At 43.5% G+C, this 288,358-nt stretch overlaps 1 protein-coding gene across 2 annotated transcripts; it reads left to right on the top strand.

Annotated features, from left to right (window-relative positions):
• Positions 1 to 34,567: 34,567 nt before the first annotated feature.
• On the top strand, positions 34,568 to 206,803 carry FBXO15 (F-box protein 15). Of its 2 annotated transcripts, XM_068234671.1 has the most exons (12): positions 34,568 to 34,665; positions 60,125 to 60,269; positions 93,210 to 93,335; positions 97,533 to 97,637; positions 103,240 to 103,479; positions 104,175 to 104,384; positions 115,221 to 115,350; positions 125,827 to 125,909; positions 138,724 to 138,869; positions 172,017 to 172,141; positions 195,725 to 195,994; positions 206,158 to 206,803. In XM_068234671.1, the coding sequence occupies exons 2-12, from the start codon at positions 60,145 to 60,147 to the stop codon at positions 206,170 to 206,172; spliced, it is 1,575 nt and encodes a 524-aa protein (XP_068090772.1). In that variant the 5' UTR covers positions 34,568 to 34,665; positions 60,125 to 60,144; the 3' UTR covers positions 206,173 to 206,803. The 2 variants fall into 2 exon arrangements, with proteins under 2 accessions (XP_068090772.1, XP_068090773.1); XM_068234672.1 differs by lacking the exon at positions 34,568 to 34,665 and having other exon boundaries at positions 60,188 to 60,269; positions 93,216 to 93,335.
• Positions 206,804 to 288,358: the final 81,555 nt, after the last annotated feature.

Raw genomic sequence — 288,358 nt, forward strand, 5'->3', positions numbered from 1 at the left:
TAAAGAAGTTTTTCTTAAAGAATCCCATACAAAGGGAACGTGAAAACTCGAGGTTTACACACACCTCCTTAAAAAACCCCTCCACCTTTTTTCCGCAAACGAAGTATAGTGATGCAGTGACAGCGTTCGAGGATCTAGTAGAGAAGGATATTAGATGTATGAAAATTAATAAATTTGGAAGTAACAATTTAACAAATGCCGAAAGGAAAGCTTTGAAGGAACTGCGAGGTGACTTGAGCATCACTATACGCCCGGCAGATAAGGGTGGGGGGATTGTGATACAAGATACAGAAGTTTATAAGGTTGAAGCACATAGCACTGTTGAATGACCCAGAGACTTACTGCGTCTTGGGCCATGATCCGACAGTCGATTTTGCGAAGCAACTGAAAGTAATATTGGACGAGGGATCGAGCTGTGGAATCCTGACCATGAAGGAATACAATTTTTTAAACATAAAATTCCCACGTAGGCCAGTGTTTTATGCTTTGCCAAAAATTCATAAGGGTCTGAGCAATCCCCCTGGTAGGCCTATAGTATCTGGTGTGGATTCGCTGACAGCGAACCTTTCCAGGTATGTGGATATGTTCTTACAGAGATCAGTAAAGAACACGATTGCCTACATTGCGGATACTAAGCAGGTAATAAATACTCTGGATGGTTTACAGTGGGAGGAGGGGTGGATCATGTGTACGTTGGATGTGGCATCCCTATACACTATAATTGACCACGAAAGGGGTTTGGGGGCCGTTGACTTCTATTTGGATAAAGATGAAACCTTGGACACAATCCAAAAAGAATATATATTGAAATTGATCCGATTTATATTAGAAAATAATTACTTCCAGTTTGATGAAAGTTGGTACCTGCAGGTCGGTGGAACGGCGATGGGGACCAGGTTCGCACCCGCCTATGCAAATTTGTTTATGTCACGATGGGAGGAGAGCTATGTTTACGGAGAACATGGACTGGGTGCGGATCTGGTCCTATGGCGCCGTTTCATCGACGATGTGTTGATGATATGGAAAGGGGATGCCCCGTCACTACACAGATTCATTGAGGGTATTAATAGGAATGATTGGAAGATTTCATTCACTGTGGATATCAGTGTACACACTGTAAATTTCTTGGACTTGGAGTTGTATGTGGAGAACAGTATTTTGAAGACCAGAACGTTCCACAAACCGGTGGACGTCAACAGTTATATTTTATATACCAGTTGTCATTTGTCATGATGCCTAAACAATATCCCCAAGGGACAGTTCACAAGACTCCGCCGGAATTGTACAAATATAGCAGATTATGACCGGGAGGCGGAGCAACTCGTGGACTGTCTCTTAGAAAAGGGATATCCTGAGGAGCATGTTGATAAGTCCAGGTTGGCAATTAGAAGGAGAGAGATAGCTTACTGGGTCCAAGATTAGATCAAAATTGGGAACACAATGATTTTAGTGTTGTCCTGCAGTACACGTCCCAATCGAATAAAGTTACGAATATAATACGTAAGCATTGGGACGTGCTTAAGGAGGACAAGATTATAGGTGACAAACTACCATGTGTCCCTAAAGTGGTCTTTAAAAAGGCACCTAATCTAGGACTCTCTATTGCAACAGCGGCAAATGAGAAGAATGGTACTACTGATAGGGGAGGGAGGGGAGTAGGATTTACTAGATGCGGGATATGCCTGAATTGGAGAAGAACCAGCAATCCAGGCAGAATATTAGAGATTGAGGCACTGGATTCAGTGAAATACAGGATTAAGGACCCTATAACATGTACTACGAGAGGGGTAATTTACTGCATCCAGTGCCCCTGTCAGAAGAGATACATTGGGAGAACTAAGAGGTCACTCCAGAGCAGGGTGGGGGAACATTTTAATAATATAAAAAACAAATGTGTGGGACACCCACTGTCTAAACACTACAAGGAGGAACATGGGGGGAGTATAAGGGGGACGATATTCTTTGGCCTTGAAGTCATTAAACACAGTGGGAGGGGAGGGGATTATATAAAGAAAATGTCACGGAGTGAATCAAGATGGATTTTTCAGTTGGACAACATTATCCCCAAGGGTTTGAATAGTGAAATGGAGGTGTTTGCTTTTTTTTTTAATAGAATTGGGGATAAATGGAAGGAATGGGGACTGCAGGACCTGGGTTTAGTTGTCTGGGGATCAGGTGTGATCTATTAGGGGGGTTATAGAGATTAACTGCCCCCTCCCCATGGTTCGTGGGTACTGGTGGTGAATAATTACCTGCCAGCATTGTGGGGAATATCTGTTTGTGAGTGGGTAGTGGGGGAGAGAGTATATGTTTGAATGCACATTGCTGTTTTTATATTTATTTATATTTTTTATATCTTTTATTATGTTTTTTATTAATTTATCGATTGATCATATATGCAATTTCACTATACAAATTGAGTGTAGACTGGAAACATCAAGACACCATTAGCAATATGAGGAATCATTTTAATTTGGATTTTGAACTAAAATGAAGAAATGTCGTCCTATGGACTATGACCTATGACCCTACTAATATGGGGGACGGATGATCTGGAGAATAGTATTTAGGAAGTGAGAAGGGTTGCAGCTCCAGACCAGCAAAATCCTCCTGAAGAAAGCCAACGTTTATTGGCAGAAACGCATTGAGGTTTCTTTTTTCTTTTAAACATTGTTGTGTGGTGAAGGCCGTGGACAAGAGGTGCACCGTGGAAGCGCTCAGCGGTCACCTGTAAACCAAGTTCCAGAGGTCCTTTTTTGAGTGGTGACGTCACCCACATTAACCAACACTAACTTGAGTCGCCTGAGCGGAAGTGTGGCGAGCTGATCACTGTATCCTATACACGGAAGTGACGTATGCCGCACTCGGAGGCCAGCGTGGAGTGTATCGAGTGAGCGGCCTGACAGTGGACGGCCCCGATCTTGCGGTAGAGGCCAGGATTACCGGCAGTGGTATAAGGATCGTGCGGAAACATATGTGTTGAACTGTAAGTGAACGAATCTCCTGGCATGTAATTTGGGCTTACCCTTTTACTAAAAACCTCCAAAACGGGACACTGTCGTAAGAGGTCTATTAGGACGGACTCCTCCTTAATGCAAGCACTGTGTACCATATATGAGATTATTGGGACAAGTCTCCTTCGCATTAGGACCTTCGCATTCCCATTTTTATTGTCTATATATGAATTTTTTAGTTTTTATTTAGAAGGGCCCTTCTATGGTATGTGTGTGGTATGTAATGAATGAGTGAATTTGGGGACATTTATTTGCTATTTGGTTGCATTTTGCTTTCCATATATTTTGAATAAAGAGGACATTTATAGATAGCGCGTGTTAGACTCACTTGATTGTAATTTTTGGTTTAATATTGAGGGTTCAAGGGACCCCTCAGTCTCACACGCTGCTTAACTGTTAGGGAATTCCCTCCAGCGCATGGTGACAAAAGTATATTTTTCCTTTACAAAGAGTAACATTTTTGTCAGTAAATGTAATTCTTCTTTGAAAAAAAAAATACAACAGAAAAATATTTTATTTTTTATTTTACTTTTTTTAACATATTTTAAACAGAAATGTTATATCTCCAGAAAAAGTGCAACATTTTTCAGTGTTCAAGCCAAATTCATTACGAACCCGCCAATATATAATATGTCCTATGTAGGTTCCATGTAGGTTTTCTTGTCAAAAATCCTAAGTAAACCTAATGAGTGCAAATTGTCTAAAAACTGCTTGGCAGTAGATGTTTGTGTTTAGGACAAATCGGAAAGCAGGGAAAGGGTTAAACGATGAAGGACAAGCATATTCGAGTGAACCTAACTTGCCTAACTCCATGCTCCCATCCAGTGACTGACTAAGCATTACCTTGTACTCATACTGTGCTGTGTGATCTGGTTTTCTTGTATTCCTGTATTGTCATATTGCTGTTTGTCACCCCTAAATATTGTCTGTAACCTAAATTAATGTCCAGCGCTGCGTAATATGTTGGCGCTTTATAAATACAACAAATAAATAAATAAAAAATATTCGTGTCTGCTTATTAAAGGAAACCAGAGATGAACGCTTTGGCACAAAATAAACATATCCCCTGATAGATTTTACAAAATAAATACTATACCTGGTATTTTCGCCGCTCTGGTGTGCCATTTTTTCAGTTTTTTGTTTTTACTAAAACGCCACGCAAAACACAGTTCATCAGAAAAGCATATTATTTAGTGGGCTGTGTGCAAAATGAAATCACCATTTCTAAAAACCTCTTATGACTAACAAATATAGATTTACAAAAAAAAGTTTTTCAATATACCCTTACATTAGCAGCTCCTCCCATCTCATCACAGCTCTCTGTGATGCTGTGAGTATACAAAACAGGAAAGCAGAGCCAGAAGGGGGCAGGCTTGGGCTTGAAAAGACATTAGAGAAGACAGACTCAGCTATAATGATGCCTGTGCAAAGCCAGACTGAATGCTCAGTCGGGGATTTTATCGGGGCTGGTAACAAGCAGGCTGAGCAGTGAAGGGTGAAACAGAGAGCAGGGTAGGTGTTTTCTCTAATGTTCCCACTGATATATATGGTAAGTACTGTACATGATGGTGCTTCGTCTCTGGTTCACAGCTCCCAGATAGGATCATAAGCCCCCAATACTATACCTATCCCCCACATGCATGGGGGTGCTAAGCCCCATGTCACACAGAGATGGGCATGAGCTATTTGAGTAGGAGAGGGGGAGGCTTTGCCATCATGTAGCATGTGGGATGGTATAGGTTAGTATGACATCTCAGACATTCTACCTATACAAGCCTGCATGGTAGAGAAGAAATGCTTATATGGTACAACATATAGGCTCTGTAAAAGAGGAGTGTCAAAGCCTCCCCCTTTCCTAAAAAGACATCATGGTCAAGGGGCTCATTTCAAACTATAGGGGTAACTACCCCCACTCATGTAGGGATAGGTATTGGGGAGCTTATGGCAGAATAAGAGCCCCTTTTAATAAGGGACCCACGAATGGCCATCCCAGTCCCTCCTTAGGAGAAAGGGGACTACTGGGGGGAGGGGGGGCGCATACCCGGTTGTTAAGGTATCTATGTTGCTCTTGTTGTCTCTGTTGCCATTAAAGTATTGCTGATTGTCTACAGGTCTACCCTCCTTAGGAGAATAGGGACTATTTTCAGCAGTGAAGCTGATACCATGGTGGTCCAATGATCCCTTCTGCCCCATACAAAAATCTTTAGTGGTCTAGTGGTTCCTCTTCCCCCTAAAGGAATCCTTGATGGTCTAGTGGAGAATGCATAGCAGAGGTGGTCTATTTTCTGCAGCCGGTGGATACCCTTGTGCTCTACTGGTCCCCCTTCCTGTCCCTCTGTTTCCCTAGTCCTGTAATGTTCCAAGAGAGCTTCCCTGGAATTCTAGCGGTCTCCTATCTGTGTTTGCCCACCTGCATCCGTGTAGCAGCTCAATGATGTGCAAACTGCGCATGATCAGAACAGTTTTGGGAATGTGCAGATGAGGTGGTAGTACACATCTATCCAAGGTAGTACTCGACAGAACAATGGCACTGCAATTTGTAGCACTGGTCTTAATTCATTATTATGGTGCTTTTTTTACTTTTGAGTTTCTGGGAACCTTAGTGTTGGCTTCTTAGATTAAATAATGCTAAGACATGAAAGGGGAACAGCTTTTACATTATAGATTGTTTTGTTTGGTGGAGCTGAGTTTCTTGGAACTGAAAGGGGATTTTTTTTACATTGGGGTTAGTTTTGTTGGGGGCAGAGTGGGTTATATTACACAAAATGTTACACTCACTTGGATAGAGCACAGTCCTCCACCTCAGCATTACTGAAGTTTGTGTCCTCTGCCAGTCCCAAGCTTCCATCATTCCTTATATCACAGCACAGCACATGACACTGTTTACTGGACTTTTTACCACGCTCCCAGCACTGGCAGTGGGAGCGTGGCAACAGCACTAGCAGTGGGAGTGTGGCAACAGCACTGGCAGTGGGAGTGTGGCAACAGCACTGGCAGTGGGAGCGTGGCAACAGCACTGGCAGTGGGAGCGTGGCAACAGCACTGGCACAACCTCAGATTAAACAATCCTCAGTGTTATATTTATTACAGGGAGAAATGCTATGAAATGGTAGTGGAATAGATTTTGATGTTGGGGAAGCGTATTGGGGACATTATACTAGATGGGCAATTACTAGGATATGGATGGCAAATAGTTATTCAGTTTGGGTACCTTTTAATAGGGGGGTTACGTGGGGGAAGGTGACAATGGTAAGACATGAAGGGAGATAGTTATTCAAACTTTGCTGGGGGAAAGGGGGCAGTAGGGTTTGCTAGCTAGGACATCGAGGTTGAATAGCTCAACATTTGGGGGAACTATATTGGGGCAGATTGCTAGGACGTGGATCATGAGAATAGGATCTTACCTGGGTCGAATGATAATGAGGGAGACAATTACTATTGTTAGGCATACAGGAAAAGTTTGCAGAGACAGATTTGGTCTGAGTTTTAAGGGAAAGGTCTCAAATGATTGAGGCTGCAGGCTAGACACTGCTGTATTGCACAAGTGTATCTCCAACACTTTCACCTTTCTGGGACTCACTGAGACATGGCTAACTCCATCAGACACTGTGTCTCCAGCTGCTCTATCACATGGTGGTCTAAAATTTAGTCATGCACCTAGATCCGGCCACAAACATGGAGGCGGGGTGGGGATCTGCTGTCCGCCTCTACACTCCATACCACATTCAGATTGCAGTCATCTATCGCCCTCCCGGTCCAGCCTCTACCTTCATAGATCACTTTTCAGCATCGTTTCTCCAGTTCCTCTCCACTGACATACCCTCTATCATCATTGGAGATTTCAACATACCCATTGACAATAATTGCCCTACTGCCACAAAACTGCTCTCTCTCACCTCCTCGTTTGACCTCTTCCAATGGTCCACCACGTCCACCCACAAAGACGGCCACACTCTTGACCTTGTCTTTAACCGCCTCTGTTCTTTTTCAAGCTTCCATAACACTCTGTTACCCCTCTCACACCACAACCTTCTCACCTTCACAATCAATTATTTTCTACCGTCACCGCCTCCAACACTACACCATATGGACCTGCGCAGGAACTACCGCAACTTGGATCTGAATTCCCTGACTGAGGCCTTGCAACCTCTAAAGACTCTGTCTTCCTACACTGACCCTGAGGCAGCATCCAGTTACTTATTTAGTGTAGTCTCCTCTGCCATGAATTTAGCTGCCCCACTCACCACCGCCCGCCTCACCAACTGGCAACCCTGGCTCACTGAACCAATCAAACAGCTGAAAAGGAACTCCAGGGTGGCAGAAAAGTGCTGGAGAAAGAGCACTGCTGTAGAGGACTTTCATTACTATTAACAAACTATGCAGGAGCTCAGGGACACTCTTATTTCTCCTCGCTCATTTCCTTACAGCCCCACAACCCAAAACAATTGTTCAATACCTTTAACTCCCTACACCTCCTCCCCCTACCACGTCTGTCAGCTGATGACTTTGCATCATACTTCACAAGATTGATGCAATACGCAATGGCTTTAACACGCAACCCTTTTTACCAGCTCAACCATCACCTGTAAATTCCTTCTGTCCGCCTGCACTTAGTACCAATTGCCTATCCCCCACTCAAGACCACTCTCCCACTCTAACATCTTTCACCACACTCATTGAACAGCGTCCTTCCTTCGCTAATCTCCAAAGCACATCTCACTACCTGTGCCCTGGACCCATTCCCTCTCATCTAATCCCCCAGCTTTACTCCTCCTTTAACCCTCCTGGCGGTATAAAAAAATACGCCAGGAGGCAGCGCGGCAGTTTTTTTTTAATTTTTTTTTCCTATATCATGTAGCGAGCCCAGGGCTCGCTACATGATAGCCGCTGCTCAGCGGCATCCCCCCGCCCTCTTCGATCGCCTTCGGCGATCTCCGATCAGGAAATCCCGTTCAAAGAACGGGATTTCCTGGAGGGCTTCCCCCGTCGCCATGGCGACGGGCGGGATGACGTCACTGACGTCGGGACGTCATTGGGAGTCCCGGGCCACCCCTCGGCGCTGCCTGGCACTGATTGGCCAGGCAGCGCACGGGGTCTGGGGGGGGGGGGGGCGCGCCGCACCGTATAGCGGCGAACGGGCGCGCGGCGGCGGCGATCGGGGTGCTGGCGCAGCTAGCAAAGTGCTAGCTGCGTCCAGCAAAAAAAAAATTAAACAAATCGGCCCAGCAGGGCCTGAGCGGCACCCTCCGGCGGCTTACCGCCAAGAAGGTTAATCCCGTTCTAACAACTCTATTCAACCTTTCTACCTCCACTGGCACTTTCCCTTCCTTATTCAAACAAGCCATCATCACATCACTTATCAAAAAACCCTTTCTTGATCCAACTTTTCTATCTAACTACCGTCCTGTCTTGCTCCTCCCCTTTGCTTCTAAACTGCTGGAACGTCACATCCATTCCGAATTTTCTGCTTTTCTCTATACCAACTCCTTACTTGACCCCTTTCTATCTGGATTCCGCACACACCATTCCACTGAAACTGTCTTCACCAAAGTTGCTAATGACCTACTGGTAGCTAGATCCAAAGGCCAGTTCTCCATTCTACTACTCCTCGACCTTTCCTCTGCCTTTGACACAGTTGATCATGCTCTGCTTTTCCAGACGCTGTCATCTTTAGGAATCAAGGGCCAAGCACATTCCTGGATCTCCTCTTATCTCTCTGGACGCTCTTACACTGTCTCCTTCTCTAACACTAATTCCTCCCCACGCCCACTGTCTGTTGGTGTACCTCAAGGCTCGGTTCTTGGACCACTTCTTTTCTAAATCTACACTCGTGGCCTGGGACAACTAATTAACTCTTTTGGTTTCCAGTATCACCTCTATGCAGATGACACCCAAATCTATCTCTCAGCCCCTGACCTGTCCTCACTACTATCCAGAGTCCCAGACTGACTACGTGTCGTTTCTGCATTCATGTCCTCCCGCTTTCTAAAACTCAACATGAGTAAAACAGAAATTGTGATTTTTCCACCATCACTATCTACACCCCCACCAATTGCAACCATAACTGTAGACAACACCCCAATAACCTCTACCTCTAAGGCCCGCTGCTTGGAGGTTATACTTGACTCAGAGTTCTCCTTTAAACCTCATATTGCCTCATTAACCACCGCCTGCTATTTCCAGCTCAAAAATATATTCCGTATCCCTTCCTCACACAAGAGGCCACCAAAATGCTTGTACACACCTTAATCATCTCCCGCCTAGACTACTGCAACATCCTGCTGTGGTCTAGCTAAAAACTGGCTAGCACCTCTCCAATCCCTTCTAAATTCAGCTGCCCGCCTCATTCACCTTTCCACACGCTCCTCTGATGCAGCCCCACTCTGCCGTTTCCTCCACTGGCTACCCATTACCCAGAGGATCCAATTCAAACTACTGACTCTAACATACAAAGCCCTTCACGAGTTGTCCCCTCCATACATCTCCTCACTAATCTCTAGATATTGTCCCTCCCGCAACCTTCGCTCCTCCCAACAAATTCTCCAGGCCTCTAAGCTGATCAACTCCTTTCATGCTCACATCCAGGACTTTACACGAGCATCACCCCTCATCTGGAACTCTCTTCCACAGCCTGTACGTCATGCTCCAAACCTGGACATTTTCAAATGCCCTCTTAAAACACACCTTTTCAGACAAGCTTGTAACATTTTATAGCCCCTATTTACTTATCTTGTAGTACTAGAAAGAAAATGGTGCGGCGCTCCCATTCGAATAGACAGTGGAAGGAATATAAAGCAAAAACCACTCTCACCACTTCCAACTGGATGCTTGCTGTCGATCACCGTTAGGACGTGTGCTCCGCCATTCAACAGGAACAGAAGTAGACAATCTTTATAACAAGGAGAAGAAGAAAATGCGTGCACCTTCCGTTCATAAACATCCGTGATTATTTCAGCAGTGACAATAACATTTCACATGGGATCCTTTTTTCCATAGCGGTTAGATCAATAACATACCGACATGTGAGGAGATGGTGGTGAAGGAGGAGGGTGGCGGATAGGAGCGGTAGAGAGCGACGGTCATTTCGTGTCACGGAGACACTTGGTCACGCTGCGTTCCACCTAAGTTTGGACGGCGGCTGGTATCAGACTAAGACGGAGACAAGCCCCGCCCCTTCCGGAAAGGCCGAACACTCCGTGATTGGAGTTTCGGGTGCGGCTGAGCAAAGTGGCGTCAGACGTCATAAGCCTTGGTTATGCGTCCATAAAGACGCATTAGAGAGGACTACACTACCCATAAATCTGACAGGACCCACTTTAACCTATAGTTAAATCGCTATAGTGATACATGGAGACCAGGGAATTAACCACTACTCCAAAGGTGAGGACAAGAGATACATTTTCACATCTCATAGTCCTAAAATGACATGTATGTCCTATCAAGGCGTATTAAAAAAATAAAAAAACTATTACCAACGCCGCTTTGCCTGCCATCACCCAAGCGATCAGGCTTGTCAATCATTTTCATAAAAGTGACAGTGACTCATTCAAAGTGAACATTCTATGAAGTGACTACAGTTTAAAACCACATTGGGCGCTCAATGGCTGTTTATGGACAACCATGACTAATTCTACAAATATAGAACTGGGAAATAGAAAAGGAACCTGAATAAACTAACACCCTATATTAGGGTTTACAACATCTGTCAACACTCCAGCCACGGCATAACAACAGGGCTAATATGCATTATTTAATTTATTTAACATATTTAACGACCAAATCCCCCAATTAAATTTGTTACCAATCAGGGGATAGCACCGTCACAGTCGTGGATGGAGTGAAGACAGAATGTGATACAATGTCCTGGAAAACAACCTGAAACTAGCGAAATTACACCATCTTCGTTTACACCAGCTGAAAGCCTGTTCTATGGATCTAAGGTGCTGGCCATTTCTACTTTATCATTCATGCCCAAAGGGCCCATCGCTTCAGTCCTTAGAATAAGTTTCGTTTCCTCCCTTAAAAGCAGTCTGTCACAATCCCCACCTCTGCGTGGGTTTTTCATTTTAACCAATCTAGCAAATCTTATTCCTTTATCCTTTGACGCGTGGGAATTCCTCATGTGATTAATAAAACGAGTACAGCCCTTTCCGGTTTTAATAGATACAATATGTTCACGTACCCTAACTCTCATAGGCCTAGTCGTCTGACCAATATAGTACTTTCCACATTGACAAAACATCACATACACGACATAATCAGATTGGCAGGTAATAAAATCCTTCACCACAATCCTCTCTTTTCCAACCTGGATATTTTTCAATGTTAACAATTGCTTGCAAAATCTACAATGGCCACAACGATAATTCCCTTTAGGCCGTGCTCTGTCCAACCATGTGGCGGATCTGGGGGACACAAACTCGCTACTAGTTAACATGCTTCCCAAAGTGGGAGCTCTTCTAAAAGTAACTCTAGGTGACTCTCCTATACACGGAGTTAGGGATTGATCTTGTTTAAGAATAGGCCAATTTTTATAAATAGATTTTCTGATCCGATCCGCCATTGGTGAAAAATCGAAGAGCAGTGACATTCTATCCTCCCCTGATTTTGTTTTGTTATTTACTTATCTGTTCACAATGTAATCAGAGGCAAAGACTCACTGCTTCATCCATTCCCCCATGTCTCCTTACCTAGTGTGTCTCCCACTACGCTTCAGATTGTAAGCTCGCAAGGGCAGTGTCATCCTCCTAATGTTTACTGGTTTTGTTGCAATATTTGTGCTGCTGTACATTTTTTGGTTGTACCTATGTTCCCCGTGTTGTCTTACTGTGCTTTGTAAAGCGCTGCGGAATATGTTGGCGCTATATAAATAAATAATAATGCTATCTGGTTCGGCATGCAGGGAGAGAAGGATGAGCCTTGCACGCCATTCCTTCAAAGCCAGGTCAGGCTTTAGTAAGTGGTGTAATCAGCTTTCTTGGAGCAGTTACATAAAAAGCTGCATCTCCCAGGAGGAAGTGGGCTGTGCAGCAGAGATGCTGCTGAAGTGAGTTAGATATCAAGATTAAGGATCCAGGAGTGACTAGGATACATGAGTGGCAGAGAAGATCATCAGGCTTGTGGCAGGGTGTCATCTGCGAGGCTGGTAGTTGTAGAGGTTGTAATCTACTGATAACTCAACACACAGAATCTGCATTGTTTTCTTTCTGATCTTTTTCTGTTTAACCTTCTGCCGATCGCGTCACGCCAGTGGGCGTGGCCGCGGCGGCAGCCCCAGGACCGCCTAACGCCGATTGGCGTAAAGTCCTGGGGCTCTGTTTTGCAGGAGATCGCGCACATCTCCTGCTTGGGGGGCGGAGCTCCGCCCCGCCTTCAGTCTCCGAGCGGCTCTTGCCGCTCGGGAGACTGTTAGACGGCGTGATCTCCCTGGAGGACAAGAGAGCGATCGGCTCTCATAGGCAGGAGCCTATGACAGCCGATCGCCGTAATTGGCTGGCTGTGGGGAGGGAGGGGACATACTTAAAGAAACACTTTTTAAAAGAAAAAAAACACTGACAATAATATTTATTAAAAAAAAAGATAAACATGGGGGAGCGATCAGACCCCACCAAAAGAGAGCTCTGTTGGTGGGGAGAAAGGGGGGGGGGGATCACTTGTGTGCTGTGTTGTGCGGCCCTGCAGCTTAGCCAGCCTTAAGGCTGCTTGCACACCAAGACGTTCCTGTAACGCTCCCCCAACGCACAGCAATGTAACACAAGTGGGCTGTTCACACAGCCCACGTTGCGTTACATGTAACGCTGCACGTTCTGTGCAAAGTGCAGCATGCTACGGCGTTGAAGCGGCTATAGCCGCGTTAGACTGTTTGCACATGCGCAGTGGGGGGCGGAGGAGGCGGGGAGAGCCAGCTACAGTAGCCGCGCACATGGCTACTTAATATTCACTGCACTGGCGGGCGCTGATTGGCCGGCGGGACCACGTGATGCGGAGTGTCTCGCTCCGCATCACGTGGTCCCGCTGGCCAATCAGCGCCACTCTGGGAGACATTATAGGACTCGAGCCGCCTAACGCGGCTCACTCTACCGTCGGCTCTTGCAGCACCATACGTTGTGTTAGGTGCACGTTATGCGACCTTAACGTGCCACCTAATGCAACGTCTTGGTGTGCAAGAAGCCTAAAGCTGCAGTGGCCAATTTTACTAAATATGGCCTGGTCACTAGGGGGGTTTAGCCCTGCAGTCCCCAAGTGGTTAATATCCTGAGTAGTGTATTTTGTTTCGTGGACATTTTGGCTGAAATAAACATGTGTAACTCTAATGCAACACTCACAATGGTGAGTTGCGGCATAACGGCAGCTTTATAACATGGCTTGCCACACTGCAATGAATCACCTATGCAATGTTCCCAATGCGGTGAGTGTGTTGCAGTATAACAGCATGTGGCATTGTGACGGACTGCATTATAACATAACGCATGTGGTAACAGTTACTGTAAAACATACTTTTCATTCTCTGTATGTGACGCAAAGCAGATAACTTGTGGCACCAATTTTCTGATCCATTGCATTGCGCTCCTCCTGTGGCAGGGAACGTAATGCAAAGGCCACTGTGAACTTGACCTAAAAGACGAGTGGGTGTTTTGTAACACTTTTATAGTTTGATCCCTACTACCTCCCGAGTCAAATCCTACACTAGAACATGGAGAGGGCATTTTTTTTTTCATGTTGGGGGCATTATGGCAAAAGTGTCATATTTTTCCTGTAATGCAGTGGGCTGACAGCTCTGACACTTATACCAGTGCCACAAGACAACACGTATGCTGGTGACCATAATCCGAGGTGTGGGAGTAAGCTCTCTCATCCTGGCTTGGATCACACAGTGTGACAGGATATCTTCCTTCTGTCTATTGCTCATTCCCAGCACGTCCGGCCTACAAGACACAAATACATGCTGCCTCAGGAGAAAGAAAGGAAAGGATCGTGGGTTGGGAATCACTCAAGCAAATAAATTAACATTTCATGTCACTGGAATACATTCTGTCTTCCCTGGTAATTATATACATAGTTCCAGGACTAATACAGCCTGGACAAGATAATAGGCTCTATCCCTGCAGATTTATATACTGTACATTGCATACTGCAGGTTCTCCAAATAGTGACAGCCATCTGCACAGACCTCTGTAAACTTGGCACTTCTCTTCACCCCATTTATATCTCACAAGCTGAACATAGAGGTGTCTGGGTTTTATTTTTAACGACCCTGTAGTAAAAAGGACATGGAGAATGCCATACTTATTTCCTTTTAAAGGGAACCAGAGACGTTGGGGGAAAGCTTTTATACATACCTGGGGCTTCCTCCAGCCCTACGCATGGATCGCTCCCACGCCGCCGTCTTCCGCTGCCTGTACCGGGTCTCGTCATTACCGCCAGTCGGCCAGCGGACGCGGCCAAGTGTCCGCAACACAGGGGCTCCCTCCATATACGTACTCGTGCAGCTGCATACTGCGCAGCCGCATGCGTAAGGGTATAGAGGGAGCCCGTGATGTGGACAATTTGCCGCGTCCGCCAGAAGTGACGGGACCCGGGACCGGAGATAGAGGAAGCAGGATGGCGGCGTGGGAGCGATCCAGGCTTATGGGGCTTGAAGAAGCCCCAGGTATGTATAAAAGCGTTTTTTATTTTTAATCATCGTTCCTCTCTGGTTCCCTTTAAACTATACCGATCGCCTGACTGTCTTGCGGTTTTGTTTTGTTTTTTGCTTCTGTAGTGTCTGAGCCAAACACCGGAACCAAGCTGCTTTAGTGTAGACAGACTTTTATCACAGCACCTAATCGTATTAATATTTGGTTTGGGTCTGTGGCTTAAAGGACAACTGAAGTGAGAGGAATATGGAGGATGCCATATTTATTTCCTTTTAAACAATGCAAGTTGGCTGGTTGTCCTGCTGATCCTCTGCCTCTATTACTTTTAGTCACAAGCAAGCATATCAGATGTTTGATTTAAGTTTGTTTCATGCTTGTTTTAGGTGTATAATTCAAACACTACTGATGCATAAAAGATCAACAGCACTGCTGGGCAACTGGTATTGTTTGAAATAATGATGGCAGTCTCTATTTCCCTCTCACTTCAGTTGTCCTTTACGGTGTCAGAGGTTCCAAAGGAAAGCCAGATAATTGACATTGTAAAGAAATAAACATTTCAGCCTCAATGAACTCAATTTACTAAGACCTGTTCCATAACACTTTTTCTAGTATGCACTAAGATTTTCACACATGCTGTAGTAGTTTGGTAATTTACTGAAAACATGGCTTTAATTCTCTAAGACCTGTTCGGCAAGCAGTAGAAGTCTAACCAGCTGTGGAGTAGGTCTCTTCAGCAAGCTGTGTACTGATAAGGTGATGTTATCCCAGTTATGTGCTGTGGCAGCATTACGATGGTAAGAGGCATCCCCATCATCCCTTTAGATCAGCATGCATCCAATACCTTTGAATTTGTGTATCAGTCTAAAACATTTTTTTTGTTTATAGCCTGAGTTTAGATGAACTTTCAATAGACATAAGACACCATGCTTGAATAATTTCACCAGTTGCTCCATGGCATCTTGGCTTCAATTCATGAAGCATTACCGCATGCGGTAATGCAGAAAACAGCTGTTTTTACGGAGCATTTAGTAAAATGTCAATTCATAAAGGCTGTTACCCCCATGGCAAGCTGAAATTACCAAGCATTGAGGTAAATTACTAACTTGTGTGGTAAATACCTCAATACGTCAGTAAATGTCAACTCATGAAGATTAGAGTATGCGGTAAAGCCAAGTGACATGTTCGGTAATTAACTCCAGCTCTGATGTGTCGGAAGCCATCTTCAGAATACAATAATGCAAGATTAACTGCAGGAGAAAGCCAATGAAGCAGGTATAGCCCACCCCCTGCTACTCTCTATTTGCTCCTACATGTTCTTGGGACGGACATGTTCCTCTACCCCTCAGGCAGCAGAGGAGAGAGCTAGGGCTGTGTCCGATAGTACTTCCCTAAAATGTGTGCTACCCGCATGCACTGTAGGATCCTGCCCTTATCCCTGAGTCCATGGGGCCTAGTGGGGGATGTAATCTACGCCACCTGGAAATGTGCCACTGAGCATGCACATGAAGGCAGCTCTGAGGCAGCACAATCGGACACAGTACAGGCACAAAAGAGATTTCCCCTGCAGCCCTTCAGATGCTAAGCCTTTAGGTTCCTGCTTGAAGATGCCGAGGAGCAACTGCTGAAATCATTCAAGTATGGCATGTTTGATGTTTCCTGGAAGTTCATCTAAACTATGACCATTTAATGAAATGTTAAAAAGCCTAATCGTTTCAGAGGCTTCAGAAGGAAATTGGAACATCTAAATGGATGCCTCTTACTATTGTATTGTCTGTGAAAATCTTGATGAAATAGAAAAAAAGTCTAACTTTGTTCACATCAGCAAACGCGGACGGCCGTGCGTTCAGAACGCAACACGTACGAACGCACGCACGCCATCCGCGTTTGTATGCGTTGCGTGGATGATCCCATTCACTGAAAGTGAATGGGACAGCCGCGCGTTTTGGGAAAAAATGCGTGCAGCATGAGTTCGCAGACCGCACAGGTCCGGAACGCATGCAGTGTGAACATCAGACAGTGCAGTCTATGCCCTGTCTGTTGCCGTGCGTGTCGGCCTCCTGCACGCGGTCCTGGAACGCAGATGGGAACGCGTGCAGTGTGAACGGGGCCAAATGCGTTATTTTACTGACCTGTTTTTTTTTTCAAGACACAAATTCCCCTGAGCATAATATACAATTCATATGTATAACCAAAAAGGAGATATCATATACTCAATCACAAAAAAAGACACCTTATTTGGTTTTAAATGGCTATTCTTGCCACCAAGTTCACAGTATTCCCAATAAATGAATACTGCCACACATCAACGTCATTGGAAATGTATGATCAAATTTATTAGGGACATGTCCCTTTAAAAACAGTTAAAAAACACAATAACATAAAATCCCTCTCAATGTCCTGCTTATAAGCAGACCCCCTGCTGCACAAGTATATACAATATAATAATACAAAAAATGCAATGGTCTATAATGTTATAATCAATAATGACACCGGTTAATCTAGGATCAAAAAAGTGACTGCGTACTGATAAACAATGTGCAAAAAAACAATTCCTGGTTCTAAACTTTTATGTGTCTTTGACCTCACTATGGAGGTGTCTAATAGTGCCCAAGGTTGCTAAAGTGACTAGTGCAATGAACCTGTAAGAGAGATGAGATATCCCCTCAGTATGGTGAAAGTGAAAAAGATCAGGACCGAGACTCACCCGTGTTAAAGATGGCAGCAAGGAAGAGGGGCCTTCCCTCTTCCTTGCTGCCATCTTTAACACGGGTGAGTCTCGGTCCTGATCTTTTTCACTTTCACCATACTGAGGGGATATCTCATCTCTCTTACAGGTTCATTGCACTAGTCACTTTAGCAACCTTGGGCACTATTAGACACCTCCATAGTGAGGTCAAAGACACATAAAAGTTTAGAACCAGGAATTGTTTTTTTGCACATTGTTTATCAGTACGCAGTCACTTTTTTTATCCTAGATTAACCGGTGTCATTAATTGATTATAACATTATAGACCATTGCATTTTTTGTATTATTATATTGTATATACTTGTGCAGCAGGGGGTCTGCTTATAAGCAGGACATTGAGGGTGCGTTTCCACTAGTGCGGTGGGAAATCGCCGCGGATTCTCCGCGGACGAATTCGCATGCAGGAGCGAAATCGCATGCGGTTGTATGCAAATTTTACCGCGAATTCGCATACGATTTCGCATGGCTGACGCTGTGTGCGAATTTAACCATGTCAGTGCCTGTGTGCTTTTTCATTGATTCCATGCAAAATCGTATGCGAATTCGCATGAAAATTCGCATGAAAAAACACCATGCGAATTCCCTATTAAATACATTGTATGCGAATCGCATGTGTGTGTGCGGTGTCCGAATTCGGATGGCTCTGCTGAGCAGATTTTTCCTGCACAAGAAAACGCTCCGTTTTCCTGACAAGTGGACACAGGCTCATTCACTTTTATTGGTTATGCGAATTTGCATGCGAATTCGCGTTAGTGGAAACGCACCCTGAGAGGGATTTTATGTTATTGTGTTTTTTAACTGTTTTTAAAGGGACATGTCCCTAATAAATTTGATCATACATTTCCAATGACGTTGATGTGTGGCAGTACTCATTTATTGGGAATACTGTGAACTTGGTGGCAAGAATAGCCATTTAAAACCAAATAAGGTGTCTTTTTTTGTGATTGACTGTTTTTTTTTTTTTTATCAAACAGATCTTAATTAATTTGAAGCCTTAATGTCTACAGGGCTGCAGGGGAAACTGCATGAGGTGCCAGCTCTCTTTTCTGGTGCCTCAGGGAGAGAAACTGAAGGCAGGCAATTTTGGTGCACTCTCTTCTCCACGCTGCACCTAACCTGGGCACTGCCATCGACATAATGTTATTATGTCTATGGCTGAGCAGCAGAGTAATTGCAGACCCCAAATTACTTCTCCCTCTGAGTTGGTAGAACGCTGAGGGAGAATATTAATTAAAGCGAAAATACATGTCTATAGAGAAACTTGCCCTGCTCACCAGTATATCAACATTAATGGAAGAAGTAGCAGGAATGGTGGCTCCTCCTATTGGCTGGCTCCTTTGTCTGTAACATTTTATTGACAGCTGTAGACTGGAAATAAATACCGAGCATCGTACTAATGGTGGCCACTAATGATTAAATCTTTTTCATTCAATATTACCAAATATATGTAGTATAAGGGAATATTGAGTAAATACATTGAATGGATAATATGTGCAGTTCCCTTATATTACATAGAAATGGTAAAATTGGATGAAAAAGGTTGGATCATTAGTGGCCACCTTTAGTTTTACTGCATGCTCTAATCTTCGTGAAATGACATTTCTTGAGGTATTCAATGGGGTTAATTCACTACAACAAATAGCGTTTCTTATCAGGGTTAACATGCCTTATCAGAGTAGCATAGCGAGCGCTACGAACTTATGCCTGCTAATTGGCAATGATGAGAGCTCTTTTCGGGTAGATGCACACATAACATGAAAGGCTACATTTTATATCATATTTTTTGTGTGTGGTTTTTTTGTACATTTTGCTGCATTTTTAGTGCATTTTTTTTTTACCGCAGATGCGTTTTTTCAAGCGTTTTGCGAGTGTTTTAATGCGTTTGCGGTTCACATATACAAAACGCATATGCGTTTTCGTGCATTTTCCTTTTGCATTTTATGCAAATTACTAGGACGACAACAGGAAGCGGAAATACATCAGAAACATTTTTATATGCGTTTTTCAATATTATGCAACAAAACCAGCATTTTTGAAAATGCAGGCAGCGAAAAAGCGCATATGCGGTTTTTCCTGCGGCCTATAGATTTCCATTAGCGGCAAAAACGCAGCGTTTTCCGCAACGCTTTAGTTTCTGCTAAGTGTGCACCTAACCTTCAGGACATTATCCCCACAGTGATTTGCCCAATAGGCTAAACTGTCACCAAATCAAAGTGGGCCAATCAAAGTGCGAGGATAATGTACAGTGTTCTCCCCAGAAACTTTTCCCAGCTGGGTGGCTTGAAATAGTAGCCGGGTGGCATGAAAAAGTAGCCGGGTGGGGCGAGATAAGAGAATGCAGGACTAGTGCTTCTGTGAGCAACTGTGCTTATAGCATAGCAGGAGGTGAGCTGATGACAGCCAGGAGCTCACCAAATCTAGCCGGGTGGAGCACCCAGCTAAAAGAGCCTGGGGAGAACACTGATGTCCTTTAGGGCTCGTTTCCACTATCGCGAATCCGCATGCGTCCAACGCATGCGGATCCGCACATGTAATGCAAGTGGATGGGCCTGTTTCCACTGTAGCGTTGTTGAGGTGCGTTTTTTTCAGCGGTAAAAAAACGCACAAAAGAGCCAACGAATTCGCCTGCGAGTGGAATGCATGCGAATCGCCGCTAATGTATTTAATAGGAAATTCGCATGCGGCTATGGTATGCAAATTTTCATGTGAATTCGCATAGGTACCAATGTAACTTCAAACAGGCAGTGACATGGTTAAATTCGCATATACCATCACCTATGCGAATTCGCATGCTAATTCGCGGCAAAAATTCGCATCCGCATGCTATTTCATGCAATTTCAACAGCGGTGGAATCCAGGCGATTCTGCACCGCAATAGTGGAAACGAGCCCTTAAAGGGGCACTACAGCAAAAAACTGTAAAATTTAAAATATGCGCAAACATATACAAATAAAATGTACATTTTTTCCAGAGTAAAATGAGCCATAAATTACTTTTCTCCTATGTTGCTGTCACTTACAGTAGGTAGCAAAAATCTGACAGAAGTGACAGGTTTTGGACTAGTCCATCTCTTTATAGGGGATTCTCAGGGATATATTGTTTTTCAAAAGCCCTTAGTGAATGGCAGTTGCTCTGTCCAACTGCCACAAAACTGTGTGGGAAGCAGGTAAGCTGGCCAGCATCATTGTTTAAATCCTTTTTAGGGAATAACTTTATAAAGAATAAAAGCCTTGTTGAGAATCCCCTATAAAGAGATGGACTAGTACAAAACCTGTCACTTCTGTCAGATTTCTACTACCTACTGTAAGTGACAGCAACATAGGAGAAAAGTAATTTATGGCTCATTTTACTCTGGAAAAAAATGTACTTCTTATTTGTATGTTTGCACATATTTAAAATTTTACAGTTTTTCGCTGTAGTGCCCCTTTAAAGTGATTGGACCCGCAGGGGGCAGGGCAAGACGAGTGGAGCTCTCGTCATTACCAATTAGCCGGCATAAGTTCGTAGCGCTCGCATGCTACTCTGACAAGGTACGCTAACTCTTATACGGCATGCCAACTCTGATAAGGTATTATACCTCTGATAAGGCACGCTATTTGTTATAGCGAATCAACCCCAATGTCACTACAGTACAGTTGCCCTGCTCCCAAATATTGCAAAGAGTGAAGAAAGCTTCTTCCTCACTCTAAGATAAAAAAAGAAAACTTAAAGTGGTCTGAAACTCTGACATAACATTCAATAAAAATGTGTTTTCCTACTTTTTATTACTCATAGGGCCAGTGCACACCAAAAACCTCTAGCAGATCCTCAAAATGTTAGAGGTTTTTAAGGCAGATTTCAGAGCGATTCTAGGCATGTTTAGAGACGTTTTCTAAACATGCCTAGCGTTTTTTGGAGCTTTTTGTGTAGCGGATTACAAATATTGTTACAGTAAAAGCTGTTACTGAACAGCTTCTGTAACAAAAACGCCTGGAAAACCGCTCTGATCTTGCGTTTTTCAGAGCGGTTTTCCACTTTCCTATACTTCAACATTGAGGCGGAAACGCCTCAGAAATCTAAAAAATGCTGCAGCCCCCGAGTTTGCGTTTGTGGGAAAAAACGAACCTGTCTGGTGTGCACCATCCCATTCACTTTCATTAGCCAAGCGGTTTTCTCCCTGCAAGCGGTTTAAAAAACGCTCCAGAACCGCTCTGGTGTGCACCAGCCCATACAGTTATCATATTTGCATTTGTGCATAAGTAATATTGTCTGTCTACCAGGAGTGTTGCTAGGATCCTAAGAGATCCGGGGCACTTTTGGGCACGCCATTTGAAAATGGGTGGGGAACCAGAGTGTGGGTGTGGTCATGTATAGGACCAAATTGACATGAACTTAACAACTGTCTAAGTAGGCCTCCCAGCAAGTTGTTGCATGAAGCCCCCTCTCCATTAATACAAATAAAATAAAATGCAGCATACCACATAAATACAGTGTCATTTAGACATATGGGTCATGCTGGGTGCTGTGTGGTGCCATGCTGGGCACTGTAGTATCTCTATGGGCCATGCTGGGTGTTGTGGTGACATGCTGGAAGCTGTGGTGCCTGGAGCTGGAGCCTCCATAGGGAGCATGCATCATTGTGTCCTCACAATTCCCTCCCAGACCTCTCCAGCAGAGTAGCACAGCAGGAGGAACTACTCTTCTCCTTCATTCGCTCTCCAAGTCTAGAGACATCCTCTGTAGCTAGTGATTTCTACCCCAAGCTCCGAGAATCAGACGCTAGGAGCTCAGAAGAGAACATGTCTGCAGAATCTGGAGATCAAGCGGCCAGAGGTGAGTACTACCATGCACTGCCCGAGGGACATCTGGGGCACCCCAGAATAGCTACAGGTGGTGGGTGCCCCAGTCAGTGTAGGTAGCGAGTGCTATGTGCTCCAGTATAGTCAGGTAGTGCCCCATAGTAGGTAGTGAGCTATAGGTGCTCCAGTATAGATAGCCAGGTGGTGGCCCATAGTAGGTAGTGAGCTATAGGTGCTCCAGTATAGCCAGGTGGTGCCCCAGAGTAGGTAGCGAGCTATAGGTGCTCCAGTATAGATAGCCAGGTACAGGTGGTGCCCCAGTGTAGGTAGCGAGCTATAGGTGCTCCAGTATAGTAATCTGGTGCCCCAGTGTAGGTAGCGAGCTATAGATGCTCCATTATAGATAGCCAGGTACAGGTGGTGGGTGCCCCAGTGTAGGTGGCAAGCTATAGGTGCTTCGGTATAGATAGCCAGGTGGTAGCAAAGTGTAGGTAGCGAGCTATAGGTGTCCAGTATAGATAGCCGGGTACATGTGGAGGGTGCCCCAATGTAGGTAGTAAACACTATGTGCTCCGGTATAGATAGCTAGGTAACACACTTGCCGAGAGGTATACCAGGGAAATTGATTGCAACACTAAATCCAAAACGGACAAGCCCTATGGGTATCTCAGTTAGAGTGGATTAACTCTTACATCTATATACAAAATAAAATGATTAAAAAAGAGTCCCTGTCAGGTATCTCTTTTTGTTGAGAGTCAATTTGCACTTGCGCATTTAAACAGTAAGTGGAGGTCCTTGCTGATCCCCCAGCACTGGCTGCTGCCAGAGTGGTGTAGCTATTCCACATGAACAGACCCTCAACCACAATAATGACAGATGTCTAGGTTAGATTCAGTCTCTATAGATATTGAGCGAGACCTGCATTAACCCCTGTGTGATAGACAACTGCCACTAGATGCTGCGGAAACAGTATAATGAAGTGCTATTTACAAAGTGATGGTATATAGTTATCTGACATGTTTCACCAAAACGGCTTTTTCAAAGATGCTATACATATATACAATGAATTACAGTGCACCCCCCACCGACAAAGTTTCCCCCAGCAATAAGCCCCAGTCAGAGCTGCAGCACCCAGTTGGGTGCACAAATATATACTGGAGATGATGACCTGACCCCACCCTGAGGGTGTGTCGGTCCTTCTTTAACATACCAGTTCAGTGGTGGTGTGTAGAAAAGCATAAGCGCTCTGGGGGCTGCATCCATGCGCCCCTGCATCAGCGCTGTGTATACAGCGGAGCGGACTCCGTGACGTCGCCGCACATCCTGTTGGCGGCTGACGTCACTTCCTCGCAGCGATCCCCATGGCAACAGGGGACGCCGCATAGATAAAGAGTGTGTCCAACTGAGCGAGTTACGTGACGCCGCCGCACATCCTATTGGCGCCTGACGTCACTTGCTTGCGGCGGTCTCCATAGCAACAGAGGACGCCGCTGAATAAACGTGCAAAGAGCGATCTATGTGGCTAACTCCTGAAATTGTATAGTGCGAACAATGAGCACTAGAGGACATGGATCATGTCACCCACTCGTAAGTGGATATGTACAGGTAGAAAACTAGGCTACGTAGCTGACGTTAAGTACTGTATCAATATACAGAGGCCTGATCTGTGTCCTATGTCAGTTAGTGCAAATATTCTTGACTTATAGACCGCCCCAAGCTGATGCATTGTATTTACCCACTCCATAATGCCCACTCCATCCACCAATGATCTAGAACTAAGTCTCACATTATGGTACTTATATATATACATGTTGTGAAATGTATTGGCCTGAAGCCTACAAAAAGCAGGCCAGATTGAAGTCCTCATTAAGGCCGCCTGGAGAAATCGTGTCCAGGCGGTATATCCATTGTGACTCTATCTGAGTTAACTTCCTGTCCAGATTACCTCCCCTTATACTTCTCCTCCAATGTTGGATCCCCCAGAAGGCAATGTCAAATCTTGCTCGTGGATGCACTGTATTCATGTGCCTTGCCACAGCCGTATCGTTCTTATGTGTAATATCTCCTATATGCTCAAGCACCCTCTCCTTCAATGCTCGGGTGGTCTTACCCACATACAGTAGGTCACAACTGCATCTGGCTGCATATACCACTGCCTTAGTATCACATGTTATAAATGACTTTATTTCGAACGACCTGCCATTCCTTGGGGCTATAAATTTCTTGACAGTGGGCATGTATTTACATGCTTTGCATTTTCCACAGTGGAAAGAACCGTTCGGTTTTGTGGGTAACCATGTGTTTTTTTGTATTGGAGCTTTAGAAAACGTGCTGTGTACCAGTAGATCTTTTAAATTTGCAGCCCTTCTGTAGGTAATGGATGGATTGGGGGTCAGAAATCTGGACAGATCTTTGTCTTTAGTGAGAATTGGCCAATAATGTTTGACAATTTCAAAAATCGTGTGCAAATGTTCAGTAAATGTCCCCACAAGTCGCGGGGGCGCTCGTTGTTGTGAATATGTGACTTTATCCACTCTCTCAATTGATGTGGTGGTTAGGGTCTGTTGTCTGGGGGTGGATTTTGCACGGTCGTAGGCATTTCTGATCACCTCATGTGGGAAACCCCTTTGTTGGAATCTTTTAGTGAGTAGTTCACTCTCTTCTTCAAACGCCACTTCATTGGAGCAATTCCTGCGAGCTCGCAAGAATTGGCCAATGGGGATGCTCTTGCGGAGTGACCTAGGGTGAGAGCTGTCCCATTTGAGCAGGGAATTTGTGGCAGTCGGTTTACGAAAAATGGAGGTCTCAATCCTTCCACTGCTGTCTTTCCTAATTGCTAAATCGAGGAAATTGATCCGAGTGTCACTCACCTCATATGTGAACTTCATTCCTATTTTGTTGTTGTTTAACACCGTGACAAAATCAACAAATAAATCTCGGGGGCCCTCCCACAATATTAAGATGTCGTCAATAAAACGCCCCCAATATGTGATATGTGCCGTGTAAAAATCAAGGTCTTCACTGAAGACAATGGTGTCTTCCCACCAGCCCAGGAACAGATTTGCAAATGAGGGGGCACAAGCCGTCCCCATAGCACTGCCCCTGAGCTGGTGGTACGTCTTCCCCCCAAACCAGAAAATGTTGTGGGTCAGAATAAACGACAAGAGGGAGAGGATGGTGATGTTGTGTTGTTCTAGATGGATACCCCTTGTAGACAAAAAATGTTGTACTGCCTTCAATCCAAGATCGTGTTCGATATTACTGTATAAAGCCTCCACATCAATGCTTGCAAGCAAAGTATGGGGTGCTACTGTAAGGTCTTGGAGGTTTATAAGGACATCCTTTGTGTCCTTCAAGTATGATGGCAGGCTTTCAACAAAGGGCCTGAGGAACTTGTCCACATACTGGCTGGTCAAGTCTGTCAGGCTATCTCGACCTGATACGATAGGCCTACCCGGTGGTGGGGACCTATCTTTGTGTATTTTGGGGAGGGCGTAGAACACCGCCATCACTGGGTGTTCAGTGGATTTTTTTAGGCGTTCATAGTCATCCCCATCCATCCCACCATTTTCATGTCTATTCTTTAATAGATTCTGTAATTCCTTCTGATGCTCAGTGAGTGGGTTTTTAGGTAATTTCTCATATTGTTGTTGGTCACTCAGCAGTTCCATGCACATATGTTCATACACAGATATATCCATCACTACTATATTCCCTCCCTTGTCCGCTGGCTTTATCACTATTTGATCATTCTTCCTTAATTCTTCAAGGGCCTCTCTTTCCTTTTTGTCAAGGTTGTCATGCATAGGAAGATGATAAGTGTCTACTTCCAATTGCCTGAGTGCTCGTGTTACCATCTCAACAAAGGTACTAATCTGGGGGTATTGTGTTAACGATGGACAGAATGTACTTTTTTTCTTATCACCACTTGGTGGTACAAGTTCTCCTGTCCCTTCATCATTTTCTCTGAGTAGATGTTCCAAGGCCTCTAGAGCCTCCCTTTCACATTTTTTACTCTTTCTGTCTTTTGCTTCCTTCGATTCAAATACCTTGATGAGGGCTAGTTTGCGTGCAAACATATTGATGTCTTTTACCCACTCAAAAGCATTGTACCTAGCTGTTGGCACATATGAGAGCCCTTTGGAAAGTAGTGCTACCTGAGTAGGGGATAGTGAATATGTAGATAGATTTATAACTCGCATGGAATTGCATGTACCACTCATACAAGCTGTGTCATTTACCATTGGTGGTTCATTCTGCCTCTTTTGTGGCCTGTGTAACCCCATTTCTTCCTGTCTCGCAAACCCACTTTTGCTTGCATTGGACTGTTGGTGTCCGTATTTACACATTGTGGGTTTGGTGTACCCAACGGTTGGTCTAAAAAACCTCCTTGTGGGTTATTCGGATTGGGATGTTTTTGGGGATGTTTCTTGGGGTGCTGTTGATGGGGGGTGTGTTGCTTCTTTTTACTCCTGTTTTTGTATCTGTGGTGCGGGGGAACCCCTGCGGCAGACCCTGTGTCACTCTCTGATTGTGTTTCAATATCTGAGGCGCTGGCTCCTGGGTTCCCCTGTTCCCCCTCCCCCTTAGGCTTCTCTGACCACGTATATACCTTGTTGTTTTTGAAATCTGAACTGTCACGTAGGAATTTCTTTTGTTTCCTATTTCTAATATCCTCAGTATACGCATTCACCTTCCTTTGTAGTTTGTCCTCAAATTTCTCAAAATCTGGATGTCCAGAGAGTTCAAGCAATACTCTCTGTTCACCCTGCAATTTAATGCGTGTCTTTTCAGAGTGTATTAGTTCATAATCATGTAAGTATTTCATTTGTTCTAACGTTTGTCTCGTTTTTAATTCATCCCACCCTTTCATGAACTCAATGTCCTGGGTGTGTGAATGCGGTTTGGTGAGGATACGTAGACCACGAACTGTGATTTGTTCCTTTAAATAGACGCTGTAACTAGCCACCTCCCAAGTTGAGCGAGTGAACTCCTTATAGGTCTTAAATATATCTCTGAAGACAGGCTCTACATCGGTATCTGCACTGTATATAGTTTCATCATCATCTTCAGTATGATTATTTATAAATGCATCCCTCACTGTGCTAGTCAGGGATTCAATGGTTGGGAGGCCCTCTGATAGATAGGCCATACCCAATAAAACAGGTGCTCGGTACACCTAAACTTCAAAATTGGAAACACACTTGCCGAGAGGTATACCAGGGAAATTGATTGCAACACTAAATCCAAAACGGACAAGCCCTATGGGTATCTCAGTTAGAGTGGATTAACTCTTACATCTATATACAAAATAAAATGATTAAAAAAGAGTCCCTGTCAGGTATCTCTTTTTGTTGAGAGTCAATTTGCACTTGCGCATTTAAACAGTAAGTGGAGGTCCTTGCTGATCCCCCAGCACTGGCTGCTGCCAGAGTGGTGTAGCTATTCCACATGAACAGACCCTCAACCACAATAATGACAGATGTCTAGGTTAGATTCAGTCTCTATAGATATTGAGCGAGACCTGCATTAACCCCTGTGTGATAGACAACTGCCACTAGATGCTGCGGAAACAGTATAATGAAGTGCTATTTACAAAGTGATGGTATATAGTTATCTGACATGTTTCACCAAAACGGCTTTTTCAAAGATGCTATACATATATACAATGAATTACAGTGCACCCCCCACCGACAAAGTTTCCCCCAGCAATAAGCCCCAGTCAGAGCTGCAGCACCCAGTTGGGTGCACAAATATATACTGGAGATGATGACCTGACCCCACCCTGAGGGTGTGTCGGTCCTTCTTTAACATACCAGTTCAGTGGTGGTGTGTAGAAAAGCATAAGCGCTCTGGGGGCTGCATCCATGCGCCCCTGCATCAGCGCTGTGTATACAGCGGAGCGGACTCCGTGACGTCGCCGCACATCCTGTTGGCGGCTGACGTCACTTCCTCGCAGCGATCCCCATGGCAACAGGGGACGCCGCATAGATAAAGAGTGTGTCCAACTGAGCGAGTTACGTGACGCCGCCGCACATCCTATTGGCGCCTGACGTCACTTGCTTGCGGCGGTCTCCATAGCAACAGAGGACGCCGCTGAATAAACGTGCAAAGAGCGATCTATGTGGCTAACTCCTGAAATTGTATAGTGCGAACAATGAGCACTAGAGGACATGGATCATGTCACCCACTCGTAAGTGGATATGTACAGGTAGAACACTAGGCTACGTAGCTGACGTTAAGTACTGTATCAATATACAGAGGCCTGATCTGTGTCCTATGTCAGTTAGTGCAAATATTCTTGACTTATAGACCGCCCCAAGCTGATGCATTGTATTTACCCACTCCATAATGCCCACTCCATCCACCAATGATCTAGAACTAAGTCTCACATTATGGTACTTATATATATACATGTTGTGAAATGTATTGGCCTGAAGCCTACAAAAAGCAGGCCAGATTGAAGTCCTCATTAAGGCCGCCTGGAGAAATCGTGTCCAGGCGGTATATCCATTGTGACTCTATCTGAGTTAACTTCCTGTCCAGATTACCTCCCCTTATACTTCTCCTCCAATGTTGGATCCCCCAGAAGGCAATGTCAAATCTTGCTCGTGGATGCACTGTATTCATGTGCCTTGCCACAGCCGTATCGTTCTTATGTGTAATATCTCCTATATGCTCAAGCACCCTCTCCTTCAATGCTCGGGTGGTCTTACCCACATACAGTAGGTCACAACTGCATCTGGCTGCATATACCACTGCCTTAGTATCACATGTTATAAATGACTTTATTTCGAACGACCTGCCATTCCTTGGGGCTATAAATTTCTTGACAGTGGGCATGTATTTACATGCTTTGCATTTTCCACAGTGGAAAGAACCGTTCGGTTTTGTGGGTAACCATGTGTTTTTTTGTATTGGAGCTTTAGAAAACGTGCTGTGTACCAGTAGATCTTTTAAATTTGCAGCCCTTCTGTAGGTAATGGATGGATTGGGGGTCAGAAATCTGGACAGATCTTTGTCTTTAGTGAGAATTGGCCAATAATGTTTGACAATTTCAAAAATCGTGTGCGAATGTTCAGTAAATGTCCCCACAAGTCGCGGGGGCGCTCGTTGTTGTGAATATGTGACTTTATCCACTCTCTCAATTGATGTGGTGGTTAGGGTCTGTTGTCTGGGGGTGGATTTTGCACGGTCGTAGGCATTTCTGATCACCTCATGTGGGAAACCCCTTTGTTGGAATCTTTTAGTGAGTAGTTCACTCTCTTCTTCAAACGCCACTTCATTGGAGCAATTCCTGCGAGCTCGCAAGAATTGGCCAATGGGGATGCTCTTGCGGAGTGACCTAGGGTGAGAGCTGTCCCATTTGAGCAGGGAATTTGTGGCAGTGTAGGTAGCGAGCTATAGATGCTCCATTATAGATAGCCAGGTACAGGTGGTGGGTGCCCCAGTGTAGGTGGCAAGCTATAGGTGCTTCGGTATAGATAGCCAGGTGGTAGCAAAGTGTAGGTAGCGAGCTATAGGTGTCCAGTATAGATAGCCGGGTACATGTGGAGGGTGCCCCAATGTAGGTAGTAAACACTATGTGCTCCGGTATAGATAGCTAGGTGGTGCCCCAGTACAGTCTTACATAGCCCCGTTTCAGAGTGGATTCCTCTCTCCGGGATCTCCTCTCAGCGCTCTAGTCTTCTGGACGCCTTCTCCTACTATGGTTACTTTTGGCAGCACCTCTGACGTCATGAGAGGCACCTCCCGGTAACCATGGAGAAAGGACGCTGCAAGCAGACTAGAGTGCTGAGAGCGGAGGAGAGCCCGGCGAGAGAAGTCCACATGGGAACAGGGCTGTGTAAGTTACTACGCCCCTTGCCACGGACACAGCCTGCCACTTCTCTCCTGGGGGCGGCGCGAGATCTGCAATTTTTTCTGTGGCCCCTGGGGGACCCCCGACAGGTGCTGATGTACCCCCAGGGGTCCGCAGACCCCAGGTTGAGAAATACTGAATTAAAGGACAACTGAAGTGATAGAGATATGGCGGTCGCAAAATGTATTTCCTTTTAAACAATGCAGATTGCCTGGCAGTTCCACTGATCCTCTGCCTCTTAGGGCTGGAACCCACTAGAGCGATTTTTTTAGCGTTTAGGGAGGTTTTCAAAAAGCTAGCAAGTTCCCTTAATGTTAATGGATGGGCCAAATTCCACTGGAGTGATTACCAAAATCGCAAATGCAGGACATGCAGCATTTTTAGCGTTACTGCAATGTATAGTATATAAACGCTGGCGTAATCCCTCATCAAAACCTAAACAGAGCTATTTGCTAGCATTTTTAAATTACTGCACACTGTAAAAAAATGAAAATTAAGTGAAAGGACCAATCAGAATTAAAATCGCTAATCACAAATCGTTACACAATCGCTGGCAAAAAGCTTACACTTTTTAAAATCGTTAACCAAAATCGCCAGAAAACACTCATGAAATCGCTTACAAAACGCTCATCAAAAATGCTAGCGATTGCGATAGCAATTTGTAGTGGGTTCCAGGCCTAATACTTTTAGCCATAGACCCTGAAGAAACATGCAGATCAGATATTTGACTGCACTTGCCACATCCTTGTTTCAGGTGTGTGAATCAGACACTACAGATACATAAAAGATGAGCAGGATGCAAGACAACTTCTATTGTTTAAAAATAAATGTGGCAGCCTCCATATCCCTCTCCCGTCAGTTGTCTTTTACAGAGGAACTATGCTGAAAATAACTTCATAAAATTGCTTATTTTTTTTTTTTTTACATTACTCTATTGTAATGTCCATTATAAAATCTTTCCTTACCTTTTTTACAATCTAATTTTTTTTTTCAGGTGGTGACATCTTTATCTGTGCTTAAAGAGACTCCGTAACAAAAATTGCATCCTGTTTTTTATCATCCTACAAGTTCCAAAAGCTATTCTAATGTGTTCTTGCTTACTGCAGCACGTTCTACTATCACCATCTCTGTAATAAATCAACTTATCTCTCTCTTGTCAGACTTGTCAGCCTGTGTCTGGAAGGCTGCCAAGTTCTTCAGTGTTGTGGTTCTGTGATGCATCTCCCCCCTCCTGGCCCCTCTCTGCACACTGCTGTGTGTTATTTAGATTAGTGCAGCTTCTCTCTGCTCTATTATCTTTTACAAGCTGGATAAATCCTCCTCTGAGCTGGCTGGGCTTTCACATACTGAGGAATTACATACAGACAGAGCTGTCTGCACTCTGCAGGAAGAAACAGCCTGACACTTCAGTGGAAGATACCTGCAGGGGGAAAGAAACACATAAATGATCTCTTGAGATTCAAAAGGAAGGGTGTATACAGCCTGCTTGTGTATGGATGTATTTTCTATGTGTGGACATACTGTACATCAACCTACTTCCTGTTTTGGTGGCCATTTTGTTTGTTTATAAACAAACTTTTTAAAACTGTTTTTAACCACTTTTAATGCGGCGAGGAGGGGCGAAATTGTGACAGAGGGTAATAGGAGATGTCCCCTAACGCACTGGTATGTTTACTTTTGTGCGATTTTAACAATACAGATTCTCTTTAATGTTTTCTTTTTTACTCTATGTTCCTAAGCCAATGAAAATAATTCCTGCTTTCCCAGGAATTCTACAAAACAGCCCACGCTAAGCATCACTGGGGAACTGAAACCAGGATAATTACGGTAAGTGGGTATCCTGAATATTTCACTGCATTCTACTATCTGTTACCACGGTGCATCTTTTAGTCTGGCGCCTTAATCTATGAATTAAAGTGGACCTGAACACACTGTGCACACAGGACACAAGGAAATAGAGACAATGCACCCTGTATGTTTTCAAAGAGGAGCCTGAAAACATACAGTTCAAGTGATCACAAGTGTACTTTGATCTCTAAGCTGTGTCAGCACAGAAATGCGGCAGACAGCTAATATGTAAACACAGGATGTTAACCCTTTGTCTGCTTCCATGAAAGCAGGTAGACACACTGCTGATTTATTGCAGGAGTTCTGCAAGCTGTAACAAAGAAATGTTTTTATCTAACGGTTATTATACTGTTGCTTATCTTTTAGAGTAGAGAGGAAGTTCTGAGTTCAGGTGTCACAGCACATGTGGGAACTGTTGCAGTGAGCTAGCTTTTTAGGTTCTTTTCCGTTAGCTGGGCGCATCCACTAGGTGCAGTGTTCTCCCCAGAATTTTTTTCCAGCCGGGTGGCATAAAAAAGTAGCCGGGTGGGTTGGGATGGCACGGCACAGGGAAATGTGGCGGTGTGGAAAATTTAATGTGCACCAATTATGTACTCTAGTGTTAGTGTAGCGTGCATAACTAAACAGCCGCTGCTTACAAAAGGTGCACAGTAGTGTTTAACATAGTAGTGGCCGAACTAGTGAAGTATCGTGGTAGCAATACATCACTACCGCACAGCTTTATACATCACTACCGCACAGCTTTATACATCACTACCGCACAGCTTTATACATCACTACCGCACAGCTTTATACATCACTACCGCACAGCTTTTCTTAGCTGCGGCCGTTATTTAGTTACGCACACTAGTGCGTATTGTGCATGGAAACAAAATTAAGCTGCATTGATTTATTAGCACGAGCAATAGGAGATTGCTCGCACTATATCCTTTGATGAATCAACCCTCTTGTCCTTTGTTTTACATGGTGTACATTTACCACTTCTAGTTATATTTTTAGCATTTTTTTTTACTTTTTCTTTTTATATTTCCTGAATGTTATTTCATATGCACGATTTCCCCCTTGGGGGGGGGGGGGGGGTTCGTGGGGTATTGCAGATAGTGTGCAGGGGCTATATATAATGATCATATATAGACCCTGCACACTGTCTTCAATACCACACCACGCCACCCCCAACACCCTGACCGCTGGTAATATCATGCTGCACATGCAGTCAGCCGCCCTGTCAGCCACCCCAGCGCATACAGTCACAATCAATGTCCGTGCACGCAGCCAGCCTGAAACGGCTGTCGGCTTAGCCTCGCACTATCACCGCAGCGTGTCCGGCTGTTACGTCATGCCGGGATCTCTTGCAAACAAAACAAGCCGCGCTACTCCTGAATCAGTCTCTTTGCACGAGATCTCGCGCTTCCCAGCGAGCCCGTGCATTGAGCCAATGAATGCACGGGCTCGCTGGGAAGCGCGAGATCTCGTGCAAAGAGACTGATTCAGGAGTAGCGCGGCTTGTTTTGTTTGCAAGAGATCCCGGCATGTCGTAACAGCCGGACACGCTGCGGTGATAGTGCGAGGCTAAGCCGACAGCCATTTCAGGCTGGCTGCATGCACGGACTTTGACTGTGACTGTATGCGCTGGGGTGGCTGACAGGGCGGCTGACTGCATTGGTGACAGCCGGGCGGTAATTGATCTTACCCGGGCGGCGCGCCCACCTGTTTGGCCCTGGGGAGAACACTGAGGTGCCGATAAAACTCCACCAGTTACATCTTTCCCTACTATCCATGGCGGCCTGGAGGGGGAATAGTAATTAACGCCACCGGGTGGTTGCGCCCGGCTAACGGAATAGTACCGCTTTTTATTATAATATTGATTCAGTGTTTTTGCCTGCACTTGTATATACCCATTTAGGATTGTTTGAAGACTTCCATTCTTTATATTTACTGTTGCAGTGGCTTGCACTATTGTTTCAGCATTTCACCTACCTGCATTTTGTATAGAGATGTGAATTACTGAAGTATATTCATTACTATTTTCATATATTTCCCCATGTGACTTGATGGAGCTGTTGTTTTAATTATTAGGATTTGTTCCTTAAATAAAGATACCTATTTTCTTTATACATCAGGCTGTGCATATATTTGTTGTGAGATTATTAGTCATGGATTTATTTTTGTTGTTTAGTCAGTTGCTTCCATGGCAATGCATCACATATTGTTGTTCTTTGGTTTAGTTTTACTTCAGACCACACTGGTCCTTTCTATCCTGGTTCATTTTTCTTCATAATAACAATGGAAAATAAGATATATATTAAAAATGATGGGAATAAGGTTTGAAGTCAATTAAACGATTTTTAGTAGAAAAACACATATTTACATAGATGTGTATATCAGTCCTGAAAAACAAATGAAGAAAGAGGGACAGAGGCAGGATTCCCAAACAGGGACTGTACCTCTAAAAGAGGGACGGCTGGGAGCCATGCAATCCCCCTGCATGAATGTTAAGTGACCTGCTGCCACCAAATTGCCCCCTTACTCCACATAAGTATGAGGTAACTTGACGCCCACCCAATCACCCCCATTTAAGATTTCAGTAGCCTAACGTATGAGCTTGTCACACTCTGCTGCCCATCGGCTTCTTCTTCCCCCCTCCTAGCTCCGCTAACGTCGCTGCACGGCTGCACCATTTCCCGCCGGTGTGTGACGTCAAGAGAAGCGCCGAATAGACGCTGCAGGTTGTCATGGAGACCGGAGACGCTGGATCGGAGCAAGTAGGCGCGCCGCTGAACAGGTGAGTTAACTCCTGCCGCCCCTCTACCTATGCGGGAAGTCCTGCTAGTGCTCCCCGCCTCTGCACCGGATCCACCGTCCGTCACAACTGCTGGAAGCCGCCCCCCTCCACTCGTCAACAGTCTTGAATGAAAGCCCAGCACGACTTGTGCTTGCGACTTGCAGGGCTGCGTGTGAGACTGCTATGGGGGAACCGGATGGCGAGTTAGGGGGGAAAAAAATGACTGTGGACTTTTTAGTTCTTGTCTGCACTTCAGAAATTAAAAAGCTGATGTTCGAATTACAGATTCTAATGACTTTGTGTGCTTGAGTGAATTTTTACATGATTCTGTCTTGTAGTGTATTTTATGTTTCTTGAAATGTGTTTGTTTTAGTTTTTCTTTTTGTATGAATTTTTGGGCCCTTTTCCACATGGAAGCACAATCTTGCTATGTTTGTGATTGTGCAACCACCTGCAATATCCACTAACTGCGATTATGCTGTGAACCTGTCGAGAACGAAGCTTAATTGTAATGATAATTGTGCACTCTTACAGTGTACCTTTTCTATTTGAGCAATTTGTTTTTGCCTGAATTGCAATCGCTGGCGTGCGATATTTGGTGCTTTTGCGATTGGCAAAACCGCTACGATCTACTTTTTGAAGCATATCACAGCTAGTGCAAAAGGAGCCTAACTGACTTTTCCTTTAATTTAAAATTCACCAAACATAAAAAAAAAACCTCACCCTGATTCCTGTTGTGCATAGATTTTCAAGCGAACCCGAGCTGAAGCTCGGCTTCAAAATCTTCACTTACCACTTACAGAGGGAAGCATCAGGATCCTAATGAGGCTTCCCTCGGTTGTTCCAAGCCTCCCGTTGCTGAGCACACGGCCTCCCTTCACATTGTGGCAGTGTAGATCTCCCTAGTTGAAGTGTGCGCAACAGCCATGCGAGCCTGCATGCACAGTAGCACAGAACCCAAGGCTCCGTGCTACTGCACATGCGCGGAAGGGCTTAGTCGGCCATTGCATGCACGTCAACCAGGAAGAGGAGCTGCGCGGCCGATGTGATTAGTGACAATGTATTGTTGCTAATCTTCTGGTGGGCCACGCTCAGTGATGGGGACCATGGAGTAAAGAGGGAAGCCACAGTAGGAACCTGAGGTTTCCCTCTCTTAGGCCTGGAACCCACCAGAAAGCGAAAAATGCTATCACAATCGCTAGTGATTTGTGATAGCGTTTTGGGAGCGATTTCCCTGCTCCTATACAGTTAATTAGAATGGAAACGCTCCCAAAATTTCTGCATGTCCTGGAATTGGTATTTCCCTTATTGGCAATCGCTCTAGGGGAATCTGTCCCATCCATTTACATTGGCAGAATGTTTAGATAAATCGCTAGCGATTTAAAGCGCTCCCTAAATGCTCCAAAAAATCCTCTATTTGCTTCCAGGCCTTTAGACTACTTGCACACCAAGACGTTGCGTTAGGTGCCACGTTAAGGTCGCATAACGTGCACCTAACACAACGTATGGTGCTGCAAGATAGGACGGTAGAGTGAGCCGCGTTAGGCGGCTCTATCCCTATAAGGTCTCCCAGAGTGGCGCTGATTGGCCGGCGGGACCACGTGATGCGGAGCGAGACACTCCGCATCACGTGGTCCCGCCGGCCAATCAGCTGCCGCCAGTGCAGTGAATATTAAGTAGCCATGTGCGCGGCTACTGTAGCTGGCTCTCCCCGCCTCCTCTCTGCCCCCCACTGAGCATGTGCAAACAGTCTAACGCGGCTATAGCCGCTCTAACGCCGTAGCATGCTGCACTTTCAGGAGCACGTGCAGCGTTACATGTAACGCAACGTGGGCTGTGTGAACAGCCCACTTGTGTTACATTGCTGTGCGTTGGGGGAGCGTTACAGGCGCACTAACGTGCGCCTGTAACGTCCCTGTGTGTAAGCAGCCTTAAGGTAAGTATCTCATTTTGTGCACCCAAACTTTGGCTTGGGTACACCTTCAGTGCTAATGTGTGCAGCTGTGCATTAGCGTATTGCATAGCAGTACTAAGATGTAGTATTTTGAATGCGTAAAATGGAATATTTTATGTTCTTTCAGACAGCTGGATAGTGTACTGGTAAGACTCTTGTATAGGCCTTTGACTGGGGTTTGAATCCCGGCTCAAGCCAGTACATAAAACAGTAAGGAGTCTTTGGGCTAGGCTCTCTAATGATCTTGGTCATCTGTGGCGGACACCCTATGGGACTGCAGCTCTGGCGTTTTGATTATGCCAGGAGAAAAGCGTATATTATATATAATTGTTTTGTGTCATGTCTTATAGCTGTGTTGTAACATCGGGCAAACACAATATGCAGTTTTGCCTTCGGCCCTGTTTCTCTCAAACTTGTCCTTGTGACTCCCCAACAGTGCATGTTTTGCAGGCAGCCTCACCTATGCACAGGTTGGGTAATTAGTGTCGCAGGCTGGGAACACAGGTGGTGCAGTGTTCTCCCCTGAATTTTTTTCCAGTCGAGTGGCAGGAAAAAGTAGCTGGGTGGGGCGATATGAGAGGCTGCAGGGCAGGTTCTTTTGTAGGAGGAGGACATCCGGGTGCTCATCAAAACTATCCGGGTGGAGCACCCAGCTAAAAGAGCCTGGGGAGAACACTGTGGTGTGTGAAAGGTTGCATTTTGCTGCATATGCATTTGTGCGTTTTTTTTGGTCACAATTAAGTGCGTTTGTGTTTCGCACGTGTTTTGTGTTTTTACTGCATTTGCGTTTCGCACATATAGCAATTGTGGTTTTGTGCATTTTGTATGCGTTGCTGATATGTGGCTTATGCACATTTTTGGGAATGTGTCCAGTATAAAAACACATTTCCAATGTCCCCTCTGGCTCATCACTAGGAAGTCAACAGGAAGTGAAAATACATCAAACTTGGTTTAAAAAAAAACGCATAAAAAACGCAATAAAATTATATACCTCTGCGTCACCATTGACATACATTGGGCTTGATTCACTAAACCGTGATAACTCAAATATCACACCTTATCAAAGTTAACATGCCTTATCAGTCGCATAGCAAGCGCTACAAACTTATGCCTGCTAAATGGCAATGGCACTCGCCCTGCCTTGAGCCCCTGTGGGTTCGTAGCGCTCCCTATGCTACTCTGATAAGGCAAGTTATCACGTTTTAGTGAATCAAGCCCATTGTGTGCTTTTTAGATGCGATTTGGAAAAAATGCAGCAAGTTCTGTGTTTCACATAACGCACATTGCAGAACACAAACAAATGTGTTTTTTCATGCGGCCCATTTGAGTCATATTATGTGCGTTAACGGTTTATGGAACGCTAGCGTTTCTGCCTAATGTGTTTTTACCCTCAGGTGGATTCCATGTAGCTGAGACCCTAAACACCCCACCTGTGCATAGGTGAGGTTGCCTGCAAAACATGCACCGTTGGGGAGTCAGAAGGACAGTTTAGGCCTGGTTCACATCTGCGTTTTTTTTGCGGAGCCGGACGTACGGATCTGCCATCAGGATCAGGTAAAAACTGTCAGTTTTTACAGCCAGTGTGCTGTAAACTGTCACTTTTCTATTTGTTCCTATGTAGCTGCAAAACCTTCCGTTCTGCTGAGCGAAATGGTCCAGAAAATTGGGTCCTGCAGCATTTTTTTTATTTTGTCCGTTCAGCGGAACAGGCCACAGAACCGTACAGCTGGTTCCATTGGCAAACGCAGATGTTAACCGAGTCTTAGAGAAACACTGCAAAAATAACCTGATTGCTGGTACATTCAGGCTGTGGCAAAAGGGGTTAACTCGATGTCCGCCTCTTTTTGCAGTGTTTAATGCAGTGCTCTATCCTTCAGAGACTGCTACCTTCACTGCTGAATTGACTCTGTGAAGGAGGTAGACACGGGAGGATGCAGTGCAGCATGGAGCACAGGGGCCGGAGGTGGTGGCTCGGGCTGGGTCCACATTTGTTAAAATGCAGTGCGAAATCGCATGCAATGCATTCCAATGCTATTTATTTATTTATTTTTTCTTCCAGCTGCATAAAATATTGTGTGTATGACTACCATACAGGGCTGTGGAGTCGGAGTTGGAGTCGAGGAGTCGGAGTCGGGGCAATTTTGGGCACCCGGAGTTGGAGTCGTGGTTTCAGAAACTGAGTCGGAGTCAGGAGTCGTAGTCTCATGATTTTTGTACAAAATCCACAGCCCTGTTAAGTATTAGACTAAGGAGTCGGAGTCTGAGCAATTTTGGGCACCCGGAGTTGGAGTCGTGGTTTCAGAAACTGAGGAGTCGGAAGATTTTTGTACCGACTCCACATCCCTGCTACTATAGACCGCTAACTGGTGCTGGCAGTCTATGGCAACTGATGGCTGCACGAAGATGCGCATGGAATGCATAAAAAAAATCGTCCACGTAAAACCGCCGGTGTTTTGCGTGGACGTTTGGCCTCTCCCTTAGGTGTTACGCCCTCTTGCTCGCGTTAACCAGCAGTTAAGTTTAGTTAGACCTCAGGCAAAACTGCATTTTGCATTTGTCAGCTCATCCTTGGTTGTAAGGTCCTTTCTTCCACATGAGTCTGCATTTCACTGCTCCACATTAGTGGTGGACAGGCGGCCCTCCTACAGAGAGACCTCCACACTTCAAACAATGACACATGTATTGTTACAAAACATTGTCGTTTACATGTAGCTGAAAGTCGTTCATAGATGGGAGGCTGAACTGCCTGACCAGTGTGCAGGTTAGCCGTCTGTAGAAACTAGCCCTCACACACTGGTCCTAACACATCAAAAATAGAATGGCTGCCCAGAGCAGGCAGACTTGTTGATGGATTCAGTATTAAATATAGAATCAATTTAAGGTCAGGAACAAATTTCTCTGATCTAATCTGAAAGATCTGTTGCCTGCTTGATCAAATTCAGCACAAAATCTCTCAGGAATCGGCCTTGTGACCCTGATTCACCGGCCCTGGCACTGTCCCCTGTACTGTAAAATGTGCCCCATGCTTGAAGCAGGTCACTTTGGCGGCTGGCAGCAAGCGCCGAAGCTGGGCACCACCATTGCACTAGTGCTATGCTACGCGCCATGTGCATGGGTAATTTGGGGATCCCGTGATCGCCAGACCCCGAATTACATCTCCCTCAGTTGCTATAACTTGGAGGGGGAATAGTATTTAACGTTGCCGGGATTTGCATGGCAGCAGGGTGTGCCAACATTCAGCTCATCCTGCGCCTAGCTTAGTGGCAGCGGGACAATACGTACACCCCGCAAAGTATATTTTACCTGTTGGTGTCCGCTGTGGCTCTGCACTCTGTGCACATATACGCATCCCATGTGTAGAGATGGCTCGAACCTCCGATTTTCGGGTCGCAAACGTGAACTTGCGCAAAGGCACGCTGTGGGCAAAGGAGCAGGAACGGCTACCACACATCCAAGGAAGGCAGCAGGCATGGCATGCAAGTCCCGAGGTAGTGACAAAAAATAACAATATAATAGGACTTTCGAGGCTCTGCTGTATATGAGACAAATCGACTTTAAATCCTTTAACTAGAATCTGTTATGGAGGGCAAGTCTGCCATCCATTCAAGTGAAAGGTATGCACTGACTACCAGGTATAATACAATGTGCGGACACAGATGCAATGAAAGGTATGCAGTGACTGCAAACAGCTGTTTGTGTAATGACAGCGGTGCTGGACTAGTGCGCACCATGGCAAGAGTGCAGGCCATGGCGGTTTTCAAGCCCATATGGTCGCCGGGCTGAGGTAGCTCAATGACTAAACAATGATTGTCCAGCTGTAACGATTGGTGTCAGCACGCAGAGAGAATCTGATTGGTGATCTGCAGTATCACCAAGAATGCAGATATATACCTGATTATTGATGACCTGCAGAATCACCGATAATACAGATATATTGCTAACCTCTGGACACCTATAGGTATGTGAGTATTTGGTGTAACAGTAGTACTTTGAGTAATGCACCTGCTGAGCAGGTGATCATAGGCAGTAAAGGAATACTGCTCTTGAGGGCACAGGAACTTGCCAGCAGCCTGAGACTCTCCAAGGGGTGGAGTCAGGCTGCAGATAGTTAGGACCAGAGAGTGAGTGACACCTGAATGTGGATGTCACTATCTGATCTGGAGACTATCTCTTAAGAGGAGAGATAGCTCTCGAGGTCGGGCACGCCTGGTCGGCAACACACAGACAGATAAAGTACAAAGACAGAAAGCTGATTTGGTATCCAAGGCAAGCAGGGTCTGGCAACGGAATATCAGATATGCGAGGTACCGAATCAGAGATCAAAGGGATAGTCAGGAAAGCAATAAGTCATAACAGATATCAACAATGCCTAGTCTGGGTGTGAGGTCCTTGGTCTCTACACCCCTGGAACTAGTCTGATGGATAACAGATAGATAACGCAAGTTCCCTAGTCTGGGTGTGAGGTCCGTGGTCTCTACACCCTGGAACTAGTCTGAAGTATAACAGATGGCTAACACAAGTTCCCTAGTGTGGGTGTGAGGTACGTGGGCTCTACACCCTGGAACTAATCTAGGCATAAACAGAATAACAGTACAAGTAATCTGGCTCAGTGTGAATTCCCAGGTCCTCCTGGTTCAAACACACTGTTGGATCTGACTAAGGTCTGAGTGCTTCCACGTAGTGTTCGCAACGGCAGACAACCTGAGACTGGCCAGCAGTAACTATATATGGAGTAGTGCTCTCCGGCACCACCCCTAATTGATCAACCAATAGTAAGCTGCTCTGGAGTCAGCTGATCGGTGTGATCAGCTGACCTCTCCTTGCCCAGTATAAGAGTTCTGCCTCTCAGCGCGCTCGTATTCCTAAGCCTGTGTGCACTAACAGACTCAGCCACACCAGACACACGCTGCCGCGTGCAAACCGCTGTGCCGGACGCGGAACCAGCCGCCCTACTGTTGTTACATGCGGCGGCTTTTCCGCGTTCTGCCCTGTTACCAGACGCACGTTTCCGCGTGCAAACCGCCGCATTGGACGTGGAATCAGTCGCCTCCTCAGCAGCATGCGCGGCGGCTTTTCCGCGTTCGCTCACACCAGCTGATCGAATTTGGTCTGTCCACAATGAAGCAACTACCTTTATTATCTTGGATGTGCTCCCCCCCCCCCCCCCAATACCCCCCTCCGCGGAAGGGGAATTGACACATGTACAGTGGCTTGCAAAAGTATTCGGCCCCCTTGAAGTTTTCCACACTTTGTCATATTACTGCCACAAACATGAATCAATTTTATTGGAATTTCACATGAAAGACCAATACAAAGTGGTGTACACGTGAGAAGTGTAATGAAAATCATACATGATTCCAAACATTTTTTACAAATCAATAACTGCAAAGTGGGATGTGCATAATTATTCAGCCCCCTTTGGTCTGAGTGCAGTCAGTTGCCCATAGACATTGCCTGATGAGTGCTAATGACTAAATAGAGTGCACCTTTGTGTAATCTAATGTCAGTAAAAATACAGCTGCTCTGTGATGGCCTCAGAGGTTGTCTAAGAGAATATTGGGATCAACAACACCATGAAGTCCAAAGAACACACCAGACAGGTCATGGATAAAGTTATTGAGAAATTTAAAGCAGGCTTAGGCTACAAAAAGACTTCCAAAGCCTTGAACATCCCACGGAGCCATGTTCAAGCAATTATTCAGAAATGGAAGGAGTATGGCACAACTGTAAACCTACCAAGACAAGGCCGTCCACCTAAACTCACAGGCCGAACAAGGAGAGCGCTGATAAGAAATGCAGTCAAGAGGCCCATGGTGACTCTGGACAAACTGCAGAGATCTACAGCTCAGGTGGGAGACTCTGTCCATAGGACAACTATTAGTTGTGCACTGCACAAAATTGGCCTTTATGGAAGAGTGGCAAGAAGAAAGCCATTGTTAACAGAAAAGCATAAGAAGTCCAGTTTGCAGTTCGCCACAAGCCATGTGGGGGACACAGCAAACATGTGGAAGAAGGTGCTCTGGTCAGATGAGACCAAAACTGAACTTTTTGGCCAAAATGCTAAACGCTATGTGTGGCGGAAAATTACCACTGCACATCACTCTGAACACACCATCCCCACTGTCAAATATGGTGGTGGCCGCATCATGCTCTGGGGGTTCTTCTCTTCAGCAGGGACAGGGAAGCTGGTCAGAGTTGATGGGAAGATGGATGGATACAGGGCAATCTTGGAAGAAAACCTCTTGGAGTCTGCAAAAGACTTGAGACTGGGGCGGAGGTTCACCTTCCAGCAGGACAACGATCCTAAACATAAAGCCAGGGCAACAATGGAATGGTTTAAAACAAAACATATCCATGTGTTAGAATGGCCCAGTCAAAGTCCAGATCTAAATCCAATCGAAAATCTGTGGCATGATCTGAAAACTGTTGTTCACAAACGCTGTCCATCTAATCTGACTGAGCTGGAGCTGTTTTGCAAAGAAGAATGGGCAAGGATTTCAGTCTCTAGATGTGCAAAGCTGGTAGAGACATACCCTAAAAGACTGGCAGCTGTAATTGCAGCAAAAGGTGGTTGTACAAAGTATTGACGCAGGGGGCTGAATAATTACGCACACCCCACTTTGTAGTTATTTATTTGTAAAAAATGTTTGGAATCATGTATGATTTTCGTTCCACTTCTCACGTGTACACCACGTTGTATTGGTCTTTCACGTGGAATTCCAATAAATTTGATTCATGTTTGTGGCAGCAATGTGACAAAATGTGGAAAACTTCAAGGAGGCCGAGTACTTTTGCAAGCCACTGTACATGCTTTTTTGTTGTTGCAACAACAACAAAAAATTAGGCAGGCATGTACACGCACCAGAAAAATTATTATAGCGGCCTTAAAAATTCAGGAATCCGCCTGGTGTCCTGGACCCTGTTGATGGTGGCAGAGAAGGCAGTCAAGCGACCTGCAGGCAGAGATGCTGTGTGGGGAGCGACTTAGTCTTGGGGCAGGCAGTCACATGGCGTGCAGGCAGAGATGCTGTGTGTGGGGACTGACTTAGTCTTCGGGGGGGCAGTAGCCCTCCGGGATCCATGCCTCATTCATTTTGATAAAAGTGAGGTACTAAACTCTTTTGTGACTTAGGCAACTTCTCTTCTCGGTGACAATGCCTCCAGCTGCGCTGAAGGTCCTTTCTGACTGGACGCTTGAGGCAGGGCAAGAGAGAAGTTGGATGACAAATTGTGACAGCTCTGGCTACAGGTCAAGCCTGCGCACTCAGTAGTCCAAGGGTTCATTGTTGCTCACAGTGTCTACATTCACACTTAAGGCCAGGTAGTCGGCTACCTGCCGGTCGAGGCGTTGATGGAGGGTGGATCCGGAAGGGCTAAGGCGAGGCGTTGGACTAAAAAATGTCCGCATGTCTGACATCACCATGAGGTCGCTGGAGCGTCCTGTCCTTGCCTGCGTGGACATGGGAGAAGGATTACTGGCAGTGGTACCTTTATTCCGTTATGCTGTGACATCACCCTTAAATGCACTGGAAAGCATAGTTGCCAGCTTGTTCTGCAAGTGCTGCATCCTTTCTGCCTTCTGGTGATTTGGAAACATGTCTGCCACTTTGTGCCTATACCGAGGGTCTAGTAGCATGATCACCCAGTACAGCTCATTCCCCATTCGTTTTCTTTATACGGGGTCCCTCAACAGGCTCGACATCATGAAAGACTCCATCTGCACAAATTTGGATCCAGACGTACTTTCCATTTCCTCTTGCTCTTCCTCAGTGACGTCAGGTAAGTTCTCCTCCTCCCCCCAGCCACGAACAATACCATGGGAACGTTGAGCAGCACAAGCCCCCTGCGACGCTTGCTGCAGTTGTTCTGCCGCTGCCTCCTCCAAAAAAAAAACACCTTCCTCATCATCTGAGTCTGACTCCTCTTCCCCACAGGACTCTTCCTCCTCCCCCCCCCCCCTCTGTGCTGCTGCAGGTGTTGAGGAAACCTCTTGATCCCACAACTCTTCCTCCTGTTCCTGTTCACGCTTGTCTACAGCTTGATCCACCACTCTACGCACGGTACGCTCCAGGAAGAAAGCGTACTGGATCAAGTCGCTGATGGCGCCTTCACTGCGACTCACCATGTTTGTCGCCTCCTCAAACTGCTGCATGAGCCTGCAGGCAATTCGCATGTGTCCAGTTCTTCGGCCAGAACATCCCCCATCTCCCCAGAGTGTGTCCTTCCACTGTAGTTGTAGAGATACTGGGTGACGGCTTTCTCCTGTTGTAACATAACCAGGGTCGAATTCCAGCGAGTCGGGCTATCGCGAATGAAGCGTCGTACCAGCAAGTTGTTTCTATGCTGAATATCGGCAAAGCGTGCCATGGCCGTGTAAAACCGCCTGAAATGCCCACACAACTTCCTGGCCTGCTTCAGGATGTCCTGTTAGCCTGGGTACTTGGTCACAAATCTCTGAATTATGAGATTCAGCACGTGCCATGCAGGATATGTGTGTCAACTTTCCCAAATTCAAAGCCGAAATGAGATTGCTGCCATTGTCACACACCACGTTGCCGATCTCCAGTTGGTGCGGGGTCAGCCACTGATCCACCTGTTTGTTAAGCTCAGCCATGAGAGCTGCTCCAGTGTGACTCTCCGCTTTGAGGCAAGACATGTCTAAGATGGCATGACACCATCGTACCTGGCATGCAGCATAGGCCCTGGGGAGCTGGGGCTGTGTAGCTGGAGAGGAGATCGCAGCACCAGTAGAGTTGAACTGCCACTCAGCCGAGGAGGAGGATGACGATAGCGAAGAGGATGTAGCAGGAGGAGAGGAGGTGGTAGGCCTGCCTGCAAGCTGTGTCACAAGTTGGTCCGCTGCACAGTCACATACTCCCTGCTTGCCAGGTTGACCCAATGGGCTGTGTAAGTAATGTACCTGCCCTGACCATGCTTGGCAGACCAGGCATCCATGGTCAGATGGACCCTTGACCCAACACTGTGTGCCAGAGATGACCACTTGCCTCTCAACTTCACGGTACAATTTGGGTATCACCTTTTTAGAGAAATAATTGCGGCGGCCTGGTATCTTCCACTGCAGTGTCCCAATGGCTACAAATTTACGGAAGGCTTCAGAGTGCACCAGCTTGTATGGTAACAGCTGGCGAGCTAACAGTTCCGCCAAGCCAGCTGTCAGATGGAGGAAGAGGAGAAGGAGGGTGGCTTTTCTTTTGTGTTCTGCTTTTCCTCTAGTGCTCTTCCCATTGCAGTTTGTGCCTCTTCTCCATGTGCCTTCGTAAGGCAGTTGTCACTACGCGGCTGTGGGCCTTTTCACGGCTCAATTTTTGGAGGCAGAGAGAACAGATGGCATTGCTCTGATCTAAGGCAGACACACAAAATTTTCCAAACCCCTGAGCCCACCTGGGGTAATGGCACTATGGTGGCATCAGGAGCTGACGTTGAAGGGCATGTTGGCTGGCTATACATAAGTGGCGATACATGGCACCGGACACTGCCACCAGCTTTTTCTGACAATGAGCTCCCCCTGCTTCTTTTAACAACTCGTCTCCTCCGTACTCCTCTCTGACTCCAACTCTGAACTGTCCCCTTGGTCATCTTGTCTCTTAGGATCCCATGTGGCATCCGTATCATCGTCATCCTCCTAATCCTCCTCCCCAGCTTTGCTTGCCTCAGACACCTCATAAACTGCACCAACAGCAGGTACTTCATCATCCTCCTCCTCCTCACACCTTACCTCCATAGTGTCGCCTAACTCAGACATATGAGATGGTGTAACTTGCTTAGCGCCTCCATCTTGTAACAGTAGTGGCTGTGAATCAGTTAATTCCCCACCAAATAACTCCTGCAAAGTGTCAAATGCAGCGGATGTGGTCCTTTTAAGTAGCACAGGGACAGCGTCAGACACCGATAAGTAAAGTGTACTGCGGGGGGCACATTTTACACTGGGGGAACAGTGCCAAGGGTTCTGACACATTTGTTTGTCCCGATATCGCATGACGGCCCTCGATCTTGCTGCATGTCCAATCAATACATGCAACAAATTTCGGCCTGAAATCGCATTGTTGATTGGGCATACTCTTGGCGGAACTGATTTTCATCTGACTATAATACTCTAATTGGATGTTCAATTGGCCGCCACGTTGCCTAATGAATGACCACCTTTAAACATGTTCTGACATGTCTGCTGTATCTTCTACAGTGACTGAACACAAAGTTGTGTCCTGCATGACTTTTCCGGACACCGGAAATGAGAACAATGCTATCTATGAGATGTCCGTTACAATGGACAAGTGAAATTAATGTATGGCCACAGTGGATCATACATTGGATCTGCTATGATTGTCCTTGTAACGATTGTGGAACTTTCTCCGTGATCAGCGCACAACGCGTGCGCTGATATGGCGGAAATCCTCCACAAGCGTATATTTGCAGGCACCCAGCAAAAGGTGCTACGCACCTGTAGAGGGAAATTCCTGTCGGCAGATGGCGCTGGGGAGTGCAGAGGAACCAATCCTCTGTACCTCCACAAATGCCAGACAGGAATTGTACGAAGCGCAGAACGCAATCGCAAGAGGCGATTGCGAATGAGAACGAGCAAAGGGACAGGTTGTATGTGTGTGCGCCAATCCAGTCGCCACCCCGCGACCGCGCACACACAACAGCAGATATGAAATAGGAACGCGATCGCGAGAAGTGCGATCGCCAGACGTGACACAAGGCAGATCAGGACAGATTACGAGGTAGCAAAGGCACAGCAAATAATACGAGGAGATACGGAAAATAACAAACGCTAGCTAACCGTGAACACCGCACTCATTCGCAACAGTGCACGCGGTTATGCGCGGTCTCCACGTGTTAAGCACAATAGAGACAAGCACGCCTAACTAACCATTAACAGACAAACATGAAACAGAGGACGCGAGCGCTTGCTTAACGGTTACCTCACCGAGCCTCCAGCAAGCGTAGCAGACAAGACAGACACACGAAAACAGGGACAAGCGAGAGATAGGATTTACAGCACTAGCGAAAAGTGGCTAGCGCGATCCAGGTACAGAGTAGCAGAACAGAAGGATCCCCAGCGCTAGCGAAAAGTGGCTAGCGCGATCCCAGAAGACAGAACAGAAGGATCCCCAGCGCTACCGAAAAGTAGCTAGCGTGATCCCAGAAGACAGAACAGAAGGATCCCCAGCGCTAGCGAAAAGTAGCTAGCGCGATCCCAGGAGACAGAACAGAAGAGATAGCTGGTAGCAACTGCTGCACCAGCTATACTCCAAGAACAGAGATCAGAACCATTTCCTGTCGACCACCATTGGGCCAGGACAATGGCAACAGGCAAGACAAGACAGAACAGGCAATACAGATAATACAACCTGACTGGGCTAGAAGGGGAGCCTAAAGCAACCCCCAGGAATTAACTATACTAGATAGCAATGGCTGACACTCCAGCAGTGTCCATCAGGAACAGACCATGGAAGGGAAATGACCAGCAAAGCCTTCTGGGAACCATAAAGCTCTTATAGTGCCAGTCATCAAAGAAGGCAGGTAGGGGATTTGCATAACGAATGTATGCAAATTCCCCAGCAAGAGAACAGACCAGAAACTTGCAATGGAAAGACAGGTCTCTGTTCCAGAGACCTGCAGCCCACAGACTAGAGGAATGGACAAACAGCTGTCTGCCTGTGCAGCCAGCTGAGCGGATCATCACAGTCCTCCCATTGACCCAGCATGAGTGTGAACCCAGGCTCATTTGCCAGCTGTAACCTGATTGGTTTCTATGAACAACTGTGGGTATTTTCTCCAGTGTTCCTTTACAGTGTAAACAAATTACGGTAATCTCCCTGCAGGCAGTGATGTCAGAAAACAGATACATTTGGACTATGTTTAGCATAGCAGTGTATTCCTAAGTTTACAAAGAGAAACAGTTGCAACCTGTGCACTGGATTAAAGGATATAGAGATTAATCCTTTCATTAACCATATAGTGGATCAGGAAACTGGGATAACATTCAATATAATTGGGGGTCCCTTAACCTGTAGTATTAGGGAAAACAGGAGCCTTATGGTGCAGTATCATTATTTCAGATGGACTAAAGATCTGCAAGAGATTATACTCACAAGATTGGGTTGCCATTCTGCAACCACCGTATGTGCATGCAGGAATAAAACTGTCCCCGCTCGTTATCCCTAATCTTTCTGGAACCAGGCTAGGAGGTGTACTATGACAACTGGATACGGTATCAGGGAGGCGCCCTAGGACTAATATAGCAGCATAAAGTTTGTATAAAAAAGGTAGCTTACCTCTGTCACAAACTCATGATGGGTATAAAAAAAAAAAGCATACTGTATTTGCTTTAGGTGTTGTGATTGACCTGAGGAAGCGGGCTGAGATCCATGAAACGCATTGTCTATAATTAAAACTTGCCTTATAGAAATAATTTTTTATACCTATCATGAGTTTGTGACAGAGGTAAGCTACCTCCTTTTTATACAAACTTTATCCCGCTATATTAGTACTAAGGCGCCTCTCTGATACCGTATCCAGCTGTCATTAACCAGTTCAGGACCATAGGCTTTCACCCCCCTCCCCCCTAGTGACCAGGCTATTTTCTCAAATTAGAGCTCTGCAGCTTTAATAGTTTGCTGCAGAGCCATACTGAGCACACAAACTAATCCCCCCTCCCTTTTCTGCCCACAACAGAGATTTCTGTTGGTGGGCTCTGATCGCTGCTGCATTGTTTGTTAATTATTATTTTTTTTGTTTGGTTGTTGTTGTTGTTGTGTTTTTTTTGTTGTTGTTTTTTTTTTTTTAATACATTTCCTTTTTTTTGTTTGTTTTCTTTTCCCCCCACCAGCCAATCAGGGTGATCCCTCTCATAGGCATCAGCCTATGAGAGGGGATCACGATCGGAGCATCTCCATGGAACAGCCAAGTGGCACGGCTGTCCCCAGTACAGATCGCAGCGCTGTACAATGTAAATAGATGCCAGTTTTGCTGTCAGTCTCCTAGTGGCGACTGGTAGACTGATGACGGAGCGGAGCTCTGTCACTCAAGCGGGGATGTGCGTGTGATACCTTGCAAAACCCCTCCCCAGGACTGGATGCCGTTGGGCGATCCTGGGGCTGCCACCTTCCCGACACTTATCGCAGTTAGGCGGTCAGCAAGGGGTTAAAGTAAACCTGTAAGTTTGGGCAAAGTGTAAAAAAAAAAAAAAAGAAGATATTATTTACCTCTGGAGGGGAAAGCCTCTGGATTCTAACGAGGCTCCCCCCGTCTCCCTCCGCCAGCCCGATCCTGAGCTGGCACCTCCAAATAAGTTGGCACATTAATATTTACATTTGCCTTCCTGCACAGGCGCACTGGTGGCTCTCCACTCGGGCTTCGGCGGAAATAGCCACGCCTAATTGGGTTTCACGTCTGCACAGAAGAGCGGACCGATCAATCTCAGCTATTTCCAAGGGAAAGCCACCCGTGCAGGAGCGGCGACAAGTGCACTTTCGGGGGAGCCAAAGCTGGATCCCTCTACTGAGGGATACTGAGAACCATTTGCTAAACAGCGCAGCTCCATTAGGGATTTTTCAGAAACTGTAGAGAGAAAGGAGCGCTATCATAGAGTAGATTATCCTCAGTTAATTTGACATATCTACTAAAATTGCAGTTACAATGTGTGCATAACTGGCATGTAATGGCTCACGTTTCCAGGAACCCCCTCCAGCAAGCCATCTACCTGTGGCCAGCGATGGGGTCAGCAATAGATGTACAAGAGAGGGAAAGTAACTCACAGTATGCGTACTCCTTGTGCAATAGATTTGTGAAATAAACAGAGATTTAATTCTGCCTTCATCTAGCTCAGTACAAAAATAAGTACTGTACCTCTGACCACAAGTCTGTTAGGCCTGAAGGCGTTAAATTTTTATAGCCTGTATTTAACCACTTGCCGACCGCACGCTTATACCGTGCGTCGGCAAAGTGGCAGCTGCAGGTCGCCAGCTGCAGGCTGATTAATCAGGAAGCAGCCGCTCGCGCGAGCGGCTGCTTCCTGTCAAATCACGGCGGGGGGCTCCGTGAATAGCCTGCGGGCCGCCGATGGCGGCTTGCAAGCTAAATGTAAACACAAGCGGAAATAATCAATCGCCGCCATGTGACAGGGGACGTCCTGTCACTGGCTGCACAGGACGGATAGCGTCCTGTGCAGCCCGGATCACCGGGGAGGGGACAGGTAGGAGAGGGATGGGGGAATTTCGCAGCGGAGGGGGGCTTTGAGGTGCCCCCCCCGCCAGCCACACGCAGGCAGAAGAGATCAGACCCCCCCTGCACATCATCCCCATAGGGGGGAAAAAAGGGGGCAATCTGATCTCTCTGCCTGCACCCTGATCTGTGCTGGGGGCTGTAGAGCCCACCCAGCACAGATCACTAATAACCACGCTGGTGCTTAAGGGGGGGTAAAGGGTGGGTCATCAAGTGGTTAAGCGCTTGCTAGCTTTCGGCATTGCAGATGGAGAGAGGGCCCCCCATTTTAGTCCTGAGTGCAAACATGTCCAGACTTGACATTCCACATTTTTTTCCACTGGGTAATTCCACTGCATGTCAAACATGGACTGTGGGGTTACAAATGCTGCCATTTGGCTGCATTTCAAAAGCACTCAAAAGATACGTGTGGCCAGCAGATAGGTAGGGGAATTTCCTGACTGGTACGCAGTTCAGCCTTCCATCTGAAAGCGACCTTACTGAAGTATGCAACGTGATTTGCATCCATCGATGCACCTAACACTGCAGTCATAAATGCACATAAAAACATAGTGATTACTTTAGTAGTAGTTGATTTGGGTTTGTTCAGCAATGGATTTTGGCACTTCATTAGTTTTTCCTTACAGTCCTTACTCTAGGCACACATCACAGCGTATCTAGCGCAGGAGATTTTGGCACAGCCGGCCATAGACCTTAATAGTAAATACAACTATAGTGGCATACAGTGAGTAACTTCAGTGCCGTCAGACGGATCTGAAGTTACTTTTAAAGAGAACCCGAGGTGGGATTTACTTATGTTAGTGGGGCACAGACGCTGGTTGTGCACACTAACACCAGCCTCTGTTGCCCCATGGTGTGCCTCCAGGACCCCCCTGCGCGCCGCTATCCCCTCCGCAGTGCTAGCGACACACAGCGTGTCGCCAGCACAATGTTTACCTATGCCGTGTCTGTTAGCGCCGCTCCCCCGCCTGCTCTGTATCAGCGCTACCCACTGCGTCCCTTCCCTCCCGCTGATTGGAGGGAAGGGACGCGGGCAGGGGAGTCCTGGAGGCACACCATGGGGCAACAGAGGCTGGTGTTAGTGTGCACAACCAGCCTCTGTGCCCCACTAACATCATTAAATCTCACCTCGGGTTCTCTTTAAAATACTGTAATTCCGCCGCCAGGAATAGCTGGAAGCCGAATTGCATTATTCCCCACCATCCACGTGGACTTGGAGGGGGGAATAGTAATGAATGCCGCCGGGACTTGTGCAGCAGCAGGATTAGCCATTTACCGGCTGTATCCTGCGCCCAAGTCTCCTCTCGTACGCCATCACAGAGCCAATGTAAAGGTGCATACACACATCAGACTATAGTCTTTGGAAACTGAAAGATCACAGACCAATCTTACCACCCTTCATGTAGTATGAGAGCCATACCTACACAGTCTATTCTATGGAGCTGAACTCCACATCAGAAAAAAATCTTTGCAAGATGCTGCACACACAGATGCTGTCCAGACACAAAAGATCAGTATCTGCCAAAGATCTGTTCCTGCCAAAAATCCATTCCTGCAAATTGCAATGATAGTCTATGAGATCTGCAGATCATCATACACACATGATTTAACTGACATTCATCTGCAGATCAGATCCACCAGGATGGATTTTCAGATCTGCGGATGATTGCTTGATCTGCAGATGAATGTTAGTTAAATCATGTGTGTATGATGATCTGCAGATCTCATAGACTATCATTGCAATTTGCAGGAATGGATTTTTGGCAGGAACAGGTCTTTTGCAGATCCTGATCTTTTGTGTCTGTACAGCATCTGTGTGTGCAGCATCTTGCAAAGATTTTTTTTCTGATGTGGAGTTCAGCTCCATAGAAAAGACTGTGTAGAGTATGGCTCTCATACTACATGAAGGGTGGTAAGATTGGTCTGTGATCTTTCATTTTCCAAAGACTATAGTCTGATGTGTGTATGAGCCTTAAAGCCCTGCACAAAAGGGAGATACATGCTGGTTTTCTGTCTTTCTACAGCTCAGAAATGGTTACTTGGCTATAGAGAATATTAATGCTATACAGTAGTATTTAATGGCAGGGGCTCTCAAACTTGTCCTCAGGACTTGTGAACAGTGTATAGTTTATAGATCTCCACACAGGAATATTCTGCAAATGTGTTTGATAAATGTAACTCACTTGTTTTTGGGAAATCCATTACTTAAGGACAGGGTTGCAAATTCCTGCTGCATGCACTGTTGTACAAAGAACAAAAGTTGCCTTAGTTCATCACTATTACTGAGCAGACACTACAAGGACTTTCCTGTTTGGTGTACAGTGCCAAGTGAACCCCAGGGCTAAGTTAACTTTTGCACTCCTTTCTTGGGCTCTACAGTGTTATTGGCTCGAGGAAGTGGGCATAGACCCATGAAACTCGCTGCCTTTATTTAGGTTTGCCTTGGGTACACTTTAAGATTCTCTGACATTACTCTGCTTACATTACAGAGAAGGTGGGCTGTCAGTCAGATTGTATGCCCATATGACTGAAATATAACCCAGCCCCAAAAGCTGCAAAAGCTCCTGCCTAATACAAACTACAATACCCTGCAGGCGGATGTAACATACAACCTGGCAGACAGCAATCACCAAACACAGCAAGGTAATAACACAGTATACTGAATAGTCACCTGAGGCCTATAGGCTGCGTCAATCCAGACGAAGAGGAGGTGGTAGGGAACGGCTGTAGTATAATCACTAGACAGATGCAAGGTCAATCAGGCCAGGGTCAATGCAGGCAGCGTTCATGCGAATCCTTTAACAATCCGGGTTGATAACAGAGTATCCAATACAGAAGCGTGGTCAGGTTCAAGCCGGGTCAGTAACAGGTAATCCAATCTAGAAGAAACTTTAGTCAAAGACAGGCACAAGTCCTAGCAAGACAAGCACTTGGTGTGAGTGCAATCTCAGCAACAAGCCCAGCATAGACTATCACGGGCACAGACTGGAGCGCTCACCAGGTTCAAATACAAGGCCTGACCAATCGGAGCTTGGCGTGTCAGCTTATCAGCTGACACGTAGGGAGACACGTGGCTACTGTTTACGTAGGCGGAGTGTGCACTGAGACCCGTCCTCCACTTGCCACCCTGCACACATGTGAGTCAGCAGCAGGGCCGGCGGCGGCGGCCTGACGACTCCTTACATGGGCAGTGCATGCAGCTACAGTCAACAATGGAGGAAGTGACATCCCAGACACAAAGTAAAAGGAACAAATACCTTCAATTTAAAAAATACATCCAGAGTTCATGTACACTTTAAGGTGACCATTTTTCTCAACTGGGTAAGGCTGTTCATTGGGATTATGAAAAAGCTAGATTGCTTATAAATGGTGCTAAGAGTTGACATCACTAATTTGGCTAAGTATGGCTTGAATGTATTAATGACCAGACAGGATCATGTGGCACACGGGGATATGTGGTAGGTTATGGAGAGCGGACAGTATAGGAAAGATGTGCGATTGCCAGCATCTAAAAGAGCATACAGATAGTAAAACAGATTGGTGAATGGGCAAGACTGGCAAAAGGGGAGCACATAGACCAGGCTTTCTCAACCAGGGTTCCCTGGAACTCCAGGGCTCCTTGAGTACTCTGCAGGGTTTTTTTTTTTTTTTTGGCATTTTTCCCCATCATGGGGCAGTATAATAGAGCACATTATATAATAGGGGGTACTGTAAAAAGAAGCAATAAATTTGGTGTTAGAATAATAATGAGCAAATACATACTAGTATAATAAGCAGACAATAATAAGGAGACAGTATAAAGAGTGGCAGCCTTTAAAGACCATGCCTGCTGCAAATTAAATGCATGGGTTTCCTTCGAGATCCCAAAATTGTTTGCAGGGGTTTCTTGAGATCCAAAATATATTTGCAGGGTTCCTCCAGGGTAAAACGGTTGAGAAAGGCTGATATAGACTAATAGGGCGGGGTGACTTGAAGGAGACAAGACACATACGGTGGGTAGCAGGAGTGAGTGGGTGGGGGAACAGATAATATGCTTGGTAGACAGTGTACACAATAGGGTTGATAGAGGTGTGGATAGAGGAAATAAGCTGACTGAGTTGGGCACACTGTAGAGTGAATGAGAAGGAAAGGAGCACAGAAAGCCTGATCTGAACTGAAGACTGGAACCCACTAGAGCAATTTTGTGAGCGTTTAGGGAGTGATTCAAACCGCTAGCCATTTCCCTGAAAGCTCAGCTAATGCTAATGGATTGGCCAAATTCCACTGGAGCGGTTGAAATTACCCAAATCGCAAACGCAGGACATGCAGCATTCTTGAGTGTTAGCGATTAGAGTTTCTGCAATGTAAAGTATATAAATGCTGGCATAATCGCTCGGCAAAACCTACACACAACGATTTTGCTAGTGTATTTACATTACTGCTTACTGTAACAGAATTAATTGAAAGGACCAATCAGAATTAAAAACACTAATCGCTACACAACTGCTGGCATATTGATTACATTTTTAAAAACGCTCATGAAATTGCTTACAAACCACTCATACAAAGCACTAGCGATTGTGAATAGTGTTTTGTGGTAAGTTCCAGGCCTGAACCGAGGACATGGAAAGAGGCTTGGTCATGCAGATGAGTTGAATGGACTCACAGCTGTAGCTGTATGGCAGGTGAGCATGTTGGGGGTGGGGGGTAGAGGACAACAGAATACATTTGCACTTGTTAGATAGGCAAGTATGTTGGAGTAGAGGGAAAAGCACACTGACTTGCCTCCAGTTCACCTTTTTTCATGAATCTGCCCCACTGCCTACCTGTTTTGGGGATTTGTGAAGGCCAACACTAAGCTAACCATCACGTTTTATTTGATGCTTTTGATTTTTGGACTGTTGCTGCTGTTGTGAATACATTTTCTTTTCACAGACTGTGTTTGATCCAAGCTTATAAGAGCTCAGTTGGTGTGAACTCACAATGTGCTATGTAGTCTAGAATAAATATTAAGAGGTTAATGTAGTGGGGTCAGAGGTAATTCAGAGGTCATTTATTAAGGATGTGCCTGCAAGGCACTTCACAAACATATCTAATAAAAGCATTGCCCCCTTTGGGGAGATTCTTGTGTCTTGCCTATTAAATATGTCAAGAGGTGAACTTCTGACCTTACCGTTTTAAATATGGCCTTGCAGTCAATCTGTGTACACACAAGGTCGTCCCTTGCATAGCTGTGCTGTGCTTTTGACGCATGTAATATTTTTTCATAAATTATTCGGACACTTTCAAAACATTGTATTTAAATAATGGTATTGATGAATGGATCAGTTTAATTCCATTGGGAAAATACCTCTTATTCTATAAATTGGAAAAGATCATTTTTTGATGTTTATTGTGTACGTCTTGCAGAAGGTTTATACTGACATGGTAATTTAACTCCGAACTCGCCATATACGGTGGGTATGGAGAAGAATCACATCTTTCATAATGGTCACCTTTTTTGCTTTGCAGCCTGAAATAGACATACACATTTTCCCCCAACTGTATTTATTTAATGCTACTTTTCTATGAGCCAAAGGAAAAATATAAAAGCAACATTAAGGCTATGTTCACATTATAAATCGCTATAGCAAGCGCTCAGCGACTTATTGAGCGCTTTGCGCTTAGAAAAGCGCTTTTCTAAGTGCTTTTGCAGAGCGATTGAGATTTTCACTTCCTGACATCAGTCAGGAAGTGAACTCTTGATCCGGAAAAGAATGAATACAATGTATTTATTCTTAAAAGCGCTTAGGAAATCGCTATACAAAGTGCTTTTTCAAGCTCTTTGCGATTTCCCTATACCTTCCATTGAGCCAAAGCGCTCAGAAAATGGTACATGTAGCTCGTTTGCAATTTTACTAAGATCGACACGCTCACATGTGAAAACTCTCATAGGAAATCATTGCACAAGCGCTTTTAGGGCGATTTTAAAAATTGCCAGCGCTTAAAAAAACAAACAAAAAAAAAACCCTCATAGTGTGAACAAGCCCTTAGAAGAAAAAAATGAAAACTACAGTCACTGAGATGGATAAAGGGGCCACCCTCATGTCAGTATTTGATGGAACTACCATTTACTTTAACCACTTAATCCTATCTGGACGACTATAGTTGTCCAGATAGGAGCCGCTTTGGTCTGTCTGGACGCATATACGCATCCAGTGTTTCCTCGGCGGAAGCCTCTGAGTCCTAACGAGGCTACTCCCATCCTTCTCAGCCTCTGGGATCCAGCGCTGGCAGCCCCCTGAAAATCGCACAGGCGCAATGGTAATCCAGCTCCAGACCCTGTCTTTATCAGATTTCTTAATTGTCTGCACTGATTTCCTGCCCGATCTCCTGTACATATTTGGTGTGCAGCATGTGGAGTGAGACTCCTGACAATCCTCATCAAGTTTTATTGTGAATTGTTCAGTGATTTTTATTGCTGTCTGTGTCACTGCTAAGGAGAGGAATAGTGCATACCTGTAGTAGCTGGCTTTGTGATGAAATGCATCAATTTGTTTGTCATGTAAAGTGTATTTTTTTTCCAACTCCAGTCAAATTTGGTTTTGTCTAGCTCATCTATGCACGTACCCAGGTTTCTAATGTTTGCATTTTTTGCATGGATATATTTTTCTGTGCATTCTTGTGCACCCGCATTTCCTGCATCTATGCACTCAACCTTCTTCCTCGTATTTGCACTTTTTGCATACACTGCTCCATGCACTTGTCTCATGAAAAGAAAGTTCTGCTAACAACTGAAATGCTAGATTTCCAAAAGAAGACCCCAGGCTCGACAGTCTGCTATCCCCTAGACATAAAATCTTGATCTGGCAACGCAACGACAATCGGTGCAGGAAAGCGATTGCGTTTTCTGGTCTCACGGCTCCTCCGTGACAGGGACTTCTATGGTATGGTACTTTCTGGTTCAGCCACACCAAGAATGGGTTGGTTTGGAGGACTTGAAAACCCCCTCTCTTCTACCAGACCCCTCAGATACTATCTTACAGTGACCAGGAGTGCAAACCAACTGCTTTAATATAAGTATAGGTACTTTCTCCTAAGTTTTTTCTCCTTGGTGATATTTTTACACCTTGTCATAAAATGCCCTTTAAACCATCAGCAAGCAAGAAAATACTCAGAATAATTTTGCTAGTACTTTCCACCAACTTTGGGATACTTTTTCAATTGTAAAATGCTTAAAAGTTATTTTAAAGCGAATATGAAAATTATCTCCTAGGAGAAAGCTCAGGTGAAAAAATGAATTGCATATGGGCAAGTGTTCGTTCCATGATGCTTTTTTTACTTAGGGCTAGTTCACACGGACGCTTGCCGGCGTTTACCGGCAAGCGTTTATGGACTTGTCGGCTAAACGCTCCCATTCAAGTGGACGGGAGCGTTTAAGCATCTAGCGGTTACCGTCCATTACGCAAACGCGGCATTCCAATCCCTATTTAACGCATCGTTTCAGCCGGCCCTAGAAGCCTCATGCGACGTACATGGTTGCCTAGCCACCACGGCTTTATGTCCCCTTGCGGGGATGAGAGACGCTGATCGCGACGGGAAGCCGATGATCGTCATACTGCCGCCCCCAAATGAGACGTCACAGGACGATGCGGCTTCCGGCCGCCCGACACCGCCTACTGTCCGTGTGAACCAGCCCTTAGAAAAGTTGTGTAAAAGGGGTTTATCTTAGATAGCCTCGCTATTTGCTTAACCCAATCTGGCCATTCTTCTCTGACCTATTTCATCAATAACAGAAATGTTATTTGACACACCAGACTGAGTAAACTCTAGAGACTGTTGTTTGTGAGACTCCCAGGATATTATCAGGTAGGCCTTGTTCATACCATGTGTGTTACGTTGTGCAGTAACTCTAAACTGTATAGGCATGTTCACATCTCTGAATTGTAACGGATTGCGATACCTTTGACCAGGCTATGAAAGTAAGTGCATATGTTGTAAACCAATTTAATTTGTATTAATTGTATTATTGAAATAGTATTCATGATTATTCTGTGAAACTTTAATTAACTTTGCTTTCTTAGCTGCTTAAAGGGAACCTTAACTGAGAGGGATATGAATGTTTTCCTTTAAAACAATGCCAGTTGCTTGTCAGTCCTGCTGTTCTCTTTGGCTGCAGTAGTGGCTGAATCACACACCTGAAACAAGCTTGCAGCTAGTCCAGTCTGACTTCAGTCTACAGCATAACCATTTCTTAATAAAGACTCCGTTCTCCTACCAATATATTTTATATCCATATTCTGGGCGCCTCCCCAAACGTGTTTACCCAGTGTAACCCTACATCTCTAGTTGAGGTGCAAATCCTCACTGCTTGTTGGTCCCAGTCTACTAGTAGATAGGACCACAGGAGGAGAGTGACCACCCAGTTCCAGAAGGTTCCGGGACACAGAGCGGAAACGGTTTCTTTCTGAATGCACTTACGGTGGTTGCAGAACTGCAACCCATGTGAGTATAATTACCCACAATATTCTGCTATTATATTGGTCCTAATGATACTGCACGATATGGGCTCCTTGTCTTCCTTTCTCCATAGGCCAAAGGCTATCCATTCCCACAGTGAAGGGATCGCCTGTCACCTACACCAATATGACTTCAGTCAGAGCACCTGATCTGCATGCTTGTTAAGGGGCTGTGGATAAAAGTATTAGAGATACAGGATCAGCAGGGGAGTCAGACAACTGGTATTATTTTAAAAGGAAAAATCCATATACTTCTCGGTTTGGGTTCCCTTTAAAGCATACCTGGAGGTAAATTTTGGAAGCCAGTAGACAATGCAGTAATCCAGAGGCTTCCCGTCTCCCTCAAGCTTTCTGTTCTAGCACTGGGATCCTCTGAACTTATTCCACAAGGGCTTGTTGAATAGGTTTGCGTGGCTGTGCTCCTGTCCATGAATAAGCGTGACTCTACTGTGCAGGTTCAAGACAGCCTGTGTTGTAGCACGGAACCGCTTGTGCAAGGCTTTTTCCTCTGTGCATGAGCAGCTCCATGTTACTGCGCACGTCCTGGCCATCAGTGCGCCTGCACAGCAGCTTTCATTCACAGGCGGGAGCACGGCCACAAAGAAACGGAGACTCTTGGTGACCCACGGTGGGCTAAAGAAGGATCGGAGAAGTCTCTGGAGGAATCCGAGAGGCTTCCTTCTACTGATGTTGTGGTGTTTTGGGGTTTTTTTTTGTTTGTTTTTTTTAAATCACAAGTTTGCTTTAAAAAAATGTTAACAGTTTTTATTTCCATTGACAGTTGGAGATTAAAGGTCTATAATGGCAACAGGACGTGGTTGGATTCTTCAGCAAAACACCAAACTGTTACAGAGAGGCAGCAGTGGGCCAGAGTCCTTACAGTCAAGTCCAAGCCATGCCGAATCCTTACAAAAAAAGTCCAACTAGTGAGCATCCTTTTCTATCACATTTTGTTGTTTTTATTCCTGATATTGAGGTTAAAGTGAACCTGTGCCAAACTTGATATATTCAACAAATAAACACAGAACATTTTATATCGCGCTTTTCTCTTGGCGGACTCAAAGCGCCAGAGCTGCAGCCAATGGGACGCGTGTTAGGGAGACTTGCCTAAGGTCTCCTACTGAATAGGTGCTGGCTTACTGAACAGGCAGAGCTGAGATTCGAACCCAAGTCTCCTGTGTCAGAAGCAGAGCCCTTAACCATTACACTATCCAGCCACTCATGATTAGTCATTAAATGCAAGGCTGCATTCTTTGTGCCTCAACAACCTTTCTGTAGTGCTGGCCTTGAAAAACGAGTAACCAGAAAAATATGAAATGCAGTCCTTTTCCTGGCACAGGCAGTACTACTGCATTTATGAACATAGCCTTACCTGCTGTCCACCCACTTTGCTATTCACCAGGCTGTGTAGTATAGCAAAGGTGTGCTTGTAGTAGAAACTATGGCACCACCCAGTTAAGTACAAGGGGATCAATAGGTGGATGTGGTATGTTGATACCCATCCCAGTACTCATACAACTGGCGGAGTGTAGAGGCCGATGTATGGTCAGTTGGCCCAACGAGGGTTTTGGGCCATAGCTACTACCTTCAGTCCTATACCTGGAGCTACAGTCTCCAGAAACAAATGTGAAAGTCCTGGAGCAAAGCAAGTGAGCTAGTGATGTAAGGGTTGGAAATACGTAGAGTGTTGGAGTGAAGAGAGCAAGTTTGGTAGTGTCTCATGATCTAATCTAAGATTTATGAACGGGTGGTAGGGTGGATAGATTTATATGCCAGGCACAGCAGTTAAAATTTTAATTTTGAGGGGGACAGATAAAGAGTCTGAAAGGGAGAAGTAGTCCAAACAGGTGAAGTAGTCCGAACAGGAACAGAGCATGGAGTTTGGTGGTGTCGTGGGTTAGGTAGAGGCAAATTTTAGCAGTGTTGCAGAGATGGAATTCGCAGCATCTGGCGATGTTAAGGATATGAGCCGTGAAGGAGAGTGCTGAGTTAAGGGTGACACCCAGGATGCGAGTCTGAGGGACAGGGCGCATGGACATGTTGATGGCAATATGGATGTCGAGGAGAGGGCTTGGGGGACAGGCTGGGAAGATTATCTTTTCAGTCTTTTACAGGTTGAGTTTCAAAGATCTCTCAAACATCCAAGTGGAAATGGCAGACAGACAAGTAAAGATTTTATCCAGAATGTAGGGGGAAAGATCAGGGGTGTGGAGGTAGATTTGGGTATTGGGCGGTCTATTATCCAATCTTGCAAGATATTCATTTTAAAGGATACACAAGTTAAACAAAAGTAGTGAAGCTTTACTCACCTGGGGCATCTTCCAGCACTTAGAAGTCTATCTCCTCTAGCGGCGCAGTTCTGTTTTCCTCCTGGCTGCTGCCGTCCCCTCCATAAGCTCACCACCCCCTGGCTGTGTCGTAAGCTGCACATTCTCAAGGTGTGCCTCTGTGATCATGCTTCAGTGGGCAGGAGTGCTCTGCTCTAGTGTTCAAGTCTTTGTGAATTGGGCAACCGCAGAGCACTCCCGGTCATAGGTGTGCAGAAGTCGTTACAAAACCGGGGGTCGGCAAGCCTACATTGGCAGCCTCAAGGATAACAGAACTGTGCCTGCTAGAGCAGACTTCTAGGGGTTGAAAGAAGCCCTAGGTAAGTAGCTTTTAAAAGGGGCGCCTGTTAAAATGGGCCCGAATAAATGCTGATTGTAGAATGTCTGTGAATTTACTGATATTCTACTATGCCCCTCTGTAACCAAATTCTCACACTAACACTATGCCTAACACTAACCTCCTCCCACCTACTCTTAACACCAACCCTCCTCCTATATATGCCTAACACCAAACCACTTGCAGATGTTGTTCTGCTCACCTGCTTTCAATGTGCCCTCCATTATCAGTAGGCACTTTGTCCTCTAACATGAGCAGTGTCTCGGGCCTGCTCCAGTTGGACCCCCCCCCCTCCTGGAGGCAGGGCGTCCCTCTTGCTGATGCCCGATGCCTAGAGCCTTGGACTTCCGCTGTGGTAGAAGCCGACCTTGTCTGGCACCAGCACTATACAGCACGGTGGCGTAGTGGTTAGCACTCTTGCCTTGCAGTTCTGAGTCCCCGGTTCCAATCCCAGCCAGGTCAACATTTGCTAGGAGTTTGTATGTTCTCCACGTGTCTGCGTGGGTCTCCTCCGGGCACTCCGGTCTCCTCCAGCATCCCCAAAAAAACATACAGATAAGTTAATTTGGCTTCCCCCTAAATTGGCCCTAGATTACGATGTATACACTACAGGTTACATAGACATATGACTATGGTAGGGATTAGATTGTGAGCCCCTCTGAGGGACAGTTAGTGACAAGACAATACTCTGTACAGGGCTGCATAATATGTCGGCACTATATAAATACTTACCGTAAGTAATATAAATAATAAATAGCTGTTATAGGTCTGACGCTGGTTCTATAAATAGGTTGAAAAGCCACCAAACTGCGCACAGCTCACTGCAGCGTGGAGAAATCCTGTGGCAATATGGCAAGGCTTCCCAATACCTTCTCCCTGATATTAAGTGCCTCTCTTGCACTGTAAAGCCTCAAGCAGCACCTTTCCAATATTTGGCACCTCTCCCAACCCCCAATATTTTATGCCTCTCCCTACCTTCACTGAAAACTGCTGAAATCGGTGCTTTCCTGTCCCTAAATTAATCACCTGGCGCTGCCATAGCTGTGAATTGCATTGTGGCTTATGGCATCACCAAAATAAACTGACGTGGCATGGGATCTGATGTTGCTTGCTTGGATTCCACCCCATCATCTCTCCTCTCCATAGGCAATACAGGCTGCTTGGTCATAATCAAGGAGTCTGTCTATACAAAGCTCATTCCCTGCAATGTATCCCTAACAATCAACCACTGGCCATTAAGGACAGCATTTATATAGTGTATGTGTTGGACTTTAGTTTAGGTTTGCTTTAAGAACCTTTATAGAAAATGAAGTGAGCGAAGAGGAATCAATGTTTGCTTCTAGCGCAGCAGCAATTCCCTTAGGTACACTTGCTTGCATTTTCTGAAACGTCTACAATGTTTCTGGGTAAATAACCATTCATGGCATTAGTTTTAAAAGCATTCCTGCTGTACATTATTTTAACAAGTTTTCTTTAAACCCTTTTCAAAGTACTGGTATTATATTGCAAATATTGCACTAAATTGTGTGATTCTGCAATCGCCTACCATTTAAAAGTATACTTAGAGACCTATACGGTGCAGATGTAAAATGTAAAAAATGTGCTGTTCTGATATGTATAAAAAGGCATAAAAAGCTTCATTATTATAGTATCACGTTTTTTTTTCTTAGTTACTTTCAGATGACCAACCTTGCCCTTCCCTCCAGCAATTTTTATTTACTTATTTTTATTGTAAAAATACCGTAAGCTCTTAAAGGGACTCCGAGCAGTGCCTGTGGGTATGCCTTTAAGCATACCCACAACTAATTAATTATATCCTCACACCTACTGGCATGATGTTTGTAATTATATCCCCCTGGGTTCCTTGTATTTCATTGCATTGCACTGAATTGAGCTGCCGACACTGGGGAAAGTGTCCTCCTGCATAATACAATGCCGAATAAGGAATCCAAGATGGCGGTCGCGATTTGATCGTGAAAATAATGAAAACTAAAAGGCGTAGGGTGGCGGTTTATAGATCATTGGAAAGAGGAGAAAGAGGGCTTCAAAATGGTATGCATCTTTCCATAGTTACTGCTCTGCTCGGTGTCCCTTTAAGGGGAACCTGAGGCGAGAGGTAAATATAGGCTGACAAATTTATTTCCATTACCAGTTGCCTGGCAGTCCTGCTTATTGTTATGGTATCAGTAGTGTCTGAATTTCAAACCTGAAACAAACATGCAGCTGATCTTGTTGGATTTTTGTCAGAAACCTCATATTTGCATGCTTGATCAGGGTCTATGGCTAAAAGTTTTAGAGGCAGAGGATATGCAGGACAGCTGGGAGACTGGTATTGTTTCAAAGGAAAAAAAATATGGCGGCCTTAATATCCCTTTCACTTCAGGTTCCATTTAAAAATCAGACTTTAAAGCTCTATAATAAAATTGTTTTATTCAGATCAAAACACTATATTAAAAAGACATAACATACAATCATAGAAAAATGACAGTCTAAAAGTTGAATGCCACAAAACCACCATGAACAACAGGGGCTTCAGTCACCAGGCCTGTCTTAAAGTCCGAGCCTTACTTTAATAGATTGAGTAAGCACCTTGCCGATATAGTGAACTAAGTAGATGCAGATTCAAGGTCAGTAAATATTCAAGTGGATTCCAAACACAGATCAACAGATATTTCACAGACAATGAGAGGACACGGTATCAAAGATAGTAGCAAAAGTGCACAGTTCAAAGTTCCAAGGATGTAATTGTAGATTCCAGGTATGTCAAAAATCAAACGGATCCCAATCACAGATCCATGAATGTTTCACAACACCCCCAATCGCAGGGTAAAGCTTCAATAATGTGTGGTATATACATACACTGGAGGCAGCATAAGCATGGGCGTCCGCAGAAAATTTTCCGGGGGGGGGGGGGCAAAAAGCGGGGTGGCGCGCGTAGCACGCCGCGCCGCAAATCTGGGTTGGTGTTGTGTGGCACGCGTAGCGCGCCGAAAAATGGAGCTACGTCATGCTGCGCCAAAAAATGGGTGTGGTCATGAACCAGAATGTGGGTGTGGTCGTGGGTGGAGACAAGTTTACATGAACTAAGCAATGGTGGGACATTAGATTAGGACAGTGATGGCGAACCTTTTGGAGGTCGAGTGTCCAAACTGCAAAGTCACTTTACTATCACAAAGTGCCAACAGCAATTTAAACTAAATACAAACGTTTTAACTCATACATGAACATTATGGAAAATTAAGTTGAAAATAAACTGTGAAGATAAACAATTTCATCCATTGTACTCCTGAAAAAATTATTCATTTTTTTTTTTTAGAACCTCCCAGTTTCATTTTCTGTTTTAAAAAGCGGAAAAAGTAGGGTTAATGCTATTGTCTCATATGATGATAATTCAGCTTTTTCCATAGTCTCGCAGTTAGCAATCATGTGACCCCCCAACAAGACAAATTCAGCAATCATGAGCCCCCCCCCCATCAAGACAAATTCAGCAATCATGAGGCCCCCAACATGACCAAGTCAGCAATCATGAGGCCCCCAACAAGACAAATTCAGCAATCTTGAGGCCCCCAACAAGACAAAGTCAGTAACCATGAGGCCCGCAACAATTCTGCAGTCATGAGGCACATAAATAGACAGCTTTTCACATAAATAGGCAGAATGCCCCCTTAATATGTAGACACCTCTCACCTGGCAGCAGTTCCCCAAAATACACTCAATCTGACAGCAGTGGTTCCCCAAAAATAGGTAGCCCCAGGTCTATAGGTGTCCCCAGAATAGGTGGCCAGCGGTATAGATGTCCTCAGAACTGGTAGCCAGGGGTATATGTGCCCAGTATATGTAGTCAGGGGTATATGTGCCCAGTATATGTAGTCAGGGGTATATATGCCCAGTATATGTAGGCAGGGGTATATGTGCCCAGTATATGTAGGCAGGGGTATATGTCCCAGTATATGTAGGCAGGGGTATATGTCCCAGTATATGTAGCCAGGGGGATATGTCCCAGTATATGTAGCCAGGGGGATATGTCCCAGTATATGTAGCCAGGGGGATATGTCCCAGTATATGTAGGCAGGGGTATATGTCCCAGTATATGTAGCCAGGGGGATATGTCCCAGTATATGTAGCCAGGGGGATATGTCCCAGTATATGTAGCCAGGGGGATATGTCCCAGTATATGTAGGCAGGGGGTATATGTCCCAGTATATGTAGGCAGGGGGTATATGTCCCAGTATATGTAGGCAGGGGGTATATGTCCCAGTATATGTAGGCAGGGGGTATATGTCCCAGTATATGTAGCCAGGGGGTATATGTCTCAGTATATGTAGCCAGGGGGTATATGTCTCAGTATATGTAGGCAGGGGTATATGTCCCAGTATATGTAGGCAGGGGTATATGTCCCAGTATATGTAGCCAGGGGTATATGTCCCAGTATATGTAGCCAGGGGGATATGTCCCAGTATAAGTAGCCAGGGGGATATGTCCCAGTATATGTAGCCAGGGGGATATGTCCCAGTATATGTAGGCAGGGGGTATATGTCCCAGTATATGTAGGCAGGGGGTATATGTCCCAGTATATGTAGGCAGGGGGTATATGTCCCAGTATATGTAGGCAGGGGGTATATGTCCCAGTATATGTAGGCAGGGGGTATATGTCCCAGTATATGTAGGCAGGGGGTATATGTCCCAGTATATGTAGCCAGGAGGATATGTCCCAGTATATGTAGGCAGGGGTATATGTCCCCAGAAAAAGTAGCCAGGGGGATATGTCCCAGTATATGTAGCCAGGGGGATATGTCCCAGTGTATGTAGGCAGGGGTATATGTCCCCAGAAAAAGTAGCCAGGGGGATATGTCCCAGTATATGTAGGCAGGGGGTATATGTCCCAGTATATGTAGGCAGGGGGTATATGTCCCAGTATATGTAGGCAGGGGTATATGTCCCAGTATATGTAGCCAGGGGGATATGTCCCAGCAAATGTAGCCAGGGGTATATGTCCCCAGAAAAAGTGGCCATGTGTGCCCCAGCAGGAGGGGAGCAGCGCAGAGAAGAGGGAGAGCTATGGGCACTCACCTTAGGGGGCTCTCCCTCCCTCTCTCGCTCTCCCCTCCGGAGTTCGGAATGAAGTGGGCAGCGGGGGGAACTTACCTCCTCTCGTCGCGCGCGCCGGATGGATTAGCCACTACTCTGGTCTGATCCAGACCAGAGTGCGGCACCAGAACTTCCGGCGCAGGAGCGAGACGAGGTAAGTTCCGCCCGCTGCCCAGCCGCTGCACACTTCATTCCGGAGGGGACAGCGATGGAGAGAGAGCCCCCTAAGGTGAGGGAAGGGGGGGGGGGGACGTCCGCCCTTCCCCACTGTGCCCATAGCTCTCTCTCTCTTCTCTGCGCTGCTCCCCTCCTTCTGGCTGCACAGGGCGGCACGCGGCCAGGGGGGGGGGGGGCAGCGGGCGGCCAGGCTCGGGCAGATGCCCGGTTTTGCCGTATGTGCGGACGCCCATGAGCATAAGAGACATTGGCCTCAATTCACTAAGATTATGCTAGAGATAATAAGGCAAGAGAAAACTTACCTCCACACGTGAGAGAGTTATCTTACCTCTTCATTCCTTAACCTCCTGAGCGGTCTGGACGAGCTCAGCTCGTCCATCACCGCCGGAGGCTGCCGCTCAGGCCCTGCTGGGCCGATTTTTATCAAATAAAGTGCAGCACACGCAGCCGGCACTTTGCCAGCCGCGTGTGCTGCCTGATCGCCGCCGCTCTGCGGCGATTCGCCGCGAGCAGCGGCGAAAGAGGGCCCCCCTAGCCGCCTGAGCCCTGCGCAGCCGGAACAAAAAGTTCCGGCCAGCGCTAAGGGCTGGATCGGAGGCGGCTGACGTCAGGACGTCGGCTGACGTCGATGACGTCACTCCGCTCGTCGCTATGGCGACGATATAAGCAAAACAAGGAAGGCCACTCATTGCGGCCTTCCTTGTTTATTCTGGGCGCCGGAGGCGATCGGAAGATCGCCTCCGGAGCGCCCTCTAGTGGGCTTTCATGCAGCCAACTTTCAGTTGGCTGCATGAAATAGTTTTTTTTTTATTTAAAAAAAACCCTCCCGCAGCCACCCTGGCGATTTAATCAGAACGCCAGGGTGGTTAAGTTACCTCCTCTGTAGTTAATTTACCTCCTCTGTAGGTAATTTACCTCCTCTGTAGGTAATTTACCTCCTCTGTAGTTATTTTCACATGCAGCTAATTAACAGCTTGTCTTTAACTCTGGAGTTATTTTAAGGATTGGAGAGTTAATTTAAAGACAGAAGAGTTAACTTTAGGCTTGCCTGAGGTAAAATGTTTCCTGAATACTACATGCCTTATCACCATGGTAACAACTCTAGAAGAGTTATTAAAGACAGGAGATAAGTTTAGTGAATTGAGGCCATTGGCCATGATGGAAATCATGGCAAATAAAGTATTGGAATTTTACAACGAACATGACCCATTTAAACCCCCAATATTCATTCGGATTTAATTTGGAAAGTATTTTTGATATAAGCCAGTGCTGCAGTTTTTTTTTTGTTTGTGTTTTATTACAAATTACTTTTCTATTTCATTCTGCAGACAGATGAGCATTTCCAAAATTGACACTGTACTCTGTATACAGTTATGAGCTTGCCTAGATATTTACTCCTTTTTGCAGGCACAATTACCAGCACAGAGCAGAAGGCTTTCTTATTAAATTTTAGCACCTAAACTAGTCCATTGACTAGCAGCAAATGTTGACATGCTCAGGTTCTGTTAGAAGCACTGTAGAATGCTTATGGTTTACATAAAAAAGCCATACTGAAAACATGGAGATGTCTCCCTATCAGCTTCGGTAAAGCCAGTGCTGAACCCAGTGGTGCAAATGCAATAACTGGATGAAGCAAGGTAGTGGAAAACAGTCCGTGGTTCACCACTTATTTACTGTGTTTTTCAGTTGTAGTAGGTAGGGATGATCAGTAAGATGCAAGTAATTCAGAGTTGATGCAGGATTATGCAAATTTCGTATTAAAGTTTATGAAGCTGAAAAATAGATCCGTCAAATCCTGCCAAGATGGAATTTAAAGCAAACCTGAAGTGAAAATAAACTTATGAGTTCATTCATTGTGTGTTTTTAGTACAACTGAGAAATGGAGCATTAGTAGCAAAGAAAAAAAAGTCTCATGTTTTCCAGTACAGGAAGCATTAAAAAAAAGACTTCAGTTGTTATCTATGCAAAAGCGCTTCTCTGAGGCTCTTTGACCCACCCCACTCGGTCGAATACAGTGCTGTCTTCTGAAGCATTTTAAACAGCCAAGAAACAGTGAGAGACAGCTTGAGATAAAGTTTTACCGCAGGAAAGTTCAATCAGTCATTATTTCTGCTTTGGTTGTTTGTTAAAAGACAGAGTGTGGTTTCTAAACTGCAAATATGACAGAATGGTGCAATGTTTTTAAAAAAACATAACCAAGACCTGTATTACTAAAAATAAAAATATGAGACTCTATTTGCTACTGATGTTCTATCAATTATCCGTACTACACATACAATTCATTATATCATTATATCGTACTTTGTTTTTGCTTCAGGTTTGCTTTAACAGGTCAATTTTTAAGCTGCATAATTTTGCATGTGAAATTTTAGATAATTCTGCGTCAACTCAGGATTATTTAAATCTCGTTGACCGTCCCCTGTAGGTAGCCTAACGCTGCAGTGAGGATCATTTTCTGTTTATAACTGAATATAATATGGGCATTTCACACATTACTAATAATATATATAGAGCTATATGAAAGTGCTCAGTGTAGAGATTGTACAATGAGGTCACATACCATGGATTTTGCAGTAATAATGCATACGCACGGAAGTGGCACGTTTTTACAAACTACAGTATAAAATTCCACTGTTAACCTTGCAGCATGTAGAATCTCATTTAAGTTGCTGCATCATTAAGGTAACCTTTTGTCCTTAGAAATTCAGTTAATGTAATTGTTTATATAAGTGGCTGTGTTTATGATCGCTTCAGGGTTTAGTACACACATGCCAAGACTGGAAGTGTCAGCATCCAATTTCAGTAATGGTCCTGCTTTGTTTCAATAGTCACTGGGCCAATTTTGTAACGGTTTTCCACACTGTTGTCACCACTCCTCCTTTGCTAATAATGCCATTTGTTATAGTTATTTTAGTGGTTATGCTACAGTAGAAGTGTAATTTGTTTGTTACATGGTATGTTATATACATTATGATAGAAAAATGTTGACATATACTGTATATTCTGGGCAACCTAATTTAAGCAGTACCTGGAAATTGGTTAAATGAAAAATAATAAAAAAAAGAACAGGCAATATTTTATTATCTATCAATCTGTCTGTCTATCTCCACACATATATAGAATAGATATAGAGAACTCCCTTTCTTATTGCCTAACTGTAACTGATACTCTCCTGCCATCATACTCTTCAGTGTTCTTGTGCCTGCTAGTAAGTGCTATCGGATGCCACTTTGGTGTCTGCTTCCCGGATTCGGTTTCCCTGCACCTGCTGATAACAGTATTATTACTATGTATTTATAATGTGCTGACCTTTTCCAAAGCATGGTACAGAGAACTTTATCCTGTTACTGTATGCTTTTTCTTAAAGAACATCCCAAAGCCTGATCCTTATCATACTGTAAGGCCTGTTATTACATAAGGGCTGTTATGCATTATAAGACATTTCCTAAATCCCACATAAATTGCTTAGTACCAAGAAAAAGTGCAGCATCTGTGATCACACACACACCTACAACCACCATAAAACCAAAAGCAATCAAGACCTCTAAAAAAAGTCCCTATAGGAGTGCACTCCTTTGAAACAGGAACCTGTCCATCTTCGGGCCCATGTGATTGCCTGTAAGTGACATCCAAGGCCGTGCTGTAGATGTAAATGACAGGCGGGTTCCAGCATCTAACTCCTCAACCCCATGTGCACAATAAGCACGCCTCTGGGGGACACCCTTACGCATCCATTACAGACACATTCGTGTCTAACCTCACTAGCCCCGGCCTGAGCATGAAGATAAACTTATAGCAGCGTATTAATTTAAGCAGCAAACCCTTACCCTCCTTATGCTTGCTCCAATCCGATGCCCAAGACTGGCTTCCACGCTCCCAACAGGGGTTACTGCGATGGTCGGATGAAGCTAGGGTTTCTGGTCCTGCGTTCAAGCGGCAACTATGTCCATTACGGCTGCAGGCAACTCCCCGGCTCACGCCGGGCTTAGAGGAAGAATGCAGAGGCACGGGGGAGGCAACATTGCGTGGTCCAGTACGTCACAGAATACATGACGCGTTTAGACCAATTAGGACTTCCTCAGACGTGATGACCTCATGAGAGGTCCGCCCATTTATCCTCTAAGTTCTGTATACTTGCGCGGAATTTAAAATTAGAGATACACAGACCCAATGCGCCCTTCACAGGCCAATCATCATGCAGGCATATGCAATTGTCCTAGTGCAAATTCCTTTCAGCAAATGGATAAGCAATCACAGGAAACCTTTCATGTTCAAATCTTTATTTAAACCTTGTGGAATCATACTTGTAAATCAGGGCAGATTCCTTTTGTCTAAGCTCTTTGTCAAAGTCCCCCCGTCGTGCACTGATGTTAAGCTTAAAGGAGTTTCAAAGGAGTGCACTCCTATAGGGACTTTTAAGAGGTCTTGATTGCTTTTGGTTTTATGGGGGTTGTATGTGTGTGTGTGTGATCACAGATGCTGCGCTTTTTCTAGGTACTAAGCTATTTATATGGTAATGTCAATAAATGATTTGTATGGTTATAGCCCTGTGCTCCCTTATTTAGGGATAATAAGTAGTTTTAAAGGGTAGGGGCAGCATGTCAGAAGGCTCTGGCTCCAAAGGTTTTGAGATGGAGTTTGTGGGTGGCCAAGTTATTAGACCCTGTTGATCTAAGGCTATGGCAAATGCTGTCCTAATTTAATCTGCATCTTTAATTTAGTGTACAATTATGAAAATGCAGCAAGTAAAACAGTCTGTGGCTGAATTGTTTTGCTCCCAATGCAGTGTGCCCTAATTCATGATAACAATAATAATTTATCTACAATATACAGTAACAGTGCAATACCCTAATGATCTCCTTACAGACTATTAATCATTGTTATGTTTTCTGTGGTTGTTGAACAACAGCCAAATAAAATTCATTTTAAAGAGAATCTGTACTCTAATATTCTTACAATAAAAAGCATACCATTCTATTCATTATTTTCTCCTGTGCCCCTCTGTGCTGTTTCTGCCACTCTCTGCTGCAATCCTGGCTTGTAATTAACAGTTTTAGGCAGTGTTTACAAACAAACTAACCAGCTTCTAATAGGCTCAGCTAAGCATAGTGTGTGAGTCATTCATAGTGTGCAGGGGGCCTGCAGAGGGTGTGTATCGCTTCTACCAATCACAAGCAGCCCTGCACATTCCACACAATCAAGCCTTAGCCCGACAAACAGGACAGAGGAAAGATACATTGATTTATTACAGAGACAGTGCAGTTAGGAAAGACTGCAGTAAGCCAGAGCAGATTAGAACAGGCATAGGAACTTATAGGATAGAAGAACTAAGGCTGAAAAATTTGTTACAGAGTCTCTTTAAGACTAAAACTGGCCAATAAATTGCAATTATTATCTAGCACAGACACTTTTTACGTACACTTTACAGAGGACGTCATTCTATCCACATTAATAATGTGCGCATCGCAGACAGTCATATAACAGACACAGTCAAATATAACAGAGTATACTACACCAAAGTCATTACACTAGTAGGTAATGTACCATCCCTCTAGTTGCTCGGCATGTGTCTCCATGGTCCTTCAAATGAAAATTACCTACTAGCAAGTAGTGGACTACCATAAGATGGGATGGACAGGGAGACTGAAGGTGTCCACATTACAGGTTTTTATATAAACTTATACTTGGCAAACAACCAGGCTCCACTGCACTTTTAAACAAAATATGTATACAGTTGGCAAGGATTCTTGATGTGTCCACACATCAAGAACCAATGCCAATTGTACAGTATATATATTTTATTTTAAGACTTTGGGGTGATGTTCCACTCTAATAGAATTGGGGATCAGATATATACTTTCTATAATTGAGACGTTATGGCGATGCAATTCTTTAAATATCCACTGCACTTATAACTGGATCACAGTCCTGTACCTCCCTACCACAGTTATGTTGTGTAGTCAGTTACAAGGAGCTAAAATAACCTATGCAGGTACTTAATCCAGATGTATTTCAGCATGCTAGTGGAAACAAAAGTCTTAAAAATTGTTATATATCCTACTATGGGCCTCATTCTTAAAGCAGCAGGAACAGCCATACTATCCCAGAAAAAAACACATATACCGTATATACTTGCATATAAGCCGACCCGCATATAAGCCGACCCCCCAACTTTTACCTAAAAAAACAGGGAAAATGATTGACCCTCATATAAGCCGGAGGTAGAAAAAGCTGGATTGGTGCAGGCCGCGTGATCCCCCCAGTGTGTCCCAGTATAACTAGTATAGTGCCCAGTATGGGTAGGTAGTGCCCTAGTATAGTGCCCAGTATAGCTAGTATAGTGCCCCAGTATTGGTAGGTAGTGCCCCAGTAGAGCTAGTAAAGTGCCTAGTATAGCCAGTAAAGTGCCCAGTATAGCTAGTATAGTGACCCAGTATTGGTAGGTAGTGCCCCAGTAGAGCTAGTATAGTGCCCAGTATAGCTAGTATAGTGACCCAGTATTGGTAGGTAGTGCCCCAGTAGAGCTAGTATAGTGTCCAGTATAGCCAGTATAGTGCCCAGTATAGCCAGCCCAATATAGCCAGTATATTGCCCAGTATTGCGATTTCCGCGCCCCCCCCCCCACCCCCACGGCCTACGCTGCTATTACCTGTTCTAATCCGGGTGCCCCTCTCGCTCTACTTTCCATCATGCGTATCAGTGTATCACAGCAACGCGCCCGGCGCTGCTGCTGTGACGAGGCATAAGAGAGAAGGGAGTGGGCTTGGGGGCGCGGAGGGAGCGCCTCCTTCTATGCATTACAGCATGGCACAGCAGGAAAAATTGTATATAGTTCCATGCAAAAAGCAAAGTTCCTTCTGCGTGCTATCAGATTGTGATCACATTCCACATTCATGGATCTATATTTATAATGTAGTTATTCAGCCATGATTTCTTTATATAGCTATAGTCGTGTAGAGAGGGTATTAATCCATTAATCATACTCTCTGCTGCGTCACGCCAGGACGATATCCATCCAGTTTGCCTTAGTGCCAAGATATATAACATGAAACAATCTCACTTTTTTTAGCATGTCTGATCATGTTTTAGCATGTTGTAATAAAAGTTATATTTTATTGCAGAAGCCCATGTTGTCATTATAGTTTACTTGAATTTCATCCCAGTTGCAAAATTGTATAGACTTGATTAGTGGGTTGTTCACGTTGTTGGTCAGTGTACATTCAGAATTAAAAGGATTTTACAACTAGATTACATTGTTTGTGGCAATAACCTGAAATAGCGATAAGCATTTTAAAATTATATTTTTTTCATGTTTTAACCATGGTTAATAGCTTAAAAATGTTACCGTATATATTACTTCGAGTAAGTAAAGCAATTTACTTGTTGCCACACGGCTATTGAAATCATAACTGTATATTCCATACTGAACTGAAGATTTTGCTCAATATCCTTAAGAAAGCTTTTTCAACTTAAGCATTGAAAACTAAAAATCCTGTAAAGGCATACAATATGAAAAGAATTCATAGGCAGTACTAACACACAGTTTTATGTGGAAGTATAAGGTTTGTCAGCGGAAGATATAGATTAAAAGAATGCTGTCAATTTACTGCTTGAAGACTTATAGGTAGTTTACCAAATAACTCCCTTGTGATAAGGGTCAAAGAGCAATGATGAGCCATAAGTGTAGGTCTTGCATTGTTTGATGAATAGATGTGTAGAGTAATGATAACTGTTCCCATGGAAACCCATTTCATCTGTAAGAAGCTGTTTATGCTGCTCAACTTCATTGTCTACACCATGTAAGATAGATGCGGAAATATTTGTTGGTACCCTCATAACTTGCTGAAATGGTGCTTTATTTCTCATGAAAACTGATTAAATGAAAAGCAGTCATCCCATGTTATCATTCATGGCATCAGTATGTCATTGAATTCAACACAAGAGTAGAAACTGATAATGTCTTGCTTCTTCTACAAAGACATTCTAGAATTTCTGAACACATTTTTTGGTATCCCTGGAAAGATCAGGTATTGGATTAGATATACATTCGCCTTCTTAATGCAGAAGGTATTTGCAATAATTCAAGTTTATGTGAACAAGAAAGATCTCCCATGAGGCTTCGCTGCTGAGTATGCAAATCATCCCACTGTGCTCCTGAAAGCCAGTAAAGTGCACCTATGGTCTGTTAATTTTACAGAAGCATAGTAATCCAACATGCATACATAGGTATGTATCGATATGTGATGCATAGTGGGAGATCTTCCTTGCTCCTATACAACTGAAGTTTTTTCAAATACCTTCTGTTTTAAGAAGGCACATTTATTTTTAGCATAGTTGTATTTTTTGTTTTTACCAAGAGTATTTTTTATTCTATTTGAGCCTTCATATCAGAATCAGAATCATTTATTTCGCCAAGTACAACGGTGAGTTGTACCCGGAATTATTTTTGGCACAAGCAGGGTCGGCGCTGGTACAGTAGACAAACGTTAGCATTACACAAGTTAAAAACAATTACAGTAGACAGACATTAAGCATTCCTTACATAGTACACATTGCACATTGACGATAGAAAGACAGGAAAGGCCAGAGGGGTCTGTCCAAGGGCTATGGCGAGTGGAGCTGCCTGCCCCAATCTGAGCGGTGCTCACTGCTCTGCAGCCCTCCAGACCCCCCTCATATAGTGAAAGATAGACACAGAGTCCCTTCGTCCCCATGGATGTTATCAGTCCACATGGTCCTAGACCCGCTGCCTGTGCTGCAAGGCAGCGGCGGCTCCCATGGCAGGCAGGCGGCTCCTCCATGGCTTCGCACGCAGAGCGGCTCCCACTGGGGAGTGGAGCAGGAGGGGGACACTGGCTCTCCAGTGACTGGCGCCTGGCCTGCCCGTGTCGCTGGGTCGCTGGGTTACTGGCGGCGGCTCGCTGGAGAGTGGGCCGGCGTGCACGGGTGTCTGCAGCCAGCCACGTGGGTGGCGACCTGATCGCAAAACCGAGCGGCTTCTCGCGACTGATGGCCAGCTGCTGATGTTCGGCACCCGGCCTGCCTACGTCCCAGGCATGTTAGCTGGGCATCCCGGGTTGGTGGCAGCGGCGGCTGCTGAAGGGTGGAGCAGGAGGCGGCGTGCGTGGGGGTCCGCGGCCAGCCATGTGGGTGGCGGCCCCATCCCAGAACGAGTGGTTACTCGTGACCGCTGGCAGCGCTCCGGTGACCAGTGCCTGGCCTGCCTGTGTCCCCTGGTGGAGAGGAATCCATCCTGCAAAGAAGAACTGGTGGATCCCAGGGTAGAAGGGAATTAGAAGAAGAAGAGCCGGAGCCCTGTGTGCCACGGCGTCTTGCTACAGTGCCATCTTGGTGGTCATATGCTAGTGGTTCTGAGTTACCACAAACTTTCTGGGTACTCTATGCTGAATTAAGCTGGCCATACACAATACAATCTTGGTTGTTCAATCTTACCATTTTTATGTAGTATTAAAACTTATCAAAACAAACCTTTTCAAAGTATTTTCCATCTCTTGGCCCTCATACTACATAGATTTAGTGAATAAGGTTATTTAGGTGCACGGTGCTGAGCGCAGAAGCTGAGCGCCGTAATAGCAATGCTATGCTCCCTGCGTATCTGTAATTTGGCACTCTGGCGGCTTCCAGACCTTGAATTACAGTATTTAATGCCACCTGGGAGTTTAGCGGCAGCCAGCTCTCCCTGCTCCAAACTGCTTGGTGCCGAGATGCCATGTACTCTAGATTTGTTAAATCTGTACAATCAAGATTGTATGGAGTATTATTTTTTTTTTAAATGCATAGCACGTCTCCAAATGATCAATTAGTCCTTCAGCCTATTCAAATGGAGAACAGTAGTTACTCTGTTGCTTAGCATCAATGTTGATTTTCCCATTAAACATGGAGTAGAAAACGTTGAAGGAAATTGGATAATCTCAAGAATATACTGTGCATGAACAATCTATAGGCGCATACACACACATAATTACGATGGAATTTGGATTTGATCCCTTGGCATCAGTTTGGGGCTGAGTGCTGTTCTGTTGCTATGGAGGGGAAGGAGGTTCAGCATGACATTCTGGCACTCTGGGTCTCTTTAGCGATTTCCAAAATCTGAACTCCACCCAATTGCGTTGTTCTCCTTTCTGCCCCACCTGTGGGAATCTGTTCCGTTATGCGCCACTACTGCTCCTTCTGTTTCCTCCTTAGCAACAGATGCGGCGCTAGCTAGACGAAGGTATTATTTACCGATGTGTGTGCAGGGCTTAAAGAGAATCTGTAACCTAAAAACCTCATATAAATAAACATACCAGCCTGTAGGTTTTCAACTCCTGTCCCACTCTGTCACATTTTCGCTGCCCCCCACCAGGATCCTGGCCCCAAAAAAACAGTTTTATAAACTGTTTTTGTAAACAAAAAATATGGCTGCCAAACAGGAAGTTCATCATAATATTGCATGTTCCTGTAAACTGCATTACAGCTTCCATGAAAGGTTATATTATTGAACAATAAATTCAGCCTTTAGGCTGGTTTCACACCAGGACGTTGCGTTTTAGGGGACGTTATGGTTGCTAACGCAACGCCTGGTGCTCTCTGCTGTGGACGTCAGAGTGAGCCGCGTTGTGTAGCTCACTCTGGCGTCCGTGATGCGCACTCTTGGACGCATGCGGCATCACGTGGTCCCGTCCGGCCAATCGCCGCACAGAGCGGCCGCTCCAGGAAGTAAACCCTGCATGTCACTGAGTGCAGTGAATATTAATTAGCCATGTGCCTGGCCGCTCTCCGCTCCTCCCCAACGTTACTGAGCATGTGCAAGCAGTCTAACGCGGCTCTGCCGCTTATAAAGTACTGCATGCAGTACGTTGTCTTATGGCGCAGCGTTACTAAGTAACACAACGTGGGCACTGTGAACAGCCCATTGATTTTTAATTGCTGTGCGGTGGGTGCGTTACAGGCTGCTCTAACGTGCGCCTGTAACGTCCCACTGTGAATCCAGCCTTAGAGTTTATTTCATAGTTTAGAAAAAGTTTTACCTTGTAAGGAATGCTGCAATCTTTAGTAGTGATTACTGATAGCAAGTCCGTGTCTGCATTCTGAAATAGTCTATTGGCTATGCTTCTCAAAATTATCAGCTTTTATCAGTAGATGATACTGAGTTATGAGAGCAGGGAATGTGTGAGCTCTGCTTTTCACTTAAATATTTTGTAGGACAGCTATACTGATGCTTGATTTTTGCCCAAGACTATCCTGAACTATCATCATAATGAATGTAATGTCTGTATGTACCATTGGGGACAAAAAATGAGAGAGAAAATAATAAAACCCAGTTTTATACTTCCCCAATCCTGTTAGGACAAAAAATGAGTTGGCCCTCGGTTCAGGGCAGGCAGGGAAAAATAATTCAGGTTGATTCCTTTTCCAACATTGAAAAGTAAAAATGTTTTTGTGTCCTATGTTTGGGGTGTCTTGTTGTTTTGGTATGTACAGTTGTACGCATAACACTGCTGGGAATACATAAATGTGTAGTTAAAATCATACACTTCAATCAACACTTCAGCGCTGCTACTCAGAACAAAACTTCCACCATCACCAATAAATTCAATAAACACGCTTGCCAGAGGGGCATAGACCTTAATTACAGGGTCTATGTATGGCTTAAACGGGCCTGCAGCTGGTCTCCCTCCTGCTTGGCCTTCCCCACATCAGCACACAGTGTGTCCGTCTCCACACAACTGGCTCAGCAGTTTGAAGCTGATAAAATATATAATAAAACAAATCTAAGCGTATCTCTCTTCAAACAGCAGCAATTTAATATTCATACAATCAAGAAAGAACAAATACTCACATATGGGCCCTTTTTACAGGGACCCAAATGAATTCACAGCGTTTCACAATAAGCGCAGAGCACCGTCCAACCCAACAGTAAAAACGCCACGCTCGGGTTGGGTTGGACGGTGCTCTGCGCTTATTGTGAAATGCTGTGAATTCATTTGGGTCCCTGTAAAAAGGGCCCATATGTGAGTATTTGTTCTTTCTTGATTTTATGAACATTAAATTGCTGCTGTTTGAAGAGAGATACGCTTAGATTTGTTTTATTATATATTTTATCCGCTTCAAACTGCTGAGCCAGTTGTGTGGAGACGGACACACTGTGTGCTGATGTGGGGAAGGCCAAGCAGGAGGGAGACCAGCTGCAGGCCAGTTTAAGCCATACATAGCCCCTGTAATTAACCACTTTACCCCCCGCGGTATGGATTTCTCCATTACTTTTTCCACCCTGTCACCACCAAGGGACAGAGAAATCCGTACCTGACGCCGCTCCTGCCGCTGTCCGCGCTCCCGCTCGTTCATCCGCACTACCTCGCGCGCTCGTGCACGCCGACACCCGCTCGTTGATCTAAGCCCCCCCGTAATGATCAGCTGCAGCGATTATTGTGAGAAAAAAAAAGTTGCCCAGCCTCCCTGAACTTCCTGCAAGCGTACTTCCTGTACGCTTGCAGGGTCGCATAAACAAAAACTCACTTTAGTAAAACTACACCCTAAAGCATTTTTCATATACAAATACCTTAGTTAAACATTAAAAATTAACCCATTACCTCCCACACTCCCCATTTTTTTTTTTTTTGTAATTAAAAACAAACAAACATACAATAAAAAAAAATACATAAATAGTTACTTTAGGAACTGAACTTTTTAAATATTTATGTCAAGAGGGTATAACACTGTTACTTTATAGACTATGGGCTTGTAATTAGGGATGGACGCAAAACTGAAAAAAAAAATGCACCTTTATTTCCAAATAAAATATTGGCGCTAAACATTGTGATAGGGACATAATTTAAACGGTTTTATAACCGGAACAAATGGGCAAATACATTTCATGGGTTTTAATCACAGTAGCATGCATTAATTAAAAACTATAAAGGCCGAAAACCGAAAAATAATAAAAATTTCCCACATCTTTTCCTATTTTCCCATTAAAACACATTTAGAATAAAATAATTCTTGGCATAATGTCCCACCTCAAGAAAGCCTAATTGGTGGTGAAAAAAACAAGATAAAGTTCATTTCATTGTGATAAGTAATGATAAAGTTATAGACGAATGAATGGAAGGAGCCCTGAAAGGTGAAAATTGCTCTGGTGCTCAAGGGGTAAAACCCCTCAGTGGTGAAGTAGTTAAGGTCTATGCCCCTCTGGTAAGCGCGTTTTTTAATTTATTGGTGATGGTGAAAGTTTCGTTCTGAGAAACAGCGTTGAAGTGTTGATTGAAATTTTAAGAAGTATTGCTGGACCTACTGGACTTTTAGCTGCTGTTAAAATCTCAAATTTGGACTTTACTTGGAACTAGAGCGCTGATATTTTTTAGAATGTTGTGTAAAATCATACACTTATGTATCTCTAGTTCCAGCTGTACAAGACCAAATACTGCAGTGACAAGGCAATTACACTAAAATAGCTCTGTATATTTATTTCTAGTGTTTGATCTCTTATTCTTTTACTGAAATCGCAATTATTAGGAAAATGTAGTTTTAATGTGTGTGCCGTTAAAAGGGTAAGCCAGATCTCAAAACAAAGAACCGTTCAGAGGAGAAATTGACAGGACTCTGCTTTTGTGGGTTTTATTTGCAAATCAAATCTAATTAAGTCCTCCTGTGCAATGAAAATGGCATCATGCATCTTTCCAGCAAGAAGGGTAATTAGACGGAGCAGTCCAATAAAGAGCTGATGTCTATAATGTTACTCCTTTGCAGGGAGGGGGGAAGAGTCTTCACCTGGGGAGCCCTGAATCAACATTATTGCACTTTAGCACTTTATTCAGCTGATCTCACTAATGAGCTCTCCTACTATTAAGATGCATGATTTGCCATGCTTCAAGACTGCTGGATTTGTTTACAAATAGATCTACATCAGCAGCAGAATTTTAAATAGGTTCGGACTGGGCAATGCATTTTATTGCTTCATGAAACTGTTTGAATAAACCATATACTATGCCCATATTTATGATTCTGAGCTAATTATTTATGTTGCATACACAGTATTTTATTGTGCTAAGTTACAAACAACCATACACTACTAATGCATGCTTATAAACTGACTCATATTGGCAAGACCATTCTGTAGATACGGATGTGTTATAAGTAATATTGTAATAAACTACCCAAGCAGCTCGAAGTGACCCATAACCACCAGAAAAGGATAGGGGACTAAAAGAGCCCAAAAAGCCATCCTACTAAATAGCAATGTATAATTTGTCTTCTCTTATACAGAAGGTATTTGCTATAATTCAGCTTTAAGTGAGAAACTGTGGTTTCCCACCATGCATCATAACTGAATATGCAAATTATCAATTGCATATTCAGGAGTGATGCATTGTCCTCAACTCACTAAGCTTATCTCCTGTCTTTAATAACGTTTATAGAGTTATCACCATGGTGATAAGGCATGTAGTATTCAGGAAACATTTTACCTTAACCCAAGGTTAACTCTTCTGTCTTTAAGTTAAGAAGTGATCTCTAAAGTTAACTCTTCAATCCTTAAAATAACTCCAGAATTCTAAAGTTAAAGACAGGTCCCATATACAGCATGTGGAAATAACTACAGAGGATGTAACTTAAAGGATACCCTAAGTGACATGTGACATGATGAGATAGACCTGTGTATGTACAGTGCAAATAACTATGCTGTGTTCCTTTTTTTTCTTTCTCTGCCTGAAAGAGTTAAATATCAGGTATGTAAGTGGCTGACTCAGTCCAGACTCAGACAGGAAGTAACTACAGTGTGACCCTCACTGATAAGGAATTCCAACTATAAAGCACTTTCCTAGCAGAAAATGGCTTCTGAGAGCAAGAAAGAGGTAAGAGGGTGAATTTCTTATTCGTGAGGGTCACATTGTAATCACTCCCTGTCTGAGTCAGGACTGAGTCAGCCACTTACATGTCTGATATTGAACTCTTTCAGGCAGAGAAAGAAAAAAAGGAACACAGCATAGTTATTTGTGTGGTAGGCACTGTACATACCCATGTCTATCTCATCATGTCACATGTCACTTCGGATATCCTTTAAGGTCAGAAATAAGATAACTCTCTCACTGTGAAAACTTATCTCTACACCTTAATGAGGCAAGCTTCTTTAGTGAATCAACACTTAAAATACTGATCGATGTGTGGTGGTAAGTTTTCTCTTGCCTTATTATCTCCAGCACGATCTTAGTGAATTGAGGCCATTGTGGGAAACAGTTTCTGAATTATCACAAATACTTTCTGTTTTAAAGGGGCATTATGGTGAAAATTGGAGTACTGGGATAACCCTGGTAGCATGTACCTAATATTAGGAACATCAGATACTAAGTATTTTAAAAAATCTGCTTGAAAGGTTATGTAGAGATCTTGCCTGTCCTCCTCCTCTGCTGACTCAGCCGCACTGTTATAGCTGATTGCTCCTCTTCTGTCTCCCAGCTGAAGACATTGGCATGCAGGCTGGTCAGTGAGTGTTGTGGAAGATTGTAGATGAATAAGCAAGATAAATGACTTGGCTCCTTCTGCGTCCAGTGCTATGATCTTCTCCAGCTCGACATATCTCATACAGCACGAGCTGGGAGAAAGGAGTGGATAAATTGGTTGTTACAACACTGAGATGGGTAGTAAGTCGCACAGCTTGAAAAAAAAAAAACAGGCATGATTTCCGCATAATGCTGTCGTATAACCTTTGAAGCCCACATAAAAAAAAAAAAAAAAAAAAAAAGCTTGGTAACTGATGCTCCTAATGTTACCCTGGTAGCCTAATTTTCAGCAGAGTGCCCCTTTAAGAAGGCAAATTACAGGTAACCTTGTGTAACTTTTAACCACTTAAGTCTAGCTGGATGGATGTATCTGTCCAGATAGCCTGCCCTGCTGCCGCTGAGCCATGCGCACGATCACACGTGCTCCCGCTGCCTTCCGTTACCCCGGAGATCAATGAATGGAAACACCGTTCCCATTCATTGATCTAAGTCCCCGTGCGAAAGACCGACACCGTCAGCCTCTTACCTCCCACACTCCCCAATAGCTACACAATTTTTTTTTTTTGTAAAAAAAAAAATACAATAAAAAAAATATACATAAATAGTTACCTTAGGGACTAAACTTTTCTAATATGTACAGTATGCAGAAAGGTATATTACTATTGTTTTTTAAATTTGGGGCTTGTAATAAGTGATGAACGCAAAACTGAAAAAATGCACCTTTATTTCCTAATAAAATATCGTCGCCAGACATTGTGATAGGGACATAATTTAAACGGTGTAATAACCGGGACAAATGGGCAAATAAAATACATGTGTTTTAATTACGGTAGCATGTATTAATTTAAAACTATAGTGGCCAAAAACTGAGAAATAATGATTTTTTTTCCATTTCTTTCTTAATCTTCCTGTTAAAATGCATTCAGAATAACATAATTTTTAGCAAAATGTACCACCCAAAGAAAGCCTAAATGGTGGCGGAAAAAACAAGATATAGATCATTTCAGTGTCATAAGTAGTGATAAAGTTATTGGCGAATGAATAGGAGGTGAAAGTTGCTTGGATGCATAAGGTGAAACAACACTGTAGGCTGAAGTGGTTAAACAAAACTTGATGCAAAAGCGTTTTGCTTATGGTAGTTACAGTACCTTTTTCTGACTTCTAATAGACACTTCTGTATTTGCCTGGCTTTTTTGTTAATCCCGTCCATTTAATACTGTACTATGGTTTCGATTTACTAAAGACATGGAGAATACTGATCAGATGTAATGCTGGCAAAAAAAACTTAACAAGACGCTCACCCTTCCTCAATCTAGGTTTAAACAAAAATAGGTATTAAAGAGGAGCCAAACTAAAAACAAGCTTGGATAATATTGCACCCACAATATTTTAAATCGTTAATACTGCGTGGGTTATGGCATCAAATTCAGGCTATTCTCATGTTTTAAAAAAGCACAAAACACATGAAAAACTTGAACCCAGGAAAAACACTTGAAAAAATGCAAGCGCTTTTGATTTTTCTCCAATTTTGTTTGTGTTTGCAAATCTGGGAGCCAGTGTAGTAGTTGTCCCAGCAGGCAACACAATCCTTCCATGGCAGTATACCCTGGGGGTAGAGGCATTAGCGTTATACTTTAAAAAAAAAAAAAAACAGGATTTCATTTTAAAATCTGATTATTTTTTTGTGCAAAGTGTAAACCAGTTTTACGTTTGGGTTAGCTTTAACTGCTTCCTGACCGCCTAACGCAGAATGGGACAGCAGCTCTCTCGTTCCTCTATGACGCATATATGCGTCATCTCACAAGGAACGAGATTTGATGGGAGCTTGCGCGAGCTCCCGTCATTTTGCGTAGCACATCCCAGCGATAAGCCTGCCAAACAACGAGCGGGGCGGGCAGGCTGTTTATTTTATTTTTACAATAAAGTATTTATATAGTGCTGACATCTTACGCAGCTCTGTACAGTGTACATTGTCTTGCCACTAACTGCCCCTCGGAGGGACTCGCAATCTAATTCCTACCACATTCATATGTCTAAGTATGTTTAGTGTATGTATCTTAGTCTAGGCCACATGTGTCAAACTCTGGCCCGCGGGCCAAATTTGGCCCGCAGCACCAGAAAAGTTGGCCCGCAAGTGCTTTCTTAATTACCATTGATGTTGGCCCGCGGCCATGCTCCCGGCTCCGCCCCCTCCCATTGTAAGTTTGCGCTGCCCTCCCTCCTTGAATGAGTGATAGAGCGTGACTAGCTCTATCACTCCCTTGCTCCGCCCAAATGGGGGGGAGGGTCTACTCCCCTGGCCGCCGCTCCACTACCTCCTGGAGTCGGCGGCCCATCTTGCACGGAAGTCTGCTCCGCTGATCCTCTTCGCATGCCCGGCGCCATGACATGCCGCACTGACGAGAAAACAGTAGAGCGGCTCCGACCTAGTAGGCGCGTAACAGGAAGTACTTCCTGTATACACGATGTTACCGGGGGAGCTGCTCTGCTGTCTTCTCGTCACTGCTGCATGTCATGGCGCCGGGCATGCGAGGAAGATCAGGGGAGAGGACTTCCGTGCAGGACGGGCCGCCGAATCCAGGAGGTAACGGAGCAGCGGCCAGGGAGAAATCTATCCTGGGGGCAGCTGCCTATCTAATCTATCCTGGGGACAGCTGCCTATCTAATCTATCCTGGGGGAAAGATGCCTATCTAATCTATCCTGGGGGAAAGATGCCTATCTAATCTATCCTGGGGGACAGCTGCCTATCTAATCTATCCTAGGGACAGCTGTCTATCTAATCTATACTGGGGGACAGCTGCCTATCTAATCTATCCTGAGGGACAGCTGCCTATCTAATCTATCCTGGGGGACAGCTGCCTATCTAATCTATACTGGGGGACAGCTGGCCATCTAATCTATCCTGGGTACAGCTGCATATCTAATCTATACTGGGGGACAGCTGCCTATCTAATCTATCCTGGGGACAGCTGCCTAGCTAATCTATCCTGGGGACAGCTGCCTAGCTAATCTATACTGGGGGACAGCTGCCTATCTTATCTATACTGGGGGACAGCTGCCTATCTTATCTATATGGGGACAGCTGCCTATCTAATCTATACTGGGGAAACATACCTACCTAATCTATACTGGGGAAACCTACCTAGCTAATCTATATTGGAGGCACCTACCTAGCTAATCTATATTGGAGGCACCTACCTAGCTAATCTATATCGGAGAAACCTACCTAGCTAATCTATATTGGAGGCACCTACCTAGCTAATCTATATTGGAGACACCTACCTAGCTAATCTATATTGGAGGCACCTACCTAGCTAATCTATATCGGAGGGTAAATATGATTGTTTGTTGGCCCCCGACCTGGTCTAAGTTTTTCATTTCGGCCCTCCGTCTATTTGAGTTTGACACCCCTGATCTAGGCCCAATTTAGGGGGAAAAAGTAAATACATTTTTTTTTTTAACAAAATGTCAGTCCTTTTTTTGTAATAAAAAGTAAAAACAGCAGCAACAATCAAATACCACCTAAAGAAAGCTCTATTTGTGAGAAGAAAAGTAGGTAAAATTCATTTGGGTATAAAGTTGTATGACCGAGCAATAAACCGTTAAAGTTGTGAAGTGCTGAATTGTAAAAAATGGCCTGGTCACTAGGGGGATATAAACCTCTGGGGCTCTAGAGGCTAAAGGAATACCGAGGGGAAAATTAAACTGATGAGATAAACAATTGTATCTATCCTCCTCTTAAAATTGACTTTTTTACATTTCCCGCAGTTTTATTTTATATTTAAATCTACTTTTTAAGTTTGTTTGTCTCTGTTGACACATTCATTGATGAATTCCAGGGCTAAAATCTATGAACTATTGAGCCTTTTTATCTCTTTCCTGCTCTCAGAGACCATATTCTGCCAGGAAAGTGTTTTATGGCTGTAATTACTTATCAGTGAGGGTTTAAGCTATAGTCTGACCAGGTCCCAACTGGACAGGAACTGTCGCTTGCATTCCTGATGTTCCAGGAGGAACTGCAGTGAAATTAATGTAATGAAAAAAAAGTGCTTTAATTTTTACAATAATTATTTATACATGATTTAGTCACTGATTGCCCATTGTAAAATCTTTCCTATCCCTGATTTACATTCTGAAATGTATCACATGGCAACATTTTTACTGCTGGCAAGTGATCTCTGTGTAAGGAGATGCTGCTTTTTTGGCAGTTGTAAACAGCTGTTATTTCCAAAAAATGCAACAAGGCTCCCACAATGTGATGTCAGTACCTAGGTGCTGACATCACACTGTGTAAGGTGTTTTACCACAATATCAGCCACACAGAGCCCCCTGATGTTCTGTCTGAGAAAAGGTAAAGATTTCTCATGGAAAAGGGGGTATTAGCTTGGTATTAGATTGGGATGAAGTTCAATCCTTGGTTACTGTTCCTCTTTAAAGAGACACTGAAGCGAAAAAAAATTATGATATTATGATTTGTATGTGTAGTACAGCTAAGAAATAAAACATTAAGATCAGATACATCCGTCTAATTGTTTCCAGTACAGGAAGTGGTAAGAAACTCCAGTTGTTATCTCTATGCAAACAAGCCATTAAGCTCTACGACTTTCAAAAGTTGTGGAGAGGGCTGTCTTCTGACTTTTATTATCTCAACTGTTTACTTTTTCTCTGCCAGAGGAGAGGTCATTAGTTCACAGACTGCTCTGAAAGAATCATTTTGAATGCTGAGTGTTGTGTAATCTGCACATATTAGAGAATGATGCAATGTTAGAAAAACACCATATACCTGAAAATAAAAATATGAGAATATTTTCTTTGCTGCTAATCTTCTAGTAATTATTCATAGTACACAACCAATTCATTATATCATATTTTTTTTTTCGCTTCAGTGTCTCTTTAACAAAGAAAGAAAAAAAGGAACTCAGCATAGTTATTTGTGTGCTTGGCACTGTACATACACTTGTCTATCTCATCATGTCACTCGGTATTCCTTCAAATTCCTCCTTGGGAATTTCCTGGGTTTCAAGCACTCACGTCAGTGTAACAAAAAAGTGCTATTGCTGAAGGTGAAGAATATACGTAGCTGTCAGAAGCAGTTGGATCATTAACGTACTAATTATTTCTTATGAATTCACATGGAACAGTTACTATATGGATAGTAAGTCAGATTTTAGCCAGGCTATGGTATTTTTGATGAGTCCTTTATAAGAAAACAGTTGCATGACCTGTCTTTTTATTTTAGATCAATGCTGTCAAGTGTTTTGTCTCTTTCTATTGATCAACATTCAAAACACTTCTGATGCCTGTAAATTGATGCGACCACAGAGAAAACAATCCCCTCTACATCTCATCCTAGTTCCTATGTGACAGGTTACTTACCCTGTGTCTGTCTTCCAGCAGCAGTCATCAATCACAATAACATTTAGCACTGCCAAAAACAGTTTTGTGTCTTAGTGGAAGCCATGGAATCATCAGAAGTTCTTGTCATGTGTGCAGTAAAGATGGTCAATAAGATGCTAATAATTCTGACCTGCATGCAGATGATTCTTTTTTTAAATTTATATAGCGCCATCATCTTCTGTAGCATTGTACAAAGTACAAAACAGACAATAGTGGAGAGCATGGATACACACTTTACAATCGGGTCAACCAGCAACACTAGTAAAAATACATTAAATTGATGTGTAGTTTGCGACATTACCAACACTGGTACATTTGATGGGAAACGGGAAACACTAGGAGGAGTTCCCTGCCCTTGTGAGATTACAGTCTAGAGGGTAGTTGGTGGAGACATTAGGGGGGGAGGCAGTGAGCCTCCAGTTCTAGCTGTAACAAATTATAAGCTTGCCTGAAGAGGTGTGTTGCATTGCATGTGCAATACAACACATACAGTAAATACTTACAGGATACCTGAGGCGACTTGATTTGCACAAATGGAGGGAGCAGGTTTGTATGAACAGCAGTCCTCATGCCCACCGCTCTCTCCGTACACCTCTGTCCCCTTTATAAAAGCCCTTTTAAGTCACACACTACTGCTCAAGCACTGGCCCTGCGGCGCGCATCCTTTATCCTGTTCCCTTGGCATGAACTGCTGCCCATACATGCCTACTCACTTCATTTATGCTAATTAAGTCACCTTGATTATCCTTTAAAGCGGATCAGAGATGAAAAACGAACTATAACAAGTAACTTGTCTATATATCTTACCTAAAGTTTAGATAGTATACACAGCATACCTAGCTGCAAACAGCTTCAAAAGTTTATGATTATTTATTCCTGTGATACAGTGGGGGCAGCCATGTTCTGTTTGTCACATAACTTCTTCCTCCTCCTGCCCAGACTGAGCTCCTATAAGCCCTTGCTGTGGTGCCAAGACACTGTGAAAAGCTGTGGGCGAGGCTTGTTTAGTTTATAGGGAATTAGAGTATTAAAACAAAACAAAAAAAGTATTTGGCTTGAGGAATGCCCTATAAACTATATCAAAGTAACACAATTATGCATTGAGTAAAAGTTTATCTCGGATCCACTTTAAAATATCTTACTGCAACTGTGACGTCTGGTACCGAACAGCATGCCTCATGTTATTCCAACAGGTTATATTGCACCGCACTGCTATTGCACGCAGGTGAATGTAACATTACAATATAATTGACCCACAGATGGCTCTCATCACCACAGATGCCAGACCATTAGAAAATCGGTTTAATTTAGAGCTATAAAAAGTGGTGGGATAGGAGGAAATATTCATTGTCTAAATAGAAAATCAAGGCAAGACTAAGGGCTGTAACCCACTAGATCAATTTTGTGAGCGTTTGTGGAGCGATTCAAACCGCTAGCGGTTTCCCTAAATGCTCAGCTAATGTTAATGGATGGGCCAAATTCCACTGGAGTGATTTCGATTACCAAAATCGCAAACGCAGGACATGCAGCACTTTTAGCGTTAGCGTTTCTGCAATGTAAAGTATATAAACGCTGGCATAATCGCTCGTCAAAACCTACAGAGTGGTTTTGCTAGCGTTTTTACATTACTGCACACTGTAAATAAGTTAAAATTAATTAAAAGAACCAATCAGAATTAAAAATGCTAATCGCTACTCAATCGCAGGCAAAAAACTGACACTTTTTAAAAAAGCTACCAAAATCACTCATAAAAATTGCTTACAAACCACTCATACAAAACGCTAACGATTGCATTTAGCGATAGCGTTTTGTAGTGGGTTCCAGGCCTAAAGTCTGCTTGTAATCAACACTTCCCAGATAAAGTTAACCTCCTTGGCGGTATGGCTGAGCTCAGCTCGTCCATTACCGCCGAAGGGCGCCGCTCAGGCCCTGGTGGGCCGATTTTCATCTTTTTTTTTTTTAAAACCCGCAGCTAGCACTTTGCTAGCTGCGTGTCTAACCTGATCGCCGCCGCCGATGCGCCGCTAGCCACCGCGTTAGAGGGCCCCCCCCCCCCAAGACCCCGTGCGCTGCCTGGCCAATGAGTGGCAGGCAGCGCTGAGGGGTTGATCGGGACTCCCGATGACGTCATCACGATCGTCGCCATGGTGACGGGGAAGCCCTAAAGGAAATCCCGTTCAGAACGGGATTTCCTTATGGGAATACGCGCCGGCGGTGATCGGAGGGGTGGGAGGGATGCGGAAGGGAGGGGGGAATCATGTAGCTACATGATAGAAAAAAAAATTCAAAAAATAGTGCTGCGCATCCACCCTGGCGCATTTAACAGAACGCCAGGGTGGTTAATGCATTCTTCATGAACAAGTTGAAATGTTTGTGTCACTTTCTGGGATCAGTTTTAAAGAGAAACCGTAACCAAGGATTGAACTTCATCCCAATCCGTAGCTGATACCCCCTTTCACATGAGAAATATTTTCCTTTTTTTCAAACGGATCATCAGGGGGCTCTGTATGGCTGATATTGTGTTGAAACCCCTCCCTCAGTGTGATGTCAAGACCATGGTTCTGACATCACACTGAGGGAGCTTTGTTGCATTGTGGGAAAAGTTTCTAACTGCCAGAAAAGCAAGCAGCAGCTACTTCCACTGACATCACCTGCCAGCAGTAAAAATGTTACCATGTGATAAATGTCAGAATGTAAATCAGGGAGAGGAAAGCTCTTACAATGGGCAAACACTGACTAAATCTTTTATACATAATTATTGTAAATATTAAGCAGTATTGTTCATTACGTTATTTTCACTGGAGTTCCTCTTTAAAGTGTTATGCCACATTGATGTTGTCACAACTTAAGGCAATGCAAACGCGTAGGTGGTAAGTTTCCAAGGCTTCAAACACCATATTTTTGACATGTATTGCATTTTATCTTTTTAGGTTTAAATATAGTTCCTTCAGCAGTCTCTTGGATTCAGGGTTCACCAAGACCTACTTCTGAAGGAGGCTAAAGCATGTAGTATTTGTAGGAACTGTACTGTACTGTAATGTTCTTCACACTTGTGTGTTTGTGAGGTAGGATTTCTGTTCTGGTTGGCTGGAATATGAGTTGTATCTTAGGGCATGCATGCCATGGTTTGATATCCTAATCTAGAAAGCTTTAAAAAAAAAATCAGATAGCATGGATTCTGGATGTGCTTCTGTATAAAGAGTTTGTCTGACTATCTTTAATAAGCCTTTAACTGAGGAAATACATTTTACAGCTAAAGAGTGTCTTTTTATTTTCAAGGCTGTTCAGCTAATGAGGTATCATATTTGGGGACTCAAAGTGACAAAATGTAGTGTTTATTAATGAATTAGATGATGACCCTAATGAATTTTGTCCAACTGGTTGTTAATTAGCTTATATATTGATGTGTTGCTAATCATCCAGCTCTCTCTGCAGGAAACTCTCTTATAAAAAATGTTTATTTGACTCAGCATGAGTTCCGTTACGTTATACTGCAGTGGACAGTGAAAAGGCTGAAAGTCTCATGTGAAGTACAGACATGGGGAAGTTATCACCCAACTATTTTGTTGCCATATAAAACAAGGACATGGTGAATTAAAAAAAAAAATGTAGGCACCTAGGTCAGGGAGTCAATCTGTGTTGAGTGTATGATGTGTTAAAGAAATATGGCTTTTCTGCCTGAGAAAAGGCCTCTTTCACACAGGAGGCTGAGCTACGCACTTGTTGGGCAGCTCAGCATCCCGTCTACCGCCCACAAGCGTACAGACATGGGGAAGTTATCACCCAACTATTTTGTTGCCATATAAAACAAGGACATGGTGAATTAAAAAAAAAAATGTAGGCACCTAGGTCAGGGAGTCAATCTGTGTTGAGTGTATGATGTGTTAAAGAAATATGGCTTTTCTGCCTGAGAAAAGGCCTCTTTCACACAGGAGGCTGAGCTACGCACTTGTTGGGCAGCTCAGCATCCCGTCTACCGCCCACAAGCGCCATTCAGGTGAAATTTAAATGCAAGGCAATGGCAGCGGTTGTAACACCACGCATATCAAACGCTGACACGCAGTGGCATTGGCCGGATGCTGCCGCGTTCAGATGTGACTCCATGGTGGACCCCTTGTGCAGCACTGGTACTGAGCACTAACAACTGCCCAACTAGTGTAGAAGAGCAGCTGACAAGCAATGAATTAGCTGCCTGTCAGCTGCCCATCTAATAGTGGCTGAAGATCTCATTTAAATCTGTAGTATGGAATACTTAACAAAAACTACCTATTATATACCAAGTCTCATTTATCTGGCACAGGTTGGGATTGCCTGATTCCGGATAGGTGTGTTTGCCAGTTGCCTGAGAAGTCAAGCAACCAGGCCAAAGATTAACACTAATGTACCTCCCCCTGTAGATGAAATACAGAGAGGTGCGCAGCAGAAACAACTCCGGTCGCAGGCCCTCTTCACTCTTACAGCTGCTGTGCTGTGTCCTCTGTGTACGGCTCTCATGTACAAACATGCTATTCTCTGTTGAGCTTATTTGGGTTGTGCTTATTTGTATGAACCGCTACCACAGGAACGAATGTTGCTATTGGACCCAACTGCTTAGAGGCAGTGTAGAAAATAATGCAAAAAAGAGCTGTAATTAAAGGAGACCGGTGACCACATTAATATACCTCTAACCCTGGATCTTCATGCACATTTTGGAAAGTCTGGCTGTTAGCAGTTGGTCAACTAGAAAGGCATGATAGGCCATACATTGGACTAACCAGGGTTGATGTAAAAGGTGGTACAGTGAGAAAAACTATTTCATTAACTCTTTCACACTAAACATGCAAATATGTATGCCCATCGTTGATTAGTTTGAAAACTTTACCTTTGCATGTAGTGAGCTCTGTAGTGCTTTCCCGATTTGGACTACCGCATTAACTGTCATGCAGCCTGTTAATGTGGTAGATATAAAAGTAGAATATATTTATGGTTTGGTTTGCTTAGAAGCTGATTATGTTGTTTATGTTGCCTGCTATAAACCTGTAATACTTTCTTTTACTTTGAAGCAACAGAACTGTAAAAGGGAGTTCAGCAAAACGATATCCTGTAAGAAGCAAATATAACAAAAGCTCTACCAAGAATGTGAAATTGCCCACACAATTCTCCCCCGGACAGACTTTATACTTGGAGAGGTAAGTTGATGTGGTGGAGAAGTGGCTTTGGACAGATTATTTCTAAAACATTATGTCATTTGTATTCAGTTGTTGTTTATTAGATAATTTACCCAGTCCCTGCCTGACAGGATCGTGTGTACTTGCCAAAGATCTACAGTCATGGCATTTCTTTATGATATTGCTTGGAAGAAAAAAGATAGAGCAACCGTGCACCTTCCGTCCCACAGATTTAATAGAGTGATATGAGAGTCAATATTCATTGCAGCATCAAACACTCAGATGCAGATCAAGTGTAATTCCATGCATTGCTTACATGTCCGGTGGTGGCAAGGTCCATCGGTGAATGAGGTGGGTGGTGGGCACTAGGCGGTGGAGCGACAGACGTTTTGCGTCAGTATGATGCTTGGTCACGCTGCGTATGATACTTCAGCTGCATGCCTAAGGAGATAAATAGACTTGATTTAAAGATTGGAGGAAAAGATCGCAAAGCATTGATCGGGCACATAAATAGAATTAAAAAAATATAACCAATTTGAACATTTCAGATGGAATCGATCCGCAAAATGGATAGATAAAATGATAGATAAAACAATTGTTTGTAGTTGATTGACACCATCAATGCTGTCCTATCCAACTGATCGGAAGGTTGACCGTTTTGTAAAAGTGCAACCTTAAAGAGACTCCGTAACAAAAATTGCGTCCTGTTTTTTATCATCCTACAAGTTCCAAAAGCTATTCTAATGTGTTCTGGCTTACTGCAGCACGTTCTACTATCACCATCTCTGTAATAAATCAACTTATCTCTCTCTTGTCAGACTTGTCAGCCTGTGTCTGGAAGGCTGCCAAGTTTTTCAGTGTTGTGGTTCTGTGATGCATCTTCCCCCTCTAGGCCCCTCTCTGCACACTGCCTGTGTATCATTTAGATTAGGGCAGCTTCTCTCTTATCTTTTACAAGCTGGATAAATCCTCCTCTGAGCTGGCTGGGCTTTCACATACTGATGAATTACATATGGGCAGAGCTGTCTGCACTCTGCAGTAAGAAACAGCCTGACACTTCAGTGGAAGATAGCTGCAGGGGCAAAGAAACACACAAATGATCTCTTGAGATTCAAAAGGAAGGGTGTATACAGCCTGCTTGTGTATGAATGTATTTTCTATGTGTGGACATACTGTACATCAACCTACTTCCTGTTTTGGTGGCCATTTTGTTTGTTTATAAACAAACTTTTTAAAACTGTTTTTAACCACTTTTAATGCGGCGAGGAGCGGCGAAATTGTGACAGAGGGTAATAGGAGATGTCCCCCTAACGCACTGGTATGTTTACTTTTGTGCGATTTTAACAATACAGATTCTCTTTAATGAATGCAGTTTCTGACATTATTGCAAAATGGTCGCTGTCCCCGGCATTCAAGTGCTTCCACTGCTGACACCACTGCTTGGGCTCTGGAACAAGCACCAGCAGAAACCTAGGGCTACCATTGGATAGATCAAGGGGAATACCAAGCAACAAGGAGGATTATCACCACTTAGTGAACCAATAAAAATCCTCCCTCCATAGTGCTAGAGAGGATTTCCATTGGTCTTTTGCAAACTAATGATAGCCCTATGGTTCTGCCAGGACTTAGATGCTGGGGTTTGTCCATGAGCCCAGCTATGGTTAGTACCCCCGAATGGGACCAAAGACATAGAAGACAGGTGAGTAGATCCGGATTTGAGGTGGAAAACAGCCTTTTAGAATGGACATTGTCTATTCCTATACGCTTGCACTGATTCCACGAACATCCACAACATTTGTGAGCCCCTGAAAAATCAAGCCAATCGGGATTGTGCATTCCGCTATTACTCTGATTTAATTGGAAAGTATAAACACAGGATCTCATTACACATGCGCTTCCGCCCCACTGGATCAGGTAATTTTGGGGTCCATAGTAAACAGGCCTTTCGAAGAGTAACTACTTAACTATATCATCCTTTGCTATCTATAGTTTTTGTTTTTTTTTTGTCTACAGAATTGTAGGGTTCTCTGATGGGCTTATGAATCCATTACAACCCAAAGTATGGCGTACTTTCATTTGTCCTCTAGATCTAATCGCCTTGCTTGATAACGTGAATAACTTGGCAAAGGCTTATTTAAACTTGACAATTGTGTCCATGTCAAAGAAGAAAATGCTTTGCTTACTTTAAAGGCAGCAAGGTTATCTCACTGGGTTGAAGTCCTAGTTTCACAAATTATAATATACTGTATATGACCACTACAAGTTAAACCATGGGTGATGTGTGCATTTAGGCAGGCAGTATGTCCAAAGCCATTAGCTGTAAATGACGCTTTCAGAATCTTCATTTTGCATGGATTGAGCAACTGAGAAAGTGTCTAAGCATGTTAGGCCATTTGTAGAACCATGACGGTAAAGTATCAGGTCAAAATCAGGTTCCTTATAAGAAAAAGGAGTACTATACATTTATGATTAAAGATGGTCAATGAGATGATAATAACCTGACTTTAATGCAAATGTAATACAAATTGTAAATTGAGTCAAATTGGAATTGAGTCAATGAATTTTCATTGGACCAATTTCAAACTGCCTACAATTAGCCTTAATTGTGCCAATATTATTTGCGTCTCATTGACCATTTCTTCGTGTGATTTGGGCAGTAAGAAGTTGAGTGGGAAAGTGCAAATGTTAGCACCTTTTGTATATTTAGGTGCTGAATGGAGATACCCAGAAGTAGAGGGTTTTAGGATTAAAGATCCCCTAGGGGGTGAAAGTGTTTAAGATTAAATAATAATTGTTTGGTTTTAATGAATTTCATTATATATGTTAAAAATTAAAGAATTGATGAGTGCTTTTTGTATGTAAGATAACATTTTTTTGTATAAATAAAGAATCTAAAAAAAATAAATAAAAATTGTTGTGTTGACATATTTAAAAATGAAGGTTTTTATATAATGTGGGGTGATGGAGGATCCTTTGCAGTTGTACAGGAGGGTATGAGGTCCTCACTAGCGAAGAATACAAACTCCAGTTGGGAGTGTGATGCATAAAGTAATTGACTTGCAAGCTTTATATTGCAATTTCCTCGCTAGTTGTATGAACAGGGAGGGAAGTGTAAATAACTGAATTGTAAAGTAAAACTGCATTTCATTATTTAATTTGAGTTCCAATTGAATGTACATTAACTTGCCATTTATGTACTTTTTCTAAATGAGAATAAACTGAGTCATACTTCCAGTATCTCACAAAATTGAGTACATCACTTACCAGTATGAGAGAGTGAGAGTGATAAAACCAAATTTCACACCACCTTCCCATTCCTTGTAACACTAACGAGTAGCATGGGAGGGAAAATGTCTAATTGGGCAGAATTTTAACATTTTTCTCTTGGGTGTTCTTATTTTTGTTGCTAGCGCTTTAGACAATGGCTGTGTATTGAATTATTTTGATTAAAATGTTGTATCTTCAGTGTTTGTCCTATGAAAAGATATATTTACAAAATGTGAAGGTGTACCGTACTCACTTTTTTAAGATACTGTATGCCCTGACTATATTTTGTACTGTTTTTTTTTTTCCCCCTCCATGACACTGTGGAGAATGATTGTGGTGACAAACTATACATACTCCATTGTCAGATTAGAAGTTTAGTGAAAAACGTCAAATAGCTTAAAGTGGATCCGAGATGAACTTTTACTCATTGCATAATTGTGTTTCTTTCCTATTGTTTATAGGGCATTCCTCAAGCCAGATACTTTTTTGTTTTAATGCTCTAATTCCCTATAAACTTAACAAGCCACTCCCACAGGTTTTTAGAGAGCCAAGGCATTTTCAGACAGTAGCAAGGGCTCATGGTAGCTCAGTCTGGGCAGGAGGAGGGAAAGGTATTACTAGCCAGAGATTTCAGAGGCAGAGGGAAGGAGGGATGAGGGATTAGTTTTCTTTGCTCAAGATGCAGATAAGCCTGCCTCTGTGTAATGTTTACAAACAACATGGCTGCTGTCGTATCACAGGAAGAAATATTCCTATCCTATTAAAGCTGTTTGCAGCTAGATTTGCTGTGTAAACTATCTGAACTAGATAAGATATATAGACAAGTTACTTGTTGTAGTTAGTTTTTCATCTCGGATCCGCTTTAAAGCATTAAACTATTGTTTTGGAACAAACAAACCTGTGTAGACCATGATCTCTTTGGCATAACATGTGTATTTTTGTGTCTTTCAGCTTTCCTTCAGAAATACTCCTGAAAATCTTCTCTTATTTAGACCCCCTCTCTCTGATGTCTGTTGGTTGTGTCAGTAAGCAGTTTTATGAGCTGTCCAAAGACAAGTAAGAAGAATATGTAGACAACTGGTTTGTGTGTTAGTACAAGTTTAAATAATACTGAAGGGAAATAAAAAAAATAAATCAGATTCTCACCGTTGTAGAGGGAGGCTCTGGATTCTATAGAGGCTTTCCTGCACTTGCTTGGTCCCCTCGTTCCAAGCTGTCACCCTCGCTCCAGGTATTTGGCCAACTGGCCAAACTTTAGTGATGGGCTCATGGATAGAAAAGTAGTCAAATCCGCAATTCTAATGAGGCTTAATTGCCTCAGGTGTGTGGCTGGGAGAGAGGGGGTTAATTACCCACCTGCCTGCCGCTTCTATGCATATAACAGACTCGCACGCGTCCAATGGGACGCATTCCACAACTCAATACCGGGCACTTCCGGGCGAAGGAGGAAGTGCGTGGTAGTGAGTGGTGGAACGCGTCTCATTGGACACGTCCGAGTCTGTGATATGCATAGAAGTGGTGGGCAGGTGGGTAATTAACCCCCTCTCTTCCAGCCACACACCTGTGGCAATTAAGCATCATTAGAATCACGGATTCAACTACTTTTCTATCCGTGAGCCTATCACTGCCGAATGTGCCTTCAGGAAACCCTCGGATGGTTTCAAAAACACTCGTGCCCCGAGTGCTTCCAAAGAGCGCGAGCATAAGCGTGCACTGGTGCAGTATGGTGCTGCCCATCTGAGGAAGCACTCAGGGAAACAAGTGCTTCTGAGGGCTTCGGGAGGTGGAAAATTTGAACGGAGACAGCACTAGAACCAGGACACCGACAGAGGACAGGGAAGACTCTATAGGATCCAGAGGTTTGACTCTCCATAGGTAAGTATTTGACTTTTTTTTTCTAGTTGCTACAGATTTGCTTTTAAAGAGAATCTGTAAGGAAAAAAAAACAGCCCCTGAGGGGTACTTGCCTCTGGATGTATAACCTGACATCCCAGCAAACTTATTACTGAACCCGCCCCCCACATACTCCCCTCTGGGGGTTTTCAAATATGAGGTCACCTGAGCAGAAGAGCCCCTATTCCGTGGAATGGACAAGGGCTCTGGGGGAGAGAGGGAAGCTTGGCCGCCCCTCTCTTCCATCGCCCCCTCCCCATACCCCATACCATGGAACATGGGGGCTGGTATAGCTCAGGGTGTGGAGCCCCACGTGGTCCAGGCTCCGCATTCCGGCTATCCCAGCCTGCATAAGTTACAAGAGGTCAAAGAGGCTCAGGAAGGGGGACCTCACCTTGCTTTACCATGTGTGGTGACTTAACTGGTAAAGTCAGCAGCCATTGACATCTCAAGAACTTCTGGGGGCTCTTGAGAGTAAAGAGTAGTTTTGAGGGTGATGGGCCCGTCTTAACATTTGAGAGGAGGAAAGACTGGGAGCAAAAAGGGTGAAAAACAGACACTCTTTAACATCAGTTACAGTATGCAAGATATCTGCTTGCAGTTACAAAATAAACCAATTGCCCACCAACCTTAATGGGTTTCCCAAACTTCTGTTGTTATCTTGAAGTGAATCGAGTGTATAGATGTTTGAAGTGTATCGATACTATAAACATGCTGCTTTATAATGTATTACTTATAACGGGTAGCTGCAGTTACCCATCCAGTACATAATACAAAAATCTATTTAAAACTGTTACAAAAAAAACCCTGCCCCTGGGAGGTACTTACCTCGGGAGGGGGAAGCTTCTGGATCCTAATGAGGCTTCCCTTGTCCTTTTCACCCTCCGGGATCCAGCGCTAGCAGCCCCAGAAAATTAGGATGACAAGCTATGCAGGGGGGAGGAGGGCACACAAAATGCCGCAGGAGTCATATCATGTGGTGTGAGTGGGGAGAGCTTGGCCAAATCAATCCGTCAGGCGTATCACTGGCAAAGGCTCCGGGGGGGGGGCATCGGGGGCTGCTGTATACATGCAAGATTATTGGCAGAGGGGTTCATTTTCGGCCCCCTTGGCCGAGATTTATCTAGCCGATAGATTCTAGCGTATGTAGGAGGTGTTTTCATCTAGTATATGTAGGAGGGGTTTTCATCTAGCTTATGTAGGAAGTGTTTTCATCTAGTGTATGTAGGAGGTGTTTTCATTTAGCTTATGTAGGAGGTGTTTTCATCTAGTGTATGTAGGAGGTGTTTTCATCTAGCTTATGAAGGAGGTGTTTTCATCTCGCGTATGTAGGAGGTGTTTTCATCTAGCGTATGGAGGAGGTGTTTTCATCCAGCTTATGAAGGAGGTGTTTTCATCTACCGTATGTAGGAGGTGTTTTCATCTTGCTCATGTAGGAGGTGTTTTCATCTAGCGTATGTAGGAGGTGTTTTCATCTAGCGTATGTAGGAGGTGTTTTCATCTAGCGTATGTAGGAGGTGTTTTCATCTATCGTATGTAGGAGGTGTTTTCATCTATCGTATGTAGGAGGTTTTTCAATCTAGCGTATGTAAGAGGTGTTTTCATCTAGCGTATGTAAGGGGTGTTTTCATCTAGCGTATGTAAGAGGTGTTTTCATCTAGCGTATGTAAGAGGTGTTTTCATCTAGTGTATGTAGGAGGTATTTTCATCTAGCTTATATAGGAGGTGTTTTCATCTCGCGTATGTAGGAGGTGTTTTCATCTAGCGTATGGAGGAGGTGTTTTCATGTAGCTTATGTAGGAGGTGTTTTCATCTCGCGTATGTAGGAGGTGTTTTCATCTAGCGTATGTAGGAGGTGTTTTCATCTAGCGTATGTAAGAGGTGTTTTCATCTAGCGTATGTAAGAGGTGTTTTCATCTAGCGTATGTAGGAGGTATTTTCATCTAGCTTATATAGGAGGTGTTTTCATCTAGCGTATGTAAGAGGTGTTTTCATCTAGCGTATGTAGGAGGTATTTTCATCTAGCTTATATAGGAGGTGTTTTCATCTCGCGTATGTAGGAGGTGTTTTCATCTAGCGTATGGAGGAGGTGTTTTCATCTAGCTTATGTAGGAGCTGTTTTCATCTCGCGTATGTAGGAGGTGTTTTCATCTAGCGTATGTAAGAGGTGTTTTCATCTAGCGTATGTAAGAGGTGTTTTCATCTAGCGTATGTAGGAGGTATTTTCATCTAGCTTATATAGGAGGTGTTTTCATCTCGCGTATGTAGGAGGTGTTTTCATCTAGCGTATGGAGGAGGTGTTTTCATCTAGCTTATGTAGGAGCTGTTTTCATCTAGCGTATGTAGGAGGTGTTTTCATCTAGCGTATGTAAGAGGTGTTTTCATCTAGCGTATGTAAGAGGTGTTTTCATCTAGCGTATGTAGGAGGTATTTTCATCTAGCTTATATAGGAGGTGTTTTCATCTAGCGTATGTAAGAGGTGTTTTCATCTAGCGTATGTAGGAGGTATTTTCATCTAGCTTATATAGGAGGTGTTTTCATCTCGCGTATGTAGGAGGTGTTTTCATCTCGCGTATGTAGGAGGTGTTTTCATCTAGTGTATGTAGGAGGGGTTTTCATCTAGCTTATGTAGGAAGTGTTTTCATCTAGTGTATGTAAGAGGTGTTTTCATCTAGCGTATGTAGGAGGTATTTTCATCTAGCTTATATAGGAGGTGTTTTCATTTCGCGTATGTAGGAGGTGTTTTCATCTCGCGTATGTAGGAGGTGTTTTCATCTCGCGTATGTAGGAGGTGTTTTCATCTAGTGTATGTAGGAGGGGTTTTCATCTAGCTTATGTAGGAAGTGTTTTCATCTAGTGTATGTAGGAGGTGTTTTCATCTAGCTTATGTAGGAGGTGTTTTCATCTAGTGTATGTAGGAGGTGTTTTCATCTAGCTTATGAAGGAGGTGTTTTCATCTCGCGTATGTAGGAGGTGTTTTCATCTAGCGTATGGAGGAGGTGTTTTCATCCAGCTTATGAAGGAGGTGTTTTCATCTACCGTATGTAGGAGGTGTTTTCATCTTGCTCATGTAGGAGGTGTTTTCATCTACCGTATGTAGGAGGTGTTTTCATCTAGCGTATGTAGGAGGTGTTTTCATCTAGCGTATGTAGGAGGTGTTTTCATCTATCGTATGTAGGAGGTGTTTTCATCTATCGTATGTAGGAGGTTTTTCAATCTAGCGTATGTAAGAGGTGTTTTCATCTAGCGTATGTAAGGGGTGTTTTCATCTAGCGTATGTAAGAGGTGTTTTCATCTAGCGTATGTAAGAGGTGTTTTCATCTAGCGTATGTAGGAGGTATTTTCATCTAGCTTATATAGGAGGTGTTTTCATCTCGCGTATGTAGGAGGTGTTTTCATCTAGCGTATGGAGGAGGTGTTTTCATGTAGCTTATGTAGGAGGTGTTTTCATCTCGCGTATGTAGGAGGTGTTTTCATCTAGCGTATGTAGGAGGTGTTTTCATCTAGCGTATGTAGGAGGTGTTTTCATCTAGCTTATATAGGAGGTGTTTTCATCTAGCCTATGTAAGAGGTGTTTTCATCTAGCGTATGTAGGAAGTGTTTTCATCTAGCGTATGTAGGAAGTGTTTTCATCTAGCGTATGTAGGAAGTGTTTTCATCTAGCTTATGTAGGAGATGTTTTCATCTAGGGTATGTCGGAGGTTTTAACTGGTCATTCAGTGCGGCATATTTTTTACTTGCATAAAGTTACAGTTAGTTGCAAATCGTTTGGGTCCGATAATGCAGATCAATTAAAAACAATCTTCGTTTGATCTGAATGATATATTTGACAATACAATGATTCAGTAAAAATTGCACTATTAATGGGCACTTTTAACCTTCTGGGCACTGTGCACTAATTATCTCTTAGCAGATTACTCTGTGCAGTGGTGCCACTGACCATTATCCTTGAGTATACTCAGAATGCCATGCAATCACATGATCACGCAATCACTTGACTTTGGGCTACATAGGAATTGATAGCAGAAGTCCTCTGGCATCTACCCTGCCTTCCAACATAGCCCTCTAGTGGGGGATAGACAGTACTACCCTGCCTGCTACTTAATGTTTTCATTTATGTAATCTTTATACTGTAGCTTGAATCTAATAATCATTACAATACTACACTTGACTTGACTGTAAAGTATCGCGGATGTTTTTTTTATTTTTGCCTCACCATGCAATCTGTGTTTCCCTTGCCCGTATTTTGTGTGCGCAATTTTTAATTTGTGTGATAATGTTATTGCTAAGGTAAGGCTATTGAGCTTTTGAAGGGATGCCATGATTTTTTTTTCTCAACAGTCTTTCCTTCCAGTACAAGTGCTGAAGGGCACGGAGAATGGAATCCAAAAGGCTGCTTTGAATTTCTTAGTTACCACACTTGTACATTGTCATCATTTTTTGAACTTCTTTACTCCATTAATCTAGCTTCTCTCATTCACAAATAATGTGACAAAAGAGCTGCTTAAAACAGACAATCCATTCACCCTGTCATATTTTCAATGCATTAATAATAGACTTTGGTTAATATGGGCAGCATTGATAATTCTTCTATTAGACATTGTGATACATTAAACCCTGTCTTCTGTATAGTTAAAGTGTGTTTTTCTGCCATGACCTTATGGGAAATCAAAACACAATAAGCATTTATATTTTAATAGTACATTGCTTAATGATTGTATATCACCATTTACAGCCAATTTATGTTAAATTGTTTTTCTTTCAGTGTTTTATGGTACAAGATTTATGCCATAAAGACACATGTACGCTGGAAGTGTGATTCTGCTGACACGCTCGGGGAAAGATTGGCCGAAACAACAATTAAAGAAAAAGATCCCGGCTATTGGAAAAAAACCTTTATCAGTAAATTAATATCTGAGAGTGAGCGCAGAATCAATCAGCTGATGAAGGTTGCAAAGAGATCCAACATGTATGGAATGCCAGCTGATATGCAAAAGGCAGTCAAGTAAGTTAAGATTTAAAATAGCACTCTGCTGAACTGTTAAGGTTGAGGGGGAGGCTACTGGAATCCAGTTGATAGCACTATTTATCTCTGTGCTCTCTTGTGTTTGATTTGCCAAAATAACTCCTGCACTGATCTCTGCTATCTGTAGTGCTTTTCCATTCTTCCATGTCTTCTTGTATGTAAGGCACTGTAGTGACGAATGGAATGTAGTAAATTATTATTATTATTTAGTATTTCTATATAGTGCCCTCATCTTCCACAGCGCTGTACAGAGAATAATGTCTTTGTCAGTCAACTGTCCCTCAAAGGGGCTCACCATCTAATCCCTACCATAGTCTATGTATTGTAGTCTATGGCCATTATATTAAGGGGAAGCCAATTAACTGATCTGTATGTTTTTGGGATGTGGGAGGAAACCCATGCAGATACAGGGAGAACATAAAAAACTCATTGCAGATGTTAACCTGACTGACCACCAATGTACCCTCATTATGGGAGACCTCTTCCAGAGTCTGTAACCAAGTATAAAGCTGGATATTAATTTATCAAATGTTCTGATTATAAGAAAGGAATTTTTAAATGCTAGCTTGATATTTGCTATACAGATTTTCTCTTGCTGCCAACCACCCACTACTTCACTACAATTTAAGTGACTGCTTTTTAACCGAAACCTTCATGTTGTCATTTACTTACAGAATGTCTGGATTGACTTGGGCTCTTACATTGAAAAACGTTAATGGGAAAGAAACTGTGATTGACCAGCATGATGTGACTTTCAGAGACACGTCTCTTACAGTATCTTGGAAATGCTATGTTTGGCCTGCGTTTCGTTCCCTGGCCACACTTCAGATCCATGGAGTTAGACTAGTACAGGCTGATGAGAGTTTGTGTCCAACTAAATCTGGGTAAATATTTTATTCAACTTTTCTAAAGTTATTGTTCATGTTACGTTTATGACATTATTTTGGTATAAGTAAATACTTTTATTTTTAAAAGATTTTAAAACTAGCCTTTTTAAGTTATTGTAGTATTAAGATGGGATCGCAATATAGGGGGTGTGTATACAGAAACCATACAGCAAAGTCCCCGTTATCCGGAACTCAGGCAACTGGAAGTCTCCACTAACCGGCATGCCTGAGGAGATAAAGGGGACTGTGCTTTGGAATTTTTAGGGGGTTTGCACAGCTCAAAATACTTCATGAGCCTCCAGCGCCGTCTTTTAACTTTCCTGTAGCCCCTAGCGGCTTTCTAGCATCTGTGCACGGCTCCCGGCGTGTCATTTATTTATTATTATTTATTTATTGCATTTATAAAGGGCCAACATATTACGCAGTGCTAGACATTAGTTTAGTCTAGGTTACAGACAATATTTAGAGGTGACCTACAGCAATACGACAATACAGGAATACAAGAAAAAACAGAACGCGGCACAGTAAGAGTACAAGGTAATGCTTAGTCAGTCACTGGATGGAGCATGGAGATTAGACAAGTTAGGTTCACTCAAATGCATAGCATGGTGTAATGATCCGCTCAGCTGGATGCACTGGCAGACAGCTGTTTGACCATTCCTCTAGTCTGTGGGCTGCAGGTCTCTGCAGGAGAGACCTGTTTTTCCATTACAAGTTTCTGGTCTGTTCTGCTGCTGAGGAATTTGCATACACTCGTTATGCAAATCTCCTACCTGCCTCCTTTGATGACTGGCAGTATAAAGAGCCATGTTTCCCAGGGTCCTTTGCTGGTCATAAGAGTTAGTTCCTGTGTAACACTAGCCTGGAGTGTCAGCCTTGCTCTTTGTTGAATATTAGCCTAGAGTAATTCCTGGAACTGCACTAGGCAGTTTTCCTAGTGCAGTTAGGATTGCATTATTTGTATTGCCTGTTCTGTCTGTCTGTGGGGTGGTAACCAGAGCAGAGATTGTTACTGGTAGGCCCCTCTGTTCTGTTGTTGCCTTACTTGGATCACACTCGCTCTGACGGGAAGAGCAGTGGATCGTATCTCTTACGTATTCCTGTTTTCGTGTGTCTGTCTTGTCAGCTACGAACGCTTGCTGGAGGCTCGGTGAGGTAACCGTTAAGCAAGCACTTGCGTCCCCTGTTTTATGTTTATCTGTCGGTGGTTAGTTAGGCGTGCTTGTCTCTGTTGTGCTTATCACGCGGGGACCGCGCATAAACGCGTGCACTGTTGCGAATGAGTGCGGTGTTCGCGTTTAGCTAGCGTTTGTTATTTTCCTTATCTTCTCATTGTATGATTTGCTGTGCCTTTGCTACTCTCGTGCTCTGCCTTGCTGAAGCCTTGTGTCACCTCTGGCAATCGCCTCTCTCACGATTGCGTTTCTACTTCATATCTGCTGTTGTGTATGCACCGTCGCGGGTTGGCGACTAGTTTGGTGCACACACATACAATATGTCCCTGTGCTCATTCTCTTCCGCAATCGCTTCTCTTGCGATTGCGTTCTCACTTGGTTTCTTCTGTTGTGTGTCCGCCGTCGCAGGTTGGCGGCTGGATTGGTGGACATACATACATTTCTCATCTGTGCTTATTCGGTCTTGTGTCGCTGTTAGCAATCGCCATCTCCGGCGATTGCTTCTCGCTTTGTCTTCCTGGTTGTGTGTTCATCGTCGCAGGGTGGCGACTAGTTTGGTGAACACACATACCCTCTGTCGCTTTGCTCTCTCTCCTTCAGGGCTATCTTGCCCTGCGTTTCTTCCCTTCGTGCAATTCCTGTCTGGCGTGTGTGGTAGGGCAGAGGAGCTGTTCCTCTGCATTCCACAGCTCCACCTGCCGACAGGAATTTCCCTCTACAGGTGCATTGCACCTTTTGCTGGGTTCCCTCAAATTACACGCTTGTGGAGGATTTCCGCAGTGTCAGCGCACGTCTTGTACGCTGATCACGGAGAGAATTCCACAATCATTACACATGGGTGCACAGTAATGGAGGTGCATGATCAGGTAGGACACAAAAGGAGGAGGACCCTGCCCAAAGGCTTACAATCTAGAGGGAGAGGTAGGTAGGGGACCAGTCATGTGACACAATGCGGGACAGGTGTCACGCTGGGAGTCGTACTGTTCAGGTGGACTCTCATAGCTCCCCCGCCTCTTCGGAATCCAGAGCCTCTTAATAATAATGTGGCCTCTTTCCCTGCTTCAGACAGGTACATCTCTCAGGCCTACTTAAGACATGATGGTAGCTTTGCAAACTTCGCTTACCAGAAGCATGCTTGAAATTACCAACTCACTACAACAATCTCTTAGTTCTCTGGGGGATAGAGTGGCGGATAATGAAGCTCAGATTTCGCACATCATCACTGAACATAACAAAACTGTGGACACTATTGAGCAAACTCAGGCCGAGAATGATAAAATGAAAATAAAGATTGCTGATTTGGAAGACCGTAGCTGAAGATGTAAACTCAAGTTCAGGGGAATCAGTGAGTCTGTTGACAATATGCAATTAAAATACTTTCTTCTTCAAATGGTGAAGTCTGCTCTCCCCCATTTCTCTGACATTGAATACACGATCGAACGTGCACATTGGCTTCCTAAACCAGCCCATCTGTCAGAAAAGATACAGAGAGATTCGATTGCATTTTTTAAATTTTTTCATGTGAAAGAAGCTGTGCTCTCTTATCTAAAGCAACACAAGCATCTACCTGATCCTTATGGAAACATTCTTGTCTTTTCTGATTTTTCGCAATTTACCCTACTTAAGAGACATTCATTGGCTCCTTTAACAAATGTTGTCAGGGAAAAAACAGATGCCATACAAATGGGGATTTCCTACCAAGCTTCTTTTTCCTCGCAACAGGAAGATACATGTCATCTCTTCATTGGAACAAGGCGTCTCCCTGCTGAACTTACTAGGCCTCCACGTGTCTCTTGCTCAACTGTCATCCTCCTATTCACCCCCGAATAGACTTAATCATACCTGGCGTTTTAATACCCGATTGGCTGCTAACGGAGTATCTGCTCTTTTTTGTTCCTGTAGGGCACCCTTTTCCTCCCCCCCCCCCCCCTCTTAGTGATTGACCTACGTGCCACTGAGCGTTCCTGGGCTAGTAGGTGGTGGTATTATGAGGAGTGCTTGCCGATTTGTGCATTGTGTTTAACATGTTCAGTTCAATTTATGTTTTGGTTTTTGTTGCTGTTTCTCATGGGTCCTGATTTCTATTTTTCCTTTTTTGCATTGTGAATACGTTGCCTAGGGTTTTTACTATAATCACCCACAATGTCCATGGTTTAAATGAACCAGTCAAGAGAAGGAAAGCATTTCATCACTACCAGAGCCTTAAAGGGAAGGTTCAGGGAGGGTGGGTAAAAAATAAAAATCAATTTCCACTTACCTGGGGCTTCCTCCAGCCCGTGGCAGGCAGGAGGTGCCCTCGCCGCCGCTCCGCAGGCTCCCGGTGGCCGACCCGACCTGGCCAGGCCGGCTGCCAGGTCGGGCTCTTCTGCGCTCCAAGGCCCGGCACTTCTGCGTCCCACGCCGGCGCGCTGACGTCATCGGACGTCCGCCGGGCTGTACTGCGCAGGCGCAGTAGTTCTGCGCCTGCGCAGTACAGCCCGGCGGATGTCCGATGATGTCAGCGCGCCGGCGTGAGACGCAGAAGTGCCGGGCCTTGGAGCGCAGAAGAGCCCGACCTGGCAGCCGGCCTGCCAGGTCAGGTCAGGCCAACGGAGACCACCGGGAGCCTGCGGAGCGGCGGCGAGGGCACCTCCTGCCTGCCACGGGCTGGAGGAAGCCCCAGGTAAGTGGAAATTGATTTTTATTTTTTACCCACCCTCCCTGAACCTTCCCTTTAAGACTTCCGTTTTTGTTTCTTCAGGAAACCCACTTTGTTCATAATATGTCCCCTACTTTAATGCATAGGCATTATCAGAAGGTTTATTTGTCTGCATTCTCTAAAAAGGCCAGAGGGGTAGCTATTATTTTTCATAATACAGTTTCTTTCTCTCTTATTGATACTTATGTAGATCCTGAGGGTAGAATACTTGTATTAGGGTACACTGGAAGGTGAATTGGTTACATTAGTCAACTGTTCTGCTCCCAATGCCTCTAAAACTGAATTCCTTAAAAAATTGCCACCTCTGCTAGAGCAATTTTCTTCAACTCATAAGATGATTGTGGGAGACTTCAATGAGGTTGCTAATCACGGTTTAGACAGATCCACACAACCTCCTTTTGCCCAAAGTTCCCCAAGAAAGCTAACATACCTCTAACCTAACCTCTAACCGCTAACATCAGGTCTTAGATAGCTGGAGGGCCCATAACATAGGTTGCAGACAATACACTTTCTTCTCACACCCTAGGCAATCCTATGCTCGCCTGGATTGACATGTAGTTGGTCTGATCGCCATATGGTAAAGACTACTTTGTTGGGTTTTGTTTTGCCATTTAGCCCCAGTAACTGGAGACTTAAAGATTCTCTGTTAGCAACTGATTCGGATAGAATGGAAATGGCGGGGGAGTTGGAAGAATATATATTTTTTAACAATACTGATAATACCCCTTCATCCCTCCGGCGGGTAGCCCATAAGTCAGTCATTAGAGCTGTATTTATGGCCAAGGCAGCTCGGGCCAAAAAACTAAGATCTCAGAGAATTTCTTCTCTTGCTGCTGAATTAGGTGCTCTCTATAAACGCCACTTTAATGCAATGGATAATAGTGTTTTGCATGAGATTAAACTCAAGAGTGGAGCTTAATAACCTACCTGACAATTCTCACGCAAAAGCATTGAAGTTCTCCAAAGCAAAATTTTTACTGAGAGGACCAATTCTTCAAACTCGTAAACTCAACCAATACTATAAACCTCCTCATGTTTATAAACTGTGTAGTACTAGAGGCATTGTGGAAACCATTCCCTCCAGTGTGCTGAAAATCTTTGAGAAATATTATCGCAAACTCTTAGGTACCGAAGTCCTCACAGACTCCAATGCACTTAAGGGGCCTAGAATCTACTCCTCCTCTATGGTATAATTTTGAAGCATCGTTTATTTTTCCTTTTTATTTGCCCTCTTTAATCACAGTGGTAACTGGCCATGACATAACTTCCCTTTCCCATAAAAACAGAATAGTATCATCACTGGCTAAACTTTGGGTGTCTATAGCCCCTCAATTTGATTTGATATCCCCTCCTTCCTCTAGGTTATCCTTTTTGGGAAACCCTCGATTTCCCCCTGCTTTTAATAGCCCTCAGGTACTTTCCTGGTGGAGAGAACAGGGGTTAACCTCAGCTAATAAATTTTGGTTGGGAAGGAATTTTTTTTTCGGTGTTCAGATTTGGTAGAGATGCCCCCCTTAGTGAAACATTGCGGTATTGTCAAATTCTATATTTTTTTCTTCCCCTCCCAATAATGAACTAAAAACTTTTGAATCTCATTATTTTGGGTTTTCTAGACGTAAGGGTCTTATTTCATTGCTCTATGCATTGCTTCTTGGACGTAAACCTGATGAGAAAGTATTCGGCCCCCTTGAAGTTTTCCACATTTTGTCATATTACTGCCACAAACATGAATCAATTTTATTTGAATTCCATGTGAAAGAACAATACAAAGTGGTGTACATGTGAGAAGTGGAACGAAAATCATACATGATTCCAAACATTTTTTTTTACAAATAAATAACTGCAAAATGGCGTGTGCATAATTATTCAGCCCCCTTTGGTCTGAGTGCAGTCAGTTGCCCATAGACATTGCCTGATGAGTGCTAATGACTAAATAGAGTGCACCTGTGTGTAATCTAAAGTCAGTACAAATACAGCTGCTCTGTGACGGCCTCAGAGGTTGTCTAAGAGAATATTGGAGGCAACAACACAATGAAGTCCAAAGAACACACCAGACAGGTAAGGGATAAAGTTATTGAGAAATTTAAAGCAGGCTTAGGCTACAAAAAGATTTCCAAAGCCTTGAACATCCCACGGAGCACTGTTCAAGCGATCATTCAGAAATGGAAGGAGTATGGCACAACTAAACCTACCAAGACAAGGCCGTCCACCTAAACTCACAGGCCGTACAAGTAGAGCGCTGATCAGAAATGCAGTCAAGAGGCCCATGGTGACTCTGGACGAGCTGCAGAGATCTACAGCTCAGGTGGGGGAATCTGTCTATAGGACAACTATTAGTCGTGCACTGCACAAAGTTGGCCTTTATAGAAGAGTGGCAAGAAGAAAGCCATTGTTAACAGAAAAGCATAAGAAGTCCCATTCTCAGTTTACCACAAGCCATGTGGGGGACACAGCAAACATGTGGAAGAAGGTGCTCTGGTCAGATGAGACCAAAATAGAACTTTTTGGCCAAAATGCAAACTGCTATGTGTGGCGGAAAACTAACACTGCACATCACTCTGAACACACCATCCCCACTGTCAAATATGGTGGTGGCAGCATCATGCTCTGAGGGTGCTTCTCTTCAGCAGGGACAGGGAAGCTGGTCAGAGTTGATGGGGAGATGGATGGAGCTAAATACACAGGGCAATCTTGGAAGAAAACCTCTTGGAGTCTGCAAAAGACTTGAGACTGGGGTGGGGGTTCACCTTCCAGCAGGACAACGACCCTAAACATAAAGCCAGGGCAACAATGGAATGGTTTAAAACAAAACATATCCATGTGTTAGAATGGTCCATTCAAAGTCGAGATCTAAATCCAATCGAGAATCTGTGGCAAGATCTGAAAACTGCTGTTCACAAACGCTGTCCATCTAATCTGACTGAGCTGGAGCTTTTTTGCAAAGAAGAATGGGCAAGGATTTCAGTCTCTAGATGTGCAAAGCTGGTAGAGACATACCCTAAAAGACTGGCAGCTGTAATTGCAGCAAAAGGTGGTTCTACAAAGTATTGACTCAGGGGGCTGAATAATTACGCACACCCCACTTTGCAGTTATTTATTTGTAAAAAAAATGTTTGGAATCATGAATGATTTTTGCTCCACTTCTCATGTGTACACCACTTTGTATTGGTCTTTCACGTGGAATTTCAGTAAAATTGATTCATGTTTGTGGCAGTAAAGTGACCAAATGTGGAAAACTTCAAGAGGGCCGAATACTTTTGCAAGCCACTGTATATGAGAGCTTGGGAACGTGAATTGGGAATTCAGATTTATTTATCAGACTGGTAATTTTCATGGGCCTCAATTTCTAAGGTAGTCAAATCTAATATTGTTAAAGACACAACTGTTAAGCTCCTTTTTTGGTGGTATTACACCCCAGCCAAATTTACATAAATTCTATCCTTGTGTGTCTTCGCATTGCTTTCGTGGCTGTTGATCTGATGGTACGCTTATACACATTTTTGGGGAATGCTCTGAAGCTATTAAATTTTAGGATAAATAGAAAACTATGGCCCACCAGGTTTTTGGATTTCCGATTTCACTGTCGACTTCTCAAGCTCTTTTATATATCCCCAATGACGATGTACCTGGTATTTTTCGCATTTTGTATAGATATATGCTTCTCGCTGCCCAGTGGAGTATTGCCTTCCAATGGAAATCCTCTACCCTTGACATCTCTTTGGTTGCTCAGAGATTGGACATGATTATGTTAATGGATAGATTGTATTATTTTAGTATAGAGAATCTAACTAAATTCGACCTTATCTGGGAAAACTGCAAACTCTATAGACAATTATGAAGGGTCTACTTGATTATCTTACTATGAATATTTTACATTCCCTAAATTTTCTACTTTGATATGACATGGTTTGTCTTATTTTGTTTGTTTTTTTCCTTTTGCATTTCCTTTTATATAGGTTTGGTGAGCTTATAGACTTTACTAGACTTTATATTTGAGATGATCCCTGGAATCTCAGTAGGGTGGTTTTAGTCCCCCATTTTCCACGTACTTTTCCTTAAAGGAATTATCAGGCAAAAAAAAAAAAAAGTTTCACTTACCTGGGGCTTCTACCAGCCCCATGCAACCATCCTGTGCCCTCGTAGTCACTCATTGCTGCTCCAGTCCCCCTATGCCAGCTAGTTTAATTTTTGCAGACGTTGGGGTCTGCGGGCCGCATTGCGTACATTTTTATGCATTCCCGCTGGTGCAGGAACATTAACGCATACATTTTTACGTGTTAGTAATGCAACGCGTAAAAATATATGCATTGCACCACTAACGCGTAAAAATGTATGCGTTAATGTTCCTGCACCAGCGGGAATGCGTAAAAATGTACGCAATGCGGCCCGCCGACCCCAAGATCGGCAAAAACGAAACTAGCTGGCGGCGGGGGACTGCAGCAGCAGTGAATGACTACGAGGGCACAGGATGGTTGCATGGGGCTGGTAGAAGCCCCAGGTAAGTGAAACTCATTTATTTATTTTTTTGCCTGACGATCCCTTTAAGTTGTATGTATATGCTCCCCCTGTTGTGTTTTTTATTTTTCTATGAATATTGTACTGTTCATTGTTTTGTTTGTTGGTATAGCCAATTTCTATTTTATGCTTTCATAAATTTAATAAAAATAAAACTTATTTTAAAGGACCACTATTGTGAATTTTTTTTTACATTTGAAATCCATGTGCACACCTACTCATAAGAAGTACATTTCTCCCAGAATAAAATGCCCTGTAAATTACTTTCTCTGACATTGCTGTCACTAGACAGTTAAAGTCTGACAGACTGACAGGTTTTGGACTAGTCAAACTTTATTAAAAGTGACACTGAGTACCAAAGCATGATGATGCTAGGCTTAATCCAGGAGAAACCCCAATATTCTCCCATTATTTATTTACTATATTAATATGGTAATAATTCCAGGAGTGGATAGGCCAGTTTTTTCTGTGTGGTGTACTTCAGGTAGCGTAGGACCAGTACTCATCTACTCAGAAAAAAACATAAACTCTAAGAAAATATTGTTGTAGTTAAACTACAGTCCTTGTTGTTAAAGGACCACTGAAATAAGAGACATATGAAGGCTGTCATATTTCTTTCCTTTTACACTATACTAAATGCCTAACTAACTTGCTGACCCTCTGTCTCCCATACTTTTGGCCATAGACCCTGAACAAGCATGCAGATCAGATGTTTCTGGCAAGATTAGCTGCATGCTTGTTTCACGCGTTTGATTCAGGCACTACTGCATCACAGCCAGGCAACTGGCATTATTTAAAAGGAAACAAATATGGCAGCCTCCATGTACCTCTGACCTCCTGGTTCCTTTTAAGGTTTGTGAAGGCAAGTACGGTACTTCTCAACAGATAACTAAAACTCTTATGTTTGGCTATCACAACAGTACTTATTTCATAGATGCCGTACATGATAAAGCCGTCAAATGTTTGTATTACTGGTTACACTATATTTTATAGCATGTGGGCTAAAGGCTCAACCCAGCAATGTCATGTTTAGTGTTCAATAAAGATCTCAATAAAACACACAAAAAATGACTTTAAAGCAGTATAAAACTCGGACATAATATTCAATGAAAACATGTTTTCCTACTATTCATATGCCATATGGTTATCATATTTGCATTTGTGCATAGGTATTATTATTCATTTAGAAATTATACGTTCCCAAAAGTACATTTTTTTTTGTTTTTTTTTTTGCTGTGTGAGCTGACTTTGCATTTCATTCATAACTGGTTTTATTCATTATATGTTGAAGGCAGAAATGCTTTCAGTGTCTCTCTGTGTCCAGCAGCTTCTCCACAGTCAGAGAATGTGTCACATTCCTCACTTGATACATTTAAGTAAACACAAGATAACATTATCTACAACTTCGGATGCGTCCACATTTCTCTGCACTAAACTTTCCAGCCCTGTGTGTAACCCTTTAAATGATGGTTGTATATATTATGCTGTAAATAATTTTAGAGCAAAGAAGAAATGCTGGGTTTAATTCCTCTTTAAATTGATGTTTTCATCCGAACCAATGAAATGTTATTCATCTCAGTCATTCACTAAAAAGATAGAAAGTGAATGGAACTAAGCTAATGGATAGTAACAAAAGCTAGCCTAATGCTGGGCACACATGGCTCGATTTTGCTGCTCGATTCTAATGCTTGATCATCCGCCGCTCGATTCCGCAGTCAATTCTTTTTATCTTCCGCTCATTTTTCTTATCTTTTTCAATTCACTTCAATCCGGAATCGAGCAGCGAAACGATCGGGGAGAGGTCGGACATGTCAGAAATTGTCTATAGAGCCATCTTAATGACTCAAAATCGAGCCATGTATTCCAGCATAAAGACATAAACCTTATTGGCTCTGTCAAAAAACTTAAATACAAGTTTAGTTATTTTTAGATAGAGAACAATTTAAAGTTTTATTTCCATGTAGTCCATAGATGCATGCTTCAGTGCCGCAACCTTATCTTAAAGAGACTCTGAAGCGAGTCTAAACTCTCTTTTTAACCTGTATTCATGTTAAGCCCCATAAGAAAGATAATTTAGACTCGCTTCAGAGTCTCTTTAAGCTGAGTACTGTATATCTCTACAAATAAGCCAGCTTTTTTTTATACCCAAATTTTAAATGTAAAGTGAGGAGATCATCTTATGTGTGGGTGATATACGATGCAGAACGCAAGTCAAAGCATCACTCTAGCTTGCATCCTTGTGTGTGGCAGCTTCTGAACCAGCCCGCTGGAGCTCCAGGCTCACTGCAGTCACATGACAGTGCGCCTGGATCTCTAGTGGCCACTTCAAAAGATACAGAAGAGAAGCGATGATGATTTGGCCTAAAAAGTGTGTGTGTGTTGGGGGGTGATATATAGTAATTTTTTATTACAGAAAGTAAGTTATTTTATTATTCTACAAACAAGGTTTCGAAGGTTTTCCCTTGTTGCTGAGTACAACGTCAAGGATTTTCATGATACCGGCAGATACATTGGTGAAGACAACCTTGTAAAACTCTTCTATTTTGAACCTGGTCTGGCACTTGGTGTCTGGAAGGTAAAATGTTCTATATTCACAGTTTGTTATTTGAATGCAGATCATTGTTCATCTTTAGGGGCCGGAGCTATAGGATTTCAAAAGTAACAACACTTATTATCATTATTTTTATTTGCACAAATTATTTTCCGTACATTTTCCCCTTTTTGGACTGTTACACATTATATAATTTACCTAGGATTTTGATTTAAACAACATAGCCTTGATTTAGTTAGGATTGAAGGATCCAAATACTTTTTTTCATTGTTTATACAGAAGTTAATCAAACAATAAGAAAGTTTAAAAAAAAACCTTCTTTGACTGCAAGCAGATATGTAAATGATTGCCTTGCTTATGGCCTATGGCAAAATTCAAGGCTGAATGTGTTATAACAGGTAGTTCTGATCATGACAACACTTATTAGAGAACTAAAGAATTTAAGGGTAAACACTGCAAACTGTACAGTCACATTTACCAGTCATCTACTATTATGATTTATTATTTAGTGCTGACATTTTTCGCAGCGCTTTACAGAATATATGGTCTTGTCGCTAAATGTCCCTCAGAGGGGCTCACATTCTAATCCCTATCATAGTCCTATGTCCTTTGTAGGGCCTGTTCACGAGGAAGCCAATTAACTTATCTGTATGTTTTTGAGATGTGGGAGGAAAGCAAGTGTGCCTGGAGGAAACCCACACGGATACGGGGAAAACATACAAACTCTTTGCAGATGTTGCCCTGGCTGGGATTTAAACCAGAGAGTGCTATCCACTATGCCACCCTGCTGCCCATGCTGGCCATCATTATTTCCAGCAAAGACGACATGCTGAAGATCTTAATGTTATAATTGTGAAAGTTGGTGCCAAATTTGTGTGGGACCAGGAATCTTTTGAAGTAAGGATGTTTAATCTTTCTCAGTATTAGACAAATACTGCTGACCTTCAATCCCTATTCACCACTTTTCTGAGCACTCTCGCTACTCCTTCTCTACCTCATTCCTTAAACCCTCATTCATCCCTTGTGGAAAATATCTTATGTAGCAAGTTCTTTTCTATGAATTTTTTTTCTCTGCTTACATCTTTGCACCAAGAGATGGAATGTGTTTTATAGTATCTAAAATTTTGGAAGTTAATCATAAGCTCAGGATCTAATGAAGAGAATCTCCTCCCTAAATAAAGCTTACACTTCAAAAAAACTGTGCAAATAACAGTATCTCACAAAGTACTCAACCATTCTTTTCATGTTACACACACACTAAGAATTTTAATCATCTAGCTTATTATAGATGATACCACTACTTAAACTGATCAGTAAGGAAATAAGGATCAATTCCATGGTTACTTTATTATTGTCTGTCACAATGCAAGAAAATGAGCCAGACATCACATGGCCACAGATAGTCTCTGTGTAACAACATATGTGACTTTATACAGAAGGACGTAGAGTTTAAGGCTTACTCTCAAGCACATTCTGTATAGCATCAGAGTTGCTTTCAGGAAACAGACGTACGCTGTGATTGGAACACTGAAAGCAATGACCCATGGTGGTGATAGTGGATTAAAAAAAAAGAAATGGAAGTGCTACTAAGGAGACTCCAAAGGCAAGCCATAAAGAGAAAGCAAAATAAATGGTAACAGGTACAACAGGGAAACAGATATTTATAGATACAAAAGTTTGTAAAACTCCTGCAACATCTAAAGTCTCTATCCCTGCAACCTCCATGTGTGTCCAGAATACCAAGAAAACCTATATCAGCATGTATGGACGTTGGGGAGAAACCAAATAAACTAAAAGTAACTAGTCTAAGATTTTACATTCTCTACTTGGAATATCTGTTCTCTTCAAATACTACTTCTGCACAGCCAACAGGCTGGATCATATCGGATCAAGCTATTCTCAAATATTAAAGACTTTCTCAGGAGACGTTGTTACATCATTAGCTGGGTTGAAAAAAGACATTCATCCATAGATATGATGATATTATTATTAAATAGTTCTACCTAAATAAAGTGAGTTGTTGTCTGTAAGAAAAACAAGTGTTTGCTTTCTTAAAACAGAAAGAATTTGCGATTAATTCAGGTTGGAGTGAGCTTGAGATGTCTCCCAGGGCATCACTGCTGAATATATGCAAATTAACCATTGTTGCCCTTAGAAGCTAAACACACCTCCAGAACCGCTGGAATGCAATGATGTCAGCTTGTGTCAGCTTGTTAATTTGTACGGAGCCATAATAATCCAACATTGTTAGTTCACCGTAAAGGCTATTTTACCCTTACCGCCAAGAGCCATTTTTACCTTTTAGTGCTCCTATTCATTTGGCCATAACTTTATCACTGCTTCTCACACCGAAATGAGCTATACATTTTTTTTTTGGACACAAAATAGGCTTTCTGTAGACGATACGTGTTTTCAGTAATTACTTTATTTGCTATGCAGTTAATAGGAAAAAACAAGGAAAAAAATGAAAAATTACAGTATTTTTAAGTTTCCATCCCCTATAGTTTTAAAATAAACAATGCTGCTATAGATAAAACCCACACTTTTTATTTGCCCATTTGTCCCAGCTATTGCAACATTTAAATTATGTTCCTGTACAATGTTCCTGGAGTAACTATTATTATTTTTTTTTTTTTTTTTACAATTGTTTCTGTTTGGTAACTATTGGGGGGGGGGGGGGGGGTTGGAAGAGATTAATAACTATAGAGGTTTTTTTTCTTTATGGATTTTTATATTAATTTTTCTTTTTAGCCCCAAGATTGCGCTATACACCATCCTAAAGTAAAGAACTAAAGAAACAGGGACGCAGACTGGAACGAAGGTGGCGCAAACATCAGTCTCCTGATGACAAACTTTCCCTAATTGCTCACCTGAAAAAATATCAAACGATGATTAACAAAAAGAAGTCCTTATTCCTGTCTCACGAAATTGCAAATGCAGCCAACAGACCTGCCCAACTCTTCCGCACGGTTGACAGTCTCTGCAATCCATCTTGCAGGAAATCCAGCATCAGACCTTCACAGGAACTGTGCGAGAAATTTGCCCACTTCTTCTCAGACAAAGTCTCCTCCATACGATCTGCCATTCAATTCACAGCCCCAGAAACCCATGCAGAGCCATATAACAGGTGCAAAAATAGCCTACCACCATGGTCTGATTTTAAGGTAATCACTGAAAAAGACATCTTGGATATCCTCTCAAACCTTCGCCAGACTACCTGCGATCTGGACCCTGGCCCCACTAAGTTCATGTTGAAATGCCCTGAACTATTTACACCGGCATTCCACAAAATAGTCAACGGCTCCTTACAAGAAGGGTGGTTTCCCTCTACTCTGAAAGAAGCAATCGTCAGGCCTCTACTCAAGAAACCATCCTTAGACCCAGATGCTTTAAACAGCTACAGACCTGTCTCAAACCTCCCCTTTCTGGGAAAAGTTATTGAAAAGGCTGTCTACCTCCAACTTGAAGCCAGGCTCTCCAGAAACAACATCCTTGACCCTCTTCAATCTGGTTTCAGGAAATATCACAGCTGTGAAACAGCCCTCACCCAGATTTGCAATGATCTGCTCATTGCAAGAGACAAGGGTCAATGTTCCATCCTGATTTTGCTCAACCTCTCAGCGGCTTTTGACACAGTCGATCATAAAATCTTACTCAACAGGCTACAAGAGTACTGTGGCATAGATGGCATTGTTCTCCGGTGGTTCAACTCCTTCCTGGCTGGCAGAACACAAAGGGTAGCCTTAGGGCCCTTCCTCTCCAACCCTGTACCACTAAAATACGGAGTACCTCAGGGCGCAATATTATCCCCTTTACTGTTCACCAAATACATGCTGCCACTTGGAGAAATCATACAAAAACATGGCCTGACATATCATTGCTATGCTGATGACACCCAGCTATATTTGTCATTCAAACCTGATGTCACAGACCCTACTCCACAAATAAACTCATGCTTAGCTGAGCTTCAGGAGTGGATGAATAATAATTGGCTAAAACTTAATGCTGACAAAACTGAGGTTCTTGTTATCGAGGGCCAAGGCTCAACAGCAAAGCAGCTCCAGTCTCAACCAACACCGCTAAGGATAGGGAGCTCAGACCTGAACAACTCAGACTGTGTGCGCAGCCTGGGAGTACTGATTGATGGGAAATTAAGCTTCAGGAATCAAATCTCAGCTGTTGTGAAACATTCCTTCTTTCACCTAAGGAATATTGCAAGGATTAAACACCTAATTCCTTCAGAGGATCTTCCAACCCTAGTTCATGCCTTCGTCACATCAAGGTTAGACTACTGCAATGTCCTCTACACAGGCCTGCATAAGAAAGACTTACGCCGCCTGCAATTAGTACAGAATGCCGCCGCAAGGCTGTTAACGAGCCAACCCCGCCATTGCCACATAACACCAACCCTGAGCTCACTCCACTGGCTACCGATAAAATGGAGAATTCTGTTTAAGATTGGCTTACTGACATTCAAATCCTTGCACAATCTGGGCCCTGGATACCTGAAGGACTTGTTGCAACTACATCACACCCCCCACAATCTTAGATCAAAAGGACGTAACACCTTGGTCACCCCCAGAGTCCACCTCAAAACCTTTGGAGACAGAGCCTTTTGTCATGCTGCCTCTACACTCTGGAACTCCCTGCTACACCCAATCAGGACAGCCCCATCCCTGGAAGCATTTAAGTCTAAACTGAAAACCTACCTTTTCAGTCTGGCATTCATGAACATCTGACTATCTCCTCTGTAACACAACCCAGCCTGAAACCCTGTATTAATCTGAGACACAGCTATGCGCTTTGAGTCCTATGGGAGAAAAGCGGTTTACAAATGTTATTGTATTGTATTGTATTGTATTATCCTGGGTTACCAGGAAGTGTTTGATAATTTGTTTTCCTCCTCATGTCTCTTCATTCCCAGGCACTTCAATTGGCTCAGGGAAAACCTGTTCCCATTTACCAAACCCCGACCTGTAAGTCCCGCCATAAACAAGCTAATTAACTAGTTGACAGGATGTACCTGTACATCCAGTTTTAGCTTACTGGTTACACCGTGAATATACAACACTCAGTGCTGTTTGTGTCATAGTAGCCAGCATTATGCACACTGTACTTTTGCCCTCTCTGTCCTTTTGCCCAGGCCTGTCAGTCAGGTGGTTTGTCAGGCCTTGGCCTTCCGGTCCAGTTTATACCTGTTGTTTTTTGCCCTACCCTTTTCAGCCAGCCCAGTCCACACCTGTAGTTATTATTATAAATCACCAACCTCTTCCGTGGCACTGTACAGAGTAAGAAACAAGCAAACGGTACATAATAAAGCAGACAATGGTATACAGAAGATATTCGCATTGATACATAATACAGAATTGACACATATAGTGATTACAGTGACAAATGTTAAATTATTATCAAAATGTACAGCAAATACAGCAAGACACAAATGGGAGAAAGAGCCCTGCCCTTGTGAGCTTACAATCGAAAGTAATAGAAAGGAAATGAGGTAGGGTAATATTCAATAAGTATATCTAGGGACAGTGTGTTTTTCGGTTACATTTAGTAAGGAGTACAACGTGGCCAGAGTTTAAAGGGGAATGGCCTAAGGTAGGGCGTATGCTTGTCTAAAAAAGTTGAGTTTTGAGGGAGTGTTTACAGATTTCAAAGGTTGGAGAGTGACGGCTGTGTTTTAGTAGGAGATTCCAGAGGAGGGGTATGCCCCAGAAAAAAAAAATCTTCCATCAGTACCAAGATAAACAGGGCTCTAACAAAAGTCATCAGCCATTGGTCAGGTGAACCAGCAAATGCACTACATGGCAGCATTAACATCATCAGGATTAAACCAGATGTCAGCAAAATGTTGGCAGACAGGCAGTAGAGTCAGGTTCAGGTCAGAGGTCAGCAACAGGTGAACAATCAAACCAGTAGAAGTACCAGACAGAAGGGGGTAGCAGGGTTGGATCAGAGAGCAGCAATAAGGGTTAAGCAAAAACCGTACCAATGAGCAGGCTTGGTCAGACAGGAGCATGACACAAAAATAGAATCATTAGATGGGAAAGAGCAGCAGCATTGGCGTCGAGTGTGACATTAGACACATTTGTAGCCTTGCACAGACACATACCAGGGGACCTGCATCTGTGGCACAGCTGTGTACATAAATGTGAGTCATGTAATATAACGTGCATGCATGTGTCCTAACACTCTTACCTGGCAATAAATGTCCATCTCCTGCTGATAGCCATTTAAAGTGGACATTTACCATATGTCTTCCTCTGATTTGGTTCAATAAAAAAAATCCTCAAGACAATCATTCTAGCCAAACTGCATTATCTTTATCACCAGGGCTATTGGTGGGACTGGGAGTCTAAAAAAAAAAAGCTGGCACTTCCTATAATCTTTATTATTTCATAGAAACCACCCAAAACGCCAACATTTCAGGAACACACAGGGTCCTTTTCTCAAGCCAAAGCCTGCTCAAAGCAATTATCTGTCTGCCACGTGTTAGTACAAGAACATAGGTTCTGCAAATGGATGTATAACCTTTGTGCACTCACTGAAGTTATGTGCAGCGTACGGTGGGCGGCAGCATTATTGGCTGGAGGTGTTGCTGCCCCTTTGTACAATTTGTCTAATGGACAACAGACCATAGTTGCTTTGATTACTAGCTGTTGTTATCTAGCTGAGAGCAAAGATTACAAAAGACTGGTGTCCGTTCGTATTTCTGATTTCCATCCAGTGACTTAAAAGATGTAGAATTGCAGTAAGTAACTTCCATTATCATCCCTACTCTAAAAACACTGGATAATTTTTTTTCAAAAGTAGACTAAAGGAAACAGACAAGCAAAACCACATCAACATCTTAATTTAACTTTTCCTGTATCCTGTATGTTTGTATAACATGCATTTTTTTCCATCTTGTCCCGTGTTAGACATTGTACACCAAACCCGCTATCTTTGAAGAGTCTTGTTCATGCTCAAATTTCTACTGGGTTTGATTTTCCCCAAATTCAACAGTAGTGTCCGTTAACCTAGTAAAGGTACCTTTCTTCCATAAATTGACAGAGTAACCAAGCAGCTTGGGGTGACCCAAAACCACTAGGAAAGTATAGGGGACTAAAAGAAAACGAAAAGCCCTCCTACTAAAAAGCAATGCTTAGTGTGGTTTGCATTCTTAAAACAGAAGATATTTGCGATATTTCAGATTTAAGTGTGTAACCGTGGTTACCCACAATACACACTGCTGAATATGCAAATGATCTCTTTATACCCCTGCAGCCAGGCTTACATCCAGAACAAGCAGAGAGTACGTGGCTGTGCAGCAGACCTAGTTGTGACACCTCCACGGGTTGCAGGAAGGCCTGCTGCCACCTCTCCTCCTGCTACATCCTCTTCACTGTCCTCCTCCTTGGCTGAGTGGCAGTTCAACTCTACTGGTGCTGCGATCTCCTCTCCAGCTACACAGCCCCAGCTCCCCAGGGTCTGTGCTGCATGCCAGATACGACGGTGTCATGCCATCTTAGACATGTCTTGCCTCAAAGCGGAGAGTCACACTGGAGCAGCTCTCCTGGCTGCTCTGAACAAACAGGTGGATCAGTGGCTGACCCCGCACCAACTGGAGATCAGCAACGTGGTGTGTGACAACGGGAAGCAATCTCATTTCGGCTTTGAATTTGGGAAAGTTAACACGTACCCTGCATGGCACATGTGCTGAATCTAATAATTCAGAGATTTGTGTCTAAGTACCCAGGCTTACAGGACTTCCTGAAAACGTCCAGGAAGGTATGTGGGCATTTCAGGCGGTCTTACACGGCCATGGCACGCTTTGCCGATACTCAACGGAGAAACAAATTGCTGTTGAGACGCTTGATTTGCAATAGCCCGACTCGCTGGAATTCAATGCTCCTGATGTTCAACCGCCTGCTACAACAAGAAAAAGCTGTCAAACAGTATCTTTACAACTACAGTCGAAGGACATGCTCTGGGGAGATGGGGATGTTGTGGCCAAAGTACTGGACACTCATGCGAAATGCCTGCAGGTTCATGCGGCCATTTGAGGAGGCGACAAACCTGGTGAGTCGCAGTGAAGGCGCCATCAGCGACTTGATCCCATATGCTTTTTTCCTGGAGCGCGCCGTGCATAGAGTGGTGGATCAAGCTGTGGAGGAACATGAGGAAGAGTTGTGGGATCTATTCTCAGCAGAAGCAGATGATTCCTCAACACCTGCGGCAGCACGGAGGAGGAGGAGGAGGAAGAGTCGTGTGGGGAAGAGGAATCAGATGATGAGGAAGGTGTTTTTTGTGGAAGAGGAGGCGGCAGAACAATTGCAGCAGGTGTCGCAGGAGGCTTGTGCTGCTCAACTTTCCTGTGGTATTGTTCGTCGCTGGGGGGAAGAGGAGAATTTACCTGACATCACTGAGGAAGAGCAAGAGGAGATGGATAGTACGTCTGCATCCAAATTTGTGCAGATGGCGGCTTTCATGCTGTCCAGCCTGTTGAGGGACCCCCATATAAAAAAACTCAAGGGGAATGAGATGTACTGGGTGGCCACGCTACTAGACCCTCGGTATAAGCACAAAGTGGCGGAGATGTTTCCAAATAACCAGAAGGCAGAAAGGATGCACCACTTGCAGAACAAGCTGGCAACTATGCTTTACAGTGCATTTAAGGATGATGTCACAGCACAATGGAATAAAGGTGCCACTGCCAGTAATCCTTCTCCCATGTCCACGCAGGCAAGGACAGGACGCTCTAGCGATCTCATGGTGATGTCGGACATGCGGACATTCTTTAGTCCAACGTCTCGCCTTAACCCTTCCGGATCCACCCTCCACCAACGCCTCGACTAGAAGGTAGCTGACTACCTGGCCTTAAGTGTGGATGTAGACACTGTGAGTAGCGATGAACCCCTGGACTACTGGGTGCGCAGTCTTGACCTGTTGTCAGAGCTGTCACAATTTTCCCATCCAACTTCTGTCTTGCCCTGCCTCAAGCGTCCTGTCAGAAAGGACCTTCAGCGCAGCTGGAGGCATTGTCACTGAGAAGAGAAGTCGCCTAAGTCACAACAGTGTTCAGTACCTCACCTTTTATTTAAAATGAATGAGGCATGGATCCCGGAGGGCTACTGCCCGCCCGAAGACTAAATCAGTCCCCACACACAGCATCTCTGCCTGCACACCGTGTGACTGCCTGCCCCATGACTGAGTCGGACCCCACACAGCATCTCTGCCTGCAGGCTGCTTAACTGCCTTCTCCTCCACCACCAACAGGGTCCAGGACTCCTGGTGGATTCCTGAATTTTTAAGGCCTTAGCAGCCGCTATAATAATTTTTCTGGTGTGTGTACATGCCTGCCTAATTTTTCTGGCTGCACTGCAGCTGCAACAACAAAACAAAAGGCATGTACATGTGTCAATTCCCCTTCGTGATCATTACCTAGCCGCGGTGAAGGGGCTTGCGTATCACAATGAAGCAATGACCGCCGGCTTTATGAGTGTCTCGGGGGGGAGGGGGGCCCACACCCAAGATAATAAGGTCGTTGCTTCATTGTGGGACAGTCACTGTTGTTCTATCATTGATCTACCACAGTCCGGCGAACATATGGGCTTGAAAACCGCCACAGCCTGCACTCTGGCCATGGTGCGCACCAGTCCAGCATGGCCGTCACTACACAAACAGCTGTTTGTGGTGCGTTACACAGTGAGTTTGGTCTGTCAGTGTGAAGCAGTACACTAATTACACCCCCTGATTGATGTATACACATGCAAGATGTTTTAAAGCACTTTAGGCCTCCAGTTTAGAATGCAATGTGATTTCTGCCTTTAAAACGCTGCTGTGCATCAAATCCAGATTTTTTTCCCTGGGACTTTTGGCGTGTATCCCACTCCGCCATGCAAAAACGTATGTGTTAGACCCCTTGAAACCTCTTTTCCATCACTTTTGTGGCCTGCATAAATGTTTTTCTAGTTTTCAAAGTCCGCCTCCCCATTGAAGTCTATTACGGTTTGAAAAGTTGGCGCGAGCCAAACTTTTTTCGGAAGTTCGTGTTTGAGGTTTGCGAGCCTAAAATCGGAGGTTCGAGCCATCTCTATTCATGGAATGCTTTCCTATGGGAAATCAAAAATGTTTTTTAATGTGATTTTTGTGTATTTTTACTCTTAGGAAAAGGGAGATTATTTGAAAAGGGAGATTATTTAAAATGCAAATGCAAAAAATAAAAAAGCAACCTCAAACACAAAATGTATACAAAAATACAAATCCAAAAAAGTAAGCACAGAAACGCACATACCTTTAAAATGCATGATTTTCTGCACAGACAAGTGTGCTCCAGGCCTCACTGATCTGGTAAACATTGGTTCATGTTCAGAAAAAAGTCTACTAAACAAAATTCTAATAAACAAGCTGGAAATGACCATACCCTTTTAGATGCAATGTGCTTTTCTACTGAAAATTCTGTGTTGAGGGATTGCATAGCTTTGTGTTAATCAAAAAACAACCTTTTAATTTTAGAAGACTCCTGACATTGCTTTTGCCATGGCCACACTCCATTATCATCAGCTGCTTGAGAAGAGTTTGTCGGGAACAGCCAATAGGTAAAATTATATATCTTGATAAAAGTGTTCATTTTTTCCAGTTGTGAAACAAATTTGAAAACCTGCATAGCTAAGAAACTTTTTTAGAATGCTATCTCTCTGACTGTCATAGTGATTTTTGGTTTCAGCAGTTTTTATAACGAGGAAGACTGCACTCCTTAGTATCCACAGATCTAATTAGATCTAATCTGTGTATAGATTCTGAGTCATGGATTTGGAACATATACCGTATTTGCTGCCGTATGAGACGCTCCAAAATATAAGTCGGGGATTCACTTCCTTTGCCGTGTAAGATGCAGTGAATCTTTCTCCCCATGTTTTTGGGGGGAAAGTGCGTCTTATAAAGCGGAAAATATGGTCAACCCTGTAGCCAGTAAACTACTCATTTTAGGCAGTCAAAAATGATCACCTCTAAATGGCTTTCCTTTGGAGAGGAGCTTCAGGATAGTTTGTTTGGAATTTGGCAAATTACTTCAGCAGTTGAACATTTTGATTCAGTGTCTTTTGTCTAGCACCATTTTGGTGCTGCAGTAAAACTTTTAGTTTAATATGCCCTTCAACCAGTGCTTAACCACTTAAGGACCGAGGTGATAGAGATCTACGCCCTGTTTTGATGGGCTCCTGGCTGGCAGGGCGTAGATCTCTATCACCGGCGCCGCCGCTCCCCGCCGCGATCGCGCGCACCGAACCGGCTGCACTTAGCTGTCTTATGACAGCTAAGGCTTCCGGGTATCGGCAGGAGCCGTCACTGATTGGCTCCCTGCCGTGTGATCGCTGTGAGCCAATCACAGCGATCACCCTCCGAAAGGCAACATAGTTGCCGTTCCGCCTTCCTCTCCGCCTCCCTCTCCCTGTCACTGTGGATCTTGTGTGACAGGGAGAGACGCACAGCCTGCAGCCGTGACAGGCTGTGCGATTTTAGTGTAAAAAAATCCAGATCTCCCCCCCCATGTATCCCTTGATCCCCTCCCAACCACCTATATATAGATATATATAGATCTATATATAGATCTATATATATATAGATCTATATATATATATATATATATAGATCTATATACATATATAGATCTATATATATATATATATAGATCTATATATATATATATAGATCTATATATATATATATAGATCTATATATATATATATATATATATATATATATATAGATCTATATATATATATATATAGATCTGTATATAGATATATATATATATATATATATCTATATATATATATATATATATATATATCTATATATATATATATATATATATATCTAGATCTATATATATATATATATATATAGATCTATATATATATATATATATATATATATATATATATATATATATATATATATATATATATATATATATATATATATATATATATATATAGATCTATATATATATATATATAGATCTATATATATATATATATATATATATATATATATATATATATATATATATATATATATATATATATATATATATATATATATATATATAGATCTATATATATATATATATATATATATATATATATATAGATCTATATATATATATATATATATAGATCTATATATATATATATAGATCTATATATATATATATAGATCTATATATATATATATAGATATAGATATATATATATATATATTTTACTGGATTGTGATTTTAACCACTTGCCGACCGCCCCTACGGCGGCAAAGTGGAGCCCGCAACGACCGCAATACACCGATCGGCGGCGGCTCGTTGCGGACTAGCTGCCGGGGATCGCATGCTGGATGTGCCCACCCGCGACGTCAACCCTCCAGCCAATTAGCAGCGGCGGCGGGTTGTTAACCCCCGATCTGCCGCATGTAAAGCGGATAATACGCTTTGTAATGTATACAAAGCGTATTATACAGGCTGCCTCCTGCCCTGGTGGTCCCAGTGATTGAGGGACCACCAGGGCAGGTTGCAGCCCTCCTAGTAAGTACCCAAGCACACTGATCCTGCCCCCTGATCACCCACTGCACCCATCAGACCCCCCCCTGCCCACCCCTCAGACACCTGTTTGCACCCAATCACCCCCCTAATCACCCATTAATCACTCCCTGTCACTATCTCAACACTATTTTTTAGATTAGGTCCTAAACTGCCCCCTGGGGGCTCCTGAACACCCCCCCCACACACCCTCAGATCCTCCCTAGACCCTCCCCCCTGTGTACTGTATACATCTATCCTTCCCTATAATCACCCACTGATCACCTGTCAATCACCCATCAATCACCCCCTGTCACCACCTGTCACTGCCACCAATCAGATCAGACCCTAACCTGCCTTTTGTGGGCACCTGATCACCCACCCACACCCTCAGATTGCGTGCAGACCCACCCTCAAATCACCTCCGAAAGTGCATTGTTTACATCTGTTCTCCCCTCTAATCATCCACTGATCACCCATCAATCACCCCGTCACCAACTGTCACTGCTACCCATCAGATCAGACACTAATCTGCCCCTTGCGGGCACCCAATCACCCGCCCACACCCTCAATTAGCCCCCCAGACCCCCTCTGATCAACTCGCCAGTGCATTGCTTGCATATATTCTCCTCTGTAATCACCTACTGATCACCTATCAACCACCCCGTCACCCCCTGTCACTGCTACCCATCAGATCAGGCCCTAATATGCCCCCTGCGGGCTTCTGATCACCCGGCCAAACCCTCACCCGCCCCACCGCAGTGACAGAAATTTTTTTTCTGATCACTGCTGGTACGACTTAATTGCCATGTCCAGGTCACGATTTGAGAACATTCCTGCACTTCAGTGCCAATACAACCTGTCATCTAAGAAGCCACCCTGCTTATGACCGGTTCCACAAAATTCGGCCCCTCATAGACCACCTGTCATCAAAATTTGCAGATGCTTATACCCCTGAACAGTCATTTTGAGGCATTAGGTTTCCAGACTACTCCTCGTGGTTTTGGGCCCCTAAAATGCCAGGGCAGTATAGGAGCCCCACAAGTGACCCCATTTTAGAAAGAAGACACCCCAAGGTATTCCGTTAGGTGTATGACGAGTTCATAGAAGATTTTATTTTTTGTCAAAAGTTCGTGGAAATTGATTTGTATTGTTTTTTTTCACAAAGTGTCATTTTCCAATAACTTGTGACAAAAAATAAAATCTTCTATGAACTCACCATACACCTAACGGAATACCTTGGGGTGTCTTCTCTCTAAAATGCGGTCACTTGTGGGGTTTCTATACTGCCCTGGCATTTTAGGGGCCCTAAACCGTAAGGAGTAGTCTAGAAACCAAATGCCTCAAAATGACCTGTGAATAGGACGTTGGGCCCCTTAGCGCACCTAGGCTGCAAAAAAGTGTCACACATGTGATATCGCCGTACTCAGGAGAAGTAGTATAATGTGTTTTGGGGTGTATTTTTACACATACCCATGCTGGGTGGGAGAAATATCTCTGTAAAGGGACAATTGTGTGTAAAAAAATCAAAACATTTTAATTTACAGAGATATTTCTCCCACCCAGCATGGGTATGTGTAAAAATACACCCCGAAACACATTATACTACTTCTCCTGAGTACGGCGATACCACATGTGTGACACTTTTTTGCAACCTAGGTGCGCTAAGAAGCCCAACGTCCTATGAGTACCTTTAGAATTTCACAGGTCATTTTGAGGCATTTGGTTTCTAGACTACTCCTCACGGTTTAGGGCCCCTAAAATGCCAGGGCATTATAGGAACCCCACAAGTGACCCCATTTTAGAAAGAAGACACCCCAAGGTATTCAATTAGGTGTATGGGGAATTCATAGAAGATTTTATTTTTTGTCACAAGTTAGTGGAAAATGACACTTTGTGAAAAAAACAATAAAAATCAATTCCCGCTAACTTGTGAAAAAAAAAATGAAATCTTCTATGAACTCCCCATACTACTAACGGAATACCTTGGGGTGTCTTCTTTCTAAAATGGGGTCACTTGTAGGGTTCCTATACTGTCCTGGCATTTTAGGGGCCCTAAACCGTGAGGAGTAGTCTAGAAAATAAATGCCTTAAAATGACCTGTGAAAATCCTAAAGGTACTCATAGGACTTTGGGCCCCTTAGCGCAGTTAGGGTGCAAAAAAGTGTCACACATGTGGTATCGCCGTACTCAGGAGAAGTAGTATAATGTGTTTTGGGGTGTATTTTTACACATACCCATGCTGGGTGGGAGAAATATCTCTGTAAATGGACAATTGTGTGTAAAAAAATCAAAAGAAATCTCATTTACAGAGATATTTCTCCCACCCATCATGGGTATGTGTAAAAATACACCCCAAAACACATTATACTATTTCTCCTGAGTAAGGCGATACCACATGTGTGACATTTCTTTTGCAGCCTAGGTGCGCTAAGGGGCCCAAAGTCCTATGAGCACCTTTAGGCTTTACAGGGGTGCTTACAATTTAGCACCCCCCAAAATGCCAGGACAGTAAACACACCCCACAAATGACCCCATTTTGGAAACTAGACACTTCAAGGTATTCAGAGAGGGGCATGGTGAGTCCGTGGCAGATTTCATTTTTTTTGTCACCAGTTAGCAGAAATGGAAACTTTTTTTAATTTATTTTTTTTTGTCACAAAGTGTCATTTTCCGCTAACTTGTGACAAAAGATAAAATCTTCTATGAACTCACCATGCCTCTTAGTGAATACTTTGGGGTGTCTTCTTTCCAAAATGGGGTCATTTGGGGGGTGTTTATACTATCCTGGAATTCTAGCACCTCATGAAACCTGACAGGTGCTCAGAAATGAGAGAGATGCTTCAAAATGGGAAAATTCAATTTTTGCACCATAGTTTGTAAACGCTATAACTTTTACCCAAACCAATAAATATACACTGAATGGATTTTTTTTAATCAAAAACATGTTTGTACACATTTTTCGCGCTGCATGTATACAGAAATTTTACTTTATTTGAAAAATGTCAGCACAGAAAGTTAAAAAAATCATTTTTTTGCCAAAATTCATGTCTTTTTTGATGAATATAATAAAAAGTAAAAATCGCTGCAGCAATCAAATAGCACCAAAAGAAAGCTGTATTAGTGACAAGAAAAGGAGGTAAAATTCATTTAGATGGTAGCTTGTATGACTGAGCAATAAACCATTAAAGCTGCAGTGGTCTGAATGGAAAAAAGGCTCTGGTCCTTAAGGGGTGAAAAGACTGCGGTCCTTAAGTGGTTAAACATAGACATTCTTTTTATTTCTCTGATCCAAACATGACACCACTTTTAACAATCAGTCAAAACATTTAAACTGGCCTACTAATATTGTGTAGGTGCCACTTGTGATGTCAAAACATCTCTGATCCATAAAAGTATGGCTTCCATATGGCCTCAGAAGGTTTCTTTGAAGGATCTGTCACCAAGACACATTGCGGGTATCTGGAAGCCATAGAAGACATTCATAAGACCAAGCCCTCTTTCCTTTTTTCTATGGTCCATTTCTGTTACTTGCATATCCACTGCAGTTTTTTTTAGCAGTGGACAGGAGACAGCATAGGTGCTCTGGCTGCTTCGGGGCCATGGACTGCTATGAAGCAAGCTCTGATACACTGTGTTCTGACACCTTTTTCTCCATGTTTGTCATTCTGCTTTTCGGTGAAGAAGGTAAAAAGGGCACTTATGCCACATGTTAAAAAGGGCACCACACAGAGCAAAATGTTAGCAGCTTTTGTGGTGCCCACGGTATAATAAGGGTGCACAATATTTTTTTTAACTGCAATAGGAAGTATCAATACTTAAATCATGTAGAGGAAGTCTCAATACAAAAATTATAAGGACATTCATATAACGGCAAAAGGAAATCTCAATGCGAAAATCACGCAGTAGCAGCCTCTGGGCAAGTACATTTCCCTATAATACCGCTAATTGAGGCTTTGCACGGGGGAGGTTGAGAGTTAGGCACCACCAGGAGAGGGTTAAGAGTCAGGCACCACGGGGGTGGGGGGTTAAGAGTTAGGCACCGGTAAAGGTTGGATTAAGAATTAGGCATTGGTAGAGGGAGGGTTAAGTATTAGGCATCGGTAGAGGGAGGGTTCTGTGTGAGAGTAGGTCATAGTAAAATATCAGTAAAGATTACCAATATTTTACTATCGGAATTAAAGTGAACCAGAGAAAAAAAGAACTAATGAGATAAACAATTGGATCTGTCTTTCTACTCCAAATGACTCTTTTACATATCTCAAGGTTTTATTTTATGGATAAACATTTACAAAGCAGATTTAATGTGTTATAGTCTCTGCTCAATTGCAGTGTCTCGAGAGTCCCAGAGTGAAAATACATGAACTATTGACCTTCTATCTTCTCCTCTCACAGTAAAAAGCCCAGCTATCTGCTTAGGAAAGTGTTTTATAGCTGTAATTTGTTATCAGTGAGCCTACGGAGTCCTTCCTGGAGAAAGACTGTTCCAGAGCTAATTATAAACTCTTTCAGGCATGAAAAAAAAAGAAAAGAAGCACAGCATAAGTGTCTGTATACCTGCCACTGTATATACACGTCTAGCTCATCATGTCACATGTCATCTCTGGTACACTTTAAGTAGTAGAATATTTGTTATTTACCGATATTCTACTAGCCACAATATCCAGTGCCCTATTTTGAAGGCACCTTTTACTCTATGTATGTGTTTTTCAGTAGTTCTGCTACATTAGCTCTTTTAGGAATCATACCAAGCAAGCTAGCCTTTGCTCCCCATGCGTACTAATAAACCTTAGGTATCCATGATCCTGTCTCCGGTTTGCTGATTGTCCACAATAAAGTTGCACTTCTATAAAACCTTCTCAAATTCTGTGATGGATATAACTGCTGTAAGAAGTAGGGAGAAAGGTTTTATTTTTTTTTGTCACTAAACAGCTTTTTATTATACAGTTTGATAGCTGAAAGCATTCATGCAATGGCAGTACCAATCAATGCTATACCATGAGCTGAGGGCATTCGTTTTTTTTTATACAGATGACATTGCTTTAAGAAAAAAAATGCCTGCATGGACAGTGGTTTACTAAATGTTATGCCAATCTGTGATATTGCTTTAAGCCCCTTTTAACAAATACGAACCACTGTGTATTTGGAACAGACCTGCTGTTGGAGGTGTTGTTACCCAGTCATCTTGACAGGTGATATTGATATTAATGTTAGGGCTGATCATTGTATATTACCTACCCTTTTTTCCACCTGTTCACTTTCCTCTCTTTATATTGATGCGTCAGTGCCCTCAGACAAGTGTAACCTTTTGCATGCAGTTGTCATAGTGCCCAAAGAACTAAGTATGACTTCACTTCAGGTGAATTAAAAGGCTTCTATTTGTAATTCTGTTCGTCTAGTCTTATCCAGTGTGCTGACTTCACAGTGTACAAGTGATGTCTGATGTCACAGTGTGATCTTTCAAATGATTGATTTAACAATTCAGTAAGGAGACCTGAAGGAAGTAAATTTCTGATTGATCTAGTTCCACAAATGAATTATGATGGTTTTATTGCACAATCGTAATTGATACTTATTTGATTTGATTCTTTTAACCATTTAAGGACGACGCTAATCGAAATCTTCGCCCTGTCTTGATGCTGATCTGGCTGGCAGGGCGTGATTTCAACTCACCGACCCTTCAACTCACCGACCCTGCGCGTTCTCGCCACTTTTGTCACTCTCTTCCTGCCGCAACTGACTCGCCATGCCGTCTTTATGACGGCAGAGCCCTGTGAGCCGATCAGGAGCCAATTTCTTTGGCTCCTGACCCTGTCTAATCAATGTAAGCAACTCCCATTGTTTTATATTGATACACACGGTCAGGAACCAATGAAAGCGGCCCTTGACCGGCTCACAGAGTTCTGCTGTCATAGAGACGACAGGGTGGGTGGCCTGTGGTTTTCAGCGTACGGCGGTTGTGGTGAGTGTGTGCTGCGATTCGTCGGTATTCCCCGCTTTTTGGTACCAGCGGTCTCTGGTCCTTAAGGGGGCAGAGACCACTGGTACTTAAGTGTTTAAGGGAAATCGTTCATTAAAAAATCATTCATTGTCAATAAAGGGATCCTGAAGTGAGAGGTATATGGAGGCAGCCTTGTTTATGTCATTTTAAGCAACACCAGTTGCCTGGCTGTCCTTCCGATACTCTGTCTCTAATACTTTTACCCATAGACCCTGAACAAGCATGCAACAGATCAGGTGCTTCTGACAGATCTGACCAGTTTAGCTGCATGCTTGTTGCTGGTGTGATTAAGACACTACTGCAGCCAAATAGATCAGCATCATGCCAAGCAACTGGAATTGTTTAAAAGAAAAAAAATATGGCAGGTTCCCTTTAGAGTGGCACTGAAGTGAAAAAAAGAAACCCTTACTATATAAAGAATTGTATCTGTAGTACGGATAATTCATAGAACATTAGTAGCAAAAGAAAAGTCGCTTATTTTTATTTTTCTGTTGCTTAGTTGTTTTTTTATAACATTGTATGATTCTCTAATATTTGCAGTTTACAAACTACACTTTGTATTTTAACCTCCCTGGCGGTAAGCCCGAGCTGAGCTTGGGCTATGCCGCGCAGGGGGAGATCTCAGCCCCTGGTGGGGCGATTTTTAATCTGTAAATTGCTGTGCGCGCAGCCAGCACTTTGCTAGCCGCGCGCACAGCTTGATCGCCGCCGCTCTGCGGCGATCGGCCGCACGCAGCGGCGAAAGAGGGCCCCCCCCCCCCGCCAGAGCCCTGCGCTGCCCGGACCAATGAGTTCCGGGCAGCGCTATGGGCTGGATCGGAGGTGTCTGACGTCAGGACGTCGGCTGACGTCCATGACGTCATCCCGATCGTCGCCATGGCGACAGGAGAAGCCAAACAGGGGAACGCGTTGTATACGCGTTCCCCTGTTTGCTATAGATGCCGGCGACGATCGCACTAGAGGGACACATGCGCCCTCTAGTGGTGTTTCATGTAGCTACCACTCTGGTAGCTTTACATGAAACAAAAAAAATAAATAAAAAAAAAAGTTTTTTTTGCCAATTTGGCAAAAAAAATTAACCGCCAGGGAGGTTAAACTATGAAACAGCAGAGCTAATGACTCTTTGAACTTTCCTGCAGCAAAACCTTAAAGAGAATCTGTATTCACAAAATTAATTATAAACAAACATCCCTGCCTGTTTGGGGTCATCTCCTAGTCCCCTCTGTAATATTTTCGCTGCTCTCCGCTTAATAAAGAGGGTAAAAAAAACAGTTTTATAAACTGTTTTGTAAACAGAAAAGATGGCCACCAAAACAGGAAGTACATCAGCAGAGCAGTGAACTCAGTTAATACACAGTGAGTACACATTGAGGGCTGGTGCACACCAAAACCCGCTAGCAGATCCGCAAAATGCTAGCAGATTTTTAAACGCTTTTTTTTATTTTTATGAGGCGTTTTGCTAGCGTTTTGCGGATTGCTGCTGCGGTTTTCAGTATAGTAGATTTCATATATTGTTACAGTAAAGCTGTTACTGAACAGCTTCTGTAACAAAAACGCCTGCAAAACCGCTCTGAACAGGCGTTTTTCAGAGCGGTTTGCGTTTTTCCTATACTTAACATTGAGGCAGAAACGCATCCGAAATCCAAAAAATGCCTCACCCAGGCATTTTTCGTTTCTGCAAAACGCCTGCCGCTCTGGTGTGCACCACCCCATTGAGATACATTGACCAAGCAGATCCGCAGCCGCAAGCGGATCTGAAAACGCCCAAAAAGCCGCTCGGTGTGCACCAGCCCTGAATTCAGTCTCCAGAGGTTATGTGCAAGTTTTGAAAGAGCTGTGTGTCAATGAAGCATGACAAGCTGTGTCTGCTCTGCACTCCTGTCAGCCTGACAGGCAGCTTCCTCCTCAGCCAGCTATTCTTTGTTCAGTTTATCAGTCTGTGTTTATCAGCCTCACAGATAGCAGTGAGAGCAGGGACATTGCCTGTGAGGAATAAAACATCACAGGAGCACTGGAGGGGCGTGGAAGGGGTTAACTTGTTCACAGTACTGAAGAGTTGGCAGCCTTCCAGACACAGCCGACAAGTCCGACAGGGGAAAGATAAGCTGATTTATTACAGAGACAGTGCAAGTAGAAAGTGCTGCAGTAAGCCAGGGCACAATGGAGCAGCCTTAGGAACTTGTAGGATAGGAGAAATCATGCTAAAATGTTTGTTACAGAGTCCCTTTAAAAAATAAGAAACAGTGAGAGACAGGTGGAGATCAGTGCTTCAGAAAATTATAACTAAAAAAAAAAAATCATGCTTATCGGGCGCCGCCACCTAAGGTCCACCCCCCCTCACCCCTTAGTAGGATGTGCAGATAGTTTAAAAATTTGCACCCCCACCCCAAATCCCCTAATAAGTATGGCTAGTACAACAAAATTTTCCCTAACCCTTCATTCCCCTTAAAGTGAATGGCCCTGTTTTCTAAGTGCCACCCTCCCCCCACCCCCCATAACAAATGCAAGCAGATTAAAATCTGTCCCATCCCCAAATTCCCTATTCATAATCTCTCAACCTTTCCAAGACCTTTAGTAGGTGGCACCATGATAAAAATCTCCCTCCCCCAGTAATCATGACATAGGAGCTAAGGGGGGCCCACCTCTCCTCCTGGCTGAATAGCTGAGCGGTGAAGCGGAGCTCTAATACATCCAATAATGACTCCCCCAGTGCTAGTATCTTGGTGGTCACTCTCCAGAAAACGAAAAAAACATGACTAGTGTAGTACTAGTAAAAGTTACTAGTAACTAGTGTAGTAGATGCTACTACACTAGTTACTATTTTAGCACTGTTCCCCATGAAGGTGAGAACATAAATGATTGAGAGGAGGTACCCCGGATGTCATTAAAAAAAACTCTAAAAACTGTTTAAAATGGTAAAGGTGGGCTTACCTTGAAGTAAACTAATAGAAAGCCTGAGAGGCTATATATATATATATATATATATATATATATATATATATATATATATATATATATATATATATATATATATATATATATAATATAGTAGTGGGCATTCAATTCATACAATTCAAAATATGGATGAAACTGTACAGATGAAGGTGCCCATACATCAGACAATGTATGGGCAGATCGACCAAGAGACAGACCTCTCTAAACGATTCTGATCAGTGAGAGAACTGTTGCCTGTCCATACATCACAGGCTCATTCCCGATCAATTTTATGCTAAAATCTCTCGGGAATCGTCCGCCGCATCCGTGGCCTTTCTGCTGTTCCCACAGTGTATAAATGTGCATCTATGTGTGCACTTATACATTACCTGTCCTGTGTCGCGTGCCTGTATGTCTTCTGAATCCGCCACTCTTTCTTTATCCTTATACATGCCACCAGCATGGAGCGTATGTGACATCACACACGCCGCATGCATTGTGCCGGCAGCGGGTATAGGGCTAATGGAAGAGCGGCGGATTCAGAAGACGGATAGACACTGCGACACAGGACAGGTAATGTATAAATGCACACATAGATGCACATTTATATACTGCGGGAATAGCATTAGGGGTATCGTCGCTCGTCCTGATATCGCTGTTACTGCTGTGCACCTGATTGTCCACTACGGGTCAACTTCTTGCAGCATGTCCAATCGACATGCTCGAAATTGGCCACATCATCGATCGGGCTTGCACTTGGTGGAACCGATTTTTGTCTGATTCTATAATAATTAATGAATCAGATGGTCGACCGGCCACCAAGTTGTCAGTTGTATGGGTACTATTAAGAGTTTCATGGTTATAGCTTTATGAGATTTAGTCTCCACCTTTGGGAATATTTACAGGTGAATGCTGAATTTAGACTGCATTATATATTAGGGCTGCACGATTTTCCGGTTTAAAACCGAAACCGCGGTTCCTGTGAAGACGATCTGGTGATCGTCAGTATCCACGGTTTTCGGTTTTTAGTGCCCGCTGTGCCCGTGCTTGGCCGCATGGTCTGCCTACCGCTACGCGCCGAGGAAAGCCGCAGAAGCAGTGCATATTCCAAAATGTTAATGAGCCGGGCAGAGGGGGAGAGGCGAGTCCAGTCCAGAGTGGCACACAGCTTCTCCAATAGCTGGATAGCAATGGAATGACGGAGGCGGTAGGCGGAGCTGTATGCTCTGTACAGCTCCGCCTACCGCTGCCGTCATACCATCGCTATCCAGCGATTGGTGAAGCTGTGTGCTGCTCTGGACTGGACTGCCCCCCCCGCGCTGCCCGACTCATTAACATCTTGTAATATGCACTGCTTCTGGCTTCTGCGGCTCTCCTCGGCGCGTAGCGTAGGCACTGCTTCTGCCACTGGATCCGCCCCCCGCTGCCCGGCTCATAAGCCGAGTCCTGTACGCCGCACATTGTTCAAGCCCAGGGGTCATCATAGAGGGCTTCAGGCTTCATAAATGTGCATTGCCTGAAATGCAATGTGAATGCACAGCAAAATTTTCTGACACAGAGCCCGCCATAGCTAGGCTTCACCCCCCTTTGCCGTCCTCATACGAGCTAGACTAGGTCTTGTCATTCAGCCCCCTGAAAAAAAAATTGTGAAAAAAATCGAAATTGCAATTTATGAGAGAAAAGTCGCAATTTCAAATTTTACCTAAAATTGTGCAGCCCTATTATATATAAACAAAACGATCAGATGTTGTTGTTTTACAATAATTTTCTTTCTTGCTGTACACACAGTATGTTTTGTTCTAAAGTAAAACAATTCCATTAATATTGGTTTAAAGACTTTTAACCTGACTGGCAGGCTTATTCAAATGTCTCATTTTAACATGCTCTGCTTGTCTTTCTCCTAAAGCCCTTATGTCTCCCCTGTACATGCACCAGTTCTGGATGATATTGATCCACATTATGGACTTCATGGGTATCGGCTTCACCTTCATATGTATAGTGGACCCAGGACATACCTGCGCAACACCTACCGTAATTTGTTCAGTGGAAAAAGTAAGTGGAACATCAATTGGAATGCTTTAGATAGCCTGCAAGGGAATGCTCTCTAATTGGTTTTGCTTTGGAAGAGTATTTTGTATTATGATATACTATTATGATATGCCATCGGCATAAGGAAATGGAATTGTTCTTGTAGGTAAATATAGGGGATGCAGCGGTTGTGACCACACTGGGGCGCCTGGACCAGCACAGGGCGAGCACTGTAATAACCGCGCAGGAGATTTGGGTGCAGCCGGCACCACCATAGATCGTAATAGGAATTACGGCTATAGTGGTGCACAGTGGGTAACTTTGGTGCCGTGAGAAGACTGAGCTGAAAGGGGAACTTCAGCCTAAACAAACATACTGTCATTAAGTTACATTAGTTATGTTAATTAGAATAGATAGGTAATATAATCTCTTACCCACCCCGTTTTAAAAGAACATGCAAATGTTTGTGATTCATGGGGCTGCCATCTTTGTCATGGGGGCAGCCATCTTTTTGGTTGAAAGGAGGTGACAGGGAGCATGAGACACAGTTCCAACTGTCCTGTGTCCTGATCACCCCTCCCAGCTGCACGTGCTAGGCTTCAAATGTCAAATTCAAAATGTAAAAAAAAATAAATTGCACCAAAACAGCAGAACGAGAACAACATCAGAAATCCCATCATGCTTTGCACAGCATTAGGGGGGAAAAGCCCGGGCAGTTTTTTTCTGTGCAGCTAAAAATTAGGCTTGTATGAGAGAAACAAAGTTCTGATGCTGTGAAACTGTTAAAGAAACACCAAGCCTTTCCAGTGCTGCTGAGTCGATTTTTAGTCCGGAGGTTCACTTTAAGTTACTTTTAAAACACTCTCAGTTGGCCGCTGAATTACATAATTCCCTACCATCCACATCGACCTGGGGGGGGGGGGGGGGGGGGGAATAGTAATTAACGCTGATGGGACTTGTGCAGGAGCAGGGTAAGCCATATATCAGCAGTATCCTGCGCCCAAATCTCCCGGTGGCGATTTTATAGGTTCGCCCCACTAGGGGCATCTTATTGGCTTTTTATTGGTGCTATGCTGATAATGAATACCACTATATGTGCACTGCATAGTGGTAATCCTTAACAAACTATTTTCTTACTCTAAAAACACCTCTCTGACACTGCAGCTGTCCTTGAAAGATTTTGGGGCTTTATATCAATAGAGTGCTTGGGGCCCCATGTAAAACTTGCACTGGGGTCCCAAGCTCCTTAGTTACACTACTGCTTATAATCCGTATTGGATGTGTCAATTTTTCATACAACTATGGTGAACCTCATTGGGTTGTGGCGATTTTGTATTTTCCAGCGTTTGTGACCTAGAAATATGGCCACAGGATTTCCATTACATTTTTACTAGGATGTAAACCATGGACAATTATGGTGGTTAAGTGGTTAGCACTATGAACTTGCATCCCTATTTATGTTGGGATAATTTATTGTCATTAATGTAGTCTGTGTAGAATTTGTATGTTCTCTGCAAGTTTCCATTTCAGTCTTTTTGTTTTAACTTCATTTTCTGATAACCTGATATCAAACAAATTTCTTTTTAAATGTCTTTCCTCTTCTCCCATCCTTCATCTGCCGTATTGTGCAGTAAAGCATTGTATTGCTTTTAACTGCAATCTCCTCAAGAGATTATTTGCTTCCAGAAAGCATAACAATACAGAATGAAAGCACACCATCCTAGCTTATTTCGGTTCTGCTACTTTATTCATTTTACTGACAGTAAGAATGTGTACATAGGCAGAGACTAATGCCATATAAGGCAAGCAAAAGTACAGCAAACACCCATAAAACTGCAACCTGTTCAAAATTCATTGTCTGTCCCTAAACTAAATTAACCCATTCGCGTTCCGTCGTTTTCACTTGGGCAATGTTCACCTCCCATTGATTAGCCTATAATTTTATCACTACTTATCACAATGAACTGATCAATATCTTGTTTTTTCCGCCACCAATTAGGCTTTCTTTGGGGGGTACATTTTGCTAAGAGCCACTTTACTGTAAATGCATTTTAACAGGAAGAATAAGAAAAAAAAAGGAAAAAATTCATTATTTCTCAGTTTTCAGCCATCATAGTTTTAAAATAATACATGCCGCCATAATTAAAACTCACGTATTGTATTTGCCCATATGTCCCGGTTATTAAACCGTTAAAAATATGTCCCTATCACAATGTATGGCGACAATATTTTATTTGGAAATAAAGGTGCATTTTTTCTGTTTTCCATCTATCACTATTTACAAGTTTAAAATAAAAAAAAAATATAGAAATATTTCATTTTTAACCTCCTGCCGCCCGCGTCACGCCAGTAGGCGTGGCCGCGGCGGCAGCCCCAGGACCGCCTAACGCCAATTGGCGTAAAGTCCTGGGGCTCTGTTTAGCATGAGATCGCGCGCATGGTGTACGCGCATCTCATGCTCGGAGGGCGGAGCTCCGCCCCGCCTTCAGTCTCCGAGCGGCTATTGCCGCTCGGGAGACTGTTAGACGGCGATTACGCCGTCTATTTACTAGGTGCTGCGATGAGCAGCAGCGCTGCACTGGGGACAGCCGTGTGACACGGCTGTCCCCATGGGGGACAAGAGAGTGATCGGCTCTCATAGGCAGAAGCCTATGACAGCCGATCGCCATAATTGGCCGGCTGTGGGGAGGGAGGGAGGGAGGGAGGGAGGGAATAAATTTAAAGAAACATGGGATTTTAGAAAAAAAACCCTAACAATAATATTTATTTAAAAAAAAATAAACATGGGGGGAGCGATCAGACCCCACCAACAGAGAGCTCTGTTGGTGGGGAGAAAAGGGGGGGGGGTCACTTGTGTGCTGAGTTGTGCGGCCCTGCAGCTTGGCCTTAAAGCTGCAGTGGCCAATTTAGCTAAAAATGGCCTGGTCACTAGGGGGGTTTAGCCCTGCAGTCCTCAAGTGGTTAAATTGATATTTAAAAAGTTTAGACCCTTAGGTAAATATTTACATGTTGTTGTTTTTTTTATTGTAATGTTTTTTTGTTTTTTTATATTAAACATTTTATTTGGGTATTTTTGGGAGGGTGGGATGTAAACAATAGGTTTATAATGTAAATGTGTGTTTAGTTTTATTTTTTTTACTTTTAGTTGTAGTTTTACTTTTTGGCCACAAGATGGCGGCCATGAGTTTGTTTACATGACGTCACTCTAAGCGTAACATGCTTAGAGAGACGCATTGGGGGAGTCAACAGCCATAAAAAGCGCAGCTTCCGAGAGAAGCTGTCGCTTTTTCAGCGGGGGAGAGGAATCAGTGATCGGGCACCATAGCCCGATTCACTGATTGCCTGGCTAACGAACCGCGGGCCGGAACTAAAATAGGTTAAGGAGGGAGGTATAAGTTAAAAAAGCAGCCCATCTTGTCATGCAAGCATTGAATCCCCTGACGGCAAAAGGCCACAATTTGTGGCCACTCCCAGATTAAGTGAAAAAATGAGGGGCGTCTTACCCACATTTTGGTCATAATTTACTTGCAGCGGGGTTTTAACTGGCAACACGACTTGGTGTCAAGTACGCCTGATGCACTATATACACTTGAATTGCGCGGTCTTTGAAGCACAGAGAGACCCTCTTAACTGCCTCCAACGCATAGTCCCGGTCATCATCATCCAACATAAAGGCCTACTTCCAACCATTTTGTATTGATACCATGGGTATGCTCACAGGCCCTACTAACCAGTTCTTTATAAATGTCACCTATCAAGTGCTTAACCGGCCCTGCTCTATAACCTTAAAGGGACACTTAAGTCAAACAAAAAAAATGAGTTTTACTCACCTGGGGCTTCCAATAGCCTGCTGCAGCTGTCCGGTGCCCTCGCCATCTCCCTCCGATCCTCTTGGCCCCGCCGGCAGCCACTTCCTGTTTCGGTGACAGGAGCTGACAGGCTGGGGACGCGAGTGATTCTTCGCGTTCCTGGCCACAATAGCGCCATCTATGCTGCTATAGCATATATCATATACCATATAGCAGCAAAGAAGGTGCTAATGTGTCTGGGAACGCGAAGAATCACTCGTGTTCCCAGCCTGTCAGCTCCTGTCACCGAAACAGGAAGTGGCTGCTGGCGGGGCCAGGAGGATCGGAGGGAGACAGCGAGGGCACCGGACAGCTGCAGGGGGCTATTGGAAGCCATAGGTGAGTAAAACTCATTTTTTTTGTCCACCCTGGCCATTCAAATTAATTAGCAGGGAATGCTTAACACAGGGGCCTATATGCAATTCATTTTTTTCACCTGAGTTATATCCTAGGAGATAATTTTCATCTTCTCTTTAAATTAAATTTTCTGAATTTTACAATTGAAGCAGTACCCAAAAGTTGGTGAACAAGTACTATCCAATGTATTTTGAGTATTTTCTTGCTTGCTGGTGACTTAAAAAGGCATTTTATGACAAGTTGTGAAAATATTACCTAGAAAACTCAGGAGGAAAAGTGAATTGGATATGGAGCCAGGGTCTTTTATGGTTCCAGATAAAGGACAGTAGAACAGTGCACAGCTTTTTGAAAAAGTAAAGAGGGACATAGACCGGACTCTGGTGTAAGATGTACAACAGCTTAGGAAGCAGTATCATCTTCACCTGATTAATACGCCCAACCACCGTCAAATACAGCTTAGACCAGGCTCTACATTTCGTTTGTGTAAGGGGGAATACTTCTGTTTGCATATGACTTCCACACTACTTAATAGATGCACTGGAAAACTGAAACATTTTTAGACTCATTTGCCATACTAGAATTCCATAGTCTACGCCAGTGGTTCCCAACCTTTTATGAGGTATCGCCCCTTAGGGGAAGACAACTCACCCCTGTCGCCCCCCCTTCTCTTAGGGGTATACCCTTACGCCAGGTGGTGGTGCCAGTGGAGGGGGTAGCGCTGTGACCTTGCCAGCTAAAAATAGCCGGTGACTCAACTACTTTGCGCCAATTCCCTTACCGGTGTAATGTCAGCTATTGCAGCCCCGCACGTTGTGCAGCCCCGCATGCGCAGTAGGAGCCTGCGTCCCATTAAATTGTGCAGCCACGTAAAACGTCCTAAATATCTCCGCTTCCGCACCACGTACACTCTCGAAATTTCCCGAGACTGATTGCAGCAAACCTATCTCGGGAACTAGCGGGGCTCGGGGGCTACAATTCGACACAGAGCTAGATCTGGGGGTCCCCTCCCTCCCCTGAAAATTTCGGGAGTGTACGTGGTGCGGAAGCGGAGATATTTCAGGTAAATAATATCTAACTTCCCACTGAGCATGCGCGATACTCAGTGAGGAAGGCTGCTTCCGGGCTGCAATATCTGACATTACACCGGCGTGTGACCAACGAGCCCTGAGGAATTACGCAACTCTATCATGCACACTTGCATATTTTATACAGATCATATTTTTTGCCCATAATTTTCTTAAAAACGAGTGACACTGCGACACTTTATTTTTTCTGCCTTTTCATACTAATCGCCCCCCTGTCGCCCCCCCCCCACAAATTTACCGCCCCCCTTAGAACCCAAATCGCCCACCTGGGGGCGATCGCCCCCAGGTTGGGAACCACTGGTCTACGCTATGCTAAACCATCAGAAGATTGCTTCTTTACAACCTTTTTACTTGGAATACCCTAATATGATTCACAGATCAACATCCACCTTATCAGTGGATAGGTTGTTGCACAAAAGTCAGTTTCGTTGATGTACAAATGGATTATTTGGTTATTGCTATTCTTTGTGCATAATAACTATCACATAAGGAGTATCAGAGGGCATCACTGTAGTGTTTTGTCACTAAAAAGAATCTTTAAACATAGCTCTCTGTCTGCCCACATTATATTCTGACATGTAGATCTAGAGATATATTTCTGGAATTGGGTTTTAAATTTGCAAAAGTTTGCTTTTAACATTCACTTCCATGCATAGCTGTAAAATGCCATCCAATATCAAAGTAATCCATCCATGCCAATTTACATGAAAAGTTTTGTGTGACATAAGACTTCTTCTGCTAAACTTCTGTCTTAAAATCTTGGTTATACTGTATGACCAGAAGTATTTGAATTTAGGGATGGTCAGAAATGCTGATTTTCGATTCTGCAGAAATTTCTGCCAATGCTGATTACCGATTCCCGCGTATTTCCTATTCCTGAGTAGACTTTTTTTTTGTCATATTTTGCATTCTCTGATTGGCCAAATTCTTCCGAGTTGACTCTGCATTCTCTGATTGGTCCAATGCTAGCAAGTTCTGTGCTTGTGCTAAAACTACCAGATTGGGGTAATGTGGTATTTCCGCAGAAATCTGATTCAGGCTCTCAGCACACTGCAGATCCGATTAACAATTCCGTTTTTCCCTGGATGCTATCAAAATAAAAATGCAGAATGCAGTAACCATTAAAAATCGCAAATCGGAATCGCATGTAGTGTGCAAGAGGCCTTACAATCGGAATTGCAGAAATTTTCTTTTAAAGAGTAACTGTCAGGCTGCAAAAGCTAATTTAAACCTCTATTCTCCTGTGTTAAACAGTTTAGAAGGAAGCCAAAAAGGCAATACTGAAGTTAAAAATCTCTCTTTCATTTGATGTGTGCTTATCAGCAAAGCTGTTAGACCCAAGCTCTTAAGAGGCCGAGAGCCGCATACCATACTGCAAAGCATACTGCAAACATTCTGGGGCCCTCCCCTCGGCTGCTAATGAGAAGTTACAGGGTCAAGTTACAATAGCATGTAATGCTGGGCTGCTCACAGCACTGATAAATCTCCGGGCAGAGTACACTGCAGGAGTCCGCTATTGTTCCTAGCCACATGGCTAATTAATATTCACTGCACAGTAGTGTTATTCAGTAGGAGCTTTTCTGTGATCATGAAGCAGGGAGGACATGACGACACATTTGGCTTCATAGGAGACAGACAAACATGGAACCTGCCATGAGCTGTCATGAGCATCAATCTCTGCATATACTATATAAAAATTCTGTGAAGTACAAACGTGGACAGTGAAATGCATATGTAATGTAAGTACAGCCAATATTTAGCTACTGATTTATGTGTTTATTTTCTCTGAGACCCTATACCTAACAGCTCCTCTTTAACCTTCCTGGCGGTAAGCCCGAGCTGAGCTCGGGCTATGCCGCGCAGGAAGATATCTCAGCCCCTGGTGGGGCGATTTTCTTCATTTAAAATGCTGTACGCGCAGCTAGCACTTTGCGCTAGCCGCGCGTACAGCTTGATCGCCGCCGCTCTGCGGCGATCGCCCGCACGCAGCGGCGCAAGAGCCCGCCCCCCCCGCCAGAGCCCTGCGCTGCCCGGACCAATGAGTTCCGGGCAGCGCTATGGGCTGGATCGGAGGTGTCTGTCGTCAAGACGTCCATGAAGTCATTCCGATCGTCGCCATGGCGACAGGAGAAGCCAAACAGGGGAACGCGTTATATACGCGTTCCCCTGTTTGCTATTGATGCCGGCGACGATCGCACTAGAGGGACACGTGCGCCCTCTAGTGGTGTTTCATGTAGCTACCACTCTGGTAGCTTTACATGAAACAAAAACAAAAAATTAAAAAAAAAAGGATTTTTGCCTTTTTGGCAAAAACAATTAACCGCCAGGAGGGTTAAGCAGAATCGGAATGAGTATCCCTAGTTTAGCTCTGTGGATTGCATAATCCTGCTGTTGGGAACAACAAACACTGAGGGACTTTTTATTTATAAAGCAGTGAAAGATCCCATTTTTTTAGCTCACTCCTTATTGCTGCAAATTGCAGCGTATTGCAAAACAAAGCATCAGTCTATTTCTAAAAGGCCAATACGTTTTGCTGTGTTAAACACAGCTGTGATGAGCAGCAACGACTCTCTCCCAGCTGGAGCTTACAATCCTTCTGCCAATGTAACAAGTAACAGCCATGTTTTTTAGGTTCGAAGCCATGTAATTAACACAGTGGTAGCTGTGCCTTTCTATAGTTTTTTTTTTTTTTTTAAGCTGTGAAATTTTGGTATAAGGAACAAATTCCAAACGTTATCTGTGCCATTTTTCTTTTTATAATCCACCTGAAGACAGGCATTCCCTTATGTTGTATCAGGTACAGTTTTTATTTCTGGGATCTGTTATAGGTGATGCCCAGTTTGTGTAAGTAAAAATGTTCTGAATAGCTATTCGCTCAACTACATGATAATTTGACAACATGGTTTTTGTGGGTTTTCGCTCTAATACTTTGCGGGTGTCTTCTCCACCTGCTCCTCTACGAGGTTTAGTGTCACAATATTCCAATGTCATTTTATCCTAACCTGTTGCTTCCAGTCATGGGAAGACAAATAGAGATGGACCAGTTCCATTGCTATTGCCATAAATGTTAATTTTTTTTTTTACCCAGTGCCAGAAGATTTGCTTTGAAGCTACACTGAGAGGAGTCATTGTGTGCCAGTGTTTAACCACTTAAGAACCAAAGGTTTATACCACCTAGTGACCAGGCAGTTTTTTACAGTTCAGCACTTCACAACTTTAACGGTTTACTGCCCGATCATACAACTTAGCACCCAATTTTACCTCCTTTTTTTCTCACTAAGAGAGCTTTTAACATTTTTTTTTATCAATTAAAATAGAGCAAAATGTTTAAAAAATGTTTATCTCCCTCCCCCCTTCCCCCCCCTAAATTGGCCCTACACTACGTTGCATACAATGGCTATGGCAGGGATTAGATTGTGAGCCCATCAGATGGACAGTTACCTACAAGACAATATACTCTGTACAGTGCTGCGCAAGATGTCAGCACTATATATAAATATTTATTTTTGTAATAAATAAAACACAGCCAGTCAGCGCTAATCAGCCCACTTTAATAATAAGGTGTTCTCATGAGGTCCATCACTCCCAGGTAAATTAGTAAAGGGGGTAATTTTTGACCACCTACTTATGTACAGGGTGGGCCATTTATATGGATACACTTTAATAAAATGGGAATGGTTGGTGATATTAACTTCCTGTTTGTGGCAGGTTAGTATATGTGAGGGGGAAAACTTTTCAATGAAGTCAGCCATTTTGAATCCAACTTTTGTTTTTGCAATAGGAAGAGGGTCATGTGACACATCAAACTTATTGGGAATTTCCCAAGAAAAACAATGGTGTGCTTGGTTTTAACGTAACTTTATTCTTTCATAAGTTATTTACAAGTTTCTCTTTGTTTACAGCCATTGACATGTCGCTGAGGTTAAAACGTGAGGAGCTAATAGAAATTGTATTGATGTCTGGTGAACGCAGTAACCAGATCATTTCAGCAGATTTCAATGTAAGACACCCTACGAGACCACCCATCTCCCATGCTACAGTTAGCAAACTGCTTGCTAAGTTTTGTAAAACTGGTTCAGTGTTGGCTCTGCCAAAATGTGGATGCATGAAATCTGTTACTAATGAAGAAACATCAGTGGCTGTCCTTGCTCGATTCAGCAAGAGCCCACAGCGTAGCACGTGCTGCATGTCACTGGAGAGTGACATTAGTCGAACATCCCTTCGGCGGATATTCGCTTCCTACGAATGGCATCGTTACAAACTCCAGCTACTGCAGCATCTCAACGAGGATGACCTAGATCGGCGCACTGAATTTGCAGAATGGGCAAAACAAAAATTGGAACAGGACCCTCAGTTTAAGCAGAAGATTTTGTTCAGTGATGAGGCAAACTTTTATGTGAATGGTGAAGTTAACAAACAAAACCACCGCTATTGGTCTAACACTAACCCACATGGATAGATCCCTCCAAGACTGTTGGAACAAAAAAGTGATGGTATGGTGTGGTATATGGGGTACAAAGATAGTGGGGCCATTCTTCATCAATGGAAACCTCAAGGCTACTGGATATGCGAAATTGCTACATGATTATGTGTTTCCCTCTTTATGCACTGAAGCTGGCATGTTCCCTGAGTTTTTCCAGCTAGATGGTGCACCACCACATTATGGGTGTCAGTTCCGAGCATTTCTAGATGAACAGTTTTCTGGAAAGTGGATTGGTCGTTGTGGACCAGTTGAATGGCCCCCAAGGTCTCCCGATCTGACCCCCTTAGACTTTTATCTTTGGGGTCATCTGAAGGCAATTGTCTATGCTGTGAAGTTATTAGATGTACAGCACCTGAAACTATGGATACTGGAAGCCTGTGCTAGCATTTCTCCTGTGGTGTTGCTATCAGTGTGTGAAGAGTGGGAGAAGAGGGTTGCATTGACAATCCAACAAATGGGCAGTACATGGAACACATTTTATAAGTGGTCAGAAACTTGTAAATAACTCATGAAAGAATAAAGTTACGTTAAAACCAAGCACACCATTGTTTTTCTTGTGAAATTCACAATAAGTTTGATGTCACATGACCCTCTTCCTATTGAAAAAACAAAAGTTGGATTCAAAAACGGCCAACTTCAAAATGGCTGCCATGGTCACCACCCGTCTTGAAAAGTTTTCCCCCTCACATATACTAATGTGCCACAAACAGGAAGTTAATATCACCAACCATTCCCATTGTATTAAGGTGTGTCCATATAAATGGCCCATCCAGTAAAATAAAAGGTTGAATGTCAAATCTATATTCAGAATAAAAGCTGCCACTAAAATATTTACTAAATTAATTTTTTAAATAATCCTTTTTTCATCTGTCGTTTTTTTTCATCTGTTTTTCTCTGTCTTCTCTTGTGTAATTTTCTTTCTTCTTCTGTGTTCTAGATTCCTGAAATCATTCCTGCCATCATCTTCTTTATACCTCTTTCTTGTCCCTACATTTTCATGTGTTGATCTCCTTATAGTGCTTTAAAAGTCTTCTCTTATGTTCTGCTATCCTTTTCTTTTTTTCTTTTTTTCTTTTTTTTTTAATGCATTTTGACAAAATAGAAAAGATAGCCAAGTACTCAAAGTAGAATCAAGAAAACATCGTCACAAACCGATAACAAACTTATCATAAGAAAATGGCGATTAAGTCCCTGGGAGACGCTGGAGATCCAGAATCTACTTATTTAGCAGTAATGTCTTAAGATTCAAACTAGTATTGGTAGGATATCATGTCTTTACTCAGAAGCAATTTTTAGAAGATTGCATCAAGCCTAAGTGGAACATTCACAAGAAGTATATTTCTGAAAAAAGGTATATCTGCCAGTAACTTGTGATACCTGATATTAGGTGTTTTTTCTTTTCCATTTTTGCAGCAGCTGGTACCCTTTGACTGAATTCTCTTTCTTAGGTTTCTGTATTTTTCCAGAATGCCATTAAAATACTGGAAAGATGACTATCACGGTGATACGTGAAGAGGGGTAGCATAACAAGTGCAAGTCAGAGGACTGGAGAGAAAATCGTAGTCAGAGACAAGCCGGGGTCATACATGTGAGCAGATGGCTGTAGTACAGAAGGGTCAGGCAAAATTGTAGTCAAATAACAGGCAGAGTCATACACATAAGTCAGATGTCAGTCAATACGACTGACATCTTGTATATTGTTTTGTGTTCCGACCTTTGCCTGCCTCCTGACTACAAATTTGCCTAGCCCTTCTGTACTACTGCCATCTGATCTCTGTGTATGACTTGGCCTGTCCCTGACTTTGATTCCATTTGCTTCTTCCAATACGGAAGGAGCAAACGGAATCAAAGTCAGAGACAGGCCAAGTCATACACAGAGATCAGATGGCAGTAGTACAGAAGGGCTAGGCAAATTTGTAGTCAGGAGGCAGGCAGGCAAAGGTCAGAACACAAAACAATATACAAGATTACAATAATATAATTACTGACTGACTAGAGTACATATATATCGTGCTGATGCGCAATATATGAAATTAGCTCTCAATTCTCTCACTAGCTAGGGGCCAAGAACCAGCAAACTGATTAGTATCAAGGCCGATGAGCAAGTGAATGCGCTGGCCTTAAGTACTCAAGACACATAGCATAAGCCCACCCCCAGAATTGACAACCCCTCCTGCAAAAAGGTGTCAGCTGATGACATCACAGCTGACACCTCATCAGACACGCCTCCTCAGCCTATAAAGGCTGCTTTGCCCCACGCGCGTCCGTCTGGATGTACTGCGCTCGTGTGCGCGTTCATCCACTGCCGCAGGGGTGCTGGGGATGCCTCTGGAGGACAGCTGAGCGGAAGTCCCACTACGTGAGCGAGTACCGCAAGAGACGTCACGGGATTCGCCGCAGGATGGTAAGATTGTTACAATGACTAATATCACTTTGTAAGTTTATGATATTAACGAGTTACCGTGAGCGATAGCAAGTGTTAACAGGGTTTATTTTGTTCTGCTGTGTCCTTAGGTAAAATGCACTTCACAGCTATTTCAAGAATACAATTGTCTTGGCATTCTTCCCCCCCCCCCCCCTTTGTCATCTTGCATACAGAGAGTTAAAATAGCTTGCAGAAGAAATAGAAAGAAATGTAAGGGCCCGTTTCCACTAGCGTGAATCCGCATGCAGACAACGCATGCGGATTCGCATAGGCAATACAAGTGGATGGGACTGTTTCCACTTGTCAATTTTCATTTGCGGTTTTCTGTGCAGGATTTTTCTGCACGGTAGACCCTGCAGAATTCGCCTGCGTGTGTAATGTATTTAATAGGGAAATCGCATGCGTTTTTTACATGCAGTTTTCCAACGATTTCGCGTGCGATTTCGCATTGAAAGTAATGTAAATTGACACAGGCACATGGTTAAAATCGCATATACCCTGCCTATGCGAAATCGTGGCAAAAAACACATACGGAATCGCACCCGCATGCGATTTTGTCAGCGGTGATATGCGGCGATTACGCACCGCAATAGTGGAAACGGGCCCTAAAACGTTTTGTAAGCACATACTAATTAGATTTGTTGTAAGAAATACATTTTAGTATTCAGCAACCAAAGATGACACATCTTGGCATGTTATGCTGTCTTCATTTTTTTACTCTTGTTTACTCATGCTACTGTTAAAAATAGGTATATGCAAGAACAGTGAGGCGTTCTGATTTAGTCAGTGCCAATCAACTATTAATATGTTAATGCTATTTATAAATAATATTTTATTTGTGTTACTGTCTGTACAATTCTGTATATGGTGCACTTTGGTCAAACATTTACCTGTATGACCAGCATCTGAATGTCCTTAAAGTGGGATGAAATTCCATTTAACTGGAAAAATGAAAAAAAAAATCCAATTAGAAATTACTTATTTAGCTTACCTGTTCTGTTGTTTTTAGGGTTCACTGTTAGATTTCAGAGAAACGTGATGTGAAAAAGTTTACATCTTTACTGTTTCTTAGTCATGCCAAAAGTGACTTCACGTCTGCCCTTTTTTTTTATCCCAGCTTAGTGGTGTTAATGTCCCCTCCCTACTGCCACGTGTGTGTGTGTGTGTGTGTGTGTGTGTGTGTGTGTGTGTGTGTGTGTGTGTGTGTGTGTGTCCAAATTAGGAATCTCTATTTGCATGCTGAAATACCGTATATTCCGGCGTATAAGACGACTGGGCGTATAAGACGACCCCCCCAACTTTTCCAGTTGAAATATAGAGTTGGAGATATACTCGCTGTATAAGACTACCCCTCTTCAAAACATGCCGCCTCCATCCTCCTGGCCCACTCCTGTATACATCCTCTGCACCTCACATCAAAATGAAAATAAGAACATAGTACTGGCATTACTGGTGGGTGCTGCAATTATCCAGGGGAGGGAAAAGAGATCGGGCTGTGCTTTTTAAGAACTGGCAAAGCTTGCTATGCCTATAGTACATTGTGCCAGGCAGAGCTCTACATTACATACCGGGTGCTGCAGTCAGGGGAAAGATCCATCTGGGTCGCACTGGGTGTCAGGCGCCGAGTGTACGTTCTTGTGCCAGGCAGAGCTTTAAATGACGTACCGGGTATGCAGCCAGCCCAGGGCGGAAAGGTCAGTTTGCAAAATCTGTTTCAATTCAAAGTTTACTGCAATCCCGGATAACATCTTGCCAACAGCCGCTCGTGTGGATAGCAGGGCAGCTTCCTGGTTCGGGGGTCACCTGACTGTGACGTATGTGCTCCACTACTCAGTGTGTTCCACCTCCGGCAATCTCTTTCAGCGTGAGCGCACACGTCACAGTCAGGTGACCCCCGAACCAGGAAGCTGCCCTGCTATCCACGCGAGCGGCTGCTCGCAAGATGTTATCCGGGATTGCAGTAAACTTTGAATTGAAACAGATTTTGCAAACGGACCTTTCCGCCCTGGGCTGGCTGCATACCCGGTACGTCATTTAAAGCTCTGCCTGGCACAAGAACGTACACTCGGTTCTTGACACCCGGCGTATAAGACGACCCCCCACTTTTCAGAAGATTTTCAGGGGTTAAAAAGTCGTCTTATACGCCGGAATATACGGTAAGCTTGTTCTGTCTCTCCTCATTAGTTCAGTCGATTCCGACTCTTCATGACCATATGTACTTCTGAACAGCAGATGTTTCTGTCAATCATGGCATCCATTAGCTGTTGCATAGGCATGTTCATAGCTTCACATATGCTGTCTATCCATCTTAGCCTCTGTCTTCCTCTTCTTCCTTTGCCCTCAATTTTTCTGAGCATCAAGGATTTCTCCAAAGAATCCAGTCTTTTCATTATGTGACCAAAGTATCAGCCCTTATGGCCTTATTTCTTTAACTATTGACTGGTAAGATCTTCTACTAGTCCAGGGAACTCTTAGTAGCTTTCTCCACACCCACAGTTCTAAAACATCAATTTATCTATGCTTGACTTTATTTTCAGTCCACTCTTCACAGCCATATGTTACACCTCTATCTTCATATGTTACATCTCCAAAATTGCCATAGCCTTCCTTCCAAGCAACAAGCTTTTAACTGTAGCTAAAAAAAAAACCGAAAAAAAAACTTACCACTATTCCGCTAATTCTTGCAGTTAGGCAGAGGCACCCAGACTAGGTGAAAAAAAAAATTAGGGGACCTATAGGAATCTATTTTAGAAAAAAAAATGGGGTGTTTACATATACTGTATTTTTGGGGCACTGACTTTTTCTTGGCAATGGATGTTTATATTCATGAAGGGAAATTATTATTATTATTCATGGATGTTTATATTCATGAAGGGAAATAATTTCTCTCTGTAATATAATTTAAAGAACATTTGTAAGAAAAGAAATGTGGAGGTTTTTTTTTCCATTAACCACTTCGTCTATCTGGACGGATATATCCGTCCAGATAGACTGCAGCTCCTGCTGCCTAAGGCGCGCGCTCCTGCCGTTAGCCCCCAGATCAGTGAATGGGAATATAGTTCCCATTCACTGATGTAAGTCCTCCCCAGAAAAACTGAAGGTCTCTTATCAGAGACCGTGGTTTTTCTGCAAAAAAAAAAAAAAGTTCCCTGTCCTCTTTCTAGTTCCTGGAAGCGTGATCGTACGCTTCCAGGACTTTTTTGACTGTGGCCATCTTGTGGCCAAATAGTAAACTGCACCCACATATATTTTTTATTAAATAATTACATTACTTTACATTTAAAATTAGCTGTTTACCTCCCACACCAAAAATTGCCCAAACACATTTTTTATTAAAAACAAAATTAAAAAAATTACAATTAAAAAAAAAGTGTGTTATTATATTTTTTTAAATTAAAAGCTTGTAAATAGTGATGGATGCAAATTGAAAAAATGCACCTTTATTTCTAAATAAAATATCGGTGCCATAAATTGTGATAGGGACATAATTTAAACTGTGTAATAACCGGGACAAATGGGCAAATAAAATACATGGGTTTTAATTATGGTAGCAAGTATTAATTTAAGACTATAATGGCCAATATCTGAGAAATAATGAATTTTTTCCATTTCTTTCTTAATCTTCCTGTTAAAACAGATTTAGAAAAAAATAATTCTTATCAAAATGTACCACCCAAAGAAAGCCTAATTAGTGGTGGAAAAAACAAGATATAAATCAATTAATTCTGATAATTAGTGATAAAGTTATTGACGAATGAATGGGAGGTGAAAGTTGCTCGGATGCAAAAGGTGAACAACACTGTAGGCTGAAGTGGTTAACCGCTTCCAGGCCGTGTTAATTAAAATCTACGCCCTGTTTATGGTTGCTTATTCCTGCCAGGGTGTAGCTTCCAATTACTGCACCCCACAGACTTACCGATTCCACCGCTCTTCCACCGCTGCAGGCCTCTTGCTCTGCTGTTGCTATGATGGAAGAGCTCTGTTAACCAGTCAGGAGCTGATTTCATTGCCTCCTGACCCCGGGATCACTATGAACTAATCTCATTGGCTTATAGTGATCACAGGGTCAGGAGCCAATGAAATCGACTCCTGACCAGCTTACAGAGCTCTGCCGTCATAGCGACCGGAGAGTGGCAGAACCATGCATAGATATGTCGGTAGGCCCCATTTTTTTGGTACCAGCAGTCTCTGGCCCTACGCAAGTAGTTACAGTGGGCCAGATTTAACAAGAGTGTCTGAGACAAAATATTAGTAGGTTTCTAGAAATCCATGCAGAATTGTCTCAGACATCCTAAGAAATCACTAGCTAGTGCAGATTCCTTCTTAAACTGTAAGGAATAGAAGAAGCTAGGAAGGTCTCTCAGGCAGTGCAGTGTGTGAGGGGAATTGCTGTTGCTGAGGTAACCAACACACCTGCTGTCAGCAGGCTCTGAGTGAGGGGGGAGGAGACCTTCACAAATCACATCTAGCCTGCACTATCTGAAGAACTGCTAATGAGCACTTCTTAATCTGCAGCAGTTAAGGAATGGATTGCACTTTTCTTAACTGTAGTGTAACTCTAGAAATCCACGCTAAACTGCCACTATTACTGTATATTACTGTATATTCTGGCGTATTCAAGGGTTTTTAACCCTTGCTTAAAAATCACAATAATTCGGCCACCAGCAATTGCTGGAAGCCGAATTATTTCATTCCCCACTATCCATGGCGGCCTGGAGGGGGAATAGTAATTAACACGCTCCGGACTTGTGCAGAAGCAGGACCAGCCATATACCGGCTGTGTCCTGCGCCCAAGTCTACTGGCGCCGATTTCAAATGTACTCACAGCGGGATCTATTCTTCCATACCGCTCTGATAAATAAGTAGACAAGGAGAGCTGACCAATCCGCTTAGGGAGAGGGAGAGTTGACCAATCCAACCAGTCAATCACCTGTATACTGTTATATGCTGGGTACCACATACAGTACAGTACAGCACCAGTATCTGTTCATACATAGCACCAGTCAGGGCCGTTTCTTGGGCAGTGCAGGCAGGGCGACCGTCCTGGGTGCAGACCAGCAAGTAAAAGAAGGGGGGTGCAGGCAGAAGGAAATAACCGCTATGGAACTGGTGACGCGTGATGCAGAAAGAAGATTACCAGGTCGATCACCTTCCTTGACTCCTCCTGTGCTGCCTGCGTCAAATGTCAAGTCATCATCACGTCCCCACCGCCCCCCCCCCCCCCCCAGGTGGGGGGTAAGGGGGTGCAATTTTTAAATCCTCGCCCTGGTTGCAATTTAGCCTAGAAACTGTCCTGGCACCAGTATATGATTTTTTACATTTGTATTTGGTGTGTGTTGGAAGAGGGTTAGTCTAATACGGTGAGTATATCCCAAACTCTATATTTTAACTGGAAACGTTGGGGGGTCGTCTTATATGCCCAGTGGTCTTATACGCCGGAATATACGGTACATAGGCTTTGGGAAGTTTCTTACTATCATTCAGAACCGTTCTTCTGCTGGTTAGAACAGTTTTAGAAGAAAAAAATGTTGGTAATGCTTTGATAAATTTCCCCCACAGCGTGTTGTTTTTTTTCTGGCTTCATTATTTCATCACCATTGAACATTGACCTGCAACAATCATAGGATCCTAATACTTTAATATCTGACCTGCATGCTTGTTCTGTTGAATAAGTCACTTGGTAGCAATAGGTAACCACACCTTCCAGAGCTCCTAAACTGACAGAAATAAGAAAATGCGTTTCTGTCCTGGCATGTTGGCATTTATTTTCAACAATTTGCTCAAAACCTAAAAAAATGGATCTAGGTGAATGATCCTAAAAGCCATTGTGCTTGCTGTTATTCTCTGTGGGGTAGTGATTTTGAATAGTAAAACAGCCATACATGTACACTGAACTTGATTTGCTGGAGAAATCGTGAATAAAATACAGCTGCAGCTCTGCTATGCACTGAAGTCATGTTTAGCACAAATTGCCACGCAGCTGCATAATTATGTTTTAAAAGGTCTTACTTCAGCAGCAGTGTTTCTGTGCCTCAATCACCTTACCCAGGCATCCCTATTGTGTTTGAGTATTTGATCTGCAAAAGGGAGCTGCTCCTTAATCACTGCTAAAAATTTCTGCATGCTTTGAATATCAATTTTGAAATAGTTCCTGTTTTTTTTTAATGTGAAGACTAGATTGAATCATCGTGTCCCCTGTAAAATTCCAGGGATGTTAATACTAAAGTGTAAAAAAATAACCAAATAATTCTATGTGGCAGAAAAACTTCTAATAAGGGCATCACTATAATTTGTGCAGTTTTATAGAAAAATGTTGATTAGATTGTCTGGTTCTCTGAGAGACAGGTAGTGAAATGACTGTATACACCTGGTACCACCCAGTTGGAAAGCAGCACTGTAGTGCGCAGCACCAACCAATAACCATTGCTTATACTGCATTGACGTTCCAACGTAGCTTGGAAAAATTACTTTCTTCCTTTGTAGTGTATACAATGGCTCAATTTGCATGATAAAAAAGTCACCATTGAATCTTATGAGACATCTAAAAGTGGCCAGCTAACAGCCTTTTGGTGGCCATACACTTATAGATTTACAGCAGATTCGACCAACAGATAAATTTCTGTCAGATGCCTGTCAAGTAGAATCTGACAGGAATCTATCTGATGTGTGCCACACACTACAGATTTCCAATAGATTTCAGATTGAAATCAGCAGCAGATCGACCTTGATCTTCCATCCTGTCAGATAGATCAAATCGATTGAAATCGGCCACAAATCGATCGAATGGGGAATTTGATAGAATCGATTTCTGATCGATTGATTCTATAGAATCGATTGATTTATGGCTAAAATTGACCAGTGTATGGGCCCCCTTTGAAACAGTTTGTATCAACCAAGGATGAATATAGCCTTTTATGGTAACTTTCTAATGTCAATAATATCCAGTGAAATAACGTTTGGAGTCTGACGTGGTGAAAGCTGAGACCAGTTCCTGGCCACGATTATGCATGTGAGGTGGTGTCCAAATCTTTCCTTGAGCACCATTATAACAGTGCTAGCAGTAAGTATTTCATGTGTTGGTCATCCCTGCTGGAAGTGCAGTTAAGAATTCCGCAGCTGGCATTTTAGAAAAATAGTATACTGATACCAGTGAGTATGGAATTTGTTGTTGTTTTTTTTTTTTGGCCTATTTGCAAGTTTACTTTACTAATATTGTCACATGTAACAACTGTGTAGTGGAAGTATATTTCAAGGAAAACATTTATGCATTGAGCTAAGTTAAATACCACTCTTGTTATGAAGATGCAGCTAAAAGAAACATTTCTGTCTATAAAGTACCAGAACAACACATGTGCCTGTGCTCCCCCACTTTGCATGTATAGTTTACATGTTACATGTATGATCACAACACATGTTACATGTATGATCACAACACTCTTTCACAATAACACCACTAACTAAAGCATTCTGTTTCTTGGGGAAATAATTTTAGTTATTGTCTATTTTAACAGGAACATAATCTATACATATAGACTTGGAACTTACAGTAGATGTAGGTCCACTTTAACACATCCACATCGTTGTGGGTGCAGTTCGCCCCCTCCGTGTATCAGTTACTATGGCACCAAAGGGCAGGATGTAGAATCTCATAATGAGCATTCCTGATACTCTGCTGCTTTGAAAGTGCTATACAATTTACATAAGTGTTTTGGCCCTAGTACCTTGTTCACCTAACTCAAAAGATCCTAACCTTCAAATTCCATTTATCATGTCTAACCTTAACCTCCTCCCCCAATGTTATACTCTTCCTAATGTCTAACCCACCCATTCATGTTAACCCCTTAACTGATGTCTGACTCCAATTCCTCCTCAGTGTTATTTTTTCCCGGTATCTAACCCTAGATTCAAATTCCCCTTTTATCCCTTTCCTAGCATAACATATATCACTCGCTCCAGCATTAAACTATTCCTGACCCCCTAACCCTTACAACTAAATCTAACCACCTCTACCACTAAAGAATAACCCTCCTAATGTACACCTAACCCTAAACATTAACCTGAACCCATACTCTACATCTTTTGTCATTTTTAACTGGCTGTGTATCTTTGAATTTAGGCACCCAACCCAAAGCATCCCAAGTCAAAAAGTCTCCCTACCTGTAAGCACAGGGCTTTGGCTATATACAGTATAACTGAAATACTGGAATCCTGAGTCAGAAAAAAATCCCTGCTGTCAAAAAAAACACCCCATGCAGATATGGGCAAGGCTTCTTCCATGTATAACTTAAATCTTAGACCTTAACCAGACCTGCACCAGAGTGACCACTTGCACCGTTTGCTTCAGTGCGGTGGTGTATATACAGTGGGTTGCAAAGGTATTCGGCCCCCTTGAAGTTTTCCACATTTTGTCACATTACTGCCACAAACATGCATCAATTTAATTGGAATTCCACGTGAAAGACCAATACAAAGGGGTGTACATGTGAGAAGTGGATCGAAAATCATACATCATTCCAAAGATTTTTTACAAATAAATAACTGCAAAGTGTGTAATTATTCGGCCCCCTGAGTAAATACTTTGTAGAACCACCTTTTGCTGCAATTACAGCTGCCAGTCTTTTAGGGTATGTCTCTACCAGCTTTGCACATCTAGAGACTGAAATCCTTGTCCATTCTTCTTTGCAAAACAGCCCCAGCTCAGTCAGATTAGATGGACAGCATTTGTGAACAGCAGTTTTCAGATCTTGCCACAGATTCTCGATTGCATTTAGATCTGGACTTTGACTGGGCCATTCTAACACATGGATATGTTTTGTTTTAAACCATTCCATTGTTACCCTGGCTTTATGTTTAGGGTCATTGTCCTGCTGGAAGGTGAACCTCCACCCCAGTCTCAAGTCTTTTGCAGTCTCCAAGAGGTTTTCTTCCAAGTTTGCCCTGTATTTGGCTCCATCCATCTTCCCATCAACTCTGACCAGCTTCCCTGTCCCTGCTGAAGAGAAGCACCCCCTGAGCATGATGCTGCCACCACCATATTTGACAGTGGGAATGGTGTGTTCAGAGTGATGTGCAGTGTTAGTTTTCTGCCACACATAGCGTTTTGCATTTTGGCCAAAAAGTTCAATTTTGGTCTCATCTGACCAGAGCACCTTCTTCCACATGGTTGCTGTGTCCCCCACATGGCTTGTGGCAAACTGCAAACGGGACTTCTTATGCTTTCTGTTAACAATGCCTTTCTTTTTGCCACTCTTCCATAAAGGCCAACTTTGTACAGTGCATGACTAATAGTTGTCCTATGGACAGAGTCTCCCACCTGATCTGTAGATCTCTGCAGCTCGTCCAGAGTCACCATGGGCCTCTTGACTGCATTTCTGATCAGCGCTCTCCTTGTTCGGCCTGTGAGTTTAGGTGGACAGCCTTGTCTTGGTATGTTTACAGTTGTGCGATACTCCTTCCATTTCTGAATAATCACTTGAACAGTGCTACTTGGGATGTTCAAGGCTTTGGAAATGTTTTGTAGCCTAAGCCTGCTTTAAATTTCTCAATAACTTCATCCCTGACCTGTCTTGGACCTGTCTTGTGTGTTCTTTGGACTTCACAGTGTTGTTGCTCCCAATATTCTTTTAGACAACCTCTGAGGCCCTCACAGAGCAGCTGTATTTGTACTGACATTAGATTACACACAGGTGCACGCTATTCAGTCATTAGCACTCATCAGGCAATGTATAGGCAACTGAATGCACTCAGATCAATGGGGGCCAAATAATTATGCACACACCACTTTGCAGTTATTTATTTGTAAAAAAATGTTTGAAATCATGTATGATTTTTGTTCCACTTCTCACATGTACACCACTTTGTGTTGGTCTTTCACGTGGAATTCCAATAAAATTGATTCATGTTTGTGGCAGTAATGTGACAAAATGTGGAAAACTTCAAGGGGGGCAAATACTTTTGCAACCCATTGTGTATGTATGTATATGTGTTTGTGTGTGTATGTCTGTGTGTGTTCATAATAAACACTATATCAACACACACAATCTTTATGGATACATTCAAGTATTTTACAAGCCACAAAACTCAGCATTGTGGCAAAGGAGCTGGCACTGGTTCGGGTGAAATATCAGCTAAGTTAGAAATGGAAAAACTGTGAATGAGTTGAAGGTCATATTAAATTTCACAAACTGCTATATCATTTTTGATGGCACAAAAAAAAAATGTTCAGCAAGCATGGACTTATTGGTGTTTTATCGATCCGATTTAATAGATGAACATATTTACTAAGAAACATTAGAATAAGCCCATGAAACTTCTTACAGTAGTTGCTCCCCATCTATGAAACAAACAACTGGTCTATTAATGGATAACGCCAATTACAACCAAGTCCCTTTTCCCATGGAGCCAATGTAGCGATCAATATGTTTGCAGTATTGCACGATAGAAAGCAACATAAGAGGACATTTTAATGTTTGTTCAGAAGACTTTTGGAAATATACAAGAAACAATAATACTAAAACATTTATAGGAGACCGGTTTGTATACTTAGCATTTCTTGATTAACATAGACAATATAATGCTTAAAGTACCCCTGAACTGGGTTTTGTTCAACATACTTTTAGTTCTGTTTTATCTGTGGTGCTGTGTCCCCGCTGTGTTCAGCCATAATATTTGACTGAGCAGAGCGTCGATTATGGGCGGGGAGGAGGTTGCAGTTTCTCCTCCTCTCAACCCCTTAATACGTCCATAGGAACGCCTCCTTCACCAGGGCTGTGGAGTCGGTACAAGAAGATGGGTGTTGCAACAGTACAACCACCCAAAGCATAGAAGTAAATCAACAGCAGAATGGCTTAAGCAGAAGAAAATACGCCTTCTGGTGTGGTCCTGACCTCAACCCGATTGATATGCTGTGGCATGACCTCAAGAAAGCGATTTACACCAGACATTTCAAGAATATTGCTGTACTGAAACAGTTCTGTAAAGAGGAATGGTCAAGAATTACTCCTGATCGTTGTGCATGTCTGATCTGTAACTATAAGAAACGTTTGGTTAATGTTATTGCTGCCAAAGGAGGTTCAACCAGTTATTAAATCCAAGGGTACACATACTTTTTCCACCTGCACTGTGAATGTTTACATGGTGTGTTCAATAAAAACTTGGAAACATTTAATAATGTGTGTGGTATTAGTTTAAGCAGACTGTGATTGTCTATTTCTGTGACTTAGATGAAGTACAGATCACATTGTATGACCAATTTGTGCAGAAATTCATCTGATTCCAAAGGGTTCACATACCTTTTCTTGCTACTGTAACTGATTCTGTGACATCAAGCGTTCCCTCTGCAGACCCACAATATTCAGCTAAGAAAGCGAAGTCATCATTCTAGCTAATAGAGTAAAGCTTATAATCTAAAGCTGCTCCCTTGGCCCCCATCCGTGTGGAGTACGCCATAAGCATAAGATGTGAAAAGTGATTGGTAGTGGAGGCATGGTTTGGCACGGTCTTCCAAAGTACACTACGTATACGTTAATATCAAAAATTATTATATCACCTTCTCTGTCATCTTTTGTTATTTTAGTCAAGGAAAGCACAGCTGTAGGTTAAAGACTGTTTAAATTGCTGCAACCTTTTTAAAACATCGACCTCAGTCCCTCACCAGGGCCTCAGAGAAGTTTCTAATGTTTCTTTGTAACGTCACTGGAAATATTCTTTTTCAAACTATGCAATTACCCTTGCAGTCCTTTCATAATATTCAATATTTGACTTTTATTCTTGGGGCTTACTGCCAACAGAGCTTTGACTGAATATCAAGCAAGAGATTGTATTTCTCTTTCCTAGATTGCTAGTGTCTGCTTTTTAGTTAACCTTGACAGCTGTCCTACAAATCCTCCAAGTCTCTCATCCTTGAGATTTATACATTCTCCAACTGCACACTGTGATGGAACATTACAAAGGCTTTATAGTTATTGGTCTTAAAGAGGACATTAACTAGACGTTTTAAATAAAAGCATAACACCGCTCCCCCAGTAATCATGCATGGTACAGAAATATGGAAAATCTGAGAACTTCGCACCCTGATTCCCAACATATGAGCAATTTTACAAATTAACCAGGTATTAAGGTTGCAGTCCGAGTCTGGATTCACAGTGGTCAGTTGCATAACACACATTAAAACGTGCGTGAACTGCAATGGAGACTGACATAGACTTTAATACAAAGCCTGCATGCAGCAAATTAAGTTACAATGATACGATCCGTTACAACGCAGTACTGTGGACAGCCCCATAGAGTTGTATGGGCAGTGAGCTGACATGCCAAATTATTCTGCAGTGCAAGTGAGCACTGTGAACTAGGCCTATCTTTGCAAATTTGCCCCTTGGGCCACTTACAATTTCAGGGGATTCAGCCATCTTTATAGATCATGTGCAATTTCTACAAAAAGATTGGGGATGGGTCAGGCAATACAATACAATACAATAACATTTGTAAAGCGCTTTTCTCCCATAGGACTCAAAGCGCATAGTTGTGTCTCAGATTAATACAGGGTTGCAGGCTGGGTTGTGTTACAGAGGAGATAGTCAGATGTTCATGAATGCCAGACTGAAGAGGTAGGTTTTCAGTTTAGACTTAAATGCTTCCAGGGATGGAGCTGTCCTGATTGGGTGTGGCAGGGAGTTCCAAAGTGTAGGGGCAGCATGACAAAAGGCTCTGTCTCCAAAGGTTTTGAGGTGGACTCTGGGGGTGACCAAGGTGTTACGTCCTTTTGATCTAAGATTGTGGGGGGTGTGATGCAGTTGCAACAAGTCCTTCAGGTATCCAGGGCCCAGATTGTGCAAGGATTTGAAAGTCAGTAAGCCAATCTTAAACAGAATTCTCCATTTTATCGGTAGCCAGTGGAGTGAGCACAGGGTTGGTGTTATGTGGCAATGGCGCGGTTGGCTCGTTAACAGCCTTGCGGCGGCATTCTGTACTAATTGCAGGCGGCGTAAGTCTTTTTGATGCAGGCCTGTGTAGAGGACGTTGCAGTAGTCTAACCTTGATGTGACGAAGGCATGAACTAGGGTTGAAAGATCCTCTGAAGGAATTAGATGTTTAATCCTTGCAATATTCCTTAGATGAAAGAAAGAATGTTTCACAGCAGCTGAGATTTGATTCCTGAAGCTTAATTTCACATCAATCAGTACTCCCAGGCTGCGCACACATTCTGAATTGTTCAGGTCTGAGCTCCCTATCCTTAGCGGTGTTGGTTGAGACTGGGGCTGCTTTGCTGTTAAGCCCTGGCCCTCGATAACAAGAACCTCAGTTTTGCCAGCATTAAGTTTTAGCCAATTATTATTCATCCACTCCTGAAGCTCAGCTAAGCATGCGTTTATTTGTGGAGTAGGGTCTGTGATGCCAGGTTTGAATGACAAATATAGCTGGGTGTCATCAGCAAAGCAATATGTCAGGCCATGTTTTTGTATGATTTCTCCAAGTGGCAGCATGTATATGGTGAAAAGTAAAGGGGATAATATTGCACCCTGAGGTACACCGTATTTAGTGGAACAGGGTTGGAGAGGAAGAGGGCCCTAAGGCACCTGGCCCATCCCCAATCTCAGTGGCACTGAATTCACATAGACAAAGCCTAGAAGGTTTAATGCATTTTTAACGTAGATATTTTTAATGTAAAACCATTACTTAAGATGTATATGCTCATTTTAGGGCAACACGGTGGTGTAGTGGTTAGCGCACTCACCTTGCAGCGCTGGGTCCTCGGTTTAAATTCCATCTGGGAACCTATCTGCAAGGAGTTTGAATGTTCTCCCCATGTTTGCGTGGGTTTCCTCCGGGGACTCTGGTTCATTCCCACATCCCTAAAACATATATATAAGCTAATTGGCTTCCTTCTAAATTGGCCCTAGGCTGCGATACATACACTTCACCCCATACAAACATAGACATATGACTATGGTAGAGATTAGATTGTGAGCCCCTCTAAGGGACAGTCAAGTGACAAGACAATATGCTCTATACAGCACTGCGGAATATGTCACGGCTATATAAATACTAAATAATAATAAGTTTAACATTTTTTTTGGGGGGGGGTCTCTATCTGTTGGTTTGACTACTAATAGTGGAGAACAGGAAAGGGTTCCTTATACAGTTTTCATTTAATGTTTAATTAGTGTGCATTCATATGTTGTGCGCTGCTTAGCTGTTTGAATTAACCATGATGTCAAGCTATTTTATACTTATTTAATAGAAGTGCAATTGTATAATTTTTAACTTCTGTGCTAGCGCTGAGCGTAAAGCACGGGCAGGCCCCTCAGTTCTAGTGATCAGTATATTGCTGCCTTTTCTATAATGCTCCTCCTTCTTGAGATGCTGTACTATCTTGTATTGTCTATATTTTCTTGTTGAAAATATGCATTTGTATGTACAGTATATATAGTTTGTGTCATTCTAACTGTAATGTACCAGTGAAAATAGTGCCGCCTTGTAGGTCTGAAATAATAAAAAAAACAAAATTGATTGTAAGACATTTTAAAAAGGACTCTCATAATTTCAGTATATCCTGTCTCCTCATTGTAAAAAAATATTTTGGACAGGACCACATCCAATTGGTTCTCTCATATTACTACCAAAGTACTTCACCTGTTCAAAGAAGGCTCCCTACAGACACCTGGCCTCTGCCACAGCCCATTCCCACTGATTCCGCATTCTCATGTCCATCTCATCAGCCACTTGTGTTTTAACAAGTAACACTTGCCTTATCTCTGCTGCTTTAATTAGTTACTCTATGTACTTACTTTACTTACTTTAATAAACTTACTATGCTAAATTACAAAGGTAAAAAGGGGAGGGGGGAGTGGTCCTTTAGTGTGCTTTACAGTTCTTTGATTTCCATTTGTTTCCTAGTACATTTTCTCTGTTTCTCTGTTTTGTAACTGTAGAAGACTTTGTAATTTGAACAGACCTGCATACATGCAGAAAACATAAGTAGATCCAGCGCACCTGATGTGTATTTTCTTTAAAGTGTACCAGAGCAGAGTAAACATAAAAGCCTGCATAAGCTTGAATCGCTCCCACGCCGCCATCCTCAGCCTTCTCCAGCTCCAGTACCGGGTCCCGTAACTTCAGCCAGTCACAGCCTGTCTGCGCAAGAGAAGTGTGCCCTCTAAGTATCTCTCTGGCGGCTGCTGGAGAGATACATAAAGAGCGCACTTCACTTCTCAGACTGGCAGTGACTGGCTGAAGTTACAGGACCCGGTACCGGAGCTGGAGAAGACTGAAGACGGCGGCGTGGGAGTGATCCACGCAGGTGGGGCTTGAGGAAGCCCAAGGTATGTATAAATCTTTTATGTTCTCTCGGCTCTGGTTTCCTTTAAATGGTTTGGAATCTGCCCTCAAAATTCCTCATTGATTAAGGTGCTGTTACCAAATCATTCCAGTTGATGGAAAAATTCTAGTTTTAGGTTGATGTTGGTTCAGTTCTTCTTAAACGTATAAGGGAAGGAGGAAGATCACTAGACACCAGAGAAATATATAAGGGAGGGAGGGGTGCTTCTAGACATCAGGGAACTGTATAGGGGAGGTAGGAAGTCCAGAAGTTCTTTTATAAGGTAGGGAGGTGGCCACTAGACATTGAGGTTGGCCCTCGACTTGGTCCCAGTGTTCAATTACGGCCCCATTTGAATTTGATACCTTTGCTCTGTTGTGTAATAACCTCTTTTTTGCATAGGAACATATTGGCCTCAATTCTGGTAGCTATGTGAGGTACTGTAATTATTTTTTAGTCGGTAAAATATCTCATGCGGTATATTCGGAGTTATTTTGCAATTCTGAAAGATTTTCCCACATTTCCGTACATGCGGTATAACTTGTGGTAAATGCGCAAACGTGCGGCATCCCCTATAAAAAAAAAATCCTGTAAATATTTGGAGTTTTATTTCTACTATTCTTCTCTATCACACAGCCTGAATAGGAATTCCACTACAACAGGAATAGTAACTGAATAGGAACTCCACTAAAAGCTGCAGAATGCACACAAATTGACTTCAGGTACAGGCAGGTAAATTATGTGCTAACATGCCCCTTCTTTTCCATGAGAATTCCGATTTTTGGTAAAATACCACACATTTTATGACCTAATTTACCTCATGAGGTAAATTATGACTAAAATTTACCAGAATAGCAAACCGCATGCTCTAAAATACCACTAATGAGGTAAAACAGACGGTAAGCATACCAGAATTGAGGCCAAAATTGTAATATGTCTTACACAGTTTCTGTTCTGCATGCATATAATATATCTGCAGATTGGCTACTGGGCATGTTTCAGGTGTCTCTGATACATACTGTATATATAAACCCAGTCTGGGTCTTTAAAGGGAATCTGAAGTGAAAATAAACTTATCATGTAATGATTTGTATGTGTAGTACAGCTAAGAAATAGGACATTATTAGCACAGATATGAGTCTCATATTGTTTCCAGTACAGAAGGAAAGAAACTTGAGTTGTTATCTATGCTAAATAGCTTCTCTGAGCTCTCTGACTAATTAAGTCAGAGAGCAGTGCTATTTTCTGATGCACTTGTACATCAAAGATACAGTGAAAGACCACTTCAGATAATATTTGAATGCAGAGGAATTCAAAGGGGCATTAGCTCTGATCTGTTTCATAGTTTAAAATACAGAGCGTGGTTTTAAAACGGCAACTGTGTGCAGTATGATGCAATGTTATAAATAAAGCTATATAATTCAAAATAAAAATATGAGATGTTTTTCTTTGCAACTAGTGTTCTATTAATTATCCCTACTACACATACTATTCATTACACATTCTATATTTTTGGGTTGTTGTTTTTTCCGCTTCAGTGTCACTTTAACACGAGAGCTGCTGTTATAAGGCTTTTTTACTTTGAATCTTCCCATCACTTGGTTGGCTCAGTGTTGATTTTATAGGTTGACTACATATAAACCTTTGTTTGCAGCTAGCTTTTACGGCAGTTCCTGATCAATAGCTTGAATATATTTTTTTTATATTGCTCCGATAAGCAGATCTAAGACTCCCATTGTTTGCAGACAGCTGCAGCACAGAAGCATGCCTTCAGTCTATGCGCAATGCTTTGGCTAGGCAGTGAGTCACTGATGTTTAAGCAACTGCTAATTAGGATGCCTGGCACAGTTTCAAGGCATTTGATTGTTACAGCGATCACAAAAGAGTTATAGTTATCTCTTCAACTCACAGCCTAGACTAGATTAATTTTTTCTTATAAATCCTCTCCCTGTGCTCTGTAACTCACTAGCTAAACATTCACATTCATTCAGGGCCTGAACACACTTGCATGCTTCTGTAAGCTTCTGGACGTTTTTCAGCAACATGTCAATGTTACATATCGATGACTGATAGGCATTGCTGCAAAATGAAACAGAAGCAGACAGATACGCGCCAGTGAGTTCGGGTCCTTGGTTACACTATGGACCTGATTTTCTAAAGCTTTTTCAGTGCACCATGTTAGTTCCAAGTGGGTATATCATAAGGAATAAAGAAAATCCGGCCATTAATTAGTGTATGCCATTGTCTTTATTATTATGGACCTAATGTTCGTTTCTTACTGTGTACAGCGCCACAGAATATGTTGGCTCTTTATTAATCAATAATAATAATCAAATGCACTTCCTTTGCTTGTGATTGCCCCAATTCCTAGCTGCATATATTCTGCACTACATTTGCACATAAACCAAAATGATTAGCATTTCATTGACTATCACTGGCTGCTGAATCTGATTAGCCATGTGGAAAGACTGAATATGCCCAAGGTAATTCCACTTATGCTTTTAATGGAGAAGGGTGTGTGTACACTGTCACTTCATTTACACCCATTACTAATCAGACTGTAGAACATTTGCAATGTTAAACAGGAACTCAGTGAAAATAATGTAATAAAAAAGATTATTTTTTACAATAATTAAGTATAAATGATTTAGTCAGTGTTCGATCATTGCAAAAATCTCCTCCCCCTGATTTACATTCTGACATTTTTACTGCTGGCAGGTGATATCACTGGAAGGAGATGCTGCTTGCATTTTTGGCAGTTGGAAACAGCAGTTATTTCCCACAATGCAACAAGGCTCCCACAGCGTGATGTCAATACCTCAGAGCTGTGAGGGGTTTTACCACAAAATCAGCCATACAGAGCCCCCTTACGATCCGTTTGAGAAAAGGAATAGATTTCTCATGGGAAAGGGGGTATCTGCTACTGATTGGGATGAAGTTCAATTCTTGGTTACGGTTTCTCTTTAATGCTGATATTAAATTGTTATGACTGTTACTTTGGTTTACACAATACAGTGCATAGGACACACTGAGTAACATGGTAAAGAAAGCGATATGCAGTCTTGAGTATGGCACAGGGAATATTATGTTGAACTTGATATTAATTAACTGTTAATAACAGATGGTCAGGGCACTGATTTGTCTTGAGCAATTTTGGCTTCTATCCAGCAAATAAATCAAAGGACCTAATTAAATATACCCTCATTGCAGGTATTTCTTCAAAAGTGTAGTAATCATCAGACCTATTAAGATAAGAATGGTATTAAAAATCCACACACCTGCATTGCACGTTGAGTGTATTATTTGTAGTAAATACAATCAATTTAAAGTATTATGAATAATTTATGAATCTGTATTTCCATGATAGTGTTGTTTTATCCTTACAAACGGATTATGCACATGAAAATGGTCTACTTAATGCAGATGCTTAATATGGGTAATCTTATCAGTGTATGTTAGTGTTTTAAAGGTCTAGTCAGTGTATGTTAATGCTGTAAAGGTCTAGTATAGTATAATTGTGTTTATAGTAAATGCTGATATAGTAAAATGTTGGGTATAGTAAACTTAAGGTCCAGGGGTCCTGGCCAAGCACCATTACAAGTATATTGGAGTAATACCTGATACAGTAAACCCTGATATAATAGAACTTCTGTTAAAGTAAACCTGTTTTTTTTAATATTGTGGTACTCTGTACCTAGTGGAAAGTGGGCAGGCACATGTGTCATATGTAATTCGGGGAGCCATGGTTGGTGGACAGGCCTGGCAGCCACTTGTAACATGCTTGCTATCTGCACACTACTGTGGGCCTGTGTGAATTACATCAAAAGCACCAGCCAGTGACAGCTATATTTCCTGTGTAAGCTCTTTCCTCAACTCTTGACCCTATGGGTTTAATATTACACCTCGTGGTTTTTGGGACAGGAAATCAAGAGCAACAATAAAAACATAAATGGTTAAGGCCCCTTTTACACTTAATCAGTTGCTCTCAGTTATAACTGAAAGAAAACTAATTTTCAAAGTAATGCCCATGTTTTCCTATGGCATAATTCACACTTAACGTGTGTTAACTGAAATCTTCTTCACAATGCACTGCTATGGAAAAAATGTGTACCAACGCGCACTAACGCATACCAACGCATACCGACTGATTAAGCGGAAACGGGACCTTACTGTACCCAAATTCACTGAACTTGTGCCGAAGGTTAACCACTGCTTACTGAGAGGCATTCTCCTTGATGGGGTTAGTTGCAGCAATAAAACTCCACGTGGCTTTAACCCTTTTCATGCAAATCAAAGATTTAAAAATAAGACTTTTTATTATTCAAATAATGAATGTGTATATATATAACTTCAGTATTGCATATGCACGTTTAATTGTTTATAAATTGATGGATTTTCTCCTAGGTGATATTTCCACATCTTATTAATATAAATGCCTTTTAAGCCACCAGCAAACCAGCAGATACTCAGAATTATTCTGACAGTACTCTTTCACCTTCTTTTAGGTACTTTATCAATTCAGGAGTTAAAGTTATTTTAAACATAAGGTGAAAAATTATCTCTTAAAGGAGTTCTCAGGCAAACTGTGCTAGGGGAAAGACTCATGTCTGCTTGTTGCTCACGTTTTATTTCTGCAGGATCGCCTCCTCTGTTGTCTTGTAAAACTGTTCCTTTCTCCAGTATTCACTCCGGTCGAGGTCGGGGTCCTCCGCAAACCCGGAAGTAATTGGGCTACGCAGGCGCAGTAGTTATTTCATAATACTCCCGCTGGCACAGTTGGATCATATTGCGTGCTTACGCATGCATACAGTAGCCGTCGGAGTTGTGTTTGAGCTTGCCGTCCCCACTTGCAAACCAGACCCTCCGCTTCAGTAACCGCCCGCCAAACCCTCACTCCAGCCTCCGGCTAGCTTTATGCGCGCTCTCATGCACAGCTAATCCATGCATGAGACACGCTGGTGTAAAGGACAGGTGGCGGAGGCTGAGGCATATAGCAGCTAATCGGGCACTCAAAAAAACTACAAAGTAAGTTGCTAGGTGGGGGCTGGAGAAAGGGTTTGGTGGGCAGTTACTGAAGAGGAGTGTTTGGCTTGCGAGCGAGGACGGCAAGCTCAAACACACCTCTGACGGCTACTGTATGCTTGCGCAGCCGTACGGAAGCACGCTATACATTCCAACTGCACCAGCATTCTGAATACAGGATGTCTAGAGCCCCTGCGTGGAGTCATTAACTTCTGGGGCACAGGGATATTACCGTCCCAATTAGCAGCAAAATGCGCAATTTCGGATGGCAACGGACATTGCGACCCAGCTTGGTATTACCTAAAGAACAGGTGGAGGTAGGCGATTGGATGATGCTTAACTTGCTTGATGACTCCTTTAAGAGAGAACTTAAGGAAAAAAAAGTGACCTTAATAAGGGAAACCTTTTTTTTCTCTTATGTTTTCTCTTCTGTTTCCAATAACTTTTCAGCATGCTGCAACTGAATCAGTACCAAAAAGTAGGTGAAAAATCCTACCAAAATTATTCTGAGTATTTTCTTACTTGCTGGCGGCTCAACAGGCATTTTATTGATAATTGAAAATATCACCTAATAGAATAAGTGAATTGAATAAGGATCATTGTCATTGAAGATGAATGTATGTTGGGTTTTTCAGATTATATAAGAGGTGGTGATCTAAAACTGACAGCCGTAAGTTTTAAAAACAACAGAGAACATGAACAGCTTGTGGGCAAAGTGAACCTTGCATGGGAAAACTTTACGTTTAATGGCAGAATACAGGTAACTATTCATGCATCTCTTATATCTGATCTCCATGAACACCTGTCTAGAAAATCTGTTTAGAAAAAGCACAATATTTTGGGGTTGCTTCTACAGCAGCGCAGCTTAACCACTTCTGTACTTCTGCCACGCTTATCTACGTTACTGTATATAAACACATGTAAACACTTTGTTCTGTTTTCTATTTTTAGAACACAGAGTTAGTATAGCACCATCTTGTGGCCAAAAAGTAAAACTACATCCAAATACACCATTATACACTTTCCCTTAGAAAAAGTAAATACATTTTCATTAAGTTTTAACTCCTTCCACCCCTACCCCAAACTAAAACATTATCACCATACATTGTACTGGGGACAACGCCTCTGTTTTATCTACAATAGCACATTTTATTTTTAAACTACTCATGCTGCGACCCCTCCAGCCCCCCAAAACGGCCCTGAGTGGGTCCGGGGGGGGGGGGGGGCGGGGGGTCTTAGTTACGCCCCTGCTTTTGTGGTGGTTTTATGCCTTTTTTTTCTCCTAATCATAAATATAAGAGGTTCCCATAATGTAACATCCAATTCTTGTTTCTTAACCCTGACCTCCCTGTCTAACATAATTCACTTCCTCATGCATATTCCAAGCATCCCCAGCTAGCATAATCCACTACCTGATGTTTACCAATAACCAGAGTAGTGAAATGTAAATAACCTGCAACGGTAGCTACACAATAGCCGAAGGTCATACTTATATCCTAGCATGGCCAGAATAGCCATAAACCATGACCATGATTTTAACTAGTGCTATAATCAACTGATACGTTATATATTATCATTAGCAAAATCTCAAAGGCCCTGTAAGGATCCCTCCTGTAGCGTATTCTGTCCGATGCAGTGAAGCTGCAAACGGACAGTTCTGGCTTATCTGTTTGCATTCGGTTGTGCATTCGCAATAAGTCTCATTGTCATTTGCAATCGCTCTGCAGTTCTGGGCAGCTCAGTATGCTGTCATCATTCAACTAATTGCTTGTTAATGCTGGGAATACACGTTAAGTTTTTACTTTAGATAGATGGGTTCGATAGATAAATTCCAACCTGTCGGATCTGGTCGATTCTACTTTCGTTTCGATTCTCCTCATTCAAGTGAATGTAATTGATAAGAAAAGATAAGGAATCGAGAGGGGAATCGAGCAGTGAATCGAGAGTAGAATCTATTGAAAGCGAAAACGACGGCAAAAACGAACGCAAAAACGCATCGTGTATTCCCAGCATTACAGCTGAGCTGCGGCCAGATGGCTTTGGATTTCCTGCATGCATGTTGTTACATAATACTGCATGCATTTCTTATGGGAGTCCTTAACATTCACAGCCAGCTAGCAAATGGTAATCAAGCCAGCTCAGGATTGAATGATTACCATTCAGCTGAGTGGAAATTTGCATACTTGCATCCATTGGCTGCCTCCCATTTTAGACCCTGCCCGTCATAGCGGTCAGTACGCTGGTCTGCTGGGCACCTTGTTACTCTGTATAGTTCTGTTATTGTAGTTCAATGCGACCTTATTACTTGTACTTTAGCTAGTTTCTTGATAAATATATATGCAGACTTGCTAATATATATTTATCCATTAGTTGAGCCGTTTGTTATTTTTCTGTATTATTGTGTATTGCCTAGTTCCATGCTTGATGCACGTTCGCTGCATCCGCGGTGGGTCAGTGAAGCCCATTGTCCAGATAGCTTGGATTCTGCCATCACCACGTTGGTGACTGGTAGTACTCCTGCTACTCTAGTTTCTGGGAACGTAACTACAGGCTGCAGTTGCTATTAGTTACATTCTATCCTGTAGTCTTGCCTGGGTGGATGCTTGCTGGTGACTGTTGTTAGCCTGCTTGCTCTGCTTCCGTGGATGTGACTGTGAGCTGCGGTTGCTACTAGTTATGCTCCAATCTATAGTCCTGTCTTGAACCTGTCTGAATGCTTGCTATCGCTATGGCAGCGCAACATCGCACTGCGCTGCCATTGTGTTTTATTTGTAGCGATATCGAAAGCCCAGAGCTGCAGTTGCTCTGGGCAGCCTGTGTAGCCTCTTCCATTATTCAACTACCAGTCTTGTTGCTCTGGGTGGTCAAAGTATAACCCCCAAGCATTACAGGCCCTTATTCAATTCACTTTTTCTCCTATTTTTTCTTAAAGGAGATAATGTTTCATCTTCTGTTTAACCACTTAAGAACCGCAGTCTTTTCACCCCTTGAGGACCAGAGCCTTTTTTCCATTCAGACCACTGCAGCTTTAATGGTTTATTGCTCAGTCATACAAGCTACCATCTAAATGAATTTTACCTCCTTTTCTTGTCACTAATACAGCTTTCTTTTGGTGCTATTTGATTGCTGCTGCGATTTTTACTTTTTATTATATTCATCAAAAAAGACATGAATTTTGGTTAAAAAAAATGATTTTTTTTAACTTTCTGTGCTGCCATTTTTCAAATAAAGTAAAATTTCTGTATACATGCAGCGCGAAAAATGTGGACAGACATGTTTTTGATAAAAAAAAAAACCCATTCAGTGTATATTTATTGGTTTGGGTAAAAGTTATAGCGTTTACAAACTATGGTGCAAAAATTTAATTTTCCCATTTTGAAGCATCTCTCTCATTTCTGAGCACCTGTCAGGGTTCATGAGGTGCTAGAATTCCAGGATAGTATAAATACCCCCCAAATGACCCCATTTTGGAAAGAAGACACCCCAAAGTATTCACTAAGAGGCATGGTGAGTTCATAGAAGATTTTATCTTTTGTCACAAGTTAGCGGAAAATGACACTTTGTGACAAAAAAAAATAAATAAAAAAAAGTTTCCATTTCTGCTAACTGGTGACAAAAAAAATGAAATCTGCCACGGACTCACCATGCCCCTCTCTGAATACCTTGAAGTGTCTAGTTTCCAAAATGGGGTCATTTGTGGGGTGTGTTTACTGTCCTGGCATTTTGGGGGGTGCTAAATTGTAAGCACCCCTGTAAAGCCTAAAGGTGCTCATAGGAATTTGGGCCCCTTAGCGCACCTAGGCTGCAAAAGAAATGTCACACATGTGGTATCGCCTTACTCAGGAGAAATAGTATAATGTGTTTTGGGGTGTATTTTTACACATACCCATGATGGGTGGGAGAAATATCTCTGTAAATGAGATTTCTTTTGATTTTTTACACACAATTGTCCATTTACAGAGATATTTCTCCCACCCAGCATGGGTATGTGTAAAAATACACCCCAAAACACATTATACTACTTCTCCTGAGTACGACGATACCACATGTGTGACACTTTTTTGCACCCTAACTGCGCTAAGGGGCCCAAAGTCCTATGAGTACCTTTAGGATTTCACAGGTCATTTTGAGGCATTTATTTTCTAGACTACTCCTCACGGTTTAGGGCCCCTAAAATGCCAGGACAGTATAGGAACCCTACAAGTGACCCCATTTTAGAAAGAAGACACCCCAAGGTATTCCGTTAGTAGTATGGGGGGTTCATAGAAGATTTCATTTTTTTTTCACAAGTTAGCGGAAATTGATTTTTATTGTTTTTTTCACAAAGTGTCATTTTCCACTAACTTGTGACAAAAAATAAAATCTTCTATGAATTCCCCATACACCTAATTGAATACCTTGGGGTGTCTTCTTTCTAAAATGGGGTCATTTGTGGGGTTCCTATACTGCCCTGGCATTTTAGGGGCCCTAAACCATGAGGAGTAGTCTAGAAACCAAATGCCTCAAAATGACCTGTGAAATTCTAAAGGTACTCATAAGATGTTGGGCCTCTTAGCGCACCTAGGTTGCAAAAAAGTGTCACACATGTGGTATCGCCGTACTCAGGAGAAGTAGTATAATGTGTTTTGGGGTGTATTTTTACACATACCCATGCTGGGTGGGAGAAATATCTCTGCTGATGGACTGTTATTGCACATGCCCCTTACATCTGTGTCACACTGCTGATGGACTGTTATCTGCACATGCCCCTTACATCTGTGTCGCACTGCGAATGGACTGTTATTGCACATGCCCCTTACATCTGTGTCGCACTGCGGATGGACTGTTATTGCACATGCCCCTTACATCTGTGTCGCACTGCGGATGGACTGTTATTGCACTCGCCTCTTACATCTGTGTCACACTGCTGATGGACTGTTATTGCACATGCCCCCTACATCTGTGTCACACCACTGATGGACTGTTATTGCACATGCCTCTTACATCTGTGTCACACTGCTGATAGACTGTTATTGCACTTGCCTCTTACATCTGTGTCACACTGCTGATAGACTGTTATTGCACTCGCCTGCACAAGTTTTTGCTTACCATACATGCCCCAAATGCCACCACTCCCCCCTCGTACCACATACTCCAGAGCGCAGCTCCTGAAATGGGAACATATCACAGCCGCACACCCGGAGGATGGGCTCCTGTACAACTCTGTTTGGAGCCACGTCCAGGAAATCACTGCTTCTGCGCCCTGGCCTCCCTTTAGCCAGCGCCGCAGGGGCTGTCGATCAGGCGTCCGGGCGAGGCTGAAGAGGAGGGGCCTGCGGTCAGCCATCCCTGCGGTCCTCCTCGCTAACGTCCGCTCCCTCCCCAACAAGCTAGATGAGCTGAGACTCCTCAGCGACAAGAGGGAACTCGGTAACAACACCCCAGTCTTTTGCTTTACTGAAACGTGGCTCCATGACGACATCCCTGAGAGTGCCCTCCAGCTCCCAGGTTTCAGCCTCATCCGAGCAGACCAGGACAGCACCCTCTCCCGGAAAAAGAAAGGGGGTGGCATCTGCTTCTACGTCAGCTCCGCCTGGTGCTCAAACACCTCTGTACTGGCCAAGAAATGCACACCAGAACTGGAACTCCTCCTCATCAATTGCAGGCCAACCTACTCGCCCAGGGAGTTCTCCTCCTACGTCCTCGTGGGTGTGTATATCCCTCCTGATGCAGAGGTAAATGCTGCCCTGCGTGATCTCAGTGATACCATCATGCAGTGGGAGACGGCCCTCCCGGACTCGCTGTTCATTATCTTGGGGGATTTTAACAAGGCAAACCTCCGCAAAGAGCTGCCCCGCTTCCATCAGCACATCACCTGCCCCACCAGGAGTGCCAACACCCTCGACCATTGCTACACGGCCCTGAAGGATGCATACAAAGCGACACCGTGGGCAGCCCTGGGCTCATCTGACCACTGCATCATCCACCTGGTACCTACTTATAAAAGGCGCCTGGAAACCTCAAAACCTGTCACTAAGTCCTCCAAAGTGTGGTCAAGTGAGGCTAAACTTCAACTTCAGGCCTGCCTTGACTGCACAGACTGGAAGGCTCTGGAATCGCCTAACCTGGACGAGTGGGCAGACAATGTATCCTCGTACATTAGCTTCTGTGAGGACTCCTGTATCCCAACAAAAACCTTCAAACTGTATCCAAATGATAAACCGTGGTTCTCAAAAAGACTACGACAACTACGTCGTAGCAAAGAAGCCGCACATAAGTCCGGCAACCAGGTGGATTACAAGAAGGCAAGAAACGACCTAAACAGAGAACTGAGGTCCGCTAAGAGGGGCTACGCGGAAAAGCTGGAACAGAACCTCTCCTCAAATGACTCACGAACCGTGTGGAAAGGGCTGAAGGCTGCCACCAACTACAAGCCCCCCCTCAGCATGCCACACCGAGCTCTGAGCTTGCCGAGAGTCTCAGTGACTTCTACTGCAGATTCGAGAGTCAGCCAGCACCTGCAGGACTCCCACAGCCACCTGCACAATCTGCCACGGTAGCCCTAGGCCCTTACTCACCCCCACCATCAGTGAGGGAGGCGGATGTACTGAAACACTTACTAAGGCTAAATGCTAGGAAAGCCTCAGGTCCGGACGGTGTGTCGTCAGCCTGCCTGAAAACCTGTGCTCGCCAGCTCGCTTCCACCCTCTCTTCCATCTTCACGAGGTCCCTCCAGGAAGGCAAAGTTCCCGCGTGCTTCAAGAAGTCCACCATTATCCCTGTCCCCAAAAAGCAGGGCATCCTCGACCTCAACAACTTCAGGCCCGTGGCACTTACATCCGTAATCATGAAGGCTTTTGAAAGCATGGTGCTACCTCTCCTTAAGCACTCTACTGAGGGACTGCTGGACCCGCACCAGTTCGCGTACCGAGCGCACAGGTCCACAAATGATGCCATCAACATCTGCTTGGAGCACGTCTATGATCACCTGGATAGACCGGACTCCTACGCCAGGATCCTCCTACTGGACTTCAGCTCAGCATTCAATACTATCAGCCCTAAAATACTTCAGGACAATCTCGCTGCGCTAGGAGTCCACCCCACCCTACGCCTGTGGATCACGGACTTCCTCACCAACAGGTCCCAGGTCGTTAGGTTAGGCACCATCTCCTCACAACCTAGGATCACCAACACAGGGGCCCCACAAGGCTGCGTCCTGTCGCCGTTCCTGTTCTCTCTGTATACGAACAATTGCAAATCCACTTCGGACTCGGTAAAAGTAATCAAATTTGCCGATGACACGACCATTGTGGGTCTCATCACCAAAAACGATGAGAAGGCGTACCGCCACCAGGTCGAAAGCATATGCAGCTGGTGCAGAGAGAACGGTTTGGTCCTAAACACAGCAAAAACGGTGGAGATGATTGTTGATTTCAGGAGGCGCGCCTCTACCCCGCCTCCAATCCACATAGATGGCATGGAAGTGGAAAGAGTCCCCAGTGTCCGCCTACTGGGCACAACTATCTCCAATGACCTGAGGTGGAACACCAACACTGCCTCAACACAGAGGAAAGCCCAACAGAGACTTTTCTTTCTCCGCCAACTGAAAAAGTTCGGTATGGCCCAAAAACTGCTGACAAATTTCTACTCAGCCACGATTGAATCCGTCCTATGCTCTTCCATCCTGGTCTGGTACACCAGCTCCTCCGCCAGCGACAAGCTCAAACTGCAGAGGGTCATCAAATCTGCAGAGAGGATCATCGGGAGATCCCTTCCCACTCTGGACCTCCTCTACCACTCCAGGCTGAACACCAGAGCATTAAAGATCGCCAACGACCCCTCACACCCAGGCTACCGCTTCTTTAACCAGCTCCCCTCGAGCCGGAAGCTCCGGTTCCGGTCCATCTACACCAGGACCACAAGACATAAGAACAGTTTCTTTCCCTCTGCTGTCAACCTCCTGAACTCTCGCCATGGAAATGCCTATCCCCACCCCATAATACCAAGACGCACTGAGGCACTTTGCACATAGCTCAAGCGTACTTTTTTTTTTTGGTTGCTTTTTTATTGTATTGTAACTTATGCCATTGTCTCCCTCTGCATACATGTTCTATAATGTTCTGTTTTTTTTTTTTTTTTCTGTATAATGTTCTGTTACTACTGCATGTCCTCTATCTGTAACTACTGTATACCGTGTATCAGTACCCTGTACGTGCCAAGCCCAATTCCGGGCACGACCCAGTCGTGCTTGGCGAAATAAAGTTTCTGATTCTGATTCTGTAAATTAAAATGTTTTGATTTTTTTTACACACAATTGTCCCTTTACAGAGATATTTCTCCCACCCAGCATGGGTATGTGTAAAAATACACCCCAAAACACATTATACTACTTCTCCTGAGTACGGCGATATCACATGTGTGACACTTTTTTGCAGCCTAGGTGCGCTAAGGGGCCCAACATCCTATGGGTACCTTTAGAATTTCACAGGTCATTTTGAGGCATTTGGTTTCTAGACTACTCCTCACGGTTTAGGGCCCCTAAAATGCCAGGGCATTATAGGAACCCCACAAATGACCCCATTTTAGAAAGAAGACACCCCAAGGTATTCAATTAGGTGTATGGGGAATTCATAGAAGATTTTATTTTTTTGTCACAAGTTAGTGGAAAATGACACTTTGTGAAAAAAACAATAAAAATCAATTTCCGCTAACTTTTGACAAAAAATAAAATCTTCTATGAACTCGTCATACACCTATTGGAATACCTTGGGGTGTCTTCTTTCTAAAATGGGGTCACTTGTGGGGTTCCTATACTACCCTGGCATTTTAGGGGCCCAAAACCACGAGGAGTAGTCTGGAAACCAAATGCCTCAAAATGACTGTTCAGGGGTATAGGCATCTGCAAATTTTGATGACAGGTGGTCTATGAGGGGCCGAATTTTGTGGAACCGGTCATAAGCAGGGTGGCTTCTTAGATGACAAGTTGTATTGGCACTGAAGTGCAGGAATGTTCTCAAATCGTGACCTAGACATGGCAATTAAGTCGTACCAGCAGTGATCAGAAAAAAAATTTCTGTCACTGCGGTGGGGCGGGTGAGGGTTTTGCCGGGTGATCAGAAGCCCGCAGGGGGCATATTAGGGCCTGATCTGATGGGTAGCAGTGACAGGTGGTGACATGGGGTGACGGGGTGGTTGATAGGTGATCAGTAGGTGATTACAGAGGAGAATATATGCAAGCAATGCACTGGCGAGTTGATCAGAGGGGGTTAATTGAGGGTGTGGGCGGGTGATTGGGTGCCCGCAAGGGGCAGATTAGTGTCTGATCTGATGGGTAGCAGTGACAGGTGGTGACGGGGTGATTGATGGGTGATCAGTAGATGATTAGAGGGGAGAACAGATGTAAACAATGCACTTTCAAAGGTGATCTGAGGGTGGGTCTGCACGCAATCTGAGGGTGTGGGTGGGTGATCAGGTGCCCACAAAAGGCAGGTTAGGGTCTGATCTGATGGGTGGCAGTGACAGGTGGTGACAGGGGGTGATTGATGGGTGATTGACAGGTGATCAGTGGGTGATTATAGGGAAGAATAGATGTATACAGTACACAGGGGGGAGGGTCTAGGGAGGATCTGAGGGTGTGTGTGTGTGTGAGGGGGGTGTTCAGGAGCCCCCAGGGGGCAGTTTAGGACCTAATCTAAAAAATAGCGTTGAGATAGTGACAGGGAGTGATTAATGGGTGATTAGGGGGGGTGATTGGGTGCAAACAGGTGTCTGAGGGGTGGGCAGGGGGGGGTCTGATGGGTGCAGTGGGCGATCAGGGGGCAGGATCAGTGTGCTTGGGTACTTACTAGGAGGGCTGCAACCTGCCCTGGTGGTCTCTCAATCACTGGGACCACCAGGGCAGGAGGCAGCCTGTATAATACGCTTTGTATACATTACAAAGCGTATTATCCGCTTTACATGCGGCAGATCGGGGGTTAACAACTCGCCGCCGCTGCTAATTGGCTGGCGGGTTGACGTCGCGGGTGGGCACATCCAGCGTGCGATCCCCGGCCAGCTAGTCCGCAACGAGCCTCCGCCGATCGGCGTATTGCGGTCGTTGCGGGCTCCACTTTGCCGCCGCCCCTACGGTCGGCAAGTGGTTAAAATCACAATCCAGTAAAATATATCTATCTATCTATCTATCTATCTATCTATATATATATATATTTATAGATCTATCTATCTATATATATATATATATATATATATATATATATATATATATATATATATATATATATATATATATATATATATATATATATATATATATATATATATATATATATATATATATAGGTGGTTGGGAGGGGATCAAGGGATACATGGGGTTAAAAAGTCTTTTTTTATACTAAAATCGCACAGCCTGTCACGGCTGCAGGCTATGCGTCTCTCCCTGTCACACAAGATCCACAGTGACAGGGAGAGGGAGGCGGAACGGCAACCATGTTGCCTTTCGGAGGGTGATCGCTGTGATTGGCTCACAGCGATCACACGGCAGGGAGCCAATCAGTGACGGCTCCTGCCGATACCCGGAAGTCTTATCTGTCATAAGACAGCTAAGTGCAGCCGGTTCGGTGCGCACGATCGCGGCGGGGAGCGGCGGCGCCGGTGATAGAGATTTACGTCCTGCCAGCCAGGAGCCCATCAAAACAGGGCATAGATCTCTATCACCTCGGTCCTTAAGTGCTTAAAATAACTTTACATCACTTATTCAAGTGTATTGAATAAGGGCCTAAGTATTGAGAATTGAGAAGCATAGTTGCATATATGTGACTTCACGGCGAGTGTCCTGTTTGTTTATAGTTTAATTCTTGCTAAGAATGTCAGGTACCGTATTTGTGTATTCTGGCGTATAAGACTACTTTTTAACACTTAAGTTGAAGAGAAATCGAGAGCCCAATATGGTGTAGTATGTCAAAATTGATTGGATAAATGAAACAGTGAGATGGTAATACTCACAAACACGGGTTACCACCTAGGTAACCACTCATTAGGCAGGTGAGGAGATTAGACCTGTCCTCACTCAGGATTAAGAAGTCGCTCTCTGTAGATAGGAAGAAAGGGGGTAGATCACCCCTCCACCTGGGGTGGACTCAAATATATTGGTAGGTGAACAGAGGCGCCAGAAGGATAAAAGTACATAAAATTTTTTAAAAATTGCTGGGAGGAAGTGTTGGACTCGCCTCCGTTAAAGCAGACACCAAGGACTGTAAATATATAGATATACACATTTATTGAAAATACCCCAAAGATGCAACGAGTTTCGCGGGCACAGCCCACTTCTTCAGGCAATAAGCAGGGGATAAACAACAGCAATTCAGTTATAGCAAGCAGAGGTGCTCTGCTTGCTATAACTGCTTGCTATAACTGAATTGCTGTTGTTTATCCCCTGCTTATTGCCTGAAAAAGTAGTCTGTGCCCGCGAAACGCGTTTCATCTTTGGGGTATTTTCAATAAATGTGTATATCTATATATTTACAGTCCTTGGTGTCTGCTTTAATGGAGGCGAGTCCAACACTTCCTCCCAGCAATTTTTTAAAAATTGTATGTACTTTTATCCTTCTGGCGCCTCTGTTCACCTACCAATATACCTTTTAACACTTGAAAATCTTCTGAAAAGTCAGGGGTCGTCTTATACATCGGGTGTCATTGATGCCAGGTGATACGCCCTAAGGGCCTGTACACACTGCTGCGCTTGCGTTGCGTTTTTAAAAACGCATGCGTTTTTAAAAACGCAAGGTCTTTTGAAAAATAATGAAAATCGTGATGACTTGTACACACTGGTGCGATGCGTTTTTAAAAAAACGCAAACGCAGTGCCTGCTGCGCTTTTTTAAGTGCAGCGCATGAAAAACGCATTAAAAACGCATGCGCTTGCGTTTTTGCCTGCGTTTTTCAGAAGTCAGTATCCCAGAAGACTCTGCAATCTCCTGATTCCTGTTGAAATGTAAACTAGAAAAAAAACAAAGGATTCTTTAGCCAATCAGCAATTACAAGAAAAACGCAAACGCACAAAAAACGCAGGCAAAAGCGCATGCGTTTTTAAAACTACAGGCATTTTAAAAACGCATGCGCTTGCGTTTTTGTCTGCGTTTTTCAGTGTGTACAGGCCCTTACTTGTTACCGACTCACAGATCTCACTGCTGAGGACTGTAGTGAAGTGGCGCAGGCGCACATGTGCGAGATCTGAGAGGCAGAGAAGGAGGTAAATAGGATACAAGGGTGGTCCAAAAGAGTGAAAGAGTCGTGTTTTATGGGCACAGCACAATTTATTCTTCCATACCGCTCTGATAAACAGGGAGACAAGGAGAGCTGACCTATCCACTTAGGGAGAGGGAGAGTTGACCAATTCAATGAGTCAATCGCCTGTATACTAGGTACCACATACAGTACAGCACCAGTATCTGTTCATACATAGCACCAGTATATGATGTTTAAGTTTTTATTTGGTGTGTGTTGGAAGAGGGGTAGTCTTATACGGAGAGCATATCCCAAACTCTATATTTTAACTGTAAAAGTTGGGGGATCGTCTTATACGCCCAGTCGTCTTATACGCTGGAATATACAGTAGTAACAGTTCTTCTTCTTCACCAGAAGTCACTATCTTAAAGCACACCTGACCCGAGGCAAAACTATCCAAGCTAAGCACAGAGATATGTCCATGCTGGATCTACATATATGTGTGCATTGTTCATTCCTCTCCTTGCCCCCTCCCCCCACTAGTCTCCGTAATCACTCCTTGAAAAATGAGACTTTTGCTTAAAGTCACATTTTATTTTTTTTTACAGAAAGGGCTAGGGGTTGCTGTGATGTTCCCTCCTATGACCCTCCTAATCACCACCCCATTCACTCCTCTGAAAGCAAACCTGAACTGAAAAATAAAAGTCAAAATAAATATACACATGTCATAATTACCTCCCACGTAGTCTGCTCATCAATTTTTTTCTTCTCCTCCCTACGTCCTGTTTGTCCACTGTGATTGATGGAATTCTCCATCCCCCATTTTAAAAATGGTGATGACCCTTTAACAGCTTCTGGGTCAGCTATGCGTTAACCAGTAATATCGCATGAGCCATAACATGCACATTACCCTACACATCAGTTGCCCTTTCAGTTATAACTGACAGCAAAAGATATAGTATAAAAGGCCTCTAAGCCTTTCAGTTTCCGGAGAGACAAGTCTGACTAGATCTGGAAGGAATTGTTGTTAGAAAAAATGTTGAGCTTCTGAGAGAACTGGCAGCAAGGTAAGTATGTAATATTTATTTGCAGGTATACTACATCATGTGTTTATTTTAACAGAGTAACCACGCAGCTTGGGGTGACCCAAACCACTAGGAAAGTATACAGGACTAAAAGAGACCAAAAAGCCCTCCTACTAAAAAGCCATGCTTGGTGTGATTTTCCTTCTTAAAACAGAAGGTACTTAGATAGTTCAGCTTTAAGTGAAAATCTGTGGTTACCCACAATGCACCGCTACCAAATATGCAAATTATCTCTTTATGCCCCGTAGCAAGGCTTGCATCCAGAACTGCTGGTGTATAGTAGGTGTTTATTTATTTTAAATCATTTTACTCGGGTCAGGTTCACTTTAAAGGGAGGTGATAGGAAGGAACATCATTGCAAGCCTGCCTCTTTATGTCTCAAAATTTGTCTATAGCCAAATATCACATTTTTTCAAGGAGTAAATATGGGGGCTGGGGGGAACAAAAAGAGAAATTGGCAAGGCGCACGTGTATGTGGATCCAGCATGAACATATTTCTATGCTTACCTTACGCAGCCTTGCCTCAGTCCATGTATCCTTTAATTTGTGCTCTCATTGAGTCACGGTACAATACACTACGTGCGTGACTCCTGTGATTTCAATAGAGCAGTGATCTGCAAACTTGGCTCTCCAGCTGTTAAGGAACTACAAGTCCCACAATGCATTGCAGGAGTCTGACAGCCACAGTCATGATTCATAAAGGCAAATGCATTGTGGGACTTGTAGTTCCTTAACAGCTGGAGAGCCAAGTTTGCAGATCACTGCAATAGAGTAATTGCAGTGGCTTAGCAGACTCATGGCACCAATACAATGACTATTAATTTTACAGAATTTACAGCACCTCAATGTGTGTACAGATGAAAGGCCCGTACACACGCTTGATTACAATAAGGACCGCCTCAGCCAATAATCAGGTGTGAGTACATGGTACCGTGCAAGCGATCCTCCTGCCGGATCAACTCACCTGACGGACAGCCAGCCGATTTGAAGATGCCGCTCCCCCGCTCACCACATGACATCACGCACACGCCGCTCCATTGTACCTCCGCCCCCTGTATAGCACAAGTTCTCAGCTGACACACATCTGTAAAGGCTGGCCCAGCTATGTCTGGGCAACATAAGTCCGCAGTGTGTACGCACCTTAAAGGATATCTGAAGTGACGTGACATGATGAGATAGACATGTCTATGTACAGTGCCTAGCACACAAATAACAATGCTGTGTTCCTTTTTTTCTTTCTTTCTCTGTCTGAAAGAATTAAATATCAGGTATGTAAGTGGTTGACTCCGTCCTGACTCAGATAGGAAGTGACTATAGTGTGACCCTCACTGATAAGAAATTCCCCTTTTTACCGCTTTCTTGCTCTCAGTAGCCATTTTCTGCTAGGAAAGTGTTTTATAGTTGGAATTTCTTAACAGTGTAGTCACTTCCTGTCTGAGTCAGGACTGAGTCAGCCACTTACATACCTGATATTTAACTCTTTCAGACAGAGAAAGAAAAAAAAGAACACAGCATAGTTATTTGTTTGCTAGGCACTGTACATACACATGTCTATCTCATCATGTCACGTCACTTCGGGTATCCTTTAAGATAGAAATTGTGGCTAGTAAAGACGCTTTTTTCACCTTATTTCGCGGTAATACTGCTTTAAGTTACTGAAAATAGTAAATAAACAGTCAAAAGTAAATTAGCATAGAAACTTTAACCTTGCTTGGTGGGCTAGAAAGGCCATCACAGAGTTACCTTTACTGATGCTGTCAAATTACTGCATTATGGTAAGTACTATATTTTACAATGGAGGATCAGAATATCAAGATGGTTTTTAATCTTGCATTTTCAAACCTATCATTTGTCTCAGATGGCTTAAATGAGCAAACATTCCTTTGGCCTATAGCAGCTCAAAGTGAAAAAAAATAATTGTTTTAAGTACTGTGAAAACGGTTTAGAATGTATATTGGGTTTCTGGTGTTACCCCTGTTCCCACTGGGGATATTTTTCTGTTCCCGCGACATTAATGTTAACCCTGCTGGTCCCAAGGAGAAGAAATGTAAAACAGCAATAAAACTTAACCCCCTTGGCGGTTTGATTCTTTCTGGGTTTTGAGGTCTGAACGCGGTACAATTTTTTTGCACTCTTTTCGACCCTAAAACCCGGAAAAAATCATGCTGCTAGGGAGATCTGCAGCAGTTCAGCACTCACTCACCTCCCTGGGATTCAGTACTGCAGTTCTCCCTCTGTCCTCCGTGTGGCGCTGTAACCCTATAGTGAGATTACTGTCGTCATGATGACAGATGCCGATCTCACCAGGTGGAAGCAGAGCCTTGGAGGAGAGGAAGAAGAATGGCGGCCGACAGGATCTCCCGGGAGGTGAGTGATAAACGCCCGCTGCGCGCATTGCTCTGCATAGACCTCCCGGGGGCTACAACGAGTACAGCTCGGGAGTTACTGCTCCTGATATGTTTTTTCCATCCCGAGCTGTACTCGTGATTTCCGCTAAAGAGGTTTATAGAGATACGATCTCTTCTCACTTGACAAAAAAGGTTAATTTGTTACTTTTTATATTGCTTATCAATTAAAGAATCACTATTGCTAAAAATTGTAACATTTAAAATGCATACTTATTAGATGAAGATTTCTCTTAGAGTAAAATACGCTAGAAATTACGTTTTCCGATGTTGCTGTCACTTACTGTAGGTAGTAGAAATCTGACAGATTGGACAGGTTTTGGACTAGTCCATCTTTTTATGGGGTATTCTCAGTATTTCCTTTATTCTTTACAAAAGTACTGCTTGGAAAGGATCTATTAAAGTGGAATATAACCCTGCATTTCAACTTTGCTCTAAAACATTATTTACAGTATATTATATGCAACCAGCATTTTTTTTTTACTAGACCAGCATTGGAAGGGTTACACAGGGCTTTAAAGTCCCTGGAGATTTTTGCAGACACATCCAAACTTGAGTTAGATACTTTTTGTTTACACAAATGTATCTAAGTGTTTATTGTGACTCATCTCTCTCACTGAGGAGTTGGAGGACAGCCAAAGAGCGTGTAACATTTCTAAATATATACATATAACTAAATAGAATGTAACTATCTGAACGTCTGCACGGAACTTAAAACCTCTGTGTTTAACCCTTCCAATGCTGGTCTAGTAAAAAAAAAAAATGCTTTTTGCATATAATATGCTGTAAATAATGTTTTAGAGCAAAGTTGAAATGCAGGGTTATATTCCGCTTTAAGAAAAGCTGGACAGTCTCCCTACTTGTTTGCACTGACTATTTTGTCAGTTGGACTGAGCTGACTGACTGAGTGCTTTTGTGAATAAAGAATGCCCTGAGAATTCACTTTGTGGATATGGACTAGTCTGAAATCTGTGAGGTCTATCAGACTCTTAGGCCTAGTGCACATCAAAAACCGCTAGCAGATCCGCAAAACGCTAGCGGTTTTTGAAGGTTTTTTTTTCTTATTATTATGAAGCGTTTTGCTAGCGTTTTGCGGTTTTGTGTTGCGGTTTTTTGTGTAGCAGATAACCGCTATTGTTACAGTAAAGCTGTTACTGAAGAGCTACTGTAACAAAAACGCCTGGAAAACCACTCTGATCTGGCGTTTTATCAGGCGTTCTGCGTTTTTCCTATACTTAACATTAGAGGCAGAAACGCTTCCGAAATCCAAAAAATGCTGCAGCCCGGGAGTATGCGTTTCTGCAAAATGCCTACCGCTCTGGTGTGCACCAGCCCATTGAAATACATTAGCCAAGCGAATTTACAGGTGGATGCGGCCGGCGGATCGCATCCAAATCCGCTCGGTGTGCACTGGGCCTCACTGCCTACTTGGAGAGACCGTAACAGAGTGAAAAAGTAATTTATAGTGTATTTTCAGTTACGTTTGGATAGCTATTCAGGTTGAAATCATTCCTAACCAATTCACCACTGAGGGTTTCTCCTCCTATTCATTCGTCAATTATTTTATTTTATATGTATTTTAAAGGGAAGCAAAAAAAAGTAAAACATATTTCTCAGTTTTAACCATTATAGATTATAGTTTTAAAATACTAAGTTCTACTGCAATTAAAACCTACATATTTTATTTGTCCATTTGTCCTGGTTATTATAACATTTAAAGGGACCCTGAGCAGTAGATAAAAATGAAATTGGTACTTACCTGTGGCTTCCTCCAGCCCACCGTAGGTCGCAAGGTCTACCGGCTCCTCCTGGCTCCTCTCCTGGTAACGCTGGCGAATTCATTCCGGGCGACACCTGGGCCAAGTGTCGGCCCAACACTTCCTGAATGGTGATGAAGTCGTGACCGGTAGAGGAGCGAGGACGACGCCGGGGGACCTTGCGGCCTACGGTGGGCTGGAGGAAGCCCCGGGTAAGTACCGATTTCATTTTTATCTAGTGCTCGGGGTCCCTTTAAATGATGTCCATAGTACAATGTATGGCAACAATATTTTATATGGAAATAAAGGTATTTTTTTCCATTTTGTATTTAATTACACTCCCTTATTTACAAAAAAACAATAATAAATCCTCATGGCATCCATACTGAAAATGTAACGTAATGTAATGTAACGATTGATGTACTGTATATTCCGGCGTATAAGACGACTGGGCATATAAGACGACCCCCCAACTTTTCCAGTTAAAATATAGAGTTTGAGATCTACTCGCCGTATAAGATTACCCCTCTTCCAACGCACACCAAATTAAAATAAAAATAAAAAAATCATGTACTGGTGCTGTGTATGAACAGATACTGGTGCTGTACTGTATGTGTTACCCAGTATATAACAGTATATAGTCAATTGACTTGTTGCATTGGTCAACTCTCCTTAAGTAGACTGGTCAGCTCTCCTTGTCTACCTGTTTATCAGAGCGGTATGGAAGAATAGATTGCGCTCCCTCAGCAGGGAGATCTGAGAGGCGGTAACAGGATAGGGAGTATCACCCGGCATCAATGACACCCGGAGTATAAGACGACCCCCAACATTTCAGAAGATTTTCAAGGGTTAAAAAGTAGTCTTATACGCAGGAATATACAGTATTTGCTTTTAAATTCTGTCACTTTGGCTTTGTTTTCCAAATTTTTCTATAGTAACACAACTATTATTTTTGACCATTAGATATCACTGCTTTTTATACTCTAACGAAAGTGAAAGTAGTTTTTTTTTTTTTTTTGCGGTTTTTCAATGTATAATCTCTGCTGTTTGTTACACCAGAGATTATTCATAAATCCGGCAGTTAGATTTGTAAATGGGAACATAATCTGTCCTGCAACTGCCGGTCACGAGTGTGAGCACATTCAAATCAATAGACAAGTATCTATGCCGTGGGGATGGGAACAGTACTCTTGTGGGGACCGCTAGTGGTTAAAATCTTGATTGAAGAGCCCCCTCCGCTTCAAGGTAGCCGCAGCAAGCAATTTTAAAGGGAACCTGAGGTAAGAGACGTATGGATGCTCACATATTTATAAGAATGTAATATTTGAAGAATGTACATTGCCTGGCAGTCCTGCCGATCCAATGTCATTAATACTTTGAGCGATAGACACTAAATAAGCATGCAAATCAGATTTTTCTTATGAAAACCTAACAAGATTAGCTGCGTGATTGTATCAGTGTGATTTAGAAAGTATTAACTGTAAGGCTTGGTGGTGTATTCTCCACAGTCAGCATGCAACGCATGAGCTGACATGAAGGAGGTACACACACTAGCACAAGGAAACAGGCTATCCCTAGTATAGTGGAGGGGAGGACTGACTCCAATACGAGATTGTGGCGCACAGAGCCGGTGCAGATCCGACAGCCACAAACAATACTTTTGCGATAACGTCTCAGCGCAAGGTAGCGCTGAGCGCATAAACCAGAACTGAGGAGATCAGGACAGGTAGACAGAATGAACGCTTGCTAGCTAGCCGCTACTTAGTGACAGCAAGCGTCCACAACAAGACAGACTGGAATGAGGCAGCCAATGCGTTGCAGCGATGGCGTGCCTCACAAAGACAGGACAGGATAGTCAGGAAATAGGAGGATCGAGATAGATGAACGTAACACAGACAAAAATACAATAAGTATGTTTTCCTAGCGTATTACAATTACAGCTATCAATGAAACTATTTGTAACGTCTGACTAACATATGTATATATCGGCAATGAACCGATATATGACATAAGCTGGAACTCTGACTAGGACAGGAGTAATACAGGGAACAGGACTCAGAAGGATTCGCTATCTCTTCGCAGAGATGAACGCAATCCACAAACGGTAACAGAACAGGATTCAGAAGGATTCGTTATCTCTTTGCAGAGATGAACGCAATCCACAAACGGTAACAGAACAGGATTCAGAAGGATTCGTTATCTCTTCGCAGAGATGAACGCAATCCACAAACAGAACCAGGAGCAGGGTAACTAACTCAGCACGGGTGATCACGATGCGCGCAACCTTCCAAAACGTGCTGGAAAGCTGACTAACTGCACACAGGATATAAACAGTTCGTGTACGTATACATCAGCAACACTGATGTATCAACGTAACACGAATACAAGGAAAATAATAAACGTGCTGGTATGCATATATATTGGCAATGAACCAATATATGATGCAAAGACCAGCAAAGTATCTTTAGAACAAGAAACACGATCTGGGGCTGAAGCGACAGCAAGGCAGGCTTAAACTGAAGCTATGAAAACCCGAGGAGTCCTGCAGGAAGCAGATCTTTATACTGAGGTCATCCAATGGGAGCAGACATGCAGATTCCCACACAGGTGAATGATAATCAGTCACAAGCTGACAGCAGGGAAAGGCAGACAAAGCTATGCAGCTTGCATGGAAAGAGATCAGAACTGCCTGAGCTGCAGCACTACTACTTCCAGCAATACCTGCTGCAGCAGCGATCATGACATTAACAGCCTCCATATGTTTCTCACCTCTGGTTCCTGCTAACCATTCCTGCCGCCTGGACATGTTTGTCATGTCCAGGCGGCTGCTGCTGTGCTGTTGCGCGCATTTGCGCATGCCTGTTCATCGATCTAAGTCCCCGGCAGAAAAACTGAAAGCTTCTTATCAGAGGCTGTCTGATCTGAGCTTCTTATCAGAGGCGGTCTTTCTGAGCAAACAAAAAAAGTTTCCCGCCCTCCATAAGCTTCCTGGAAGCAAGCACTTTGCTTCCAGGGCTTAAAAAAATATTCACTGTGGCCATCTTGTGACCAAATAGTAAAACTACATCTACATACATTTTTTTATAAAATAAACTCACATTATTACATTTAAAATTAACTGTTTACTTCCCACACCAAAAATTACATAAATAAAATTTTTAATAAAAAATAAAAAAAAAACATAAATAGTTACCTAAGGGTCTGAACTTTTTTAATATGCACGTGAAGAGGGTATATTACGAACATTTTTTAAATTGTACGTTTGTAAATAATGATGGACGCAAAACTGAAAAAAATGCACCTTTATTTCCAAATAAAATATTGGCGCCATACATTGTGATAGGGGCGTGTGATGATCTGCTCTGCTGTCTGCACAGGCAGACAGCTTTTTGACCATTTTTTTAGGTCTGAGTGCTGCAGGTCTCTGGAAAAGAGACCTGTCTTCATTCTGCAAGTTTCAGAGTTGCTCTGCTGGTGAGGAATGTGCATCCACTTGTCATGCAAATTGCTTAGCTGCTTACTTTGATGGCTTGCAGTATAAATGCCATTTCCTCCCAGAATTCTCTGCTGGTCATGAAGGTTTGTTCCTGCTAACTTTCCTGGAGTCTCAGCCCTCTGCTCATTGCAGGCTATTATTGCTAGCTTAGAGTAGTTTCCCTTTGGGAGTGCTCCTTGCATTCCTATTTAGTGCAGTTAGGTTTGTGTTATATTTATAGTACCTATTCTGTCTTGTCTTGTCCTTGCGATTGCACTGTCGCCAGCAGTTGGCAGTAGTGAATCGTTCTGTCTTTCCGCTGCGATTGTTCTGTCGCCAGCGGCGGCTGACAGAAAATCGCTCTGTCTGTTTGGATCGCACTCGCCCTAGCGTTAGAGGCGGTGGATCTCTCTGTATTTTGTCTTGGAGTTTAACCTCAGCTGCGGTTGCTGCTGGTTACTCCTTCTGTCTGCCTTGTTGTACGGATCGCACTCTCTCTTGCGGAAGAGCAGTGGATTCTTTCAGTCCTGTTCCTGTGTACGGATCGCACTCGCTCTTGCAGAGGAGCAGTGGATCCTATTTGACTTGTTCCTGTTGTCTGTTTGTCTGGAGTAAACGCTTGCTGTTGCCTGAGGTAAGGCAACCGATTAGCAAGCGTTTCTGTTATTTGTTTGTTTGTGTTTTCTGTGTTCTTTTGTTAGGGTTGCCGCGTTTTGTCTCTGTTGTGCTTTTTGTGCGGAGAACGCGCAATTAACGTGTTTTGTCGCTGTTGCGCTTCTCGTGCGGCGACCGCGTTTAGCGAGTGTGTTTGTTATTTTCCTTGGTGTTCGGATTGTTATGGTTTGCTGTGTCGTTCTTACTACACCTATGCTCTGTGTTTGCTCAGTCTTGTGTCGCTATTAGCAATCGCCATCCTGGCGATTGCTTTCCCACTTGGTCTTCGCTGGTGTCTGTTCACCGTCGCCAGGTGGCGACTAGATTGGTGGACATGCATACATCCTGTCTCTGTGCTCACTCTCTTTCACTAGGGGCTATCTTGCCCTATATAGCTTCCCCTTGTACAATTCCTAACTGGCATCTGTGGCGGTGCAGAGGGTTTATTCCTCTGCACTCCACAGCTCCATCTGCCGGTAGGAATTCTCCTCTACAGGTGCATTGCACCACAGCTGGGTTCTGTTATTCAGGCGTTTGTGGAGGATTTCCGCAGTGTCAGTGCACATCTTGTGCGCTGACCATGGAGATATTCCACAATCCTTACAGGGCATAATTTAAATGGTGTAATAACCGGGACAAATGGGCAAATAAAATACATAGGTTTTAATTATGGCAGCATGTAGTATTATTTTAAAGCTATAATGGCCGAAAACTAAGAAGTGGTGAATTTTTTCCATTTTTTTTTTAATTCATGTGAAAATGCATTTATAAAAAAATAATTCTTAGCAAAATGTAACACCTAAAGAAAGCCTACATGGTGGCGGTAAAAAAAACAAGATATAGATCAATTCATTGTGAGAATTAGTGATAAAGTTATTGGCGAATGAATGGGAGGTGAAAATTGCTCTGATGCATGTGAAAAATACCTGCAGGCTGAAATGGTTAAATCTCTCTCTGGGGATATCCATTGGTCCATTAATATGGACCAATGGAAATCCTTCATTGGTGAATTCTCATTGGTTAGATCACTTCCTCCTGGACTCTGAAGGTGGGGATGGGCCCCTTGTTATTGACATTGATAAGAAAAGCTTTGCAATATTTGCCCAGCCTGTGGATTGATATAATTTAGGCAGCACAGCCCTGGACTGGCTGGCCCAGTCGTTCTGGTAAGACCAGCCAACATGAGGATCCAGTATTAAATCAGATTTGGGGTTTGGCATGTTGTTGACAATAAACATCAACTGATTTTTAAAGGGGCACTATGGTTAAATTCTTTGTTTTTAAGTCACTGTAATATTTGTAGGTGTATGTAGAGCATAGTAGGTTACATGTAATGAGGCAGGTGACATTTTTTTTTTACACTGACATACTGCTTGATTACTTTTAGAGTCACGTCGGCAGATTTAGCTTACCGACGCGACTCAGGGCAATCCATTTAGTTGTAGGAGGCATCTGTACCTGCTGAGTTTTGTCGTTACTGGTTACCCCTGTGTGCTGTGCTGTATGGCTTGTTCCTAATCTCAACCGCACAATCTGCACGTTACACAAATCCCCCATCCGCCGTAAAGAGCAGAATTTCATCTGCTGCGCACACTGGACTACATCATCCCTCCTTGGTGGGACGCAACTGCCGTGTGAGGAGGAACGCTGCGCAGCAAGGACCCCTGTAGCGAAGCTGGCAACAATAGGTGTCCGTTTCATTGCCAGCTTCGCTACAGGGGTCCTTGCTGCGCAGCGTTCCTCCTCACACGGCAGTTGCGTCCCACCAAGGAGGGATGATGTAGTCCAGTGTGCGCAGCAGATGAAATTCTGCTCTTTACGGCGGATGGGGGATTTGTGTAACGTGCAGATTGTGCGGTTGAGATTAGGAACAAGCCATACAGCGCAGCACACAGGGGTAACCAGTAACGACAAAACTCAACAGGTACAGATGCCTCCTACAACTAAATGGATTGCCCTGAGTCGCGTCGGTAAGCTAAATCTGCCGACGTGACTCTAAAAGTAATCAAGCAGTATGTCAGTGTAAAAAAAAAAAATGTCACCTGCCTCATTACATGTAACCTACTATGCTCTACATACACCTACAAATATTACAGTGACTTAAAAACAAAGAATTTAACCATAGTGCCCCTTTAAGTTAATAAAGCTGTAAAAGCAGGTAATAACTGATGCATAGTTCATAAGACAGTTCAGGAAAAGCAACAGAAATTGACCTGCATTATGCCTAAAACATCTAACGAATGCTTAGCATCATGCAACAAGCACCACGGAAGTTGCAGCTATCACAACTTTTAACTCCCAGTTGAGGGCCAGTGCACACCAAAAAACACTAGCATAATCGCAAACACTCAGCACTTTTTGAAGTGATTTTTCATAGCGATTCTAGACATAGACCTAGAGATTTTTGGAGCGTTTTGGTGTAGAATTTTATATTTTTATTTACAGTAGAGCGATTTTCCACTTTCCTATACTTAACAATGAGGCTGAATCGCCTTAGAAATCAGAAGAAATGCTGCTCGACCCGCATTTGCGTTTGGGATAAAAAATCACATCCCTCTGATCCATTCCATTTAAATACATTACCCAAGCACTTTTCAAAGCGCTAGCATTTTTAAAAGTGCTCAGAAGCGCTCTTGGTGTGCACCAGCCCTCAATCAGCTTTTATGAGCAATTTTACGGCAGTAGCAAACTTTCTTGCGAGACGTTTAACACGTGCCACTGAATCAGGTCCATATAATCTCAATTCAGGGACTGTCTACTTTTGCAGGACTGCTTCATGATGGATGTCACCTTGTTGGATGAATCAGACTCTCCTTACTGGTGCTTCAGTGCTCCAGTTAAACTTCATGAAAGACAGCAGTCTGAGGTGTCCTATGACTTCATGGGGCAAAGCTTTTACCTGGAACACAAAGATTCAGTGGGAAAGGTCTATGCTCAACTAAACTGGATGAATGAAACCAAGGAATATTTCCTAATAAATCTGGTACTGTACTTAAGCATAGAGAAGCTGAATAACTACTTTGGAACAAGCTACACCGTAAGTAATACTTTTTCTGTTCATTTGACTGCTTAGTTTTTAAGCAAGATCTAAACTCAGAAAATTACATCAATACCTTAGATACCAGTTTCTTTATTTCATAATTATGTAAACTCTTCTGTTGCTTAATTTCCCTAAGTGCACCAGACTTTGATCTCAAAGGATTTGTGAGTTATTCTGCTAGCAATGTGGATTAGCAATGTAAATTAGCAAATAATATAAAAGTAATCATACTGAGATCTATGGCTGAATTAGTGATTAATATCAGCCTATGGTCCAGGAGAGTAAGGAGGAGACGAGGCAGAAATGGGTTAATCAAGTGAAAGGAAATAAAAGAACTGAAAGTCCATTCTAAAACAATGGGTGTAACCCTAGCAAAAGGGAAAGATGTAGAGGAGGTATTGGAAATTGGTTTGTCAGGTCAAGAAGAGAGCGTCAGAAATATTATTAACTCGTTTTCTGATTACCTGAAGTCTCAAGACATATTAGTAGTAAAAGGATGTTCAGGAATTTTTATTATTAAGTATTTATATAGCTCCAAACTCTGGTGCAGCTCTGCACGGAGAGTACATTGTCTCGGCACATAATCTAATCCCTACCATAGTCTTATGTCTATGTATGTATGAGGCCAATTTAGGGGGGAACCAATAAACTTATCTGTATGTTTTTTTGGGGATGTGGGAGGAAACTGGAGTGCCCAGAGGAAACCCACACAGACACAGCGAGAACATACAAACTCTTTGCAGATGTTCTTGTAAGACCACTATCACCAAAGATTGGTCAATTTAAAATCTGTGTGTATAATACATATAACGTATAAATTTGTCCCAGAGCAAAAAGCACTTATTGTTTTCTCCTATGTCACTGTAACTCACAATAGGTTATACCGTCTTTCCCCTAATTTAAGACCTACCCCGAAAGTAAGGCCTCCCTTATATTTCAAGCATGCTTGAAATATAAGGCCTACCCCGAAAATAAGGCCTAGCTGGGGGGGGGGGGGCGCTGTGTGTATGGGGAGGTGCGTGGACTCTTACCGCACCTCCCTTGTGGCTGCGTCCCCCTCCGTTCCTGGTAATTCCTCCGGTGGCAGCGGCATTGTAATGGATCTGTGAGGGCGCCCTTTGATCTTCACGCAGTACGCCAGGCCGGCTCTGCGCTGACGCTCTCTTCCTGTCATCATGTGCGCCCGGCAGATGCGTCCCAGGCGCACATTGATTAATCAATGTGCGCCTGGGACGCATCTGCCGGGCGCACATGATGACAGGAAGAGAACGCCAGCGCAGAGCCGTACTGGCGTATTGCGTGAAGATCAAAGGGCGCCCTCACAGATCCATTACAATGCCGCTGCCACCGGAGGAATTACCAGGAACGGAGGGGGACGCAGCCACAAGGGGGGTGCGGTAAGAGTCCACGCACCTGCCCATACACAAAGCGTCTAGCCCCACCCACCCCCCAAAATAAGCCCTAGCACACATTTCCTCCCCAAAAAGAATATAAGACAGTGTCTTATATTCGGGGAAAGACGGTAGAATTCTGACTGTTTTTTGGGCAAGTCCATCTCCATATGGGGGATTTTCAGGATCTTCTTTGTTTTCAAAAGCACTTACTAAACAGCAGTTACTCAGTTCAGCTGTCAAAATCGTGTGCAAATGAGTAGGGAGGCTGGCCGGCATCTTTCTATAGATCCTTTCCAAGAGTCCCCCATGAAAAAAATAGACTAGTCCAAAACCTTTCAGATCTGTCAGATATTTATCACCTACTGTAAGAGACAGCAACATAGGAAAAAAGTAATTTATAGTGCATTTTACTCTGGAACAAATGTACACCTTAGATGTGTGTGTACACAAGTCCGTGTATTTTTAATTTTGATTAGCTATGTTAAAAATAAATGTTTAACCACTCTGCGACCGTCTAGCGCAGGATGGAGGCCGCAGAGTGGCTCTCTTGTTCCTCAGTCACGCCATATGGCATCTCGCGAGAAGCAAGATTAAATGGGAGCTTGCACGAGCTCCCATCAGTAAACAAAGCCGGCTTCAGTGCTCAGCCTGCCAGCCCGTGATCGGAGCTGACAGGCTGATTTTTTTATTTACAGGCAAAAATATATTTATATAGCGCTGCGATCTCCCGCAGCACTGTACAGAGGACAGCCTTGTCACTTAATTGTCCCCCGGAATTGCTCACAAGCTAATCCCTGCCATAGACCTATATCTATGTATGTATCATGTAGTGTATGTAATGTAGTCTAGGGCCAATTTAGGGGGAGGGAGGAAAATAAAAAATGAAGCAGCAATCAAATACCACCAAAAGAAAGCCCTATTTTTGAGAAGAAAAGGGGGTAAAATTAATTTGGGTGCTAAATTGTATGACCAAGCAATAAACTGTTAAAATTGTGAAGTGGCAAATAGTAAAAAAAATCGCCTGGTCAGTAGGGGAGTATAAACCTCTGGTCCTCAAGTGTTTAAAATGGCCCTATAAAATAGTTTATAAAAACTGCCCTATTTTTTTTTTAAACATTGCCAGTCAACTAGATCTCTTTGGGTTCAGTAGTTCCTGAATCAAACACCTAAAAAACCATGGGCTTATGTGACTTTAGTCCTTATTTGCATACTTGTTCTAGGCCAGCCGCTTCATGTTTAGAGGCACAGGTTCAGCAGGACTGCCAGTCAATTTGTAACTATAAAAAGGGAATAAATGTGTCAGCCTTCAAATCTTTTCACTTCAAAGCCATTTTAAAGGGAATCTAAGGGGAAAGACGTATGAAGGCTGACATACAGTATTTATATCCCTTTAAACAATGCACATTGCCTGGCTGCCCTGCTGGTCCCCAGCCTCCAATATTTTTAGCCAAAGACCCTGAACTTACATGCAGATCAGATGTTTCTGACAAATTAATTAGCTGCATGCTTGTTTCAGGTTCTGTGATTCAGACACTACCGCTACCAGAAAGATCAGCAGGACTGCCAAGTATCTGTTATTGTTAGATATAAATATGGCAGCCTCCATATGTATCTCACCTTGGGTTGCTTGTTAAAAGACTGGATGTGTCAATGGGATAAGAACATATGGTAACACTGACTAGCAGATCCTGGAGGCTAATCATTTTGAAATACCATATGAGTAGGCAGGAAGCATGTAAGTTGGGGATGAAAAGAGACATACCCACATTTACATGCCTTAAGGCAAACCTGAACTGACAATAAACTTATGAGATAAACCATTGTATCTATAGTCCTCCTCATGAATAGTATTTTTAAAGATATAAAAGTTTTATACATACCTGGGGCTTCCTCCATCCCCCTCCACACCGATCGCTTACACGTACAATCCTGGTAGAATCCCCATTAGCTTGGCCAGTCGTGCGTAATGTGCATGCCCGGGTGTGTGCATGCGCCTGCCGTACTCCCATGACGGACAGCGCTCTGCGCCTGCACAGTACTATTGCGCCAGCGCAGAACACTCCCAGCCGTGGGAGGAAGATGGGGATGTCCTGACTGGTCAAGCTAACGGGGCTTCTACTGGCAGAACGAGGAGGTGGAGGAAGATCAGGTATGTATAAAGCTTTTATATCTTTCGTCTCAAGTACCCGTTAAGGTTTCCTTCCAAGGTACAAATAGGACTTATGGGTAATGGAACAGGATGACCGGGTTTTGATGGAAAGTGAAATGTGGACTACTGGTAAGGGCCCAGCAATTGCTTCATGTAAGCAGGGGCGTAACTAAAGGGGAGCAGCCCCTGTGATCACAGGGGGGGCCAGAGCTGTAGGGGCCCCAACTACTAACCTTTCCTTCCTCCGATACAGGGGACTATACTTCAGTTCAGGCTATTTTTTTGTGGCTACACTTGTAATGGGTGTGAAGGTCATGATTGCCACACCTGTTATATGCCCCTTGTGAGATGGGCCCCAAGGCTATGAAGGGCACCAAGGGGAGGCAAGGGAAGGAGTGTGAACATTGGGGGGTCCCATCAACGCTTTGCTGGGTGACCCCATTAATTGTAGTTATGTTAGGCAGTAAATGAAGGCAGAAAGCAGTAGGAAAGGTTTAGGCTACTTTAGGGTTAGACATGGGTGTGGATCCTAAAATCCTGTATGTCAAAATCAACCAAAAAAAACTGCTTCTCATATGGATGGACATCCAGAGTACTGGCAAGAAAAACAAATGTGTTCAGTTAAAGCTAATACAGTGGGTTGCAAAGGTATTCGGCCCCTTTGAAGTTTTCCACATTTTGTCATATTACTGCCACAAACATGAATCAATTTTATTGGAATTCCACATGAAAGACCAACACAAATTAGTGTACACATGAGAAGTGGAACGAAAATCATACATGATTCCAAACATTTTTTTTACAAATCAATAACTGCAAAGTGGTGTGTGCGTAATTATTCGGCCCCATTTGATCTGAGTGCAGTCAGTTGCCTATAGACATTGCCTGATGAGTGCTAATAACGAGTGCACCTGTGTGTAATCTAATGTCAGTACAAATACAGCTGCTCTGTGAGGGCCTCAGAGGTTGTCTAAGAGAATCTTGAGAGCAACAACACCGTGAAGTCCAAAGAACACACCAGACAGGTCAGGGATAACGTTATTGAGAAATTTAAAGCAGGCTTAGACTACAAAAAGATTTCCAAAGCCTTGAACATCCCACGGAGCACTGTTCAAGTGATCATTCAGAAATGGAAGGAGTATGGCACAACTGTACACCTACCAAGACAAGGCCGTCCACCTAAACTCACAGGCCGAACAAGGAGAGCGCTGATCAGAAATGCAGTCAAGAGACCCATGGTGACTCTGGACGAGCTGCAGAGATCTACAGCTCAGGTGGGAGACTCTGTCCATAGGACAACTATTAGTCCTGCACTGTACAAAGTTGGCCTTTATGGAAGAGTGGCAAGAAGAAAGGCATTGTTAACAGAAAGCATAAGAAGTCCCGTTTGCCGTTTGCCACAAGCCATGTGAGGGACACAGCAACCATGTGGAAGAAGGTGCTCTGGTCAAATAAGACCAAAATGGAACTTTTTGGCCAAAATGCAAAACGCTATGTGTGGCAGAAAACGAATACTGCACATCACTCTGAACACACCATCCCCACTGTCAAATATGGTGGTGGCAGCATCATGCTCGGGGGGTGCATCTCTTCAGCAGGGACAGGGAAGCTGGTCAGAGTTGATGGGAAGATGGATGGAGCCAAATACAGGGCAAATTAGGAAGAAAACCTCTTGGAGACTGCAAAAGACTTGAGACTGGGGCAGAGGTTCACCTTCCAGCAGGACAATGACCCTAAACATAAAGCCAGGGCAACAATGGAATGGTTTAAAACAAATCATATCTATGTGTTAGAATGGCCCAGTCAAAGTCCAGATCTAAATCCAATTGAGAATCTTTGGCGAGATCTGAAAACTGCTGTTCACAAACGCTGTTCATCTAATCTGACTGAGCTGAAGCTGTTTTGCAAAGAAGAATGGACAAGGATTTCAGTCTCTAGATGTGCAATGCTGGTAGAGACATACCCTAAAAGACTGGAAGCTGTAATTGCAGCAAAAGGTGGTTCGACAAAGTATTGACTCAGGGGGCCGAATAATTACGCACACCCCACTTTGCAGTTATTTATTTGTAAAAAATGTTTGGAATGATGTATGATTTTTGATCCACTTCTCACATGTACACCACTTTGTATTGGTCTTTCACGTGGAATTCAAATAAAATTGATGCATGTTTGTGGCAGTAATGCGACTAAATGTGGAAAACTTCAAGGGGGCCGAATACTTTTGCAATCCACTGTAGTCTGCATGTGAGGAGCTCACATGGAGACATAGAGCACAAATTAAAAGAAAAGAGAATAAAAAACACCTACAGAAATACAGAGCTTGTTGGTTTCATATATCAATACATTTGAGGGCAAGCCCAAGAGCCACAACAAGGGGTCTCATTATGTCTGTGCTGGTGGTACAAGTAATTACTACATCTATAGTGAGACAATTATCTGGATGGACAAAAAGCTGCAGAATGAACCTAACTTACCTGTGAGGAGCTCCAGGGGCAGCCGGTCACACACAGTCATTTGTATTCCACAGTAATTTGCAAGGTCGCCACCCTTGTGCTTTGTATTCTATGTCTGTGCTGGTGATGGTTGCTAAATAAAAGTTCTGAAGCAAAGTGGATTGGTGCACCGTCTGCTACTCTCTTTGGTACATTTGTATTCTGGGGTACTGGTACCAGCTTTAGATGGAAGAAGCAAATCTTCTTCCTGGCTGGAAGTCGAGGAAGGATTTCAGAACTCAGGCATCAGAAGACTTTGTATGGGAAGAGCTCCAGGAAATGATACATTTCATATTGGTAGAGTAAATCATGTGTTCCAAAGGTGATCCAGCGTAGCAACTCTGTTTCCTAAACAGTACTTCAGTTTATCCCCTCTAAATCATTAAAGTGCTTCAAATCTAGTTAGTTGAAAGATTATTGCCCTACTACCATTAGGAGTATTTTGAAAAAACAGGCCGGATACTGTGACCTTAAAGAAAACCTGAACTGAAAATTAAAAGTCAAAATAAGCATACACAAGTCATACTTACCTTCCATGTAGTCTACTCCTCACTGTCTTTCTCCTGTCCCGCGTCCTGTTTGTTCATTGTGAGCAAGGGAATTTTCCGCCCTCCATTTTGAAAATAGACATTACCCACAACAGCTTTCTGGTCAGCACACAGTTAAACTGTAACATCGCCCACTTGAGCCATAGGGAAACATTGACATTACCTGGTACATCAGTTTTCCTCTCAGCTATAACTGACAGCAACTGATATTTTACTGACAGCAACTGATATATTTCAGATCTGACAAAATATTGTCAGAACTGGAAGGGATTATTGTCAGAAGAAAATGGTGAGCTTCTGAGAGGAACTGATGGCAAGGTAACTATGTAATGTTTATTTGAAGTTACCTCATGTGTTTATTTTAAATATTTTTGCTCAGTACAGGTTCTCTTTAAGGAATGCAAACATGTATAATAATAGGGTGTTGTAAGTGACATTTTAGTGACAGATATGCAACAAGCAATGGCCATTGCCTTTCTATAAACATTGAAATAGCCCATGCTTCCATTTAGTTGTGAACTGATAAAATATACGCTGTGGTGTACAGTTCAGGGGCTAGCTGACTGGAAGAACAGCAAAATACAGAATATTGAACGTCCACATTTGTTATGACAGGGTTCTTGTATTTGTTACATATCTCATTGAAATTAAAAAAAATGTATTCACGTTATAAAACAATGAGATGGATGTACTAAAACTTGACAACACTGAAGCACCCAAGTCATCCACAAAACCTGGGCTGCATTTTTTTTTAAATGCCTATTCGATGGCAAAGGTCTGCAGCCCTCACCTACCTCAAATAATGGGCAAAAGATATCAGTGGCTATATATGCCAAGCTAACAACATCCTATCAAACGGTAGGTAGGTTGTTAGAAGAGCAATTTCAGCTTTAGTGTCATTGGAAAACTTGGCTGCAAACTGGAATGCAAAAACATTTTTAAAAAATTAAATAATAAGTTTGTCTAAATGAGTACCGATATGTTTGTAGCAACTATAAATGACAGTGGAGTTTTTCTTTAACTGCTCTGATGATAAATGCTTTGAGCTTACAGAAACTAGAAAAAAGGATCAGGCAGGGGGAAAGGGAAAGAGAAATCCAGCATAGACCTTTGCTGAACATGCTATTGGAAATTTGGGTTGATGTTAGGACACCGAAATAGATTTTATATATCTTCAACATATCAGATATATCCGATTTGTCTTATGCAGCAATGAAGGGAAGCAGAGACAGATACATTTTGAGTATTGCCTATACACTTTAACCACTTGAGGACTGCTTTGTTAAAGAGAACCCGAGGTGTGTTTAAAGAATGTTATCTGCATACAGAGGCTGGATCTGCCTATACAGCCCAGCCTCTGTTGCTATCCCAAACCCCACTAAGGTCCCCCTGCACTCTGCAATCCCTCATAAATCACAGCCGTGCTGTGAGGCTGTGTTTACATCTGTAGTGTCAGTCTCAGCTGCTCCCCCGCCTCCAGCATAGCTCCGGTCCCTGCCCCCGTCCCTTCCCTCCAATCAGCAGGGAGGGAAGGGATGCAGGCGGGGACTGGGAGTTCTGCAGGAGGCGGGGAGAGCAGCAGACTGACACTATAGAGATAAACACAGCCAGCTCTGACAAGCTGTTTGTCAGCAGCGTGGCTGTGATTTATGAGGGATTGCAGAGTGCAGGGGGACCTTAGGGGGGTGTGGGATAGCAACAGAGGCTGGGCTGTATAGGCAGATCCAGCCTCTGTATGCAGATAATATTCTTCAAACCCACCTCGGGTTCTCTTTAAACCCCCCTAATGACCATGCCAATTTTTACTAAATGGGCCACTGCAGCTTTAAGGCCTCGCGGCACATACACAGTGAATCCAGCGCAGGAGACTTGGGCACACAGGGAGTAACTTTGGCGCTGTCAGAAGTTACTTTTAAAACACAATAATTATTTCATTCCCCACCATCCATGGCGGCCTGGAGGGGGAATAGTATTTAACCCGGCCGGGATTTGTGCAGCAGCTGGATCAGCCATATACCGGCTGTATCCTGCGCCCAAGTCTCCTGCACGATTCCTCTCGTACACCTCGCTGCAGGGCCGCACAACTCGGCACACAAGTGATTCTCCTCCCCCCTTTTCTCCCCACCAACAAAGCTTTCTGTTGGTGGGGTCTGATCGCTCCACCAATGTTTATTTATTTTTTGGGGGTAAATATTTTTATTTTTTTAATAAATTTACTTATTTTTAATTCTCCCTCCCCCAGTGAGCCTATCACTGCGATAGGCTTCAGCCTGTGCTGTACATAGTTATTAGACGGCGGTTTCACAGTCTAACAGTCTCCGAGGACTAAAAGCAGAGTGGAGCTCCGTCATCTGCGATCCCCATTCCAGGCCATTCATGCCAATCGGCGTGGAGTGGTCCTGGGGCTGCCGCCGCGTTAATGCCAAATGGCGTGGAGCGGTCGGCAGGTAGTTAACATATAACCATAAGGTCATGTGACTTACAATTTACAAATGTGTTTAAATAGGTTATTATCGTATAAACAGTCACTTTACATACCTCTATATATAATTTTTCCGTTTGAGCTTGTTGTTGGGCAGTCTCTAAATTCCATTAGTCCCTGGTAGAGAAAATTTAATCAAAACTGGTGCAAAGTGAAGCAGATGACAAAATCAAGGATTCTGATTGGTTCTGACCTGAGCAATAGGCTTTACATTTGCACTAATTTTGCTTCAATTTTCTTTGCACAAGTTTTGTTAAATCTCACTTCTGAGCTAACGCTATGTCCATTTAACTGTTATTAAACCGTAATGCTCAATGGGGAGCGCTTGGAGTTTTACATCGCATAGTTCAACATTAACCCGTCATACTCCACAACAATTTTTTTTTTATGCAGCCTGGAGTTGGCCCAATCTATACTGACAGTCAGAGCAGGTTCATCCACCAGGCAACCTAGGCCGGTGCCTGGGGCCTAGTAGGTGTCAAGGAGCAAACCGGCTACCTTCTCTGACTTCTCTCCATTTACCAAGTAGACCACAAGGAGGCCCCAAATGTACTACCTTGCCTAGGACCCCATTACATGTTAATCCATCGTTGCTGACAGCAGTTGTATGTGGTCGGACCGGTTACGAGCTGCATCCAAATTGCAACTAAATTTGCATCAAGCAGGAAAAATATAGAAAAGTGTTATCTTCTCGGCAGTAGGAAAAGTTATTAACCTGTCAAAAGAAGGACATTTAAACACCACTGTGGGTTGCATGTACCTTTCTGTCTGTAGTAATGTAATTGAAACCACAGGGAAATGAGTATATACCATAATGTCTACATTAGATGCACAGCAGCCAATGGGTAGAACATGCAAAAACCTAGGACAGTGATCTGCAAACTTGGCTCTCCAGGAACTACAAGTCCCACAATGCATTGCAGGAGTCTGACAGCCACAGTCATGATTCATAAAGGCAAATGCATTGTGGGACTTGTAGTTCCTTAACAGCTGGAGAGCCAAGTTTGAAGATCACTGTCCTAGGAGATTGTTTCTAAAGAGTTGCTACTGAGAGCTGCAGATCATATTTTAATCTTTAACCTTTCTATGTTTCAGGATGCACCTCAGTGAACCAAGAAGAGTTTTATTTTTTTCCACGAAGCCCTCTTTATTTTTAAATCAAAAACTTTATTATTACTTCTGCAGTAGTCATTTCAAATGCTATGTGAGGATGCACGCAGAAAAAAAATGGTACAAACGAATGTTCAAGAGTAACCTCCTATTTTATATAAGTGATGTACAGCATAGTTAAGTTGAATGAGGTTGAGCCTAAATTTGGCTTTTATTCTTTCACTAGTAAGGTAAATTATAGCTTGAATGTGGAAGAAAACCTACGAGACAAGATTGCAGTAGATTTATGTTGCTCTCCGATGGGAAGGCGTTTAGGGTTTTAAATATTTAGATGTGTTGCTTTTAAGCTGTGTTGAAGCAGCTATACAAATAGTTTTCCTTTTGTTTGCCTGTTGTAGCAGGCCTAGATTTGCTTGGAATAATAGGCAAGTTCATCTTTGTAAGTGTTTCTGTTTCATTTAACTCCGGTGCAGAAATATTTCAGCTCCGTTCTTTTCAGCTGGCCTTTTCTCTGTTACAAAAGGTTTGGAGATATTATTTATGACCTTATGTATCTGGTGCACGTTGCAGTAAAGTATGCTTATTTGTTCGGTAAAAAGAGAAGAATAAAAAGGAATACACAGTGTATAAAGTTTTGTCACGCATTTGTTATTTTTGTTTGAGTTACAGAGATTTGTTTATCACTGAATTATATTGAACTTCCAAAATTTAAAGCTGAAATTATTATTTTATTTGGTAAAGAAGTATTTATTTTAAAAAAAATGCCAACAAAGACAGCAATCTTGTAAACTATATCAAGAATATAAAAAGTATGGTATAAAGCACCACACACCTATGGTTAAAAGTAAAAAAAAAATATTTTATTTGATTAATGAAAAGTGTACGTTTTAAATAAGAAAATGTAAAGCATCCTCTTTACAATATGTACACCCAAAATAGCCACCTCCCATTCTGGAATATGCCCCACTATAAAAACAAATAGAACACAGGTGAGCCTGCATACATACTCTCCAGTGCATAACCAACTGTCTACTAAAGGACCTTTGTTTTTGCACATAGATATTATTATTGTTATCATTATTCATTTATAAAGAGCCAACATTTTCCGTGGAGCTGTACAAAGAAAGAAACAAACAAACATGGGGTGCATAATAATGGTGGGGGGGGGGGGGGGGGTGTTAGCTTAAGGACCGGCAATCTCCAAACAATATGACTGAGAAAGTAGTTTTTACTCGATTCTGCAATTATTACAATTGCAATTCAGGAGTGACAATCACGCAGAAGAACCGGCAAAGAATAGATGCCAAAAATGACAACGAGAGTCCGTCAACTTGCAATCAACATGATAATGGTAAAGGTGTATTGGTGTACACTGATATACAAAATACAGAATTGGTAATTCTAGTGACAAATGTAACAAGATAAATAAAATGCCGAAAAAATACAAGACACAAATGTTGAGAGAGCCCTGCCCTTGCAAGCTTACAGTGTAAACGAAATGTGCCCCTGAGTGCCTCTGAATATGGGCAGCTATGTACTGCGCATGCGCAATCTCTTGAAGCCTTATAGGGATTCCCTAAAGATATTGCAAGGCCCAAAACCAAGTGTCTCAGCACGTATGACCGATAAGTGCACCTTGGCAAAGAGCACCTGTCTCAGAAGTGGCTACAGATAGAGCCTCCTGATACATTTAAAGCGACAGCACTTGCAGGGGCCTTTGCATTATCAGTAATTGCAATCAATAAGTGACTTTCCTCAGTTTAGTAATAACTTAAATTACTATTAAAAAAATTACGTCCATTTTCGTAATATAAATAACTTTGTTTCTATAGAAAACACGAAATTATGAAATCACGCACTGAACACGGATTTGTGCCGAAATGCGAAATTACGCAACAGAAATTACGCTTACGGAAGTACTAAATTATGGTTTGCGGCAAAATGCGCATCCGTAATTACTGAAATGCGAAATTACACACATTTTGGCTCAACACTAGCTTTAGGGCCAAAATATAGGAAATTATCCACACTATAAGATAAGTCATTCGATTCTCACAGCTTCTTATGTGGAGGCAGTAGATATGGGTCTTTTAAAATTCTTCGGATCAGTTCACATTGGATTTTAAAACCAAATGGATTGGTAATGTGGATCCGGTTTCTGCTTCACCGGATCCGTAAGGCTTTGTTCACACTGACTAAAGGATCCGGGAAAACAGATCTGATCACCGATCGATCTGATCCGTTTTCACTGTGATCCGTGCATCTGAGTCAGCGGGTTCCGATAACTTACCAGGCTTCTGTTCCTCCTTTCATCTCACGTGGCCTCACATGACTACCACACTTCCTCCTTCAACCCAAAAGAAGGAAGTCTGGTAGTCACATGATGCGACGTGGGACAACAGGGGAAGAAGATGGAAGCCTGGTAAGAAACCCTCCCTCACCCGCCCGCTCTCACACTCCCGAGACCAACACCCCTAATGGAACGTCCCCACAGACGCCCAGTCCCACTGAAGTGTCCCCACATCACCCCTAAACCCCCACCCCCAATGGATTAGTCTTCCGTACAGTCCGTTCTCCCATTGCTCCCAATGCAGGGCTTCATCTTCCGTTTCCGGTCCGCTGGGCTCAGCGGTCCGTTAAAAATTGGTGCTATGGCAAAATTGAGTTTCATCCAGCGGATTGTATGGAATGGATCCGTTCCAGCGGACTGATGTGAACGGTTCCATTGGTTAACATTGGGTCCATTTGCATCTTTTCCGTTTGTACAATATACATTCCAGGCCACTGTTTAATGCTCATGTGATCCAGGCCTTCATGATCACTGATGTCAGAGAGACCTATTCAACTAGGAGTCCTTGGGCAAGAGCCCCTAATGCTCCAGGGTGGCCTATTGGAAGCGCCTTGAGTGGCTGCAGCTCTCAAGCACTTTAAGTCTGTCAAGAGAAAGATGCTATACAAATGTTAACATTATTATTATTATTCGTAGTCATTTTCTGCCGATTTTCTGGCGTTTCTGCCGATTTAGCCGTCAGCCTTCTTCAGGAGGATTCAAGAATAGAGAGCAATTTAGTCCTGCCATATTATAATTTATATAAATATGGCAGGACTAAATCGCTCTCTATTCTTGAACGTCTACCTGGGAAGCGGCGGGCAGAAGGGGAGAACCCGGATTATCCGAGCGGTCTAGGAACTGACCACACACAGGGGAGATACCAGTCGGGACTCTCTAACGGAGTGATGTATCTGCTTACAAGGAAACTGTGAGTTTGTGACTACACCGCTAGTTTTGAAAAGTGACATTTCTAATCCATTTTTTGAAAAGTGACTAGGATTGGAGCAACGCTCTCTCTTTTCCTCAATTTTTGTAAACAAATATTGGCACATTTTTTAAGGGGATCAAGATGTAGGATTGACTACATACAATCTCCTTTTTTCTTCTTTTTTAGGATATATATCCAATCAATTTTAGACTGAACAGTAGAGTAGGAAGTTGTAGCAAGTGGAGAGGCCTCTCTGCAGTGTGGTTGTGGAATAAAAGTGTGTGTGGGTAATGATTGAGAGTACCTCATATAAATTTTAATAAATTCTTAAAAAACTGATCAGCGCGTGTTAGTGATTTATAAAATATCCTTGCACAATTTTGAGGGTTGGGGAATCCCTCCACAGGACACGCAGCTTGTAGATTAGGTGCCATTTTCAGCGCCGGAGAGTGTTTCCCATACAATATACACTTTATATATTTTGATTACCTCTACGTAAATAATGTGGTATTGTTTATAAGAGGTTAATCTAATGCCACAAAGTAATTTTAAAATCTGGTTAAAGATGAGAACATAAATCTATATTTGTATACCATAAAGAGAGTGAAGCCATGAAGATGACAAGGAAAACGGCTAAATACAAAAATCCATTTCAGGCACATTTAAAAACATCATAGGACAGATGTTCATTAGTTGGACCAACATAACAAAGTTCACTAATATCAAGTAAAACATGATCAAATTGGACTGAGCATCTCAGGTGCAAGCACATAATAAATGAGAACACAAGGGGCCATATGCAATTCACTTTTTCTCCTGGGTTTTCTCCTAGGTGATAATTTCAGAACTTGTAAAAAAATAAAATACTTTTTAAACCATTTATAAACAAGAAAATACTCAAAATATTTTTTGTAGTACCTTTTCACCTACTTTTTGGTACATTTTTTCATTGCAAAGTTATTTTAAACATATGATGATGAAAAATTATTTCCCAGGAGAAAACTCAGGAGAAAATAATGAATTGCATATGGGCCAAAACCTCAAACGGGGCAACAGCCAAGTCACTATTGAGGCAAAAATGGCACAAAATAAACCTTCTTATACAAGCCTGGACTTTTGGTTGTTGCAAACTTGTATATCTAACAGAACTATCTTTGTAAATAAATGTAATCAAAATCAACACCTCTGTTGTGCCTGTGAACTCTATCCATTCCCACAAATCCTATTTGTTCAAGTCTCCCTGTATGTGACAAGTTAAAATGTCTTGCCGAGGGCGCTCTACAATTACCCCTTTTGATGTCAGATAGATGCTCCAAAACTCTAACCCTGAATCGTCTTTGTCTTTCCAATATTAAAGCCACCACAACATAAATCATCACATATACCACCAAGTGGTGTTACAGTCCACTAAATGCAGTAAATATCATAATTGGCTATTGACAAGCATCGCTGTAAGTCCCATCTGTACTCCTCAGGTGAAAGTTCCACTGTGTTTTTTAATGAATAGGCAATGGCATGCCACCATTAAGGTGACAATGTAAAACCACGTCATGTAGGGTACTGGCACATTTGAATACGGTGTGTGTGTGTGTGTGGGGGGGGGGGGGGTATGATGTTTTTTTACATCATTATCATTGTACAGAATGTGCCAATAACATTCCAGGATATATGTTAAAGGTTGTTCACCATACAATAAACCTCATGTTTATGAAATAAACCTTATTAAAACCCACATTCATTCACTCTCCTGCAGCGAGAGAAAAGTGCTTATGCAGTGAAAAAAAATGGGAGTCAAAAATCGATCACATTAGTTTTGCATTAATTACCCAAAAAAATGCAACACGATGAACCAGTTGGAAATGCCTGCAGATTGTGTAGATGTATAGTTAATTATAAGCAGTGTCTTATTGCAAATATAGTGTGCACAATGACGTTTTTGCAGGTTGCACTAGAAGTTTTAAATTCTATGTGCCAAGTTTTAGCAGGAAAGTTTGTTCAATTAGAACGTAATGCCACGTATGATTACCCTCAATAGTATCTGTAGTGAGCTTACTGCTCTTGCAGCATGGAAAACTGTAGGAGGGAACTAAGGTTTAAAATTTACAGAGTAGCGTTCAAATCTGGTTACCTTGTGAGGTGAGGTGTGCTGGAAGACTCTCTACAGGACGGAGGAGGACGGCAGATGGAGATTGCCTTAGAGGCTGGGGGTGGTCATACAACTTGCAAGCTCAGATAGATCGTGGAGGTCTCAGCATCTGGTGAGTCATTGCCCTTAGGGGGAGCACGATGTGTTGTGCATTTCAGAGGTGATTGACTGCTGTCTTTCCAAGATTTTTTTACATCATAGAGCCTATGAGGTCGATAACCAGATTTGAGCGTCATGTGACACATGAAGTCACATGACATTGCAAGCTGAAGCTATGCTAATGCAGAGTGGCACAAGTGGAGGGAGAAGGCTGGATGCTACGCTTCGCGGTGAACCTGTGACGGCTTTCCCTCCTGCGCTCGCTCTGCATTAGGTTACACTGAGGGGGGAGATAGAGAAGCGGCCCCCGTTTGCGCTGTGGAGGAAGAAAGAAGGGATTTTTTTACACGCTCCTGCGCGCACTCTGCATTACGTTAGACAGGGGGAGATGGAAAGAGGTGGCCTGACTTGCTTGGTGCTGGAAGGAAGGGAGATTTTTTTTCACACTGACAGATTTAGGTGCGGGGAAGGGAAGACAGAGGCGCACTCCCCCCCCCCCCCCTTCCCTGGCGATAAGTGGAGAAATTTAGAATAAGTACATGAGTATAAGGCGACCCCCCCCCCCCCCCACACACACACACACACACACACACTTTTATACTTTGAGTTAGTCCTACATTTCTTGACTTATAGTCGAGTATATATGGTACTTTGGTTTGCTGTACATATTGCCTATGGATGTGCCCATCTGTTCAAGAAGATGCACTTGTCTTTTCAACCCATTTTTACAAAGCTGCAGCTAAGACCAATGAAGGTCATATGTAATTTCTGGGGAGGGTTCATGGGTGCCATGTGTGATCAGCAGGAACACCTCACAGAGAGCTCTGCTTAACCAGTCATCTGAGAGGGCCCTAAGCAGATGCCTTAGACTGTTCAGTTTGTAGACAAATACAAATGATAATGTACAGGTGTGAAAAACATGAATTTCAATTTTATATTCAGAATAATGCACTACCTATTTAGAGAATGATGAAAAAACATATGATTTATGCTCCATGTAATACCAGACTGCCAATCAATACAGAAATGCCATTTCCATGTCAACATATGCCGTTTCTCTGAAGCTGAAAATTTGCATAGATATAAAACTGACTTGCTGCAGCACAAAAAAATATAATTTTATTTATGCTACTTAAGTACATATTTATACTTGCACCAGCTTAATGTATATTACATTGTGACCTAAATGATGTTTCTTCATCTCCAGTAAAACATTAATTTACCTTATTTATTTTACACATGTCTAGTGTTTGTGTTATTGAGCGACTCCATTTAACAGGCGTGTGTGGCAGATAATGTAATCAAGGTTGCCATGGTGCCAGATCTCTGCATGCTTAAATTTTAATCCGTTTTTCCTTTAAACCTGTGTCTGAAGAAATGTGAATCCACATGGTGCGACGGTCAAAAATGGTACTTCAGAAAAGAGGAAAATACACAATGAACCTTCGAGAAATGTCATAGAAAAAAATATTTTTTAGTAAGGACTTTCTGATTCTCAGTCCATCTCCATGCATTGATCTAAAAATAACATCTGATAGCGTAATAATCAGAGTGCCCTTTTCTATGTGAGCTACGGCTTCTGGTACTAAAAAAAAATCGTCAAATTTTGATCACATGGCCAGAAGCACAGGATTACTGGAGTCAGTTTTCAGCTGCTGATGTTGATGCCTGCATTGCATTCACTGGTTCTGAGTGAGAAGGAGAAGGCAGAGGCTGAATCTGTATGAGGGCTGGCGCACACCAGAGCGGTTCTGAAGCATTTTTTTAAAACGCTTGCAGGGGAGAAACCGCTTGGCTAATGAAAGTGAATGGGATGGTGCACACCAGAGCGGGTCGTTTTTTCCTCAAACTCAGGGGCTGCAGCATTTTTTAGATTTCTGAGGAATTTCTGCCTCAATGTTAAAGTATAGGAAAGTGGAAAACAGCTCTGAAAAAAACTAGATCTGAGCAGCTTTCCAGGCGTTTTTGTTACAGAAGCTGTTCAGTAACAGCTTTTACTGTAACAATATTTGTAATCTGCTACACAAAAACGCTCCAAAAAACGCTAGGCATGTTTAGAAAATGTCTCTAAACATGACTAGAATCGATCTGAAATCTACTTCAAAAACCTCTAGTGTTTTGCAGACCTGCTAGAGGTTTTTGGTGTGCACTGGGCCTGAGACAGTTGCAGTTTATAGTATAGACACACTATTTTCCTGGAAAGGGCCAATGCCTGCACTTTTTATAAGTCATATATATGGCATCAGCTAATCAAAGCACTACTACAATGAAAGAAACAAGGGGCCAAAATTGTGACTAAAATGCCTTTTAAACCACCAGCAAGCAAGATAATATTCAAAATAATTTCGATAGTACTTTTTTCACCTACCTGTTGGTACTTTTTCAGTTGTAAAGTGCTGAAAAGTTATTTTATATAGACCATGAAAAAGTATCTCCTAGGAGAAAACTCAGGCGAATAAAAGAGAATTGCATACGGCCCCAGAAGCTCTGTAGCTGTTCAGAACAAAACATTTTTAGCTTGAATGGGATTTAAAGCATTCTCTAAGCGATAGTTTTTCTCCTATGCAAATTTTGCATGTGTAAAAACAACAGTATGCATTTGCGTTTCGCATATAATTTGGACAAATTGCTCAGAGATGAATATTGCTGTAGGTAGAATCGCATAGTAGGGGGAAAAATGCATTGCAAGTAAAACACACAAAAAAAGAAAAGCCAAATTGCACAGCACAATTTGTAATGCTTGGCTACAACCAATCTAAGTTCATACTTAGTAAAACTAAATAAACCTCTTAGTGCAGTCCAAAAATGCTAGTAGGAAATATTCCGTTTGAATTTACACCAGTCTAAAGCCTCATACACATGTATGAGGATTGTTGGCTGGCAGGGAATGGAACTCGATTCCTTGGGGACAGTTGGAGGGCCAATCTGCAAAGAGATGCCACTAGCCTGCAGGCTTGCAGTATGTTCTGCTATGGAAGTGGGGGGAGGTTCAATGACACAGCGCACAACATTTTGGGTGGGGTGAGTAGGAGTACAATGCTTTTGGCTATAACAATCTCCCAGGCAGATTTCTGGCTGATGCATTGAGGGGGATTAGGTTGCACTACTCATACGCTAAAAAGGCTGTTACTAAACATTCCTATATTATATCAGTAAGAAGACCTTGGATTTGAGATCCTTTTGTGCCAGGTCAGATTTCCAAGCTGTGCAGGAATTTCCCAAGAACCATTTATGCACCTGTTGCAAATAATGTTACCACATAATTACATTGATATGTGTTTGCAAAACAATCTCTACTCTGTCTGTACTGATGTCCAAATGTATATAAGATGTGCTTCCAGAATTGAACATATATATACGATAAGAGTAATGCTGGGAATACACCTTGAGAGTCATTGTCGGATAGATGGCTCGACAGATAATTTGCGACAGTTCAGATCTGATTTGGATCTTTTTTTTTTTTTTTTTTTGAGATTTTCTCATAGAAATAAATGGAAATCGATCAGAAAAATGGATGGAAAAAATCGATCGACCAGTAAATCAGCCAAAAAAAAAAAACCTCATTGTGTATTCCCAGCATTAGAAACCCTTAGATTGAAAGCTTTCATTTTTACTATTGAGTTATACAATAATGTGATCATCCTGATTTAAATATACGGTACTTCCTTCTTTAACCCTCTGGGCGATACAATTGCATCGCCTAGGAGGGGGCGCAGCACTTTTAAAAAATTTTTTTCTTTTTTTAAATCCTGTAGCGAGCCCTGGGCTCGCTACATGATAGCCGCTGCGCAGTGGCATCCCCCCACCCACTCCGATCGGAGATTCCGTGCTGGGCTTCCCCGGTCGCCATAGTGACGGGGCAGGATGACGTCACCGACGTCATGGACGTCGCGACGTCAGAGGGAGTAACGATCCACCCCTCAGCGCTGCATGGCACTGATTGGCCAGGCTGCACAAGGGGTCTGGGGGGGGGGGTGCGCGGCACGGCGGGTAGCGGCGGATCGGCGGCGAGCGGCGGCGATCGGAAGTTACACGCAGCTAGCAAAGTGCTAGCTGCGTGTAACAAAAAAAAAATTATGCAAATCGGCCCACCAGGAGGTTAAAATAAACCAAATAGAATCTCATTTGACCGTCTCTAGTGAAACACAAGAGGGATATCAACAAGAGAAAGATGCTTCACTATAAAAGTGAGTCGTTTATCATGGTGCGATCCAGCCTTATCAGATGATCATTGTGCGATCCAGCCTTATCAGATGATCATGGTGCGATCCAGCCTTATCAGATGGTGCGATCCAGCCTTATCAGATGATCATGGTGCGATCCAGCCTTATCAGATGATCAGATTATGAACAGTTAGGTTTCATTTAACTAGATTGTTTCTTTTAAAAAAGTGTTTCGTTTTCACCTTAACTAGATGAAATCCCTTCCCACCAGGAGAAGTGGGGGTAGGAGTTAATTGGATGATTAATTAATCATTAAACATGGATTAACTGCCTGGGTAGGGGAATAATGTGGTGATTATCAGCTTTTATGGGTTAATTAAGGGTTAATTGTATCAGTTATTGTAAGTCTTTATAGCTCTTTGTTCTGCGGCAACAGCCACTTAAGACTGTCTTCTGTTTTCAGAGTACAGCTGTTTATAGACTGCTATGTTTAACTGAATGACAGTAGTAACTGGCTGTTCCAGAAATCATTCACTTGGTAGCCTCTCTGGTTGCCTCCTGACTGGTGCTCCTGATGCTGGACTCAGTCTTGGTGAGAGCATGCACAGCAGTGACAGCACGTCATGACATGATAATAGTTGTCACAAGGACTTAAACAGTCGTTACTACGGTAAGATTGTGTCTCACCATGGCAGCTGAACACTAGGAAAATAACAACCAGTTACAGCTAATTTTGTGAGTCAGTGAAACAGTACAGCCAGTATAATCAGCTTTGTGCCTTGCCCTTAGTTACTCTATCTGCAGCTAATTAACACGGTAAGGGCACAAGCCGACTCTGACACGTTGATTGGACGGAGTAGGAGAGCAATAATCTGTGTAGTCGTCATTCTGCCCACAGGACCAACCTAGGCCCTGATTCAATTAGGATGTGTTTTCACACCATATCTTACCAACCCTTAACATAGCAAACAAGAAAAAACACGTTATCACATTACTTATATTTGCTATTGCTTTTCTTACCTACTTTTTAAAATTACTTTTTTTTACTTGCTAGGTGCTGCATGCAGTATTCTAGTTTCCTATGGTTGACATAAAGATAGATAGGCAGCTCATGGCAACTTTACGGTTACTACAGTTGACTAATTAGCATCATCCATGTTACTTACCAAAGTAATGCAAGTGTTGGTAGGGTAACGCACACTGTAGCATACCTTATTTTACCAACTCTTGCATTACTTAGTTAACATGTATAACAGTAATTAGGCAATGCATGCTACACTATCATTGGTAGTAACTGTAAAATTGCTGTGTGCGATCTGTGCATGGCAATCTTACCATTGCTTTGTGAATGAGGGCCCTAGTAATATTGTGACTTTATTACCCAATGTTAAATAAACTACTGTTTTGCAGCCCCATTGCAGTCCTGTTTCAGAGCACAGACTTCCCAACTTTTGCAGAAGTTCGCGTTTGCAGTTCGTCGAACTGAAAATCTGAGGTTTGGGCCATCTCTACTTCCTGATTCCTCTCCAGGTCCCACTGGCGGTTCCTTTACCGGGGACTTTCCGCCGGAGTGTCGGCCCAACACTTCCTGGACCGGGACGCTCTGTGTCATCACGGCGGCCGGTGTGACAGTCCTGTGCATCCATGGTTTTCTAACACTGAACCGCGCATGCACAGGACTGTCACACCGGCCTGCATGATGACGCGTAGCAGCTGGGGTGATGACGCAGAGCGTCTCTGTCCAAGAAGTGTTGGGCCGACAGTAAATTGTCGGTAAAGGAGCGGTCAGGGGGACCTGGAGAGGAGCCATGAGGATGCTGGGGGACCTCGAGTCCTATGGTGGGCTGAAGGAAGCCCCAGGTACGTACCAATTTAATTTTAATCCACTGCTCAGGGTCCCATTAAATCAGGGCACAAACATGTCTATTTAAAAAATGTACCGTATTTTTCGGACTATAAGACGCACTTTTTCTTCCCCAAAAGTGGGGGGGAAAAGTCACTGCGTCTTATAGTCCGAATGCTACGAATAAAGTCCCCCTAACACATGCCAAACGTTTTGCAACCATTTGCCGCTACTTGTCCTGTGTTACTCACGGATGTTGCAGAGCGTGCAGCCGCTACTTGTCCGCCTAGTCTGTGTTACTCACGGATGTCAGGGGTGCCCTCAGGCTGTCTCCTCCTGTGACTCCACTCGCTACAAACCGCGCAGCTATTGCCATGCACGCCGCTGCTTATTGATCGGTGCAGAGCGTTCACCGGGTTTAACGGGCTTAAGCAAGCATTCCACCAATCAGGTGGGAGGCGCTGCCCCTGACCGCCTATCATGGCCGCCCACTGCTCCCTGCTTGCTTGATAGGAACTTGGGAAGGCGGGACCAGAGCTCCGTCATTGGGGCCAATTACTGCAGGGAGCAGTGGGCGGCCATGATAGGCGGTCAGGGGCAGCGCCTCCCACCTGGTTGGTGGAATGCTTGCTTAAGCCCGTTAAACCCGGTGAACGCTCTGCACCGATCAATAAGCAGCGGCGTGCATGGCAATAGCTGCGCGGTTTGTAGCGAGTGGAGTCACAGGAGGAGACAGCCTGAGGGCACCCCTGACATCCGTGAGTAACACAGACTAGGCGGACAAGTAGCGGCTGCACGCTCTGCAACATCCGTGAGTAACACAGGACAAGTAGCGGCAAATGGTTGCAAAACGTTTGGCATGTGCAATGGCAATAGCTGCGCGGTTTGAAGCGAGTGGAGTCACAGGAGGAGACAGCCTGAGGGCACCCCTGACATCCGTGAGTAACAGACTGGGCGGACAAGTAGCGGCAGCACGCATAATGTGTGTCTTTCACGCGTTTCCTGTGTCTATGACGGTGGTTCATGCTGTTTAGATGAACCGCTTTGCGCAGCTTCTGTCTGTGGGGTGCTAGTCAATGAGACTAACTTGCCCATCATAATGATGTAAATAGTGCAGGTCAGCGTGCAGGCATTGTCAGTGGGGGCATCTTGTTACCACAGTTACATATGGGATGAGAGCAGCAACGTGGATTGAGTGCAAGCTGGCTGTAATAAGAACCAGTACAGCAGTTATTAAAACTCAAAACTTCCTCTCTGCTCTAAAAAAAATAAATAAGCAGCAGCATAATAACCTTTAAAGAAAAAAATATTTGTTACAGCTGATACAAATCCTGCAATAAATCTGCAGTGTGTCTACTTCCTGCTTTCATGGAAGCAGACATAGGGTTAAAAGCTTGTGTTTACAAATTAGCTGCTTCATTAGCTGCAGAGGGACACATGGAATGGAGGAGGATACTGAGGTAAGCAGGTGGACAGAGAGGGACACAGAGACCGAGGAGGACACGGGGATGGAGGAGGACACAGTGGAACAGAGGAGCACACAGAGGGACAGGAATAACACAATGGGATGCAGACTGACACAAAAGACACAAGAAAGGCACGCAGGGACATAATTGGTGGTGGAAAGGTCCACAAGACGCCTGCACCACAGACGCACCAGGTTTAGTATATATTATTTTTTTTCCCTGGTTTTTGACCTCTAAACCTAGGTGCGTCTTATAGTCCGGAGCGTCTTATAGTCCGAAAAATACGGTAATTGCTTATTGGAAATATCAAAACTTGTTCACTATAGGGACAATATAAGAACACTTGTACAACACATTGAATCTTAATGGGCTTCCTCTGTTACTCTGCTATTTTGTGTCAAATCATAGGAGAGAGTTTTCTGAGGAGATCAGAAAGAAACTTAGGGCCAAGCACGTTAAAAGCAGAGGCATATGGGTGCCTCTTACTTTAATTTAATTTTATAGGGGGTGCCATGCTGCTGCATCCTTGGGGATATAGATATCAACTCTTTCCCTTAGAGACTGCAGCAGTCAGTTGGAGCCCTGTGTCATTTCTGCTTTCCAGTATCACATGATCTGATGGGCAGAGAGCCATGCAGAACAGTTCAGAGGTAGGAGATTCAATGCTGGAAAGCATGGAGACTGGTAAGCTTCTTCAGTACTGTCAGGTCTGCTTGCAAATAGTGCTTGTTAATAGGAGAAAAAAAAACAAGCGGGTTGTCTGTAATTGGGGGTCTTGCCTGTCACTGAGGCCCATATCTGTTACAGGGTTTATCATGGAGGTGCTGTCTGTTGCTAGGGGGTGCTGTTTGTCACTGGGAAATGGTCTAACTGGAGGTCTGTTTTGGGGAGGATTTTTTTTACTAGAGGTTTATGATGAGGGTTCTAATGTTGAGGCAGCCATGCCATTTCCTGGTCTTTTGGTGATGTGATCTACTGGGCTCTACACTATACTAAATTCAGGCAGCTGTAATTTGTGGACTGAGTTGGGGAGAGTTGGTTATTGAACCAATGGTCAAATTCTCATATGAAAATAGGGAATAGTGAGGAGAGGACACAGCACTGTATGTGAAAGAAGACAGCCCTGCCAATAACATGTGGTCACTTTAAATTTTACACTGCCCCTCCAGCACTATATGTATAATCCAGCAGTGGCTGGATGGTGTAATGGTTAAGGGCTCTGCCTCTGACACAGTAGACCTGGGTTCAAATCTCTGCTCTGCCTGTTCAGTAAGCCAGCGCCTATTCAGTAAGGAGATATTTGGGCAAGTCTCCCTAACACTGCTACTGCCTACTGAGTGCGCTCTAGTGGCTGCCTCGCAAGCGCTTTGAGTCCAACAGGAGAAAAGCGCTATAAAAATACTGCAATTATTATTATTATTATTAATTACCATACAGAACACTAGCACTAGCTTTCCAATGATAATTATGGTGTGAGATAAGGAAACCAGAGGAAAATGAATAGTTTGTAAAGATTTACAAATACTCAAAGCACTTATACTGTAGAAATGATCATTACCAGTATGGCACCAATAAATAACTAATGCAGTAGCTGGAGGCAGGCTTATGTAGGTCTGTCAGGTTCATGGGCCCTGGTGTAATTGCAACCTCTGCGTTTACAAATGCTACGCCATGATGCAGCTTTATGAGGGAAACCGTAACCAACAACAGAGGCACTGTAATAAATGCTCAATTGTATTCAGCGTATCTATTTTATATCTTTGTATTTTTAGCTTTCACTTTACTACACCGGTTTTACATAACATATAATGAAATTTTATTTATTAAAAAAATACAACCACACACACACACACACACACACACACACACACACACACACACACACACACACACACACACACACTGTTTTTGGCATTGTTTCTATTGTCATATGAGCATTATGTGCCTGCATTTTGTCATAATTAATCAGTGTTTATGGATTATGTCTATTTTTTTGCGTTAGGTGAATCTAGAGTAGCGTTTCAAAGCAGAAAGAGAGGAAGAAGTTTGTACAAATGATGAAAGTAACCTAGGATATAATAAAAGAATGTCATATTTTACCGAACTGGTTTAGCATTGATGGTAAAATATTAGTGTCTGGCTGCTCTGACAGAGGCTGTTCTCTCATCTGACTATTCACTATCATCCACTACCATTCCTTGTCTCAGAGAATCTGATACTAGACATACCTATTTATTTAGACTTCTTTTTGCTGGCTTTTCCAGCAGAAACCTTCCACAGACCAGTTTAAAGGACACTTGAAGGAGAGGGATATGGAGGTGGCCATATTTATATCCTTTTAAACCATACCAGTTGCCTGGCTGTCCTGCTGATCCTTTATGCCCGCCCTACACCCACCACCACCTCCTACTGAACCTTCATTGTATGTGCCTCTATTGCACAAATTTGCACTTTATGAAACTGATATGTCCAAACTTTCGGCATGTAATTTATTGCAACAATAAAGCCATTCTAGCAGTGCTGGTTTGCCACTGACCTACTTTATACCACATGTTTAATGCTCTTCTTTGTGAAAGCCTGAGAACACTAACAATCTTGGAGTTCAGAGACCTTGATAATAGTTGTTATGCCTGAATCACACACCTGAAACAAGCATGCAGCAAATCTAGTCAGCTTTTAGTCAGAAACCTCTGATCTGCATGCTTGTTTTTGATTTATGGCTAAAAGTATTACAGGTAGAGGATCAGCAGGACAGCCAGGCAATTTGCATTGTTTAAAAGGAAATAAATATACCAGCCTCCTCGATCCCCTCTGTATTTCATATCAAATGCATCATGTTTCAATTACAATGTCCCAGTCTAGCAAAGGGTTAAACTTTTCCTTTCCAGTACTTAATTAGTTAATTAGAGTTAATCAACTTTTAGCAGCTCTGTCCCAAGCTGAGCTGAGTGCAATTAACATCCGTTTAACTGTGCCATCCATCTTGGATTAGTTGGCAAAAGTCATAAAACCAGGTCTGGCTTAAATCTAGCCTACCGTATCTGGGCCTCCATGGATCAAGGCAACTGTTCACACCACTGCAGAGCTCTGATTCTTATCTCTGCTTTTATTCACACAGCTGCTTTTACAAGGGTCAGTAACCCTAGAATGACTCATAATTATGATAATTCATAATTTTTATATTTCATGATTCTTCTAAGCATTTGGAATATGTGAACCCAACCATGTTATCAATGATTAGTAAGACCAATCTGACACACCTTCTGGTAAGTTCCCAGGCAGATCAGGCGTTCAGACACTGAGAAGCAAGGTTCTCAGTAACCCTTTACAGTTTAATACTCATGTTTCATATGTGTAAATTTGTAACGCCTTACAAAATGCAAATATGAATGTAACGATTGTGGAACTTTCTCCGTGATCAGCGCACAACGCGTGCGCTGACACGGCGGAAATCCTCCACAAGCGTATATTTGCAGGCACCCAGCAAAAGGTGCTACGCACCTGTAGAGGGAAATTCCTGTCGGCAGATGGCGCTGGGGAGTGCAGAGGAACCAATCCTCTGTACCTCCACAAGTGCCAGACAGGAATTGTACAAAGCGCAGAACGCAATCGCAAGAGAGGCGATTGCGAATGAGATTGAGCAAAGGGACAGGTTGTATGTGTGTGCGCCAATCCAGTCGCCACCCCGCGACCGCGCACACACAACAGCAGATACGAAATAGGAACGTGATCGCGAGAAGTGCGATCGCCAGACGTGACACAAGGCAGATCAGAATAGAATACGAGGGTAGCAAAGGCACAGCAAATAATACAATGAGAAGATGCGGAAAATAACAAACGCTAGCTAACCCGCGAACACCGCACTCATTCGCAACAGTGCACGCGGTTATGCGCGATCTCCACGTGATAAGCACAATAGAGACAAGCACGCCTAACTAACCATTAACAGACAAACATGAAACAGAGGACGCGAGCGCTTGCTTAACGGTTACCTCACCGAGCCTCCAGCAAGCGTAGCGGACAAGACAGACACACGAAAACAGGGACAAGTGAGAGATAGGATCCACAGCACTAGCGAAAAGTAGCTAGCGCGATCCCAGAAGACAGAACAGAAGGATCCCCAGCGCTAGCGAAAAGTAGCTAGCGCGATCCCAGGAGACAGAACAGAAGAGATAGCTGGTAGCAACCGCTGCACCAGCTATACTCCAAGAACAGAGATCAGAACCATTTCCTGTCGACCACCCTTGGGACAGGACAATGACAACAGGCAAGACAAGACAGAACAGGCAATACAGATAATACAACCTGACTGGGCTAGAAGGGGAGCCTAAAGCAACCCCCAGGAATTAACTATACTAGATAGCAATGGCTGACACTCCAGCAGTGTCCATCAGGAACAGACCATGGAAGGGAAATGACCAGCAAAGCCTTCTGGGAAACATAAAGCTCTTATAGTGCCAGTCATCAAAGAAGGCAGGTAGGGGATTTGCATAACGAATGTATACAAATTCCCCAGCAAGAGAACAGACCAGAAACTTGCAATGGAAAGACAGGTCTCTGTTCCAGAGACCTGCAGCCCACAGACTAGAGGAATGGACAAACAGCTGTCTGCCTGTGCAGCCAGCTGAGCGGATCATCACAATGAAATCCAGTTATTGATAGGCCTTATGTGCATGGAGAAATGTTTTCTGCCAAAGCTCATCATTTCTGAAAGGGGGCTGGAGTTCTCCAGTCTGGCAAGGAGGGCATCAGCTCTTATGTCAGCCCCTACCATCAGGATGAAGTCTTAAAGAGTCTGGTACACTACCGCATTGTCTTATATTTATAAATTGATTTGGCTGGTTAGCTTGCAAATAATCCCTTTTTTCCTTTTGAGGTCTCTCCACCTAATTTCAATGTTGAGCGGTGACAGCAAAACACCAGATTTCCAACGCAAAACCAATAACTTTTTTACTGATTGTACATGCAATTCAAATTGAATCATGCATGGGCACACCATCCAATCTTAAACGTTTCCTTTGCTCACATTGTAATCACATTCTGAAGCCTCTAGTGGATGAGACTTGAATGGCAACGGTGGCATAGTAAGACAGGATTGGTGGGTGATCGTCACACTCTCACATCAGCTGTCATTTAAACCACACATTGATTCAGGCATTTTTGCCAATCCAACTCTGAGCCTCCTGTTTCCACCTTCACAAGACCCAGCCTGTGAAGTTCAGGGAAGATTGCTCTTACACTTGGTAGGCTTTATTCCATCAAAAGCGATACTTAAGAATGAATGGCAGGGCAGGCTTCCAGTGTTTTTCCAATTCAGCCTATGTTGTAGATATTTCAGCAGCTAAGTAGAAACAAAAAATCAGCAGTGTCCCTTCAGCAAGCACCTAAGCGCATGAGGTAACTGATCAGGTGATAAGGGAGGAGAGATTTATGATGCTCCTTTTGCTGTCCAGCAGCTTACTCCTAGGATTACTCTGAAGTGTGGCTTTTTCTGTAACCTTTTGTCTGTTGACAGCCAGAGCAGCCTCATAAATCACTGCTGATCAGCACTGCAGTTTTTCCCCCTTAAAAACAGTTCAGCAGTCTGGATGGTGTGCAAAGTTTACACTTCTCTTCCATTTTCCCTGTCATGCACAGCTGATGGAGCAGTTGTAAAAATTAAAATCACCTCTAAGTCACATAAAGTGGAGATGGACTCCCCCCTTTCCCCCACCACAACCTTAGCAGTGGGGCAATCTGGCTTGTCTCATCTGACACAATCGTTCTGTTTAATGTAGTGTTAATTTAGAGATTTTTATTAAATATGTTATATTACTACAAATGTTTCATATTTTCTTCCCACATTCTAATAATCTTTAGTAAACTTTTTTATTATGATACTTGTACTTTGTCTTTGGCGGCACCATAATTATACTTAAGTTTCCAGCACTCCCAGCAGATGCTTAATAGGACTGAGACTTTGAAATGTTGGTGGTAAAAAGGTTAAAAAAGTGATTCATCAGACCAGATCACCTTTAGGCCTGGGCCCACTGGCAGAGCTTTTCGGTAGATTGTGAAACACTGGCATTTCTGGAATTGCAGAAGACCCATGGTTTTATTCCCAAATCACAGGCAATCAGCAAGTGCTGCAGAAGCGCTACCAGTGGGCTTCAGGCCTGAGCTATTGTTTTATATTCCAGTTCCTGTAAGCATAATCAGCTGTAGACAAAGTTTTGCATGGACATTCTGACTGCAAGCTGTGATACGCTTTGTGTTCTGTCACCTCTATTTCATCAGAAAGGCTAGTTTTTTCTCCCCTCACTACCCATAACCCTTTCACTGGTACACAAGGGAAATGCTCATTCTGACTTCATGCATCAAGTGGAGTGATTGAAGTAGAGTTCCCTTAAATTTCTTAGGGTGGGAACTTAACAGGTTACAAAACTACAGAGATGAGGTATGTAAACAGTCTGCATGTTGCTTGATTTAAATATATAGCAGGTGAATGGGAATGGCATCATTCAAGTGTACCTAGAATAAAGACAGCTATGATATTTTCTTACTAGTCTTGATTAAAAGTTATTAACATTTTAAAGTAAACCTGAAATGGGCATACTGAAATATTTTATACTTACCCACAGCTTCCTCGAGCCCCATGAGCACCGATGTATCCCTCGCCGTCCTCCCAGGTGCCTCCTTTCATTTGATATTGGTCTCGGTAACTGGTTCAGCCATGCCAGTCAGGCTTTTCTGCGCATGCGCAGAGTGGCCGGGCATGTGCAAAAGAGCCAACTGGCATGACTGAGCCAGATTACCGGGTCCAATACCACGTGAACAGAGTCACTCGGGAGGACGGCGAGGGATGCATCGGTGCTCATGAGGCTGGAGGAAGACCCAGATAAGAAAATCTTTCAGTGTGCCCATCTAAGGTACACTTTAAATTTTAGCCACTCAGAATGGTACCAGCCGCTAAGAGTTGAGGACTCTCTCTGACCATCTTCAAAATGTTTTTTCTCCGTTCTTTTTCTTTCTCAATTTTTTTGAGACAATTGTTTTTCTGACAGCAGAGCCAGCATCTAATGTGACAATCCTGGCAATAATGTATTTTGGGCTGTTTCATTCAACCATGTTCTGAGAAGCTGCCTTCAATCCAATATTTTCATCTGCTTGTGAAGAATGATGGAGATTATGGTATGTCACTATGCACTTCAGGACTGACAACTTTTTACATTCTTATCTGGTGCTTCAACATCAAACCTGTCCCATATTTTCAGCTTATCTGCCTGTGCAGACATGCTGTTTACTGGCCACTTCACAAGAAATAGTTGTCTAACCTCCTGTAATCATTTTAGCACAAATCTGTCCAGATTTCTGTCAAATACTGTCTATGAAGTTGTGGAAGTGAAAGTATACCTAAATTCCATGAAGATAGAACTCATTTAGCATAATGAATGACATCCTTCAGTAAATATACATATATAAATATGTAACCATTTTTTTGAAAACCAAAGTTAAAATTTCAGCATGCTAAAAATAAATTTTATGATTGAAAGTGCATTTTGTTAACATATCTTCACAATAATATAGGACTATAGAAAAGCATGAACTTATCACTCTTAAAGGGATCTAAGCAGATTTTTTCTGCAGTTTGTCCTGCTTTATTGTAGCTGAAGAAGCAGCCATTTTCCCACCTCCTCTTCCCTCTGCCCTTAATTACCTCAGGGAAGATGTGAATGTAATCAAGTGTGACTTCTCTAAATTGTTTGAAGTCCTGACCCCCCACACCCCCGCCGATGAAAGCTTTTGTTTGCTCATTGCTACTTTTTGGTACATATTAGTTTGGTGCCTCTAAGTTCAGCACAGGGAGAGCTGAATGTCGGCTCTACCTGCTGTTGCTAAAGTCTGAGGCGGCGTTAAATATTATTCCCCTTCTGAGTTGTCGCAACGCGAAGGGAGATGTCATTCAGAGTCTGGCAGCCGCCAGAGCCCCGAATTACTGCTACATGTGGTGCACATCATAGCATTGCTGCTATGATGGTGCCCAGCTTTGGCGCTCAGCTCTCAGAGCCATGCGCCGAGATTAACTGATTCAGCTCTTTCTGCAGACTGCAGGCCACAGAAGTAGAGCAATGAAAGTTTCTAACAAACAGTTTAATGTAACAATAAGTGGTAGGTTGGATTTTTTTTTAGTAATGAGCCACATTGTTGACATGCATTTGTAATGTGCAGTTGAGATGCCATGGGGCTAAAAATGCCGCTCAGTTTCCTTTAATGCTTAGCTTGCATAAGGTTCATGTATCTGCATTTTTGATGAAGCGCAGAGGACATAAAAGCAGAGGACATAAAAGGGTGAGACAAAACCAGCAATTATTTTCTATGGGTTGGTTTACATCAATCCATTTCTGATGTGTCAGTGCCATCAATTGCATTTCCACAATAGACAATCCCAACAGGTACTTCATTTCTGGGTTTTTGTTTTTTTGGGGAGAGCAGACAACAATCTGATTGAATAGGACAGAATGAAATGCAATGGTAAACATGGAGGAGCGTGCCTTTGTCTGTTTTTAATAGAAATGCAGATGACCCATTACCTTTATTTTTCATGCCATCCTGAATGATGGAGAAAGAGACAAATACAAAATGTTATCATTTCTGCAGCATTTAACAAAGACAATGTCCTAGTTCTCCAGACATTTTTTTCGATGTGGAGGACCTAATCATTGGGATGTAAGAGTTCACAGAAACTTATGATAAGTCCTTTCCCAATGGCAGAAATGCTGCATGGACATGCCGGCTATGGAAAAACACCTCTGTGTGGACTATGACTCCTCAACCCAGACAATGAAGAACAAAGGTACAAAGAAAGAAGGCCAATATGACATCTACCATATATAGTATACTTGAGTATTAGTCTAGACATTTAGGTTTGACTCGCTAAATAAAAGTATAGGGGTCAACTTATACACGAGTCACTGCCAACACTGAGCACACTGAGTAATGTGTGTACTATCAGTGACATTACCATTTGCAGCAATTAACCCAGTGGTAAGTGACACATTTGTGATAATGGAAATGCCAAGAAAACACAGGTCTAAAAGTCCTGGCCGCAACAATTAACAAGGAAAGGGGCAGGGGGGAAGAAAGGGGATTGGAGGTATTATTGGCTGCACTTAAGGGACAGGAGGGGTTAATGACTGCAATAGTATATGCAGTGCAGTCATTAACCCCTCCTGGTCCCCAAGTGCAGCTGTTAATTCTTCCTTAGCACCAAGTGCAGCCATTAACTTTGCTGGGTAGACTTATATTTGAGTCAATGTAACGATTGTGAAATTATCTCCGTGGTCAGCGTAGAACCTGCGCACCGACACCACGGAAATCCTCCACAAGCGTATGGATAAGAGAACCCAGCTAAGGTGCAGATGCACCCGTAGAGAGGAATTCCAACCGGCAGATGGAGCTGTGGAGTGCAGAGGAACAGATCCTTTGCCCAGCCACAGATGCCAGATAAGGATTGTACGTAATGGGACAATACAGAGCAGGATAATTTCTCTCGAGGGAGAGAGCACAGAGACAGAATGTATGTATGTCTACCAATCTAGTCGCCGCCCGGTGACGGTCGACATACAACAGCGAAGACCGAAGTGCGAACACAATCGCAAGAGTAGCCGTTACCAACAGTGACACAAGACAGAGTAAAGGTTAAACACAGGAGCAGAGAGCAAGGCACAGCAAATCATACAATGAGAATGTCAATGAAAATAACAAACGCAATACCTAAAGGCGGTCACCGCACGTTAGGCGCAACAGCGACAATCGCGTTTACGGCGCCAACTCCACACGATAAGCGCAACAGAGACAAGCATGCCACCCTGACTAACGAATGAACACAAACAAATAACAGGAACGCTTGCTAAACGGCTGCCTTACCGCAGACAACCGCAAGCGTTTGCTCCAGACAGACAGACGAATGGAAAACAGGAATAGGTCAGATAAGATCCACCGCTCTTCCGCCAGAGCGAGTGCGATCCAGGTTCAGGGACAGGACAGGAAAGATCCACTGCTCTTTCCCACCAGAGCAAGTGTGAACCAAGTAGAGAAACGGAGCTAGCAGGATCCACTGCTGTTTTCCACCAGAGCGAGTGTGATCCAAGTGTAGAAACAGAGCTATCAGGATCCACTGCTCTTTTCCACCAGAGCAAGTGTGATCCAAGTACAGAAACAGAGCTAGCAGGATCCACTGCTCTTTTCCACCAGAGCAAGTGTGATCCGAGTACAGAAACAGAACTAGCAGGATCCACTGCTCTTTTCCACCAGAGCAGGTGTGATCAGAGTACAGAAACAGAGCTAGCAGGATCCACTGCTCTTTTCCACCAGAGCAAGTGTGATCCAAGTACAGAAACAGAACTAGCAGGATCCACTGCTCTTTTCCACCAGAGCAGGTGTGATCCGAGTACAGGAATAGGCCTAGCAGGATCCACTGCTCTTTCCACCAGAGCGAGTGCGATCCACACGGCAAAACAGACAGAAGGAGTAACCAGTAGCAACCGCAGCTCTGGCCTACACTCCCAGACAGACAGAACGATTTCCTGTCGACCGCCGCTGGCGACAAGACAATCGAGGCAGAGAAACAGAACAAGGCAATACAAGTAATACAACCTGACTGCACTAGAGGGATGCCTAGTGCAGTCCTCAGGAATACTCTAAGATAATCTTTAGCAAACAATAGCAAGGCTGACACTCCAGGAGTGTTTTAGCAGTTACAAACCATCATGACCAGCAAAGGATCCTGGGAGAACATTGTATTTATACTGCAAGCCTTCAAAGGAGGCGGCTAGGCAATTTGAATGACAAGTGTATGCAAATTCCTCAGTGACAGAGCAAGTCTGAAACTTGCAAAGTAAAGACAGGTCTCTTTTCCAGAGACCTGAAGCCCTCAGACTTAAGGAATGGTCAAACAGCTGTCTGCCCATGCAGACAGCTGAGCGGATTATTACAGTCAATAAAAAATTCCAGCTTGAGAGGGTCAATTATTGGAGTTGACTTATACACGAGGTTGACTTGTAATCGCGTATATATGGTAGTTAAAAGTTCATATGCTGCTGTATGTGGTGCCCGGTTGAGCATTATGATGTTATGAGACAGTATGCTGGCTACTCTCTTTATATTTAAATATCCGTGAAAGGGATGTAGGGTCTCTCTGTATAACCTGAATAACCATGCACACAAAGTGTGTGTGTGTGTGTGTATACAGTGGCTTGCAAAAGTAATTGGCCCTCTTGAAGTTTTCCACATTTTGTCACATTACTGCCACAAACATGAATCAATTTTATTGGAATTCCACATGAAAGACCAATACAAAGTGGTGCGCACGATTTTTAGGGTCGTTGTCCTGCTGGAAGGTGAACCTCCGCCCCAGTCTCAAGTCTTTTGCAGACTCCAAGAGGTTTTCTTCCAAGATTGCCCTGTATTTGGCTCCATCCATCTTCCCATCAACTCTGACCAGCTTCCCTGTCCCTGCTGAAGAGAAGCACCCCCAGAGCATGATGCTGCCACCACATTTGACAGTGGGAATGGTGTGTTCAGACTGATGTGCAGTGTTAGTTTTCCGCCACACATAGCCTTTTTACATTTTGGCCAAAACGTTCCATTTTGGTCTCATCTGACCAGAGCACCTTCTTCCACATGTTTGCTGTGTCCCCCACATGGCTTGTGGCAAACTGCAAACGGGACTTCTTATGCTTTTCTGTTAACAATGGCTTTCTTCTTGCCACTCTTCCATAAAGGCCAACTTTGTGCAGTGCATGACTAATAGTTGTCCTATGGACAGATTCCCCCACCTGAGCTGTAGATCTCTGCAACTCATCCAGAGTCACCATGGGCCTCTTGATTGCATTTCTGATCAGCGCTGTCCTTGTTAGTTAGTTTAGGTGGACGGCCTTGACTTGGTAGGTTTACAATTGTGCCATACTCCTTCTATTTCTGAATGATCGCTTGAACAGTGTTCTGCGGGAGGTTCAAGGCTTTGGAAATCTTTTTCTAGCCTAAGCCTGCTTTAAATTTCTCAATAACTTTATCCCTGACCTCTCTGGTGAGTTCTTTGGACTTCATGGTGTTGTTGCTCCCAATATTCACTTAGACAACCTCTGAGGCCGTCACAGAGCAGCTGTATTTGTACTGACATTAGATTACACACAGATGCACTCTATTTAGTCATTAGCACTCATCAGGCAATGTCTATGGGCAACTGACTGCACTCAGACCAAAGGGGGCTGAATAATTACGCACACTCCACTTTGCAGTTATTTATTTGTAAAAAATGTTTGGAATCATGTATGATATTAATTCCACTTCTCACATGTACACCACTTTGTATTGGTCTTTCATGTGAAATTCCAATAAAAGTGATTCATGTTAGTGGCAGTAATGTGACAAAATGTGGAAAACTTCAAGGGGGCCGAAAACTTTTGCAAGCCACTGTATATGTGTGTGTGTGTGCGTGTGTGTATATATATATATATATATATATATATATATATATATATATATATATATATATATATACAGGATCTTCTCAAAACATTAGCATATTGTGATAAAGTTCATTATTTTCTGTAATGTACTGATAAACATTAGACTTTCATATATTTTAGATTCAAATACACACAACTGAAGTAGTTCAAGCCTTTTATTGTTTTAATATTGATGATTTTGGCATACAGCTCATGAAAACCCAAAATTCCTATCTCAAAAAATTAGCATATTTCATCCGTGCAATAAAAGAAAAGTGTTTTTAAAACAAAATAAGTCAACTTTCAAATAATTATGTTCAGTTATGCACTCAATACTTGGTCGGGAATCCTTTTGCAGAAATTACTGCTTCAATGCGGCGTGGCATGGAGGCTATCAGCCTGTGGCACTGCCCAGGATGCTTCAATAGCGACCTTAAGCTCATCCAAAGTGTTGGGTCTTGCTTCTCTCAACTTTCTCTTCACAATATCCCACAGATTCTCTATGGGGTTCAGGTCAGGAGAGTTGTCAGGCCAATTGAGCACAGTAATACCATGGTCAGTAAACCATTTACCAGGGGTTTTGGCACTGTGAGCAGGTGCCAGGTCGTGCTGAAAAATGAAATCTTCATCTCCATAAAGCTTTTCAGCAGATGGAAGCATGAACCCACTTTTGACCCAGAAACAACGACAGAAGGGCCTGACCTGGGCTACAGAGAAGCAGCACTCAGTGTTCTCCCCAGGATTTTTTTCCAGCCGGGTGGCATGAAAAAGTAGCCGGGTGGCGTGCGACGGGGAAGTGCAGGACAAGTGCAACTCTGCTTACAGCATAGGGGGAGGATGAGGAGACGAGCCGATGTACCTGCTAGGTACACACGATGCAATTTTCTGACAGATTTACTGTCGGATGGACTATTTCCAACATGTTTAATCTGATTTTCAATCGATTTTCCGTTTACTTGGACATGTTGGAAATAGTCCATCTGACAGTAAATCTGTCAGAAAATGTAATCGTGTGTACCTAGCATTAGGGAGAAAGTATTTCAGATTATGGTGCTCAGGTTCCTTTAAAGCAGACCAGCACTCAGAACTTTCTCTCTTCTCTAAAAGATAAGCAACAATATAATACATTTTAATGGAAGACATTTCATTGTTACAGCTGATACAAATTCTACAATAAATCTGCACTGTTTCTACTTCCTCCTTTCAAGGAAGCAGACATTGTTAACCTCCTGTGCTTTCAAAATAGTTTATCTGCTATAGCAGTCAGGTGACACAGGGAAAAAAAACTACAAATTGTGATTAGACAAGAGGGGTAATTAGACAGGCCAGGCTCTATAAATACATGCAGGGTACATTTCACTGTTTTCCTTCTATGCAAGAGTTCAGGTCCACTTTGTTCATGCAGAGTGATTGTTGAAGGGGGAGGTGGAGCATTACTGACAGGATGCAAGCTGGGGGGTAGATAACAGACGCAGCAGGAGAGAAGATTGCTTTTTTTTTTTAAACTTTACGTTTGGGACTCCGGAGCAGAAAAGAGCTGAGTGCAGAGGAGGCTGCCTCGGAAACACCCTATCACTCTACATGCCCTGTAATGCTCGATCCTCCCCCGAACTGAACATAAAAGAAAAGCAAACGTCTGAGCTCTGAAGTTATATCACCTCTTCTAGCTGATTAGACCAGCAGCTCCTTATCTGAACGGCATTGTTATCTGCTGTCTGCGGTGATGGTGAATGAAGGACTCGCTTCTGACTGACTGTCCGTTTGCAGAACGAACGCACATGGTCTCTCTCCTCGCATAACTTCTGCAGGCTGCTGAGAAAGATGTGTGGGCGTGCTTGCTTGGCTGCCTCTCTTTCCATTGGCCAGAGAGCTGCCAGCATAAAATAATGCCTGTTTCATTGGAGGGCGGGAGGCAGAGACGGAGCAGAGTTTCCAGCTAGATGCATAGTGCCGCCCCTTACAACCCACCCAGCCAATCCCTGCTCCACTAGACCAGACAGCGTGAGGTGACAGGCAGAGGAGCGCTCCTCAGCTCCTGCAGTGTACAGCGTCAGCTCTCCCTATTGTGCGAGAGCTGGACGCTGATTGCTAGCAGGCAATGGAGCGCTCCTGCCTGGGTTTTTTTGCAGCTGGGTGGGTGATTGACAGCTGGGCGGGGTCTGAAACCAGCCGGGCGGCCCGCCCACTTAAATGGCCCTGGGGAGAACACTGAGCACTGGACTGTTGCTCAGTGGTCCAAAGTGAATGAAAGCCACTTTTACATGTCATTCGGAAATCAAGGTGCCAGAGTCTGGAGGAAGACTGGGGACTCGAGGAGAGGGAAATGCCAAAATGCCTGAAGTCCAGTGTCAAGTACCCACAGTCAGTGATGGTCTGGGGTGCCATGTCAGCTGCTGGTGTTGGTCCACTGTGTTTTATCAAGCGCAGGGTCAATGCAGCTAGCTATCAGGAGATTTTGGAGCACTTCATGCTTCCATCTGCTGAAAAGCTTTATGGAGATGAAGATTTCATTTTTCAGCACGACCTGGCACCTGCTCACAGTGCCAAAACCACTGGTAAATGGTTTACTGACCATGGTATTACTGTGCTCAATATGCCTGACAACTCTCCTGACCTGAACCCCATAGAGAATCTGTGGGATATTGTGAAGAGAAAGTTGAGAGACGCAAGACCCAACACTCTGGATGAGCTTAAGGCCACTATAGAAGCATCCTGGGCCTCCATAACACCTGAGTAGTGCCACAGGCTGATTGCCTCCATGCCACGCCGCATTGAAGCAGTCATTTCTGCAAAGGATTCCCGACCAAGTATTGAGTGCATAACTGAACATAATTATTTAAAGGTCGACTTTTTTGTGTTTTAAAAACACTTTTCTTTTATTGGTCGGATAAAATATGCTAATTTTTTGAGACAGGAATTTTGGGTTTTCATGAGCTGTATGCCAAAATCATCAATATTAAAACAATAAAAGGCTTGAACTACTTTAGTTGTGTGTATTTGAATCTAAAATATATGAAAGTCTAATGTTTATCAGTACATTACAGAAAATAATGAACTTTATCACAATATGCTAATTTTTTGAGAAGATCCTGTATATATATTATACTATATATATATATATATATATATATATATATGTGTGTATATATATATATATATTGTCATATTGCTGCCACAAACATTGCTGCCACTAACATGAATCAATGTTATTGGAATTCCACATGAAAGACCAACACAAAGTGGTGAACACATGAGAAGTGGAAGGAAAATCGTACATGATTCCAAACATTTTTTACAAATAATTAACTGCAAAGTGGTGTGTGCATAATTATTTGGCCCCTTTTGATCTGAGTGCAGTCAGTTGCCTATAGACATTGCCTGATGAGTGCTAATGACTAAATAGAGTGCACTTGTGTGTAATCTAATGTCAGTACAAATACAACTGCTCTGTGAGGGCCTCAGAGGTTGCTAAGAGAATATTGGGAGCAACAACACCGTGAAGTCCAAAGAACACACAAGACAGGTCAGGGATCAAGTTATTGAGAAATTTAAAGCAGGCTTAGGCTACAAAAATATTTCCAAAGCCTTGAACATCCCACGGAGCACTGTTCAAGCGATCATTCAGAAATGGAAGGAGTATGGCACAACTGTAAACCTACCAAGACAAGGCCATCCACCTAAACTCACAAGACGAACAAGGAGAGAGCTGATCAGAAATGCAGTCAAGAGGCCCATGGTGACTCTGGACGAGCTGCAGAGATCTACAGCTCAGGTGGGAGACTCTGTCTATAGGACAACTATTAGTCATGCACTGTACAAAGTTGGCCTTTATGGAAGAGTGGCAAGAAGAAAGGCATTGTTAACAGAAAGAATAAGAAGTCCCGTTTGCAATTTGCCACAAGCAACCATGTGGAAGAAGGTGCTCTGGTCAGATGAGACCAAAATGGAACTTTTTGGCCAAAATGTAAAAACGCTATGTGTGGCGGAAAACTAACACTGTACATCACTCTGAACACACCATCCCCACTGTCAAATATGGTGGTGGCAGTATCATGCTCGGGAGGTGCTTCTCTTCAGCAGGGACAGGGAAGCTGGTCAGAGTTAATGGGAAGATGGATGGAGCCAAGTACAGGGCAAACTTGGAAGAAAACCTCTTGGAGACTGCAAAAGACTTGAGACTGGGGCGGAGGTTCACCTTCCAGCAGGACAATGACCCTAAACATAAAGCCAGGGCAACAATGGAATGGTTTAAAACAAAACATATCTATGTGTTAGAATGGCCCAGTCAACGTCCAGATCTAAATCCAATCGAGAATCTGTGGCAAGATCTGAAAACTGCTGTTCACAAACGCTGTCCATCTAATCTGACTGAGCTGGAGCTGTTTTGCAAAGAAGAATGGGCAAGGATTTCAGTCTCTAGATGTGCAAAGCTGGTAGAGAGACATACCCTAAAAGACTGGCAGCTGTAATTGCAGCAAAAGGTGGTTCTACAAGTATTGACTCAGGGGGCGAATAATTGCGCACACCCCACTTTTCAGTTATTTATTTGTAAAAAATGTTTGGAATGATGTATGATTTTCATTCCACTTCTCACATGTACACCACTTTGTATTGGTCTTTCATATGGAATTCCAATAAAATTAATGCATGTTTGTGGCAGTAATGTGACAAAATGTGGAAAACTTCAAGGGGGCCGAATATTTTTGCAACCCACTGTATATATGTATATATAAAATCTTTGTAGGTATAATGCTGATCATTTTCTATAGTGGTCTGTGTATAAAGGTGGGAATCACTTGCCGGACAAATGCCATTGTTTCCATAAAAATAATGGCCTTTTTCTGGAGATCAGCCAATCACAATATTTGTAAAAGTGGAGATCAGTAGAAATGTTTTCCAGATTTGTAATGGTTCAACTGCCTCACCTGATTGTCACTTTTACTGGTAATTATTGGCTGCCATTCGCTCCTAGTGGAAAACAAAGAAGCAACGATCTGTAATCATATTGTGAATTCTTAAACAATAGGTTTTACAAGGTTTGCTGTAAATCTGTTCTTCAAAATCTGTCCGTGGATCATTGGCCAAATGAGCTCCTGTTTGGCCATGGATTGATTCGGAAAAATAAGAAAACATGAATGACATAAAAGGTCAAGAATAGATCAGTTGTTCCTCAGGTGTCACAGCCTTGCAAAAGGAAGTATTAAATTTCTGGAGATTGCTGTTAACTAACTTTAGAAGTCAATCAAGCCTTCAACAAAAGTCAATCAAGCCTTCAACAAATTACACAATATAGTTGGAGTCAAAAAGTATAGGAGAGAAAACAATACTGTATAGCAATGACAACATTAGAGGATGGTGATGGTAGATAGGAAGGAGGTTAGTTGACAAAGTAGGGTCAAAGTTACTAAAAGATCTCCATGGCCATCCCACAGTACCTGACACATTTATCTGAGTGACATTGGATGTGATTATAAAGCATCCCATAATACACTTTCTGCTGGCTTTGCTGAAGCCAACTCTTGAAATAAATCTGAATCAGCAGTGTTGCCACTGCTGTACAGTAACCCACTACAGAAATCCAGCAAAGGTCATCAAATAACTTCTAAAACCATTACATCCTACAAAGCACAACTTCACTTTCTGACATTTCAAAACTCAGAGAAAAAAAACTTCATCCTACAGGAGGAAGCACAGCTAGGAAAACGATGTTGTCACCTGAGAACTGTAATTTTCCCTCTATAGTATTTGTAGTCTAGGAAATGTATCGTCATGCATACAAAGATGCATGTAAATAGGTATATAAAATGCATGTAAATAGGTATATATGTCAACAGTACCAACCAATCCCGATGAGCATGAACTATACCTTATAGCATTTTCACTTGCCAAATTACCTCTGAAATCCAAACAGTTGTAAAGCATCCATAAAAAGAATCATATATATACAGGATCTTCTCAAAAAATTAGCATATTGTGATAAAGTTCATTATTTTCTGTAATGTACTGATAAACATTAGACTTTCATATATTTTAGATTTATTACACACTGCTGAAGTAGTTCAAGTCTTTTATTGTTTTTTTTATTGATGATTTTGGCGTATAGCTCATGAAAACCCAAATTTCCTATCTCAAAAAATTAGCATATTTCATCTTACCAATAAAAGAAAAGTGTTTTTAAAACCAAAAAAGTCAACCTTCAAATAATTATGTTCAGTTATGCACTCAATACTTGGTCGGGAATCCTTCTGCAGAAATGACTGGTTCAATGCGGCGTGGCATGGAGGCAATCAGCCTGTGGCACTGCTCAGGTGTTATGGAGGCCCAGGATGCTTCAATAGTGGCCTTAAGCTCATCCAGAGTGTTGGGTCTTGCGTCTCTCAACTTTCTCTTCACAATATCCCACAGATTGTCTATGGGGTTCAGGTCAGGAGAGTTGGCAGGCCAATTGAGCACAGTAATACCATGGTCAGTAAACCATTTACCAGTGGTTTTGGCACTGTGAGCAGGTGCCAGGTCGTGCTGAAAAATGAAATCTTCATCTCCATAAAGCTTTTCAGTGTAATGAATCTAAAATATATGAAAGTCTAATGTTTATCAGTATATTACAGAAAATAATGAATGTTATCACAATATGCTAATTTTTTGAGAAGATCCTGTATATATATATATATATATATATATATATATATATATATATATATATATATATATATATATATATATATATTAGTACCAAGACGTTCCCTCCCTGTTGAACAGTAATTTTTTTAGACAGTACTATATAAATAAAGCAATTGGGCATTATAAAATATATGAGTGATGCAGGTCTTATTCTCTAAAACCATATGGTAAAAAAGCTGTCAAACTTGAACAACAGAAAAGTAGGCAAAAGTGAGGTCTGTGTGTAAGGTCTGTGTCTAGGGAATGCTTGGAAATTGCAGGAGAGTCAAAGCTTGCTACATTTGGCCACTGGACACCTTACATGCTATGGGCCTGAATGATGAATATAATCATACTTGCTTTATGGGTCACTGATCTAACTTCCAATTTGTTTTTCCAGACTCCGAATATGATTGAATATCCCTTCTTGTCTGGAAGACAGCTGGAATTACTGTGTTAGAATGGCAGGCGTGACTGATTTGTTTTTATGTTACATGTCCTTTTGTATTGGCTTCTTCTAGTGTTTCTTCTGGTCTTTGAAGCAATTTCTTTGGTATTTTTAGCACCAGAGGATTATTTTGGCAGTTCTGGTGCTTAACGTTAATTAGATTAGGGAAAAGATACATTTTGAATAAGGTTTATAGTTTAATATTATACTGCCCTACGTTTATAATCCACATAAGAAAAAAAGTGGTGTCTGTAACGATTGGTGTCAGCAACAGATTTTCTGATTACTGGTGATCTGCAGTATCACCACTAATACAGATGCTATATCAGATTATATGGTGATCTGCAGAATCACCAATAATGCTGATATAGCGTCACCAAGGTACTTGATATGTGTAGGGTGTTTGGTGCAACAGTAATACAAAGAGCACAGGCAATAGATCAGGATCTCCTGAGGAGCAGGAGACTCTGACTGCATCAAAGTAATTCACAAGAAATGATTCAATACTACTACAGCCGAGGATCTCAAATGCTACTGGATTCAATCTCGACTGAGCAACAGCCACTCCAAGACTGACGTGACTGAGGTGCTATTGCAGCAGTAAGGGAAGGCTGAACACAGTGTAGCTGTAGTGATTCAGACCTTACTGCAGAAATATATTCCCGAGGAGCGGGAATAACAAGAATCCCTCAGCCTGGGCTAGACCCAGTAGTCAGGCAGGCAGATTCGGTAACACACGGACAGAGGCAGTACAGGAGCAAGAGGCAAGATCGGAGTAGAGTCACAGGCAGAGTTCGGCAACTAGATCAGATAGGCAACGGCACAGAATCAAAAGACAGGAGAGTAGTCAGGCAAGCAAGAGGTCATAACAAATAATACAGTTCAATTAGTACTTTAAGCTATCAAGGAATCTGACTTAAGTGTGGATCCCCAGCTCCTGCTGGTTCTAGCACACTGAGGGATCTGACTCAGGTCTGAGAGCTAACACATATAGTATTCGCAACAGCAGACAAGGATCAACTGACAGGCAGGGTCTATATATACTTGGAGCACTCCTTAGCTCCACCCCAATCACTCAACCAATCAGAAGGGTGGCTGGAGTCAGCTGACTGCCCTTCTACTTGCATAAAGGTCCTGTCGCCTTTCACGCGCGCGTGACCCTCAGCCTCTGTGTGTCAGAGAGTCTATGCACAATGTCAGACAGTGAATGTGTGTTAAAGGCTGCCGACTGGGTTGCGGGAACCGCCGCCATGCCGCCGGCCGTGGCGGTGATATCCCTGCTGCCCTGTGACACAGGCGCTGTGCTGGCAAATGACTGTGCGGTGGAAACCGCCGGCTGAGATGCAGAGACCGCCGCCATGTTGCTCACCGTGGCGGCGGTACTTCTGCTAGCCCTTACAGTACCCCCCCCCCCACTTGAGGAGTGGACTCCGGACACTTCCTACATGGTTTCTCAGGGTGTAACTGATGAAACCTCTTCCTCAATTTCTCAGCATGCATGCGATTCTCTGGTACCCAAGATCTGTCTTCCACACCATACCCCTTCCAGTGGACCAGATACTGCACAGAATTCTGAACCAGATGATAATCTAACATTTTTTCAACCTCATACTCTGTCTGGCCCTCCACTACCACTGGGGGGGGGGGGGGGAGGAGAGGAATCCACATACACTGCTGGCTTCAATAAAGAGACATGGAATGATCTCCCACTTCTCATGCTGGCTGGGAGATCAATCACATAAGAGACATCATTGATCTTTTTGGCCACCGGATAAGGCCCTATGAACCTGGGACCCAACATGGTGGACGGTTGTCTTGAGTGCCAAATGTCTGGTAGACACCCATACCATGTCTCCTGGGGCAAAGTGCCACTTAACAGACCGTCTCTTGTCGGCCTGTTTCTTCTGATTTTGAAAGGCTACTCCTAAACTTTTCTTCACCTGTCCCCAAAGCTCCTTTAAAGCCTTCTGCCAATCTTCCAGGGCTGGGAAGGGAGAGGAACACACCGGCAATGGAGAAAATTTAGGAGACCTTCCTGATACAACCTGAAAAGGGGACAACCCTGTTGAAGAGCTTTTCAGATTGTTGTGCGCAAATTCTGCAAAGGGCAAAAACTTAACCCATTCTGTTTGCGCATCTGCCACATAACATCTGAGGAATTGTTCCAGTGCCTGATTAACTCTTTTGGTCTGCCCGTTAGTCTGTGGGTGATACCCAGACGAAAAGGACAGGTTCATACCCAAACTATGGCAAAAAGCCCTCCAAAACTTCGACACAATTGGACTCCTCTATCAGAAACCACATCATCCGGGATTCCATGTAACCGGAAGATGTGTTGTACAAAGAGATCTGCCAACTCTTGAGCCGAAGGAAATCCTTTAAGAGGAACAAAATGGGCCATTTTGCTGAACCTGTCTACGACTACCCATATGACAGTCATACCTTCGGACCTGGGGAGCTCGCCGACAAAGTCCATGGACAGATGGGTCCATGGTTCACTTGACACTGGCAAGGGTTGTAGGTTACCCACCGGAGCCTGTTGAGAAGGTTTGCTCCTGGCACACACAACACACTCTCTGACAAATACTTTACAATCAGAGGCCAATGAAGGACACCAAACACACCTCGTGAGCAGATCCAGAGTGCAAGTGACACCAGGGTGACCTGCATTCTTATGGGCATGGAACAACTGCATGATCTGTAATCGGAAGGGAAGTGGTACAAACAGAACCCCTTCCGGTTTCCCTTCCGGAGTATCTAGCTGGTAGGTAGCTAATGTGACTGACCAATCCTCCCAGGTCTCAGTGGCAGCTAGCACCACCTTGTAAGGTAGAATGCTCTCGGGAAGTGCGGGCTGAGCTGTCTCAGGCTCGAAACATCTGAAGAGAGCATCCGCCTTGACGTTCTTACTACCAGGGGTGTACGTGATGACAAATCTGAAACACGAGAAGAATAAAGACCAGCGGGCCTGTCGAGGACTAAGCCTCTTGGCCCCTTCAATGTACTCCAAGTTCTTATGGTCAGTATATACAGTAATAGTGTGTTCTGCTCCTTCAAGCCAATGATGCCATTCCTCAAAGGCTAGCTTGATGGCAAGGAGTTCCCTATTGCCCACATCGTAGTTTCTCTCAGCAGGGGAAAACCTGCGTGAGAAATAGGCGCAAGGGTGTATCTTGCCCTGCGGACCCAAGCGCTGAGACAATTTCCGAGGCGTCCACTTCAACCATGAAGGGGAGGGTGACATCGACATGTCTCAGTATGGGTGCTGAGCAGAACAAACTCTTTAACTGAACAAACGCCTCCTGGGCCTCTGTGGACCAATGGTAAGGATCAGCCCCCTTCTTGGTCATGCGAGTGAGGGGTGACACTACCGCAGAGAAGCCCTTTATAAACCTCCTGTAATCATTGGCGAAGCCAAGAAACCTCTGGAGAGCTTTTAAACCCACAGGCTGTGGCCAATCTAACACAGCTGAAACTTTTTGCGGATCCATAGAAAGGCCAGTGGTGGAAATGACATAGCCTAAAAATGAAACTTCGGTGACCTCAAAAAGGCATTTCTCCAACTTGACATAAAGTGAATTCTGTCTCAACTTCCTTAAAGGAATACTATCGATCTACAAGTGTTCTAAAATGACAATGTACAAATAATGTCTAAGTAGCTGTGTAAACATTTTCCTACTTTTCATGTTAAATATCAGAGGCAAAAGCTGTATTTTATTGAGGGTAGGATTTAGCTATATTGGGACAAATCAATTGCAGAAGGGGTGTCTGCTTCAATGCACAGCCAGAGTTGCATATCAGACTACAGAAAGCAAATATCAAACATATCAAACTCTGAAAGCAAAAACAATATGAAAAGCTGTGAGAATTAGTTACATTTCCTCTGCTCTCTTCAGACACTTCAGTCAGAAACAGAGCTCCCAACAGCTGCAGCTCCTGTGTCCTGCCTCTCTCTGTCACACACAGAGCTACACATAGAGTTAACTGATCAAGTGTGAGGGGAATTTCCCCTCTCCTCATGGCTCAGTCAGCCGTCAGTTTTGGCGTCAGTAAACTTTGAATGTATTTTGCTAACAGTAAACAAATCAGTTGCTACTAAAATGTATACACCAGTACTTAGCAGCACTTCCCAAACAATTCCTGTGTCAATTAAAAAAAAAAAGTGTCAATTGATAGTATTCCTTTAAGACATATTTCACGGGATTTCTGTGTTCAGACAGATTAGGGGAAAAGATCAGTATATCATCCAAGTATACTAATACGAATTTTCCCAGAACCTCTCTAAAGACCTCATTAATCAGTTCTTGGAAGACGGCCAGGGCATTACACAACCCAAAGGGCATGACCAAGTACTCGTAGTGGCCATCGGGCGTGTTGAAGGCCGTCTTCCACTCGTCACCATCTCTAATGAGTACCAAATTATAAGCACCCCGTAAATCGAGTTTGGAGAAGATGCTAGCATTGGTTATCTGAGCAAACAGGTCATCAATCAAAGGTAAGGGATAACGATTATTTACAGTGATTTTATTCAAACCACGATAATCGATACATGGTCTGAGACCACCGTCTTTCTTCTGTACAAAAAAGAACCCAGCCCTGGCTGGAGACTGAGAAGAACGGATGAACCCCTTAGCCAAATTATCCTTAATATGTTCCTGCATAGCAAGCTTCTCAGGGCCTGAGAGATTATACAAATGGCCTCTAGGGGGCATGCAACCTGATCTCAATTGAATCGGACAATCGAAGCTCCGATGAGGTGGGAGCTTATCAGCTGACTTGGGACAAAATACATCTGAAAACTCAATATATTGCTCTGGTACACCCTTGACTTGAACCTTGGTAGCACGGACTGCAACTTTCTCCAAACAATGAGTATGACAATGCTCTGACCAACTCAGTAATTGGCCCGAGGACCAGTCAATTTGAGGAGAATGTTGTTGCAACCAAGGAATCCCCAGGATGATGGTGGAGGTTGCCATCTGTAACACAAAAAACTGTAACTTCTCCTTATGTAAAACCCCTATGGTACACACTAGAGATGGGGTTTGTGAAAGAGGGTGTTTACATTGCAGCGGGGAGTCATCTATGGCAGTAACCATGAACTGTCGGTTCAAGGGAAGCAGGGGAATTCCCAATTTTAATACAAAATCGTAATCAATGAAATTGGCTTCAGAGCCAGAGTCCACGAATGCATCAGTAGTGAACACCTGACCCTCCCAGGCAATGGAACATGGAAGATTTACTAGATTCTTATTTAGAGGTAAAAGTGGCTCGCCCAGAGTATTACCTCTGACCACACCTAGGCGGCAGCGCTTCCCGACTTCTTTTGGACAACTCTGCACTACATGACCCACCTCAGCACAGTAAAAACATAAACCCTCGGATCTCCTGCGCATTTTCTCAATCTGCGTCAATCTAGAACGACCAACCTGCATTGGTTCGTCCGTAGGGGACTCCGATGGAGAGGAAGCATACGAGACCAATTTCACCTTCCTACTCCCACGAGTCTGTTTATGATAACGTAGGCATCGATCCACTCTAACTGCCAAGGAAATTGCTTCGTCTAGAGTCTTTGGATCAGGGTGCCCTAACAGTAAATCAGAAACTGGGTCAGAAAGTCCTGTCAGAAAACGGACTGGTAATGCGAATGTTCCCCATCTAGTGGAACCCGCGCACTTCCTGAATTCAGCGGCGTACGCTTCAACCGTGTTACGTCCCTGACTGAGATTTTTAATCTTCCTCTCAGCAGTACTAGCCCTATCCGGGTCGTCATATATAGCGTCACCAAGGTACTTGGTATGTGTAGGGTGTTTGGTGCAACAGTAATACAAAGAGCACAGGCAATAGATCAGGATCTCCTGGGGAGCAGGAGACTCTGACTGCATCAAAGTAATTCACAAGAAATGATTCAATACTACTGCAGCCGAGGATCTCAAATGCTACTGGATTCAATCTCGACTGAGCAACAGCCACTCCAAGACTGACGTGACTGAGTTGCTATTGCAGCAGTAAGGGAAGGCTGAACACAGTGTAGCTGTAGTCATTCAGACCTTACTGCAGAAATATATTCCCAAGGAGCGGGAATAACAAGAACCCCTCAGCCTGGGCTAGACCCAGTGCTGAGGGTAGAGTAGTCAGGCAGGCAGATTCGGTAACACACGGACAGAGGCAGTACAGTAGCAAGAGGCAAGATCGGAGTAGAGTCACAGGCAGAGTTCAGCAACTAGATCAGATAGGCAACGGCACAGAATCAGAAGACAGGAGAGTAGTCAGGCAAGCAAGAGGTCATAACAAATAATACAGTTCAATTAGTACTTTAAGCTATCAAGGAATCTGACTTAAGTGTGGATCCCCAGCTCCTGCTGGTTCTAGCACACTGTGGGATCTGACTCAGGTCTGAGAGCTAACACATATAGTATTCGCAACAGCAGACAAGGATCAACTGACAGGCAGGGTCTATATATACTTGGAGCACTCCTTAGCTCCACCCCAATCACTCAACCAATCAGAAGGGCGGCTGGAGTCAGCTGACCGGCTGGTCAGCTGACTGCCCTTCTACTTGCATAAAGGTCCTGTCGCCTTGCGCGCGTGCGTGCGACCCTCAGCTTCTGTGTGTCAGAGAGTCTATGCACAATGTCAGAATGTGAATGTGTGTTAAAGGCTGCCGGCTGGGTTGCGGGAACCGCTGCCATGCCGCCGGCCGCGGCGGCGGTGTCCCTGCTGCCCTGCGACACAGGCGCTGTGCTGGGAAATGACTGTGCGGTGGAAACCGCCGGCTGAGATGCAGAGACCGCCGCCATGTTGCTTACCGCGGCGGCGGTACTTCTGCTAGCCCTTACAGTGTCATGCTGCTAAGTAAAGAATTTTTGGCACTGTAAAAGTGACCTGTACTGATAAATTTTAGCTTTGCTGTCAGTTTGGCTCTTTCTATTACAAGGAAAAATGGCAAACTTGTTTTCCACTTCATTATGTTGCTTTAGAGCATGCAATGTATGAGGGCTAGTTCACAGTGCTCAGCTGCATTCTACATGTCCACTCACTGCCCAATACTGCATTGTAACTGATCGTGTTATTCTTACTCGCTGCATGTAGGCTTTGTAATGAAGGGGTTCTCTGGTATTTCTAAAAAAGGTAAAACTGACACTTATCTGGGGCTTCTATTGTCCCCCTGCAGCTGTAATGTCCCGTGCTGTCCTCCTCCAATGCTCCGTTCCCCACTACAGGTAACCTGCTAATTATTCAACTAACTAGACAAATAGAACTGCGACTGCGCAGCCGTGCACGTCATTGGGAGCTTACTGCGCAGGCGCAGTATGACGTTTTCTTGTACTGTGCCTGCGCAGTATGCTCCCGATGACATGCGCAGGGGCGAGCACATCCACGGCTGCACAGCTGTAGTTCTATTCGTCTAGTTAGAGCAGGGGTCTCAAACTCAATTTACCTGGGGGCCGCAGGAGGCATAGTCAGGATGAGGATGGGCCGCATAAGGAATTTCACAATCGCGGCGCATCGCCGCCTCTGCCCGCCCCTCTCACTATTCCTTCACGGAGAAGCGGCGATCCGTGCGGCGACTGACGTCAGGAGGGGCAGAGCTGAAGCTGAAAGCTCTGTCCCTTCCAGGAAATGCCGGCGGATTGCCCCCCTGGTGATTTGGGGGCTCTGCAGCCCTCGTTTAGTGGCGGGGATGCGGCGGATTACTTGGGAGCACTGAAGCGAACTATAAGGAAGCTTTTGCCGGCGAGGGCCACAAAATATTGTATTGAGGGCCGCAAATGGCCCGCAGGCCGCGAGTTTGAGACCCCTGAGTTAGAGGAATTACCGGCCACGGGGAACGGAGCATCGGAGGAGTACGGCGCGGGACATTACAGCTGCAGGGGGGCGATAGAAGCCCCAGGTAAGTGTAAGTTTTATCTTTTTTTTAGAAATACCAGAGAACCCCTTTAACCACTTTACCCCCTGTGGTACGAATTTCTCCGTCCCTTTTTTCCCCCCTAAAAAAACAGGGACAGAGAAATCCGTACCTTCCGCGCTACGGCCGCTGTCCGCGCTCCCGCCGCTCGTGCGCACACTCCCGCCGCTCGTGCGCGCGCTCCCGCCGCTCGTGCACGCTGCCGCCCGCTCGCCTGGAGATCAATGAAAGGGAAAATCCATTCCCGTTTGTTGATCTAAGCCCCCACAATGATCCGCTGCTTCTATTAGAAACAGTGTGATCATTGTGATCTTCCCAGCCTCGTACTGCTTCCTGTAAGCGTCCTTCCGGACGCTTACAGGTCGCATGTAAACAAACACACTGTGGCCATCTTGTGGCCAAATAGTAAAACTACACCCTAAAGCATTTTACATATACAAACACATAAGTTTTACACAATAAATTAACTCATTACCTCCCACACTCCCCAATTTTTTTATTTTTTTTTGTAATAAAAAAAAAATACAATAAAAAAAAATAAAACATAAATAGTTACCTTAGGGACTGAACTTTTTAAATATTTATGTCAAGAGGGTATAACACTGTTACTTTATAAACTACGGGCTTGTAATTAGGGATGGATGCAAAACTGAAAAAAATGCACCTTTATTTCCAAATAAATATTGTCGCCAAACATTGTGATAGGGACATAATTTAAATGGTTTTATAACCGGGACAAATGGGCAAATACATTTCATGGGTTTTAATTACAGTAGCATGCATTATTTAAAAACTATAATGGCCGAAAACTGAAAAATAATATTTTTTCCCACATTTTTCCTATTCTCCCATTAAAACACATTTAGAATAAAATAATTCTTGGCATAATTTCCCACCTAAAGAAAGCCTAATTGGTGGCAAAAAAACAAGATATAGTTCATTTCATTGCGATGAGTAATAATAAAGTTATAGATGAATGAATGGAAGGAGCGCTAAAAGGTGAAAATTGCTCTGGTGTTCACCCTCAGTGGTGAAGTGGTTAAAGTCTATGGCCAGTCTCCATTCCAGTTCACACTCATTATAACGTGTGCGTTATGCAACTGTGCTTCCAGCCTAAGGCCTCGTTCACATCTACCTGGCGCAGATGGCCGTGCGATCCGAACACAGCCGATCGCACGCCATCTGCGCCGCTGCCTGCTGCGCTGCTGATCCCATCCATGACAGTGATGGAATCAGCTCTGCGCTTCCGGGTAAAATGCAGGCAGCAGTACGCAAGCGCTTCCTAGCGCATCGTAATGCTGCGCAGAGCAGTAGATGTGAACGGTAGATGGGCTGTCTATGCCCTTCTGCCGGTCCTGCGTTCCAAATGCGCGCAGAAGCGTGTATGATGTGAACGAGGCCTAAGTGTTCCACAATGCTTCTAACAGAAACAGATAAGAGTGTCAACGTTTGCTGCCACTCAGTGAATTAGCCCAAGTGCTGAAAACAAGAAATGAAGCCTTCTGCTCTGTGCTGATAGTTACTCCTGCAGATGGTTGGAGTTTCCAAGAGACTCATAATTATAGTAACTCCTCACATATAACAGATATTGCTGTTGCTAAGGCTGCAAAGCTGAGCAAATGTGCTCACAGGCAGCTTTAAAAATTCGTATTTGTCTGCAGACTAAAATGGAAAGGTAATTTTTAAGAACTCAAAACTGCAGAAACACTTGTGCATTGCCTGGTAAGTATGGTCCCCCTCATCCCTCTTTTTTCCTCATGTGTCCCTCGTTCAGGACTGATGTAATTATATACAGCTAGTCCCCTACTTACAAACAAAATTGTCTTTATGTATAAACTATACACTGATTTTTTTTTTTATTAAATATTTGTGTTGTTACAATGAACCCAAAGTGAGAGTGATATGAAGGTTGCCATATTTGTTTTCTTCTAAACAATATCAATTCCTAGCAGCCCTGCTGATCTATTTGGCTGCAGCAGTGTCTGAAGTACACCAGAAACAAGCATGCAGCTAATCTTGTCAGTTCTGACAATATTGTCAGAAACATCTGATCTGCTGCATGCTTGTTCAGGGTCTATGGCTGAAAGTATTAGAGGCAGATGATCTGCAGGACAGTCAGGCAAGGAAATAAAAGGTAATAATTAGGGCAGCCTCTATAGAACTCTCACCTTGTGTTTACTTTAAGTATTGTATCAACTGATATAAGTAGTTCAAAACATTTTAAAAGCACATTCAAAACAAGTAAAATACATAGTTTATGCTGTATGTCCAAATCCAGAGTTGGTCAAACATGTTTTACACAAGAAAAAAATCCACTTACATGCATTCTCCTGGAACTGGACCTGTTTTTAAGTCGAGGACCGACTTTTTTTTTATTGAAATCAGAATCAGAATAGGTTTTATTCGCCAAGCACGACCCAAAGTCGTGCCCGGAATTGGGGTTGGCACAGAAGATGTAAAAACAGCTCAGGAGGGAAGAAAAATTGCTATGACAGATTAAGAACTATAGACTAAGACAGAACAGACATAATAAACATGAACAAATCATTATTGTCCGTGCAGAGCTGGGTGGCTAAACACTATGATGCTGGAGGCTGGGGCCTCCGTTCTAGCAGAGCAGTCATTCTGACTGCAGGCCTAGGGCGGGAGCCATTTAATAGAGTTCAGAAGGTTGACAGCCGAGGGAAAGAAAGTGGTCTTGTGCCTAGCTGTCTTGGTGGATATGACCCAAAGTCTCTTCCCCAGTGGGAGCCGGCTAAAGTAGCGGGGGCCTGGGTGTGAGGGATCACTTGCAATTCTTTGAGCCCTGGAACGTAGTCTGGAGTAGAAGAGGCAGTCAAGCGGGGGGAGGGGTTACCCTATGATTCTCTCTGCTGACCTGATGACTCTCTGTAGCTTGTATCTGTCGCTGCGCGAGGAGCCAGCGTACCATACCAGTATGGATGAGCAGGTAACAGATTCTATGGTAGCAGTATAGAAGTTAGACATAAGCTCCTGGGCCATCCCGAACTTTCTCAGTTGACGTAAGAAGAAAAGTCTTTGCTGTGCCTTCCTCTGTAAGGTGACAGTATGGGCATGCCAGCACAGGTCGCTGGAGATGTGGATTCCGAGGAGGCGGACGCAGGGTAGCCTTACGACCTCAGTGCCATAGATGAAGATAGGAGGCGGTGTTGGTGGATGCTTCCTGAAGTCTATGATCATCTCCACGGTTTTGGCTGTGTTGAGGATCAGATTGTTTTCCTTGCACCATAGGCAGATGTTGTCAACTTGCTGCCGATAGGCCTGCTCATCATCCTTGGTTACGAGGCCTACGATGGTGGTATCATCAGCAAACTTGATGACCTTAACCGAGTCAGCTGATGACCTGCAATTATTGGTGTAGAGGGAGAACAGCATCGGGGATAGGACACAGCCCTGTGGGGCACCTGTGTTGGTTACCCTTGGTTGAGAGGAGATCTTGTCCAACTTGACAATTTGGGATCTGTTGGTCAGGAAGTATGTGATCCAACGTTGCAGTGTCGGGTGGACCTCGCCAGGTCGTTCTGGAGAATGCTGGGGCAGATTGTATTAAAAGCCGAGCTGAAGTCCAGTAGGAGGATTCTGGCATACGAGTCTGGTTTGTCTAGGTGATCATTGATGAGCTCAAGGCAGATATTGATAGCGTCATCAGTGGACCTGTTTGGCCTGTATGCAAACTGAAACGGATCCAGCCGGGGCATCGTGGAGTGCTTGAGGTCAGCCAGAACCACCCTTTCCAGGGTCTTCATAATGACGGAAGTAAGAGCCACAGGCCTGTAGTTATTGATGTCGGAGATGCCTTGCTTCTTGGGGACAGGGATGATTGTGGACCTCTTGAAGCACTCCGGGACTCTGCCCTCCTGTAGGGACTTGGCATAGATAGAGGTGAGGATAGGGGCTAGCTGCTGCGAACAAATTCTTAGGCATGCCGGTGAGACGCCATGTGGGCCCGGGGCTTTCCTGGGATTTAACGTGGCTAGATGGCGTAGGACCTCAGCCTCGCACACCTCCGGCGGGTGTGGGCTTGGACTTGGCTCAGCCTCAGTGATCGGTGAATGGGCGGGAGGAGTAGGGGGCCCTGCCGGAGTTGACTGCTTCTCAAACCTACAGTAGAAGTCACTGAGCTCTTCTGCTAACTTGATGGTTGGTGTGGCAAGTTGAGGGGGGGCTTATAGTTGGTAGCCATCTTTAGTCCTTTCCAGACAGCTCGTGGGTCATTTGAGCTAAGATTGTGTCTTATCTTCTCGGAGTACTCTCTTTTTGCTGCTCTGAGTTCTCTATTGAGGTTGTTCCTCGCTGCTCTGTAATCCTCCAGGTTCCCAGACTTGTGCGCTGTCTCTTTGCGTTTCCTCAGTTGCCGTAGCTTGTTGGAGAACCACGGCTTATTGTTTGGGTAAACTTTGAAGGTCTTGGATGGAATGCATGAGTCTTCACAGAATGCAATGTATGAAGCGACATTATCGTCCCACTCGTCCAGGTCTGGCGCCTCCAGGGCCTTCCAGTCCGGGCAGTCGAAGCAGGCCTGAAGTCGGAGCTTGGCCTCACTTGACCACGCTTTAGTCGAGTGTAGGACTGGTTTCGCTGCCTCTAGCTGTCTTCTGTAGGTGGGAATCAGGTGGATGGGGCAGTGGTCTGAGGAGCCAAGTGCTGCGAGTAGGACCACCTTGTACGCATATTTCAGGACAGTATAGCAGTGGTCCAGGGTCTTTAGGCTCCTTGTGGGGCAGGTAATATGCTGATGGCAATGAACAGCGAGTTGGGGGAGGGACGTCTCCCACTGCATGATGGTGTCACTGAGGTCGCACAGGGCGTGTTTGACTTCAACGCTGGGCGGAATGTATGCCCCCACTAAGACGAAGGAGGAGAACTCTCTTGGTGAGTATGATGGCCTACAGTTGACCATTAAGAGTTCGAGGTCCGGAGAGCATTTCCTGGAAAGTACTGACGTGGTGGAGCACCATAGGGAGCTGATAAAAAAACAAATGCCTCCACCCTTCTTTTTACTAGAAAGAGTGGCATCACGGTCGGCTCGGATAAGATTGAAGCCTGGCAGATGAAGGGCATTGTACGGGATGCTGTCGTATAGCAACGTCTCCGTGAAGCAGAGGATTAGTGAATTGCTGCTGAGCCCCTTCTTGTCGCTGAGGAGACAGAGTTTGTCTAGCTTGCTGGGAAGGGAGCGGACATTTGCCAAGAGAACTGAGGGTATGGGTGACCTCAGGCCTTTCTTTTTCAGTCTTACTTGAGCACCTGTGCGACAGCCCCTCCTGCGCTGTCTCGGCCAGGGGCCATGGGCAGGGCCTGTGATCTTTAGGGCATGATTCCAGACAGTGTTATACAGCAGCCTGTCCTTGGCAGTGCGCGCTTCCCAGGGGGTAAGTTGCGACCTGCTGTAGGAGGTGATGGGGGCAGGTGGTGGCATGGGGCAGGTGGTGGCATGGGGCAAGCGGGACAAGGCAATACACCCAGTTGCAGTGATGATAGATCCCACCCTCCCCGCAGACTCAAGCAGTAGTGGGGCTTATACCCGTATGTTGTACCGTGTGGGAGTAGAGTCGCAGTGCGGCAGGATATGTGAGCGCAGTGCAAGTGTGTGCCGGCCATGGCAGATGCCATGGGGGGGGGGGGTGGTACTGGGCCGTAGGCAGAAGCGGTGCATGTAGCTGAGCAGATCAGATGTGGCAACAGCTGTTACAGTTAAATAGATGGGGCAGCAGTGTGAGCAATCTCAGAGTTGCAAAGACAATAATAAAAAGAAAAGTCAGTCTTACCAGGGCAGAGCCTCCAGAATGAGCAGGCATGAGTCCAGGAGGAACCAGAGCGGGCAAAGTGCACAGGGTCGGATGGAGTGCGGCTAGAGGGACTAAGAGACACCAGGAGCAGAGAAGAGGAGGAGCAGGTGCCGCGGGAGTCCCCAATGGTAGGCTGGCAGAGTAATGGCGGAGGCCTCCTCACGTGGTGAGCACGTGGGGGCTGGAAACACTGTTGCAGAGGGTGGAAAGGCAAGGGAGTGTGTCAGCTCACTGCCGGGCTACCTCGATAGCATCTTGGGCTCCCAGGAACACAGTGCTGTAGCAGGACGCGGAGAGGAGGGGAGGGGATGCATCTGCAGCCGAGATGGGCTTCCTCCATGTGGGTGGCTTCGGCTGGAACCCGCATGATGCTGTCGATGAGTGTGGCAGCGGCTGGGATCTGGCGAGGTGCTGTGTGGCAGAGGCTGCTGTGTAGAATCTTGGCTGCTTGCATTGGGTCTCTCCTCGCAGACGCGGAGGTGGCAGTGAAGAGCTGGGCTGCTTGCGTTGGGTCTCTCCTCGCAGACGCGGAGGCGGCAGTGAAGAGCTGGGCTGCTAGCGTTGGGTCTCTCCTCGAAGACGCGGAGGCGGCAGTGAAGAGCTGGGCTGCTTGCGTTGGGTCTCTCCTCGCAGACGCGGAGGCAGCAGTGAAGAGCTGGGCTGTTAGCGTTGGGTCTCTCCACGCGCAGGGGTGATGTTTTTGGTGCCGGAACTCGTGGCTGTCTGCTGGCGGCAGTGAGGTGCGGGGCCGGCCAGGTGCTACTCCTGTTGTGTGGTCCAGGGTAGGATCTGCTGGGGACCCGCGCTGCTTGTCCGGTGGTTTTATTGACTTTAGACTCTTTTCTTATCCTTTTGAAATACTGTATATTCTGGTGTATAAGACTACTTGTTAACCCTTCTTCAAAATCTTCTGAAAAGTCAGGGGTCGTCTTATACGCCGGGTGTCATTGATGCCGGGTGATATGCCCTACTCTGTTACTGCTTCTCAGATCTCGCTGCTGAGGACTGTAGTGAAGCGGCACAGGCTCATGTGTGAGATCTGAGAGGCAGAAAAGGAAGTAAATAAGATACAAAGGTGGGCCAGAAGGGCGAAAGAGACTTGTTTTATGGGCACAACACGATCTATTCTTCCATACCGATCTGATAAACTGGGAGACCAGGAGAGCTGACCAATACGCTTAGGGAGAGGGAAAGTTGACCAATCCAACCAGTCTATCGTCTACATATTGTTATGTACTCGGTACCACATACAGTACAGCACCACTATCTGTTCATACATGGCACCAGTAAAAGATTTTTTTTTTTTTATTTTTATTTGGCGTGCATTGGAAGAGGGGTATTTTTTTACGCAAGTTTTTTCCAAACTGAAAGAGTTGGGGGGTCGTCTTATACGCCGGAAAATACGGTAGTTAGCCATATTGGGATTGCATTCATTTTAAACTGTTGTGTTTAGGGATCTAAATCCTTGACCTAATTTAGATTTACACTCCATGGTCCCCAATGTCCCTGTGCTGCTGATAACACAGATGGCAGCCCTAGCCCTACCTGCACATGGCAATTTTAGTGTTATGTAGTAATATGGCCCATTGTTGTAGGATGTTATTAAGGTGATGTATTTATAACGTCGTATTATAATGCAAAACAACTCACAAAGAACCTCTCTCTGGTAAAAAATAAAAGCATTGTAATCAAACTTTATTAATTATGTAGATAACATTGAAAACCTTTTTTCAATATTGTGAGGCCCAAAGGACCTCTAGTCGATGTCGATGTGTATATTCTTTATATTAGAACTAAAGCTTTTCAGTAAATTAGAAATGCAAATACATTACTTTACAGTACATTTAATGTGAAAATATTTATGTATGTTTTATTTAAAGTATAAGACCCTTTTAGAGAGATCCTGAATTTCCCGGAAACATGCACGCTGTTGTTTGAGAATTGGTCCAGGGAAGCTATAACTCACCTCTCATCCTTGTTAAAATTAGTCTATGAGGGTCCATGAGGTCCTTTTTTGAAATTTTGTGAAATATTCTCATCTGAAGAAAAGTTATTTCTACTATGCCCAGGATCAAAGTTATTTTTCATCAGTGGTAGGCCACGAGGGAAAAATGGCATCTAGCTCCAAATTTGAAGATCTCATGGAGGATTTAACTAGGAAAAAATCTAAAGCTTGGATTTATTACTTTGTAATGGGATTAACTAATCATTTCTCATATCAAGGATCCATATAAACACCCCCAGAATACTGCTGACAGGGTGCCTTAAATGTTTGCAGGAGGAGCTAGTTCTGGGCCACAAACCTCTGGCTTTGTCTAGTAATTCGCGAGAAGCGATTCCTATTATATGCAATGTACAAGGCACTTCTCGGCACCTTCACCCTTTATTTTGCCTATTCCCAAAGCTATGATAGGCCTAGTGCACACCAGAGCGGTTCTGCTGCGGTTTGCGATCCGCTTGCGGGTGCGGATCCGCTAGGGTAATGTATTTCAATGGGCTGGTGCACACCAGAGCGGGAGGCGTTTTGCAGAAACGCATACTCCTGGGCTGCTGCAGATTTTGGATTGCGGATGCGTTTCTGCCTCAATGTTAAGTATAGGAAAAACGCAAACCACTCTGAAAAACGGCACTTCAGAGCGGTTTGCCAGGCGTTTTTTGTTACAGTAGCTGTTCAGTAACAGCTTTACTGTAACAATACATGAAATCTACTACACCAAAAACGCTTCACAAAACCGCAAAATGCTAGCTGAAACGCTACAGAAAAAGAAGAAAAAGCGTTTCAAAATCTGCTAGCATTTTGCGGATCTGCTAGCGGTTTTTGGTGTGCACCAGGCCATATTTATGAGCCCTGAAGGAGGAGAAAGACAGTTCCTTATCAAGATTTGTGCACTTGGCTATTCTGGCAACTAAAAAAACAATACTTCATCATTAGCTTTCTCCTGACCAACCTTATTTAGGGGAGCTCAAAGGTATATTGGGTCATGTCTAAATATCAAAAGAGGCAGGGAAACACTATAAAAAAGTTCTTTAAAGTGGATCCGAGATGAACTTTTACTCCTTGCATAATTGTGTTCCTTACATATAGTTTATAGGGCATTCCTCAAGCCAAATACTTGTTTTGTTTTAATACTATAATTCCCTATAAACTAAACAAGCCACACCCACATCTTCTCCAGAGTGCCTTGGCGCTTGCAAGGGATTGTGGGATTTCAGTCTGGGCAGGTGAAAAAGGTGTTACTAGCTATAGATTTCAGAGGCAGAGTTTTCACAATCTGAGAGCTGCAGTGCAGATACAGATCAGTTGCCTGTGTAATGGAGGAGATAAGAGTGGAGTTTTCACAGAATATGCAGATTAGCATGCCTAGATACAGATAAGCTTGCCTGTGTGTGTAATTGTGTAATAGTGACAAGCAGAAAACATGTCTGCTCCCATTGTATCACAGGAAAAATTATTAATATACTGTTGAAGCAGTTTGAAGATAGATTTGCTGTGTAAACTATCTAAACTTTAGATAAGATAGATAGACAAGTCACTTGTTATATTTAGTTTTTCATCTCGGATCCGCTTTAAGACTTGGAGGTCTTTTATGGTTAAAACTCATTTCATACAGCAGATTGATCATATGACTTTCTTTCAAGATACTGCATGGTACCTGACACAGAAATATTAGGGGTTACATGGGACAGCTGGAAATCTAGCTTCAGGACACAGCACAACTTTTAAGGGGTGAAGTAATATTTAAAGTATTAAAGAGTTGTTTGTTACTGATTGGAAAATAGATAAGGTAAAGGGGGCAGTTTGGTTTGGGTGTATACATAGTTACCTGGTTGTATTTGGTTTTTGTCTTGGTACTTTGCTTTACTTTGACATTGGTCTAGGAGGAACATGTGATGTTTGCATCCTATAAATGGTTGTCTGGATTGGAGGGAGCGTCCTACTAGCTAGAACCCTTATGGGAGAGAGACACTCTACAGCCATCTCTAGATCTTTAGGCCTTTCAACTAAGTCTACCATTTAAATGTTGTATATCCCCTTAATTTTATTATCCACTACATTGTGTTCAAGACTTGTTGATTTTGATATTTATGATGTGTGCTTTTCATTAGATTGTGTTGTGTGTGTTTACTCAAAGCCATGTTGTGTATCTAATTTTCTCCCATATATTGTTGTGTTTTTTGTTTTACTTAATTTTTTTTTAAATGTGTTACCTTGTGAACATAAAGTAGAAAATGATAAAATAAAACATCTCACAATAGCTTTTGCCGACAGAAGAACCATACATTGCCAGAAAAAAAAAAAAAGGTTCGAAACAGACCTGTTTCCTCAATGATAAATATTCCTGTAACCCCCAACACCCTCCCCCATAAAAATAAATAAATATAAAATAAACAAATCTAGCCACTCTGCTCCCTTTTTCTGGTGTATTTTTAGAACAGTACATTTGATACATTGTCTATTCCTTCTCTATATCAACCAGCTGCTGCAAAATGACAGCTCAGATCCATGTAGATGAGTGGGTTGTATTATGCACTGCAAGACTAACTTAAGACTATCTCAAAGAAAGACAGATTGTCGTAGACACCATCAGCTATATGCATACATGCTAAGAATAAATGTCTGAGTTTTATTAGCAGACAAGGTTTATATTCTCTAATCATGAAAGGTGAATCAATGTTCTATAGTCTAAGAAAGTTGAGTACTTTAAATTGAATTGCCCATATTGCAAACTAAATAGCAGTCCCAGAGGCAAGAAATCATTTGTGACTGGTGACAAAGAAAAAAAATGATTTCTAGGAAAAATTGATTTCATGCTAATTAAATTTGTCTTGTTCATCCACCAATCCACCAAGTTTTATTTTTGTTACTGCAAAACATACTTGTATTACTGCAAAATGTGAGTTAGTAATTCTTGACCTATGTATGGTTTGATTTATTTTGATTATTAGAACTGCGGAATGTTAAACTTTGAAATGTAAATCATTTGTAGAATAGTTGAGTGCCTGCAAAAATATATTGATAGCCAAACTACTGCAACGTACTCAATGGAGTAAGCCTATTAATTATGATTGGTTTTATGGCCTCATTGTAAAAAAGAGAGTCTAATGCACATACACTGGAAGTATGTTTAATGTGTATTGATTTAAAATAAACTAAATTGTTAAAACCATCCAGTAAGTGCTTTTTCATTTCCTTGTTTGAAGAGCCACTTTTCAATTTATGGACCAAATTTGTCACATTTGCATTTGAAATAGAATAGTTGGGTTATTTTTTTTTATTTTCTTATGATTTTGTGGCATTTTTTTATCTTTTGGTATATGACACACTTTTTTTTTAAATGAAAAATGTCTTTAAATAGTTTTTTATTCTAGTCATACAAACCTCAAAATATATGTATGGATGCTATATACCGTATTTATGGACTATAAGATGCTCCTGACGCAGGTTTAGAGGACAAAAACCAGGGGAAAAAAATATGTACTAAACCTGGGGCATCCATGGTGAAGGGGCATCTTGTGGATTATGCCCCCTTTGTACCTCATGCCCCCTTGTGTCTTCCTATGTCCTCCTCTGTCCCTTTTGTGTCCCCCATGTGTCCACCTCTATGCCCCTTTGTGTTCTCCTTGTGTCCTCCTCTATGCCTCTTTGTGTCCCCCTGTGTCCTCAGTTTGTCCCCCTGTATCCTCCTCTGCGTGGGCACAGTATAGGGAGTCCCCCGACATTGCGGCGGGTTGGAGGCTAGTATTGGCAGGCATTCACAGGTCAGGAACTCCCTGCATTTGGACTGCAAGACGCAGTGACTTTTTCTCCCCATTTTTGGTGGAGAAAAGGTGAGTCTTATAGTCCAAATAATACAGTATATTTTTTTTAATACAGCATCCACTTACCCTATTGCCTTGGAAGTCTTAGGGGCTGTTTACACTTGTCTTAGCATCTTATGCATGCAATTTTATGTACACATGAGTCTGTGTTTGTAATTTATATATGCTTTTTGTACAAAATTTCATTTTTGGGATATTTACACACATTATGCAAAATTTAGCATTGCAGTTTTTCTGGGAATGCCAATGAAGATAATTTAGATGAAAATCTATCTGATTAACTTACAAAAATTCCATGTGTATTTGAAAAAAAAATGAATTTGTATGCAAATGCAGTCCGAAATTGAATTCAGAGAAGTCACGAATGCAAAATAAAATTTTAGTGCATAGTGTGGTACAGGTAGTCCCCGGTTTACGAATGCCCGACTTTCGAACGACCCGCCAATACGAACGCCTGCCGACCCACCGCGATGACATCATGCAACCGGGGACTACCTGCTCTGCTGCCGGTTTTAAAGCAGAGTAGGCACAGCGGAAGGCAGATGGGGACATCTCACCTGTTCCACGGTGGTGTAAGGTCCTTACGTGCTGCCCGGAAGTTGCGCGGCCCGTCCCCTCGGCAGCTTCACATGTGTCGCATATTGACTCAATCAGGAAAAGCCCCCTAGTGGTGGCTCCTCCTGATGCATCATTATGCGACGCATGAGATGCCGCCAGGGGGACAGTGAATGAAGAGAGAGGATGGGCAGCGCAGCTTCCGGGCAGCATGCTAAGACCTTACACCACCGTGGAACAGGTGAGATGTCCCCTATCTGCCTTCCGCAGTGCCTACTCTGCTTAAAGAATGGGGGCAATGGTGGCTGGCACAGCGTCCCAACTTAAGAATGGATTCTGGTTAAGAACGTACCTACAGTCCCTACCTCATTTGTTAAGTGACGACTACCTGTAATTGTGTTTTTGGAAATTTGCAAGTTACACATATGAACTTCGATAAAAAGAAATGTCCAGATGTCCAGAAAATTAAGTTTTCTTAGAGGCGTCAGCTTTCAGTATATTATATATGCAAAGCTGCAGCTTGTGAACATTTGTGAGTGCACTACTGTATGTAAGTCAATAACAACAATGGGATGTGAACAGCTGCATTCCAGATTCAGCCAGAAGTTTAACATGCTTTTCTAGTTGGTAACCATATAGGTAAGAAGATACGGGTAAGTGGGAACAAGAGTGTACCTATTTTGTATGTTACAGGTATTATTCAGGACAATCCCTATAGAAATTAAATATAGATTAGAGGAAATTTCTGTCACAACACAGTGTGCATGAGTAATGTCCATGCATGCCCAGTACAGGAAAGTGCTCATATATGGAGGAAAAATATGTGCATGAGTGCATCCCTCTACTTGCACATGCCCTCATGCTCTCATTCTTGGCTTCACCTATCGCTAGAAGATAAAGAGTGACCAAGTGGTAGAACAGTGGGCTGGGGAAGAATCCGTGAAGCCTCTTGACTAACATCAGGATTTCTTTTTATTGACAGCTAAGGCCAAGGATTTGCATTTCTTACTGTTTTTATTTTCACACAATTCTATCCTTAAGCTTAGGACACATGCTTAAATTGAAGATTTAGTCCTAAAGTTAAGGACTTAATCCTAAAGTTTAGAATTGCATTCAGAAAATTCTGGGGAAAAAAGTTTTCAAAAGGTTAGTGAAAAACAAGAAAAAATACTCAGATTATTCATTAAAATAGGAGACATACTTTGTAAATAAACACCATTGCTTGCATCTCTCCTATTTCACAGAAAAAACACTCTGTATGAACTCGTTCTCAGACTGTTATCTGTTTCCAAAGACAAACACACATTCAAACTGGGAGAGCTGCAGGAATTAAATAATTTACTGAAATTAGATTAAACCAAGCCTGAAGTGAAAATAACATTATGAGATAAATAATAGTATGTTTGGTAATAAATAGTACTTTCTTGAAGTCCCATTTTTTATTTTGGGTGTAAGGGTCTGTAAAGCTTTTTGGAAGTCTGAGTAATTTTTAAAATGACACTTACCTTACTGCTGTTTATTTAGATCCAATGCAAATGATGACCTATTAAAATTGTAATTCCTATCCTAATGTGAAAAGTGATTGCACAGCTACACAAAGGCTTTATGTTCTTTAATTGGTTTTCAAGAGAGCTGCTGTTGCATTGTGACATCTCAGACTGCACAGATAAAGCACTGGTTTATTAAACCTTTCAATAAATAAATAAAATAAAAAGTGCACTCAGGCAAGTTCTAAGTAGGATTGGTACCACATTTTTGCGTTTATCTTATCATGCCACATCACATGCCACTTTAGGTACCCTTTAACTCTTTGAATACATTACTGTGTGATATGTGGGCCTTAAAGCTGTACGGTTATGTTTCCTTCAGACACTGTTGAAATACAGAGATAAAATCAATTATCTTACACTTCAGTCCCTAATTTAAAAGTGCCTATAAATTATCTTTGACTTTATTAACTAGATTGTGTATGGTGTTGCACCCTTTGAAAGTGGTGATTCAAATGTTTGCTTCAGGACTTCTGTAGAGGTGAGTTTATTGACTTATTCTTCTATAAGTGGTCCGTTTGTTTATTTTGTGAGTTTCCTGGTTTGTGTGTAATAGGCATTGTTATGAATTGAACCCTCACTGGCAAGTCGATGTGTTTAAAGTTGGCACACTGTCACTGTATGGACAGCCAGTCATTTATGGATTTTAACTTGATGTCCGAATTAAAGTTTTTACCTTTTGATGGTTCCAGTCTACCTTGTATTTGTTGGTTGTTGAATTGTTGCAACAACTTCAGCGATTTCCATATAGTTGATTGATCCACAGACTTAGTGAAGAAATTCTCATACAGTTAGGATTTGTGCAGAGCTCTGTTTCCACCACTGGTAGCAGTGTGTACTATGATGAACTTCTGCTTTCCACCAGTAGGTGGCACTTTTCTGGCCCTGGGACATCTTGCAATATATCCTTTCACCTATTCCTGTATCAGTAACTTGGATCATTGTGAACTTGTATTCCTCCGCTTGCAGGTATGTTCCAAAAATAATTCCGGGTACAAATCCCGTTGTACTAGGCGAAATAAATTATTCTGATTCCTGAAACACTTGAAGATCTTCTTTGTATATCTAAATCCTCTTCTTGCTCTCATGCCTGCTCTGCTGTCTTGATTATTACCTGTTTCTTTTAAAACCTACACTGAGGTTCAATGCCGTTTTTTCTTGACATCTGGAAAGTAACAACCAGTTTTAGTTAAAGTAATACTATCAATGCCCAAGTGTTCTAAAATGACAATGTACAAATAATGTCTATGTAGCTGTGTTAACATTTTTGTACTATTCATGTTAAATATCAGAGGCAAAAGCTTTAATTCACTGTGTGTAGATTTTAGCTACGTTTGAAACGTCTAATTTGCAGAGGTATGAATCTCTGCAGTCTGACATGCTAAGAACAGTGTGATATTGAAGCAGATTATTTGAAAACAGGTATCAGGTTTCACACACTACAGTATCACAAATGTTTATGTTGCACATAAGATACATCTCCTCTGCTCTCTGTGAGAGAAAGCTCTGCCTGTCTCTGACTGAGCTCTCTGCAAACAGAGTTAACAGATACTACACTGTGAGGGAATTTCCCCCCTCCCCTCATGGCTGAGACTGCCGTCAGAATTTCAGCAGACTGCCACCAGAGAAATGTGAAAGGAATTAGATAACAGTAATCAAATAGATAAGTAGTGAAATGCATACACCAGTACTTAGCAGCACTTCCCAAACATTTCCCTCTCTCAATTGAAAAAAACATGTTAATCGATATTGTCCCTTTAATCAATTAAGGAAGATTGCAGTATTCTGAATTTTTCTCCACATAATCACCTTCTTTAATTAAGCAAATGTCATATCTTTTTACAAGGTTTGTTATAGTTGCATCTTATTCCTCACTTGTGGGTTGGATGAATTGACAGGGCTTCATGTTAATAGCTGCTGAACAAATGTTTATCAGCAGTCTCCAGTCACCTGACAAGCAGTGCAGTAGAGAAGATGGTAAACAGCTCACATGTCCTGAAAGTAATCAGGAGTCATACTGATTGGCTCCTGATCATGTGGTCACACATGACTGATCATATTGATCACTAACAAAGTAGCATTCCCTTACCCTCTATTCCTGTGGCACAGGCCTAAGCTGTTATTTCCTTGCAGAAATCAGAAATCATTGCATCAGGTCCATAGTAATGATCACCTCCTTTAATTAAGCATTTATCATGTATTTTAATAAAATCATTATAGCAGTGAAGGCACAAAGAATAAAAGAGGGCTGGTTAGTTTAACCCCACCGGCATCCCCTTCACCTCCACTCTTCTTCCAGCATCCAATAAACGGCGATGCGTCATACACGTATCAGAGGTACGCCTACGTTGTGATGTCACTGGGGGTGGCACAAAATTTTTAAAGTGGACCTGAACTTTTGTAGAAGCAGAACATAGAGAAATGCGCCCTGTATGTATATAGAGAGTTTAGCCTGTCTGATCCCCCCATCTGGACCCCTCCATCTGCTGCACGGCACAGAAGGTAAACAGAGAGAAATGCAGCCAGTATATATGTAGAGAGTTTAGCATGCCTGATCCCCCATTTGGACCATATCTCTTACTCAGCATGCCTGATCCCCCATTTGGACCATATCTTTTACACAGCAAAGAAGGTAAACATGGATAAATGCAGCTTGTATGTATATGTAGAGAGTTTAGCCTGTCTAATTCCTCATTTGTCTTTAGTCACACGTTGTAATTTGATCTCTCTCTGTGTCACCTAACTGCCATGCAGAGATGGCAGAAAAGCTCATTTGAAAGCACAGGATGTTAACAATATAGCCATTTGGTTCTCAACTGCTCCTGAGCTAAGTGCCTTACTGTTACCGATTTTTGCCTGGATTTTGACTACTTCCTACCTGCCGCCTGCACGACGTCTGCCTGGATTTTGACTACTCTCTGCCTGCTGCCTGCACGACGTCTGCCTGGATTTTGACTACTCTCTGCCTGCACTGATGTGTGCCTGGATTTTGACTACTCTCTGCCTGCCACCTGCACCGACCTCGGCCTGGGTTCTGACTACTCTCTGCCTGGATTTTGACTACTCTCTGCCGGCCACCTGCATGCCCTCTGCCTGTATTTTCACTACTCTTTACCTGCTGCCTGTATCGACCTGGATTTTGATTATTCTCTGCCTGCCGCCTGCACCGACCTCTGCCTGGGTTTTAATTGCTCTCTGCCTGCCACCTGCAGAACCTCTGCCTAGATTTTGTCTACTCTCTGCCGGCTACCTGCACCGACCTCTGCCTGGATTTTGACTACTCTCTGCCTGACGCTTAAGACAAAGCGAATAAAGTCCAAAAGCAATCGAGCTTCTACTGCCCTGATTGTAATGTTTGCCTTTGTGCCATTCCCTGTTTCAAAATATACCACACGTGGGAGGTGTACTAGGTATATATGTACATACTGCATAGTCTGGTGCCGTATTTGTACAGTTTCACTATTTTTTAAGTTATTCATCAATTTAATTATTTTAACAATTTTGTGTTCCAGTCTTTTATTTATATGCAGGGTGTCTACCGGGCCTTTATTCTGATATATTTTGGTGAGTTAAGCATTAAGAATTGGAGGCCTAAAATTCTTGAAAAAAATGTACTGCTTTTAGACTCATAAATCCAGACAGAAATGCACCGCCAGGGAGGTTAAAGTGAACCTCCGGACTAAAAATCGACTCAGCAGCACTGAAAAGGCTTTGTGTTTCTTTAACAGTTTCACAGCATCAGAACTTTGTTTCTCTTATACAAGCCTCATTTTTAGCTGCACAGAAGAAAACTGCCCGGGCTTTTTTCCCCTGATGCTGTGCAAAGCATGATGGGATTTCTGATTTTGTTCTCGTTCTACTGTTTTGGTGCCAATTTTTTTTTTTTTTTTTTTTACATTTTGAATTTGACATTTGAAGCCTAGCGTGTGCAGCTGGGAGGGGTAATCAGGAAACAGGATAGTTGGAACTGTGTCTCCTGCTCCTTGTCACCTCCTTTCAACCAAAAAGATGGCTGCCCCCATGACACAGATGGCAGCCCCCATGAATCACAAACATTTGCCTGTTCTTTTAAAACAGGGTGGGTAAGAGAATATATTACCTATCTATTCTAATTAACATAAGTAATGTAACTTGATGACAGTATGTTTGTTTAGGCTGAAGTTCCCCTTTAAGGCACATGTAAAAATTGACTCAATGGGCCTTAAAAAATAAAATTCACTTTTTTTCTAAGTTTTCTCCTAGAGAGAATTTTTCATCTTCTGCTTAAAATTAAATTTTAGGACTCTACAATTGAAAAAGTACCAAAAAGTAGGTGAAGAAAGTACTGTCAAAATTATTCTGAGAACTTTGTTACTTGGTTGTGGCTTAAAGGCATTTTGTTGATAAGGTGTGACAATATCACCTAGGAGAAAACTTAAGAAAAAAAAAGTGAATTGAATAAGGCCTTTTGAATCAAAATAATACCATTTGCCTTCAATTTCACAATGTCCTTTTGAGCTTTGTACCTTCACTCTCATAGTACAGTATGCTGATGTAATGAAAAATGTAACTAATTAGTATAGGTTAATGAAAGCAATTGATATTTCTACTCCTATAAGGTCATTGCTTTCTTCTGTTATGCTAAAAAAGGGTTATCCTCATGGATATGTTCCAGACAATAAAACATTAACATTTCAAGAGGGTTCTCAAATCACATGTTTATGGCATTTTATGCAGCCAAAAAAAAAAACACATTCACTGAAGGAAAAAGGATTGAGATATTAGAAAATAGCTGCAGCATTTTGCTCATTGAGATAATACATACCGGTACTTCTCCATTACTGCACAGGGATGCATAATGTGCATTTTGGATTGATTATTTTTGCTTGTTTTTATTACTACATCTTCACTAAATAAAACATAAGCAGGTATAAATTACATGCCTGCAATGTGACAGTTCTACATATTAATATATTTCAGTGTTGTGCATTTTTACCACAACAGCATGCAACCTAATCCTTGTTAATCATTTCAAAGATAAATTCTGGAAAGCCGTTTTTTTCCCCTTTCCCTTGCCTTTGCTGTTGATTTACAACCTTTGCTATCCTTAGAGATTACAAAGCTTAAATAAATTAGATTTCAGAACTCTAGCCATTTGCTTCACCTTGACATGCTATCCCAGTCAAGTCATGATAAAGCACCATTGCAGCTCTGCAAAAAGAAATACTGAACAAATAGATCTTTTTTTTTTTTTTCCACTGCAGACCTGTCTTTGAAGCAATCAGAGAAAAATATGACTGGGGTTTTTTAGGTCATAATATCTGTCCTTCGTTGTAAGAAAATATATATTTCAAATGCAGAATAGTTAATTAATTAATTTTACACAAAGACCCTTTGTCAAAGAACCTATCCTTTTGTAGAAAGATCTCACAATATGGTTTTGCATTGTAGACTCTCTGCGCTTTCATCAGAGGACCTCAAAGTTCCATAGCTCCCATTGTGTAAAACCTTTTCAGAGATAAACAGGGGCGTTCCTAGGGTCCTTGGAGATCGGTGGCACCTGTGGGCACAAGGTGGGTTGTGTATGGGTGTGGTCATACAGTGAGTGGGCGTGGCCATGGGTGGGGCCAAATTTGCATGAACTTAGCAGCGGTGTAAGCTACAGATAACGGGCCTGCCCATCAAAATATTGGATGGAGCCCCATGTCCTTTATTTAGATAATTTACAATCAGTATAGGCATAGATCAGATCAAAGATGTATACAATTTTGATTGGTCAATCACTGACCAATTTTACCACCTCCATGCAGTAAGTGGGCCAACAGACAATGAATTTGATGAACAGAGCTAAAATTGGCTAATCAAAATTGTATGTGTGTACCAGGCTTTACAGCTAATACTGTACATACTGAAAGTAGCAGGGATCAGCACACGCCGCAGGTAGTTTACTATCAGTACAGGCACAGAGTAACAGCTTATACTGTACATACTGTAGACAGCAGAAATCAGCACACTGCAGCTAGTTTACTATCAGTACAGGCACAGAGTAACAGCTTATACTGTACATACTGGAGGCAGCAGAGATCAGCACACACTACAGCTAGTTTACTATCAGTACAGGCACAGAGTAACAGCTTATACAGTACATACTGGAGGTAGCAAAGATCAGCACATAATGCAGCTAGTTTACTATAAGTACAGGCACAGAGTAACAGCTTATACTGTACATACTGGAGGCAGCAGAGATCAGCACACACTACAGCTAGTTTACTATCAGTACAGACACAGAGTAACAGCTTATACTGTACATACTGGAGGTAGCAGAGATCAGCAGACACTGCAGCTAGTTTACTATCAGTACAGGAACAGAGTAACAGCTTATACTGTACATACTGGAGGTAGCAGAGATTAGCACACACTGCAGCTAGTTTACTATCACTATAGGCATAGAGTAACAGCTTATACTGTACATACTAGAGGTAGCAGAGATTAGCACACACTGCAGCTAGTTTACTATCAGTACAGGAACAGAGTAACAGCATACACTACACATACTGGAGGGAGCAGTGATCAGACCACACTTCTGCTTGTTTACAGAGTAAAAGCTTACACTTTACATACTGAAGGTTGCAGGGATCAGCCCACACTTTGGCGAGTTCACACTTAGTACAGGCATAGAGTAACAGCGTATACTGTAGGTAGCAGAGATCAGCACACACTGCAGCTAGTTTACTATCCGTACAGGCACAGAGTAGCAGCTTAAGCTGTACATACGCTGTACATACTGAAGGTAGCAGAGATCAGCCCACATTTCAAAGAGTTTACTATCAGTACAGGCTCAGTGCTTTATAAATACATAATAATAATAATATGGTAGGACATTAGACTATGACTATGGTAGGATTAGATTGTGAGCTCCTCTGATGACAGTTACTGATCTTACTATGAACTCTGTAAAGTGCTGCAGAAGAGGTCAGTGCTATATAAACACATAATAATACTATGGTAGGACATTAGACTATGACTGTGGTAGGGATTAGATTGTGAGCTCTCCTGAGGACAGTCAGTGACATGACTATGTGCTCTGTAAAGTGCTGCAGAAAATGTCAGTGCTATATAAATACATAATAATATGGAAGGACATTAGATTATGGCTATGGTAGGGATAATATATTGGGGCTCTTCTGAGGACAATGAGCGGCATGACTACTCTATTAAGTGCTGCTTGATTATGTCAGTGCGGAGGACGGGGCACAGACAGAGACAGAGATGTACACACACACACTACATACACACACACACACACACACACACACTCTATATACACACACAAACAGAGTCAGACACACACACACACAAACAAACACAGAGAGAGAAAGGAACACACACACATGGGGACAGATGGAGGCACACAGCACACATGCAAAGTTTCCATACTACACACACACACACACACACACACTCTCTCTCTCAGCACAACACACATAGAGAAGGAAGGGGGAGGGCAGAGGGAGAGAGAGACACTAAAAAGGAAGCAAGCCAGACTGAAAGACAGCAAGATTATATTACCTCCCTCGACCTGCTGATTAGCTGCTGCATGCTCGGTGTCCCTGGCTAGCTCTGGCTGTCAGTCTGCTCTGTGTCCTTCTCCCCTGACAGTCTTCAGCTTGCTCCACACCACGATCCTCCTCAGGCTTCAGTGTGTGCTGGCTGGGAAGTGCAGGTGCCGCCGCCCACTGATTGAGCTATCCCCGGAAACTTGCTGCTGCCCATGCTCCCCATCAGGCCCAGGAGCTTCAGGAAGACCGCGCTCCGTTCAAAACGGCTGGGAGGCGGAGCTTCAGTGTGGCCAATCTTGGAGGTGACAGGGAGAAGGGGTGGAGCAGCTGGGTTGGTGCTACGCTGCACTGGCCAATGCTGCAAGGGGAGCAGAGAACAGCATAGCAACAGACGGGGACTGAAGTGCCCCGCATGACCCGACAGAGGTTCGTGGCACAGTGGGTGGAGATCCGTAGCATGTGCCTCAGATCTTTAGCCCTAGCGACGCCCCTGGAGATAAACAACCAGCAACATCTTATGATCAACTATTCAAATACTATGGAATCAGATTTTTTTTTAAATTATTTTCACTGAAGCCTGGTACACAGCATGCAATTTTCATTTCAGATACTACTCAAACAAGTGATCAGATGGATATTTGGATTGATATTTTGACTATTTTTCTCACTGGATATCGATTAAAAATGAATCGAAAGGACATGCTTATGGAATGATAGCCAATATTTGGATTAATTTTTTTTTCAGCATGTCCAATCTCCACCTGATCGAGAAACAAAACGATTTTCAGCTTGGGATCGGTCACTAGCAATCAGTAGGCCATATTTTTTTTTCCCCAGATCCCATCATTTCCTCATTTAGAGATAGCATCTGAAGTGAATATTGCATGTTGTTTACCAGCCCTCAGTAAATCTAATTTGACCAGAGACGCATGGTAGACCTCATAGTCACAGTCCATGTGGAAAGTCTGCATTTTAAAGTAGACCTGAAAGAGGTGATAATTAGAGATGGTCAATGAAATGCTAATTATTTTTAACTTATATAGCTTATATGCAGATTTACCACTTTACTCCACAGGCTATTTTACCTGTCCTGCCAAAAGCCATTTTTACATTTCCGTGCTCCTCCCATTCATTTAGCCATAACTTTATCACTGATTATCACACCTAAATGAACTATATTGCTTTTTTACCACACATTGGGCTTTTTATGGCCGATACTTGTTTTCAGTAATTACTTTATTTTATGTGCATTGTGAAGGGAAAAACAAGGAAAATGTAAAAATACACTATTCTTCCAATTCCATCTCCTATAGTTTTGAAATAAACAATGCTACTGTAGATTAAACCCACACATTTTGTCTGCTCATTTGTCCCGCTATCACAACATTTAACCACTTCATCCCAAAGGGGTTTTTACCCTAAGCAGACAAGAGCGATTTTCACCTTTCAGGGCTCATCCCTTTCATTTGCCAATAGCTTAATTACTACTATTCACAATGAAATTATCTATATCTTGTTTTTTTCACCACCAATAAGGTTTTTTGGGGTTGATATTTGTTTTCAGTAATTACTTGATTTTCCATGCATTTTAAAGGGAAATACAAAGAAAAAATGAAAAAATACACTATTTCTCCAATTTCATCCTCTATAGTTTTAATACAAACACTGCTACTGTGCCCACACATTTGATCTGCCTATTTGTCCTTGTTATCACAAGATTTTAATTATGTCCCTAGTACAAAGTATGGTGAAAATATATTATTTGGAATAAAGGTGTATGTTTTCTTTAGTTTTTTCCCCACAAATCTCACATGCATGAGCGCAGTGGCAGCAGCACTGTTTGACTTATAAAAACGTCCTGGAGCCGTTAAGAGGCTCTAGCAGGACGTTTTTATAAGCTTGTCATTAAGTGGTTAAATAATGTTCCTAGTACAATATATGGTGACAATATATTATTTGGAAATATTAGTGTTTTTTCTGTATTTTTTTGTACCCTATCAATAATTACAAGCCTTTATTTGTCAAAATAAGAATAATATATCCACATGACATACATATTAAAAAAGCTGAGTCCCAAAGGTAACTATGTATTTTTTTTAAAAAAAAGCTGTCACTTTGGCTTTTTTTTGGTTATTCATTCACATGCACTTTGGCTCTGGGAACACATGTTCCCGTTCACCAATCCCTGTCAAGTAAGTGTTGCAATGAACGAATGATGGGAGCTTACGTACACACGCAGCTGGTTGACAGGACATGCCTGTACATCCTGTTTGTAGAACAGAGGCACAAACTTATCAATAATTTTTTTTTAAAACTGGGATGGAAATAGCCTGCATCGGTGTTCCTAAGTACGGCTGTAAATGTTTCCCTACTTATCTCTACCTTTCATTTTATGATAGTGTCTCACTGATGGGTGTCACAGATGGGTTTTCAGACCAATGAATCATAAGGAGGGGGGGGAAGACCCTCCCTACATCTGTTAACCATGTGTTGACTTCCTAGCTTTTGCAGGTGACAGGTCTCACTAGCTGCCTTCCTTCTGAATTAGCTGTCCAGATAACATGGTGCTTTCAGGGAGAGATGATGTGTCTAAGGAGAACTGGTGTGCGGCTCTAAGCATAAAGAAATGTATGTCTTATCTGCTACATAGAGTAAACATTCTGTACTAATTGTGAGTGAAACCTGACACCAAAGCAGGATTTTTACACTCAAGTTTTTTCTGTCAATGAAAATTAGTTTGTAGTCTTACAAAAAAAATTAGTCTGTAGTCTTCTGAGAGATGTAGAGACTAAAAGTGGCTGTAATGTTACATTACAAATAAAAAAAAAGAATCGCTTATGCTAATGGACGCAGCCAAATCCTACACCAACCAAAGTACAGCTTTTGGATCCACTATTTAATATGAAAATTAGGAACATGCTATTAACTGCTTGCCGGCCGCATCACACTAATGGGAGAGGGCGTGGTGGCAGCCCCAGGACCGCCTACCGCCAATCGGCGCCCCCAGTGCAGGAGATTGTGCTCCACCTATCGCCGCTGGGAGACTGTTAGACGGCGAAACCGCCATGTGACACAGCTGTCCCCCTGGGACATTAGAGAGCGATCGGCTCTCATAGGCAGAAGCCTATGACAAGCGATTGCCATGATTGGCTGGCTGTGGGGAGGGGGGAAAATAAATAAATAATAGTAAAATGTATTTTAAAAAGTAAACAAAAATATTTATAAAAAAAACACGAGGAGTGATCAGACCCCACCAACAGAGAGCTCTGTTGGTTGGGAGAAGGGGGGGGGGGATCACTTGTGTGCTGTGTTGTGCGGCCCTGCAGCTTGGCCTTAATGCTGCATTGACCTATTTTTAAAAAAAAATGGCCTGGTCTTTAGGGGGGTTTAACACTGTGATCCTCAAGGGGTTAAATAATATTCAGACATAATTTGTACATTGTAGTTTTAAAACACTTGCTTATTGTATTGGTAGTTGTCCTTTAATTGAAATTCCAATTTGGATGCTGCTTGGAACTGGACCATACGGATCAGAACTGGACCAGCCCATATTAGCATGAAGTATGTTTGATTGGCTCAATTACAATTTGTATTAAATGTGTTTGCAAACCGGATTAGCATCTCATTGACCATCCCTAGTGGTCATGGGTTGTGTTTCTTGCTGCCACTCCTGCTTCAGTCTACACAGTTAAATCCTGGTTATCTACAGCAGGCCCTCCCTACAGTGTAAAACTCAGCCCTGCAGTAGGGAGAAGTGTATTTATGCGAGGATGACCATACATGGCAGCTGTGTAGTACATTATAATAGGTAAGAAACAGTCATGGTTGGCTGTAATATGGCTACATTTGAATTGTTTTAATCATGTCTGCTGTAAGAAAGGTTGCCTAGGGGGTCTTTTTCCTTCACATACTGTATTGTGAAAATTTACTTCCGTGAAAAACTCTATGCCTGAGTGGAACCTCCCTTAATCCTTGGACCCTTCACCGGGATGTGTTGTAGTGATGACTAAAAATATTAGTTAGTTACTGTAATATCATCTATCCTCAGGATGAGAGTACCACCACTTTCGTGGTGTACTGATATCACTGAACCTTGTGCTTGGCAAGTGAGTGTACCCTCTTTTTTTCCCTCTTTTTCATTTTCTCCTTGACTTTTTCTTTCCTCTTCTCTGCTCCTTATTTATATATGATCTTTAAAAATAGCCCAGGCATTACCTGCTATCAATATACCTCAGCCTCACGATATAATGTATACATTTACCCATGTGTCACTTGTTTATACATAAATAGACATATCCTTTTTTGGGGTAAAGACTGTGCACCAGATGTCATTTATTGGTGATTCTGTAAATGATACACTGTATTATAATTTTTTTCTGAGCCAATAAAGCTTGATTTTCAACAAAAAAAAAAACAACATATTGGGAAAATTTGCATTGAAATAAGCATAAAATCTGCATTAACTTGGAAATATTTGCATCTAATTGACCATCCCAAATAACTAATATGACTTGGTTTGTGCAGGGAACAGATAAAAAAAGGTCACAAAAAAGGTCTCAAGTTCAACATTTATCTGTGCAGGAGCTGAAAAACATTTTTAAAAGTCTTTATTCACTTGAGTCAGCAATATCTTACTTTATGTAATTTTAGATTTGTTTGACGGAAGCAGGCAAATGTGCATTGTCCAACTCTATATGTTTAAAGGGAACCTGAAGTAAGATAAATACTTACCTAAATAGAAAGAAGGCTCTAGATAGTATAGAACCTTTCTGTGACTCTGTCCGGCCCATCCTTCCTCCGCTGTCCAACGGTAAGGCTGTTTGACCTGCCGGGTTCAACAGCTGTTGGGGACTATTTGTGGCCCTGAATACTTACAAAAATAAGAGAAATGCTACTTCTCTTGGGCAAGTCCGAAATTGTAGGTGCAGTAGCGATTCACTCGTCCTTGGAACTACTTGGGGACACAAGTAGTTACAAGTAGTTGTTGGAGCGAACAGCTTTTCTGGTTGTCAGTGGAGAAACGACAGGCTGCACAGAGGAACATGAAGGTTCTATACTATCCTTAGCCTTCCCTCTACTTGGGTAAGTTTGCAGAGTATTTAGCTACACTTAAAGTAACACTGAAGCGAAAGTACATTTTTGAGATACTGAATTGTATATGTGGTATGGATAGTTAATAGAACATTAGAAGCAAAGAAAAGTCACATATTTTTATTTTCAGTTATATAGCTTTATTTATAACATACATTAGACTGTCACAGTTGCAGTTGATGATCCACACTCTGCTTTGTAAGCTGTAAAACTAATGACTCTTTGAACTTAGCTGCAGTAAAACCTTATCTCAAGCTGTCTCTCACTGTTTCGTGGCTGTTTAAGCTCTTCAGAAAACAGGACTGACTTTGACTAATTTATTCAACAAGCTAAGAAAAGCTGTTTTGCATAAATCAAAACTCCAATATTTTAATTCTTCCTGTACTGGAAAAGGGGCTTCACATAATGTAGTAAATACGAAGGAGGCACTCAATTGGCTTCAAACTTGCGTTATATCAAATCCCAGTAATACACGACATGTTTCGGGGCATATCCCCTTCATCAGGTGTACATACATTGAATGGCACACAGTGAATAAATACATACTTCTAACCACCACACCCTAAATTGGACCACCTCCATCTTGTCAGCTGACAAGTCAGCTGATCACTGACATCACACAGTCCAAAGTCTTGTTAACCCCTTAGGGCACTGATCAGAGGCATTACTATATCCGTCTACCTCGGTAAACCTGATTAACAAATCAAATTACTGCATCTTAGGTAAACCTAATACAGACAATACTGCGAAAAACTTCTGTTGCAAATATTTGGACCACATATCCATCTTACCACCCTCCAACCGACACCCCCAACCAATCACGATGGTGTGTGTCCCATTAATACCTGGGGATTGGAGAGAGAGAGAGAAATTAAGTCAGTAACACATAATACAGCATCATAAAAAACATTTCAAGCTGAACATTTCATTCATCCCCTTGGGGTTGATGGACTCCAATTTTCTCATCCACCGGGCCTCCTTCTGTAGGAGAATCCGGTCTCTGTTCCCACCTCTCTGCAGCGGTGGTACGTGGTCCAAAACTAGCCATCTTAACTGTGACACCCTATGTCCGCATTCAAAAAAATGTCGGGCTACTGGGGTGTCACAGCTTTTTTCTCCTGGCTTATAACCACGAATGTCACCCTTATGCTCCTGAATCCTAGCTTTTACTATACACACTCAAAAAGTCAACTGTATTTTTAGTAATGAGACCGTTCAACATTGCATCATTAATCAACATATCAATCTTTTTCTTAATATCCCATGTAGGATCAGCAGCACACTTAACATAGTGACCCTGTATTTGGAGTTGTCTTAGACCTTCTGCAATATAAAGTGCTCTATCCTGAACCACAGTGGCTCCCCCCTTATCTGCTTTCAGGATGATGATTTGATCATTTTGACTTAATGACTGCAGTGCCTTTTGTACCATACTTTTTTAACCTCCTGCATTACCAAGCTCTCAAAGGTTTTTAACGCTGGTGAAGTAATGTCAGGAATCCATGTGCTCTTATTCCTTAAGACCTCAGTCTGCTGCGCAGCTACTGTATCTTTAAAGCACATCTTAAGTTGTAAGTTCCTGATAAAGCGATGGAAGTCTATCTCCCAGTCAAAAAATTCTCCTACAAGAAAGGTAAAACAATACGTGACAGGGTGAGCAGGGTTGATCTGTCAACCAGGAAACAATGTATTGGTGATCTGACAGGGAAAAGGGGTACTTTTCCCTGTTTGGAGTGTAATTGCTGCCATGCAATTATAAAAGGCGCTTATGTTGAACATCCATACTCTGGTGTCAGAATAAAGATTAACTCAATGTATACATGCAACAGCATGTTTGTTGTTTATGCCTTGAAATGCCCTTGTGGGATGTTCTATGTGGGTAAAACCACCAGAATAGTAAAATCTAGGATTCAGGAGCATAAGGGTGACATTCGTGGTTATAAGCCAGGAGAAAAAAGCTGTGACACCCCAGTAGCCCGACATTTTTTTGAATGCGGACATAGGGTGTCACAGTTAAGATGGCTAGTTTTGGACCACTTACCACCGCTGCAGAGAGGTGGGAACAGAGACCGGATTCTCCTACAGAAGGAGGCCCGGTGGATGAGAAAATTGGAGTCCATCAACCCCAAGGGGATGAATGAAATGTTCAGCTTGAAATGTTTTTTATGATGCTGTATTATGTGTTACTGACTTAATTTCTCTCTCTCTCTCCAATCCCCAGGTATTAATGGGACACACACCATCGTGATTGGTTGGGGGTGTCGGTTGGAGGGTGGTAAGATGGATCTGTGGTCCAAATATTTGCAACAGAAGTTTTTCGCAGTATTGTCTGTATTAGGTTTACCTAAGATGCAGTAATTTGATTTGTTAATCAGGTTTACCGAGGTAGACGGATATAGTAATGCCTCTGATCAGTGCCCTAAGGGGTTAACAAGACTTTGGACTGTGTGATGTCAGTGATCAGCTGACTTGTCAGCTGACAAGATGGAGGTGGTCCAATTTAGGGTGTGGTGGTTAGAAGTATGTATTTATTCACTGTGTGCCATTCAATGTATGTACACCTGATGAAGGGGATATGCCCCAAAACATGTCGTGTATTACTGGGATTTGATATAACGCAAGTTTGAAGCCAATTGAGTGCCTCCTTCGTATTTACTACATTGAACCGTGTGTGGAGTAGTGACCCACAGAGGGATTGTGCACCGGCAACATAGACCTGACTAGGCCTATTCCACAGGGACTCGCTGCAGTTTGCTTGTTGTGGGCTTCACATAATGTCTTAGTAGGGCTAGTATTAACTGTGTATATGTTTATTTCATCATGTCACTTCATGTTCACTTTAAAGGTAACCTGGGATGGGGATTAGCATTAAAATATGCTTACAGTGTAATGCAAAAGTTTGGGCAACCTTGTTAATTTTCATGATTTTCCTGTATAAAAAGTTGTTTGTTACAATAAAAAATGTCAGTTAAATATATCATATAGGAAACACACACAGTTATATTTAAGAAGTAAAATAAAGTTTATTGGATTTACAGAAAGTACGTAATAATTGTTTTAATAAAATTAGGCAGGTGCATACATTTGGGCATTGTTGTAATTTTATTGATTCCAAAACCCTTAGAACTAATTATTGGAACTCAAATTGGCTTGGTAAGCTCAGTGACCCCTGACCTACATACACAGGTGAATCCAATTATGAGAAAGGGTATTTAAGCATTGAATTGCAAGTTTCCCTCCTCTTTTAAGTTTCTCTGAAGAGTAGCGACATGGGGGTCTCAAAACAACTCTCACATGACCTGAAGATAAAGATTGTTCACCATCATGGTTTAGGGGAAGGATACAGAAAGCTGTCTCAGAGATTTAATTTGTCTATTTCCACATTTAGGAAAATACTGAGGTAATGGAAGACCACAGGCTCAGTTCAAGTTAAGGCTTGAAGCGGCAGACCAAGAAAAATCTCAGATAAACAGAAGCGATGAATGATGAGAACAGTCAGAGTCAACCCACAGACCAGCACCAAAGACCTACAACATCATCTTTGTGCATATTGAGTCACTGTGCATCGTTCAATCATTCGGCGCACTTTACACAAGGAAATGCTGTATGCGAGAGTGATGCAGAGGAAGCCTTTTCTCCGCCCACAGCACAAACAAAGGTATGCTAAAGCACATTTGGACAAACCTGCTTCATTTGGAATAAGGTGCTGTGGACTGATGAAACTAAAATTGAGTTATTTGGGCATAAAAAGGGGCATTCTGCATGGAGGAAAAACAGCACAGCATTCCAAGAAAAACACCTGCTACCTACAGTAAGATATGGTGGTGGTTCCATCATGCTGCGGCGCTGTGTGGCCAGTGCAGGGACTGGGAATCTTGTCAAGGTTGAGGGACGCATGGATTCCACTCAGTATCAGCAAATTCTGGGGACCAATGTCCAGGAATCAGTGACAAAGCTGAAGCTGTCCCAGGGCAGGATCTTTCAACAAGACAATGACCCTAAACAAAGCTTAAAATTCACTAAGGCATTCATGCAGAGGAACAAGTACAACATTCTGGAATGGCCATATCAGTCCCCAGACCTGGATATAATTGAAAACCTGTGGTGTGAGTTAAAGAGAGCTGTCCATCAGTGATGCTCGGATACCCCTTTTTATTATTCGAGTTTGGTCGAATTCGAATAGTAAATTATTCGAATTCGGTCGAATATTCGAGTCGAATATTTTTTACTATTCGATTCGACCTCGGACTTCGAGCTCACTATTCGAGTCGGTATTCGAGCTCATTATTCGAGCTGACTATTCGAATTGGCCTTAAATAGCTTCCAACACTTGTTTTGAGGGTGAATGATGCAAGAAACATCTTTTTTTCCAAGTAACAACAGCAAGTGATTATGTGGGGATGTTCCTTTAAAAAAAAAGGTGGAAAGAGAAGAGAAGTTGTGTCCAACATTCTGTTCAGTAGTGTATATACTTCTTCTTCTTCTTCTTCTTCTTTATCTTCTATATCTTCTTCTTCTTCTATATCTTCTTCTTCTATATCTTCTTCTTCTTCTTCTTCTTCTTCTTCTTCTTCTTCTTCTTCTTCTTCTTCTTCTTCTTCTTCTTCTTCTTCTTCTATATCTTCTTCTTCTTCTTCTTCTTCTATATCTTCTTCTTCTATATCTTCTTCTTCTTCTTCTTCTTCTATATCTTCTTCTTCTTCTTCTATATCTTCTTCTTCTTCTTCATTTTCTTCTTCTTCTTCATTTTCTTCTTCTTCTTCTATATCTTCTTCTTCTATATCTTCTTCTTCTTCTTCTTCTTCTTCTTCTTCTTCTTCTTCTTCTTCTTCGTCTTCTTCATCTTCTTCTTCATTTTCTTCATCTTCTTCTTCATTTTCTTCTTCTTCATCTTCTTCTTCTTCATCTTCTTCATCTTCTTCATCATCTTCTTCTTTATCTTCTTCATCTTCTTTTTCATCTTCTTTTTCTTCATCTTCTTCTTCTTCATCTTCTTCTTCTATATCTTCTTTTTCTATATCTTCTTTTTCTATATCCTCTTCTTATTATTATTTTTCTATTTCATCTTCTTCTTTTTCTATATCTTCTTCTTCTTCTCCTTCTTCTTCTTCTTTTTCTATATCTTCTTCTTCTTCTATATCGTCTTCTTCTTCTTCACTTATTTCTCTTTTATATATTTTTTTAAAAGAAATGCAGCTATTTTTGAGCGTAATAAATAGCTGGTGGCGCACACATGTTGGAAGCGCCATTGTATGTGCTCCCTGGCAGTGGAAACACACAGACAGCAGGGGGTAAATTCAGCAGCAGCAGCAGGAGGAGGAGGATGATTGTGTGGCAGCAGGCAGTCAATGAGGCAGGCAGCGAGACATAATAGCCTGTGTGGTACCTAGCGGTGGTACCAGGCCGTAATTACACAGCATGAGGTTCCAGACAGCGGTCGTGAAGCCCACATCATGTCCAATACACAACTGGGACAACACAGTTTTCAACCCGGACCCCTTTAAAAATAATATCACAAAGTATTAATAAAAAGTATATATATTTTTTTGTTTTTTTAAAGAAATGAGGCTATTTTTTAGCGTAACAAATAGCTGGTGGCGCATGGTGGAAGCGCCATTGTATGTGCTCCCTGGCAGTGGAAACACACAGACAGCAGGAGGTAAATTCAGCAGCAGGAGGAGGAGGATGAGTGTGTGGCAGCAGGCAATCAGGTAGGTAGGCAGCGTGACATAATAGCCCTGGTACCTAGCGGTGATACCAGGGCTGTAAATAAACACAACAGGAGGTCCCAGACAGCGGTCGTGCAGCCCACATCGTGTCCAATACACAACTGGGACAACACAGTTTTCAACCCGGGCACCTCAGAAAAATTAAACCTTTTTTTTTTTTTAATGTTTTTTTTGTTTTGTTTTCACAGCAAATTACACAGATATAGCTATTGTTTGACGTAATAGCTGGTGGCAGAGTGGCAGCAGAAGGTAATTCTGTGTACCCTGGCAGTGGGAAACACAGACAGACAGCAGCAGCAGCAGCAGGAGGAATGGAGGAGTAATGAGAGTAGCTATTGTTTGACGTAATAGCTGGTGGCAGAGTGGCAGCAGAAGGTAATTCTGTGTACCCTGGCAGTGGGAAACACAGACAGACAGCAGCAGCAGCAGGAGGAATGGAGGAGTAATGAGAGTAGCTATTGTTTGACGTAATAGCTGGTGGCAGAGTGGCAGCAGAAGGTAATTCTGTGTACCCTGGCAGTGGGAAACACAGACAGACAGCAGCAGCAGCAGGAGGAGTAATGAGAGTAGCTATTGTTTGACGTAATAGCTGGTGGCAGAGTGGCAGCAGAAGGTAATTCTGTGTACCCTGGCAGTGGGAAACACAGACAGACAGCAGCAGCAGCAGGAGGAATGGAGGAGTAATGAGAGTAGCTATTGTTGGACGTAATAGCTGGTGGCAGAGTGGCAGCAGAAGGTAAAATCTGTGTACCCTTGGCAGTGGGAAACACAGACAGCAGCAGCAGCAGCAGGAGGAATGGAGGAGAGTAGTGTGAGTGTGGCAGCAGGTAGGTAGGCAGCGTGACATAATAGCCCTGGTACCTAGCGTTGATACCAGGGCTGTAAATAAACACAACAGGAGGTCCCAGACAGTGGTCGTGCAGCCCACATCGTGTCCAATACACAACTGGGACAACACAGTTTTCAACCCGGGCACCTCAGAAAAATTAAACCTTTTTTTTTTTTTTTAATGGTTTACTTTTTTTTTTTTTACAGCAAATTACACAGATATAGCTATTGTTTGACGTAATAGCTGGTGGCAGAGTGGCAGCAGAAGGTAAAATCTGTGTACCCTTGGCAGTGGGAAACACAGACAGACAGCAGCAGCAGCAGGAGGAATGGAGGAGAGTAGTGTGAGTGTGGCAGCAGGTAGGTAGGCAGCGTGACATAATAGCCCTGGTACCTAGCGTTGATACCAGGGCTGTAAATAAACACAACAGGAGGTCCCAGACAGCGGTCGTGCAGCCCACATCGTGTCCAATACACAACTGGGACAACACAGTTTTCAACCCGGGCACCTCAGAAAAATTAAACCTTTTTTTTTTTTTTTTTTTAATGGTTTACTTTTTTTTTTTTACAGCAAATTACACAGATATAGCTATTGTTTGACGTAATAGCTGGTGGCAGAGCGGCAGCAGAAGGTAAATCTGTGTACCCTGGCAGTGGGAAACACAGACAGACAGACAGCAGAAGGGCTGTACACAGCAGCCCACTGTAGATGTAAAATGTGTGGCTGCAGGCGACGTAATAGTCAAAGTGAACCAGGCTGGCTTAGTGAGCAGGAGCCAGGAGGTGGTAAAGGGTGGTAAGGCACATTAACGATGGTTCTTCCGGCAGCCAGTTCATGTCCCCCTCTCACCGACAACAGGGGCCAGGAACTCGCCTTCCACCCACGCCTGGTTCATCTTGAGAAACGTCAGTCTGTCCACAGACTTGTGAGACAGACGTGAGCGTTTCTCGGTGACCACGCCACCAGCTGCACTGAAGCAGCGCTCGGAAAGCACGCTGGAAGGGGGGCAGGACAGCACTTCCAGGGCGTACTGCGCCAGCTCGCTTCAGATCTCCAGGCGCTTGACCCAATACTCCATGGGATCAACAGGGGCATCGCTGTCAAGCCCGCTGTAGGACCCCATGTAGTCAGCCACCATGCGGGTCAGGCGCTGGCTGTGACCGGAGGAGGATGCTGCTGCATGCACCTCCTCTCTAGTCACTGCTGCCGGAGCCTCTACAGTCCTGTAGAGCTCGTTGCTGAGAGACAGCAGGTCTGTGGGGCGCTTGCTGCTGGATGCAGGCACCTGCTGCTGCCTCTGTGCTGGCTGGACAGTGGGGGTGGAAGGCTGGGGGAAGGCTTCCTCCAAGTGCTCAACAAGGGCCTGCTGCAAGCTCCTTATTTGTTGCGCTGGGTCTCCTCCTACAGGCGGCAGGAACTGGCTCAACTTCCCCTTGAGGCGTGGGTCCAACATCATGCTGATCCAGATGTCCTCCCTCTGCTTCATCTGGATCACCCTGGGGTCCTTGCGCAGGCACGTCAGCATGTGCGCTGCCATTGGGAAGAGGCGGGTCACGTGTGCTGTCCTCATCCTCCTCCTCTGACGCCTCATCCTCTCTCCACCCCCGCACCAACTCAGCTGCGCTGTGCTGATCCCCCTCATCAGCAGCAAGGTCAGGGACCTCCACCAAGTCCTCCTCCTCCTCCCCCTCAGAGGTGGACTGTGCAGCTGCTTGCCGCTCCTGCTAGTCCAAGGCTGCCGCTCCCTGTTCCAGCAAAGCATCGAGGGCCCTGTTCAGCAGACAAACCAGGGGCACCCACTCGCAGACCATAGCATGGTCCCTGCTCACCATGTTAGTGGCCTGCAGAAAGGGAGCCAGCACTAAGCACACCTGCTGCATGTGCCTCCAGTCATCATCGAGACGATGGACAGGATGTTGCTGGTCTTGTCCCTTCTCTGAGCGGCGGAAACAGTGGCCAGGGCAAGGTACTGGTTGACAGCGTGCTTCTGTTCAACCAGACGCTCCAACATCGCCAGGGTGGAGTTCCAGCGAGTTGGAACGTCAAGGATCAGCCGATGGCGTGGCAGCTCCAGCTCCTTTTGCACGTCTTCCAGGCTCGCACAGGCTGCAGCCGAGCGCCGGAAGTGACGCACAACATTCCTTGCCGTTTCCAGCAGTTCACCCATCCCCTGGTAGGTGCGCAAGAACTTCTGCACCACCAGGTTCAGCACGTGGGCAAGACAGGGGATGTGGGTCAGGTTTCCCCTGTCAATTGCGGCAACCAGATTGGCCCCATTGTCGGCCACCACCTCTCCGACTCTGAGGCCTCTGGGGGTCAGCCAAATCCTCTCCTGCTCTTGGAGTTTGGCCAACACATGGGTTGCCGTCAGTTTGATCTTCCCAAGGCTGACCAACTGCAGCAGCGCTTGGCAGTGGCGGGCCTTCACGCTGCTGCTGAGGCGGGGGGTTTGGCCAGGTGTGCCGGAGGATGGCAGAGGATCGGAGGAACCTGCTGCAGTATCCCTGACCCTGCGGGGTGGCACCACCCACTGTGTTGCTGCTGCTGCTGTGCCCGCTGCTGCTCTCCCATCCTCACCCCCTTCCACCAAGCTGACCCAGTGGACAGTGAAGGACAGGTAGCGGCCTGTCCCGAAGCGGCTGCTCCAGGAGTCCATGGTGACGTGGACCCTTTCACCAACCGCGTGCTCCAGCCCTCGCTCCACATTGGCCATCACAAAGCGGTGCAGTGCAGGAATGGCCTTGCGGGCGAAAAAGTGTCTGCTGGGGAGCTGCCAGTCTGGGGCTGCACAAGCAAGCAGCGCACGCATGTCGCTCCCCTCCTGCACGAGCGTGTACGGCAGGAGTTGGGAGCACATGGCCCGTGCCAGCAAGCCGTTCAGCTGACGCACGCGACGGCTGCTGGGAGGCAGAGCCCTAACCACCCCCTGGAAGGACTCGCTCAAAAGGCTCTGGCGTGGCCTTTTGCTGGCACGGGAATCAGCGGACACAGCAGAGGAGGCCACTGAGGACTGGCTGCCAGAACAGGCCTCAGTGTCGGCGGCAGGAGTTGCAGAGGGGGGAGGAGCAGTGCGTTTCCGCACTCCTGCTGGTGCTGCTGGAGGAGCAGGAGGGCGGGTGGCTGCTGTTGCTGCTGCTGCTGAAGGCTGTGCAGTGATGGGTGTGGTGCCACTGCCAGCACCAGATGCCTTCAGCCTCTGGAACTCCTCATGCTGGTGGAAATGTTTCGCAGCAAGGTGGTTGATGAGCGAGCTGGTGCTGAACTTTAAGGGGTCTGCACCTCTGCTCAACTTCCGCTGACAGTGGTTGCAAGTGGCGTACTTGCTGTACACTGTGGGCATGGTGAAAAATCGCCAGATTGGTGACAAAAACAACCCCCTACGGCCTGGAACCGCTGCTGCCTGTCTCCCTGTGGTGGTTGGGGCGGGGGCTTGGGTGCGGCTGGTGGGGGTACTGGCAGATGCTGCTGCTGCTGCTGCTGCTGAGCCTGAGACACCAGCAGGCTGTGGGACCTGCCTACTGCTGCCAATGCTTGCAATGATGCGCCTCCTTGCAAGGCCCACAAGCGCATCCTCCTCCTCCTCCTCAGAGCTGCTGATGACGACATCCCCTGGAGCTGGTGGGACCCAGTCTTTGTCTGTCACCGTGTCATCATCATCATCCCCCTCCTGAAACCTGTCCTGCTGGGATGATGACCCCCCAAACTCCTCTCCTGATGCATGGATGGGCTGCTTGACTGTCGCCACAGTCTTGCTGTCCAATCCCTCCTCCCCCAAAGTGCCCATCAGCATCTCCTCCTCCAAATCGCCAACAACAGCAGACAATACCCTAATGGTGCCTGGGGTAAAAATACTGCTGAGTGACAGGTCGCCAACTTGTGACAGTGAACTTGCCTCCTCCCCAGGCCCTGCTGGGCGGCTGCTGCGAACAGGGGTGGTGGTGGTGGTGGTGAGGGTGGAGGCCTCGGATGCAGAGCTGATGGCGGGCTGCTCATCCTCTGTCATCAGTTGCACCACAGTGTCTGCATCCTTTTCCTCAATGGGACGTTTCCGACCCGGCTGGAGGAAAATAGGAGCAGGTACTACACGCTGCTGCTGCTGCTGCTGTGTCTCTGCAGCGTGAGTTGCTCCTGCTGGGCGGCGCCCAAGGCGTCCACGGCCAGTGGCTATAGGAGGAATGTTAGCCACTGACGCAGCCGCTGCTGCTACGGAACTGTGCATGGTGGCGCGGCCGCGGCTTGCCACAATGCTGCTCCCTCTCCTCTTTATTCCCTTGCTGCCCTTCCCCTTGCCCAAACCGCGCTGGCTGCCACTTCCAGACATCTTTGATGTTTTGGGCGTAAACAAAATAAATACAATAATTCAGTAATCAGTATAAGTGTGAACAGTGAGTGTGTCCCCTAGTACACTAACTAGAAAATACAATAATCAGTAGTAATCAGATTAAGTAGAAGGAAATAGAGTGTGTGTGTGTACTGAGTGCACGCACGCACACACGCAGGAGCTAGCCTATGAGCAGTGACTGAGTGTCCCTAGTAGTAAGTAGTAAGTAAGTGTACAACTAGAAATTACAATAATCAGTAGGAAATAGAGTGTGTGTACTGACAGTGCACGCACACACACGCAGCGCAGGAGCTAGCCTATGAACAGTGACTGAGTGTCCCTAGTAGTAAGTAGTTAGTAAGTACAACTAGAAATTACAATAATCAATAGTAATCAGAAGGAAATAGAGTGTGTGTACTGTGCACGCACACACGCAGGAGCTATGAACAAACAGTGACAGTGAGTGTCCTAGTACAGTTACTACAAAATACAATCACTCAGTAGTAAAGGACAGCAGAAACACTGGTATAATAAACTAACAGAAGACAGGAGGACAGCTGCCCACACAGGCAAGGCCCTGAGGCCTAAAGCTGTGAGCTTGCCTGCAGCAGCTGTGTCTGTCTCTATGTAACACACAAGCTACTAACTAAAATACAATGTCTATCTAACTAACAACAATATAGGTGTATATAGGAGGTGTATGTGAGCAAAAACGCTAGGTAGTTGACCACAATAAAGCTCTTGCTAAGCCAAAGCACAAAGGAGCAGATCTCTCTCTGTACAAAGTCAGGCAAGGACGGAAAAACGGAACATGGCGGCCGCTATTTATAGGGTAGGGGCTGGCCAGGGTCCCCCTCTGTGATTGGCTGCCATCAGAGGGCCTGGGAGCCCTCTGATTGGCTCTAAGGACATCAATCTGGGCTATGACGCTATTCGAGCTCGGTATTCGAGCTCGAATAGCGCTGTTAGCTCGAATAGCTCGAATAGTGAATGGGCTATTCGAGTTCACTCGAATAGCCCATTCGAATAGCTGCAGCTATTCGAGCTCAGTATTTGAGCTCGAATAGCTGAAAAAGAGCTCGAATATTCGAGCTACTCGAATATTCGAGCTCTGCTGAGCACCACTGCTGTCCATGCTCGGAAGCCATCAAACCTGAATGAACTAGAGATGTTTTGTAAAGAGGAATGGTCCAAAATACCTTCAACCAGAATCCAGACTCTCATTGGAACCTACAGTAATAATTTAGAGGCTGCAATTTCTGCAAAAGGAGGATCTACTAAATATTGATTTCATTTCTTTTTTGTGGTGCCCAAATTTATGCACCTGCCTAATTTTGTTGAAACAATTATTGTGCACTTTCTGCAAATCCAATAAACTTCATTTCACTTATCAAATATCACTGTGTGTGTCTCCTATATGATATATTTAACTGACATTTTTCATCGTAACAACCAACGATTTCGAACAGGAAAATCATGAAAATTGACAAGGTTGCCCATCGCTGTCAAGCCCGCTGTAGGACCCCATGTAGTCAGCCACCATGCGGGTCAGGCGCTGGCTGTGACCGGAGGAGGATGCTGCTGCATGCACCTCCTCTCTAGTCACTGCTGCCGGAGCCTCTACAGTCCTGTAGAGCTCGTTGCTGAGAGACAGCAGGTCTGTGGGGCGCTTGCTGCTGGATGCAGGCACCTGCTGCTGCCTCTGTGCTGGCTGGACAGTGGGGGTGGAAGGCTGGGGGAAGGCTTCCTCCAAGTGCTCAACAAGGGCCTGCTGCAAGCTCCTTATTTGTTGCGCTGGGTCTCCTCCTACAGGCGGCAGGAACTGGCTCAACTTCCCCTTGAGGCGTGGGTCCAACATCATGCTGATCCAGATGTCCTCCCTCTGCTTCATCTGGATCACCCTGGGGTCCTTGCGCAGGCACGTCAGCATGTGCGCTGCCATTGGGAAGAGGCGGGTCACGTGTGCTGTCCTCATCCTCCTCCTCTGACGCCTCATCCTCTCTCCACCCCCGCACCAACTCAGCTGCGCTGTGCTGATCCCCCTCATCAGCAGCAAGGTCAGGGACCTCCACCAAGTCCTCCTCCTCCTCCCCCTCAGAGGTGGACTGTGCAGCTGCTTGCCGCTCCTGCTAGTCCAAGGCTGCCGCTCCCTGTTCCAGCAAAGCATCGAGGGCCCTGTTCAGCAGACAAACCAGGGGCACCCACTCGCAGACCATAGCATGGTCCCTGCTCACCATGTTAGTGGCCTGCAGAAAGGGAGCCAGCACTAAGCACACCTGCTGCATGTGCCTCCAGTCATCATCGAGACGATGGACAGGATGTTGCTGGTCTTGTCCCTTCTCTGAGCGGCGGAAACAGTGGCCAGGGCAAGGTACTGGTTGACAGCGTGCTTCTGTTCGACCAGACGCTCCAACATCGCCAGGGTGGAGTTCCAGCGAGTTGGAACGTCAAGGATCAGCCGATGGCGTGGCAGCTCCAGCTCCTTTTGCACGTCTTCCAGGCTCGCACAGGCTGCAGCCGAGCGCCGGAAGTGACGCACAACATTCCTTGCCGTTTCCAGCAGTTCGCCCATTCCCTGGTAGGTGCGCAAGAACTTCTGCACCACCAGGTTCAGCACGTGGGCAAGACAGGGGATGTGGGTCAGGTTTCCCCTGTCAATTGCGGCAACCAGATTGGCCCCATTGTCGGCCACCACCTCTCCGACTCTGAGGCCTCTGGGGGTCAGCCAAATCCTCTCCTGCTCTTGGAGTTTGGCCAACACATGGGTTGCTGTCAGTTTGATCTTCCCAAGGCTGACCAACTGCAGCAGCGCTTGGCAGTGGCAGGCCTTCACGCTGCTGCTGAGGCGGGGGGTTTGGCCAGGTGTGCCGGAGGATGGCAGAGGATCGGAGGAACCTGCTGCAGTATCCCTGACCCTGCGGGGTGGCACCACCCACTGTGTTGCTGCTGCTGCTGTGCCCGCTGCTGCTCTCCCATCCTCACCCCCTTCCACCAAGCTGACCCAGTGGACAGTGAAGGACAGGTAGCGGCCTGTCCCGAAGCGGCTGCTCCAGGAGTCCATGGTGACGTGGACCCTTTCACCAACCGCGTGCTCCAGCCCTAGCTCCACATTGGCCATCACAAAGCGGTGCAGTGCAGGAATGGCCTTGCGGGCGAAAAAGTGTCTGCTGGGGAGCTGCCAGTCTGGGGCTGCACAAGCAAGCAGGCGCACGCATGTCGCTCCCCTCCTGCACGAGCGTGTACGGCAGGAGTTGGGAGCACATGGCCCGTGCCAGCAAGCCGTTCAGCTGACGCACGCGACGGCTGCTGGGAGGCAGAGCCCTAACCACCCCCTGGAAGGACTCGCTCAAAAGGCTCTGGCGTGGCCTTTTGCTGGCACGGGAATCAGCGGACACAGCAGAGGAGGCCACTGAGGACTGGCTGCCAGAACAGGCCTCAGTGTCGGCGGCAGGAGTTGCAGAGGGGGGAGGAGCAGTGCGTTTCCGCACTCCTGCTGGTGCTGCTGGAGGAGCAGGAGGGCGGGTGGCTGCTGTTGCTGCTGCTGCTGAAGGCTGTGCAGTGATGGGTGTGGTGCCACTGCCAGCACCAGATGCCTTCAGCCTCTGGAACTCCTCATGCTGGTGGAAATGTTTCGCAGCAAGGTGGTTGATGAGCGAGCTGGTGCTGAACTTTAAGGGGTCTGCACCTCTGCTCAACTTCCGCTGACAGTGGTTGCAAGTGGCGTACTTGCTGTACACTGTGGGCATGGTGAAAAATCGCCAGATTGGTGACAAAAACAACCCCCTACGGCCTGGAACCGCTGCTGCCTGTCTCCCTGTGGTGGTTGGGGCGGGGGCTTGGGTGCGGCTGGTGGGGGTACTGGCAGATGCTGCTGCTGCTGCTGCTGCTGAGCCTGAGACACCAGCAGGCTGTGGGACCTGCCTACTGCTGCCAATGCTTGCAATGATGCGCCTCCTTGCAAGGCCCACAAGCGCATCCTCCTCCTCCTCCTCAGAGCTGCTGATGACGACATCCCCTGGAGCTGGTGGGACCCAGTCTTTGTCTGTCACCGTGTCATCATCATCATCCCCCTCCTGAAACATGTCCTGCTGGGATGATGACCCCCCAAACTCCTCTCCTGATGCATGGATGGGCTGCTTGACTGTCGCCACAGTCTTGCTGTCCAATCCCTCCTCCCCCAAAGTGCCCATCAGCATCTCCTCCTCCAAATCGCCAACAACAGCAGACAATACCCTAATGGTGCCTGGGGTAAAAATACTGCTGAGTGACAGGTCGCCAACTTGTGACAGTGAACTTGCCTCCTCCCCAGGCCCTGCTGGGCGGCTGCTGCGAACAGGGGTGGTGGTGATGGTGGTGAGGGTGGAGGCCTCGGATGCAGAGCTGATGGCGGGCTGCTCATCCTCTGTCATCAGTTGCACCACAGTGTCTGCATCCTTTTCCTCAATGGGACGTTTCCGACCCGGC

This window comes from Hyperolius riggenbachi, chromosome 5, assembly GCF_040937935.1.
Source record: "Hyperolius riggenbachi isolate aHypRig1 chromosome 5, aHypRig1.pri, whole genome shotgun sequence".
NCBI lineage: Eukaryota > Metazoa > Chordata > Amphibia > Anura > Hyperoliidae > Hyperolius > Hyperolius riggenbachi.

Bases quoted from the DNA above. Each gene is read 5' to 3' on its own strand.
- FBXO15 (XM_068234671.1), top strand. From the start codon at position 60,145: ATGGCAACAGGACGTGGTTGGATTCTTCAGCAAAACACCAAACTGTTA. The intron at 138,870-172,016 runs GTAAGTGGAACA...TGGGTTTTTCAG, and splicing joins TAATTTGTTCAGTGGAAAAA to ATTATATAAGAGGTGGTGAT. The intron at 172,142-195,724 runs GTAACTATTCAT...CTACTTTTGCAG, and splicing joins CGTTTAATGGCAGAATACAG to GACTGCTTCATGATGGATGT.